Source organism: Toxorhynchites rutilus, chromosome 1, assembly GCF_029784135.1.
Source record: "Toxorhynchites rutilus septentrionalis strain SRP chromosome 1, ASM2978413v1, whole genome shotgun sequence".
Lineage (NCBI taxonomy): Eukaryota > Metazoa > Arthropoda > Insecta > Diptera > Culicidae > Toxorhynchites > Toxorhynchites rutilus.
Window position 1 is genome coordinate 60,189,377 of NC_073744.1, and position 288,358 is coordinate 60,477,734.

Sequence of the window (288,358 nt, forward strand, 5' to 3'; positions counted from 1 at the left end):
GAATTGAATTTGATACTCCTTTAAATAAATGTCATACATAATTTTTTTCACAAATAAATTCTACGACTAAATATAAACCATAAACCATAAACTTCATTTGATGATTTTATCTTTCCTAATGGAACCACAGTGATATGAGCAGACGAGCTAGATAGTCGCAAAATCGAAGAGATCGCTATTGTTCAAACAAAAAGTAAACCAAAGTCGTTTTTTGAGGGGTCTAAAGCTTGTCCCTGGGATCAAGCCCCCAACAGCAACCATGGATTCGTTGAGGGAGCGCAATTTCTTCATCGACATTCGTGGAATTCGCAAGTTGAGGGATGAAAACATTTTCAACTTCATCGCAAAAAACCTAAAACTAACACCGATCGATGTAGCAGCCATACAAATTGATAGGATCGAAGGGAAGGTGTTTGTGGAGATGAAGACGGAAGAAGCAGTTCAAAGAGTGGTTGAAGAGTTCGATAACAAGTACTCATTAAACAACAACGGAACAACTCACCGTATACGTCTGTACGTTGAGGATGGAGGTACTGATGTTAAGCTCCATCACCTACCACCAAACATGCCAGAGGAGTGGATCATCGAATACCTTTCGAACTACGGGAACATCATTTCCATCAAACACGAGATGTGTCATTCGCAATTCTTTTCGCAAACACCAAGTGGAATCCGTATTGTTCGTATTCGGATGACAAGTCCCATTCCTTCATTTGTGAACATCAAAGGGTACAGCTCACACGTCACATACACCAACCAAATTCACACATGTCGTCACTGCAACCAGGAGGTTCATTTTGGAGTCAGCTGTTCGGAGAACCGTGCAAAACTTTCACTACAAAACAAATCATCGCTATACTCCAGAGTACTGGCGCAAACGGGAAGCTCGGATAGGCCTGGGGAGCGACCAGCATCCATACCATCATCAGCACCTTCATCAACACAATCATCATCACAATCACAATCTTCGTCGCAGATCCAACCGTCAATACAATCGCAAACCGCAACACAACACTTCAAACGACCGGCCTCACCGCATGATGCAGAACTCAGAGAAAAAGCAGTAAAGACCTCATCGACCGACGTAGGAGAGCCTACTGTTGAAACAGCACCGGATAAAACAACGAAGGGATACGATGGAGTGAGCACCATAAGTGACCGCTCACGCATCACACCGACCAACAGCAGATCAAACTCTCTCAACAGAAAATCAGATAAAACAATGGAGATATCGGATGATGAGTCTTCGGCGCAAGATTGCATGCGAGTTCGACGTCATACGAGGAGCAAATAAGAGGGCAAGTAAAAGTTTTAACTGAAATAGATCCAAGGAATACTGTAACGAACTTTACTTACACTTTCGCAACTATAAACTTGAATGGTATAAGCAACACAAACAAAATCAATTCGTTAAGATCATTCGTGCGCACACTAGACTTAGACATAATAGCAATGCATGAGGTGGTTAACGATAGTATCTGTATCCCTGGATATGATATGATAGTAAATATTGATGAATCAGAGCGGGGTACTGCAATAGCCGTACGAAATGGAATCGAAGTTAAACAGATACAAAGGAGCTTGGACTCAAGGGTCATATGCATTGATCTGGGAAATGATGAAAATAGAGTAAGAATAATAAATTTGTACGCACCATCAGGCTCGAACAACAGATCTATTAGAGAAGATTTCTTTAATCACACTATCTCCTTATTTTTACAAAATCATCCTCCTCACACAATAATGTTGGGAGATTTCAACGCGGTCACTGATTACAATGATGCGACAGGTGTTTCAAACATGAGCCCAATGTTGAAAAGACTGTGCAATAGCATAAATCTTAAGGATATATGGAAACATTTCAATCAGCGAATTGAGTATACTTTCGTTCGAGGTCGGTCAATGTCTCGAATTGACAGGATATATGTTACCCCAGTATGTCTCCCAAATGTACGATACTGCAGGCTAGAATCAAACTGTTTCAGTGACCATAGATCTGTTATTTCCCGGATAGTCCTTCCATTACGTACTCAAACAATCGAGCGCCCTTTCTGGAAGATAAACAATCATCTACTGACCGAACAAAATTTGACGGAACTGCGAGAAAGGTGGAATTTTTGGTCCCGCCAAAAACGAAATTACAATTCGTGGGTTGACTGGTGGTCTTTGTATGCAAAAAGGAAAATCGCTTCTTTTTTTCGTTGGAAAAACTCAATCTGTGTAAAAAAATTCAACGACACAATGGGTTTTTATCACTTTTGTTTGAACCAAACATATGAACAACATAAGAACCGCGACTGTACCACTGAAATCAACAAAATAAAAGCAATAATGCTACAAAAACAGAAGAAATTTTCCAAATCAAAAAAAAATAAGAACTCTACTTTTCTGGGAGGGGAAGACATTTCAATCTTCCAAATTGCGGACCGAGTTAACCGGCAACGAGACACAACTATCGCATCCCTAGATATCAATGGTCAGCGGACTATGGACAAGGAGCAAATAAGTCGACATGTACAGCGACATTATCAAAACCTTTTCGACGAACAGGACACTGAAGCGGATAACCGCTTCAATCCAAGACGATCGCTAGAAGAAAATGATGAGGAGAACAGTCGACTCATGGATGACCTGACATACGACGAAGTTTTTGCGGCTATCAAAGGTTCGGCAGCAAACAAATCCCCGGGCAAGGACGGCCTTTCAAAAGAATTTTATCAGAAATGCTGGGAAATAATCAAACAACAGTTTCTGCTGGTGCTGAACGAGATCAAGAACGGGCGTGTAACAGAGGATCTACAGGATGGTGTGATTGTGTTGGTTCGAAAAAAAGGAGTGGGGAATGGTATAAACTCTCTTCGGCCAATAACATTGTTGAACGTAGATTACAAAATATTCAGCAGAGTGATGAAGCAAAGGGCTGAAAAAATATCAACGGCGGTTCTTTCTTCTCATCAAAAATGTAGCAATGGAAGTCACACAACCTTTGAAGCCACGTGTGTAATTAGAGATCATATTGCAATTTCTAAACAAGAATCAACGGGTGGAATCGTAATTGCATGCGATCTCAGTAATGCGTTCGACCGCGTCAGTCACACATACCTGTTATCGAGCATGAGAAGAATGGGTTTCAATACACGTTTTGTGAGTCTGCTGGCAACTCTCTCAGCACGCGCCAAGTCTCAATTAATAATCAATGGACACATCACTCAACATATTCACATAAAACGATCGGTTAGACAAGGTGACCCATTAAGCATGCTGTTGTTTGTACTGTACCTGCAACCTCTACTAGACAACTTGGCCGAAATATGCAACGATCCGGGAGAATGTGTTGTTGCGTATGCAGACGACATAACAATTATAGTCCGAAGTCCTGAGAAAATTCAACAAATTTTGCAGTGTTTTGAACAATTTGGTTTGGCAGCAGGGGCAAAGCTGAACATGGAGAAAACCGTTGCTATGGAGATCGGTGCTCAGCTTACTGCATGGACAGGAATAATAAAAAAGGACATCATCAAGATACTTGGTGTCCTTTTTAAGAACAGCATAAAGGATACAGTCGCACAGAACTGGGAAGCCGTGTATCGTAGTGTGAACGGCCTTCTACAATTAAATCGTCCACGCATAGTGAACATAAAACAAAAGGTTATGCTTCTCAACACATTTATATGCTCCAAGTTATGGTACTTATCCTCAATTCTCCCAATGCCAAATAAGTACGTAGCTTTGTTCACAAAGCAAATTGGATTCTTTCTGTGTAATGGTGTGCCCGCACAAAGAGTCAAAATGATTGATATTATTCGCCCAAATACGAAAGGAGGATTGGGTTTACATTCGATTGTTCTCAAAACGAAGGCCCTGTTAGTAAATCGTTATCTTAGAACATTGAACGAGGGACCATCTCTAGACTACTATATGCAACTTCCTCAAACACCTTCAGACCTTATCCACATCAAAACTATTAAGGCTGCTCTTCAAGAAATCCCTGATCATATACAGCAAGAACCGAAGGCAAATATTATTTATCATCATTTCCTTAATCAGCTGCCAGCGGTTGGAGTCACCACACGTTGCACTAGAAATTGGAAGCTGATATGGAAGGATATAAACAACAAAAAGTTATCTTCTGACGAAAAATCAATGTATTATCTGCTGGTTCATGGCAAACTACACCACAATGAGCTACTTTACAGACAGGAGAGAAGAGATGACCCGAATTGCCAGGTGTGCGGACAATGCGAAACGATAGAACATAAATTTTCTGGGTGCCAAAATGTGAACATTTTGTGGCAAGAAATTATAAGAAATATTCATGCAATAAGTCAGCAGCAAAATTTGATCTTCGAGAATCTACATTTTCCTAACATAAACTGTGAAAGAAACATAAAATATAAAATTTTGAAAATTTTTATAAGATACATTATGTACAATTTAGAAGCTTCTGACGTAAATAGAAGTACTAATTCATTAAGGAATTATATAGCAATGTACATATAAAACTGTAAATAAAGCACTTTCTAACAAAAAAAAAATGGAACTAGGATAAAAAATCTTAATGCACGGTGAATGGAGCCCTAGGTGCACGGTAAATGGTGACATAAAACGGTGATAGGCGACAACAAGATGTTCCGGAAAAATGTTCAAAGCAACTTATTTTTGATCAGAATCCTTAAATGTCTTATTTTCTGGGAATTTTTATGCGAGGAGAAGCATTCTATGGTATCTGTAAGTGCGATTAGCATTTTGTTATTACATCAAAGACTAAAATTACACAAAATTTGCTTAAATGCACGGTGAATGGCGACTTAACGGTACTCGTCTCTTCCCCTAGATCAATGTTATGGAGAGAAAAATCGGAAAATTTTCGTAAAACTCTGAACGAAGGTCGGAAAATTCGGAAAATTGATTTCCCATATGTTTTAAAATTACATCATGATAAGCGTTGTCGGTCCATTCGATGTTTGCGCTATTGAAATTGATCTTTGTTTGAAAGTGGAAATCCATTTCAGGCGGAATAACGCATTTTTTTTAATCGTTTATTTTTACAGGCTCAGTTACATAAGTTTAAAGGAGCCAAACTCCTCACTGTATTGTTACAAGTATATATAAACATTTTTCCTTAATTCTAATGTTAGTGATGTAGAAAACCGATTACTCGCGGTCTACGCGAGTTTAGAAGAGTGACATATTTTCTTCACGGAAAGGAAGGGATATAAGGATTTGTTGACAATGTTCACACTCACATTCATCACACTCAATTCTTAAGCCTATCCTATATTTAATATGTATTTACATTCACCTTATTCTATTGTTAGTAAGAAGGGATTTGATTTCTCGCGAAGGAAAAGGAAAAGGAGAATATAAGGATATAAGGACAATCAGACACGAAGATCGATAACTTTTAGAAAGACATATATTTGGGACATGTAATCAAGGTCTAACCTAGCCAACACATCTCTCACCGGCACATTGGGCTGCCTTCCTTCAGCCCGAAGAAAGTTTTCTAATTCCGATCTGGCAATAAGATACTCCTCGCACGAACAAACAACGTGTTCGATGTCGTGATAACCTTGGCCAAAGCACAGATATTGCTATCGACAAGATTGAAACGAAAGAGTAGCGCGTCTAACGAACAGTGATTGGACATGAGTCGGGAGAAGGTGCGAAAAAAGTCTCGACACAAGTCCAGACTTTTGAACCATGGTTTAAGGCTAACCTGAGGGACAATCGAGTGAAACCACCGGCCCAATTCGTCTTTGTTTCACTTACGTTGCCAGTTAGCGATGGTATTTTTACGAACTAAAGAATAAAATTTATTGAAGGCGATTTGACGCTGATAAATGTCGCCTTCAATCGCACCCACCTTTGCTAATGAGTCGGCCCTCTCATTACCCGGGATTGAGCAATGTGAAGGGACCCAAACAAAGGTAATGACGTAACAGCGTCTGGATAAAGCACTCAAAATTTCTCGTATTCTCTCAAAGAAGTACAGCGAGTGCTTTTCCGGCCTCACTGAACGGATAGCTTCGACAGAGCTAAGACTATCCGTTACAATGTAATAGTGTTCAACAGGTCGTGAGGCGACGCTGTCCAGCGCCCAATGTATTCAATATTATCACAATTGATACGCCCATACTTTGCATTGAAGATCGTAGGAGCGATCCCAGATCGATGATAATTTGGAACTCCATGGATTCTCTCCTTCATGAACAGATCAAAATGTACTGAGAACTTGAAGTCAGGAAAACAAACACGGTTGGGAATATACATAGAAGGATCAATTTTGGAAATTTAGAAATTTGTTCTAATGAATTCATATTAAAACGATAATTCTCGGCGGGATGAAGTTCGCCGGGTCAGCTAGTTGAATAATAATTTTCAAATGCAAAATCTGAAAATTTGTCACCTTCATTTGAAAAGTTCCAGGAAATTATAAAACCTCTCATCATTGTATCGATATACATCCTTCACAGGGCAATCAATCGATCAGTCGAAATCTCTGGTGCAACGAACAACCAGACTTACCAAACCGGAAAGCCAAAATACAGGCCAAACTAAACACTTTAAATGACGGCTTACACCGTGTCCAATATTTCCTCATACAAACTCAAACTTCGATTATTTTGCATAAAATATTCAGATTTTTTTGGCTATGTTTTTCAATGGAAAGTTTCAGGACTTTGAACTGGGCTAAAGTAGACACCTTTTGCTTGTTTACCTTAGGCAGCATGTACGAAGAAGTAATCCAAGAGGTTCAGATCTGGTGAACTAGGAGGTCATTCATCTTTGGCCAAAAAGTCTGTCAAATTTTCCCGACCCCAGTACTGGATTCGCAGTATGAGAAGGGGCAATATACTAAACTCAAATATTTACTTCCGTTTGACGCTGGCGAAAGTCTAGAATTGGTCAACTGAAGAGGTGTTGTTTTCCATCAGGTCCACGCAAGGTCGCACATGTCTATGGTGATTCGCCAGAAACTCCGAGAGCTTGATTGGGATGTTTTAATGCATCCACCATACAGCCCGGACCTGGTACCAAGCGATTAGCTCCTTTTTCTCGCATTACAAAACTTCCTGAGTGATAAGAAATTGGGATCTAGCAAAGATTGTGACAATTGATTGCTAAAATTTTTCGCCAATAAGTACGAAGACTTCTATGATAGAGGCATTATGAAGTTGACCTCAAATCAGACAATCCGAAGCATATTAAATGAAGTTTTGAATTTCACGCAAAAATAATGGATTTCTTTTCCCTCCACTTGATATTTCGAAAAAATCGAATGCCGAGGAATGAGGCATAGTGAGATCTTTGGAAAAAACAGAAAGTGGGTTATATCTATGGTATAACCGCAATGGTGACGTAGGACTATCGTTGATTCAGTGATCCTTTGTTTGAAGTTGAATCTGAATCCATTCTGAATGAATGAATAAATGAATATTTGGGGGATTTCGAAAATGAGAGCGTTACGTTGGAGGTACAAGGTTTTATGCATCCAATATTGGATACGAAAATATCCTACTGATGGGGAAGAATAATCTTCAGAAGCTATCCTGTTAATTGCGATTGATTAAAAAATCACAAAACCAAATGTATTTGGTCACAGTGTTACATGGATAGAAAACATTCAAATAAACTCTTCCACATGAATGTAATTTTAAATTCCCAGAGGAACTTATTTTCCGGATCTTTCACGATGCTGAATGGCATCCAAACGGAAAGAATTCCGTGCGTGTATGTGTGTGTGTAGCGGCTGCTTCGATGGTCACCTTCTCTTCTCCTGAAGGATCGGCTTCTCTGTGCTCCCTCACAGTTTCAAACAAACTGCTCGCGTTTCAGGGCAGATCTCGATGTTGTCTTGTCGATGTCCTCACGAAAAATGAATGCGTCTCACCACCAGAATATCGCTTAAGTATGCTTTTTGTGTGTGATTGAATCGAGAGAAGGCGTGGTTTACGATGGCAGTTTGGAAGGCAAACTAGAGGGGAATGAACTCTCTGAGCTCGGAACTTTCGGCGACTGAGCAATAATCGATTGCGGGCGCATACAATATTGGATACGGAAATATCCTACTGATGGGGAAGAATAATCTTCTGAAGCTATCCTGTTAATTGCGATTGATTGAAAAACCACAAAACCAAATGTATTTGATCACAGTGTTACATGGAAAGAAAACATTCAAATAAACTCTTTAACATGAATATATTTAACATGAAAATTCCCAAAGGAACTGGCAGATTATTTTCAGTAACGATTAGATATTTCCACATTTTCCTCGATACTGGAAGCCCACCAGTGGTTAATGCCAACTCGATAACCACCTGTTAATAGCACTTGATTGAAACATATTTGGTCACAGTGTTACATGGATAGAAAACATTCAATTAAACTCTTTCACATGAATATATTTTGAAAATTCCCAAAGGAACTGGCAGATTATTTTCCAGCAATGATTAGATATTTCCACATTTTCCTCGATACTGGAAGCCCACCAGTGGTTAATGCCAACTCGATAACCACCTGTTAATAGCACTTGATTGAAACATATTTGGTCACAGTGTTACATGGCTAGAAAACATTCAATTAAACTCTTTCACATGAATATATTTTGAAAATTCCCAAAGGAACTGGCAGATTATTTTCCAGCAATGATTAGATATTTCCACATTTTCCTCGATACTGGAAGCCCACCAGTGGTTAATGCCAACTCGATAACCACCTGTTAATAGCCGCGCATGTATGTGTGTGTAGCGATGTCTTCCCAGGGAACCGTTTGTGGCATCACTCTCCTCCTGATAGATTCCCTTCTAGCCTAGGGTGCACAAACAGGCTCTTGGTGACACCGTTCATCCGCGCTTTCATGTTAAATAAAGAGCTTCACCGCAACAGCGACAACATGCTCCAATCAATGTTCAATTAGAACTGAGTGGATTTCCGAGCGCCGCTCGCTTATATACCGATTGGTGATTTCAATAGCCTGTTTTGAAAGCAATTTTAAGACTATTGAAACAAGTTTTTGGATCAAAAAGTAACAAGTATATAACGCGTAGACATTTTATCTTTCGAATGAAGTTTTTATCATACCATTTCGTTCAGTTGTTTAGGAGCTATTAACGCTCAAAATCTCGGTCTCCGGCGTAACGCTTTCGTTTTCGAAACTTTGATTTTACACCCCGGTATAGAAATGAAAGACGTAGTCCTACGTCAAAAAAGTCATCAAAGCACCGGAAATGCGAGCGAATTATTAATTCTTTTCAATTTGTTCACCACTCCTGCAAATGTTTGTTTTCTGAAACGGTGATTTACTCCTGAGCAATTTCACTCTTAGGGTATGAAATTCTTTCTCAAGATCTTGTAAAACCCCATGGAAATGCTTCCTATCCGGACTCGGCATAGTCATATTCAACTAAGGATAGTCTATGAAGAAATTCCCCTTCGTATTCAATTGGAAATGACTTTTGGCTTCTTCCAGCAGTTTCTCCGGCAACATGACTCAACAGTCAGTCGGACGTTTAGTCGCTATCTCCCTCTACGACTCGACTATCTCATTTTATTCTTCTCCGTCAAATGGACTTCATTGCATTTTAAAGTAACCCCTTCCAAACTGAATTCGTTTCGCTCCCCCATGTACAGAGATGCCAACCTTCCTGATTTTCAGTATTTCCCAGATTTTTTGGTTCGTATCCTGACATCCTGACAAACACTCGATTTTGCCTGATTTTGCTGAAGTGATTCTGATTTTTCCTGATTTTTTAGTTTTTTATTTTATAGCAATTAACAGGATCCGGAAGGAGTATACCGGGATTCTTGTCAAAGATTTACTGGTTGGAAATGAGAACTGTCAGAATAGCCTACATAAAAAGCTCTCCGGTTCTCCATTTTATAGTGATTGCACTTTTTTTTCGTTTATTATTTGTTATAACGTATTAATATTTATTTGAATGCTCAAACCACGTAGTGCGTTTATTCTACCTGAATATCCATTATGTTTTTCGCTTCACAATGACAGAAACCGTCAACACCAATTGAATGAATGAATCTTATGTCAAGGATTACAGAGTTATAGATATTTAGTAGATTTTCTTTGTAAAGTATAAGATTATAATTTATTCAAAAACCGTAAAAAATGTATGACATTTATCGTCGTAGTCATAGTATCATGAACCACAATACTAAGAATGCATAGTTGTGGGAATGCTTAAAAAAGGACAAATGAAAGTTTTCTCAAGTATAGAACAAAGTAATCAAAGTAATAAAACAAAGATTATTAATAGACTGGGTACGGAAATAATATAAAGAATAGTAGCCACTAAAAATTATGTAGAACTGAAAAAAGAAGATGAAGGTTCCCTTATTTTTTCGTTTTCGCGGCAAATTCGAGCCGCCATTGATGATGAATAAATCGAGACGTTGATCAAGAGTAATCCTCAGGATACGACAATTGAATTAGCAAATGCAATACAGATTTCTAAATCCACCGCTGATGAGCATCTGCTGAAGCATGGTTACGTATTTCGAGACGATATGTGGGTTTCACACAATTTGAATGAAATGCCTTCAATGGATTGTATTTCCATCTGCGGCTCGATTTACAAATGTAACGAAAATGCCGTTTTGAAGCAAGACGTCGCCTTTCCATCAGGCCAACGCCAAACTGCATGTTTCGATCAATTACACAATAAATTATTTTGGAGTCATGGTAGGAGATCCTATATCATGTCTCTACAAAATTAATTCAAGGGCAAGAATTTCGATTCTATGGACAGCATAAAAAATATCTTGAACAGTTTTCGACGAGATAGCGAACATGATCTGATAGGATAGAATTTTAAAGCTGAATGAACCATGGCGGAAGATTGTGGAACAAAACTGTGCACATAAAATTGAATAAATGTATGTCTGCCTATAAAAATGATGGATTTATTCTCCTAAAAATCCGCACAAACTTTTCGGACATCTCAAAATGAAATATCCTGATTTATCCTGATTTTTATTTTCATTTTTCCTGATTTTTGAAATTTGTAGTTGGCAATCACGTAGTTGTGTTGTTGTATCACGTTTGCATGTATCCATGTTTGAGTTCAACGGGGTTTGACATATACTACAGGTGAGCTAGATTTGTTTGAATCGTACACGAAAATTACTCACACGTATAAAATAGTGTGCAGTGTTGTGTTCAGAACCACTGACAAATTTGTGAATTTTGTTGATAAAAACCCGTTTTTCTGTATGTTTGTTGTCACAAAATTGAACTCGGAGACAAAGTAAATTAAAATTTCATTTTGAATTCCTCTCAAACTGCACGCTATTTATTAATACTATCGCAAAGACCTTTATAGCATACCTGATACCTGTCTAAGTTCGTTGGTTTGAGTTCACGGTGGGTAGACATTTAACCGTCCATTAATGGTGTAACTATTTTTTTGCATCAAAAATCAAGAATTGATTTCACTTTATATGGACGTAATAATAAGATTGCGTACGCGGGTAAAGAGATTCAGGGGGAGTAGAAGTGTGGATTTAAGTCAGCAGAATGAAGAGGTAGATTCGTATTCATTAGTCACGTCAATTAGAATAATCATTGACTAGAATAGTTCATCCTCGATCCCAACACTAGTCAATTCATTTTGTAGTCAATTCAAATTATGTTGACGGCGAATGCCGAGATAGTCTTAGTAGAAGCAAAGCTCCTGAGAGGAGAGTCGATTTTCATTTTTCATCTTCGGAGATTTCGGGTCCGGCTTCCTATACAACGTCGATGTTTGTTAAATTGTAAAAGTTGTTTGTATTGTTTAATAGGTTTAGTATTGTTGTTGTTATAATCAGAAAAAGATCATTCGACAGTTACCGAGGAGTGAGGCATGGTAGAAATATAGAAATGCTAGCAAACTGCCTTTTTTTTTTGAAGCAACCAATTTTTGTCCAGCCGAAATTTTTTTACGGAGCAATCCCATGTTTAGACACGGTACTCATTTCCCATCAAAAAACCTGAAAACGCTCCCAATACTTCTTTGATTATTCCAAGATTGGGAGTGTTTTTGGGATTTTACATTGCATCAGCCTTGAGGATCCAATCATCCAAATCAAATCTCTGACTTATCTGTTTTATCAACTCTACATGCTATTAATTTACCACTCCAGAAAATCTGTGTCTACAGTGAGAGACATTCGTTTATCCGTACTTGAAAAAAAACTTAAAACACTTACAAAACAACTAGGAATGTTATTTTTATCGGGATACTTATTTGCTGTAGTGATAGTATATTTAAGTCACTTTTATTGGAAGGACGTGCGTCACAATCACATACACACAAGGCGGTATCGGTGAATATAAACATTCAAACGTCGTTTTTTCACGAGACATACGTTTGGCCGCAGGGCATGAAAATCGAGTTTTCGCATATTCACCAAGCCTTTATCTGTGTTTTTTGAAAAAATATTTGGAAATGTTCAATTCACAAGATAAATATTAGATGTACAACGTAAGAAGTTGGTCAGTGATTTACGTAGAATTTAAAGGAATGGCGAAAGGTATTTTATTGACGGAAGAGGGGCGGAAAATAATAAAGATATCCAGTGAATAAAAGTTTTCTAATCGCTCGATCGTAACAAAAATTGGTCTATCTGAGAAAGTGGAACGGAATTTCTTTAAATAGTGCCAGAAATATGGGATATAACGATCAACAAATGGGAACACCGAAGTTACTTTGCGTCTTAAAGGTCCAATAAGACACGAAGCAACCAGGAGACGATGTCCTGCTCATACATTAAGGCAGAATCGGTTGTTCCAGTAAAATTTTCTTTTATTGAAATTGTAGGATGCGGCTAAACGAATGTCCACCCTGATTCTCTATATTTACCTCTATCTATAAAGATATGAAAGTTAGATATTATATTTCATCGAAAATTTTGGTCACCCTATTTTTGATGACATGAAAATGAGCGCCCTATCATATGTAACAACTTTGTCAATTTTCGTCCAGAGAATAACTGTCTAGCTCTAGATGCTTATTTCCACTTAGATGCACATCCCGGACCATTGTGCACTGGTACAGCATATACTCGAGTGAAAAGGTGAGTTTGTGTGTAGTACATCGGTTATAGTGTTGAAAAATAAGAGACACTCTTCCAATCACACACACATCAAAGGCTTCACGTTAAAGTACAGTTGTTTGCACTATCCGTTTTACTCTCAGAAAACACTTTCCGTGTATACTTTGGAGATCCAATCTCATTTTATGATGTGGTGTAATATTATCGTACATTTGCATGATGACGCCAGTACTTGTGTTGTTAGAATGGTTATGTAGAACAGCCTCACAACCCCAGTTTGGCATCATTTGGATTCTATTTTCAATCCCAGTTTGGCATAGTTTGGATTTTTTTGGGTACAATTCCAAGCTCACATTCAGTCTGAGAAAATGAGAAGTCTGCTACATACAAACAAACATTTCACACTCTTAAAAACAGCATACGACGCAGCACCAAGATGCTTTTTAGTGCATTTGTCGCTGTAACACAATAAAAAAGTCGATGGGTCTGAGCCTAGAGTTACAGACGGGATTTTGACATAGGACTGTGATTGTGTGTAATAATTGCATTTGAATTGAGTTTTTTCGTTGTACAAAATGTGTATTTGTTTCTCTTTTGGTACATCAAACGGATGCCCTGAAAAAACAGTTTCCTGTATGAACTTGTTTCCTTTAAATGGGTTAGATGAGATAATGTGGTAGAATCTAGAACTCCATTACGTTCAAAAATGTACACAAAAATACCAATACCAATACCTGTTTATTCAATCATGCAGAAGAAGACAAGGAGTCATCATTTATCATTTCAAACACAAGTCTAAATAGTTAAGATATACATAAATATAAGCCTAAGCAAAATAAATCTATGACTACAGAAATATATTATAGGTAAAGATAGCCTTTTCCCCTTGGTTGCCACGTTGTCCGGAATATTTTTTGTAGGGGTTTGTAATAACTTTATAGCCCGGTGATGTATATTGAGTATTCTATGATCGTGAGTGCTCTCTTGGGAAGTTCATGTAGCTGATGTAGTGAATTGATCCCATCGGGTGCTAAGTTCTGCTTTTGTATAGGAAAGGGAAAGGAGAATGGGAATGTGCATTCAAGGAAGTGAAGCGGGTTTCTTAGAAAGACATATATGGGGAGCACAATATTAATATCTCGACTACTCAAGCAATCATAATCTGATATGCGCGAGTATACCCTTTCGATCTTCTAAATCAGCAGGCAGTTAAATTCATTATTTGCATTTTTTTTTATATATCCAAACAACGTGTTCGATATTATGACATCCTGGGCCACGCGAATTGAGCATTTACAAAATCCACGATCTCTGTCGTCCTGAAACTGGTAGGATAAAGTCTGACCATGACCCGGAACTCCAAAGGTGATATCGAGAGTAGCGGCGACAATATTTCGCAATCCTACGTCAAAAAGCGCAAATGAGGGATGATTATGAAGTTTCAAGTTCCAGATTGTGTCGGACCTGAATGCAAAGCAGAATTTGGAGGCGAAGGAGGCCTCGAGAAAACTGTTTGTCAACATAATACAGGGTTTTCCATTTCGGGCTTCCGAAAGTATACAGCCCTGCGTTGACAACCGTTTGACATAGCTGTCAACCAAAGCGTCATATCGTTAGTTGAATGTCTGCCATTTTACAATATGGATCGTTTTAGCATTGCACAACGTGTTAATTTTGTTAAATTATACTATAAAAATGATGAAAAACCGGCAAATGTTTTTCGAGCATTACGGACGGATTTTGGTCGTCATGGACGGCCTACAGAGCACACAATCGCTAATGTAGTGCGTAAATTCGAACAAACTGAATCCGTAGCGGATATTGTGAAACCTGTGCATCATCGTAATGTGCGTTCGGCCGAAAATATTGCTGCTGTTGCTGCCAGTGTGGAGGATGACCCGAATGTTTCGATTCCACGGCGTACTCAGCAATTGGGCTTGTCAAACACATCATTGTGGCGAATTTTGCATTTGGACTTGCACCTACATCCATATAAAGTCCAACTGGTATAAACATTAGAGCGTGGTGACCATGGAATGCGTCGGGCATACGTCGATTGGGTGGACGAACAACAGCAGCAAAATGCTGAATTTTCGCATCAAATTTTCTTCAGCGATGAGGCACATTTCGAGCTCGGTGGCTATGTGAACACCCAAAATTTCCGTATATGGGGCTCAGAAAATCCACACGTAATTGTTGAGAGGCCATTGCATCCGCCAAAAGTCACTGTTTGGTGCGCATTATGGTCTGGTGGAGTCATCGGGCCGTATTTCTTTGAAAATGAGGACAGCGAGACGGTAACTGTGAATGGTGAGCGCTATGGCCGCATGTTAACCGATTTTTTTTGCCACAATTTGAAGATATGGATACGGATGACATGTGGTTTAAGCAGGACGGCGCCACGTGCCACACAACACGACCGAACATGGCCATATTGCGAACGAAATTTGAGAGACGCATAATTTCGCGTTTTGGTGATGCCAATTGGCCGTCCAGATCATGCGATTTGAACCCGCTAGACTTTTTTGTTGTGGGGTTATGCGAAAGACCGTGTCTATGCCAACTCTCCGAAAACTCTTGAACATTTGAAAGACAACATTCGTGAAGTTATGACCGAGATACCGCCCCATATGTGCCAAAAAGTCATCGAAAATTACCTGTTCCGGGTCAAGGTGTGCGAGGAAGCCCTAGGTGGACATTTGAATGATGTTGTATTTCACACATAATGGCATAAACCAAACTTTAATTTGAAATAAAAGTTTCATCGAAATGCGAATTCTAAGTGTGTTTTATTTCAATTTACTTTCGGAATTTAAAGTTGGAAAACCCTGTATAATTGCGTGGGTACGGACGACGGAACGTACTGCCTGGTAGCTTTCAAGCAAATTTCGGGTCAGGTATTTTATACCGTAAGAATACCTCGGTAAAACGTAAAATTAATGAGAAGTTTCAAAGCTCCAAAAAATACCTCATCTGACATGCAATCTACAGTAGTGGACTGAAAAGCGAAACTTTCAGTACTTCTGGGACCATGAATCAACAAATTTACCAGGAGCAGTGGCTACGGATGAAAATATAGTACTCATAGTACTCAGAATCCCACATCTCAACTCCATTGGTTGTGTCAAGTTATGTGATGTCAGTGGGATTGCATTTTTGCATAAAATTCAGATCATTTGGCACCAATTTTACTGCCACACAGCGGAAGCGTCTCTTTCCTTATCCACTGTCAGCTCTTTGAATGATAATTTGCGCTCATAAATCATCATTTGTTTCACTTTACAAAACGTAGTTTGTATGCTACAGACAAAGGGCTGTTTTCATTAAAATGTGGAATATAAATCTGGTAGAGGACTTATTTTTTAGTAGAAATACAATCATTACTTTACTCACATTGGAATTTTTACGAAATTGATGAAAAAATGTAGAAGGATCTGAGCCTAGGGGCACGGACGGGAGTTTGACGTAGGACTGTGATTGTTCAGAACAGTTGTTTTGTTTTAATGTAATTCTTTTCATTGCTCAGAAATATGTTAGTTTAACTCTTTTGAAACTCCAAATAGTAGCCATGGAAAGGGCCGTTTGTTATATGTACTCATAACCGTCAAACAGTTTGTAACGAACAAAAAAAAAGAAAATCAGCTTCTGGTAGGAACTGTCTAACTGAAAATGATTAATGAATATCAGTCTGACACATAACAGGGTGGAATGGTAGATGAAGAATATGAGGATCGGTAAACGAAAAAAAATAAATATCGTCATTGATTACATTGAATATGAAATTTCTCGGGAAGAAACAAAAAACAAATTGAAAATACTTACGATTTTGTGGTATTTTGAGGTAAAATACACATGAAATCATAAACTTGCTATATTTTAAATGGTGATATCGTTATTTCTTTCTATTGTGTTATTCTTATTATTGGCAGAATCTTTTTCGGTGAAACAATATTCGTTTGCCGACTATCACAATCAAGTTGTATTGGTTCTACTGCTCAATCTATGAGTCATGAAGATTATTAATATTTTATTTCGTTTCATTTTTGTTATGCGATGTAATGCCGATCTCAATAAGTCCTCACATTATAATCTCTGCCATCCTGCTAGTATTGCTATCATTATTCGCTGTAAAATTGCCCATGTTTTCGTCATCCCGTCATTTATGTATGGGTGACACTTCCCTCGTTGCTTTGATGAAATCTTGCATGACATTTGATTGATGCATGAAATCTTGCATCTGATTACTTCAACATTCGAAAAAGGTCTTGCTAATTTGTTTAAAAGATCGAACTATTGCACAAAATTTTGTGTTGCACACAACATTCATGAGACGAGGTTGAAAGAAAGAATGCATAATACATTATTTACCTTCGCATCCGCTCGCAAGCCATACCTCTTTTGTTTGTTAAATTGCTCACTTGTTTTATTATTTCGACTGTTGTTGTTGTTTCAGGCGAAAAAAATGCTGGATAAATTTGCCGTCTATGGTATATATTATAACATATATCATAAGAACGATTCTGCGTAATATGCATTTGAAAACTCTTAATAAACGTTACATTTTTCGTAGAGTAACCCCCTATATAGAAATCAAAGACGTAGACAAAACGTCAGAACCAACATTTGCGAACAATTGTTTAGAACCGCTTTTTTGCGAGAAAAAAAATCGAGGGGTTGTATTCGAGACCAGACCGTTCAGGACATAAGACTACGCAATCTTTTTTTTTAATTTTGTTGGTTTATTATTTCGGATATCATTTGCGAATACGTCGAAATTTCATAAATAACTCTTTAGTAAAAAGTTCCGGGGACCCTGAAAAGGATTAATGGCTTGCGTGGTTTTGTTGTAGAATAATTTCGAGAAGCAACGATTTTTTCTTGCCTTTGCGAGAACAATACACTAATTGGTCATACGTCGCAATTTGTTTATATCAATGCACGCATTGCACTGAATATTTAACAAGAGGCATCTTCCGTGCATCGCCATTCAACAAGCATCAAACACGCGTCTAACAGATGCACACAGTTGCAGCGATAAAAATGAAACATCGCGAGAATGGCCGTTTGTGGAAAATCGTGTCTCGACTCTCGGTCAAAACCGTCAACAAAGCTAGGAGTTTGTTGCATCAGAACAGAGCCAATGCGCTACTTACTATGAAAGAATGGAGTGAATATTCTCTTTTCGCTATCCCCTTTCGTTGTTTCTATTCTAGCGGCTGCATAAGTTGCCCGTTATTGACAGCTCTGTTCGGGAAAGCATACAAATGGACAGAACAAATGTATGGGGAAATGGGAATGCTTCCAATTTTCATCAATTTGAATCATATACAGACTATGGGATTGTAATGTATAGCATATCAAACAAATCTTAGAAAATTTCCGATTGGTATGCAAATCGTTAAAATCTGTTCACAGCTAAAATAGTTATCAACGTTAATTTTATTGCTGAAAAACATTACCTGTTTTCTGATTTGGCACCCTTAATGTAAGACGTCGTCCTACGTCAAAAAACCACTACCGGAAATCATTGCTTACATGTAGAATTGTACGGCGTATTGTGATATATCAAGTGATATATTTTGTCATGAGTGACGAAAACCGCTCAGATCAATTGCCTCAAGACTCTAGTCGAATGCAAGAAGATTTTGCAAAATTATTATTTGTGACTTAGACAACACAGGAATCCATTTGTTGCCAAAGAGATGGTAAACAGTGGCGAAGGACAACACTTTTGATGACATGATCACTATATGATCCCGAATCATAACTGCTAATGTAGTTGGTATGTCATATGATAACAGATAATCATAAAATAATACAGTAAACTCTCCAACAAATGTTGACATTCAAACATCTGTCAATCGCTGTGCATCGTTCAATGAATCCTTACCCCCGCATCAAACTTTGCAAACCATGGCTCTGTCTAACCTTACTCGATCCGTCGTCACCGGGACCACGGGTTGCGTCTCCCATCCGCAGGTTAATATTTATTGCCATGCGGACAGGAACACATGTGCACGCAATCATCCGAAATAGCTTATTTATTGTCAAAATTCTCATCCCACGTCCCGAAAATCCTGCCATTATTGAGAGAGATAGAGAGAAAGCGGGGTAAGGAACTGTTCCCGCGCCCATTCCGCTCGTACAGTTACAAATGTAACAACGAAACAAAACAGCAAAAAAACGGCGAAGGGTTCGCTTTAATGGTTTTGTAATACGGAAGGTAATCATAGCAACAAATTGCGTCCAAATAACCCGAGGGGGAACAACACACTCACCCTCGGAAACCAAAATAAAAACTCATAACTGTTGGGAATGTTTGATGGTGGTGCAACGCATGGGCTTGCAAGGCGGTACCATGGGACACGAACAGGCAAAAAAAAATCAAAATCCAATGCCGATGAAATATGAGAAGGGTCCGGAAGAGCATTTATGCTCTATGTTCTGTTGCGGCACTTTGTGTATAATAAGTGATATCCCTGGAGACGAGCGATGGGTGAGTGTTTCCAGAAATTTGCCTGGAATCAGAGTCACAGTGAATCCACTTGTTTCACTTACGGATTACATAAATAAATGCATAAACCATTAAGTGCACTCCTGGCCGCAGATTCACTTGTGCGCTGAACTTAATCTCCTCTTCCTGCCGATGCACAAAAGGCAATGCTTTAATTTGCGATAGACTGACATTGTTGTTGTTACCAAACCAACCTGTTGCACAGAGTCAATTAACGACGTCTATTTGTTCCGATGTGCGAAAGATTAAATGAATCGGTTTACCATCTGTTAGTCGCATTTATGCTTGATTTAATACCGCTGCCGACATTCCACTGTAACAATGCACTTGATGTCGCGCAATTACAAACATTCCGCACACATAACACAACCAAAGGCACTGAGGAAGCGGATAAGAAGCGGCTCGTGTATGCAAGGGTAGCGAACGTAAAGCAAACATGAGCCATATCCTAGCCGCGGTGTTGAGGCTGTTATAAACACATTCGGTGATCCATTTTTATTTATATAGATAGAAGAAAATGTAGGAGTGCGTTTTATCACATTAAAAAAAATTAAATTGTCATGTTTGGTTGAAATATGTGTACTATTTTTACGGGATCTTCTCTCCATTTCAGAGGAGAGATGGGTGTCATACCATCATAGAAACATTTCTCATACTCAAAAACCTTCACATGCCAAATTTGGCTCCATTTGATTTATTAGTTTTCGAGTTATGCAGATGTTTGTGTTTCATTTGTATGGTAGTCTCCCCTTAGAGAGGAGGGAGGAGTGTCGAACCACCATAGAAACGTTTATCGATCCCTATTACCTATATATGCTAAGTTGAATTCCATTTGTTTGATTAGTTCTCGAGTTGTTCAGCACCCTCTCCTCCCCCTCTTTAGAGAGGAGAAAGGAGTGTCAAACCACCATAAAAACATTTATTGCTCCCTAAAACCTCCATTTGCCAAATTTGGTTCTATTTGCTTGATTAGTTATATGCAGAAATCTATGTTTTATTTCTATGGCAGTTTCATTTGTATGGCAGCCCCTCCTAAGAGAGGGGGAGGAGTATCTAACCACCATAGAAACATTTATTGCATCCTAAAACCACCACATGCCAAATTTTATTTCGTTTGCTTGATTTATTCTCGAGTAATGCAGAAAATTGTGTTTCATTTGTAAGGCAACCCCCCTTAGAGAGGGAGAAGTGTCGATTCACCATAGAAACATTTCTTGCCCCCTAAAACCTCCATATGCCTAATTTGGTTATATTTGCTTGATTAATTCTCGAGTAATGCAGAAAATTGTGTTTCATTTCTATGGCAGCCCCCCTTAAGAGAGGGGGGAGGAGTATCTAACCACCATAGAAACATTTATTGCGTCCTAAAACCACCACATGCCAAATTTTATTTCGTTTGCTTGATTAATTCTCGAGTAATGCAGAAAATTGTGTTTCATTTGTATGGCAGCCCCCCCTTAGAGAGGGAGGAGAAGTGTCGATTCACCATAGAAACGTTTCTTGCCCCCTAAAACCTCCATATGCCTAATTTGGTTATATTTGCTTGATTAATACTCGAGTAATGCAGAAATTTGTGTTTCATTTCTATGGCAGCCCCCCTTAAGAGAGGGGGCAGGGGTATCTAACCACCATAGAAACATTTATTGCACCCTAAAACCTCCATGTGCCTAATTTGGTTTCATTTGCTTGATTAATTCTCGAGTAATGAAGAAATTTATGTTTCATTTGTATGGCAGCCCCCTCCTTAGAGAGGGGGGAGTTGTCTCGAACTATCATAAGAACCTTCCCAGACCCCAAAAAGCCCTACATACCAATTCTTATGTCGATCGGTTCAGTAGTTTCCGAGTCCATAAGAATCAGACAGACAGAAAGACAGACAGACATCACTCCATTTTTATATTTATAGATTTTAACAGAAGGCCAGCTAGGTGTACACAGTAAGTGTCAAACGTATTGATACACAGTATAGCAAGTTTGCACATAATTAAAATTCAAAATGAAAATGTAATTCATCAATCATATATATGTGGTACAGTGTTGACATATGGTGGCGACTTTTAATTTGGGCTTCAATAGTGTAATCTCTATCAGATTAGAAGACACGAAGCCAGTTTCAAAATGTTAAAATTGGAATGAAAATTTCTACATCATGTTATTTTATTAATTGTATTACTGACTCTTATTTAACCATTTGTCTGTACTTTTCCGACATTTTTACTCTAACTTTTTATTATAATATGAAATTGTCTTCAAAAACAATTTTGTATGAGATGTTTTCACCACCTGCAGAAAAAAGTTGTACATTTAAATAGAATACTAATTCAATACAGAGAAGTTAATTTTCATTAATAACTAGTTGACTCATTCGCTATCCAACTCTTGACGAGTAAAGTTCAGTGTCGTTATTGTGCGTTGCCACTTTTACTATTGTGCGATTGGTATAGTTTACGAGTGAAGGTCATTGCTGTCCGCTTTCGAATTGACCTTTTGTGAAGTGGAACAAAGGAAGCAGCGCTCTTGCAGCTTGCAGCCCTTGGCGGCTGTTGAACATCGGCATAACGGGATCGCCATCGTGTGGCTGTCGTTAACGGGAATTATCATCACGTGACCGTGTGAGCTATTCTTGTGTTGATCCATAGCGCGTAGCCTCTGTCTCTCCCTGGTTAGGGCAGTAGAGCGCAGTATCGGAACAACTTTTATATTAAGGTACACCTATTTAATATTAATATTATTATTCAACTCATTTGTTCATTGTTTAATATTATTATCATAATTTATTTTTGTTTTGTTATTTTTTTTTTCGAGATTATTGTTAAAATCAATAATATATTAGAAATAAGACAGAAATTTTTGTAAAATGGAGGATAGTGGAGGATCTACAGAGATGGAGATCTCCGATAATGAATCCCATTTAAGATCTGGGAAAAAACATAAACGAGTCCCTCAAAAAGAAGATAATTCTTCTGGGGACGAATCTGCTCATTCTTCCAAGCCCCCCTCTAAGAAAATAGCAAGCCTCCCTTCTGAACCGACTGTTACTTCCACTCCCCCTCTCCCATCATCGATTTCGCTTCCCCCTTCTGATGTTTCCGATCCAACCCAATCCTCGTCCTCGTCCTCGTCCTCGTCTTCTCCCTCTGTTGTTTCCGCTCCACGTGTCAGAGTTTATCCAGAAGATGCACCTGGAACTGGCCCGTGGGTTGTTTTCCTCCGGCCAAAACCAAAAGGAAAAAGCCTTAACGTGATTCAGATCATGAAAGATCTGGCCAGATACACTTCTGTATCTGAAATTCGCAGGGTTAGACCGAACAAATTGCGGGTTGTCGTGAATGAACGGAAACACGCAAACGAGATTGTTGCTGACCAACACTTCACTCTCGAATATAGAACATTTATACCCTCCCATAACGTAGAAATTGAGGGGGTGATAACTGAAACGGGTCTGACGAGCGAACAAATAAAAAAGAAGGAAAAGGCAAGTTCAAGAAGCTTCCCTCAATTGAAGTAAAGATCTTGGACTGTCGCCAACTCGGGAAACTCTCCCATGATGGGGACCAAACGAAATTTACGCCGTCCGACTCGTTTCGAGTCACCTTTGCTGGTGCCGCCCTCCCTGACTACGTTATGGTGGACAAATTGAGATTACCTGTGCGACTCTTCGTGCCAAAGCCCATGACTTGCAACAAATGCAAGTCAGTTGGTCACACTTCAGATTATTGTGCCAACAAGGAGCGCTGTGCCACTTGCGGAGAGCAACATGAGGGGAAATCCTGCAGTGCGACTGAGCATAAGTGTCCATATTGCGGAGGATCCCCACACGCGCTCTCAGCTTGTGAAACTTACAAGAGTCGCTGGGAGAAACAGAAGCGCTCTTTAAACGAACGCTCGAAGCGCACTTTTGCGGAAATTTTAAAGGGCGCTTCTCCACTGGCCCAACAACAACAACAACCAATCTCAACACACAATACCTTTTCCACGTTGCCAGTTGATGAAATGGAAGCGGACACAGCTAGCGGGGGCACACCGTTTATTTTCAAAGGGAATCCCCGGCGCAAAATTGTGACCACTCCCAAAGTTCAAGAACAAGTCCCCCCGGTGATACCCCCAGTTAGCTTGCCTAAAAAATCGAGTGCAGCGGACAAGCAAAATCAGGTTCCTCCTGGCTTCCGTGGGAATAGTTCACCTTCGAACGACCCAGCACTCGAGGGGACATCAAAAACACCAACTGTCCCTGTTTTTCCGTCCAGCTCAACTTCCCAATCAGGATTTATAAAGTTGTCTGACCTTTTGGATCAAATCTTCAAGTGTTTTAATGTTTCCGACTCCATCAGAACCCTTGTCTTCTCAATGCTTCCAGTAATCAAGACAATTTTACAGCAATTGATGCAAACATGGCCCCTCCTTGCAATGATTATCTCTCTTGATGTCTAATTTAGATAGAGAGGTCGGAGATATCACTGTTTTACAGTGGAATTGTCGTAGTCTTATCCCTAAATTGGATACATTCAAATTTTTAACTCATAACTTCAATTGTGATGTTTTTGCTCTGTCCGAAACTTGGCTTTCTTCGCGAGATGATATCTCTTTCCACGATTTTAATATTATACGCTTGGACCGTGATGACAGATACGGAGGGGTACTATTGGGGATCAATAAGTGCCACTCATTTTTTCGAATTGACCTTCCACCTATTGGAGGGATCGAAGCTGTTGCTTGTCATGCAAACATCAGAGGCAAAGACCTCTGTATTGTCAGCTTGTATTGGCCTCCGAGAGCTGCGGTTAGCCGCAAACAACTTGATGACATGTGCTCACTCCTTCCTGAGCCACGATTGATCTTGGGAGACTTCAACTCTCACGGAACTGCCTGGGGGGAACAGTACGACGACAATCGTTCATTGTTGATATATGACCTTTGTAACAACTTCAATATGACCGTTTTGAACACTGGGGAAACAACACGTGTGCCTAAACCTCCTGCTAACCCAAGTGCTCTTGACCTCTCGCTTTGCTCGAATTCACTATCGTTAGATTGCAAGTGAAATGTAATCCAGGACCCCAACGGTAGTGATCACTTGCCAATCAAAATTTCCATCACCATTGGGTCGAATTCTTCTGAATCTATAAACATGGCATATGACCTCACAAGACACATTGACTGGAAAAAATATGCGGACGCGATTGCTCTAGCCATCAATTCCAGAGATGGTTTACCTCCATTGGAGGAGTATAACTTCCTTTCTCGTTTGATCTATGACAGCGCGGTTCGCGCTCAAACGAAACCCATCCCAGGCTCCACTATTCGTCGAAGGCCTCCCAATCTATGGTGGGATAGCATATGTTCCAAGCTTTATGTAGAAAAATCGAATGCATTTAAAGCTTTTCGGAAACGTGGAACCCCTGAAAATTTTCAGACGTATTTGGACCTTGAAAATCAATTTAAAAACTTGATCAAAGGGAAAAAACGTGCTTATTGGCGAAATTTCGTGGGAGGTTTGTCACGAGAAACGTCAATGAAAAAATTATGGAAAGTGGCTCGAAACATGAGAAATCGCTCTTCAACGAATGAAAGCGAAGAATATTCACATCGATGGATTTTGAATTTTGCACGGAAGGTTTGTCCTGATTCCGCTCCTGTGCAAAAAATTGTTCGAGATATACCACAAGGTAGGTGCGATCTTGATTCCGAGTTTTCGATGGTAGAATTCTCTCTTGCTCTGCTTTTATGTAACAATTCTGCTCCGGGATCGGATAGAATTAAGTTCAACTTGCTGAAAAACCTCCCTGATGTGGCGAAACATCGCTTGTTGAATTTATTCAATCGGTTTCTGGAGCATAATATTGTTCCAGATGATTGGAGACAAGTACGAGTTATAGCTGTTCAAAAACCCGGAAAACCCGCGTCCGACTTCAATTCGTACCGCCCAATAGCAATGCTGTCTTGTATACGGAAATTGTTGGAGAAAATGATCTTGTTTCGCCTTGATCGATGGGTTGAAACGAATGGCCTACTCTCAGATACACAATATGGGTTCCGCAGGGGCAAGGGGACGAATGATTGTCTTGCGTTGCTTTCTTCAGAAATTCAAATGGCTTACGCCGAAAAAAAACAAATGGCTTCAGTATTCTTGGACATAAAGGGGGCCTTTGATTCTGTTTCAATAGAGGTTTTGTCAGACAAATTACACTCTCGGGGTCTGCCGCCTCTATTGAATAATATGTTATATAATTTGCTTTGTGAGAAACATTTGAACTTTTCTCACGGAGATTCGGCAGTAAGTCGGGTCTCTTACATGGGCCTCCCCCAGGGCTCATGTTTAAGCCCCCTTTTGTACAACTTCTATGTAAGCGACATCGACAATTGCCTTACACAAAATTGCAGCCTAAGACAACTTGCAGATGATGGAGTGGTGTCTGTCGTAGGATCAAACGAATCCGACCTGCAAGGACCCTTACAAGATACTTTGAACAATTTTTCAACCTGGGCCATTGGGCTAGGGATCGAATTCTCCACGGAGAAAACAGAGATGATGGTTTTTTCTAGGAAGCATAGACCAGCAAAACCAAAGCTTCAACTTTTGGGTAAACCGATCACTCATGCTATGTCATTCAAGTATCTTGGGGTCTGGTTCGACTCCAAATGTACTTGGGGGGCCCATATTAGGTATCTGAGTAAAAAATGTCAACAAAGAATAAACTTTCTCCGTACAATTACCGGCACCTGGTGGGGAGCCCATCCCGAAGATCTTATTATGTTGTATCGAACAACTATTCTCTCAGTGATGGAGTATGGCAGTTTCTGTTTTCAATCAGCTGCCAAAACACACCTCATTAAACTCGAGCGAATTCAGTATCTTTGTCTCCGTATTGCGTTGGGATGTATGCCCTCAACGCATACCATGAGTCTCGAGGTTTTGGCAGGCGTACTCCCACTAAAAGATCGCTTCAATTTATTATCTCTTCGGTTCCTCATCCGGTGTAAGGTTATGAATCCATTGGTGATCGGAAATTTTGAGCAATTGATCGAGCTAAATTTTCATTCTAGATTCATGAGTTCATATCATGAATTCACCTCTATGCAGGTTGTTCCTTCTTCGTATATTCCCAACCGTGTTTGTTTTCCTGACTACATCAATTCCTCTGTACATTTCGATCTGTTCATGAAGGAGAAAATCCATGAAAATCCAGATTATCTTAGATTGGGGTTCGTTCCTACAATCTTCAATGCAAAGTATGGGCGTATCAATTGTGATAATATATACTTTACTGATGGGTCCTCTATGAATGAGTCCACAGGATTTGGAGTGTTCAACGTATTTTTTAGCACCTCACACAGTCTTCAGAATCCTTGCTCGGTATATATTGCTGAATTGGCAGCGATATACTGGGCGCTAGACAGCGTCGCCTCACGACCTGTTGAACACTATTACATTGTAACGGATAGTCTTAGCTCTGTCGAAGCTATCCGTTCAGTGAGGCCGGAAAAGCACTCGCCGTACTTCCTTGAGAGAATACGAGAAATTTTGAGTGCTTTATCCAGACGCTGTTATGTCATTACCTTTTTCTGGGTCCCTTCACATTGCTCAATTCCGGGTAATGAGAGGGCTGACTCATTGGCAAAGGTAGGTGCAATTGAAGGCGATATATATCAGCGTCAAATCGCCTTCAATGAATTTTATTCTTTAGTTCGCAAAAATACCATCGCTAACTGGCAACGCAAGTGGAATGAAGATGAATTGGGCCGGTGGTTTCACTCGATTATCCCTAAGGTTAGCCTCAAACCGTGGTTCAAAAGTCTAGACTTGAGTCGGGACTTTATCCGCACCTTCTCCCGACTCATGTCCAATCACTGTTCGTTAGATGCACTACTCTTTCGTTTCAATCTTGCCAGCAGCAATCTCTGCGTTTGTGGCCAAGGTTATCACGACATCGAGCACGTTGTTTGGTCGTGCGAGGTGTATCTGGTCGCCAGATCGAATTTAGAAAACTCCCTTCGGGTCCGAGGAAGACAGCCCAATGTGCCGGTGAGAGATGTGTTGGCTCGGTTAGACCTTGATTACATGTCCCATATATATGTTTTCCTTAAAGCTATAGATCTTCGTGTGTGATTGTCCCTACATCCTTATACCCTCCTTTCCTTCCTTTGCGGGTAATTCGTCCCCTTGCTATAAATAGTAGAATAAGTTGAAATGTAAATAAACTATAGATATACGAATAGATTTAAGAATTGAGTGCTCATCAACATTGTTACAATTTCCTTATATCCCATCCTTCTCCTAAAAATATGTCACCCTTCTAAACTCGAGCACACCGCGAGTAATCGGTTTTCCACCTTACTAACCATAGATGTAAGAAAATTGTTTATATATATATATATATAGTTTTAAAAATATATTTAAGAATTCGGCTCCTTTAAACTTAAGTAACTGAGCCTGTAAAAATAAACGAATTAATAAAAAAAAAAAAAAACTAGCTGACTCGGCGAACTTTATTCCACCCACAATTGATATTTTGATCTAAATCATTTCGAACACTCAAGTTCCCAGAGAAAGTATTTTTACGTACTTGATCTATAATCGTGGTATATAATTTCTTTTTTGGCACGTATACCTGACGCAGACTAAGACGCGTCAAACCTGATACTGTGTGTTTAAATCCGTTACACAGTTCTTGAGTTAATTCGTGAGGAACGGACACTAAATCATTTTTTTTCCAAAATATATATTTTTATCAAGGCTCATATGGCGTTAGCCTGACGGGGCCGGGAGTTCAATATTTTGACAGTTTTTCTTATTATCTATGTTAGTAATATGTAACCGATTACTCGCGGTCGGCTCGAGGTTAGTATTACAAGTGTTCTCGTATTTGGGATGTTGCTGTATCCAATGCTCTGTACGTGTGCCCGACACGGGATATTTCCTATTGGGATGCAGCTGACCATTAATCAGCAACGCCCCCTAGTCTGTACCCCATATCTAGCGTGGTGCGTCTTCTCGACTCGAGGAATCCAGGATACAATGGTCACTAGCCGGCGCAATCATCAGCTCGTGTAGAGTTGTCATGAGCAATACAAACTTTGGCTCTTGTTGAATCATTAGTGGACTGCACAACCTTTGGCCCATGTATCTGTAAAGAGTGTGTGTATGTATTGCCGCGACTAAGTAAAAGTTTATAGATCGGATAGGAGGGATATGAAATAGGGCACAACGAAGGAAACATCATTAAACGTTGACATCGGCGTTTCTGAGGATCAGGTATAGATGAAGCAGAAGATCAGGATCACGGCTACCTTTGCTTGTTAATTCTCGAATCATTTTTATTTCTATAGATTCTAATTTTAAAAACGTGTTGATTCCGCCATTATGATATCTGACTCTCCCCCAAAACTCGTAAACGAAGCTCAATACCGTCAACGTGAATAAGAGCGATATCGATTACTGGTACCGAACAGCATAGGGTATGTTTGTCTGATAAACTAGAATTCAACATCAACATTCAGTGGCAGATCACATACGCATCCACAGTCGTCATTCTTCTCGCTCAACTAAATGTTTGCTTATTTCGAAAATACTCGAATATGCAATCATTCATGCTAGATTATGTGCGAAACAAAAAATCCTTCCCCAGACAGCTCTTCAAATCCACTACTTCGGATGTGTTAGAACAACAATAGCACTCCACAGTTGCTTTCAACCGCTCGACGATTCATGCAGTTACACAGGAAAAAACACTCAATATAAAAATTCGCGCTGTAAGCAAGAACAGAACGTATGATTCCTGTGCCACCACCCGCGCGCACTCGATTTCGGCTGAAAGAGCGCACGGGAGCATAAAAAGTGCATATGTTTGTGAAAAAGCAACCACAAAATCAGTGCGTCATCCGCTAGGGTGGTCCGCACGAGATGCTGATTCGACAATTTCTGAGGCTCATATTTGATGGTTTCGAAAATGAATGGGTTATCAATTGTTCATCCAATTGAGGACCAGAAGAATCGATGTCCAACCAATGACCACTCTGGATTGGGGGCGGAATCGTACAATGCTTATGCTCTCTCAGTGCGGTGGTTACCCGTTCCGCATTCGGTCTCTTTTTGTTGCCGATGTTTCACCCCGTTTTGCATTGCACATGATTTTTACACCGCCAACAATACAGAACTCTTCTCGAGTCAAAGAAAAAATATGCTTTGCTAGCGGAGCAACATGTTGTACTAATGAACAGGAGATTGGTGGTGTATTGATGGTGCAAACGACTGCTAGCAATCCACCGGAGGATTGCGGGTTAATAATCGAGAACAGAAGTAAAACACATCCCATGTATAGGATCTCAATTATGGACACATCAATTATTATTAACATATCAACCGGACGGCATTCGTTCGCCGCCAAGCGATCGTATCGATCGGTACGTTTCTTGTGCCTGTTCGCTATTTGTTTGTTTGTTTGTTTGTTCACCGCAGTGGTCAAGTGTTTGTTCAACGCATTATCAGGGTTTCCTTCGGTCTCCTCCTGTGCTTATTCGGATTGAAGCCCAGTAGTAAATAACATAATTATCAACAGGTACAGGTCTGCCTACACGATTCGTTAGGCTTATGATCTGGAGTAGATGTTATAAGTGGTTTTACACGGGTTAAGCATTTTTATCATAGGATATGCTCTTTGGTGTTTACGGTCTCTCTAGCATTCGTATGAACGGGTCGATTTGATATCACATATTTGTTTTACCCTTTTCAAAACGTTTGCCTAACTTCTTCAAGAATTGATGTATTATATATTTTTTGGGTAGAACCAAGGACGGATTTTTATTATGATTTTTTGATATGTTATTCATAATGAAAATGACAATGGTGTCAAAATTGTAAAACATAGAATCCAGACACAAATCTACATAAAAAATTATATAACACCATACAAATGCCATACAAATGAAACACAAATTCCTGCATTACTCGGGAATTAATCAAGACAAACACCCCCCCACCCCCCTCTCTAAAGGGGGAGGGCTTCCATACAAATGAAACACAAATTTATGCATTACTTGAGGATTAATCAAGCAAACGAAACCAAATTTGGCATGTGGAGGTTTTAGGATGCAATAAATATTTCTATGGTGGTTAGACACTCCTCCCGCTCTCTAAAGGTGGGGTGTCATACAAATGAAACACAAGTTTCTGCATAACTCGAAAGCTAATCAAGCACAATTTGGGATGTGAGGGTTTTTGAGTATGAGAAATGTTTCTATAATGGTATGACACTCCTCCCTCCTCTGGAATGGAGAGGGGTCCCATTACAATATAACACATATTTCAACCAAAAATATTCCAGCCAAACATGATAATTGAAAATTTTCGGAAAACTCTGAAGGAAAAAAGGAAAATTCGGAAAATTTAATTCCCAATTACATAGTAACAAGTGCTGTTAGTCCATTTGATGTTTGCGCTAGCGAAATTGATCTTTGTTCGAAAGTGGAAATGGATTTTAATGTGATGAAACGCACTCATATATCTTCTTCTATCTATACCAAAAAAAAGGATCGCCAGATGTGTTGATAAAAGCAGATTTCGAGGAAGGAATTGTCTGATTTAGAGCTGACTTTATTCTATCATATTTTCTGTATAAAACATTTATTCCATGTAACGGAGAAACATGTTATTTACAAGTGGTTGAAAAATCTTGAACGAGAATTGTAACTGAAAATAATCTGATATTATAATGATGAGTTTTGTTAGAAATACTAGGAATTTTATAGTAAAAAGTAAATTCAACGGAGACGAATAGAAGATCAATCAATGAACAGTTCTGCGATTGGACCCATGAACTTGCACATAGTAAGAAAACGTTAATGTTTGAAGGTGTTGATAACAAAAAACAAATTTTTGGCGGGACGAAGTTTGCCGGGTGAGCTAGTTTTATACAAAGATAGATTAAATAGCTACGATTTCACGAAGTATTAATTTTTTTCAAGACCTCATGACTATATTTTTATGACTTCAACACGGCACCACTATACAGGGGAACTTCGATATAACGTACATCTGTTCAATGTGTACAAAATATTTTCTGAAATTGGTACTGAGAGTTTCGTGTCAATCTCACAGGCTCAACAAAGGTCACTTGATGGCCTGTACTTTTAACCAATCTCGAGATACAACTGGTTCTATGATTCCGGATTCTAAATGAATTAGGCAGTATGAAGGGAAACATCATGAGATAGGTTGGCTTCATCTTCTAGTTGAACTTTTTCATCACTATTTATTTACCACACCCAAACAACAACACAAACAAGTAATATAAGCTATGTTCCTCAGTTCATCAATTTGCTTCGATACAACGTACAATTTTGAAAAAGAAATGTACGTCATATCGAAGTTTACCTGTACCACACAAGCTAAAACCAAGGCGCTTATATCAATGTATAACAGGTGAAGCAACATCATCACTTCAATAAGAAGGGGATTAAGGTTTGTGGAGCGGGGGTTGTTGGTTTTGTTATTGCTAGGATACGCCATTTTCGCATTTTCACATACGAGAGTGGTGGATACGAGAATGAAATTCTACAAAATCAACCCTTCTTTTTCACATAAATTCGCGAAAGCCGAACATAGTAGGCATCGTTCGAATAAGCATCGTAGCAGTTTGTAGAGAGCCGCCGGCAGCGTTCTGATGCTGTTTGTAAACAATACCGACAGCAATTCCAATATGGCTGAAAGTGCATTTTATATGATTGTTTCACCTGGTATATATAGAGGCGCCTTGGCTAAAACTGTATTCAGATGAAATAGGGTAAATGATCTTGGTTTGTCCGATTTAGGGTCTTTTCACGCAAATCGTTTTTTTTTTTATTAGAATCACATATAGGGTTGGGGAAAAAGAAATGTCGTATTTCTAATCAAAATTTGACGCATTATTTAACATACTTAAAATTATCCAATTTAAGTGAAATATGCGCCGTTTTGTTCGCAAACTTTTTGCCATTTAGAAGGTAACTTCATTATCCCTACCCCTTATAAAACCCCCCCTCCTTATTTTCAAAATACTCAGACAGCCAGTTTTCGCAAGCCTCTTTTGAGGCCAACTCAGTATCACCAAGAGCGTTTTGCATGGCCCGGAAGAGATGATGATCACTTGGAGCCAGGTCCGCACTATACGATGGGTGCAATAGGACATCCCATCCGAGCTCCCGTAGCTTCTGGCGGGTTATCAAAGATGTGTGAGGCCGAGCGTTGTCCTGGTGGAAAACAACACCATTCCAATTGATCATTTCTGGACACTTCTTGTCAATCGCCTGCTTTAAACGGTCATGCTGCTCACAGTAAAGAACCGAGTTGAGGGTCTGGCCATAGTTGAGCAGCTCATAATGGATAATTCTCTTCCAATCCCACCAAACACACAGAGCAAAACCTTCCTGGCCGTCAAAATAAAAACCTAAACACAGAACATACAGGAAAAAATGAAAGATTTCGAATGCTTATAACTCGAACAGGGTTCCAATGAACGTATGGGAGGTTTTCAAAAAAAAAGTTTTGATGCCAAATGTCTTAAAATGAAACGTGGAGACCGTTCTGAATCATATTTCGGACGCAAAAGGCATATGATGCAGAAAACGGATCTAAACTTTATGCACAGATATTATTTGGTTGGTATTTTTATGGATTAGTTCAATATGCTTTTAAGTTTTCTACTTTGGTACCTATTTGATTGAAAACATAAAAAATCACCGAATAAAAAGCTTTTCCATTGAAGCGAATAAGAATCAAATTTCGGACAGATTGAATTCAAATTTTATTTTGTAATTTTTTGAATGAAAATTACATTACACTTGAGTATATGTTATAGTCAACTGCGAAACACTTACCAAGCAATCACAGTAAACTTTTCACGATGATGAGGACTGATGAAACACGGGAGAAATCTAAATATTTATGAACGGGTAAATTCTACGTGCTCACGCTAAGCAAACGTCAAACACAAACGATAATGAGTAGTGTTGTAAGATTTCTGCCGATTATGTTGTAATTCAAATGTAGTTCTCATGTGAAATGTTAGTGAAACGAAAGGATTACTCTTAAGAAGCAAATTGTGATATTAATTTGATAATTATATCATCAGTGCATTAAGCATTTCAAGATATTAGAACGAAGTGTCCGAAATATGATTCAGAACGGTACTTGCATCTCAAAAAAAAATTGTCAAATATCGACACTCTGGGACTCTGGGAATTGCATGACACGTCGATATTTACAGTTAACTAAAAAAAATAGTCAAAAATCGAATTTTCAGATGGAAAAAAAAAATTTTTTGACTACAAATTTGATTTTTGATAACCGTACATGTCGACGTTTCGTGCGATTATAAGACATTTGGCATAAAAGAATTGAAACCCCCGATTTCTGGTGTGTTTCCGGATTTCAAAAAACTCAAATTTTAACGTCTGCGACACTAGTAAATCAAGTCCGATTGAGCTAATTCTTTGCATTGGGTATATTATCGTGCAAATCAACCAAAAACAGCAACTTCCGAATGAAATATCGAGATAACTATTTTTATTGGCACCCAAAACCATACGTTTTGCTTCGTTTTCCCTAAAAAACGACCAGTCCAGGAGTGCCGATTTTCGACAAAAAAAAATTCGACAGTAGATCTCGACGTTTCATGCAATTGCAACTCAGACTTTGATCGCTTTGCGCCATTCTCCCTTAAGCCCAGAGTAGCAGAGTAGTGAAATTACTCGATGCGTGATTCATTGACGCGTTTGCATTTGGCCGTTCTTTTGAAAATTAGATCATACGCGAAGAGGTTAAAGGAAAAACATAAGCTATTCTCATAAATATTCAATGAGAAATCAGTTTATAAAATAAAAATAATTATCGGTTACTAAATAATTGATAAGTATAACTTTATTTTCTGTAAAGTTTCATCAATCAAATATAATTGATTTTTTAAGGAAATCGTCATCGTCATACAAAGCAATTATTTCCCATAAAAATGCATCGGAGATGATGATTATTTTCCTCAATTATCTAGAGGTAAAGGGTCATCCATTAGCGACATAACAGTTTTGTGTCTTCGTGTGAACGAACCTTTAAAACATTTTAATGAACTGTCGATGTCAAAACGCTTGACAAAATCAATATTTTCATCATAGCGAAATACACGAACGAGCAATGCTTAATAATTATTAAACATTACTGCCGAAATTCGATGACGGTTGTTGCAACTTCAAAGCGCTTACTTCAATTTTCGGCCGTAATAATCGTCTCAACCGGCAGGCTGTGCATAGTTCAGTGTCACTTGCCACACAACGTACGTTTCAATGGATTCATTGAAAAGTGTGTTTGGTGAACGTGTTATTCCGAAAAATTAACCTGTCGATTGGCCGCATCCTTCATAAAAAAACTGTGTTTTATTAAAAAAAAAAAGTTGACAAGTCCTTAATGAAACCTTCTATCAGAAATTTCGGCCCCTATTATGTAAATTGAATCAAACGATCGATTCGGTTTCTATAACAATTACACCGAACAAATTTTCGTACTTTGTACTTCGTCGAGGAATTGCATATTTTGAAAAACTACCAGAATGTTTTCCAAAGCAAAACATCTGAAATAGACAAGCGAACAAAACAGCTCTGTGCAACATGAGTTGCATAATAGAGCCCAATATTTAATTTTAGAAATTTCTAATTTCTCATCCACTTGCTCTATTCATGACTATATTTCGTGAAAGAAATCTGCAGAACTAATTCACATTACTTATCATAGTTTTAAAATTAAAGTAACAATACTTCATTAAAACTCGCATTCGCAGTCTTCAAAGGAGAAGTTTTCTTCATACAATTAGTTTATAAGTTATAAGGTTTCAAAAATCAATAAAAACAAAATTGTGTTTGTTGCCGGATGATTCCAGCGGTGATCAGCTGGCGGGCGACCGGTAGACCGCGGACTACCCTTTTGCCATCCCTGTGATAGAGTATATTTTATTCACGGAAATTTCAGGCTTCAATAAATGTCGACACTGTACCTTCGATAACGCGAATGACTTCGAAATAGATAGATACTAAGCGAAAGATAGGGTTACCATAAGTCCTGATTTTGAGACCTATTTGGGGCGTCCTGATTTATTTTTCACAATCTAGCTCTTGTCCTGATTTTCAGGAGAAATTCAATTTTGTTGCAAAATCAGAATTATTTAATATTGTTTTTAAGTAAAACTTTTTTTTTTATTGAAGACCAAAGTTTTGTGAGCATATAAAGAGTAGCAGTTGGATCTTCCACGAGGTCTTTCAACTATTTTCATTTTGAGATTTTGTTTCACTCTCCACGGAGATGTTTTTGTGTTCAAATGTCTAAACGAAAGTGTTATTTAACGACAAATTGGGCCGCCAGAAGTTCCCCTTTTTCACAAAAGAACTTAAGGATTATGAGACCAACGCTGCATATGTGTCGGTGGCTCTTATTAGTATTAAGATTTAGCCATTTTCAACAATCAACCATCAACAATGTAACGTAACAGGTAGATCTGATTAGGAAAAGCATATCCAAACACCGAAATAACTGTAAAGTTTAAAGCCTCTTAAAAACAAAGAAAGAAGAAGAACACCGAAACATTGCCAGAATATTCGATTGGCAACCACTTCCAAATCCATGCTGAACTATGTGGTGCATAAATCCAGCTACTCAGAGAATGTTGGTTGCAAAAAGAGCTCTTGCGTTTCGTACCCGTGACTTGTACTTCGGATGTTTGATGACCCTGAAGCCGCTAGAAAATCTCCTGTGTTCGTAAAAAGACAGAAGCCATCATCTTCGATGTATTTTCACCGCATGGATCACCCAAGAAATATGTTAAATAAATCAATTTCACGTGTTTTTATTTTTTTATATCTCAATGAATTACAATGGTTTGGTCATTATCGTAACTTGATTTGCATTTGAAAATCTTTTGGAAATAGAATCGCAGGCTATGGGGATAATTTGCGTCATAAAGAGAAACCAGAAAATTCAAAATAAAACGCCAATCGTGTGGTCCGAAGAAGATTGTAACCCGAACGCTAATGAAACATTTTTTTCCCGTTTCTTTCTTCTTTCTTTGTTTTTAAGAGGCTTTAAACTTTGCAGTTCATTCGCCTCTAAGCTTTCCCGTTTTAGTTGCTAAGCTTTCCCGATTTATTTTCCAATGCAAACGATTCTTGCTCAGCAAAAGTATGCTACAGGATAGAACATAAGGGAAATGAAAGAACACACAAGACAACAAAATTCACGCGATGAATATCCAATAAGACAGCACCGAAATTATGAACTTCACGCACAACATACAATGTGTCGCATTGGCTTCGCAACTAGAGTCTGCAACATTCTCCCTAACAGCACAGATTCATCCACAGTCACTCATGAACTCAGCGCACGAGAAGCTTCATGCTTCACCCGAAGCGAGCGTGAACCCGTGAATTCATTCGACTCGTCAAAATCACCCGACCGCCGTCAAAGCATGTTTCGCAATCGGGATGAACCACCACGCCGGCATCGCATTCATTCATTTTCCAATGTTGCACAAAACAAAACCCCCGTGTCTACCCTTCTCGCTTCCAAAGGGGCAATGCATAATAAGCGCTTCATTGGATGAAACAACACAACCAACGCACACGCGCACACATTGTGGCTGCCGGTGGCTTTGCCGCTTTGGGAGCTTCTTCCCGTTCTCCGGCTGGCGCTGCTGAGCGCTCGGTTTAGTCCGCTATTGACGCCCGCTGCAAGTGCACGTATTTAGTGTTTGTCGTCGTCGTCTTCGTCGTCGCCATTCGTCGGAAGCGCGATTTGTGTGTTCGTTTCGCGTGTTTTCCACTGTTACGAATCAGCCGGCAAAAACGCAGAAAACTATCCATGCGGTGGCGTGTGAGAGGTGTGCATTAGACCGTTGAGTGCGGGAGAAGAAAGAAGAAGAAATAAGCGCAACAAACAACAATCGGAGCAGGAAGACCGGGGACCGTATTACAATAGAGTTTGCGTGTGTGTGATTTTCGGTAGCGATCGGAACTGCTCTGATCGGTGTGCAAGCATTTCGGAAGAAATGAGTTTTTGTTCGGATGCAAAAAAAATTAAAATCTAAATAATAGCATTGTGAGCTTCGCAATTATTGAAGCTGGTGATAACGAGACAATAAGTGAAGCGTTTATTCGCGGCTACAGCGGTTAGGAAACAGAAGTGAGGGTGATTCGACAAAAAACCTTAGCCGTAAGCAATCAACATTTACACCTGCGTAAATATCAACGAAAAACGAATAGAAAAAGAAGAAGAAGTGCTAGAACACAAATAGGGAGCCACGACTGTCAACAGCCAGCGCCGGGTGCTACGATCGAATAGACGAGCTTTTGTTCTGTTGTGTTTTTTCAACTTCTCGCAACCGGAAGTAGTCAAGTGAGACGTCGCGCGATTGTGCACTTCACTGTGAAACGAATGCTTCAAATCGAATCAATACAACAGTGGTTACACGGTATAAATTCAAATTGTTTGAGATTTGTATCAAAACAATCCGCAAAGTGCCGTTTTGTAACGGCGAAACGACAACTGGTGAAGTGTTAAAACGAAAAGAAAAGCCAAAACAAAACATGAATCGACGAAATCCGAGCAGGTTTTTCGTCAGGTTTCCATGGTAATATTCTATAAACAAAGCCCATTGGCCACTGGCAGAGTGGTGTTATCGATTTTTCCAACACCCTTCAAGTAGTGGGAAAGACTAAAAAAGTCAGTCGAAGCAGATCCTGCTGGAAAAGTAGTTTTTTATTCATGTGTGTGAGATATAGATAGTTACTTCAGTCGAACCAACCAAAAGTAATCACTGCCAACAGCTTGGAGTCTGCAGCCCCGGCAATTGCATCGATATTGGAGAGCGGCGAAAAACAAACGCTAAAACCATGACTCGAATATTCATCATTCCGGTGCTGGTGCTACTGGCGATGCTAGCGATGCCATCGCCCACAGCTGGATCGTATTCCTCGTCCGTGTACATGGACAAATCGGCCTACAAAAACATCGTCGTGGAGATAAGAGATGGCGTTCCGGTGGAAAATTGCCAAACGGTTCTACACAATCTCGAGGTTAGTGCACACTTTACTGAGCAGAGTATTCAATGCAGCACCGAGCAATAAATCATGGGTGGCATATCTTCGGAAGTATTCGTAGATCTGTAAATTTGTTTGATTTTTTGAGAATTATCGTTTCATAGACAAAATCTACGAAATCTAGTACAATCTACCGTTTTGACTCAAATTCCGAACACTTAATTTTAAAAATTCACTGAACTTCGATGTTGTTTATAGGTATCAAATAAATGTTGTTATACAGAAGAGTATACCCTAAAAAATATCGAAGTTATCATTATTCTATTAATTATAACATTGATGTTCAGTAAATTTATTTTTTTAAATAAAGTGTTCGGGATATGAGTCAAAACGATATATTTAAAAACATTGATTTATAACACCAGAGCAATCAGAATTACAGTATGTCATTAAAAGTTAAAAGTAATTACTTCAACTCGTTGTGGTCGTATGTCTGTTTTTAGCCACCCCATCGAGGAATCATACTACATACTTTATTCAACCGTGTAATAGTTTACACATTTTATGAACAAATTTTAATGTCTAGTGAACCTGGTCACGAATTAATAAGGAGCTTCTATGAACAACAGATAACAGTACACTCTGCCCAACTTCTATAAGACCACCTTGAATATATTTCGTTGTAACAGAATTTCAACAAGATATTTTTATACATTATTGAATGTTTACAATAAAGTATATTTATCGTCAATTTCGTTCAAAAGAGCCGTTTGTTTATTTATTGGGCTTAAATATGATAATTACAGCTGTTCGTATTTTAAGACCGTTTAAAAATTTTCAAGATGATTCATTATCAATGAAAAATTCAAAACAATCCGCAAATGTCAATAATTGGTAACCTCGCTATTTTGATAAATATCCTGGAAAATTTGTGTTGCGCATCCAAGGGGACCATCGAGTTAGGGAGGTATCGAGATACAGAACATTTTTTTCGTAATTTTTTATGTCATAAATTACAAATATATTCTATTAGGGTAAGTGTCCTAACTGTGGTAACTGTTGAATTTTTTTTTTGAATTTTCATCCCTTTAAAGTCAGAAAACACCTCTCTCACATGAAAAAAATTGCTTTCCAGAATCTCTCAGTAGATGATATACGGTTATAGTTGACGAAAAAACTCCTTCTACGCATATGTTCGAATTTCAACGATGACAAACTTATAGAACTTTTTTTTTTGTTTCGGACTCTGTTGCCTCAAACTTGCTCTACATTAAAAAGTACGCTACGCAAGACGACTATGTTGTCTGAACCAAAGATGTAAAGCCCAGACTGTGTCACTTGAACTGTAAAATATGTATTCAAATAGCAAAACATCTGAATAAAAATGCATTCAAGTTGTAAAAAAAAAAAAGTTGTAAGACGATTATGTTGCTACCATTTGAAAGATGAGAAAATTTAGCACAGGGTGTAGTAGTGGAACATCTAAATTAGTGGATTTAAATAACATTTTGGAAGTGGAAAATTAAAAAGATAGTAATTTTAAATGAGTAATTATTAATTTTATCCCAAAAATTCATGCTAAGCTCTTATGTATCTATCAATCAAACTAAAGCTCACTAACCACTCTACAATTTGTTCACCCAACTTCTATCTATTTTAATTTCGCTGCAATATCGAAATAAACAATTCCTGGTGAAAATTCATGCAAAATCTTCGAAAATCGCGATTTTTAACCCACTGTACCTATAAAAGCCACTTGAATTTCACTTTAACGTTGAGAGGTTACATTTTTTCTTGAAATAATTCATATTTCAATTATAAAAATAACTTTTTTTAAACAGTATATAATCGAGTCCAAAATTGTATATAATCGAATCTTATCTAATCGAGTCCGACATGTATAAGGGGCTAGGTTAACGAAAAAAATATTGATTAAGTATGTTTTTCAAACTAAAATGTAAGGTCACGCAGGAAATGTTCAATAATAAAGAAATTGTCAAACAGTTTCGCAGGAATATTTTCAGTTGATTTCAATATTCCAGACGTATTCTTCAGATTTGATTTAACGTTCAAAGGTGTTATATCAACACAATCATCTGAACCTTCCTGAATATTCTCCAGTTCGATAGGACTACTATCTTCAGCGTTTTTCTCAGCTTTTCCAACACTTTCCAGTATATCGGTATCTGGCATCAGATCACAACAAATCACGTTTTGGTCCTTTTCGCTCTAATCATTAAAGGACGTTGAGTAATCGATCGACACTGCTCTGTCAACAACAGCAAACTCAAGACGCATTAATTATGCCAGCGGAGTATCACCATCATCATTGAAAGAAAATTCGGCTTTCCTGAAGCAATGTTAAATAGTCTCAGATTTAACCTACTTGGCCTTAGAGGGTGTAAGTATTTCAATTACATCCAAAACCGGTGTATCTGAAGGGTCCTGGAGTGCATAACAGTACGAATGTGAAGAACAGTAAGAATGCTAAATAACATGAAGGTTAAAACGGAAGATATCCTCCATTTCTTGGAGTCCTCGTTTAGCTAATCGAACTAATTAATCTAAAATGGCGATAGTGCTGGTTTAGGTTCTTGATTATGTCGAAGTCCAGCTGCTGAGCTACGGAAGTAAAGATTTGTGGATAAATCGTAAACTTATCGATTTGAGCTTTGGTCAGATAGTTTTTGGATGCGCTGTACAGTTATCAACGAACATGAGACGAACTTTGAGAAGAAACAGATATAAGTATCATACATTATCATTACACATAATTCCAGCATTAATACCTTTTCTTTAGAAATTTTTTCGTCAAATTGCATGATCCATTTCTCAAAAAGCATTAAGGCCATCCATGTAATAAATTCTTCTTTTTGAAACATCGTGGGTTTTTACTCTTTCCATTGACCTGCAAAGGTAGTTTATCGCTTCCGTTCATGTTGGCTGTGCTTTAAAGTTGAGAATTCCCAGTTTTCTGGACAAATTCGCATGCCTTCTCCCGAAGAAGAGAATCTATGAGAGGTAAACTATTCTCTCTGGTTTGATAAGACGAAAAAATGTTTCTGCCTCCCACATAAAAGCAGCAGTTGCAGAAAAGCGACGACTAAGACGTACCTGCGAAAACAAACGATCGCTAGAGTCTGAAAACCAACTCAATATAGCACAACGTAAACTAAGAAAGCTATTACAAGACGAGAAAGATGAAAAAACCAAAATTACCTCACTGAATTGTCGTCAAATCAAGATACTAATTACTCGCTATGGAAGGAAACAATCTAGAAGACCCCAGTTACTGGTCCCACCGTTTAGAATGCACTCTGGGAAATAAGCCAGAGGTGACGATGAAAAATCAGCAATTTTTGCAAACCATCTTCAAAAAGTTTTCAATCAATCGGCACCTAATCAGGAAAAGCTCGAATTTTCTGGATCGGCAAACCAAAACAAAATGAAAATCAAACACTGGCTGGTGAGTCATGTTATTAAAAATCACATCAATGTGGAAAAGTCAGCCAGCCAGTTGATTTTTGAACATCTGAGACACCGCGACATTTCCGACCGACTGAATGCAGGGCGTCTTAGTGAAGGTCCCCAAGAAGAGGCTCCGACTGTGTGCACTAATTGGCGAGGCATCATGTTACTGTGTATTGTTCTGAAAGTTCTGTGCAAAATTATCCTAGAGCAGATACAGGAGAAGATCGACGTGACACTCTGACGGTAGCATGCAGGATTCCATGCCGAAGGATTTTGTGTGGACCATATTGTCACGCTTCGCATCATCCTAGAGTAGGTTAATGAATTCCAAGAGTCCCTATATTTGGTTTTCATTGACTACGTTTCGTTTTTTTAACATATCGCATTTGTGCTCCCGTGGCCGAGTGGTTAGCGTCATAACTAACATGCCGCGTGTTCGGGTTCGATTCCCGTTCTGGTCGGGGGAATTTTTCGTCAAAGAAATTTCCTCCGACTTGCACTGTGATCACGCGTATTCTAGAGCTTGCCACTCAGAATGCATTCAAGGCGTGTTATTTGGCATAGAAATCTCAACTAAGTACTAATAAAAATGACGCAAGTAATACTACGTTGAGACGGCGAAGTTCCTCTAGGAACGTTAGTGCCATTGAAGAAGAAGATTTAGCTATGTATAAAGCGATCACTACTACTAATGTGCCGCTTTGCATAAAAATGAGGTTCAAAAGCATTCGCATTTGAGGTTCAAAGTTTTCTGCTGAACGAATCCGATGGAAACGATAGAAAACACACCCACCATTGTTGATTGAACAGGAAACTCACTTGGTCACGCGTCGCCTCTGGTTAGCAAGTGAATTTCGATAACTGGATTCGTTTCTCGCAAAGGTACCGAACGACTACTGTAGTCAATGTGTTCTTTGGTCTCAATTATCAATGTCTTCAAATTCTACATACAAACCAGATAGAGAGAAAAATGAATTTTCAGACTCGGTTTTGTTCTAAGTACTGCATCACAAAAAAATTATGCTACGTAGATGAAGAACCTGCAGATATACGTAGATTCGAAAAAGTCTACGAAAGCTGAGACAAAACAACGCAAAAAAAACAACAACTGGCATCTATGTGGGTGGCGGCGTTCGAATGTCGAGGAGCGAAAATAATAGCAACAACCATTTATCTCTGGGCCAAAGATCTATTGCTCATTTTTCATTCAATGTCTGTGGGAACGAAACGACGACGCTGTCTGCGGCGGGAGATATTCCATGCGATTGCCCTCGCTATCGGAGGAGCCCCTCGTGGACAGGTACGCGAGTTTCGGATATCGCACACGTGGTGTAGTGAATCCCCGAAAATAGGGGACACGCGAAGTGCGGGTGAACATATCTGGGTCATAACCGACGGAGGAAGAACAAAAAACCAGACGGATGCTTGAAGCCGCGCGCTAGACCTTTCCGACCGTCCATGAAGAAGGTGAGGCAAAAAATGGGGTGATTTACGATAGCAACAGCTCAATTCTTAAGAGATTGTTGTTAATGGTGTGAAGCCACGAAATGAAAGCGAAACCCTTTTCGCCCGACGGTCCTGTTGTTCGATGGTTGGTATTTTATGGCTCGAGTTGACACAATTGATTAACAGCACGAATGCCCTGATTTAACACTGATGTATATAAGCAGGAGGGTCTTATCGGGGAAAAGCAGCCCTGATTTTGTTCCCTCGCCGTTCTAGGCGATTGAAATCCTTTTACGTTACATATGTTTTTTTTTATAAATGAATGAGTAACGAAAACTATCTGAATGGTGAATGACCATTGGACTTCATTGCTGAGCAAAGCGAACCTAAGATTGCTAAAAATGTGCTAGCAAACTATTCGTGTCGGAAAAAAATTCCTCTTATACGATTTGAGAAACCAAACTGTGTAAAAATTGTAACCATGTACGTTTTTCGAGAATGACTCTACATACCATGAGAATTTTTTGAAATCCGTTTCACAAAAAGGGCAGCGTTGCGTTCAGGAAAAAATCCCATTGCTAACGAAATCGACTGTTATGTGGAAACATTACATTTGGAGATCATTAAACTCTAAGCAGTACCTCCAATTGGCAATGCTAGAGTTTATCTTTCAGCTCTATGCAGAAGTGTTTACAGCGGGAGCGGAATGATTTTTTTGTGTAATGATAAATTATTGAGATTTTCTAGTATCCAGTATCCGACCGAATAGTAGGTTACATTGACAGGATAGACCGTATACCGGATATTTACTGGACATCCGTTTCATCTCTAATGTTTCATCTCTAATTTTTTGCGATCGAAATTATTTTTACTTGAAAAAGCAGTTATGTATAACTTTACGAGATTATATGCAGAATACTACCTTGATCAAAAAGTTCCCGGAATCACCACCGTGTGGCGCTCTTAGTCACTCGTTTTTATTTTCCATGTTTTTTTTGTAGGTTGGAAAATCGGCCATTGACAGTCTATAAAATTTGTAGTGTGATGATCGATTTTGCACAATTTGTAAATGCACACAATGCCATCGTTATTTGTGAACATTTGGTTAAAAATGAAACGAATACCATTCAACAACCACCGAATTCACCTTTTCACACGTTTCACCCGAGATGAGATAAAATCGTAGACGTATGATATCTTTCGAAACAGTCCCTCAAATACAGTTCAGGTGTTCGCATGTATCGCAAAAATAATTAATTCGGCGTCTTCCGTCTTTCATCTTTCTGTTTGAACATGCCGAAAAATGCTTTTTGCCACAATACATGGAGTTTTTCATAAGGCCTTTCCTCAAGTATGGGTGACAATTTTTGTTAATAAAGAGTACCGTTACATATTCATAGGAGCTCCGTTTGGATTCGTGAACAGATTCACTAGACATTAAAATTCTTCTAGAAAAAGTGTGAACTGATATATTGTTGCATAAATACAATATTAGTATACTTCCTTGCTATGGTGGCTGAGAGCAGACAAAAGACCATTCACTAGGCAGCTAGGGAATAAAAATATATAAAATACTTGCTAACCCGGCAAACTTCGTCCCGGCCAAAATGGATTTTTTGTTATCAATAACTTCAAACATTCAAGCTTATTACTAAGAGAATGTTCATGGGTCCAATCGCAGAACTGTTCATTGAACTGATCGAACCTTTACTATTTCCTTTTACTTACATAAGTCATAATAATATTATATAATAATATATTTTCAGACACAATTCTCGTTCAAGATGTTCCATCACTTGCAAATAACATGTTCCTCCGTTACATGGAATACATGTTTGATACTATAAAAAGAAGGCATTTCAAATCGAACGATCCATTCCTTGAGTTTTGCGCTTACACATTTTTTACACATTTGGCTATCCGTTTTTTCATATAGTTATATTAGTTATATTATATAGTTTATATAGTTTATATAGCTGTCAAAAAAGTTCTGCGGTATTTTTTTTGAATTTTCATTCGTTCATAAAATTAGTTACAATCATCTGTTTTAAGTCAAATATGCGCCGTTTTGTTCGATGACTTGTTCCCAACAAGATGCCAACTTCATAATACCCCTGCTATAGAAGCTCGCTTCCTTTTTGGGAAAAAAACTCGGATAGCCAATTTTCACAAGCCTCTTTTGTGGCTAACTTCTGACTACCTAGCTCGTTCGCCATGGACAAAAACAGGTGGTAGTCACTTGGTGCAAGATCCTGACTATACGGCGGATGCAAAAGAACCTCCCATCCGAGCTCCCGGAGCTTCTGACGCGTCACCAAAGAAGTGTGTGGCCTGGCGTTGTCCTGATGGAAGACAATGCGACCTCTGTTTATCAAAGATGGCCTCTTCTTCATGAGTACTACCTTCAAGCGGTCCAGTTGTTGACAGTACAGGTCAGAATTGAGCGTTTGGCCATAGGGAAGCAGCTCATAATAGATTATTCCTTGACAATCCCACCAAACACACAGCAGAACCTTCCTGGCCGTTAATGAGGGCTTGGCCACCGTCTGAGCCGCTTCGGCGGGCTTCGACCACGACCGTTTGCGCTTCACGTTGTCGTAAGTGACCCACTTTTCATCGCCAGTCACCATCCGCTTCAGAAACGGGTCGATTTTGTTGCGATTCAGCAGCGATTCACATGCGTCGATACGGTCAAAGATGATTTTTTTGCGTCAACGTGTGTGGCACCCATACATCGAGCTTCTTTGTGAATCCAAGCTTCTTCAAATGGTTAATAACGGTTTGATGACTTATCCCCAGCTCTTGGCCGATGCTACGGCTGCTACTATGCCGGTCTTTCTCGGCTAATTCAGCGATTTTGTCGCAATATTCGACGACAGGCCTTCCGGAGCGTGGCGCATCTTCGACGACCTCTACACCAGAACGAAAACGTTGAAACCATCGTTGTGCGGTGGAAAAGGAAACTGTATCGGGTCCATAAACTGCACAAATTTTATTGGCAGCTTGAGATGCATTTTTGCCTTTGTCATAGTAGTACTGTAAAATATGTCGGATTTTCTCTTCATTTTGCTCCATATTTGCGACACTATAACTCACGAACGACTTAACCAAACAAAACACTAGAACTACGCGCTTACAACGACACCTCGCGGAAATACCGCAGGACTTTTTTGACAGCCTAATATAATGAGCATGTTTTTTCACCTGAAAATCCATTTCTACTTTTAAACAAAGATCGATTTCGTTAGCGCAAATATAAAATGGACTAACAAAGCTTATCGCGATGTAATTGTAGAATATATGGGTATTAAACTTTCCGAATTTTCCCATTTTATTTCAAGGTTTTCCGAAAATTTTCAATTGTCATGTTTCGTTGGAATATTTCTAGTTGAAATATGTGTGATATTTCCTCTTCTCCAGAGAAGGGAGGGGTGTCATACCATCATAGGAACATTTATTATACTGTAAAATTCCCGTTTTCCAATTTTAGTTCCATTTGCTTCAATTTGTGTTTCATTTGTATGGAAAGACAGGGGTCATTTAAGCATACTTGAAATATTTGAAAAATAATTAGACTACTTTTTGGAAAAAGCCAATTTTTTTTTCTTAAATTTTTCAAAAAAATATAACTAAACTATGATACATACAAAATGCATGTCAAAGGATGAAATGCAGGAAATTGTTTAAATTTTTACGAAAAAATACCAAAAAAGTTTTGGAAAAAAATTTCGCTGAAAAAAAAGTTATTTTAAAAATTAAAATTCATTTTTCTCAAAAACGTCTTTTTTTTAAATTCCTAAAAATATATATATATATATATATATATATATATATATATATATATATATATATATAAATAGCCCTTAAAATTTCCAACAAGTCGTCCATACATCGGAAGATCGGCACTTTTACAGGGAAAAAGTTTTTGGAACAACAACTTTTTTATGTTTCATTGAAAAAAAAACAACTAATCCTAATTTTGTTTAAAGTCAAGATAGCGATATAGTGTATTCCGCAAAGTTTTAGATATTATTAAATGTGAACTTTTGTCAAAGACGTCAACTTTCTATCTGTTATAGTGTTTGGAATATAAGCCATTTTTGTATGAAAACTCCTGAAAAAAATAATGCTTTGCTCGTAACATTTTTGTGTGTAAATTCGCACGTTTGACATGTTCTTGACATGTTTCCAAATAGAGAAAAGTTAGCAGAGTATGTAAATTGCTATAATTTATACATAAAAATGTTACGAATTAAACATTAATAGTATTTTTTCAAAGAAAAAAATTAAAAAGTTGTTGTTCGAAAAACTTTTTACATGTAAATGTGCCCATCGTCCGTGCATGGAAAACATGTTGGAAATTCTAAGGGCTATTTATATCTATTTTTTCAGAATTTTAAAGGCATATGTTTTCGAGAAAAATGAATTTTAATTTTCAAAATATTGTTTTTTCAATGAAATTTTTTTCCCACAAATTATTTGATAATTTTTAATGAAAACCTAAGTAATTTCCTACATTTCATTCTCTGACCTTTTTTTTTGTAGATGCTTCTTCTTCTTGAATGGCGTTAACGTTCCCCGTGGAACTTTTGCCGTCTCAACGTATGCATTAACTAGCGTCATTTATTAATACTTAGTTGAGATTTCTTGAGCCAAATAACACGCCTCGAATGTACTCCGAAGGGCAAGCTCTAGAATACGCGTGACCACAATGCAAGTCGAAGGAAACTTCTCTGACGAAAAATCCCCCGGCCAGAACGGGAATCGAACCCGAACACCCGGCATGATAATGTGAGACGCTAACCACTCGGCCACGGGTGCACACGGGTTTTTGTAGATGCTATAGTTTTTAAATTAATATTTTTCGAATAAAAGTTGAAAAAACTCAAAATTGAAAATTATCAAACAAATTTTTGGAAAAAAAATTCATTGAAAAAAAAGTTTTTGAAAATTAAATTTCATTTTTCTTGTAAACATATGCTTTCAAAATTCTGAAAGAAATAGATACAAAAAGCCCTTAAAAATTCCAACCAGTTTTTCCATACATCGGACGATGGGCACATTTACATCGAAGAAGTTTTTCGAGCAAAAACTTTTTCATGTTTTTCTTTGAAAAATGCTAAAGGGTGTGTCACATCAAATTGCATCACGGAAAAAACGCTGTAGAAATTTAATTTTTAGGAATTATATCTTCAGCTTTCGCTTATAATCAGATAAGAGTGTATAGATCACGTTGGACATGCTTCACTGTCAATTTTTCGTAAATTTGGAAAAATGTCGTCGAACGAAAAAGAGCGTCGTGAATTAATCCTGTGCACTCATTTCGAGAATCCCGAGTTGTAACATCGGGACATCGGTAAGATGCTGGGAATCGTCCAATCCACGGTCAGCAGAGTACTAAAACGATACTTCGAGAACTTAACCATCGACCGGAAGGTGAAGAACGGCAAAAATGGATGCTCCGTCAGTGAAAAAGATCACAAGCGCGTAGTTAAGCAGTTTAGACGTGATCCGAGAAGTTCGGTCCGGGATGTCGCCAATAAGCTGAATTTGTCAAGTTCATTCGTCCAGCGGACCAAGCAGCGGGAGGGCCTGCGTACATGCAAGGTTCAGAAGGCTCCTAACCGCGACGAAAGGCAAAACATGGTGGGGAAGACGCGAGCCCGGAAGCTGTACACCGAAATGCTGACGAAGCCGCATTGCCTGGTAATGGACGACGAAACCTACGTCAAAGCGGACTTTCGTCAGCTGCCGGGCCTGTTGTTCTTCTCCGCAGAGGACAAATTCAGCGTTCCGGAGGAGATTCGCAAGCAGAAACTATCCAAGTTTGCCAAAAAGTACATGGTGTGGCAAGCGATCTGCTCTTGCGGAAAGCGGAGCGCCCCCTTCGTGATGACCGGCACGGTAAACGGGCAGGTTTACCTTAAGGAGTGCCTACAGAAGCGCTTACTACCACTATTGAAGCAGCACGAGGGCCCGACCATCTTCTGGCCGGATCTCGCTTCGTGCCACTATTCAAAGGACGTGTTGGAGTGGTACGAAGCCAACGGGGTCACCTTCGTGCCAAAGGAAATGAACCCGCCCAACGCGCCGGAGCTTCGCCCAATAGAGAAATATTGGGCGATTATGAAGCAGGCCCTCCGGAAGAACCAAAAGTTGTCAAATCGGAGGCGGACTTCAAGAGAAAATGGATTTCTGTTCAAAAAAAACTACAACCTGACGTTGTACAGAACCTTATGGACGGGGTAAAGAGGAAGGTGCGAGCATACGGGCTTGGGCTCGAAGTATGAATAAGAAGAAAATGCCAAAAGTTGTTTAATAGTTTTTATTTTACTGTCTAAAATTTTCAAAAGGATCGGTCTACTAGGCGAATTTCTACAGCGTTTTTTCCGTGATGCAATTTGATGTGACACACCCTTTACTAATGTTCAATTCGTAACATTTTTTTGTATAAATTATCGCATTTCAAATGCTCTGCTAACTTTTCTCTATTTAGAAAAATGTCAAGAACATGTCAAACGTGAGAATTTACACACCAAAATGTTATGAGCGAAACTTTTTTTTTTCAGGAGTCTTCATACAAAAATGACTTATATTCCAAAAACTATAAAAGATAGAAAGTTGATGTCTTCGACAAAAGTTTATATTTTAACAAGATCTAAAACTTTGTATATATATTATATATATATATATATATATATATATATATATATATATATATATATATATATATATATATATATATATATATATATATATATATATATATATATATATATATATATATATATATATATATATATATATATATATATATATATATATATATATATATATATATATATATATATATACTAACCCGGCAAACTTCGTCCCGCCCATTTACTTTATTAATTCTCGAGTAATGCAGAAATTTGTGTTTTATTTGTATGGCAGCCACCCCTAAGAGAGAGGGGAGGGGTATCTAACCACCATAGAAACATTCATTGCACCCTAAAGTTTCCATATGCCTAATTTGGTTTAATTTGCTTGATTAACTCTCGGGTAATGCAAAAATTTGTGTTTCATTTGTACGGCAGCCCCCTCTAAGAGAGGGGGAAGGAGTATCTTAACACCATAGAAACATTTATTGCATCCTAAAACCTCCACATGCCAAAAAAACATTTGCTTTATTAATTCTCGAGTAATGCAGAAATTTGTGTTTCATTTGTATGGCAGCCCCCCCCCCTTTGAGTGGGGGAAGGACTGTCTAACTATCATAGAAACATTTATTGCACCCTAAAACTTTCACATGCCAACTTTGGTTTCGTTTGATTGATTAATTTCCGAATAATGCAAAAAATTGTGTTTCATTTGTATGGCAGCCCCCTCTAAGAGAGGGGGAAGGAGTATCTTATCACCATAGAAACATTTATTGCATCCTAAAACCTCCACATGCCAAATTTGGTTTCATTTGCTTGATTAATTCTCGAGTAATGCAGAAATTTGTGTTTCATTTGTATGGCAGCCCCCCCTTTGAGTGGGGGAAGGACTGTCTAACCATCATAGAAACATTTATTGCACTCTAAAACTTTCACATGCCAACTTTGGTTTCGTTTGCTTGGTTAATTTCCGAGTAATGCAGAAATTTGTGTTTCATTTGTATGGCAGCCCCCCCTTAGAGAGGGGGGAGCGGTCTCAAAATATCACGAAAACCTTCCCCGGCCCCAAAAACCCCTACATACCAATTTTCATGTCGATCGGTTCAGTAGTTAGTTTCTGAGTCTATAAGAATCAGACAGACAGACAGACATCACTCCATTTTTATATATATATATATATATATATATATATATATATATATATTTTTTTTTTTTTTTTTGGGAATTTTATACGTTTTTGAGAAAAGTGAATTTTAATATTTAAAATAACTTTTTTGTCAGCAAAATTTTTTTAATATTTTTTTGTGAAAATTTAAACAATTTCCTATATTTCATCCTTTGACAAGTATTTTGTAGGTATCATAGTTTTAAAGTTATAAATTTTTGTAAAAAATTAAGAAAAAAAATTTGGCTTTTTCCAAAAAGTAGTCTAATTGTTTTTCGAACATTACAAATATGCAAAGTTGCGTAAATGAACCATGTCTTTACACCCACACCGTTTCACTACTTTCTGAGATGGTGTTGCCAACCTCCTAAGACGAGTTGGCACGAAATTCTTCAAAAACGTAATTTTTTGGGATAAAGATGAAAAAAGCTTTTCTCGAACCATCGGTTGAATTTGAAAAATCATTACTTGAAAAGGAAAAAGAACACATCACTAATTTTGAGATATTTTATACATCCTCAGCTTTTTAGAAAAAATATTCAAAAAAAATATAGCACCCTTGTTCCCGAGACCATGAAAATTATAAAAAATAAATACACAAACATACACAAAAATAAATTACAAAAATAAATCAAATTATAAATTTTACTAGAGGCTCAGACAGAGTTGCCAACTATAATTTTCAAAAATCTCCACATCATATCTCATCAAAATCTCAGTCACACAAATGAAACACAACACAGGGTTTTCCACTTCGGGCTTCCGAAAGTATACAGCCCTGCGCTGGCAACCGTTTAACATAGCTGTCAACCAAAGCCTCATATCGTTAGTTGAATGTCTGCCATTTTACAATATGAATCGTTTTAGCATCGCACAACGTGTTAATTTTGTTAAATTATACTATAAAAAAGATGAAAAACCGGCAAATGTTTTTCGAGCATTACGGACGGATTTTGGTCGTCGTGGACGGCCTACAGAGCACACAATCGCTAATGTAGTGCGTAAATTCGAACAAACTGGATCCGTAGCGGATATTGTGAAACCTGTGCATCATCGTAATGTGTGTTCGGCCGAAAATATTGCTGCTGTTGCTGCCAGTGTGGAGGATGACCCGATTGTTTCGATTCCACGGCGTGCTCAGCAATTGGGCTTGTCAAACACATCATTGTGGCGAATTTTGCATTTGGACTTGCACCTACATCAATATAAAGTGATTTTTGCCACCATATAACGGAAATGGTCACCCTAACGAAAAAATAAAAAAATACGGGTCTAATTGTTTGCGATAAAGAACAAATCTACCACTTTTCACGGAAATCTGAGAACCACTATATCTGTTTATCATGGAATGACTCTATATAGATATAAATCCTGGAAGAGTAATTTGTTTTGAAAATAATCAAAAACCTATTGCAGAAAAAAAGTTACTATTATCGAGTGATCGAGCTCGATGTTGTCAGAGAGTTGAATTTTTCTAAACTCTTTATAGTTATTGATAGATAAATTAGCACCGAAAAAAAATCATCATCATCAAACTAATTGGCTATAAACGAAACGTTGATTTATGAGTAAGATAAAGGGTGTGTCACATCAAATTGCATCACGGAAAAAATTTCGCCCAGTAGACCGATCCTTTTGAAAATTTTAGACAGTAAAATAAAAACTATTAAACAACTTTTGGCATTTTCTTTTTATTCATACTTCGAGCCCAAGCCCGTATGCTCGCACCTTCCTCTTTACCCCGTCCATAAGGTTCTGTACAACGTCAGGTTGTAGTTTTTTTGAACAGAAATCCATTTTCTCTTGAAGTTCGCCTACGATTTGACAACTTTTGGGTTCTTCCGGAGGGCCTGCTTCATAATCGCCCAATATTTCTCTATTGGGCGAAGCTCCGGCGCGTTGGGCGGGTTCATTTCCTTTGGCACGAAGGTGACCCCGTTGGCTTCGTACCACTCCAACACGTCCTTTGAATAGTGGCACGAAGCGAGATCCAGCCAGAAGATGGTCGGGCCCTCGTGCTGCTTCAATAGTGGTAGTAAGCGCTTCTGTAGGCACTCCACTCCGAAAGCTGAAGATATAATTCCTAAAAATTAAATTTCTACAGCGTTTTTTCCGTGATGCAATTTGATGTGACACACCCTTTATACCATCCTGACAATCTAGACAAGTGAGGTCCCAAAAAAATAACGTTACGTTTCCAGTCGAAAAAAACTCAATAAGACAAACAGTGAGAATGTGAGACAGTGAGAAATCGCAGCTGCCATACAAATGAAACACAAATTTCTACATAACTCGAGAACTAATCAAGCAAGTGGAGCCAAATTTGCGATGTGAGGGTTTTTGGTTACGAGAAGTGTTTCTATGATGGTATGACATCCCTTCCTCCTCTGGAAGGGAGAGGGGGTCCCATAAAAATAATGCACATATTTCAACCAAACATGACAATTGAAAATTTTCGGAAAACTCTGATGGAAAATGGGAAAATTCGAAAAATTCAGTTCGCATGTGTTCTACAATTACATATTGGCAAGCGTTGTTAGTACATTTGATGTTTGCGGTAACGAAATTGATCTTCGTTCGAAAGTGGAAATGGATTTTAATGTGATAAAACGCACTCCTATATCTTCTTCTATCAATATAAATAAAAATGGATCGCCGAATTGAGGAAATAAGAGGAAAACTAGAGATAGGAATTGTATGACTTCCTTGAGGCGAAGATTTGGGGTTTATTTGGCTTACGCTCAACATTGTTGTAACCAGAGTTGCCAACTATAATTTTCAAAAATCAGGAAAAATGACAATAAAAATCGGGAAGAAATCAGAATAGCTTATATTGGGTTGTCCACAAAGTTCGTGACGATTTTTGAGAAAACTAAAGTATCTTTTTTATAGACACAGATAAATTTACAATTTTGTTCCACAATCATTTGTCATCTTTCATGTAACTTAGCAATTCTCTCCTCAAAGAATGTGTTTGCTTTTACATCGAAAACTGTTCACGATATTTTCTATGCTGCCCATAGAGTCGAGGTTTTTGCCCTTGAGAGAATTTTAAAAGGACCTGTACCTGATCCAAAAATAATCTGAAAGTGCAATAGCCGGTTAGTTCAGCTGGTGGAATAGCACTTCCTAGCCAGACTCCAAAATAATTTGCAGTGTGGTCAAGAAGACGAAAAGACACATTGACTAATTATGGACTTTAGGTCTGCATCGTTCTGGTTCTGGATCGGTTTAGGTTGTCCACTTGCGTGCAGTACTTGTGAGAATTTATCGACTGGTTGCTTGGTAGAATCTAACAATCCAGAATTTCTACCTAATCCCACCAGTCACAGGGAATGTCTTTCTTCAGGTAAAGATCGGCTTTGGGGTTAGCTCATTATTACGCTTACCCAAAGTTTCCAGCCATTCAACACTGTCGTCAATGATACAGTCAGTTTACAGAATAATCTATATTCAGAATTTATCTGTATTCATAGTTCATGTTTTGAATTGAATATTTACTCACCAAAAAAGAAAAGCATAACAGCAGAGAAAGAATTAAGCATTGTTATCAAATTTTTATGTTATTTGGTTCGATTATATAAATCTCATTATATTGTCTTTGAAAACAAAATTTTTCTCTTGGCTGCTTTTACACTCTGAAGCATATTCCTTCATCAATCATCAATTCCTCAAATTTATGGAATATTCTGGTTTCATGAAATTATCCAGCATTGTTTTGAAAACCTCAGACAATTTAAGTATTGTGAATATCATTCGGGATTTTCACTCTGGAGAAATTTACTCAGTCGACTTAAAACTGACAATATGGATGATAAAAAAGTTAGGCACATTTTTGTACTAGAAGAATTTTGGTAGAGATTCAAGTATGTTTATTATGGAAATTGTTTTCTGATAAAATGAAAAGTACAAAAATCAGGAAAAATCAAGATTATTTTATAAAATTGAGTGTTTTTCAGGATATCAGGGAACGTGACAAAAAGTTTGGGAGAAAATCAGGAAGGTTGGCATCACTGGTTTCAGACGTTAAAATTTGAATTTTTTTTTGAAAGCCGAAAAATCACCGGAAATCAAGTTCCAAAAAAATTGTTTGATGCCAAATGTCTTATAATTGCCCGAAACGTCGAGATTTACTGTTATTATAACGAAACAATTTTGAAAAAACAGTTTTTTTTGACACTGAAAAGTCGATTTTTGACAAAAACAAATTTTTGAGATAACTGTAAATCTCGACGTTTCGTGCAATTATAAGACATTTGGCACCAATTTTTTTTAAAGCCCGATTTCCAATGATTTTTTGGTTTTTTCGAAAAAAAATAAAATTTTAACGCCTGCGACTCTAGTAAATGAAGTCCGATTGAGCTAAAATTTTGCATTGTGTATTTTATCTTGTAAATCAACATTTCGCACGAAGGTCCAAATGAAAAATCGAGATAACTATTTTCATTGGCACCCTCAACCATACGTTTTCACTCTTATTCCGAAAAAAAACGACCCAGATTGTCGATTTTTGACAATCAATTTATTTCGAGATGACAGTAGATCTCGACTTTGCATGCAATTTGAAGACATTTGGCATCATTTTTTTTTTTTTTGAAAGCCCCGATTTCCTATACTCTCCTCTTGGGTGATTTTTCGATTTTCAAAAAACTCAAACTTTGACCGCTTTGCGCAACTCTTCTTTAAGTCCGATTGAGCTAAAATTTTGAATAGAATGTTTTTTCGACGTGATTTTTTATAGGACAACTTAATTTTAAGGTCGATTTTCCCATACATTCATTGGCACCCTAGTGTTCACTGATTCGACCAGCCTGAGACCTGTCCAGCAGGCTGAAAGTTTCAAAAATGAAGAAAAAAATATATTAACATGTGTGAGGAAAACCGTTTTGGTCTTTACGAATGATTTTCCCTTTATTCGAAATCAACGACAGCCGTCAAACTGTGTCTGGAAGGGCGATACCTTAATTTACCGTTTTATGTCCACGCTTCGGCCCAGCAGTGATCCTTATATGGTGTAATCGAACCTCTCCCCCCCTCTAGCTATCCCAGAAGCCGACGCGCATGAGATAAGCTTATTAAATTTAGCTGACTATGAATCCTTATAGTTTCCACATCATCTCCCCGAGATAAGAGCAGCATTCTATCAAATAGTACATTTTGTGCTGTTCTCCTTTTTCGGTCCAATCAATCTCATCTCTCCCAGCTCAACTAGGCTGCAGAGTGGGACGCTTTGTGTACACCACTCCATCTCCAACCAACCAACCAACCAGCCATAGGTGGAAACCGCTGGGGATCAATACTGACATAAATTTATACCCCCCATAAAAGGCATCTGCACTGAAGCACGCAACCAAAATAAAAGGAGCAACCACCAGACTCTGGGGCTGGATTGATAGTACCAGGCCCGAGGCCGAAAAAGGTAGCAGCAGCAGCGCATCAGATGTGGAAAATCATACAATCTCATAATATAGCCGTATAGTTGTCATTCGTCGTCGCCGTCTTCGACGTCTTCTACACGGGGGGGACAGGTTCCAATACCGGTCTCGGCCGAATTGGATTGTTGTAATTCTTCCATGCCGAGTGCTGCGGTGCCTTGCTATGGTCTGAAGGAAGGAGCTTTGAGGAGTCCGTCGTCCGTCGTCTCGTTCCATCTTCGATATCGAAGACGCGGAGAATAAGCAAAAATCGGCAAAGCCATGAAGAGACGGAAAATAATCAAATGTTGCCATATTGGTACGTTGCCAATAGAGATTGATTTCATATTGGTGCTTCAGCAGGTTGTGTCTGTTTGTGGTAAGTCCTGGGGGGAGAGGCTTGGGGCGGTGGTTTGAGGCGGTAAAACGATTCAATGTGATTTCAAGTCGCTGCCGATCGGCTATATTGCAATATACTAAATAAATTAGGTTCGCCATGGGAAAGCAAAATATGCAAAACGTTGTTATACCAAGAAGTTATTGATAATGTCTATTGATTCCTCGTATACTGATTTTTTTTCTCCGGCAACATCAAACTGCAATCCCTGTTGAAACCATACTTGGCGATCCGCACCCTCTCGTTGCACCCAACTGCATCGCTGGTATTACTATTTTGACGACAACAACAGCTTGATGATAAGGAAAGAGTGACGATCATTGGCTGATGGATAGCCGATTCCCCCTTCCATCGCAACCCTGTGTTTGCTTACGGTAGTGAGCTGAGAAAATGCAATTATCATTTCAATTGCTATCAATTCCGTATTTTCCCCATTTAAGGGCCCCCGCCGCTGATTTCTTCTGGATATTTTTTCACGTATTTCCCTTATCGGGTGAAGACGAGACGAGATAGATTGTGTGTTTCACTTGCAGATGCTGCTCGCTTTCGGGGTGCACACGATTAGAAATGAGTTTCAATTAGTTTCCCGATTGGTACACAAACGAGCGCAATAACTAAGTTTGGCTTGGGAAATAATTTGACTTTTCAATTCGCTCCTCGAAGGAAGAATGAAGAGAGGCGGAGATTGAGAGAAATGTGCAATGTGTCAGCACGGATGGGATAAAAAATTCACTGGATGTTGATGATCACGTTTAGACGATTGATTGGAAACCTTTTTTTCTTCTACTAATTACAAAAGGGTTTTCACTTCCGCAGAAAATAAAAAGCCCGATGTTTTAGATATACAAACAAACTGTTGAAGAAACTGGATCGACACTTCGTTCATAATTATAAATTTCTAGCTGATCCGGCAAAATTCGTCCCGCTCAAAATTTGTTTTTTGTTATCAATACCTTCAAATATTCACGTTTTCTTACTATGAGCAAGTTAATGGGTCCAATCGCAGAACTGTTCGTTGATTGATCTTCTAATCAATCCCGTTGAATTTACCTTTTACTATAAAATTACTAGTATTTCTAACAAAACTCATCATTATAATATCAGATTATTTTCAGACACAATTCTCGTTCAAGATTTTTCAACCACTTGCAAATAACATGTTTCTCCGTTACATGGAATAAATATTTTATACAGAAAATATGATAGATTAAAGACAGCCCTAAATTTGACAATTTCTTCCTCGAGTTCTGCTTTTATCAACACATTCGGCGATACTTTAGATATAGGAGTGCGTTTCATCACATTAAAATCCATTTCCAATTTCGAACAAAGATCAATTTCGCTAGCGCAAACATCAAACGGACTAACAGCACTTGTCACTATGTAATTGTAGAACATATGGGAATTTAATTTTCGAAATTTTCCTTTTTTCCTTCAGAGTTTTCCGAAAATTTTCAATTGTCATGTTTGGTTGGAATATTTTTGGTTGAAATATGTGTAATATTTTTATGAAATCATTCCAGAGGAGGGAGGAGTGTCATACCATCATAGAAACATTTCTCATACTCAAAAACCCTCACACCCCAAATTGTGCTTGATTAGTTCTCAAGTTATGCAGAAGTTTGTGTTTGTGTGCCCCCTGTAACTTGTGTTTCATTTGTATGGCAGCACCCCTTAGATAGGGGGGCTGAGTGTTTAACCAACGTAGAAACATTTATTATACCCTAAAATCTCCATATGCCTAATTTGGTTCCATTTGCTTGATTAATTCTCGAGTTATGCAGAAATTTGTGTTTCATTTCTATGGCAGCCACCACTTAGACAGGGGGTGGAGAATCTAACCACCATAAAAATATTTATTGCACACTAAAACCTCAATATGCCTTATGCAGAAATTTGTGTTTCATTTGAATGGCAGCCGCACCACCCCCCCCCCCCTTAACAGAAGGGGGAGGAGTACCTAACCACCTTAAAAACATTTATTGCACCCTAAAACCTCCAGATGCCAAATTTGGTTTCATTTGCTTGATTAATTCTCGAGTAATGCAGAATTTTGTGTTTCATTTGTATGGCAGCCCCCCCTTACAGAGGGGGGTGGAGAGACTAACCACCATAGAAATATTTATTGCACCCTAAAACCTCAATATGCCTAATTTGGTTTCATTTGCTTGATTAATTCTCGTGTAAAGCAGAAATTTGTGTTTCATTTGTATGGCAGCACCAATCACACCCCCCCCCCACCCCTAAGAGTGGGGATAGGAGTATCTAATATGGCAGCCCCACCTTAGAGAGGGGGGAGGGGTTTCAAACTATCATGAAAACCTTCCCCGACCCCAAAAACCCCTACATACCAATTGTCATGTTGATCGGTTCAGTAGTTTCCGAGTCCATAAGAATCAGACAGACAGACAGATAGACAGAAATCTATTTTGATATATATAGATTCGAAATTATTCGTCAGCAATTTTATGACCAGTTCAAACCTTAATCCTTAAACATTTTTAGGCGCGTTTTTTCCATTTCGCCCTGATGGCTCATCATTCTGTATTCGGCCGGTAAAAAAAATATGCTTCTCGTCGATTTTGCCGAAGATATGTTTTTTTGACGTAACAGGCTATTGAAATCAAACAAATCTGTATATAAGCAGGTGCCCGCTCAGTTATAACTGTACAGTGAAACCTGTTTTTGTGCGATTTTTTGTGTGCGGTATATGAAAAGAAGCATATTTGACGAAGTAAATCGTCCATTTAGTTTTTTTCGATGGTTTATATGCATTTCAGTGCGAAAAAAGCATATTTGCGTCTCAATTATCCACTTCTGAAATCATTCCCCTCCTCTCACCAAATGCTCTAAGTTTTTGCATGACATGATTTCTAACAGCAACACGTTTCGACATGCAACTAAAATCACAAACAGCCACGCGCAACCGAAAAGGCAAAGTGTCCCATCACAAAGCCGGGAAACAAAAATAAATTGAACGGTGAATGGCGTGGATTTGAGTTATTTTCTTGGGGGAAACTTTTTTTATGCGGTCCCTATCTATCGCACAAAAAAGTTTTTTTCAAAATGTGTACCGAACACGATTTTTTAAAGCTGCTGGTGAAGTTTCGCACGATTTTTTTTATGCGACTTTTTTTGTGCGGTCCCTATCCCGCGCACAAAAAAAGGTTTGCCTGTATTGAAGCATTGATTGAAGCATGTTGTCGCTGCTAACATCGTTCACCATGGAAGCGCTGATGAACTGTGTCACCAAGAGCTTGTTTGTGCAAACTAACGGCATTAGTGATTCGGGTTCGTTAAAAATTCCCCCTAAGGCCAAAAGAAGATAAGAATGGTACCACTAAGAATGCGACCAAGAAAGCACCAGTATCGAAAAAGGATTTCGCTTGAGATATTGAAGACAGCCGCCTCAATTTATATTTTTTTAACTAGATTTATTTTGTTTTCTATTTATCATATATTACTCCGATCAAATACATTTTGTTTTGTAATTCCTTCACTCAAGTGCGATCAACGTAAGATCACGTCTTCCGGAAATTTAGTAGGGGTTTTGTGCGAATCCTAAGAAAGACCATTCCCATTCGACGCTCGCCGGTAAACGATGTTTACTCAACAATCTTTCTGACGGAAATTGGGTGTTGTGTTGGGTGTTGGAAGCGAGTGCAACATTTATGTAGACTATTGGAAATGGTATACGAGTTATATATTTGATATTAAAAATATTTTTTTTGTGTATTTTTTTCATAAATTTGATGGAATTTTTTTTTTATTAAAAATTTAAACAATTGCATTCTTTGACTAAAAATGTTTAGGTCTTATTGTTTTTTTTTGGATGGATTATTTGTAAAAATACCATAGGGCGTTGGAATTTTTAAAATTTTTATGTTTTTTAACGATTTACCTCAAAGAGAAATTATGATCATGGTTTGACCAAAAAATGATCATGATTTGTCCGGTTTTCAAATCACCATTCTTGAATGAAAAAAAAATCGAATTTTCAAGTAGATGTTGCATTTATCATTGTTTGAGTTTACTTTCATCATATTGACACATTCATAATTTAGGCTTTCTTCAGAATATTGCCTTTTCTTGGGCATTTTAAATGTGTTCATCTCAACACACTCAACACAGAGAAACTTTATTTCTGCTATGCGCGAAGGACACCACAAACAAACTGCAGCGCGCCAAGCGGTTGCCATATAAATCATGCGGACAAAACAACATTAGTGAATTGGACAACTCATGATCGGAATTGAGGTCATCGAAATGCGTTAATTTAATGGTTCAGGTATGTAAATCTGATACAAATGGTGTGCAAGTATGATGTTTACAATATTTGTAAGTGTTATAATCCAGAAAAGGTATTAATACGTGTCAAATGATCATCTGGTGATTGATTAAAAGTTAGCTCAAATGAGGGGCGCATTGAAACCAATAGAAGGTGTATTTTATAATCCTTTGAAACATGTGAATCGGTAAAAAATATACTATAAAACTACTGTAAATCATAGAAAAGACAATTTTATTTATATCTTTTGAAACATTCGAATACCTGATTTGACAAAGGTGTGCTGAATTAGAGCATTCAACAAAGTGGACAAACCATGATCATATTTTCGACTGGATAAACCAAAATCATTTACTGATTCTCTAAATCCCTATAAATTTCAATATTTAAAGATTTTTTTTAGTACTTCAACTTTTGATGAAAAAGTTTTTTGATTATATTTATCGATACACCATAGTAAGATGCACTTTCAGTATTTTTAAACGGTTTTATTTAGCTTGCCCTGTAATCTGTTTGTACAGGCAAACCTTTTTTTGTGCGGGGGTTAGGGACCGCATAAAAAAATCGTGCAAAACTTCACCAGTAGCTTTGAAAAATCGTGTTCGGTACACATTTTGAAAAAAACTTTTTTTGTGCGGTAGATAGAGATCGCATAAAAAAAGTTTCCCCCAAGAAAATAACTCAAATCCACGCCATTCACCGTTCAATTCTCTTTTGTTTCCCTGCTTTGCGGTGGGACAGTTTGCCTTTACGGTTGCGCGTGGCTGTTTTGTGCTTTTAGTTGCGTGTCGAAACGTGTTACTGTTAAAAATCATGTCATGCGAAAACTTAGAAAAACTTAGAGCGTTTGATGAGAGGAGGGGAGTGATTTGAGAACCAAATATGATTTTTCGCACTGAAATGCATATAAACCAAAAACTAAATGGACGATAACTTCGTCAAATATGTTTCTTTTCAAAATCGCTCAAAAAAACCGCACAAGAACAGAAAACCGCACAAAAAAAATTCGCACAAAAAAAACCGCACAAACAGGTTTTACTGTATATTTGTAACATGTTTGACTGTAGCGCTGACCCACATTAATAGAAATTTGACCGCCTTTCTGTTGACCGATTGATCTGAAATTTGGAACACACCTTTGTCTCTGTAGTCATTATAAAAAATGCTTATTTCATGATCTTGAAAATTCAAGATAGCCGCTTCAAAATGGTGGATTACATATTTTCTCAAAACCTCATCGATGTGGGTTTTCCAAAACCCCATCAATATGGGTATCAAATGAAAGGGCTTGATTAGTAGAATACGGTTATTTATGAAAAATGTGAATACAAGATGGCTGCCACTACAAAATGGCGGACTACATATTTTCACGAAACCTCATTAATATGGGTATCAAATGAAAGGGCTTGACTAGTAGAACACGGTTATTCATGAAAAATGCAAATCCAAGATGACTGCCACTACAAAATGGCGGACTACATATTATGTCAAAACACCGTTGTTCAGTCTCACGACTGAAGAAAAGAGAAACCGCAAGAGAAAACATGTCTGTACATGTTCATAAGGAACAAACGCCCCTTTTCTTTGATTCCCCTTCCAGCAGCGCACGTGCATTACATAGCGCAATAACGGCAACAACACAAGAAAGAAAAATGCTGTCCATCGCTATTGCAGCATTACCGCTGAATAAAACTATGCGTTTCAGCCAGTGAGACGCTCTCACATCTATATTTTTTTGACGGCTCAAGAAGTGTTTTACCTCGAATAGTTTTTTTGCAAGTGTTTTCTATATTCTAGATTAAGTTAGTATAGTTCTAAATTAAGCTAGTAATGTAAATCAAAAGTGTAAAAAAATAGTTTAGAAAGACATTATTCCGTGTGTTGATTTTCACAGTGTTAAAGAGTTTTATTTAGCAGCTGATTCAACGAGAGTGGTCGTCAGCGTAGATCAGCGAGTGGAAAGTTTCGCAGCACGCAGCTTTTCAGCCAGCTACTTCCCGGCGATTGTGATTGTCGCATGCGTGAGGCATCACCAGCTGTCCAGTTAATCCGAGGAAAGGTCACGAGCATCTTTGCCTCCTCCCCAATCATATACAGTCCACCATCGAACCACACACCCGTTGATATGGGTATCAAATGAAAAGGCTTGACTGGTAGAATACATTTATTTATGAAAAATGCAAATCCAAGATGGCTGCAACTACCAAATGGCGGGCTACATATTTTCTCAAAACCCGATTAATATGAGTATCAAATAAAGGGCTTGAATATTAAATCACAGTAGATCATGATCATGATATTTAACTGTTGGTATGTATGTTTGTATGTCTGTAGGATTGTCCCACATCAATCAAAATTTGTCCAATAGGAACTGACCAAATTTATAAAACACCTTTATCTCTGCTGTCATTCCAAAACTGCTTATCATGAAAAATCACATTTGGCCGCCACTACAAAATAGCTGATCCCATATCATCTCAAAAAGGTTCATTGAGATATGTGTATCAAACGAACGAACTTGACTTGGAGAACACACTATGTATTTTCTGCAATCTACTCAATATCGGTATCAAATGAAATTATTTGACTGATAGAAGACAGTACAATGGTTTTATTGTTGAGAAATATTCTAATGAAACAGACAATGTACTAAAAACTAGAAAATAAAATAAGTAGAAAGAGTTTTAAGTTAAACGGTTTAATTGTGATTAAACATAATAATGTTCTAAAAACTAGAAAATAATTAGGCAAGTAGCAGCCAGCAGTTATCACACCTCTCACCTTCATTAGTCTAGGGCATTGATAAGACTAAACTAAAATAAACTGCTAACTGCTACTTGCCTAATTATTTTTTAGCTTTTAGTACAATATTACGTTTAATCACAATTAAACCGTTCAACATGAAACGTGTTTTTACTTATTTATTTTTTTTCAAATTTTTACTTCGAACAATTTTTACGTTCATTTATAATTCAGAGGACTCTTTAAATTGACTGTTGATTTTATAAAATATGCATTTCGTTCGAACTTCTGGAAATATTCGGGTCATTATGGCACGAGCTTGAGATGCGAAGCAGCGACAAATCGTAGTTTGACGATATTTATAAATTCGGGACGGGTAGCATTCCAGTCGTCTTTTCTCGCGGTCTTTTCCCAAAAACATCCAATCTCTTTGGCATCCGCAATATATGTCTACTCCTCCGTTGAACCTCGACAAATACTTCTCTCCAGATCCACTCCAATGATAAGAGAAGCATAAGGCAGAAAGGGGGAAGCGATGTGGCAATGTAGAAAAAAAAAAACACATTAAAAGAAGCCAGCGAGTTATCTTTCGGGGCAACCGCGGCACAATTTCTGCAAATACTCCCGCCGTACAGACTCCTCTTGTAGCCGCAGGCCCGAGAGGATGAGTTCGTATGGAAAAGATGAGCTTTCATATTCAAATAGGCAATAAAAGTCGTGACAAAAGTCTCCGCTTTTTTATAAGCCACAACCCTTTCGTTTCGTTCGCGCCCCCGCCATGCTGCGCCCGACTGCGTGGATTCACGTCAAGGTTCAGCTGGAGATGAGTCTTAAATGAAACGAATAGTTGTTTTGTCGTTAAAGCGGTGTTTTTTCGTCTTCGTCGTCTAACTTTCAACTGCCGCCAAATGTCAGAGAGCATCTTGCTTGGGAGGATAAATAAAAAAAGAAATACAAAGCCTGGGCGCTTGGGACGCAAAGGGAAGATAGCGCGCACTCGGATTCTACGATGACAGCAAGATAACTAGATGCAGTGGCACGAATTCGATGTGGAGACGCGTTCGCTTTGAAAATGGGTTAGGGAGAAGAAAAACGGTTCTAGGGAAATATTGCGAAACGGCTTGACAATCGACTGAGAGGCTTTTTGGCTCGAAACGACCCGAGAATGGCGACAGCGTCTTAAGAATTAGTTTATTGCGAATTAGCAAATGATAAATAGTTGCTCCTGGAGGGAGTCCAAAAAGGGGGGGATGACATCCGGACTCTGGATGTCCGCCGCTGTTCATTATGTTGCGTAATTGAGCAGATTCATCGCTGCTTCTAAATCAGGACGCGTCAATTAACGGATTGTGGCCGCCAGCAAATCTCCCGATGGAGACGTCTGGGTATCCAACGCCAGCTCTACCGTGACCACGCTTTGTTATACGCTGACAAAGCCTTCAGTAACAGACTGACCAAGTTGGACGATTTACTGACTGGCTGGGAGCGAGAGAACGAAAAAAAAACGAACCCGCTCAAAGCATCATAAAAAAGGCCTAGAATGCATTCATCATCCGATAGTGTTCTGTACAGCTGACCATAGAACAACCATATTCAACGCACGCGTCACGCTTAGCTGCTGCCGGCGCAAATCGAGGGGCTAGCGTATGCTTCCCGCGTTAATGGACTCGAAGTTGGCCGGGCAGCGAAAGCCCAACGGACGGACAGTCAGCGGCGCTCTGGTGGGTTCCATAACTGTTGTGATTTGATTTCGGGCCAAGAGCCGGAACGCCGCCGCTCTGCTTTTGTGGTGCACCAATAGAGCGAGGGACACACAAATTACACGAAAAATGGCTATGAATTATTACTTAGCTCCCCGTATGTGATTCGGCCGTATCGCAATCTATACATATTTTGTGGCCACAGAGAGGAGGAAACGCTCGCCCCAAATGAATAATGCTGCGAAAGGTGAGAGTGTGCGATAAATTCTGTGGCGATGCTTTTTTTGCGCTCCATATATGCGACAGCATCATATTGTCGATTGGAAATAAGAGACCAAATTTAATTATGAATTACTCCAACAGAAGGCGCCGGGATATGGATGAGATTGTTCCGTTCAAAATTAGCCAATGAAAATATTGTATGTCCATCGGAAGAGAGTTGCCATTTTTTTTTTCGTATAAACTCGTACACTTTTCCAAATTTCTATGGTTTTTTTTTCATAGTTGAAATACATCTAAAATAATATTATTTTGTGTACGAGTATGATTTTATGGGGTTTTTTTTATAATGTACGTCATAATGTATTTCATGCCAACTCGTCTTAGGAGTTACCTACACCATCTCAGATAGCAGTGGATGTAAGGACCAGGGGTACCAAATGTACTGCATCACGACAGTAATCTCATGACTGTCGCCACCATTGTCCCGTGACAGTCACGCGATTGAATTTTTAACTTCAGTCACACAGTGGAAATGTTATGCGACATTTATTGTTACTGTCGTGTACTGTACACGAATACATTCCCATGTGAGAGTATTTTGGTCTTTCGTCTGCGACAGACCCGCTTGCTCATTAGTGATGTTTTTGTAGATTCTGAATGCAATAGTTATACGTTGCTACCGTCGTTGATGATTTTTTTCCCTCGTGCTGATGATGTCGGGTGTCTTAGTATATATTTTTCCAGTACAACGTCATTTTATTTCATTTCATTTTCGCAAACTAAAGAGATTAATCTGCTGTGCAGCGAAGAATTAATAACAATTAATAACTGGCGAATTCTGCAGCATATTCCGATATGGGAAAATTTAATTTGTCGATGACGCGGCTATTCTATGTAGAGAAGTTTTCGGGGGAAATAGTGTGAGCAACAGAAGAGAATCTGTTGAAAGAGGTGCGTGGAGAAGTGTCGTGGGTGGAAGTCGTGTGAATGAAAGTTACGCGAATGCAACTGTAGGGCCAGATTAGAATGCGGCTGGGGGAAGTGTTGCGCACTTAGCAATGTAGGTTTGGACATGAAGGAGATTTTATTTTATTTATGAATAAAATATGTTTAGCGCGTAATCTTAATATTATCAACAAAAATGTAAAGTAACATTTTAGTATTATTATCATTATTACTAGCTGACCCGGTAAACGTTATGCTGCCATTTAGATAATTTTTAGCGAATATATTCGTTGTTATATGACAAACAACAAGTGTATTGCAAGTGTGTTTCATATTCATATCGATATACTAAATTTGAAATACAGCCACATTACTGCCCTCATTCACGGACTTGCAAATGTATTTAATGCTTTTCACGGAACTACAGAACTGCAGAACATTAATATATATGTTGTTCAAGCAAGATTTTATTACTCTGTTACATAGAACACATGTTTGATACGGTAGAGTGTGGCTAGGATGCATAGCTCGATTGAACTTGAGTCGTCGAACGGATTAAAGAATGCAAAATTGCGATCCGTTCGGGTAATTCTAACTCGATTGTATTTCAGAATACGACGGTATACTTTTACCTGGTGAATTAGGTTTGCCTGGTTGATTATTGCTTTGAAATATATGATTCGCTGACATTCAAAACTATAATTATATCATGATCTGAAGAATTTTCCACATATAGAGATATTTTGATTTGAACATTCAGCTATTTTTGAAAGTGTGAAGTTAATAAAAAAAACATTGCCTTTTTTTATGTACAAATTTATTTCCATGAGATCTTCTACGTGCGAAAATTTTCGTTATACTTGTTTCATTTGCGATTTTTTCGGGAATCTGTTTAATGGGGGAATCAACTCTGGTAAATCGAAAAAATGGTTTTTATGCAATGTTGTTCCGGAAGGATTCTTCGATATTTCATTTCGTTGAAAATCACTATGTAAAAGTAAAAACTATGGGGTCATCTCAAGAGTAACATGGCTGTACGAATCTTTAAGCGCATTTTTTCAGCTGGTGGTACGTTTATCTCAGAATCTAGTGGACCAATTTAGAAGAAGTTTTTTTTCAGCACGCAAAAATAAATTCTTGTGTGACCTACGAAAAGGACCTATCTGCTTTGATCGATTATCATCATTGATAACTTCTCTGAAAACCACGGCCTTACGATTTTTGTTGAATTTTTTTTTATTCAAATGGCCGACATTTTGGCAATTTTCATAATTTTCAAAAACCGCTACGTAACAATTCAGATAATAAGATTTTTACATGCTAAAAAAATCAGCCATATCGGTCCACTGGATTATGAGAAAAACGTACAACTAGCAAGAAAATGTTTCAAAGATTTAAAAAAAAAATCTTTCAAATGAAAGCAACATAATTGGCTCACGTAGCGTACTTTTTAGTGTAGAGGCAGTTTAGTTCTATAACTCTGTCATTGTTAAAATTCGAACATATGCGTAGGAGGGTTTTTTCCATGAAATATGATCATCTATCACCTCCTGAGAGATTCTGGGAAAATATATTAAATTCTTCTTTTACATTCAATAATCAAAAATTATATGCATGAAAAACAAATAAAAAAAAACATTTTTTTGAATCGATTATATACAGGATTCGATTATATACAGTGAAAAGAAATCGGAGACTGTATATAATCGAGTTCGCGCTGCATTAGTTTCCAACTTGGAGGATAAATCTAAACACTCCCAACACTGAGTATTTCCGACGTCACCAATATATTATCGAAGAAACTCTCGCCTAGAATTATTAAGCTGTGCGTGTTTTTCTCATATGAATTATTGATCATTTGTGTATCTGGATTCAGGCATCCCAACAGTAAAGCATTCTTATTACAGTCGATATGAAATTAACTCGGCTTCCTATGTGTGCACGCAAATAGTGATCACAGCCATATGTCCGATACACATCTCAAAGCGTACTGGTGAAGAAGCACAAACGCATAAGATACAGGCTAGCATTACGATCGCCAGAAAAATGTCATGACATTCTTCTGCTGACAGTCACGTGTGACAGTAACCCGGGTAAACCGATGAGATTCATCGCTTTGTCAGCGACTGTTACGGCGACAGAGCGAACGGAATAGCAGACACGAAAAAATCGGAAACAAACAGTCTCCCCGGCTCACTACGGTCGGGCACGACAAATTAGATGAATCCGACGAAACACCGACTGTTGCTGTATAGTATTACTTTATGCATTCATGCTCTGTCGCTTGTATAGGAGTGTAGCGCGCTCACAGAGACTGTCGATTCAATTTCATACCGACTGTTATGAAAATGCAGTACTTTTGGGATGCCTGGTAAGGACATTGATCATTTTAGCAACATGAAATTTCCAAAAAAAAATTGGAATACTTTTTGAAAACGGGCTCATGTTTATGTTTCTTGTTTTAAAAAAAAAAATAATATCTACAACTGTTTTGTCAAAGAATGAAATGTAGGAAATTTTAAATTTTAATTTTCATAAAACAAATAAAAATGACACTAGAAAAATATTTTGAAAATTTAAATTCATTTTGTTTCCTTGATATTTCTGTATAAACCTCTAAAAATTATATTTTAAAAATTTTACTATTTTTAAAAAATCGGGAAACGTCAGAAAAGACATTTTAAATCGCATTTTGTTTTTCAAACGGCCGCCATTTTGTCAAAAAAAACATGTTTTTGACTTGTCCGAGGTTCATGCGATAGCGGGATCTTTACTGATTCAGAATCTGTTCGATTTTTTTGTTTCAGATAACCAGAAGGGCTTTCCAGTTATGAATATTCTTTCCCCGTTCAATCTTCAATCTTCAATCTTCAATCATCAAGCTCATGTCTCAAGTGTGGATTTCAGAATCAGAATCTGGAATCTGGAATCCGGAATCTGGAAACTGGATTTCGGATTCTGGAATCTGGAATTTTGAATCTAGAATCCGGAATCTGAAATCTGAAATCTGGAATTTAGAATCTAGAATCTAGTACAGGTCGAACTCGATTATATACAGACTCGATCATATGTAATTCTATTATATACAATTTTGGACTCGATTATATATAGTTTGGATTTTTTTTTTTATATTTCAAATATGGCTTATTTCAAGAACAAATGTAATAGCCAGCCATACAAATGAAACACAAATTCCTGCATTTCGCGAAAATTAATCAAGCAAATGGAACCAAATTAGGCATATTGAGGTTTTAGGGTGCAATAAATAATCCTTTGGTGGTTAGACATTGACCCCCCCCCCTATCTTTTAGGTGGGGTTGCCAAACAAATGAAACACAAATTTCTGCATTATTCGAGAATTAATCAAGCAAATGAAATAAAATTTGGCCCCTCCCTCTCTAAGGGGGATCTGCCATAAAAATGGAACTCAAATTTCTGTATAACTCGAGAATAATTCAAGCAAATGGAACCAAATTTTGCATGTGGAGGTTTTAGGGTGCAATGAATAATTCTATGGTGGTTAGATACTCCTCCCCCTTCTCTTAGGTGAAGCTGCCATACAAATGAAACACAAATTTCTGCATAACTTGAGAATTAAACAAGAAAATGAAACCATATTTGACATGTGGAGGTTTTAGGGTGCAATGAATGTTTTTACGGTGGTTAGACACTTCACCACCCTCTCTAAGGGGGAGCTGCCATACAAAATTCAACGGGGTCGATTAGAAGATCAATCAATGAACAGTTCTGCGATTGGACCCATGAACTTGCTCATAGTAGGAAAACGTGAATGTTTGAAGGTATTGATAACAAAAAACAAATTCTGGGCGGGACGAAGTTTGCCGGGTCGGCTAGTTGTTTATATCGATATTGCAGCCAAATTAAGAATAATATAAGTTGGCGTCAAAGAACAAATTGTGGAGCGTTTGAAGAACTTCAATTTAATTGATAAAAACAATCTAGTTTAATATAAATTTTTAGAATAGAATTATTAATAACACTTATCAACTTTTATGTTTTTCATTTCCAAAATGTTATTAAAATCCACTAATTGAGTTGTTCCACTACTATATCCTGTACTAAATTTCTCACTTCTTTCAAATGAAAGCATCAGAATCGTCTTCCGTAGAGTACTTTTTAATGTAGAGCTAGTTTGAGGCAACAGAGCCCGAAACAAAAAAAAAGTTCTATAACTCTGTCATTGTTAAAATTCGAACATATGCGTAGAAGGATTTTTTTTTTCATCAAATATGATCGTATATCACCTCCTAAGATAATCTGGATAAATTAATTTTTTTTCATGTGAGAAAGGTGTTTTCTGACTTTAATGGAATTAATCAAAAATCAAAATCCTCTTTTATTTTCAAAAATCGAAAAATACATGTAAAAAAAAATGTTTTGACTCGATTATATACAGGATTCGATTGTATACAGTGAAAAGAAATCAAAAACTGTATATAATCGAGTCCGCGCTGTATATTAAGGCTTGAATAGGAAATCTGAAATGGTAAGTCATAATTTGTAAAGCACAAATAATGAATTTTATCTTGTAGAAATTGCTAATCGCAAATCCTTAACCATTAACTTTTTCTCTGAAATATTCGATAGTCGCATCGCGACAATATATTAAATACCAGGTGGTACATAAAAGATGGTTTGCTTCTTAAGAGGAACAGTTCTTTTTTGCGTGGCATCCACAAATTCTATGGAGTTCAGATATATAATATACAATGTGAAAAGGGACACACTTACCATTGGCAAATGAGGAAACAGTTTTATAGGGATGTATTTCACTGTTATCTGTTCTCCTTCGCTCTTTTCAAAATGAAATTACACCTTTTCTTTAGTGGACTAAGAACAAAGCCTCACCTTCGGATCCATACTTTTGTTCGAAAATGAACAAATCCGTTAATCTTCAGATACTACCTCAAATCTGGCATCTCTTCCTCGTAATACAGCCATTCCATACCAAACCGATATAGTGGTTCTTAGATGCCCATGAAAAGTGGTAGTTTTGTTCTTTATCGCAAAATATTAGACCTGTATTTTTTTATTTTTTCGTCAGGGTGACCATTTCCATTTTAGGGTTACCCTTTTCTCAAAAAATGACTTTATTTCAAAATTCATAACTTTTGAACCATTGAACCGATTTAGATGATCGACATATCAAATTAAAGCCAATGCTAAACATCTTCAAAAAAAAAGCATCACACTTGCGGTAAATTCTGGTCGCAAGGGTCTAGTCTAGCCACGTAGGAATATTGAACGAATACTTAAAACATAATAAATTTGAAAAATCATGTCTCAAAAACGAAAACAAATAGCATCTCTGATATCGACATATGTTATGTCTCTAGTCCAAAGCCATGAAAACAATAAAACATTTTTTTACTAGTTCGATATTTTATGAAAGGCTAGCTTATTGGATTCAACAAGATATATTGATCATTTAAATCGGTTCAGTAGTTCAAAAGTTAGGAATTTTTGAAAAAATTAATTTTTTGGGAAAAGGTGAAAAAAAATTCGGACCACCCTAAAATGAAAATGGGCACCCTATTAAAAAAATTGAAAAAAATACGGATATAATGTTTTGCAATAAAGAACAAAATTACCACTTTTGTCGAAAATCTGAAAACCACTATATCGTTTTGGCATGGATTGGATGAATATAGACCCAGGCACCGATTGATTTCGCCACTCCGCCAATGGTATCATTTATTTACGCCCGCTGCTAGTGCCATTGATGGGTGACCAGTAGCGTCGCGGTTGCCAAAAATGCAATGTGGGTGAAGATACCAATAAAAAGATACCAATAACTTTTAATTACAACTGACATTTTTTGTAGCCGATGATAAGACAGTTTTATCATTTAAATTAGAAGCACACCATCCTACGAGAATATTCTGAGATGGTGGAGTGTTGGAATTGACCTATCTGGTCATGGGAACCATTTGAAATTTCAAGAAATTCACGAAAATGGACAAGTCCTAAGGCTAATATTTTTCGGAGGCGATAGAATGTCAATTTTATCATTTGAATTAGAAGCATACTATCCTCCGAGAATATTCTGAGATGGTGGAATGTTGGAATTGACCCATCTGGTCATGGGAACCATTTTAAATTTCAAGAAATTTACGATAATGGACAAGTCCTAAGGCTAATATTTTTCGGAGGCGATAGAATGTCAATTTTATCATTTGAATTAGAAGCATACCATCCTCCGAGAATATTCTGAGATGGTGGAATGTTGGAATTGACCCATCTGGTCATGGGAACCATTTTAAATTTCAAGAAATTTACGACAATGGACAAGTCCTAAGGCTAATATTTTTTGGAGGCGATAGAATGTCGATTTTATCATTTGAATTAGAAGCATACCATCCTACGAGAATATTCTGAGATGGTGGAGTGTTGGAATTGACCCATCTGGTCATGGGAACCATTTGAAATTTCAAGAAATTTACGATAATGGACAAGTCCTAAAGCTAATATTTTTTGGAGGCGATAGAATGTCGATTTTATCATTTGAATTAGAAGCATACCATCCTCCGAGAATATTCTGAGATGATGGAGTGTTGGAATTGACCCATCTGGTCATGGGAACCATTTTAAATTTCAAGAAATTTACGATAATGGACAAGTCCTAAGGCTAATATTTTTTGGAGGCGATAGAATGTCGATTTTATCATTTGAATTAGAAGCATACCATCCTACGAGAATATTCTGAGATGGTGGAGTGTTGGAATTGACCCATCTGATCATGGGAACCATTTTAAATTTCAAGAAATTTACGATAATGGACAAGTCCTAAGGCTAATATTTTTTGGAGGCGATAGAATGTCGATTTTATCATTTGAATTAGAAGCATACCATCCTACGAGAATATTCTGAGATGGTGAAGTGTTGGAATTGACCCATCTGATCATGGGAACCATTTTAAATTTCAAGAAATTTACGATAATGGACAAGTCCTAAGGCTAATATTTTTCGGAGGCGATAGAATGTCAATTTTATCATTTGAATTAGAAGCATACTATCCTCCGAGAATATTCTGAGATGGTGGAGTGTTGGAATTGACCCATCTGATCATGGGAACCATTTTAAATTTCAAGAAATTTACGATAATGGACAAGTCCTAAGGCTAATATTTTTTGGAGGCGATAGAATGTCGATTTTATCATTTGAATTAGAAGCATACCATCCTACGAGAATATTCTGAGATGGTGGAATGTTGGAATTGACCCATCTGGTCATGGGAACCATTTAAAATTTCAAGAAATTTACGATAATGGACAAGTCCTAAGGCTAATATTTTTTGGAGGCGATAGAATGTCAATTTTATCATTTGAATTAGAAGCATACTATCCTCCGAAAATATTTTGAGATGGTGGAGTGTTGGAATTGACCTATCTGATCATAGGAACCATTTAAAATTTAAAAAAAAATCCACGCGAATGGTTGAGGTTTATGGCAACTATTTTTTGTAGCCGATGGAATGACAATTTTTTCATTTTTGACTTAGACGACAGGATTCTATCTCGTTTCTGAAAGGACTCAAACTGGACAAATAAAAATACTTCAAGTTAAAAGGTAATATAAAAATTTATTGATGAGACTTAAAAATTATATCATTTTAATTTTCGAACATATTTCACATTGTTTTGTAGATGGAATTTTTAGCACCATATTTGGGGCGCATCTACTGCAACACCTCCGTCCACATGATTGACATGACAAAATTAGTGATTTCAAGCTGCTGCAGTATAAACAAATTTTTATTACTGCTGTATTTAGGAGTTTTATTTTGATTTGTTTCCTCTCAGAATCCATGTTTCCTAGCCCGGTCAACGGTTTCTTCAAAAGAAAGTTTTGTGCATATTTAGCTACATATACACCACAGTTGTAGTCGTCGTTTTGCTTGTCGTGCGCAATATTTTTCGAGCCGCTTTGCCAATTGGTTGAATCAAATGGTTGATTTTTAAGTCTCCGAATAGAGCTTACTGCCTTCAAAAATTCTTCTTGTACGTCCTTCAAATATGGGGATGCTGTTTCGAGAGGATCTAAATAAAAAGTTTCTCTATTCATAAAATCAGCAATGAAGAGAACCCAATGGTTCCCTCTTCCAACTTGCTTGGTGGGTGCTTGCCCAGCTCTAACATTCAAAGGAACCACCCATACTCCCGATGTATTGGTTAGAACTGGTAAAACATAATCTCGTTTCCTATCCAATACTTCTTTTAGTTGAGTTGTATCAAACAAGTTTCTCGACATGTAAGTTGATACCAATTTTACGCTTTCGACCTCACATTCTTTTATGGCCACTGCAATTATCGCATCTAAGGTTTCTCCATCCATATATGTATGTGCATCGAGCGTTTGAAGCATTTCTGAGCTTACAATCATACTACTTACTCCTATGCTCTCATATTCTGAAGGAAACTCACCGAAATACCATTTGGTGGTAACTGGAAATTCAAATCCTTTGTCAATGAATTGATGAATAGAGGACAGATTACAGGTAGTTTCTAAATCTTCTTCTAATGATCTTTTTCTGTTGTTATCACTGTTTTCCTTTGAATCTGGGTGCTTCTGTGTTGATTGTTCAAGTTGTGTGTTTAAGCTGTTAGTTTCCTGCTTCTTTTTCTTCTTGAACAAGTGGGTTGAAGCATCTTTTTGAAAGTATGGACTATGCCATTCGTCCTCTATGTCTTCTACGTTTCCGACAAATCTGTCATATTCTGCGATTCTATCATCTTGACGTTTTTTAGCATTACTTATTCCTTTATCAGTAGCGTATATATCTTCAATGTCAAAGTCGGAAAAGTGGAACAGAGATTCAATATACGATTGTAGTTTTCGAAGAAAATGTGTTATTCTTTCGTAGAGCTGACCTTTCATAACATTGTGTTTCAATGTTCGGAAGAAGCTTTCAACCCTTGCGTTTGAAATAGTATCCGGATTCGAGTCAATTTGAGATACTATTATATTTGACCACAAACAAACCACAGGCATGTATTTTTTCAAGGCGACATCTTCCAAGAATCCTTTGAAATACAGTGGGTTCTGTGATCCTTGGCTGAGATCATCTATTTGTTTTAATGTTGTTTCAAATGTTTCTTTTAACAACGCATAAAAAGGCGATCCCAAGAAGATTTTGTCCTCATCTTTTTTTAGAATTTCTGGTTCACCGATGCCAGTATAATCAAATTTACCAGCGCTTTCTGAATCGAAGCTTGTTCTATCATTAATTTTTGCATCTAGTTCTTTTAGTGATGTCTCAAGCATTCGGTTCTCATTTGCAGATCCAAAAATGCATGTCATAATGATAAACAGATCGATTAAGTCCACTAAGTTTGTAGCACGTACAGCCAATCGCATACAGTCCATGAACTTATGTTTTATGTTGATTGGAGCAGATTTCAAGTCCTTAGAAACTACATTCATGAAATGACTGTAGCATAAATGAATGATAGTGAAATTGAGATTGAGTTCTCTTATGCAAACTTTATAACAATCTCGGATATACTCTGGTAGTGTATGGTGTTGATTATTAAGAGCCCGTATCAATCCACCAATCAGTGACCAGCTCCAATCAACACTAACAATTCTCGCTATTTTATTCAATTTATTCATAGAGCTGCCTGACTCGTACGAAGCACGAAATATATTCAACCAATTGTGGAAGTCTACTGTTTTTTGGCTTTCAGTCACAAAGGTTGTTACGGGTACACTAAAATTTGACCGGTAATTGTATGCGACCAAAACATATATTTGAACACGCTTCTCAGCTTTTGAATATCGTACAACCGATCCAGTACCATCCATGTAGAAAATAGGACTGTAAGTCTTGTTTTTTCTCAGCTCTTTGAACATTTTTGTATTAAAACAAATTACACCAAAGGGCTTTCTAAACACATTTTTGATATAAGATCCGTTATCCTCAGACATTTTTATCAAATCTTGAAAATCATCAATATCCCTGTTAAGCTTCGATTTAGCTTCACTGGTAATTTTTTTCAATACATTTTTGCTGACAATGTCTACCTTCTCGAATGGTTCCCTTTTGACGTAGGACTACGTCTAACCGGAAGATATAGGGGGTGAAATGGAAATCTAGGCACTGAACAAGTAGGAAAAAATGCAAGATTTGGAACGCTTATAACTCGAGTATTTCTCAATAGATCGCAAAGGTTTTTGCATCAATTGATAGGAAATATATCTACGCATCTATCATAACGAATAACATTTCATTTTTCTTGAGATAAATAATCGAATAATTGTGAAATATCAAGCATTGCCAAAATGCACTATGTGCCCATTTTTGATTGGTCCATTTTGTGCTCCTCAAATCGTACCGACCAAAACGGGCAACCAGAGCAGCAGCGAAATAGAATGAAGCACGATTGGGAAGGAAAAAGAAAAAAATGAACGAAACATTGGTCGCAGTCTCACACATGCGTAACTCTCGAGCCAGCCAGTCAGCTTAAAAATCCCCGCTCCGCTACCGTAACGATCATTCTCATTCAAACCGTACACCAGATCGGTTCGCATCACAACACATCAACAAACCAACCCAAGCAGCCATGTCTGGACATGGTAAAGGAGGAAAAGTGAAGGGAAAGGCAAAATTCCGCTCGAACCGTGTTGATCTGGAGTTCCCCGCAAGGGTAGCTAGGCCGAGCGTGTTAGTACCAGTGCACCAGTCCACCTAGCCGGCGTTATATAGTTTCGGCCGCCGAAGTGATCGAGTTAGCTGGCAAAGCTGCTCGCGACGATAAGAAAACCCGCATTCGGAACAGAACACATTCGGTTCGGTGGACATCAAGGCAGTTGCAGCGAGTGGCGAATGGAAAACGCAATCGCAAAACGGCATCAGGTAGCAGAAGAAAAAAGTTTGTTCTTTATACAAACTGCTTTGGTGGCAAATCCAGAACAAGGCGGCATCGAGGGCGTTCGAAATGGTTTCTAAATTGGAACCATTCCATAAAACAAGGCGCTTTTCAGCCTTCTTTTCAACCTTCCAAAAAAGAGTTTAGGAAATACAGTTCAATGCTTTCTAAAACATTATCCAAAATAATAATAAAACACAAATTGATTTTTTCATAATTTGTTTGCCAGGATCTGGTGAGTATGTGAATTTGACAGTTGTTCTGAGCTTATTGATAGTTGGGGACTTTCCTGATTATTCAATTTTCACCAATTCTTAAATTGTTTCCAGATTGAAAGTACAGTAATTTACAATTAGTTCGACATTAAGCTAATTGGACGGACATGTAATGCGACTTATTTAGTTGGAAATTTTTGTAAACATAGAGATCCAAATTATGACCCCACATTGAAAGTCGACACTGTACCACTGTCATCGCAAATGTTCAATTACAGGTTAAAATCGCCTCCAATGCGATACTGAGTGGCGCTTCGGCACGTCGCATTGAATGTAATTTACTGTACAACATGTGACAAAGCTGGATGGGAAGAAATTTTCCAACTGTGAAAGCTGTGGCGAGTGGCAACAAATATCTAAACAGGAAGGTTTAGCCGAACAAGATGAGGATATCGAGTGATAACAAAACAATAAACTCTTTAGATTGAAGATAATTTTGTGATCCTGAAAAGGACCCTTTTTAGCCTGCATGTGAATCCAACGAGCGAACAAATCGTAATGAATGTATTTTTTTGCCATCGCTCCCTTTTAACGCTCATTCGTTCGCCTCGTTGGACTCGTCCCTCAGGCTAAGTCTACCGATTTGTCTCTATCCTGTGAGTGTGTACCGCTAGAGTATAAAACACGCGGACCCCAAAAAATATCTTATTTTCTTTCAAACCGTAAACCCGTGTGGTTGTACGGCATCGGCATCGTGGACGTAACAAAGGAGGACAAGTTAAGGGAAAGGCAAAGTCTCACTCGAACCGTGCAGGTCTCCAGTTCCCTGTTGGTCGCATTCACTGATTGCTCCGCAAGGGTAACTAGGCCGAACGGATTGGTGCCGGAGCACCAGTATACCTAACAGCGATTATAGAGTTTCGGCCGTCGGAGTGCTCGAGTTGGCTTGCAAAGCTGCTCACGACAATCAGAAAACCCGCATCAAGAACAGAGCAGCTTCGGTTCGGCGCTCATCAAGGCAACAATTAGTTTCAGTGAGTGGCAAAGTGTTTCTCCGGCACGTCGCATTAAATGTAATTTACTGAACAACATGTCACAAGCTGGATGGGAAGAAATTTTCCAACTGTGAAAGCTGTGGCGAGTGGCAAACGCAATAGCTAAACAGGAAGGTTTAACCGAACAAGATGGGAATATCGAGTGATAACAAAAACACAACACCAAAGGTTCTTTTCAGAACCATCAACATATTCATAAAGAGTAAACAGTAAACTAATCCATTTTTCAGGTAGATAGGTAGGTATTCACGTAGGAGAAGAAAATAAAACAATATATTTAAAATATATATTTAACAAAAGCTGTCCCCTGTGTATAGTCCTACGTCACTCCGGTTATGTCCCCGACATTACCCACCCGTCTTTTTTTCTTTTCGTTGATCAACTTAGTTCGTAATTCAAGTGGTTTTTGGAGCTGCAGTTTTTTCATATTTATGTTTCTTTTTACTCCTTTGCAATATGCCGCTTTCAGGTTTTCCCCGTGTATCAGGGTCATAGCGACATTAACATAGACATCGACTTTATATATGTTATCACCATCCGTAACAGAAACAATTTTGAAACGATAAGATCTGCAGGTCTTGTGAGCGCAGACACCATAAAATAGCCAGCCAGATTTGTTGCAATTATGAGAATTTATATTGATTATACAATAGATATTGAATTCTTCATATTTGATTTTTAACAAATCTTCTAAGGCCACTATAAAAGGCCTTCTATGCTTTTGTTGCTTATATTTAGCATCGCCAACCTTGGTTTTGCTTTGCATTATATTATGTTGATCATAATGTTTACACATTTCAATGTTCTTCTTGTTGATGTAAAAAGAACACTCGTAAATTGAAGCACCACTATAAAGTCTTTTTGTGGCAGTTGCCCCACATTCCGCAACCTTGACATTGTATTTGATCCTGTTACTGTTGCCTTTTTCTTTTATCTCTTTTCGTAGGTTTTCAAAGTCCGTTGTATTGAACACAAGTTCAGTTACATCTACATCACTGCTATAAGTAGTATCTTGTGATTTGGTCGATCCTTCAAGATCATTGGTATCAAATGAAACAATCGAGTCTTGCATGTCGTTCGTTGATCTCTCTTGCATTTGACTTACTGATGTTTCAAAAATGCGACATTCAATTTCTGGAGCATTAAGTTCCATTCCTTTCTTACATACTTTTGCAGGAAACTCGACGGATAATGATTTTATTTCGACACGCGATAAATCTGTTCCTTTCAATAAAAATCCGAATGGAGGTTGCTGAAGAATAATACATATTAATACATGAATAATTAATTGGAAATGTCATCTTACTTCGTTATCTTTTCCCGTATTATCAACGCCGTCAAAAGTAGTACTTTGAGAGTCGGCCAATTCCTCGAAATCGTTTGTGTCAAATGATACAAATGATAATGTTCTTGTTTCGACACGTGAAGGAGATGAGTTTGTTTCGGACATATGATCTGTTTTATTTAATAAAAGCTGCTAAATAACAACTATTAATACATGAATTAATAAATAGAAATGTCATCTTACTTCATGAACTCCAACGCAGTCTTGTGGCAAGCAGGCACTTTCATTCTCAAAAGAACATTCTTTGAAATTATCGATCTATAAAAATTTGAAGTTACTGTATGGCGTGACTATTTCAAAGCAATTTGATATTTTACACTTACGTTATGACTTTCAGCGGCAATTGAATGTTCAATATTCTGCGGAAATGATTTCACATTGAAAATTTCAAAATAGTTTTATTAATTTCAGGAAGCTTATAACAATTATAAGGGTTCTCACCTTTCGTTCTGCACGATACTTCTTATATGTTGGATTACAAGCGAAGTTATTCCTAACTTTTTTTAAGTTAGGTGCGCATTTTTCGTTTAATCCCATTTCTACAAGAATTTCTTTCAGATTCTTAGAATTCAATTCGAATAGCTCATCCAACTCTTCTCTAGCGATCAAATCATTCGCTGCATCCCAACAATTCTGCAAAGTAATCTCAGGAGCAAACCGTTTTACGGATTTTCGATGTTTCATTAGAAGGCTTTTGATTACCTTCATACTAGGATAGTTCGTTTTATCTAATCCCATACGCTCCAAAATTACTTGCATGTTCTTAAAATTTAACTTGAAATCATATTCTAGGCACTTGGTTGAAATTAAACTGTTAACCGCTTCTAAACACATCTCTAAATTAATTTTATAAGAGGATGCCATCTTCACAGTACACATTTCTCAATCCTTATAGTACTCCGGTTGGAAAGGGTCTGACTAAATTTACTGTAGGAAAAAACGACACTAGTTTTCAAAGTCCAAATTTTCACTATAACTTTCTCTAATGGTTTCTAAATACACGTGGTGAATAAAAACTTATAAAGATGGATCATATGCTGCTCTGCTACTTTTATACTCCCTGAAATTGGTGGGGTGTTTGTCCTGTCGGCTTCGCTCGGATAGCTCGGGTGATATTCGTTTGTTGTGTTGATACTGCTTTCATCTCACTTTCGCACGTCTCTGGGTGATGCAATGGAATGACAGGTCATGTCGCAACACGTATGCGCTCGCTCCGCGTGGCGCAAACAGTAGATATTATCGTCTATTACTGCTATTAATCACCTAATATTATTCTATACACTAACTTAACGAACCAAAAAAATAAACACCCTTATTCTTGTTTTCGAACGAACACAAAACGTTCGAAAGAATGCCTCATTCGTATCCTTGGTTTCGTACGAAAGAAATCTATCCGTTCGAACATTCGAACATCGTTCGTTCGAACGAATTGCCCTATCCTCGTTTTCGTACGAAAGTGTTTTTTCATCGGTCAGTCAAACGACACTTTTGAGTAGCGAATCAGATGAAGCGTAGAAGAAAATTTAATCGATGTTTACGTTTTTGTGGTTTATTCAGACGCATAAAATACTCAAATTGATTTTCTCTAATGTTTATTTTAATTAGGGTGGGAAATTTCTATAGAAGCAGATAAAAAATATATAGACATGATTTCTTGATCTGTCGATATTTTCAATTTCGCTGCCGGAGAAAATCGTTTGGTCGTCGAGGATTAAATGAATTGCTGCTCGTTTGTGTTGAACAGGTGAACAATAATGGCTTGAGAGTTTTTAACCTGTCCTCAATTACCATCGCCAAGGTTCGAGCCATACAAATTAATAGTTTAGTTAAACGTTTTGTTTCTGAAAAAAATAATACGTGAAAATTGATGATAATTACTTAGTAGAATATCGACATGCTGAAATTTAAACTGCTTAGCCGGATGATTTTCAATTTTTATCCGTTGAATCCATTCCACGTACCGTGTTTCATCCCTTTTGATTATGAAATGATATTCCTGGTCGACATCTCTTCTTATAATAGGAAACAACGGAAATTATGTGACTGTTGGATTTCGCGTTATGATCATAGGCTTTAGTATCACTAACGCAAATTTCTCCATATTTTCATACCAATTCGTTCAACTTTTCAGACCCATTTATCATTGGGTTCTGGTGGAAACATTCAGAAGCTCTTTTAATAATACATTTAAAGAACATGTAGCAATAGTTTCTATTCATGTTTTTAAAAAGTGAACTCAGGGGTATGAATGCCACACAGAAAAAAGCGCAATTTTTATTATGAATTAATTTTGTCGTAATAAAATTTTTACTGAAGTCATAGATTAATACAAACTGAACCTACCTCAATTTCCATGCATTCGTCGGATTCCAGCTGTATTCCACTTTCAATATCATCACAACTCATCGCAATCGTTTCATTGCCGAACGAAAATTCGCCACGGCGCAACTCCGCCACCGAATATTTTCATTACGATTCGGCGCTAGAGTACGTGCTCCCGTGGCCGAGTGGTTAGCGTCCCACACTATCATGCCGGGGGTTCGGGTTCGATTCCCGTTCTGGTCGGGGGATTTTTCGTGAAAGAAAATTCTTCCGGCTTGCACTGTGGTCACGCGTATTCTAGAGCTTGCCCCTCCAGAGTACATTCAAGGCGTGTTATTCGGCATAGAAATCTCAACCAAGCACTACTAATAAAAATGACGCAAGTAATGCTGCGTTGAGAAGGCAAAAGTTTCACTGGAACGGTAGTGCCATCCAAGAAGAAGAAGAAGCTAGAGTACACAACTTCACTTTGGTGACTTAAGATAATAGCGCTGACTTAGTATTTTTTTTATTTTGCGCTTTTTTATGTCGAAATATTTTTCAGTGTTGATCTTAACGCCTACAGAAAATGTATAGCAGACCAGGAGACAGACACTTCTGTCGTCAAAAATTTCGGCGGTCGACGCCATATTTGAAAATGTCGACGCCGGTTTTTTTCAACAAGAAAAATGGGGCCAACGGCGACCGCCGCTAGCTTATTTTTCTAGTTGACTCGATCGGCTACGGATGTTTTTAGTTCATTCAAGTCTGTTCAGAAGATCGGGACTATCCTGTACCGCCTAGTATGGAAACGACCCCGTGTTAACACTAGATTTACCAGCTATTTATATATACCTATTTCTACCAGCACCAGTCAAAATGACTGGTGTATAAGAAAAAATGAATATTGTGGTTCCAGTCTGTACTATTACTTATCAAATGGCGAAAATAAGTTGAACAATATTAATTGTGATAGATAAATGGACTAATAGACATTGTCAAATAACAAAACACTTAATTGTTTACAGTTTGTTGCTCACAATAGATTTTGCAGTGTATACACTTTCTACATAGACTTTTTTTGCATTTATTGCAAATATTTGTAGTCTTATTGTTATTAAAATATTCTATTTGACACCATTTGCGTACAGAAACAGTGCCATTTGTAGTTGGTATATCAGCTTCGTGTGGTATTTGCCTTGAAGTCTGATATTCTGAAGCAAGTTCTTTTGCTAATTGAAACAGAAAGTCTTCTCGTGAGATATTTTCTCCTGTTATGTTTTGTTCAATATCCAGCTATTTCTTCCGGCTGAAACTAAATTATTGAAAAACAGTTGAAGTGGTCACCTTCTGGAACCTGATTTCCATTCGATCAGTGACATCGACGCCAAAATATGTCTGGTTGCCAATAGAAGCGCGTATCGTTCCAAGCAACGAAGTATTTTGAGATCTTAATTTTAACGCCAAAGGAATACTTGTAAAAAATATCAGTTTTACGCTCCTTCATGGTATACGGTTCAAGAAATTTCATTACGACAAATTTGCATAGGGGGATTGATGCATTTCGAGTCTCGCTTTTTCCTAAATAAGGAAAGCCATTTATCACATATTTCGTCTCTACATCAGACGCCAATTAGAATTTTATGCTAAATTTATGGGGTTTGTTTGGAAAATACTGAGTAAATCTGCATCTGGCCTCCGATGGAAAAAGTTGCTTATCCCCGGTAATATAAGTTCATCCCCTGTTTGAAGCTATTTCCTTCGTACGCCCCACGCGCGCACAATATTGCAAGAGATGCCTTCAATTTTTCTTGTGTAATTGTCCACTTTTTTCCAAAACTCGAGAGGCTTCTAACTCTGTACAAATTCGTATATGTTCCAAAATATGGTTATCAATCAGTAATTGGAACGCACTACTTAGATTCCCGTTCATAATATTTCTTTCAGCATGTGCTGTTGGACCGTGTACATCTTTGAAATTACTATGAACTAGTAATCTACCAGCAACACCTCCTTCTTCAATTCTCGTTCAAATAGTTCCGTCTAAAGCAATTTCAGTTTGCTGATTTGGTACGCTTGATTGGAATTTTTACGCAACCACTGTCGCTTGGCTCATCTATATTGTCATCATCAGGAATTTCCTCATCACTACTCTCGATAATAGCACTGTTATCATCACTTCCTTGAGAATCAATTTTTCTATCTAACAAATCATCGCCGCTGTCGTATAATTCACTTTCCACATCTGAACATTCCAGAGGTATGCTGGTTGCATTTTCTAAATATGCAGAACATTTTCAGGGGCTGACAATTGCTGTCAAAATATGTTGAAATTAAAACGCTCTCATACATTTCTTCATAGAAACATGCACCAGTCAGTTTGACTGGTACTGGTTTAAATGTCAATAACAAAAAAATATATTTGTTAGTAATAAATATTAAGTAACATTAAGTTTATAAAATGTTTTTTCTACTTATAGCTACAAAAGTCATAACATCATTTCGGAAAGCAAATGTAATATGTCGTAGGAATTTTAAATTGAAATTGCACGACCAGTCAAAATGACTGGTCTGGTAAATCTAGTGTTAAATAAGTTGCAAGTGGTTGCTCACGGAAGTTACGAAGGCTAAATTCGCGTTCAGTGGATTCAGTAGTAGATGTATATGTATGACAGAAGTGGAGAAAAAGGAATGAAAATGAACAATCGATCATTACCAGAAGTGATGACAACGCGGTTAGATCCAGGAAAAAATCAATACAGTTTTTTTTTATATAATTACGCCTAATTGATCTACTGATTGTAGGACGTATTCTATTCATTTAAAGTGAATACTCACGGGAAAAAGTATGGCGAAATAAGATTTAAATTAATAACAATTTGCAGAACAAGATATTTTTCTCTAGGCTCAATCTGAGAGGAGAACTTGAATTCCATTACTCAGTGGGTTAGGTATTACCTCTGACTACCAAGGAGTCGCAAAGAAAACCCTATTGTAAGATTTATATCACTTGAAAGCATACGTTTACTTATAATAAAAATACTTCAGCTTCAAGTCGTCTGAACGAGACTGATCTGAGGAGGTTTCTTATTCAGAAAATCGGAACAAAGTCGAATGATTAATATCACTCGATAATAGTCGATTTCAACTTTTTTTTCGTAAATTTAAGCCGGGAGTCTCGAGTCATGGTTAAGAAGTGTTCTCGATGCATCGATTTCGCGAACTGAAAATTAATATCGACTAGCATTTCCGAAAATACTAGACTATCCCATGTTGTAGGTTGCTCAACCGATCAAAAATTCGTTTCCTCATATATTTTCTCAAATATTCTTAATTTTTTAAGCACTTTTTTGTGAGAATATGATGAGATTTTACAATAAAACATGAAACAATATTTTGGAATGGGTTAATCACGTTTTGGAATCGGCGCCTATCCGGCTCGACTAAGAAAATCTAGAACTGGACTATAATATTGATCGGCTAAATTTTAGAGAAACTTAGTTTATTCGACCCAAAAAATTATTTTCTTTTTGAATATTTTTTCATTGACCGATGTAATATTTGGTCCAGAGATGTAAGCTGATTTACATTTAAGCCGCGATTCATTAGCCATCGAAGCAAATTAATTGGTCGACTTAAGCTGACTTTCTTGTTATGAACGATCAATTTTTGAAGCCGCCATTCAAATTCAAAAACGATTATTTTAGCAGTAGATGCCGGTTTGATGACTAATGGAAAGACTCGTGTGTCTAATTAAAATGAAAAAAATGTCATTCCATCGCCTCCAAAAAATATCAGCCTTAGGACTTGTCCATTTTTGTGAATTTCTTGAAATTTCAAATGGTTCCCATGACCAGATGAGTCAATTCCAACACTCCACCATCTCAAAATATTCTCATAGGATGGTATGCTTCTAATTCAAATGATAAAATTGACATTCTATCGCCTCCGAAAAATATTAGCCTTAGGACTTGTCCATTATCGTAAATTTCTTGAAATTTAAAATGGTTCCCATGACCAGATGGGTCAATTCCAACATTCCACCATCTCAGAATATTCTCGGAGGATAGTATGCTTCTAATTCAAATGATAAAATTGACATTCTATCGCCTCCGAAAAATATTAGCCTTAGGACTTGTCCATTATCGTAAATTTCTTGAAATTTAAAATGGTTCCCATGACCAGATGGGTCAATTCCATCACTCCACCATCTCAGAATATTCTCGTAGGATGGTATGCTTCTAATTCAAATGATAAAATCGACATTCTATCGCCTCCAAAAAATATTAGCTTTAGGACTTGTCCATTATCGTAAATTTCTTGAAATTTCAAATGGTTCCCATGACCAGATGGGTCAATTCCAACACTCCACCATCTCAGAATATTCTCGTAGGATGGTATGCTTCTAATTCAAATGATAAAATCGACATTCTATCGCCTCCAAAAAATATTAGCCTTAGGACTTGTCCATTTTCGTAAATTTCTTGAAATTTAAAATGGTTCCCATGACCAGATGGGTCAATTCCAACACTCCACCATCTCAGAATATTCTCGTAGGATGGTATGCTTCTAATTCAAATGATAAAATCGACATTCTATCGCCTCCAAAAAATATTAACCTTAGGACTTGTCCATTATCGTAAATTTCTTGAAATTTCAAATGGTTCCCATGACCAGATGGGTCAATTCCAACACTCCACCATCTCAGAATATTCTCGTAGGATGGTATGCTTCTAATTCAAATGATAAAATCGACATTCTATCGCCTCCAAAAAATATTAGCCTTAGGACTTGTCCATTATCGTAAATTTCTTGAAATTTCAAATGGTTCCCATGACCAGATGGGTCAATTCCAACACTCCATCATCTCAGAATATTCTCGGAGGATGGTATGCTTCTAATTCAAATGATAAAATCGACATTCTATCGCCTCCAAAAAATATTAGCTTTAGGACTTGTCCATTATCGTAAATTTCTTGAAATTTCAAATGGTTCCCATGACCAGATGGGTCAATTCCAACACTCCACCATCTCAGAATATTCTCGTAGGATGGTATGCTTCTAATTCAAATGATAAAATCGACATTCTATCGCCTCCAAAAAATATTAGCCTTAGGACTTGTCCATTTTCGTGAATTTCTTGAAATTTCAAATTATTCCCATGACCAGATGGGTCAATTCCAACACTCCACCATCTCAGAATATTCTCGTAGGATGGTATGCTTCTAATTCAAATGATAAAATCGACATTCTATCGCCTCCAAAAAATATTAGCCTTAGGACTTGTCCATTATCGTAAATTTCTTGAAATTTAAAATGGTTCCCATGACCAGATGGGTCAATTCCAACACTCCACCATCTCAAAATATTCTCGGAGGATAGTATGCTTCTAATTCAAATGATAAAATTGACATTCTATCGCCTCCGAAAAATATTAGCCTTAGGACTTGTCCATTATCGTAAATTTCTTGAAATTTAAAATGGTTCCCATGACCAGATGGGTCAATTCCAACATTCCACCATCTCAGAATATTCTCGGAGGATAGTATGCTTCTAATTCAAATGATAAAATTGACATTCTATCGCCTCCGAAAAATATTAGCCTTAGGACTTGTCCATTTTCGTGAATTTCTTGAAATTTCAAATTATTCCCATGACCAGATGGGTCAATTCCAACACTCCACCATCTCAGAATATTCTCGGAGGATGGTGTGCTTCCAATTCAAATGATAAAATTGACATTCTATCGCCTCCGAAAAATATTAGCCTTAGGACTTGTCCATTATCGTAAATTTCTTGAAATTTCAAATGGTTCCCATGACCAGATGGGTCAATTCCAACATTCCACCATCTCAGAATATTCTCGGAGGATGGTATGCTTCTAATTCAAATGATAAAATTGACATTCTATCGCCTCCGAAAAATATTAGCCTTAGGACTTGTCCATTATCGTAAATTTCTTGAAATTTAAAATGGTTCCCATGACCAGATGGGTCAATTCCAACATTCCACCATCTCAGAATATTCTCGGAGGATGGTATGCTTCTAATTCAAATGATAAAATTGACATTCTATCGCCTCCGAAAAATATTAGCCTTAGGACTTGTCCATTATCGTAAATTTCTTGAAATTTAAAATGGTTCCCATGACCAGATGGGTCAATTCCAACATTCCACCATCTCAGAATATTCTCGGAGGATAGTATGCTTCTAATTCAAATGATAAAATTGACATTCTATCGCCTCCGAAAAATATTAGCCTTAGGACTTGTCCATTTTCGTGAATTTCTTGAAATTTCAAATGGTTCCCATGACCAGATAGGTCAATTCCAACACTCCACCATTTCAGAATATTCTCGTAGGATGGTGTGCTTCTAATTTAAATGATAAAACTGTCTTATCATCGGCTACAAAAAATGTCAGTTGTAATTAAAAGTTATTGGTATCTTTTTATTGGTATCTTCACCCACATAAAAATGCAGTGCTTGCGGTTTTCTCCTAGGCGTACGCGATTCCCATGTGCACCAGCCAACAGTACCGAAGTACGAGCAAAACCTTTCACTTTTTACAACCAATTCCGATACCATTAAATACACCAAATTTTTCGCTCCGTCCGGTTCCGTCGGATGCTGGCCGCTATGCGGCGGAGTGCTTTTTAGTTTTGGACTAACCCATTTTTTCATCTCTCGTCTTTTTTTTCCTGCTTCACCCGCAATAAACAACCCATCTGGCTGAGGGGGGAGCGATTTGGGGGACGAGCTCCGCGCGATGATGATGTCGGGCTTTTAGTTAGCCGTTCGATCACGCATCGTGCGTGGGTATGAACGCCTGTTTTTCGTGTTCTTTGCTTTCTGTTGCTGCTGCTGCTGTTTTCCATTTGCGAGAGATGTACACCCATTTACCGGCTCCAAATTGGATGTTACGTTTATGATCAAGTTCAAAGTGGGTGTTTAGCGGATGAGGCAGATAAAAGGGGGTGAGCTCCAAATTTCAATTTTTGCGCAACCTGCCCGGAGCGCAAGGGCACGACTGTGGCTCCGGGACAGGAAGAGTCTAGCGAAGAAATCAATTATGCTCCAAGATTGCTGCCCCAACCTGTTCTTTACCCTGAACGTTGTTAAGGGCGTAAATCGTGTGAACGTGGCTCTTCGCTGATGTATGTATGTTCGTCAGAACTTGGAGTTCGTGTTAACAACGATCTCGGAAGGGGGCCGGTTGGGTAAATGGTAATGTTTCACTAGCCGCCTCCCACCCATCGCAACCTTTATCTGAGCGAGACGACAACGGTTTGCTTGTCGATACGATTATTACGATTGTTTTTCTTTCCACAAATTTCTGGAGAAACCAATTCCCATTGCACTGGAAATAAACTGAATTGAACACAGAACAATATCAAATACAATTATCGTATTTTCTGCTACAAAACATATTTGTACGTTGAGATTTTTTTTAAATTTCCTCCAAAAATGGAGGCAGCTCAGGATGCCATTTTTCATTTTCATTTGACCAATTTAGTTGACTTTAACTGTTTCCAAAAAAAAAAAATCATAGCTGGAAACTGCCAAATTATTTGTCTCAACAAAATGAGGTTTTGTTGGAAATATTTAAAAACTTATACAAAATAAAACACTGAAATTATGGTTCAAAAATGAAAGCTTTCTTCCCTCCCTATTCGTTAGATTTCTTAGAAATTGAGTCAGTATATTTCGAATAAAAATGGGGAAAAATCTAAGGGGAGGTGTTTTCAGATGAATAGTTTTTATTTTCATCAAATATGAATTTTGAAAACATTGTAAAGTGTATTTTAATTTCGTCTGGAATGCAAAGCGCTGGTTTTAAAGTTTATAAAGCGTCGATATTTACTCGATCTTCCCGTCATTGATTCCGATAAAAAATTGGCTTTAAAGCGATTCGAGAAGCTTTTGTCTATTGACTATTTCGACATTTGACGGATTTTGGTATCAGTGGAGCTCCAGCAGACTTATCACTGAAAGACTTAGTCGACACCCTGTTCTTTCCCCACATCTTTGCTCACGATCGATAGGTAATTTCCGAAAAACGTATACACTTATTAGAGTTCTGGGAAGAAAGAAAGTCGATCAGTGCCATATAAAATATATGTTGATCTTCCGGCCAGAATCTAAAGAAAGATCTACAGAAGTCGTGTTCCTAGAAAACCTCCCTTTTGAGACGAATTCGCTCTTTGTCGAATACCGCATAATGGCCAAATAACAATCTTTATCTAGCGCAAATTCCGTGTACTGAATTCCCCGATAAGAAAACAGTCGTTATTACGTCGAGTTTTGATCGACTTTGACGTGTTTTCTCGGTTTCTACTGGGTTCGAAGACGCCGCTCCAAAGACTAGCAGCATGTCGAACTCGCAAATCCATGTCTTATCCCCTGTCATGCGTTTTATAATGTCGAACTTGTAAAACGATGCGAGATTCAGTTTCTGGTATTTCTTGCCGTTGTGTAAGATCACAAGAATTGCTCCGTGAGACACAGAGAGCTCAGCGGCTATCCCTGTCGAATTTAGGCAACCAAGGTAATTAGGGATTTGATATCACCTTTTTCTCCATGTTATATTATTGAGCTTATGTTGGAGACGTTGATGATAAGGAATTCTCAGCTCTAGAATCGTATATATGAAAACACTTACGATTTCGTGATATTTTGAGTACACATGAAATCATAAAGCTGATTTATTTTTAATGGATAGCTATGGTATTATGCGTTCTTTCCATTGTCTTATTCTTATTATTAGTCCTATTCTAAGTCATCGGGAATCGCAGCTTTTTCGTTGATATAAGGTTTTTTTACAGACAATAGTTCACCTCACACACTGACATGCTGGTCCATAACAATATCGCTGAAATTATGATTTTTGATTTTTTTTAATGATTATGATTTTCTATGGAATTGTAGCCATCTTACTAACCCACTCCACCATCTACATCACCTTTATTCCTACACATTGACTGGATGTCTTATTTGTTTGATAGAACGAATTATTGCACACGATTCTGTGTTACATACAACATTTACAGGAACCAAACTGAAAGCAAGAATGCATAATACATAATTTACCTTTGGATTCATTCGCAAAACATACCTCTTTTAATCGTTAAATCGCTCACTCGTTCTACTGTTTCCAGTGTTGATATCTCAAGTGAAAACAATTCTGAATAATGCCGTCTGGATTTGCATATATTTGTATATATTATAACATATATCGTCAGAACAATTCTGCGTAATATGCATTTGAAATCTCTTAACTTTACGTTACATTTTTCGTATAGTGACCCACCTATATAGAAATCAAAGACGTAATCCTACGAAATAATAAACTCATTTCAACTCTCAGCTTTAACATATGGTGTTGGCTGTTCGCTGTCTAGAGTGAAACTAAAAATTTAAGAAAGGATGCTGATTTATAGAAGCTTTATACTTCTGCAATTAATTTATGTCTAGGCCAATTTAGAAAACTTAACCGTTTTGCCTTATGAAAAATACATTTTGGACACTCTAGCCGTCGCTGGTTGCTAGCCAGATGACTGCTGAATCGTAATTTCTGCTAAAAATTTTAACCACAAAGCAAAACAATTTGTACCTCTCGTCCGATGCAACGTTACATGTGCGAAATCGACTCTCAAATCAGCAGTTTGCATTCGCGTGGATTTTTGTACAGTAAAACCTGTTTTTATGCGATTTTGTTTTGTGCGATCAAAAATCTCACGCGATTTTTTTCCCCATCCACCGCATAAAAAAAGTTTTTTTTAAATTGGGTAGCAAACACTATTTTTTAAAGCCACTGGTGAAGTTTAGTACGATTTTCTTATGCAAGTTTGCCCGTATATAGATTTTCCTTGTAACTTTTTCTTACTTTAATTATTTTCTCGTTACATCTTTTATTTGAATTCTTTCACCTCTTTACCTTCGCCTTCATTTATTTATTCTTACTTCACATATGCCTCACATATTCAATTTGAATAGTAAATTTTTGTAATTTTTTCTTTTTTTTTGTAATTCAATATTCTCGATAAAGCAAAGGGAAAATTCTGTCCTACGCTAGGAAGAGGTGGATTCATATTTTAATGAATGTTTACTATATTTCGACTTGACACCTTGCGTCATTAGATCGGTTAATTGGCTTCAATTTGACATGTTGATCATCTGAATCGATGGAGTAGTTCAAAAGTTATGAATTTTTGAAAAAAATCATTTTTGGAAAAAATGGTAAAAAACTTGATTTTTCAAACCTCCCTAAAATGGAAATGAGCACCCTAGTGAAAAAATGTAAAAAAATCAGGACTAATATTTTGTGATAAGGAACAAAACTACCACATTTCACGAAAATCTGAGAACCGCCATTGTCGGTTTGGCATGAGATGGCTGTCTAAAAATATAAAATACTAGCTGAGCCGGCAAACTTCGTCCCGCCCAAAATTTGTTTTTTGTTATCAATACCTTCAAACATTCACGTTTTCACTATGAGCAAGTTCATGGGTTCAATCGCAGAACTGTTCATTGATTGATCTTCTAATAGACCCCGTTGAATTTACCTTTTACTATAAAATTCCTAGTAATTCTAACAAAACTCATCATTATAATATCAAATTATTTTCAGACATAATTCTCGTTCAAGATTTTTCAACCACTTCCAATTAACATGTTTCTCCGTTACATGGAATAAATGTTTTATACAGAAAATATGATAGAATGAAAACAGCCCTGAATCGGACAATTCCTTTCTCGAGTTCTGCTCTTATCAACACATCCGGCGAACCTTTTTTTTGGTATAGATAGAAGAAGATATAGGAGTGCGTTTCATCACATTAAATTCCATTTCCAGTTTCGAACAAGATCAATTGCGCAAACATCAAATGGACTAACAGCACTTGTCATTATGTAATTGTAGAACATATGGGAATTTAATTTTCCGAATTTTTCCTTTTTCCTTCAAAGTTTTCCGAAAATTTTCAATTGTCATGTTTGGTTGGAATATTTTTGGTTGAAATATATGTAATATTTTTATGGGACCTCCCCTTCATTCCAGTGGAGGGAGGGGTGTCATACCATTACAGAAACATTTCTCATACCAAAAAACCTCGAGTTATGCAGAAGTTTGTGTTTCGTTAATTTGGTAGCCCCCCTTAGAGAAGGAGTGTATTCACCATAGAAACGTTTCGTGTCCCGTAAAACCTGCACATGCCAAATTTGGCTCCATTTGCTTGATTAGTTTTCGAGTTATGCAGAAATTTGTGCTTCATTTGTATGACAGCCCACCCTTAGAGAGCGGAAGGAGTGTCTAACCACCATAGAAACATTTATTACACCCTAAAACCTCCATATGTCTAATTTGGTTCCATCTGCTTGAATAATTCTCGAGTAATGCAGAAATTTGTGTTTCATTTGTATGGCAGCCCCCCCTTAAAAAAGGGGATGGAGAGTCTAACCGCCATAGAAACATTTGTTGCACCCTAAAACCTCCATATGCCTAATTTGGTTCCATTTGCTTGAATAATTCTCGAGTAATGCAGAAATGTGTGTTTCATTTGTATGGCAGGGGTCCCAAACTATCACGAAAACCTTCTCCGGCCCCAAAAACCCCTACATACCAATCATGTTGATCGGTTCAGTAGTTTCCGAGTCCATAAGAATCAGACAGACAGACAGACAGAAAGAAATCCATTTATATATATATATATATATATATATATATATATATAGATGAAAATTATTGATTTACTTACTTTTCCGATAACTTTTCCGTACTGAGGACATCTACTACTTTATAAGGGGGTAGAAATCTTAAAATAAATATCAATTATGAACAAGCAAACCATTTGTCATGACAATTGTCATGCGAAAATGCGAAAACAGAATAGAAACTGAGAGAGGTTGGCGTCGACATCATGCCTCATACCGTATGTTTCTATTCTGTTTTCGCATTTACGCATGACAATTGCCATGACAAATGGCTTGCTTGATTATAAACCAAAATGACCACCGCGCCTGTGAAACTGCTAAGTATGTCATGGGCTTAAGAGTTGGCCAAATTTTCGGCACATGGAAATAATCAAGCTTCTGATTTCATCCAACTTTTCATACCCAAGGCGACCGTATCGAAAAACACAGTTTATATCTTTCAGGAATTGCTGGTAATGTTAAAGTGTTAAATCTTCGGAAAAAAAAAGACGGGTGGGTAATGTCGGGGACATAACCGGAGTGACGTAGGACTATACAAAGGGGACAGCTTTTGTTAAATATATATTTTAAATATATTGTTTTATTTTCTTCTCCTACGTGAATACCTATCTACCTGAAAAATGGATTAGTTTACTGTTTCCTCTTTATGAATATGTTGATGGTTCTGAGAAGAACCTTTGGTGTTTGGTGTGTTTTTGTTATCACTCGATATTCCCATCTTGTTCGACTAAACCTTCCTGTTTAGCTATTGCGTTTGCCACTCGCCACAGCTTTCACAGTTGGAAAATTTCTTCCCATCCAGCTTGTGACATATTTTACAGTAAATTACATTCAATGCGACGTGCCGAAGCGCCACTCAGTATCGCATTGGAGGCGATTTTAACCTGTAATTGAACATTTGCGATGACAGTGGTACAGTGTCGACTTCCAATGTGGGGTCATAATTTGGATCTCTATTTTTACAAAAATGTCCAACTAAATAAGTCGCATTACATGTCCGTCCAATTAGCTAAATTTCGAACTAATTGTAAATTACTGTACTCTCAATCTGGAAACAATTTAAGAATTGGTGAAAATTGAATAATCAGGAAAGTCCCCAACTATCAATAAGCTCAGAACAACTGCCAAATTCACATACTCATCAGATCCTGGCAAACACATTATGAAAAAATCAATTTGTGTTTTATTATTATTTTGGATAATGTTTTAGAAAGCATTGAACTGTATTTCCTAAACTCTTTTTTGGAAGGTTTAATGGCCCTGAAAAGCGCCTTGTTTTATGGAATGGTTCCAATTTATAAAACTTAGTACTTGTGGTTTTGAAAAAAAAACCATTTCGAACGCCCTCGATGCCGCCTTGTTCTGGATTTGCCACCAAAGCAGTTTGTATAAAGAACAAACTTTTTTCTTCTGCTACCTGATGCCGTTTTGCGATTGCGTTTGCCACTCGCCACTCGCTGCAACTGCCTGTTGTCTTGATGTCCACCGAACCGAATGTGTTCTGTTCCGAATGCGGGTTTTCTTATCGTCGCGAGCAGCTTTGCCAGCTAACTCGATCACTTCGGCGGCCGAAACTATAACGCCGGCTAGGTGGACTGGTGCACTGGTACTAACGCGCTCGGTCTAGCTACCCTTGCGGGGAACTCCAGATCAACACTTTTCCTCCTTTACCATGTCCAGACATGGCTGCTTGGGTTGGTTTGTTGATGTGTTGTGATGCGAACCGATGTGGTGTACGGTTTGAATGAGAATGATCGTTACGGCAGCGGAGCGGGGATTTTTAAGCTGACTGGCTGGCTCGAGAATTACGCATGTGTGAGACTGGGACCAATGTTTCGTTCATTTTTTTCTTTTTTCTTTCCAATCGTGCTTCATTCTATTTCGCTGCTTCTCTGGTTGCCCGTTTTGGTCGGTACGATTTGAGGAGCACAAAATGGACCAATCAAAAATGGGCACATAGTGCATTTTAACAATGCTTGATATTTCACAATTATTCAATTATTCATCTCAAGAAAAATGAAATGTTATTCGTTATGATAGATGCGTAGATATATTTCCTATCAATTGATGCAAAAACCTTTGCGATCTATTGAGAAATGCTCGAGTTATAAGCGTTCCAAATGTTGCATTTTTTCCTACTTGTTCAGTGCCTAGATTTCCATTTCACCCCCTATATCTTCCGGTTAGACGTAGTCCTACGTCAAAACATCCGCTTTAAAGTCCAATAGCTCCGATTCCTAACCTGCAAGTGAACCATACTCCCATACACAGGTTTTACAGCGTCATTATATTCCCGTCTATTCATCGCAGATCATCTCGAAAGCTCCGGTTGGCGCTTCAATAAATACCGTCTCGTTAGGGCAAGCTCCGCAACTAAATACTCTCCAGTAGACACCTTCACAACCGCTTAGTAAGTCACATGCATAAATTATTATGTTTACACGCTCCGATTACTGTTCCAGTTTTTTTTTTCTGCCTCACTTCTCTCGCGTTCATACACACAACATCGATGTCGTATGCTCTACAGTTCCTGCCGAAGCATAGTCCCATCACCCATCACTCCGGTATGCGCCGGAGAGGCATCCAGGGGGAGAAGACTCGGTTGTCGACGTCGTCGTCGTCGTCTTCATCAATGACGATGGATTTTTCATTTTTCATCACGCTATCATGTGTCTATCTTTGTGGGTGTATTCCACCGTCACCCGTAAAAAAGATAGCAGATTTTTTATGCTCCCGTGAACACTGAGCAGCACCGGCAGGTAATTGTCGCACAGATGGATACATCTCTTTAATTCGCACCATCATTGGCTGCAACTTGTGGAGCTGTGAACGGTCTGAAAACATGGGAATCTCATCGGCGATTTTTAGCGAACCGTTTTTCAAAGCGCGCTGCTCATTCGGATATGCAAATGGGTTGAAATATCATGTAGCAAATAGAATAAATGGCGAGCATGGTTCAGCGCACAATTTGTGTGCATCGCTAGTCGGGGGTCAAAATAAAACCTCGGTCTAGCACATCGTCATAATGCTAGACCAAACGAGACAATGAAATCCAATGCTTCTTTGCCATAACTATATTTTCATATTCCGCAACGTATATGAAGCGCTTAGTTTTTGGCACAAGAAGCCACATGAAGTGAAACGATCTCGGCATCAGAGAGTGATTTATTTTCGAATGCAGCAGCGTTTGGGCGTAGAATTTATTGGAAAGAGAGCAAATTTTGCTCCCGAAATACACAAATTTTCATTTGCTTTATGGTTTATGTTTATGGTTTCAGACCGAGAAAGCAAGAAGCAAAAAATCCAGAGATTTTTCGAATAATAAAACAATAATCGACATCGTATATTTAATGGCGTTCGAACGAGTGTAACATATATGTTTTTATCTTCTCCTTTCTTCCACAGGTAAGCACAAAACTGCGAATCGGATCGAGGCTTTCCCACGCCTTCACTACTCACATTTGCACTGATCGATTACGGTGAAGTACCATTTGTTGACCCACGTTATCCCACCAATCGAGACGGAAGCAGCCCATCATTCACAACTAGAGAATGAGACCCACCTCAGAAGAGGAAGCAATGGTCTGGCCTGGCCGCGCGCAGTACATACCAGTATCGCCCTCCGATGGGGAAATTTGTCACAACTTCATTCCATTGCCGCTGCCAGTGTTTTGCTGCTCTCATAATTTATTTTCGTCTGACGCTTATTAGCTGATCCTTTTATGCTTCCTGTAGCGCCATATGGCACACCGCCACTTTCTGCGAAACATTGTTGCGCTATCGAACGCAAAGGATCACCCAGAGCTGATGCTCTAAAATCAGCTCCAACACTAACTGGCGACGCTTGATGATGGGAGCTTGGAATCCTGAAGATAGATTTTCATCATCCTCCTCCGTAGAGCTTCACTTTGTGGGAATGAGGGGTCATACCGGTGGTGGTGGTGGTGTGTGTGTGAAACGGAACGACTTTCCACCGACGAAGCGAATGTTATAAATTCCACTGCACTGCTGCAGCGGCAATATATTACCCGTTTAGTGACTCGTAAGGGGCGAATTGTCTTGGTGTTAAATTACACTTCTCTTGTCTTAATTTTGTTTTATTTTCTTGTCTTGGGTGTGGTTCTTTTTTTTTGCTCCCGAAAACTGCAGTTTTACTACGATTCTTTGGAACAGGACGAGAAAACAAGCGTGTTACCAGCTTGTTCCTTTGCAGCGGTTTCTCATTTCCTTATTGGAACGATATTTCATCGTAATATGAGATTCCTCCGAGTCTCCTCCTCTCGGCCGAAGGTACCGTTTTTTTTGGGGGGGGGGGCAGCCCACTTGCAGCTTGTAATATAAATGGTTCCCCTTCGCGGTAGTATTTGTTGGAAAAATGACGTTGAACCCAAAGATGTGGTAAAAGGAATTAATTGTGCCTGGAATACTTTTCGGATGTTAGTATTTAAATTTGCTTCTGGACCATCGAAGTCGGATGAAACTGAGAGTCAAGTTTGGTCACAGTGTTACCATCTACTTTTACTCTATTCATATTTGCTATGAATAATAAAGCGTAGTGTTGCAAATTTTGCTTTTAGTTTCAATGAAATTAATTTTGGTTATCTCTTGTTGTTATATAAATATTGTTTTTGAAAGTCGAGCCCATAAAATTAGCTCGAGTGGAGAACTCTCTCGGGCTAGCTTTAATAATGACGAATTTCATGCCAACTCGTCTCAGGAGATGGCAGCACCATCTCAGATAGCAGTCAAACGGTGTGGGTCATTTAAGGTAAAGGTGGAAGGAAGCCATTGTAGTAGTATAGGTAAAACCATGTGTAAAAATGGGGTAATAGTGTTTGTGAGAGAAGAGCAATTTGTTTCGTTTGTGTTGATTTTTTTACGTAAATAGAGCAATTCACTTATCAGACTGTGTGGCGCTTCACTTCACGTCTTAGGATACATTTGAAAAAAATAACAATTCAATACTAGAGTAAAATGCATGAACCATGTGTTCCGATGAGCAATTGCAAATATGAACATATATAGAAGGTGTATTTGCATATGAAGTAAAATTCTGATTATATGCGAGCGTAACATGAGCAAATTCATAACACTTTGGGGCACTTTGAGGCTTTATTGGTATTAACAAGTTCTCCCGCATAGTAACTCGGTTTTGATAATTCCTTAATATTTTCCTCCGTTAATCGTATTGTTTTCACATATTCAGGTTGGAGAGCCTCAACCCTTCTCTTCGTTGGCCGAGGCATTTTGATTGAATGTAATACTTTTCCGTTTACTTTTTTTGAAAACATAAGCAGCCGTGGCAGTGTTCCGAGCTCTACAATATAATTTTATTATCCAATGTTAAAGTTGCTAAAACTTACATTATATACCCATTAAACGTAAAAATAATAATTGTATTGATATCAACACAATTTTTTATTATTGATTTTCATGACATGAAACGCTATGATTCAGGAATAACATTTTATTAAGAGGTTTTTATAGATGCTGTCTGGCATCAGTGCCGATAAAATAACGATGCTTTCACCAATACAAACAAAACCATTGCGGAAAATTGAAAAATTAAAATTTAACTTTCAGAACACTAGCTCGAGTTTTCCGACGTTTTTCACTATACAGTGCGACGGCACATGAAAATTCATTATATTGTGAGTAATCGATTAGAGTTTGGTTGATATTAATTGATGGGAAATGTGCGAAAACGACCATTTTCTTTACACTGTTTCGCAAAATTATTGATTTTCGGGCGAGGGTGAGGGAGGAAGATGAAAGAAATGAGCGCCATTGTGGCAGCCATTTGTGGCTCCCTTCCACCTTCACCTTAAGCAACTTTGCATACTTGCATCTTCAAAAAAATGAATTAGACTACTTTTTGAAAAGGGTAAAAAAAATCTCTTAACTTTTTACTTAACTTCTTAACTTCTTCTTGAATGGCGTTAACGTTCCTTGTGGAACTATTGCCGTTTCAACGTATGCATTAACTAGCGTCATTTATTAATACTTAGTTGAGATTTTTTTAAGCCAAATAACACGCCTTGAATATATTCCGAGGGGCAAGCTCTAGAATACGCGTGACCACAGTGCAAGTCGAAGGAAATTTCTCTGACGAAAAATCCCCCAGCCAGAACGGGAATCGAACCCGAACACCCGGCATGATAAAAAATGAGACGCTAACCACTCGGCCACGGGTGCACAATACATTTATAACTCAAATCTTACAAAATTATGGTCAAAGAAATCAATGTAGAAAATTATTTAAATTTGCATATTTTTTTTAAATACCTTTGTTTTCAATTTCGCCGAAGAAAAAATTACACTATTAAAATTTTTAAAATTATATAAAAATATCAAACAAATTTTTGAAAAAAAAATTCATTGGAAAAAATTATTTTTAAAATTAAAATATTTTAAGAAAAAAATGTGTTTTTAAAATTTTGAAAAAATTGATATAAATAGCCCTTATAATTTCCACTGTGTGTTCTTTGTGCAATTTGGTTGGTTTAGGTCAATCACGGAGAGCAACTACGAATTGTACGGTCTACCCAAGCTCAAGCTCAAGCTCATAAATAGCCCTTATAATTTCCAACAAGTCATCCATACTTCGGGAGATGGGAACCTTTACAGGGATAAAGTTTTTCTGACAACAACTTTTCTTTATGTTTTCTTTGGAAAATGACTATCAATGTTTAACTCGTAACATGTTCATGTAAAACTTATCGCGATTTACATGTTTTTCAAACTTTGCAAACAAACTTTCTATTAAGACACATGTCAAAAACAGGTTTAACGCGAGAATTTACACTCAAAAATGTTACGAGTGAAATATTATTTTTTCATACAAAAATGCCTTATATTCCAGAGACTTTAAAAGATAGAAAGTTGTCGTCTTTGACGAAAGCTCATATATGAATAAAATCTAAAGATCTTCGACATATATCGGTTATTGACTTTTAACAAAATTAGGATTAGTTGTAATTCTTTCAAAGAAAACACGAAAAAGTTGTTAGAAAAAAAATTTCTCTGTAAAAGTGCCCATCTACCAAGTCGTCCATACGAGGGCTATTTTAAGGGCTATTCATATATTTTTCTTTGAGATTTTTAAAAAAATACGTTTTTGAGAAAAATGAGTTTTAAAATATTTTTTTCAGCGGATTTTTTTTATTTTTATATTTTTTATAAAAATTTAAACAATTTCCTACACCTCACCCTATGACCAACATTTTCTAGGCATTATATTTTTTGAGTTATATTTTTTTGTAAAAAAAATAATTTTGGCTTTTTTCAAAGTAGCCTAATTTTTAGCAATCTTGGTACCACGTTAGAATCCCGCTGTATCACTTCCGAGCGTGTGTTGTGGGGCTACTAAGCTCCTCTTTAGCGTCCGATATGTTTGGTATTTTTTCTATTGTAGAAGCACATATTCCAATATTTGGTACAGGCGACCTTGAAAAAGGCCAATTATAATCAATTGAGGGCTCTGAGATTGACTCTCAGTCGTTCGTTTAGTAAGCGGTCTTTGAAATGTTAGAGTTTAACTCGTAACTTTTTTCTGTTTAGAAACATGTCAATAACACGTCAAACGCGAGAAATTCCACACAAAAATATTAAGATGAGTTAAATATCATATACTAGCTGACCCGGCAAACTTCGTCTCGCCCAAAATTTCGTTATCACATCCACGTTCTCTTATTAAGCACACGTTCATGGGTCCAGCACCCCCATGCCCTTAGAGTGGGGGTAGGTGTGTCGAACCATCATAGAAACGTTTGTGTCCCCTAAAACCTCCACATGCCAAATATGGCTCAATTTGCTTGATCAATTCTCGAGTAATGCAGAAATTTGGGTTTTATTTGTATGGCAGCCCCCGCTTAAGGAGGGGGGAGGGGTCTCGAACTATCATAAGAACCTTCCCCGACCCCAAAAACCTCTACATACCAATTTTTATGTCGATCGGTTGAGTATTCCATAGTCCGAGTCCGAGTCCATAAGAATCAGACAGACAGACAGAAATCCATTTTTATGTATATAGATTCCAGAAACTATAAAAGATAGAAAGCTGACGTCTTCGACAAAATTTCGGTCGAGAAAATCGATTTTTTAGGGAGTTTATGCATATCGTTAAATTGGATAATTTCTACTGTTCTACGGTGTTCTTGCAAAGTATCATTCCTATTCAGTTCACATTGTTAATCATGATGGTAATAAACAAAATCAACATCAAAGTTTCCTTATCATGTAATAAAAAATTCATTTTATTAGCTAAATGTTTTGATTTATTGGATAATTCAATTCATTCATTATTCCAACTCCGACTCCTAATACGATGAAATTCCTTCCGACTCCGATTCCTCAACTCCGACTCCATCGCCCTGATTGCTACCATCAGCCATCTCACAGTCATTTAAAGGGTGTGTCAGATCAAATTGCATCACGGAAAAAACGCTGTAGAAATTCGCCCAGTAGACCGATCCTTTTGAAAATTTTAGACAGTAAAATAAAAACTATTAAACAACTTTTGGCATTTTCTTTTTATTCATACTTCGAGCCCAAGCCCGTATGCTCGCACCTTCCTCTTTACCCCGTCCATAAGGTTCTGTACAACGTCAGGTTGTAGTTTTTTTTTTGAACAGAAATCCATTTTCTCTTGAAGTCCGCCTCCGATTTGACAACTTTTGGGTTCTTCCGGAGGGCCTGCTTCATAATCGCCCAATATTTCTCTATTGAGCGAAGCTCCGGCGCGTTGGGCGGGTTCATTTCCTTTGGCACGAAGGTGACCCCGTTGGCTTCGTACCACTCCAACACGTCCTTTGAATAGTGGCACGAAGCGAGATTCGGCCAGAAGATGGTCGGGCCCTCGTGCTGCTTCAATAGTGGTAGTAAGCGCTTCTGTAGGCATTCCTTAAGGTAAACCTGCCCGTTTACCGTGTCGGTCATCACGAAGGGGGCGCTCCGCTTTCCGCAAGAGCAGATCGCTTGCCACACCATGTACTTTTTGGCAAACTTGGATAGTTTCTGCTTGCGAATCTCCTCCGGAACGCTGAATTTGTCCTCTGTGGAGAAGCACAACAGGCCCGGCAGCTGACGAAAGTCCGCTTTGACGTAGGTTTCGTCGTCCATTACCAGGCAATGCGGCTTCGTCAGCATTTCGGTGTACAGCTTCCGGGCTCGCGTCTTCCCCACCATGTTGTGCCTTTCGTCGCGGTTAGGAGCTTTCTGAGCCTTGTATGTACGCAGGCCCTCCCGCTGCTTGGTCCGCTGGACGAATGAACTTGACAAATTCAGCTTATTGGCGACATCCCGGACCGAACTTCTCGGATCACGTCTAAACTGCTTAACTAAGCGCTTGTGATCTTTTTTACTGACGGAGCATCCATTTTTGCCGTTCTTCACCTCCCGGTCGATGGTTAGGTTCTCGATGTATCGTTTTAGTACTCTGCTGACTGTGGATTGGACGATTCCCAGCATCTTACCGATGTCCCGATGTGACAACTCCGGATTCTCGAAAGGAGTGCGCAGGATTAATACACGACGCTCTTTTTCGTTTGACGACATTTTTCCAAATTTACGAAAAATTGACATTGAAGCATGGCCAACGTGATCTATACACTCTTATCTGATTATAAGCGAAAGCTGAAGATATAATTCCTAAAAATTAAATTTCTACAGCGTTTTTTCCGTGATGCAATTTGATGTGACACACCCTTTAATTATGAATAATGCATAATACTGGGGATTTGAAATTTCTTTACAAACTGATAATTCAAGACGAATGGATTTTTTATCAAATAACCGATATCCCAAAAACATATTTTAAGTCTCTGATGAGGTGGAAGAAATTTCTCCCAAATAAAATTGTTAAGTTGAGACATGAACATACAGTTGACGTAGGATTACGATTATAATTATAATCGATCCGTATTAAATCTCGAGTTCTATGATGAAATTGTTGTCAAAATTTCATGATTTTAGGCTCTTCTTGCCTCAAACTCCGAAAATGGGTCATCGTGCATAGCACACTCGAAATTTTGCTATACTAACATATATAAACAGATAGTAATTTAAGTAATCGCCAATGAATCTTCTTAAATTTCATAATTATTATGCTTTCACGCGAGAAAAAAATCTGATTTCCAACAGATTGCGTGTATAACTCATATAAAATGCTTTTAGCGCATTTCCCCTTCCACAGCTATCGAAGCAACAACTATAAGCAGACAATCCCATTCATAGCTGAGTAATATATTCCCGTTTTCGGTTACCTCACCTATTCCACTTGCGCATCCCACACTAGCAAAACGATTGAATTCATCGAAACTCTAAGGGGGGAAGAATTCAATTAATCGAAAACATTCGGCTCCCATTAACGACGACAGCGCGCCCATTCAAACGGGAAGGGCACCAGTCCCGCCTACACAACATAACACAACTCAACCCATTCAATACCCATCAGTGTATGCTACGCTAATAACGCGTTTAATCTTCGTTCTATTAGCATTACAATAAACAACCGCCCATCTCTTGTTACTAACGGTGTGCTATTTTTTCTCTCCAACTCGCTGCATGATTGCTATGCCCAAGTCGGGATTTAGTTGAGGAAGAAATACTCCCGCAATGGTCATGTTCGTCGTAAAATGGTTCAATCAACATAAAAGTTAATGATGAATCTCTGTTTTGAGAGCCCGAAAGAAACGAAATGTGTAAATTAGAATTTCAACTGAGGATTTATTAACCTGCATTGCTAAAAAGGTATGCTGCAAAAAAAAACCAAAACATTTAAAATTCATCCATCCAGCAAAAGCCCATTTCGCGCTAATAAACATTGACCGACAAGGTCTCCGATTGTATGCTCTCCCAGCAGCTTTCGTTGTGACAGTTATTGTTCTAGTTACAAACAAAACCCATTCCGGGCAGTGGGCCTTTGTCAGCCTGAACTGCAACCTCGCCCTAATCTGTTTTGCATAGCCATACAATATTTACAAAAGTGTGATGCACTGGTGCCTCAACGCCACGCTGTGTATACAAGTGCTAATCAAAGCCCCGGTGCTGTCGGAATTGGCCCGGGTACCCGGGTACACTACTCTCGTACCATCATGGCCGCCATTCGCTGAATAGTTTATGTTTGGCTGCATTTTTATTCGCACTTTTATCTACGGACCCAAACACAACCCGGTGGCAATATTCATAGTGCACCAGGAATTCCATTGTTTCTCTCTCTCGTTCATGTTCATCTGTTTTATTGCTCTTGAAAATATGAGCCCATTCGGTGCCTAGGCCCCCCCCCCCATTCATGTTGGGCATCCAATTTCCATCTTATCAACGCCTGTGCCAGAGGCTACCGCCGCATAGCTAATTAGCCCATGCATTAATTCTATAATGCCCCGCTCGCGCGCGTTAACGAGCTTGAAGGTTAGTGGCGACCAATTGCTTCACACCTCCGTCACTCAGCTGCCCCCACCTGTCTGACGGAGCGGGAGGGGGTGGTTTATGTTGTCAACCGATGATATTCCATCGCCGGTGGCGTGATTAGGTGGTACAAAACCACTGGCGGGCATACCGGGTGAGATGCAGATGAGTGCACTGGGGGAAACACTTGTCCGACCATCGTGTTGGGTGCCTAGAGCGCATTATTGATGTGAGTCAACTGCGTTGTTACACTTGTCGGAGGGCGTTAAGCAACTTGGTAGCCGCTAATCAGGGTATATAAATATTTGCTTTCTACCGCAGAACTCTTTAATCGATCATGGAAACGAGAGCGTGATTCTGGATTGTTTCACCCATTGAACCATGGTTTTGAAGAGGAAATTTTCCCTTCGAATTTTGTACCCGCATGCATTTTTGCGAACGGACATGTATGCGGACTTCAAAAGCCGTACGAACACAACGCTTTGGCTCGGTTATTCAAGACTGAATTGGAAGATATCGCTCACTGAACTTCTACGTGTACCGTTTGGCAAAATGTTGATAACAATTTGCTGCATTAACGTCGATAACACAATATGCGTTCAACTTGCATGTCAAAATCAAAACTGAGTACCTGAAGTTCATTGAATCGAGCAAATTTGCGGTGTACATACTTCTTGTACACCGGGAAGATCAATAACTTCAGATGGAAACTCAAAATACTGATCGTTTAGCCATTCTTCCGTTCACATATTTTGGGAGTCCACGACAAATGGATGAAATGAACGGTTGTCCTACGTCAACCTTGCGGTTATATCTTAGGTATAACCCACCCATAGTTTTTGCTTCAGAATGCATTCTCAGTAAATGTACAAAACAAACATAGTGCAGAGCTTGCACTGACGGGCACAGTCAAAGCAGTAATGAAATATTAACAAGGCCTCACTTCAACCAGCGAGCAACCAAACATCCACACGAAAAAGTTTTGTCCGAAGCGTAGTGTTGTGATTGAAACAATGGGTGGGTTATATCTATGATATAACCGCAAGATTGACGTGGGACTACCGTTAGTAATCTCATTTGTTCGTATTCGTTAAATTATTGATTTAATGAAACAATTTTCTAAAAAAATGTTACACCAACTTGCATGTATTTGCAATGCCAACTCCAACTTGCAAGTATTTGCAATGTAAATTTGCCCAGGCACATAGATTTGGGAACAAAAATTCCCCCAACTTGCATGTATCTGCAAAGCGCAGGTACATTGATTTTGACTGCAAAGCGCAGGTACATTGATTTTGTTGGGGAATCCGTAAATCGGACCAATCAAAACGTGGTAGGTAGAAAAAATTTCCTATCAATAGATGCAAACATTTTTCTGATCTATTGAAAAATGTTCAAGTAAGCATTCGAAATCTTTCATTTTTTCCTGCATGTTCTGTATTTAGGTTTTCATTTTATCCCCTGTGTATTCCGGTTAGATGTAGTCCCCCTCCAAAATCTCACGCCCGCAGTTGTGTTCTTCTTTTAAATTTTTGGGGGGAGTACATGAAATCGGGGTCATGCAATTTAAAGATATTTGGCATATTTTGTTTAAACCCCGATTTCATGTACCTTCCTTCCTTGGATGTTTAAAAAAAATCAAACTTTGACGTCTTTGCTACACTAGTAACGTAAATAAAGTCCGATTGAGCTGAAATTTTGCATAGGGTATTTTCTCGCGGGAATCAACATTTGGCAGAAAGGCCCGTTCGAAAATTCGAGATTATTTTTCATTGGCACTTTAGTGTGCCAAAAAAAAGTCCCAGCGCGCCGATTTTTGACACTTTTTTTTCGGGATGACACTAGTATCGACATTTATGCCATTTTAAGACATTTGGCATCAAAAATTTTTTCGAAAACACCGATTTCCTTTACTCTCCGCTACTCTCCCCTAAGTCCGATTGAGCTGATATTTTGCATGAGTGTTTTTTCAAGGTGGTGAATATTTTTTATGGGGTAACTTTTTGAAATTCGAGATGACCATTTTCATTGGCACCCTAATGTCAATGCACTCGCTATCCGGTGGCCTTTTTCACAATTGACATACACTCGGCTACAGGTGATTATATACTTGTTGCACCAGCACCATTATTTCACATCTCATAAGTATCAATCTTTCTTTGGCACCGAGTGGAAACAACAATGGCAATACTTGCAAGCATCAAATTTCATGCTACATGTTATTTGGTATTGTCCCAGTGTTATCGCATCTCTAGACATCGTTCGTACAACGTAAACCAGCGTCACACAAGCGTTCAGCATAGCATTCATACAGGTCCATATATTGGTGGCTTGAAGCGACTACGAATATAAACACATCATTGCGCTATTTTGAAAAGAAACGCTTCTATAAATATTACTGGCCTCGAAAAAAGTTGCATTACTTTCTCATGCTCGAGATAAGCACATCTGTTATTCTTAGTGGAGAAAGTTTTGCTAATGACAAGTAAAACCCAATCACATACAAAATTCTAGAACAACTTTTACTTTCTTGGTGACTAAAAAAACGAAATACATTCTGTCTGTTAGTCTCAATAACCTCGAAAAGAGTTGCATTGTTTCATTATGATCAAGATTAGCGCAAATGCCATCCTTGTTGAAGGCAGTTTTGCGATTGGCACGCGAACCCAAATTACTCACAACATTCCAGCACGATATTGACTATGGTTTAGTTTGATATTATTCAAATAATTATGTGGCGCACAACCTTAACGCCTGCTTCGCTATAGCGTCAGCAGAGATCCATACGCTAGCGCAAATATTCCTCTTCTGCCGCCTCCTCTTTGTTTATATTCTCAGATACAATTGGGGTTTCAGCGTAACGAAGATGCTATTTGTACATACGAATTATGAAGCACGCACGTACGCACACAAAGCCATAACGATGGCTTGAAGCAACTAAATATACACATACTTATCTCCGCTCTACACTCTTATCAACAGAAGCCCTTTAAATTAATATTTTCGGTATCGATTAGTTTTGCTTTCATCCTTGGTGGTTGGTGGTGGTTAGTTGTGCTACTATCATGTGAAACCGAATCACTCCCAAATTCCTGAACAATTTTTTTCTTGGTGAGCCGATGATAGCCTATTTCGATGATACCCCACACAATTGTGTCGTTCAGAACCTTAATGGAATGGCGTCAGTTTGATGTAATGATTGCAATGCCACAGACATCAGCGAGTAAGTAATTTGGTCGCGTCCACAGCTCAATCCGATACGAAGGTATGTGATGACGCAAAACAAGACAGAACAGGCGATATTCATTGCTTCGTATCTAGAACGATACTGAAAGTTGGCCTCTGCGAAATCTAATATTTATGCTCTTGGCGGATATTCTCCTACGTTCTTAATCTTATTCTTTTCTTTGTTCACGGAGACTTTAAATCATTCACCTTCGTCGTTCGCCGATAATTTGCTCGTTATTGACGGCACGGGTAGGAAAGCTCACAAATGTATGGGAAAATGGCAATTCTTTTCATCCATTTAAACCGTTTACACACCTGAGGATTGTAGTATATAGCATAACAAACAAATCTTAGGGGATTTCCAATTCGTTTGGTATGTAAATCGGTAAAATCCGTTCGGGGGCAAAAATAGTTATTAACGATAACTTTTTTTTCATGAAAACATGACCTATTTTCTGATTTGGCAACTTTAATGAAAGGCGTGGTTCTACGGCAAAAATCCTTTTGTCTTGAATTATCAGTTCGTAAATAAATTTCAAATCGCCAGTTTTATGCATTATTCATAATCAAATGACTCTGAGATGGCTGATGGTAGCAATCAGGGCGATGGAGTCGGAGTCGGAGTCGAGGAATCGGAGTCGGAGTCAAAGGAATTTCATCGTATTAGGAGTCGGAGTCGGAGTCGGAAGTCGATCAAATATCGAAAAATCCTTCTAGGACATCATTTCTGAGGACATAACTGCCGTTCTACGCATAGTTGTCCCATGTTACTTTTTGACAATTTTCACTTTTCTTCATAAAACGATGTTTCTATGCCTAGTCTTCCGTAAAAACACAAAAAACTTTATAGTTTGTTCCCAGCTTTTAGAAAAACAACATCAAGCTCATTTGTCCCATGTTGATATTCTATTCATAACTGTCCCACCACGTATTTTTTTGTAGATCTATATCAAATAAATCGGTTCAAGTACAAGAATTTTATGTCACACTTTCAGCACGGCTAATGTCCTCATTTCTGGTTTGAAAAAACCAACTAATTATCAAACAAACAAATAAAAGTTTAACAGAACGCGTATACACCGCGTATACTTGTTAGCGAAGGCCCAATAACAATGAGATTTAAATTTGGCGAAGGTGTTGCAGATCATTTCTTCATAAAACGATGTTTTTATGCGTAATCTTTCGGAAAAACACAAAAAAAAACCTATTGTTTGTTTCCAGTTTCCAAAAAAAAAACGTCAAGTTCAACTGTCTCATGTTGATATTCTAGGCATAACTGTCCCACCATGAATTTTTAAGTTCGTAACCAAGATTGATTGAAGCTTCTAATAGACAAATATGCTATAAAACTTTGAATGCGTTTTTCTCAGTTGCTGATTTTGGAACATGGGATAACTATGCGTAGAACGGCAGATAAGCTCACTTTCTCGACTTTCCAAAGCTAACAATAGCTAAGCTAAGCAATATATGAAACATCGGTATGGATGAAAGTTTTGTTGTTGACTGAGGAGGATGATGAACCTGTCGGCGAATCTTGCAGCGATAATTCTGAGTCTTCATCTTCATCAGAGAGCACAGATTTCGATGGAGGGGCATTTTCGATTACGAGCTTGTTTATTTTCAATGTCTAATCAGAGATAATCGTTAATGAAACGTTCTAATGAATGACCTGAATTATTTAATTTTTTTCACCAGGAGTCGGAGTCGGGAATTTTCTCTCCGACTCCACATCCCTGTAATGAAAAACGAATTACGCTCCAGACCTGAAGAAATTGGTTGAACAATATCAAATGTGGATATATGAGTCTATAATAGACGACTGATTGAAGGAAGACAAATTGATTATTTTACGCCCCGATGAATAACCGGATTGATTTTGGTAGTAATGTTTAATAAATACCGCAATTCACATTTTCCCAAAATTCATCGATCTGCTTCATTTTGAAGTGCGCCTCAGGCACATCACGAGTCATTCGGGCCCGTGTTTTGTAACCAAACAGAAAACGAAGAGACGGCAAATACTGGAACACTGCACCTCCCACACATTCTAACTCTCCCGCAAACGGATCCCTTCGAACCACTTGACTCGCTACTTTCCACTCGAGTGGCCTGAATTGGTACGACCCATGCATAATTTCGCATTAATTTCGCACCACTCTGCCCCGCAGGATGGATTCTTACAATTCTTCGGCACTCACCAGACGTCCTCATATACTGCCCCAGACGGATAGACAGACAGACAATGATCAGCAGCCAGGCCGGTTTCCCCGAAGGCACAGCGCGCGTTCAAACAGAGAATTGGATAGGTTCTGAAAAATAAAGTTTTTATCATTCCATTTTTGGTGTGCGCGTCGTTTTCACTCGAGTTGATTTGCAGCGTAAGAAACGTCCAACTTCAAGCTCCCGCGGGGGGATAAACATTCGGAAATACAGATGGCACATTGGGCGCAAAAAAAACACAGAACAAGAACCTGCGTATATTTCAACAACCCGCGCGCGATGCCGTCCGGTTGGATTACAGCAGGCGACCGAGAGGACACCGTTAATACGATGACAGCGATGTCCGTGACGGCAGTTATAAGTGGTCATGAGCAAGGCTTTTTTTCTGTGCGAGGGGGAAGGGAAAGAACATAAAAAAAACTTTCTCATTGGTCCACTCGAAAAACCGAAAATCATTTTGCGCTTGAATCTCTTCAGCCTCCAGTCTAGAGTCTGGGATCGTTCGGAATAAACTTTATTTATTTTTTTGCTTCAAACAAAGTTATAAATTTCTGAGCTCGAAAAGAGAAGTGAACATAGCATCTTACTGTTAATTAGTTTAATTAAAGCATCCAACTTCATCTCGATAGTTAATGTTAATGCGTTTTTTTCACTACACGATAGAGTGAGGTGCGCTTCGAAATTATCCCCATGCAAGAAGCGGGTAATGTATGTGAGTAGATCTTTCTTTTTAATAGCAAAACGAGCGCAAGAGTAGAGATTCCGGCAAGAAGAAAAAAATAGATATTTTTATTTTTATTTTGAATGTACTTTTAATTTCCCCCAAGTACCACCTAAATCTAATATTTTTATTAGCGAGTACTTTTATCGTCTGTCAACCTTTGGGAAAGTTGTTTATAATTTTTGTTTTCTGTCTTTCGTTTTCCGAGGGATAAACTTCCGAGCGAGAGTACGCCATTACTGTGGGTAAGGTGTGCCCAAGGCGCGCTCGGCACGGGTGACAGGGAGCAGGTGACCGCGGCGCAAAAGTCCCCAAGAAGCAACAGATATAATTACAAAGGTAAACTCTTGGAGGGATCCCGTGCCGATGGAGAAAGAGAGAGAGAGAGAGAGAGAGAGAGAGAGAGAGAGAGAGACGATGCTAATCAACGCCAGAGCGTTGAACCGGAGTTACCCACTCATAATTAAATTAGACGACATCTCTCCACCGGCCGCCGCGGGGGGTGGCAACAGAGAGACGGATCCACGGAGGGGAAGTGTTTTTGTTTGTCCGCTCGCTCGCTCGCCGCGTAGAAATGGAACGTGTGGCGACTCCCTTTTGGCCTGGCCGTTTCCGCAATGCTCAGAATTTGTCTTGCGGATGTTGACATAACCCAAAAGTTTTCCATGCGACGAAAAGATGAATTGCGAGTGTGAGACTTCTCGGAAGGGTTTTATGTTATTGATATTACAGTGAGTCACAAGTATCTCGGATGTGGCCCTGCGTAGGATCGATTGCTCGTATCTACCCACTTACCGGAACAAACAAACGTAGTTTGCAATGTATCGATAAGATTTTGATAAAACCGGATCTCGCTCAGCTATCAATTAGATTCGCAAAGTGTACATGTTCGTCATGAAAATACCTTTGGGCAATAGTCGTCAAATTGCTGGCCATCTATAACATTTTGATCATCTAAACTGCCGGGTGAAATTCAGTAAGTTTTTTTTTTATTTATGGCTTTTCGATAGCAACTCAACTTTCTGTATTGTCTCTTTCTGGCGGTCGAACATTTTTGTTCGCAATGAAACATGTTAGAAGGGAATGCGATAGCCGTGTGCTACTATTCGCTTTGTACAAAGCTAGCGCATAGAGACAAATGAAAAAAAAATCTAAAAAAGATCAAAAACATTGCAACCTTTGTAATCTATGAAAATCATGGGTCTCATTTTTTGACTGAATAGACGTGATTTTTCTAGTTTTAACTCAATGAACAATCGCGTGTCGTACTCATAAAGCCATATCTCGTCCAAAGCAATAATGCGTTTGATGAATAACGATGACAATGATTCAAACGGCGAAATCCTAAATCATTGACCACAATGTCGGAATTCATATTAAAGTTTTGAAACATTGACGAATCATTGGTTTTTGAGACGATTCTGTGAGAAACTACGCTTTGGAAATTCATGTGAAGACAACCAGAAACTTTTTCATTTTTCAATGTAGGGTTACGTTTCAACACGGATTCCCAAACTGTTTTGGGCAAGAGACCCCTTTTCCAGAATGAATATTTTAATTCTGGGTTCTTAATTTACAGACTTTTAATTCTTTAAAAAATTTCCCATGCGAAATACTTACCAATTCGAAAACTTTACGGTTAGTTAAGTGAATAAACTTGACATCTTTTTTTCATCCAAATTCAACTTAATAAATAGACATAAAATTCAGTGAATATCAAGTGTAATTAAAAATTATGAATACAAATTATTTACAAATATCTACTTGACTGGGTAATCATTTTTTGAAAAAAAAAACATTAAAAACGTCAAACACGTTCAAACATCTTGCACAAACTTGTTCACGTTTTCATACTTGCAAATTGGTCATCCTGTACGAACTTGCTCATCGACTTGTTGAGTTTTTGAAAAGTACAACTATACTACTGTTTTCTAAAATAATAAAGGGTGTGTCACATCAAATTGCATCACGGAAAAAACGCTGTAGAAATTTAATTTTTAGGAATTATATCTTCAGCTTCCGCTTATAATCAGATAAGAGTGTATAGATCACGTTGGCCATGCTTCACTGTCAATTTTTCGTAAATTTGGAAAAATGTCGTCGAACGAAAAAGAGCGTCGTGAGTTAATCCTGTGCACTCATTTCGAGAATCCGGAGTTATCACATCGGGACATCGGTAAGATGCTGGGAATCGTCCAATCCACGGTCAGCAGAGTACTAAAACGATACTTCGGGAACCTAACCATCGACCGGAAGGTGAAGAACGGCAAAAATGGATGCTCCATCAGTGAAAAAGATCACAAGCGCGTAGTTAAGCAGTTTAGACGTGATCCGAGAAGTTCGGTCCGGGATGTCGTCAATAAGCTGAATTTGTCAAGTTCATTCGTCCAGCGGACCAAACAGCGGGAGGGCCTGCGTACATACAAGGTTCAGAAGGCTCCTAACCGCGACGAAAGGCAAAACATGGTGGGGAAGACGCGAGCCCGGAAGCTGTACACCGAAATGCTGACGAAGCCGCATTGCCTGGTAATGGACGACGAAACCTACGTCAAAGCGGACTTTCGTCAGCTGCCGGGCCTGTTGTTCTTCTCCGCAGAGGACAAATTCAGCGTTCCGGAGGAGATTCGCAAGCAGAAACTATCCAAGTTTGCCAAAAAGTACATGGTGTGGCAAGCGATCTGCTCTTGCGGAAAGCGGAGCGCCCCCTTGGTGATGACCGGCACGGTAAACGGGCAGGTTTACCTTAAGGAGTGCCTACAGAAGCGCTTACTACCACTATTGAAGCAGCACGAGGGCCCAACCATCTTCTGGCCGGATCTCGCTTCGTGCCACTATTCAAAGGACGTGTTGGAGTGGTACGAAGCCAACGGGGTCACCTTCGTGCCAAAGGAAATTAACCTGCCCAACGCGCCGGAGCTTCGCCCAATAGAGAAATATTGGGCGATTATGAAGCAGGCCCTCCGGAAGAACCCAAAAGTTGTCAAATCGGAGGCGGACTTCAAGAGAAAATGGATTTCTGTTCAAAAAAAACTACAACCTGACGTTGTACAGAACCTTATGGACGGGGTAAAGAGGAAGGTGCGAGCATACGGGCTTGGGCTCGAAGTATGAATAAAAAGAAAATGCCAAAAGTTGTTTAATAGTTTTTATTTTACTGTCTAAAATTTTCAAAAGGATCGGTCTACTGGGCGAATTTCTCCAGCGTTTTTTCCGTGATGCAATTTGATGTGACACACCCTTTAGTCTTTCTTATAACAAGTTTGTTCGCGCAACACAACATATATAGTATTTTTAAATATTCAAACAAAAACCTATGTTAATTAATAGGGGTCGATTTACATTTTTCTTAAAAATTATTAATATTTTTAGTGCTTTTTTTTTGAAAACTCTGTTTGATAATCTTTATATATAAAAGAGAGTTTTTCTCACGTACGTATAACTCATCACGGGAGAACGGCTGCTCAGATCAGCATGGTCAATATATTTTTCGAGTTTGTCTTCAGCCAAATTAGAATGATAGAGTACTTTGGAAAATATTTGAGATTATTAGAAAAATACGATAAAATTGACTATGCATATCTTTATATATATAAGAAGGATATTTAAAATAAAAAAGAGAAAATTCGAAAATACGCATATGTATGTTTCGCTGTGAAAATTATCATTTAGATCGATTTTACAGATCTGAACGATAAAATACTCTCTTGAAATATATTCGTTATTTTTACCAACCAAAATATTCGCTAGAAATAAATTATATGGCTGAACAACGTTTGCCGGGTCAACTAGTACTTTATGAAAATTTAAACAATTTACTACATTTTATTTCAACAAAAAATTGTTAGATCTCATAATTTTTTAATTAGATTTTTTTCTTAAAAAAGATAGAAAAAAAATTCTAATTTACAAATTTTGTATCTAAAAAACTTTAAGACCCTAAAAATGTTAGTCATATGATGATATTGAGCAATCCCACCCCAAATCAGCCGAAAAACAGCACATTTTGACCCGACCTTCTTCGATTTTTTTCAAACTTGGTGCTTATGATGGAAGCTTACCAAAAACACAATTTTCATTATCATATGACCAATTTAAATTACGACTTATTTTTGAAAAGGGCATGATCGAAATCATTGGTCTTTCTTTCAAAAAATCGTAACTCAAAATCTAGAGGTCTGATTAAAATACGATGTTCGACAATGTTGTTGGAAATGAACTATTTAGGAAAAATAACATTTCAAAGATCTCACTCAAAAATTGAATTTAAATATTAAAAACTTTTATATCTCAAAACCTAAGGCCTCAGTTTCGGTAATCATTCCATCATCAGTCTTAAATTTCTTGCCAGCCAGCATTCTCTTCAGGTCTGCGAACAGAAAATAGTCGCTGGGGTCCAGATCTGGAGAATACTGTGGATGTGGAAGTAATTAGAAGCCCATTTCATGCAATTTTGTTATCGTTTTATTTATTTGGGATTTTTCCATTTTTTCACAATTACAAAAGTTGCTTCACTCTGAATGCTGTAACTCACGAACCAATCGATCGATTGCTGTCAAATTTTGACACGTATCCATTGAATGATGGTGCTTTGTGATAGTCAAGTAGATTTTTTGCAAGAGCCGCCATCTAGACGTCAACCTTATGAACCTTTCAGCCGAACTGTTACAGGAGGTATTGTTATAAAAATGGTTATATCTCGAGAACGGTTGGTCCCAGAACAGAACGTTATATGTAGGTTTTAATGTTGAATCGTATGTAGATTTCTTTTTTTATATTTTTCCTTTTCTTAAATTGTCAGTATTAAAATTACATATATTTTCAAAAATTCATATCTCCATTTTGGTGAATTTACCACAGCACCACTGTACGTCAAACTTTGTTAATTTGAAAGGAGTTTCCAAGGCAAATACACAAAAGATATCGAGGGGGGGGGGTTTCTGAGATATAAAAAATTTGAATTCAATTTTTGAGTAAGATTTTTTTACAGTGCATTTGAAATGTTATTTTCCCTATATAGTTCATTGATTTTCCAACAACTTTGTCGAACATCATATATTAACACGTTAAGCCCAGCGTCGGTCCCTAGGGGCCGACGTTGAGCTTTTTGGTAGGAAAGTGCTGACTGTCTGGGACTGACAGTCACAAAATAATAAAAAATAATATTTACGTTTTGTTTTCGGATGTTTCACAAGATGAGACTACTTTCTAGTCTAATTGCTGACTATTTTCTATTTATACAATAAATATCTTTGGGCAATGGGACCGACACTGATATTGTGCAAACGCTCTTGACGCGCGTTCAATGGAAAGCGCAGCAAGAAAAAATTGGGGCTTAACGTGTTAATCAGACATCTGGATTTTGAGGTACGATTTTTTGGAAGACAGACCGATGATTTCGATTACGCTCTTTTCAAAAATCAGTCGTAATTTAAATTGGTCATATGATAATGAAAATTGTGTTTTTGGTAAGCTTCCATCATAAGTACCAAGTTTTAAAAAAAATCGGAGAAAGTCGGGTCAGCGGCCGGCTGATTTGGACTGGAATTGCTCTATGTAGGAAATTGTTCCAAATTTCATTGAAAAAATGTCAAACCATTTAATGAAAAGGCTGAAAAAAATTTATCCATTTTTTGACTTTCAACAAAATTCGGATTAGTTGTAAAAGTACCCATCTTACGATGTTCAGCGCGGACTCGATTATATACAGTTTTTGATTTCTTTTCTCTGTATATAATCGAATCCTGCATATAATAGAGTCAAAAAAAATTGTTTTATTTGTTTTTTTTTGCATGTATTTTTCGTTTTTTGAAAATAAAAGCGGAATTTAATTTTTGATTCATTCCCTTAAAGTCAGAAAACACCTTTCTCATATGAAAAAAATAAATTTATCCAGATTTTCTCAGGAGGTGACAGACGATCATATTTGATGAAAAAGATCCTACGCAAATGTTCGAATTTCAACAATGATAAGGTTATAGATCTTTTTTTTTTGTTTCGAACTCTGTTGCTTCTAACTGGCACTACATTAAAAAGTATGCTACGGAAGACGATTCTGATGCTTTCATTTGATAGATGAGAAAATTTAGTACAGGATATAGTAGTGGAACAACTAAACTAGTGGATTTTAATAACATTTTGGAAGTTGAAAGGTTACATTTCTTCTTGAAAAAAGCCATATTTGAAATATAAAAAAAAAAGTTTTTCCAAACTGTATATAATCGAGTCCAAAATTGTATATAATCGAATCACATATAATCGAGTCTGTATATAAACAAGTCCGACCTGTATTGTGAGGGCTATTCATAAATTAAATTAGAATTTTGAAAAATACGTTTTCGAGAAAAATGAATTTAATTTTTCCAGTGCGATTAAAAAAAATAATGAACAATTTCCTGCATTTTTTTCTTTGACCAAAATTTTGGCGGTTTTCAAAAAGAAGTCTATTTTTTGGCGATTTCAAGTATGCTTCCATTGAAATGTTTCCAACGTTCTTAGTGGAAAGAAATTGCTCATCTAATCATATAATTTTAAATACGTTTCCGAGAAAAATAAATTTCATTTTTGTTGAAAAAAATTTTCCAGTGTAATTTAAAAAAAATATGTATATATTTTTCCTACACTTCCTTCCTTCTTTGACCAAAGTTTTGGCGCTTTTTCAAAAAGAAGTACAATTTTGTTATGATTTCGAATATGCTTCCATTGGAATGTTTCCAATAGTCTGGGTAGAAAGAAATTGCTCAACTAAGGAACTTTGCAAACTTGCTTAGATGAGCCATTTTATTCCACCCAGAACGTTGAAAACATTCCGAAACGTCAAAAGTCTAATTTTTGGAGAAAGCTAAAGTTTTTTTTAATGTTTATGTCTTATAGTTCTTGAGTTACACTTTTTTTATAAAAAAATTAAACTTAAAATTTCAAAAAACTTTAACTTCAAATCTCTGGGGCCTAAAAAATGTTGGTAAGTGAATAAAATTTCTTGTTTGAGTCTTCATTGATAAATATCAAAAAGGTTGAAAAAACACAACACACTGAAAAAAAATGAATAATTATATATCTTTTTCTCAAAAAAAAATATATTTTCTAAAAAAATATATATGTATAACTCATACAAGATCCAACAAGTCATCCATACATCGGAAGAAGGATATGTCTCAGGAAAAGAGTTTTTGTAATAACAACTTTTTCAAGTTTTCTTCGAAAAATTACAACTGATCCTAAGTATGTTTAAATTCAAGATAGTGATATGATTTATCCGGCAAAGTATCATATAACATTAAAATATGGACTATATATGGAAAAGACGCCAGCTTCGTATCATAACATATTGTTTACGAGAAAAATGAATTTTAATTTTTAATATATTCTTTTCAGTGTAATTTTCTATATATTTTTTTTATTTTTTAATAAAAATTTATATAATTTGCTACATTTCCTTCTTTGACTGAAAGTTTTGTAGGTTTTATAGTTTATGATTTGATGTATGCAAGATTGCTTATTAAAACCAAATTATTTAAACACACAACGTTTCACTGCAATCTGTGATGATGCTGACAATGTACAATCAAGTTGGTATTAAATTCGTGGGACCAAATCCGACGAGCACTCTTCTTCGATAGAACTAACGTTCCTGGGTTGCAGTTTCTAAATGAAGTTCCTTATTGGAACTCAGAATCAGAATCTATATAAGGATTTCAAATTCAGGCCTTTATATTGGGTTCAGATTCCAGACACAGACTCCAGATTCAGATTATAGATTCAAATTCCATATTTTAGATTTAAACCCTGGATTTAGACTTCAGGTACAGATTTCACCTGGAGAATCTAGGCGCAGACTCAGATTTAAACTCGGATGTTAGATTTGTATTTAATTTCCTGATTTACATTAGACTCAAAATCCAGATTCTGATTTGCTTTTAGATTTACAGTCAGATGCAGACTTCCAAAATAAAATTTTGGCTTTATGTTCAGATTAAAATTTATTGTCAAATTAAAAATCCTCTTTAGATTCAGATTCGGATTACTCTATAGATTCAAATTCAAGTTTCCAGATTTAGAAACCAAACTCCGATTCCAAATTTCAAATTCTAACAAATATTAAAATTTGCACTCAAATTCCAGGTAAAGATAAGGTTTCATATCCAGAAAAAGGGTTCATAGTCAGAGTCAGAGTCAGAACAGATTCCAATTCCAGAATCAAATTCTAGTTTTAGATTCAGACAAAAATTAGGCGATCTTCAGGAAAAAAACCAATTAACCTTTCAACGTTAGGGTGAAAATCAATGGCTATTATAAGTAAAGTGGAGTAAAAATCGTGATTTTTGAAGATTTTGCTTGAATTTTCACCAGGAATTGTTTATATCGATATTGCAGCGAAATTAAGAAAGATAGGAGTTGGGTGTTAAGAAAATAAATTGTAGAGCGGTTAGAGAGCTTAATAAAACAATCAAGTTTAACATGAATTTTCGAGATAGTATTAATAACAATGAATAAAAAATAACTAATTTTAAGTTTTTCACTTACATAATGTTATTTAAAGTCACTAATTTAGATGTTCCACTATCATATCCTGTACTAAACTTTCTCATCTTTCATATGGTAGTAACAGAATCGTCTTCAATAGCGTACTTTTTGATGAAGAGCCAGTTTGAGGCAACAGAGTCCGAAGCAAAAAAAAAGTTGTATGATCCTGTCATTGTTGAATTTCTTATTTCTACGCATATAGAAGGATTTTTTCATCAGATATGATCATCTATCACCTTGTAAGATTATGGATAAATTAATTTTTTTCACGGAAGAAGGTTATTGAATTTCTAATAATAATTTTCAATTTATTTATTTAACTAGATAATTCCATGACTGTACAAGATGAATACCCTGAAAAATATTTTTTTTCTGGGCTTTCAAGTTTATTTGTGACCTTCATTCTGAGAATCAAAATGGAATGCCTTTGATGTTTGAACAGAAATGTGAATTGTTTATTCCATGTTTGAAGAAAATACAACACTTATATAGAACAAGTAAATGAATCGGAAAAAAGGCATTAGATTTTTCAAAGAGCAAATGTGGATTCTTTGGTACCGATTTAATCAGTGAATCGATCCATACACCGTTTAGAAAATCGATCTTTTTCTAAAGACCGCCCAATTCTAGTTCGAAAGCTAGACTCTGGAATCTTTATAGAATTATAATTTGCATCTGAAACTGATTTGAAATCTTGAACTTGAATACCTAAACAGAATCTAGAAACTAAATCAATGATATGGATACAGAATCGGAAGTCTGTATCAGTAATCATGAATCTAGATCCGGAATCCGCAATCTGGAATCGGTATTCACAAACTAAGTGCTATATCAAGGTTTTAGAAGTAGGATTGAATTACTGATTGGGTCTGGAGGCGATCTGGCGTAATGGTAACATCCATGCCTCTCACGCTAAAGGTCACGAGTTCAATTCTCACTCCCGACATTCTTCCAAAAATGGAAGTAAAAATGACGAACCAGCCAAATGAGTTGAAAATCACTATAATACAGATATAAAAAAAAAAAAAAAAAAAAAATTACTGATTGGGATTCGGAAAACTCGAATATAAATCTAAATTCATAGTCCAGAACCTGGAGCACATAATCCACACCGTGATTCTTCAAATCCTGCTTGGATTTAGAACTATATTGAGAATCTAAGTTTAAAATACCTGATCCTCGAATTCTGAAGTACACAAATCAGAACTCAGGATCTTTCTTCCGAGTATCCAATATCTGGAATCAAAGAATACAAACCTTTGATCTGAAATGTAACATATTTAGTTCAAATTTCTAGAATCGTAAATTTGAACGCTTGATTTCAAAGGCTAACTGTGGGATCCGAGTTCGGAATCATTCAAAATGTGGATTCAGAATATGGGATTTGTATGTGGTAACCGTGTATGACCAACTGAAATATTTCTAATAAGAATCAATTTCAAAAAACTGTAAGAAAATTATTGATAAAAAACTCTACAGTTCTTTTTAACCATCAGCGAAATCTAATTACACATCCTCGGTTTTCAAGTCACATTCTCGACGCTACGCTCCAATTGAAGCAAGCTGAAACTTATCCGAAGTTAGCGAGTTTTCAATCAACCGTTCGCCCTTATCCCTTGAAGCTCGAGGGAAACACCATAATTGGACCATTGACTTGCTCGGAAACTACTTCCAGCACTACCGTCGAAAAAGTGTCATTAGAGATTCCCGTTGAACACGAAAAAGAGCAGAATTTGGGCCGACCGAGAGCGAAGAGTAACTAATTAACGGCACAAGACGCGGAAGCCCTACAAAGGAGCACAAAAAAAACTATCCACCACCGGACAGAAAGTGAACGTCAACGCGGTTCCGTTTCCTTACCGAATCGAGCGAAAGAAAAAAAAAAGTTCGACATTTGTTCGAAAGTATTGATTCCTTGCGAGCGCATGGTTAGGCGGTCGGGATTCGAATTGGAAACTTAAATTGACAGGAGGATAAAGGAAAACATAAAAAGCACAGGACGGACAGCAGGTGTGGCAAATTGCCTGCTGGAAGCAATGCGAGGGAGACACGAAGTGTGCAAGGGTATTGTCTTGGCCTTTCCTACTTTGTGATGACGGGGGTTCGCAATTTGGCCCGTTTGAAAGGCCCTCTTCGCTGGATTTTCGGTTTATAACAAATGATCTGGATCCCTGATGACCGGGGGAAATTGTGTTAGCAAGTTGTTATATTAAAAAGATAAACTATGCGAACAAAGGGGGTGGAAACATTTTACATAGATAATAAATTTCATCGGGAAAATTTTCCCATCGATAATTAATCATCGGAAAATATTGATGCAGGATTTTCCCCAGATCAGCAAAGTGATGACACATCATTCCGTTCAACAAGTCTCATCAATTTTAAGCTCTTGTAACGTATAATGAATCCTATTTCTAGCATCGACCACCCACTGGCGCACGTTAGTCACATATGTTTACGCAAACGAAGCCTTCATTCAGCATATCGTCGAGACTCGAATCTTAATCTCATATTTATGTTTGCTTAGAGCACATTTATGACACCATTTTACGACTCATTCCCAAGTCGAGTCAGCTTCGAATCTCCGACACTGTTATGCGTCAGGGGTTGCTGGGGTTAGGGAAATGTGGCATAAATATCTACACAAAAATAGGGTCACAAATTCCACGTCTACCAATAATGATAAGACAATGGACTTTTTCGAGCAAATGCTCACTAGTAGTCAAGGGGAGAGGTGGGTTCCTGACCCCGATGGCAAATGGATTTACGATGTTTGGTTGGTCGAAAGTGCAGCGGGAAAGCGGAAATGCTGTTCGATAGTGGGACACAAAAAACAGTACAGTATCAATCACACAGTTTGTCTTACTTTGCAAAACGCTTCCGTCCTACGATTCATCTATTCACTCAATAGTGGATTCTCAAACTACTCCATAGAGAGAAGGGAGGAAATACATTTCGAGCGGTACTAAAACCGAACAGTCATCTTTGCTATCTGGATTCCGCCTTTCGTTCGTTCGATATCTGGCAGATTAAAGCGATATCGTCAGAAGCGCATTAAAAGCTCTCATTCTATCGACAACTTCATCTCGCACGTTCACACATCGTCTGGGTTTAACTTGTTGACAACGCCATGGTCTGGGGGAGCTGATCGAATTTAAGAAAAAAAAACCTTACTTGAGATTATTATCCGGTATCATATCGGTATTATAATGCCATACCGTCTTCTTTGCGGAGTTTTTAGGTTGAAAGCGCTAAATTGAAATCACATCATAATACATGCAGTTGAAACTCAAATTGTCTCGTTTTTGCGTTAGAACTCAGATCTAAATATCGACAAAAAAGAGCCCGAATGCATCATTCTTATAAAGGATGTTTAATTTGAATTACCAATATTAACTCTGGGATACGCGAATTCGTGATCTGGAAACTGGATCCGGAGCTGATGATATAAATCCAAATTTTGAAATAATTTTCGACCAAAAACTTCGATTTTGCCCAAGATAGGGCAATTCAATCAAAACAAAACGAATTTGAATTTCAACTGAAATTCAAATACAAATAATGTGTAGAGAACTTAATCGTCCACACATGACATGAAACTCCTGGAGAGATTCAGATTCCAGAGATGAAGTTAGATTCAAATTTAAGATTCACATCCCGCACTCAGATGTCAGATCTAATTCCCTGAGTTCGTAATTATGGACTCGATTGTGATTTTGCCCAAGATAGGGCAATGCAATCAAAACAAAACTTCACCTCAGATTCACATCCCGCACTCAGATGTCAGATCTAATTCCCTGAGTCCGGATTTATGGACTCGATTGTGATTTCAGAGTTAGATTCAAATTCAAGATTGTGATTCAAATAATTTATTTTAGAATCAGCTTTGAAATAAGGATTTATGACGCAATATCGAAATTCGAGATTGAGATTCAATAATCGGATCCAAGATTTAAATTGTCCCATATCCTGAACCCGAATTCAGAGTTCGTAGTGAGAATAAGAAAGCTCAGATTCAAATTCAAATTTGAATTAAAGGTATCAAATCCAAATTCTTGAAAAAAACTAAACGTCTAAATTACAAATTCTTAATAACACTAAATGTCTGAACTACAGATTCGAATCTTGGATTTAGATGCATATTCCATATTCAGATTTCAATTCAGAATGAGAAGCTCTGTTTAGAATCCGAATCCACTGTGCGGATTTAGAGACCACTTTCTAGATTCTGATCAAGTTCCCAATTTCGGAATCACATTCTAGTTTGAGACTCGCAGCTCCGATCTCAGGTTCCGAATACATACTTGAAATTATTATTAATTCAAAAAAATCTGATTCTGAGATCCGGAATGCGTTTTAGGATTCCATATTTCAATTGTCGAATCCGCATGCAATTGCTTCAAATCCAAACACCAGATTCAGGCATCATTTCAGGCATCGTTTTCATTGTCGCATTTTTTGTCCGAGAAAAATTATAGTATATGTGCCTAAGACACGTCCGCATTGTTGACGTAAGACCACGAAATTGTTTCAGTCGATTCGCTTGATAGAACTTCGGAATCTTTCAGAATATTTCAGAGTGAAACGAAATTTGAGAGTTATCTCTCTAGTAGAGAGGTTGTGCACAGAGCCATGGTGGCATGGAGCATAGGTTCCAGATTAGCGCAAGTGTCATCCTTCGCGGCGGCAGTTTTGAGACTATGATGTATATATTCCACACCTGCTACCAAGGATGGAAAACAAGGGAGCATAATGTGATTTACGATTAATCGCAAACTGCACAGATCGCAATCTGTGCAAACTGCGACTAACTATTAATCCTCACCCAGCATAACCAAATGATTTTCTCTTGGTAACTCTGAGTTGACCAAAGCATTGCTAGACTAAAACTATTTCGAATAATTGAGTGACTCTCCGTCCTCGTTTTGTTTACAACTCCTAACAAGAATATGCTCCATGGGAATGAGTGTCTCTATGACGTACGCTTTACGATTCTCGCTCTCTCGTCCGGGCGTTCAATTTTCCTTTCCGAGTGCGTTTACTTCGATGAAACTGGGTAAAATAAAAAAATGCGCTACAGCAGATAGGACGACTTTAATGTTTAATGTTTCACAGAGGATTTCTCAGATGGTGTTTAAATTAATCTACAAGAGACTAGCAACAATAATCCCCCTCAAATCACTAATTTTATTTTTATTTAGTTAGCGTAAATGCGTTATTGGCCAAGGCTATTACGACATCGAACACGTGGTCTTGCGAGATATATTTTTCCGCCAGCCCAAATACAGACCTCTTTTTTCGGGCCTGAGTAAACTGGTGGCTAGAAAAGACCTTGATTACCTTGAATTAATCAAAAAAACATACATTAGCGCAAATATGTCAACATGTGTTTTTTTTTGTGTAAGCACGTAAATATTTGCTCATAAAAATTTTGGATAACAAATGGATAATGATTCTCTGCTATCACAAAGCTGAGAAATTTTTTGACGTTTTGTTTTACTATTGATTCATTCAAAAAAAAAGGTTTATTTTTAAATGGTTTCCTATTCTGAGACTGGCTCACCATATTGCACTGCTACTAAAACCGTAGGCTAACTTCAAGGATATATTTTATTCATTTTCGGCGAATAATCAATAGAGTGCCGTGTTATGAAACATCAGAATAATAGCAAAAACAATATTACGATCATAAGGTGTTGGACAGGTTATTCCAGACGACATTGCAATATATTCCATCTGATCATCTTTAGAAAGGTTAATGACCTTCAAAGGATAAATTTATCTTGGGCACATTGAATTGATGTTCATGACTTCCAGTCGGGTGTTTATCAGCTCTGATAATAATTGTGTGGTCCTCACAAAGCATATATTCCAATGCCGTCAGTTCACTGAAATTCTTCGCATACCGTTTGATGATAAGGTAGGATGTTGATAATCATTTGCTGCGATACCTATTGTTCCAACAGTATTCATTCGACAAAATGAAGACTGAATACCTGAAATTAACCAGATTTAACCATGCAAATCTGCGGTCAAAGCAGTATGTACCCTTGAGAGGTGCAACAAGTTTGAAGGGATATAAAAAAACATTAGTCGTTCGATAAATCTACTGCCAGATATGTCGGAAGTCCACGATATATGAATAAAATACGTCCATACTAATTCATTACATTTATTCGCAACGAAGAACGTAACCACACAGATTTGAATTAATCAAATATGTGATCCGTTTTATCTACAAAATAAAAAAGGGTTTGAAATTCAATCGAATTCGAAAGGTGTTTCGTGAAGTCACTAATTGAATTACTATTGGAAAAATTATTTGGAGAGAACTGTGAATGTTCAGAATTATTGGTATCTAAAAAACGATTTTGGGCGGGATGAGATTCGCCCAAATCTGCTGGTAATAAAATTAATCAATTGCATCCATTACCCGTCTGCTGTTTATTGGGCGGGAGACGACAGCAAAATAAAATCGACACGAGACTGAGTCAGCCACTCACTGCGGACAATGCAATAGAGAATTAAAAATCCCTCGACGAGTGTCGTAAGATTTCAGTTGATCGTCTCTTGTTACACTTTCCGATCAAGAACTCATCTTAGAGGCGAATGAACTGCAAAGTTTAAAGCCTCTTAAAAACAAAGAAAGAAGAAGAAGAACTCATCATCCACTCTATGGAATGGGATTAACCGTTTGTGGCTTGCACTCACGATAAAACTTGAGTAGTAGAAGTAATGCTTCTAGAGTGCAAGCAGTGGGGATTCCGCTTTCATATTGCTTTTTTGAGATCTTGGTAGCTCACCGTTCCAAGTATTCTCTCTGTGTACATATGAAGAATAAAAGAGCATCGCCTGCTAGGGGTGATTTAAAAATATCCGACTAGAGGGATATACTTATTCATTGTTCGTTGAATGTGATTTTTCACCATCCCTGCCTGCTACTCACTCTTTGCTCAATGAAAATCATTTCCCACGTGTGTTTTTTCAGGTGTGAGAACATCCAGAAGTCCAAGGAAGCTAAATTTGGCGAATTGAGTGACGGTTGCAACTATGTTTTTTTTATACAAAATATATATTTTTTATTTAGCCTCATTTGGTGTTAGCCTGACGGGGCCGGGAGTTTAATATTTTGATAAGTATGCTTATGAACTGTTGCAACTATATTTTAATTCACCGATTCTGGCGAGAGATTATATTCGGAAATCAGACTTCCAGAAGTCTTGAAACGTATATCAACAAAATTCTAAGCAGGGTCATTGTAAACTTGGTCTATATCTTTGATGTAATTTTCCTGAAATCTATCTTAAGTTTCATTGAAATTTTCCCAAATTAAGTTAACCTCTAGTCGGTCTGTAATAGGTTTCATCATCCTTTAGGTTTGAAAATTCCAATACATCTAGGTCAAATTCGATACGGTTTTAACAAATTTACCGGTGAAAGTAAAGTTCATGAGGATTTCAATAAATTGAAAACAATATGCAAACAAGTTTGACAACATTTATGGCTAAATTCGACCTAATGACAGTTTTTCTTCTATAAATCATATCTAATGTAATAAATTTTCACAAACAGCTGGTCAAAATAGTTACACTAATGATCTACGATTACTGTTTTACCATCTGTAAGGTAATCCACGAACAAAATTTCTTCCCAAAAAATTGTCCCAACGTTTTCCTTGTCGAGTTCTTGACTAGTCCAAATTTCATATTATATCCGTAATTTATACGTATATTGTCTTGATGACAATCTTTCAAGTCCACGTTCAAATTCAACCCTATTCCCGAATTAGTGTTGCCAGAAAACATTTCATTTTCGACAGAAAAAAATGCTTTTTCGTATGCTGAAGCGAGAGATAACCAAATAAAAGCACCTTCTTTCAAAATCTTAAAAGTTTTTTTTTTGTTTATTTGATCGGCCATCAGCACATGAACAGGCTATTGGGCAAATCTTAAAAGTGTTTGTATGTATGGGAGCAGACATTTCTCAGACTGAACGTCAGCTTGGGAATGTACCCAAAAAAAATCCAAACGATGTGAACGGGGATCGAACCAAGGCCGGCTGTAATGCAAGACTGTTTTACACGACAGGGCTATCCACATAGCCATTGGTGCTGTTGCATGAATGCGTAATAATATTACACATAATAATAAAATGAAATTGGAAGGAGTTTCTAAGAGTAAAAGGAGAGCATGAACGTGAATCTATATCCCTCTCGGTTTGGGCCGTGTATGTGACAAAGTATGCGAAGAGCTTGCGTACTTATTTGCAATGTGTCTCTTGTTTCGTTTGCCCATATTGATTTTATGCTGCTATACCATATTATACATTAATGCTATACCTAGTGATCCCCGATAATCGTTCGATTAATCGATTAATCGAATACTTCCTACAGAAATCGATTATTAATCGAACGAATACTGCACAACCAATAATCGAAGCGAACGAATAATTTACGTCGATTAATCGATTCAAACCCAGAGAGAAAAAAACGTACGGCCGCTTCAGTTTTATCATGAAAATCAATCATTATCTTTGACGCTTCCCTAAGTTCGTAAACGAAGCTCAATGCCGTCAACGCGAATTGAGCTTCGTTTACGACTTTATGGGAGCGTAAAAGATAATAATTGATTTTCAGGCGGAATGAACACTTTTTAGATTCCATATGGCTTTCTAGCAAATGAGAAATATTAGTCTAATTAATTATTTCTCTCAGTGTGACGATTAATCGATTAATCGATTATTTGGGGCGATTAATCGTATCGAATAATAAACTACTGAAAACTATTCGATTAGCTGATGAACGATTAATTTCAAAATTCGGGGATCACTAGCTATACCAGTATTTGAGAGAAGCACATTTTCTGTTATTTTATGCTCATTTAATGTGATAAATCAGGATGCCACAACATGTGCTACATTCTAATGTTGGGTAGACTATTTTTATTGAAAATAAAAAGATCTCACCTGCATGAAAAAATGAGAATTATATCGCAGCGGGATATTCTTTTTTTGTCATTGTTAAAAATACTGTGATACGTCTACTTGGAACATGTAGAACTTTTTCAAACATTAACACTCTGCATCATATTAGGCCATAAAATCTATTATCGTTTTTCGAAAAATAATACGACGAACCCAATGACGTTGTCCTCTGGGACAGACCACAAAGAGCAATACACCGACACCGAAAGCCGAAGTGTCAATCTCTTATCGAAATTGATCCCCCAATAAACTGATCTAGAAATCAAATCGGACACAGCAGCGCGCCATAGCGTTCCCCCTCCGCGGACCGTCCCTTCGCACTCAAGCTAATCAAATCAAAGAGACCAATGAGTGGGAGCAATGAAACAGATGAACAGCGGGAACGGGGGACACTCCGAGGAGTTTCTGATTAAGCAAATTTATGAAATGTGGCTCCACGGTCACACGGCCGACCCGCGCGCAGGTATCACGTTTCGTTTTTACTCATTCGCTTCATTTTTGGATAGAAAGCGCGAGATTTTAAATTAACGAAATCAATTTATGGCGGACCATCGCTTAGTGGCTCGAACCTGTCGGGTAAACATAGTTCTCGGGCGGCGCTCGGGTGCGCTAAATCAAATATTTATAACTTTATCAGCCCCCATCGAGTGTATGACACACGAAACGGGCAGCCATCAGCGGGCTGTGGGCTAAATTGGAGGTGCCATTTGCACTTTTATGAGGTAAACATAAACTTGCTTTGTTTGCAACGTGAGAAGTTGATTTGGCAAACGCAAGCAATCGAGTTAAGCGATTAATGAAATCAATAAACGGTTCGGTGACTTTCAGGAAGTGCGGGGTATTCCGCGTTGTCATCGTCTCGAAATCGGGCACTAAAAAGCAAGCCGGCAATTGGAAAGGCGTTTAAAACTGTCCACAATTGGTGATGTTGCTTGACGAGAACGTCTGTCGAAGGACAATAAATTGGACAACCCAATCAAATATATCTTCCAGTGAAAGAATGTGCCCCACAAATTCTACGCTACGCTACGCTCTTCCGGCAGGAATTATGTGCTCTCCATTCGCACCGCAAAAGATTAACATCAAATCGACTGCAAAATGGCGCGGAAAAGGTGCAAACTGAAATCCCCGAAGATTTGTAGCCACCATTTATCTTCCCTCGAGACCATTACCCCCACGCCACGGCGTGGGAGACAAGGGAGGCCAAAATCCACCTGGAACGTGACACTCGGGAAGCGGCAGGAACATTACTCGCAGCAACGCAACACCAGAACAAAAGTTCTCCCGGCGAACGAACACGGGATGGATCGCAGAGACGCAGCAGACGATCTCTCTCGCAGGTAGTGAAACAATAATGACTGTCGTGATTTAAAGTCACGTTTTGCACCACATTAGCATGTTTCGTCTCAACCAGCATCATCGTGCCCTGCAGGAATCTGTCGACGAAGAAGATGATACCACCTCTCCCCCTCTCTTTGTCTGGACGCGTCATCCGTCGGAGTTGATTGGGACTGCAGCATCAGTAGCGGGGGCGCATAGGTACACAGGTATCACTCCTTCGAGCCAGAGCTGCCAGATTTGGTTTTTTCGTAGAACCAAACTAAATACTAATCTAACGGCGTTGAACGCAAATATTGGTATTAATAATAAAAAATGCTATGATTTACATGATTGCCACTTGGAACTCTTCAATAGACCCAATGAGGATCGGCAGCGGAACTTCGTCGAACATTAATAAATTTAGCTAAAACTCTTATTAATCTAATCAAACTAAACAAATATGGTCAACATTTGCTGAAATTTATTTTTTCTGAACTTTACATTCATCGGTAATTTTTGAAACCGAATCGAAATTAGACCTTGATGTAGATTTAATCTGTATGATCACAACAGGGTCCAATATTTTCCAAGACGAAACATGAAACTCGACTCTCCTCTCAGTCGTTTCCTTCGAGGTTGACTTTTTCGGCATTCGCCGTCAGCATGCCTAGTTCATGAGTCATCCTTGCTTAACATCCGTCAATTCATTTCTGGTCAATTTAATTCTAGCAAATTGTTATTCTAATTGACGTGACGAATGAATATAAAAAATATTCAATAAATCTATCTCTTTCTTCAACCTGTTTTCAATCCACTATGACTACTCCATCATGACATGTACCTCGTTGCCCGCGTACACAATCTAATTTTAACGTACATATAAATTGAACCGAAAACATGATTTCTGATTCTAAAAGTAAGATTCATGCACAACGTAAACAGAATATCAGGTATATTATTCCCCGCATTTTTCATGTGGTGTTACGCAAAGAAAAAAGCAAAACATTATTTCAACATGACAGTTGTACAGTGTTTTTAAAATTAGCTGCTTTGTATCGGAGAGAGTGTGTGTATTAAACAGGCGATGTAATATACCTGGAATTCTATTCACGTTGATACATGCATTCACATGATACATGAGAAAGAAAAACGAATTCAGTCTGATGGGAGTCACTTCAATATGCCGTTAAGTCCACTTGACGGTGAAACGAGTGAAATGAGCACGGAGCGTCGTTAGAATAGTTAATGACGAGAGACCCCGTATGACTGTTGAATCATGTTGACAGAGAAACTGTTGGAAGAAGCAAAAACTCATTTCCAATTGAGTGCGAAGGCCGATGGCTTCATAATCTTCTTCCTTCATTTCTGTATTATAGTTACTTTCAACACTTTTTGGCTGGTTCGTCACTTTTTACTTCCATTTTTGGAAGAATGTCGAGAGTGAGAATTGAACTCGTGACCGTGAGCGTGAGAGATACGGATGTTACCAATACGCCAGATCGCCTCCAACATAGTCTCCTGACTATTCACAGTTGAATATTATTTTTTCGAGCCCTGCTCTAGGCTGGCCGTTTTTTCGACCATTCTGGATTGTCCCGTCTTTTTTTATCAATTTGTACCGTATTTTGAGAATAAATAGAAATATTTGTAATAATGCCCTGTTGTACTACGATTTATTTGGAAACCCATGTCTCAAATTGTTCCTCACCAGAGATTAGGTTATCTAGAATATTTATTCGTTTTGTTGAAGATGATCATAAACTTTCTATTATTTTTGATGATTTTGTTAGAATTCCTCAACATAAAAGTATTTTTAGAAGCATTTTTGTCTAGTGAAGGGCACCGTGTTTTTAAAAATATATAGGGTTGTATCCAAGAAAAGACCGCGTTACGGGATTACGGAATTATTTAATTCAATTCGAATGTTTACTCCTTCTTAAGGGCCAGTGTCATGACGCCTTGAGATTCTTTTTTCAATCAATATAATAGGTTTGGTTTGATGAACATCAGGGCTTCGTCATACCCACTTTTTATGAAAAAATCCGTGATTGCGAAACGAAGAGGCTTCAAGCGACATTGTGACATTCCCCGCTCAGAACCGGTTCCAAATTCTTATAGTAATTTGAACGGGTTTTTACTATGTAATTGCTACAGGGAGCAATATTTTCTTTCTCTCTCCACAGTGTCTCACTGTAACATTCATTCCTCGAAATAGAATGAACGGGAAGGTAAAGACAATATGCACAGAACAAATGTATGGGAAAATGAGTATGCTTCCTTTTTTTAATTTAAACTGTTTATGGATTAGGGAATCGTTATGTATAACCTTTAAAACAATTCTTAGAGAATTTACAAGTCGATTGGAAAAAGAATATGATAAAATTTCCAAAAATCATAACCTCCTTCGCAATGTCTCTTCAGCATCTAAACATCCCTTAGTTGTGAGGAACAAAACAGGTACAGTGGAACGCGTTTATAATGACATCGAAGGGAGAGCATAATAAGCAGACGTCATACAAAGCGTTTTGTGGGAAAACTCGTTTTTATGTAAATATGTACTTATGAATGTAAAGAAGTCATATCCGATTTTTTGCAAAGAATTTTATATTATATAAAAACCAAACTTCGTTGTGTAATTACGTAATAATAGGCAGTAGTTCAATATAAGCGGAGTCATAATAAACGGATTTCATTGTATATCTAGAAATATTTGATTTATATTGTCGGTTTTATTCGCTTAATGAAATTCTTCAAAAAATATCACTTTTTGATAATTTTTTTTTGGGCTTACGTGTTCCGTTTTCATTCCTGAACTTATTGGTCTACTCAGTAACCATCGTGAATTTCCCAACTCCTTTTTTTTTTTTCAATTTCCTTTTGTTTCCCTGCTTTGCGATGGGACACTTTGCCTTTTCGGTTGCGCGTGGCTGTTTTGTGCTTTTAGTTGCATGTCGAAACGTGTTGCTGATAGGAATCATGCAAAAACTTACGCAAATATGCTTTTTTCGCACTGAAATGTGCGAATTTGCACAAAAAAAAAATTCGCACAAAAAAAAACCGCACAAAAACAGGTTTTACTGTATACCTCATTCAAGTCTCTACAAATGGTACAACTTTCCGTTTGTCCGACGATGAATTCGATATGTGTTGTCTGCTTTCATTCACTAAGAAACGGGTCTTTGACAATTTTGTGTGTAATTTCCACGATCTTACAATTTTTTTTCATCATGTTTGTGAAATAAAATTAGATAACCCCGTTCTGATGAAAAACAAATCGAAAATTCTCTTCAAACAGCCTTTGTGCACTTTCAATCTCACGAAAATACTCAATGTAGAAGTTTTTGTGAGCAGCGGATTCTTTGTCAATTCTTGCACTCATACAATTTATTGAAATGTTACCAGTACAATAACCGCTGCTTGATTTATTTTATTTTTCTTTTCTATTATAGAGTTCTCTTACTACAAAGTTCATTCATATCTATTCTTGAAAAAGATCAATCAATCAATGGAGAGTCCTGGGATTGGTGAGCAATAATGGGAACAAGATATCGCGTCTAAGTAAAAACAGGACAATCGGTGTCTATGGGAATCGGATTTGAGCTGAATTGCACAGGGATTTCGCAGCAATTTTCGTTTTTCACTCCACATCACTCATTCACTCAGATCCTAGACTTCAAATTCCGTATTTTAGATTCAAGATACAAGCTCTAGCTACAGAATCGAACCATTTTTGCAGAACAAAGCATTAATTTTTGAAAAAAAAAACGAAGAAACTTACCTTAGAACTAAAAATATAAAATTTAAAGCAAAAAAAACAGTTTTTTCTCGTGTTGACCGTAACGCAGCTTAGAAAAAAAGCTCTATATCGGTTATTTCATGAGATCGAAGAAAACTTTGTTCTACAAAGATGTCTCAAATAACTGAGGCTACAACATTGTTGAACTATACTTGTCTCCATCTTCATCAACAATGTTAGTCACCCTATTTTCTGCAACATTAAAATGAGCGCTCTATCATATGTAACAACTCTGTCGAAGACAGTTTTTGTCTTGAGATCAACTATCGAGCTCTAAATGCTAATTCCCACTTAAATGCACCTCCTGGACCATTGTGCAATGATACAATCTTTTCCAAACCCATCCGTTCTTGATCTCGTCATTGGGCTCCCGTGATGTGACTAATTAATCAATTCGAGAACGAGTTACAGGTGCCTTTTGTGCTTGAGTATGCGAATAGATCGCCCTGAAGGTAAGTTTTTTTTTCTGTTCGAAGCAGCTTCGAGTCGGATGCATGCACATGCACATTTTTGCCGCCCTATCGTTAGATCCGCGCGCTGGCGATATCGCCATGCATTTGCATTCCTAATTCACTCAACGGAATCCGACTGAGTTGTGCTCGACGGAATGCAGCGGTAGGGTGGCGCGGTATCTATTGCCGCCGAGGCACAATTGGCGCGAAGGCTTGCAATTATATGTGTATAGATCTCGGCTATCCGTCGGTTGCAAAGCACGAACGAAGAAGCGCTGTAATCTAAGCACTCAAGAATTACCTTCACTCTTGACTCGCAGCACTAGTGATGATGACCAGAGGGGGGGGGTGGGGGGTTTGCAAAGGGGCGACAGCGGTGGGTCCGTGGTGGATGGCCCTGGGTGGACTGGATTCCTATAACGTAACAAGCTTGAAATCATCTGCAGGTAATCTGTGTTCAACTCGTTGTTGCACAAACTGCCCGTTCGAACCCGGCTTAGAAGGGGAGCCGAAGAACTGATGTGATGTGACTTTTATCTTCGTTCGTGATGTGAATCAGCAATGCGGGATTGTAGTGTTTGAACTACGATCTGGAGCGTAAAACCTGGATTAAGGATGTGTGAATTTAAATGGGTTTTACTGCCCTCTCTTGTGGCTCTGCGTTAACGTATTTGACAGTAATGGTTTTGTGCATTTTGAACGTGCATAGGTATAATTTCACAAAGAAGAGAGCACTTCATTAGACAATCGGAACGATGTTTTCGATTAGCACCAACTGAATGCAGGCTTGCCAATTTGTTTATTTTAATTGTATTCCACAGTAGGTACAAAGTTTTCCTTGATACAAACAAATTAGTCGCCCATCTGCCTCCCCCATAAAAACTTGAACACAATCAAATTCATTATCCTATCATCTACGAAAGGCGTCACAACCCAATTGACAAATACATTTACGGTGGATAAAAAGCTAGTGCAGTATCTGACATCAGCGCCGGAGTCTCGTAGACAGGTCCGGCACAAAGTTCCCTCCATGGGGGCAATAAATCTACAAAGCAACATCCCCTGTGAGCGCCCACTCATTCCGCCACCCGCACGCCACCAAACGGGCATAATTTAAAACACATTTTCCGACAAAATAACGCTTTCCATGAAGCAGCTCGCCGCCACGGCGGGAGACGAGAGTAAAGCGATACTTATTTTTATAGTGTCGAAATAAAGATAAAACTTTTAGCACACCAGCTAGCTAGACGTTCCGAGCGGCGAGGGTTATGGTTACGCACTTGGAATCGGTCAAGCAATGTGACGGTGGCGGCAGCTGCCTCCAGATTGGTGGTGGTGGGCTGTAAAACAAAAACAAACGCGAACCCCGTTGGAATGAAATCTGGGAACAAGATCTGATTGAAAATATAACTACACACTTTTCGTGAGTCAATAAAAGCTTTAATTCGAACCGTAACTCGAAATGATTAAGAATCTCGAGGCAGGATTTGTGTTTCTCGTTTGCGTTGGTTGCCAGAGGACCAGACCAGGGACCAGAGGTGTCAAATTTGCAATTTTGTTTGATTTTTTTTTGTGGAGATACATATCAGTAGGTAAAATTTACAGAATACAGTACCGTCTCTACAGCTTTTTGTTCTCAGTCTATGTTGCTTCGTTCCCTTCAAATCAAAGTATCATCTGATTTTCAAGGTAGAACAGGATTAAATTATTTTCATCAATATCTCCAATTTCTAATAATTTGAAGTTATTTGTAAAAAGAAATTGCTCTATCAATGATATTAAGTTGGAGAAAAAGTAATCCATTTTCTCGATAGCTGGTTTCAGTGATCAATATCTCGCGTAATATCGTTCATACAATTTTAAATTTAGACTCGTTATAAAGGTGACATTACACACTAGATTTTTGACGTAGAACTACGTCTTTCAGGAAAGGTACCAAATTAGAAAACTGGTCACGTTTTTATGAATTTAAGTTAACGTCAATAACTATTTTCACTGTGAACGAATTCTCATGATTTACATACCAATCGAATCGGGTAATTAATAATTTGTTTGACGGGTTAAATTCATGAAAACTGGTAGAACTTCCATTTTTCTCCTTCTTTTTCGGCCGATTTATGTGCTAACCCTACTCGTATTTCGAATGCTTATAACTCGAACATTTCTTAACAGTTCGGAAAAGTGTTTGCATCAATTGATAGGAAATATTTGTACGCGTTTAATCACAATTAATAAAATGTTATTTTTCATGAGATGAACAATTGAATAACTGTAAAATGTCAAGCGTTATCTAAACGCCTTAACTGCCAACTTTTGATTGGCCCGATTCACGGTTTCCCCAACAGGCTTCAAAATCGATGTACCTGTAGAAATCCGCTTTGCAAATATACATGCAATTCGAGGGTATTTTTTCCCACTGCGCTGTGTTTCCCTAACACGGACTTCAACATTAATGTGCCTGGGGGAATCCGCTTTGTCAAAACATGCAAGTCGAGGGTATTTTTTCCCACTGCGCTGTGTTTCCCTAACACGGACTTCAACATTAATGTGCCTGGGGGAATCCGCTTTGCAAATACATGCAAGTCAGGGGTATTTTTTGGTGTAAAGTACTTTTGTACTCGCTTGTCGTTGCGCAGACCGGAATATGTTTCCCTAAAACGTACTTTTAAACTGAAAACCCTGGGAAAATCGTCATTTCAGATACTAGAGGTGAATGAACTTTCGCGGTTCCAGAACTACGTAAACATGAGATGTGCAATAATTTCAGAGGAAAATGCAAAATACAATGATCGTTTGGCAATTTCTCCGTTCACATATTTTGGTAGTCCTAGACAAAATATCAAACGTAAAAGGAGGGTCATCAAATTTATTTGTAACGAAGAACATAATCTATTACAAAAATTTCGATGCATTCTAATATAATATTCGAAGTGGTAAACAAGTGGATTGCATAATGTAATTGCGTAGTTCTACGTCGAAAATATGCGGTCGTGTCCTAGATACAACCCCTTACTATTTTTTTCTGTTTTTTTTATTTGCTTCATTCAGTTGTGAGTTACAGGGTGTTAACAATGGAAGTCAGCAAAGAGTCGGCTTGCGAAATTGCAAGCCAGACCGCTGGAATTGTGAATGGTGTTTATGGTGCCGACACTGTAATACTGTAACAGTAAAATACAAATGTTCCGTTTGAAGCTAGAGGTTGACCAGAAACGTCTAGCATTGACCAACCGAAGAAGTGTAGTGTTCCATCAGGACAACGCAAGGCCACATAACTCCAGGAGCTTGATTGGGATGTTTTAATACACCCACCATATAGTCTGGACCTGGTACCAAGCGATTACCACCTTTTTCTCACATTGCAATACTTTAACAAATACACCGAACACCAAACGGTGCATTTTTGGCCCTAATCAGACAATCCGACTCATACTGAAAAATGTTTCGAATTTCATGCAAAAATAATGGATTACTTTTTCCCCAACCCAATATTTCGAGAACCACACCTCTAGAAACAATGTGATAAAATCATCGGACAGTGGTTCGGTCAATATTGACTACAAATGACTATAAAAAACGATAACTACGCATCCAAACGGACGAATAGTTTGTTTCGATTCAACTATCGAAAATTCCAAGAGATTCATATGTAAACTATCGATATACACTTCCATTGTTTCTATTTCTTCTTTGTTTGACGAAAACAGTTTTCCACGCAAATATATTATTTGAGGTGCCAGAAGTCAGAGGGAGGGAGCTGACAGGGCGACCAAAAAATGTCATTTCAAAATTTTCGTAGCATTATAAAATAATATCCGCAGTTAAATGAGCGATTTGAATTAAACTACAGCGTAGTTCTACGTCAACAATGCGGTCGTGTCTTGAACACAACCTCCTATGATTCTTTTTTCTGTAAACCAAGATTTTCCTCATAAATTTCAACATCCACCAGGGTATATTGTTTTACCAGTAATCTAAAACACAACTTCTTTTAGGTCGTCTTGATCGATTTCTGAACTCTAATTTGTTTCGGAACCCATAAGCCCATAAAAAATAGTAGGAGAATTCGAATTAAGATTTTCCAGTTAACAGCTATTTTTGGCAAATTTTCCGATGCCCCATTTCCACTGTTTCTATAACCTCTTTGTTTGACGAAAAGAGTTTCCAACGTATACATTTTTTGATGTGCCAGAAGTCAGAGGGAGCTGAAATAGGAATTTGGGATGTTACAACAATTCATAATTCAATTCAATTATCCTCATGGTCAGTTTTTTGTGAAGTATGTGGGAAGGATGCATTGGTCTGACAAATACAGTTTATTTTCTGTAATCCAAGATTTTTCTCATGAATTTTAACATCCACCTTGGTATATTGTTTTACCAATACTCTAAAACACAACTTCTTTTAGATCGTCTTGGTCGGTTTATGAACTCTAATTTTTTTTGGAACCCAAATATGTTATTACTTTTCGAATCAATCGAATAGCTGCGGAAATCGCTTCGCTATCATATAAACAACAAAACAAAACTTTGGTGGGATCAAAAGGGTGCGATCCACTAATGTTGCTGTTCGAGTTAAAAATTACAGGGAAACTTCGATATAACGTAAATTTCACTTTCAAAACTGTACGTTGTATCGAATTGTACGTTATAACGAAACATAATACAGAACTCAAAAACATAGGATGATGACAAAATCCAACTAGAAGGTGAAGTCGACCTTTCTCATGATATTTCCCTTCATACTGTTGATTGAGGATAAATAGATAGAATGACCGCTTGCTTGTTACAAAAAACCTTTTCCCTGTAACAGTGCCCTTCTTCCGATGTATAGAAATCTTGTTGACAGTTGTATGGAATATCCATATAATTTCCGTTCGTGATTAAAAAAATATTTTAGAGAAAAAATAATTTAAATTTTAAAAATAATTTTTCTAGTGTAATTTTTATAATGTTTTTTTTTTGTATTTTTTTATGAAAAATTCAGTTACTTCTTATATTTCATTCTCTGACTAATATTTTGTAGGTCTTAGTGAGCCTATTTTTTTTTGAAAAAAGCTAAAAAAACTTTTAAATTCTAAAAAAAATTTCAACTCAAAAACTATAAGCACTACAGAATTTTGGTCAGACAACGAAATATAGGAAATTGTTCATACTTTCATTAAAATATAGCACTCATTTTCCAAAAAACATCACTTAAAAAAAATATTTTGAAAATTTCAATCCGTTTTTCTCAAATTTTTGAAGTATTTCAAGTATGCAAAGTTGCTAAAATGACCTATTTCTTTACATCCACAGCGTTTCACCGCAATCTGAGATGGTGTTGCCAACTCCCAAAACGTAGAAGGATTTCTTTCATCAAATATGATCCACTTCTGAAATATCCCAGATCCGCTGTCAAACATCCTGAGCCTAAATACCATCCTATTTCAGGATGGCGCACCGTAAGAACGAAGTAACGAAAAAAACACGGGTCTAAAATGTTTCTATAAGGGAGAATTATACAATATATAAGCAATTGCGGTATATACAGGAGGCATCCAGAAAATAGTAAACGTTTTTGATTCGCGTGGCAGTGGCCGAGTCTAGAATCTGATGCGCTGCATCAGAAAATCTCGCCACTGTCACCCGTATCAAAAATCGTCTGCTACTTACTTTCTGGATAGTCCTCGCATAATAGGTTAACCACGATAACATTCGGGCAGGAGAATCTTGTTAGAATAAAACTATGCATACACTCTTAGCATTTTTTTCCGTAAAATTTTGATATTTTTACACAAAAAAAAATTAATGGCAGAATTTTTCTTTGGTTCGGATATGACTCCGAATCAAGAAGATTTTAATGTAATTAAATCGGTGCACTATACGAAAACAATGAATTTTTAGAAACTATATCAACCAATAGAATTTAGTTGATGATTTTATACATTTGTTTGAGATTTTTTCTATGTGACCCAAACAAAGTCTAAACTTGTCCTTTAGGGAGAGTGGTTTAGAATGGGCTTCAAAATTAAGATACGAAAAAAAATACTTTTTATAAATTTTGGATATATTTCCAAATTTGATGAGAAGCCACCAAACATATTTTATTGACTAATTTCGAACTGTTTTTTGTAAACATTTACTCTAGGGAATTTTTTCTATTGACGGCTGGCACGGATTTGCTGAATAAAACGTGAAGGCTGATATTGGAAGCCCATGTAAGCAACGGACAGCTCCGTACGGTGAGACGATAAACAGCAATCCCAAATCCCACAGGATAGCACGGATCAAAAAGTTTATGAAAGCTCTATTATCGTTTAACACAATCCGGGCCTAATGTTTCTCAACAACAAGTGTACACTACAAACATAAACCTAGAAAATACAAAATATGCGGTATGCCTGGCCAAAGTTTGTTAATATGCTGAACAAATTACGCTAAGCTTCCATACGAAGAGCTCTTCTATCGTCTCGTTGCCGGTTGTGTTCTGTGAAGCACCCTTCGCATTTATACACCTCATTGTTCGATACACTCGTGAAAAGCTCGGGTTTTTGTTGCTTCCAGTCCATAAAAGTTGTACCATGTGTTGTTATTCGACCACTAATAGGAGTCGAGATTGTTCCTGTTACGTTCTTCTCGACACGGTAAAAAATATCCCAACCAAAATTCAACATTTTTACGCGGAAAAAAACACATGTCAAATTGATTGTCACTATTGTTTTTTGAAAATGTCACATTGTCGTTCGCTAATGTCACGTGTCGCCGAGTATTTCCCTCGTGCAGCTTCTACAACAACAGCAGCAGCTGCACCATGCTGAGCTCGTTGGTTAGCCTATGTCAAACACCAACCTGAACCAGCAGAAAACTGAATTCTCCATCGGGTGTGTTTTGTGTTTCGAGAGAACACAAAAAACGCTGTGTTCTAATACGTTGAAATTCACCCCGGAGCCGGCCGGAGCACCTTCTAGTGCCCAAGTTAATCGAATATCTCGATCACAACTCCAAGACGGAAGAACGAAGGGCGGACGGATGGTCGGATGGCTTTTGATAGGTTTCTCTGCTTCAATCGCACCATATGGTTCAAGTTGGAGACTATCTCGCAGATCATGTTTCACCGTAAACCAAAGCCCCCACCACTACTATTTCGCTCCACATTCGTCGCATCCATCGAGTATAGCAGCGGGTCAAGCGAATCGAAAGCCAAACGGCAACATACGGAGGTGGCAGTTCTGGAAAGATGAGATATACAACGCAGAGAGATGATGGTGGAAAAAAATTGATCAAAGCTTTTCCACTCGATTAATCTTGCTGCTCTGATGTGCCTTCACACGGCTTCCAAGACATCAGGTTTTGAGGTTTTGCCATTTAATCGACAGCCTCTTCGTGGCCTCTCGTGGAACCCACCGCCACCACCGCAGAGCTGTGTGCAGGAGGAAGGAATCTTAATCCGATTTCGAGCGTCAAGGCGAGTAGATGTTCTTTCCCACATAAACTATCCCCCCCTCGGTGTTTCATAATTTTCAGTTTGAGAATCGGATCTTATAATCTCCGAATCATATATTGGAATTTTTTTCCCAAGATCTTCCGAGCTTTGGATGTCGGAAATCGATGATGGTGTCGAGCTTTAGTCATAGATGTCAGTTTATTTCGTGTTAAAATCATTCTGTTTATTTCAAGTTACATGGAATCTTCTGAATAACTATTGTTTTATTCGTACCTTTTGTGAGTGTGATTTCTCGTATCAATAACTAGAATTTACACACAAAAATGTTACGAGTGAAACATTAATAGAAATTTTTCAAAGGAAACACGGAAAAGTTGTGCTTAGAAAAACTCTTTTCCTGTAGACAAAAATTACTTTTTTGAAATATTTTCTACACTGACCACAAAACTTTGTTGGTCTTAATGTTTTTGAGTTAGAAATTTATGTAAACAATTCATGAAAAAACGCTTTTCAAAAAGTCGCATAGACTTTTTTTTGAGACTTCAAATATACAATGTTATTCGAAAAACCCATTTTTTAATAAAAGCGTTTTGTTTTCAATTATCTTAACATTCTAGGAAAAAAAACACTCATAAGAAACATGTACTAAAATATTTTAAAGTAGTACTGTGTCTCACATTGAATCAAAACGAATTAAATTATATTAAATCAATTCTAAAAATCAGGAATTTCGATATATCAATAAAAAAATTACAAATTTTGTACAGTGCTGCTCTATAAATTCAGAAAAGAATCATACATCAGAAACATGTACATTCAAATGAAAATTATTGCAGTTATGGATCTATAAATAAAAAAATCCAGAGTTCCAAAATACAGAAAAAATCGAATTTCCGATTACATTTTTTGACGATTTGTCGCGGTACACAATAAAACATTAACTTTGTGTATGTTTTTTCCATGTTTTCATTCCCAAAATCATTTTCAACTGAGGATAAAGGGTATGTCACATCAAATTGCATCACGGAAAAAACGCTGTAGAAATTTAATTTTTAGGAATTATATCTTCAGCTTTCGCTTATAATCAGATAAGAATGTATAGATCACGTTGGCCATGCTTCACTGTTAATTTTTCGTAAATTTGGAAAAATGTCGTCGAACGATAAAGAGCGTTGTGAATTAATCCTGTGCACTCATTTCGAGAATCCGGAGTTATCACATCGGGACATCGGTAAGATGCTGGGAATCGTCCAATCCACGGTCAGCAGAGTACTAAAACGATACTTCGAGAACTTAACCATCGACCGGAAGGTGAAGAACGGCAAAAATGGATGCTCCGTCAGTGAAAAAGATCACAAGCGCGTAGTTAAGCAGTTTAGACGTGATCCGAGAAGTTCGGTCCGGGATGTCGCCAATAAGCTGAATTTGTCAAGTTCATTCGTCCAGCGGACCAAGCAGCGGGAGGGCCTGCGTACATACAAGGTTCAGAAGGCTCCTAACCGCGACGAAAGGCAAAACATGGTGGGGAAGACGCGAGCCCGGAAGCTGTACACCGAAATGCTGACGAAGCCGCATTGCCTGGTAATGGACGACGAAACCTACGTCAAAGCGGACTTTCGTCAGCTGCCGGGCCTGTTGTTCTTCTCCGCAGAGGACAAATTCAGCGTTCCGGAGGAGATTCGCAAACAGAAACTATCCAAGTTTGCCAAAAAGTACATGGTGTTGCAAGCGATCTGCTCTTGCGGAAAGCGGATCGCCTCCTTCGTGATGACGGGAACGGTAAACGGGCAGGTTTACCTTAAGGAGTGCCTACAGAAGCGCTTACTACCACTATTGAAGCAGCACGAGGGCCCGACCATCTTCTGGCCGGATCTCGCTTTGTGCCACTATTCAAAGGACGTGTTGGAGTGGTACGAAGCCAACGGGGTCACCTTCGTGCCAAAGGAAATGAACCCGCTCAACGCGCCGGAGCTTCGCCCAATAGAGAAATATTGGGCGATTATGAAGCGGGCCCTCCGGAAGAACCCAAAAGTTGTCAAATCGGAGGCGGACTTCAAGAGAAAATGGATTTCTGTTAAAAAAAACTACAACTTGACGTTGTACAGAACCTTATGGACGGTGTAAAGAGGAAGGTGCGAGCATACGAGCTTGGGCTCGAAGTATGAATAAAAAGAAAATGCCAAAAGTTGTTTAATAGTTTTTATTTTACTGTCTAAAATTTTCAAAAGGATCGGTCTACTGGGCGAATTTCTACAGCGTTTTTTCCGTGATGCAATTTGATGTGACACACCCTTTAGTCAGGGGACCATGAAGCCATCGGCCTTCGCATTCCATTGGAAATGAGATTTTGCTTCTTACAGCAGTTTCTCTGTCAACATGAATCAACAGTCATTGGAACACTCTGGTTACTAACTGTTCTAACCGCTCCGAGCTCATTTTGTTCTTCACCATCAAATGAACTTCACGGCAAATTGAAGTGACCCCCCCCCAGACTGAACTCGTTTCACTGTCTCTCATGTATCATGTATGCATGTTAGGGTGGCAATGGATGTATGGAAAAAAATAAATCATCATCGAAATTCAAAAACCGACCATGTACATTTTGTTTATTGACCCGAAAAAATGACCTGTGCAAAATTTCAGCTCAGTCGGACATGATTTAGTGGTGCCTCAAAGCACTCAAAGTTATGAATTTTTGGCCACTCAGGCTAAGTCTCGAATGGTCGATTCATTGCCAAATTTTTTTTCGAAATAACACCACATCTCGACGTTTTATGCATTTTTAAGTCATTTGGCATCGAAAACATTTTTTCGATTTTGCAACTTTCATATACTCCCCTCTTGGGAGATTTTCGTGGGTCAAAAATCAAAACTTTGAGCGTTTTGAGGCACTCCTAAATGTCCGATTGAGCTGAAATTTGGCACAGGTCATTTTTTTCGGACCAATAAACAAAATGTGCATGGTCGATTCTTTAAATTCGATAATTATTTTTTCCCATACCTTCCTTGTCACTCAGGCCAAGTCCCAGAAGTTCGAATTTCGGCCAAAATTTTTTGATATTACACCAGATTTCGACGTTTTATGCATTCTTAAAAAAATCAAAATTTTAAAATACAAAAAAAAATTTAACAACTTTTTTTGCTTAGAAAAATTACATATCTAAAAAAAAGTCGTAGGAACATGTTTAAATACAAATTAGAGTAGTACTGGATCTCAAATTTCAAAAACAAATTGAAGCTTTGACCAAACTTTTCGATACACCATAGTAAGATGCACCTACAGTATTTTTTTCGAGTTTTTATCGCCAAATTAACCGATCCGAGCATCGACTCTTTCTGCCTTTTGACGTCGGACTACGTCTTTAGCAAGGGTGTCAAATCGAAAAACAAGTCACGTTTTTATGAAGTAATGTTTTTCCATAATTTTGATGATTTCTATGATGTACATTGATCAACGTTCGTTTGCGTGTGCAGAAAACGAACACAGTCACATGGGAACGGACACTGTGGAGAGAGAAAATGTTACAAGACTCGCCCGATGGCTACTTATTGAAACGACCAAATTGTGATCCTGCCAGTGAGCAGTCAACACTTACCATTTGTGGTCGTCTTAATATCCCTTCAAAAAGATCCTCTCATCTTTCCACGCTAAAACATTTTGTTCGTTGTTAAAAACAATGTCATCAAAAATATCCTACAAACAATCTTAGCAATGGATATGGCATCCAACAGCTGCGACCAAGTTATATCCAAGTCACCCAAAAAAGGAATAAATGTTTTCAACTCGATGCCAAGACATATTAAATGCGCAATTCAAGAGGCACTGTATTTCACACATTAAAGCTGTATTTTCTTAACAGCCGAATAATGTTTTTTTGACGAATAATAGTAACTAGTAACTGACGAAGTTTTATACGAACGGATAACTTTGTGTGAACAGTTTATTGCAGATTTATATATTTTTCAATGAATGCTTTACCTGACGAAGTTGTTTTTAACGAATTATACCGTGTAGAATTTGTTTTTTTAATATTATTTGTTTTTTAATTTATATTTATCAGTATTATGTCTGTCATTATCTTCGTGATAGTGGACTATTTTTATTTTGTTGTTTTCTTTTGTATTAGTTTAAAATAAATAAAAGTAGTTTACAAAAGTTTGAGCCTCGCGCGCGTCTCACTGATATAAAAGATATAAAATAAAAGTTTTTGTGAGAGCCGGTCCAGGATTTTTTTCGTAAAGGAAAATTGTTCGATTTCTCTGGATGGGGATATCCATTAGGTCGTATGAATAAAAAAAAGTATTCACTTATTCTGCCCGTTTCCAAGTAAAGTAAACTTTCCTAGTATTTACTTGAATCTGTATGAATAAATGTTTACTTTACTAATTTCATTTTCGGATTCGAACATAGTTTTTACTTTGTCAAACATCTGTCAGCTGATTGTTTAGGTTTTGTTTCAAAACGTTTTTTTTTTGACAAAGCGTGAAAAAAGGAATAGTGTCGACGTCTGGTGGCGACTTTCAATTAGGGACAATAGTTTGGGACCCTATCTCGTTAGTGTAATACCTATCATATTAGAAGACACGAAGCCAGTTTTCAAATGTTAAAATTTGAATGAAAATGTTCACATCATGTTATTTAATCACTTAAAACACTTTTTTCCGACTTTTATTCAACCCTTTATCTATACATTTCCAACATTATTACTGAAACTTTTCATTATAATATAAAGTTGTCTTCAAAAACAATTATCGTACAAGATTTTTTCACCACCTGCAAACAAAAGTGTTTTTCATTTGAACAGAATGTCGAATTGGTACGGAAAGGTTATTTTTCATTCATAATTTAAATTTTAAAAACGTGTTCATTCCGCTTGAAAATCAATACATTTTTTTACGCTCCCCTAAACTAGTAAACGAAGCTCAATGCCATCAATGCGGATCGTTAACTTGTTTAACTTCAAGCGCAAGATAGCAGCATTAAACATAAATAGGATATGAAATCAAAACGAATGAAAGTGTTTTCAGATCCAAAGTATGCTCATGAGCATACTTGATAATTACGAAGTAAATACTTGATGAATGCTGTTTTATTCATACGAAATCAGCTAAACATCCATTTTCGAAAAATAAATACTTTGTTGTTTCTTTTATTCATACCAAACGTAGTAAAAACTTAATCTCACTGCTCGACTGCTCGAATGAAGTAAAGTAAAGATGAATTTTGTTTTTATTCATACGGCCTATTGTCTATCCCAAACTAGGCTGGCGGTTGGACTTGTGCTCTGGTGGACCAATTGGCTGCAGGGGCCTCGTCGGGACCGTATCGGCTCAGTGGAGGATAAGACTGAGTATTGGCTTCTCTTTTGATAATGTAATAAAATAACATTTATTAAACTTATATCTGTAGGTAAAATCAATTTTTTTTTGTTAAACTGATTTCAAATCTGAGAAAAAGTTAATATCTTCTAGATAACTCGTCTTGCTCAAACCTCTGTAGGGGAAGGAGGCGGAACCATCATCATAAATTCTTGTCCAATAAGATTCGACTTGAGTAGCCTGAATTCGTTATCCAAGCCTTGTCTATCACCTGTTTCAACGATTTGAGGAAATTGGCGCATGAACTCATTAAGGTTTGGTAGTTTGACAAAATTTTAAAAGTTTATCAAGGCCGGTGTTATGTTTCACCAGTTCAATATAGAAATCACGACAAATCGATATGAAGATTAACTTCCTAGCTGCATTCAACCCTTCTTCAGCTTTTTCTGCATCGATAACAACGCAAACATCATTCAGGCTTTTTCAGAAAATCTTCAAAATCTTTCATATCAAGATCAACAAATCGTTATACGGAGCTCTCCAAACATAAGTTACCCAACATGGTCAACAATAACAGTCTTCTCTCATTATAAAGTTCGCAAAATTGAGAGCTTTCTGATCTAAAAGTACGATTGACGCAATTGATGAGCGGTAGAACAAAATTTAGGAACAGTATAATCGGTTTAGTCATAGGATCAATTAAATGAGTCAATATATGAATGGCGGATTGATTATAGGTCATACGTAAAATGAAAAGAAAAGTTTAAGCTCTTCAAATCGCTCAAGCTTTCGCTTAATAACTGTCTCCAACGAAAGTCATCTCGTTTGGTTGCGTTCAACTTTTTTATTGAATCAAGGTATCTATATATGCACTGTAGTTAATTTACTATTTAAAATTGAATTTTCAAAAAAAAATCTGTACATTCCGTATTTTTGCTGAAAATCTGTAATTCTGTATATACAGATTCTTTATCTGAAATTTGACGAAAAATCTGTAAAATACAGAATATTCTGTATATGTGGCAACCCTGATTACAGATTTGCTTACGAGAGGCCGCCGCTTCCGATGACAGGTCGGCGTCCGACTCAGATTTTATTACATTCCAAAAACGGATTATACATTGCAATTTTCTAAGTTTTAATTCAGATCCCAGACATAGGATTCAGATTAAAATCCATAATTTAATTTCAAATGCCGATTTTTGCAAACAGAGTTCAAACTTGGATTTTAGTTCTACTCGCTCGAATTCCAAATCTAAGATTCAACAAATAGATTTTAGACAAAGATTTGATGTGGCATATTCCAGATTCCAATCGAAAACAGTTGTCATCTACAAGTGAGAAGACAAATCGGAATGTATTTTTTGTGTTCGCGTTCTAAATAACGAAGAGTTTCACTACGGGTACGCATTTCCCTTAAAAATAAACAAAGCCTTGGATCCGGCATCTCCGGCCCTAGTTGGAAACAAAAATTAAAAGGCTAACCTAAAGCCGAATTAGTGCAAATGAGGGAAAAACATACGAGTGCTTCCACTTAGCTCCGCATTTCCTTGAAGGTACAAAAAATATATGTAACGCAAGCAGACAGAACCCGTGAAGAGTGTTGCTGTTGTTGCTGAGGAAGGTTGGCTCTGCTGCAGGAAATGAAAAAATACACCTGAAAATGCAAACGGAACAGTGCCCTTGTTGTGATGAAGTTGCTGCCTGTGCATTTGCTTCTGGTCGTGTTCTTTGGAACCCAAGAAGTGTCTGTATATGTGGCTCCAGGTTGTGTTGTAATCTGATCCCTTCCTAAAGAAGTGAACAGAAGAGTGGCACTCGGAAGAGGGAGTTGACACATCCAGAAGTTCCATGGCAACCGAAAGTGTACAGTCACCAGATTGCTCCCCATGCGGTGCTTCATTCGCTCGGCCTAGCCTAAAGCCATACAAACGAAAATTAAACGGGAAATAATCGTAATTCGTTAAACCTTAATTGAAAATTTATCCGCGCGAAGCAACTGTATCATTCCACTGCGGTCCGAACGGAATGTAAGTTCCACTTGATTTAAGCTCCAAAAATGTGAAACAATTAATTATAACACAAAATGTCCCCATTTATTTTTTTTTGCTCGACATAAGAAGAAAGACAGCGTTAACATAATCCAAATAGATAGCGACAAGATGCATGGCAATTCATCGGTCTCGTCGTCTGCGCTGGGATAGTGACGTTGTTTATCACCCATAATTGAATGGCGGGTGGTTTACCTCTTCAAACAAAGGAAACATATCCACACCCAAACAAACAAACAAACAAACAAACGGACGAACCTCAAAGAACTTCGAATGCGAGCGGAACCGATTCATTTCGTGCGCAGCAGCGCTGATGCACGCCAAAATAGTTCTGAGAAATAGGCATTATGATTGGTTGGATTTGCCTGCACATGTGGCGAGGTTCTGTACATACTCAGCGTTCCCGCCGCTCAGTTTCTAGCTTGGCTGGCAATATGTTTCCGGAACTTGTGTGAGCGTCGTCGCGCTTCTCCAGGCAGATGCGCGCTAGTAAAGATATTAGTGTGGTTTGTTTTTTGTCAGAATAAATAAATACACTCATCTAGCACTTCAAGCCAGCAAAATTATGCATGACGAGAACTTGACTTTTTCTTATCAAGTAGGGTTTCAGGCTGTGCGGTCATATTTTCGAGGTTGTATCAGGAACTTCGGAGTCTGCCTCGGCCGCTTCCGAATTCCAGTCCAATGCCTGCTTACGCTCTGATCAATAAGTTTTTTACATCAAAACCACCACTGCCGCAAAACAATATTGAACAGACACTCGGAATTTTTGTGTAATTGGCTTCACACTATCCAGGATTTATCACCGGAAGGCGAACCAACTTTACAACCCATGATTTCTAATCCATTATTCAAATTCCCGGTTCCTTAATCGGATAAAAAATAGCTAAAATTTCAAACTTTCAACCGAATAATACAGCCATCACCTCAGTAGAACACCTCCTTCGCATCCGGCTTAAAATGCGCTGTTTTTTGACGCCAATTTTAACCCGGCAACTATGCGAAAATTGAATGATCGATTGGAAGAAGGCACCAATAAGCCCGAAAACATTCATAGATCAACATATTCACTCTCTCAGGGAAAAAAAATTAAATGTCAATAATTAACAAATGCCAAATTTTAAAAATTAACACACAACTTCAACATATCATGTTGACTGATCGCTGTCTGTAGTAAAACTAAAATGAGAGAGAAAGAAGAGAGAGAGAAGAGGGAGAGAAAAAGAGAATTGAATTATAGAAGTCGTTTAGTTGCTAGTTGGATGGCTTCCGAAAACGTGATGATGTGTTGTGATAGGAGCGAAGCAAACGGTTCAGATTGTTCAAAAAGGAATTGTGTAAAAAGAAAAAAAATGAAAATGAAATTGAAAATGAAAAAAAATGTGAAATTTATATGTATTGACTCGCTGGAGAGCTACACAGGAGTGGGGCTTGCTACGCAATGCTTCGCTTCTATTCAGACTTTCATTATATAAAACAAACTCTTATTGAACCATTGGCTTTACATTTCCTGTTATTTACATTTCACTTATCATTATAATATAAAATTATTTTTTGAAACAGTTTTTGTTCAGTTCTTGTTACCATTTTCAAAAAAAAAGTGTCTATTAGGTAGAATACACATTCGACACGGAAAAGTAAATTTTGATTTATAATTTTCATTCTAAAATTGCAATTATTCCACCAAATCCAATGAGATGTTGGCCCCATAATATTAGAAATAAATTTGAAAATTTCGCAAATTCAATGAATTAACAATGGAGATAATGCCACATTTTTTTCAGCTCACTCCAGAATCTTACTTCAAAGATGAGAACGGCTGATCAGATCTGCGTCATCCATATATTTTGCGAGTTTATCTTCTTTGGAAAATATTTGAGATGATTAGAAAAAATTCGAAAAAAATGACTATGCATATCTATATATATATATATATATATATATATATATATATATATATATATATATATATATATATATATATATAAAATGGATTTCTGTCTGTCTGATTCTTATGGACTCGGAAACTACTGAACCGATCGACATGAAAAATGGTATGTAGGGGTTTTTGGGGCCGGGGAAGGTTTTCGTCATAGTTTGAGACCCCTCCCCCTCTCTAAGGGGGGGCTGCCATACAAATGAAACACAAATTTCTGCATTACTCGACAATTAATCAAGCAAATGAAACTATATTTGGCACGTGAAGGTTTTAGGATGCAATAAATGTTTTCACGGTGGTTAGATACTCCTCCCCCCTCTCTTAGAGGGGACTGCCATACAAATGAAACACAAATTTCTGCATTATTTGGCACGTAAAGGTTTCAGGATGCTATAAATGTTTTCACGGTGGTTAGATACTTCTCCCCCCTCTCTTAGGGGAGGCTGCCATTCAAATGAAACACAAATTTCTACATTACTCGAGAATTAATCAAGCAAATGAAACCAAATTAGGCATATGGAGGTTTTAGGGAGCAATTATTGTTTCTATGGTGGTTAGACACTCCACCCCCTCTCTAAGAGGGAGGGGGGATCTGCCATACAAATGAAACACAAATTTCTGCATTATTCGAGAATTAATCAAGCAAACGAGACCAAATTTGACATGTGAAGGTTTTAGGGTGCAATAAATGATTCTATGGTGGTTAGATACTTCTCCCTCTCTTAGGGTGGGCTGTCATACAAATGAAAAACAAATTTCTGCATTACTCGAAAACTAATCAAGGAAATGGAGCCAAATTTGGCATGTTAAGATTTTAGGGGGCACGAAACGTTAATAGACGGTGGTTAATAGACGCTCCTCCCTCCTCTCTAAAGGGGAGAAGAGGGAGGGGGCTGTGTCTGAAAATAATCTGATATTATAATGATGAGTTTTGGTAGAAGTACTAGGAATTTTTTAGTAAAAGATAAATTCAACGGGGTCGATTAGAAATTCAACATGAACAGTTCTGAGATTGGACTCATGAACTTGCGCTTAGTAAGAGAACGTGAATGTTTGAAAGTATTGATAACAAAAAACAAATTTTGGGCGGGACGAAGTTTGCCGGGTCAGCTAGTAATGTATAATATTCTTATACAGTTCGAATTTTAAATTGCAGTTATTTGATGAAAAAAACTGGTGTCCCTGCATAGTCTTTCGCAGTTGATCTCGAAGCTGAATCCATTCATTATTCTCAAATCACAGGAAATAATCCGAATGAGTCGCTTTCGGGAGAAGAGTAGATTTTGATGACAAAATCAAGTGACAGGTATCAGTGATTGTGGCAGCGCCATACACTTTGACCGAAAAACCTTAAATGGATTGCATCTCCATTGCATTTATGAAACGACTCGCAACGAAAATTTTATATTGCACCCCCAGATTATCACAGGTTCAGGTCCATGTAAAATTCACTTAAGGGTAAGAGCTTCGACTCTATGGACATAATAAAAAAAATCTTGAACAGTTTTCGACGAGGAAGCATACATATTCTGGAAGGACAGAATTGTTCAGTTGCGTTGTTAGATAAATGTATGTCTGCATATAAAAATAAAGCTTTTGATTTCCCGAAAGCGGCACAAACTTTCCAGACAACCCAATATGAGCTATCCTGATTTTTATTTTCATTCTTCCTGATTTTTAAAAATTATGGTTGGCAACCCTGGTTATGTGGTTGTATGGTTAGCGTAACAGCCTCACAATCCGATCGGCCTGGGTTCAATCCCAGCTGGCGTCGTTGGGATTTTCTGAGGCGAAAAATCTCTGGTTACGTCTTCCTTCGGAGCGGAAGTAAAAGAAGTTGGCCCGGCTCATGAGTTGTTGAGTCTGATAGGTAGGAACAGGTGGAGTCGCCTCCCTGATGTCGGTGATTGGCACTAAAGTGGCGGAAATAGGCCGACGAAAAATAAGCGAAGATAAAAAAAAAAAAAAAAAAAAAAACCCTGGTTATCTCATTTTTCATATTCCCCTAAGATAGAATGATATTCACGGTGGATAGCTACGTTTGTTTTCGCAGCCGTATTGATGTATTCAAATTGTATTTCGTTGCTGCTCTGATCGCTCTTCTTGGTCGGTACAATTTGAGGAGCACAAATTAGGGCAATCAAAACGGATCATTTAGCGCGTTTAGATTATGTCTGACGCTTCATAGATATAAAATAGTTTACCTCAGTCGTAGAAACATTTGTAATCAATTGATGCAAACATCTTTGCACGATCTGATCATAAACGGGATCGCGATTGAATTCATTATTTCCTACATGTTCAGTGTTCAGATTTTCGTTTTATACCTCATATTTTCCCATAAGACGTAGTCCTACGTCAATACCACAGAACTAGGGGTGAACATTACAATCAGTGTTTTCACTTTTTTTATTTTGCACGCAAAGGCAGCAAGAATTTGTTCAAAGTCCGAATTTAAATTCCAAATCCGAAAGTCCACAAACAGAATAGAGATTCCATGATTCCAGGGTAAATACAGTTTACAGTGCATGTTTATGAAAAGAAATCCAGTTTTAGATATCGAACTAAAGACACATAGACTGAAACATGGGTATCATTGAAATACACTTTCAGTGCATTTCAGTTGGCATCGAAATCGACTAACAAATGTTAGTGAACATTGCATAAATCATTATGTCACATGAAAACAGCATCAAGCATATCTTCTGTTACTCAGCGAGTCGATACATGCTGCCCAGATCAATTGGAACAGTCGAACCGTGGTAGAGTTGTCCAATTAGCATAGAGATGATAATTCGAAGTAATAGTTTGCCGTAAGAATTTTCAGTGTTAATTAACTTTGAACTGTAAACGTGTCGAGTTTTGTTTACGAATATGTATTAACAGAGGCTAACAAATCATACACGAATGTGCATTTCGGGAACCGACCAACACCTGTTCAGTTTTTTCCAGACTATAACGCGAGGGGCCTCTTGAAAATTGTCTGTATATGAGTTGACAGTAAAAAAAGACTATATGTATATCATTAGGGAATGATCCCCAGATTCCTTTTTGGGACTGTAACAATACAGATGCGTCTTCAAAAATACTGAATCAAATTTTTCAGATCAAGTTTACATTTATTGGCGATGAAGTTATGCTTTCTTAAATTTTATTAATGATCACGCCTATGCAATGAAAAATTGAGTAATACAAATTCACAAATTGGCTATTTATTAAATTTCAACAATCCCAATCAATTTGTGAGGGAACAACACCAACCATCGATTAACAAATCCAAGCAATTATATTCTCCTCTGTTTTCATAGCTCGTAAAAAAAGTACAGACTTGTTGTGGCAACCACTCGGACCCAGCTGGTGACACTCGCAGCAGCAGCAGCAGATTATCCACTATAAGCCCGTCAATTAGGGGTGATTTTTATTTCTCGCTAGCCAATTGCTGTCCCAAGCGACACGTCCACGGTCATCACGTTGCATTTATAGCCAATGCCGATCGATGCTTAACGATGTACTATACCGAATCCGTACTGTAGACCACCTAATTCATTCGGGAATAGCCGGGAGATGATGAGTGGAGGCTGCACGGCGGAAGCGTGGCACTAGAAGCGTCAGATGAAAATAAAACAAAATTAGCCTTTTTTTGGACAGTCTTCGAGAACGGCATATGAGGGAAAGGGAACGAGCGACACATGCGCGCGTATGTCATCCTTTTTTTGTGGATCACGAAATCAGACAGCTTGGCGTGACACATAAATTATATAGCTCGCCAGAGTAGTTTTACTTTCGATTTCATCGCCAGGTGGTGGTTGCTGATTTTTTTTGGCTGTTTACCATAGTGAAGAATCGTCTTTTTTTTGCATGTATCTCGCGTGTGTGTATCGTGCGCTGAGTCACCTGAGTCTCAACACACGAGCACATGAAAATTGCGAACAACACATAACTGGAGTATCGGAATGAGTGACTGCTAAATAATGTCTAGCAGCAATAACATAATATTTATAAATTCAAGAAGGACTATGTTTTCGATTTCTATATAGGGGGTGACTCTACGAAAAATGTAACGATTCATTAAGAGTTTTCAAACGCATATTACTCAAAACCGTTATTGCGACATATGTTGCATTGTATACCATTAGACAGGAAATTAAAACAAGTTTTTGCTTGAAACACGAATCGAAAATGTAGAGAATAAATTAAACAATTTGACGATTAAAATTGGTATGTTTTTTCGATTGCACTAACCACTCGCTTTCCTCCCTGACGCAAAGAGCAATCTGTTCGCCTACATTCGGGCGTTAATTCACAATGTTAATCGAAGCGTATTATAAATTATTCTTCATTTTCCGGCAATAGGCATTTATCAGTTGTTGTATTGTATGTTGTCCAATCAATTCGTGCTCAATTCACGTTTTATCGTGTAGGTCTTTCGACTAACAATTTATGTTGGTCCAGGATATCATGGTATCAAGCATGTTGTTTGGTAATGTGAAAAATGCAATTAAAAAAATTTAACTGGCTGCTGATTTAAAGGGTTCGAAAGTTATATTTATTTATTTAGTCAACAGGTATACGGTATACTCATTTCCTTAGAAGCCCGCCCATTCTGTTTTTCCCTTTCCTATACATAAGCAGAACTTAGCACCCAGTGAGATTAGTTCACTACAGACCGCTGTCTTAACTATTTAGACTTTTGTTTAAAAATGATTAATGATGATTCCTTGTCTTCTTCTTCATAATGGAATAAATAGAAAAAAGTGTACATTTTTGAACAGAATGTGGTTCCGGATTCTACCACGTTATCTAATCTAACTCGTTTACAAGTTCATTCAGTAAACGGGTTTTTCAAGGCTTCCATTTGATGTATCAAAAGAGAGAGAATACAGATTTTGAGCAATGAAGAAACTCAATTCAAATGCAATTACTACACACAATCACAGTCCTATGTCAAGATCCCGTCCGTGCTCCTAGGCCCAGACCCATCAACTTTTGTTTTTATCTGTTTTCAAGATGTATACGTACCGTAAACCGGAGGCAAATTGATCACTAATTTCAGAAAAATGTAAATATTTCCGAAATTTTTTGTAAGATTTATACTCAATTATTTTTTATTTTTTTGAAAATTAGTACTGGTGCTAAGCCCACAAAACTTTATGGTAAGTTTTGTTCAAAAAAAATCCTTAAGCGGTAATTTGGAAAATTTCAAAATGTAACTTTGGGGTGAAATTGATCAAACTATGTTTTTCAGGATTTTCTGGTATCATATGCATAAAAATGTATAGAAAATCAATTATTTCTTCCCCTACGCCCATACTAATGAGAACTCAAGGGTTTGAGGTGACAAAAACCTAATTCAATCCACCTAAAGGTGTCGTCATGCCTTTCCATAACTCGATTTAAACACTGATGGTCTCCGGATACCAGTCGGGTTATCCTAATGTGGCCAAAAACTCTTGAAATGGTCACCAATGAGCTAGTTTTGACAAACCAAGACGTTCGATATGTCGCATGATGGGATTCGGTTCTGGTCATTCATGGTATCTTTTTCAAAATATTTTTTTCTCACTTGTTTGAATAGTAATTACGAGTTATTGTTATAGTTATTGAACTCATCGAGTATCGGCTAGAAGTGAAATAATATGTTTAGCGCCTATAAATATTGCTTAGATGTGTTGAAAATGTGTTTCTTTACCATAGTTAGAAATGGAAGCGGGAATGCTATTCAAAAAATATTAACCTTCATGCAATTTAATAAAAGATTCGCTGAGAACCATTGACAAAAAAAACTTTGAGATGATTATTGAACATGTCAGATTGAAAAAGTTTAAAATTAAATTGCATAATACCTCTGAAAATTTATACTTGTTTTCAATAATACGTTTGATCAATTTCACCCCCGTGATCAATTTGCCCTTGGATGACGGTACTTGTACTAATCTGTTGCTAACTGGGCTGGAAAGGCAACCCATTTATCGAATTCCGCTGAAATGAACAAATAAAAGTATAGTAGTTTCAAAATGTTTGTATGTACGGAAGCAGATCTCTCTTTCTCTCAGACTGAACGTCAGCTTGGAATTTTACCCAAAAAAAAAAGACTAAACGAAGTCAAGCAGGGATTGAACCAAGGCCGCCTGGGATGCAAGGCTGTTTTACACGAATACGCTATCCACATAGACGCTGGTACTGTTGTACAAATATGTGAGAATAATACTCCATATTATAAAATGAAGTTGGATCTTAATGCATGGAAAGTGTTTCCTTAAGTCAAAAAGAAAAGCATAAATGTGAATCTGTATCCTTTTCGGATTTCGTGTATGTAGCAGAGTATTCGAAAAGGGTTTTTTTTTATAAATTCGTTTATTTTTACAGGCTCAGTTACATAAGTTTAAAGGAGCCGAAATCTTAAATATATTTTTAAAACTATATATATGAACAATTTTCTTAAATCTATGGTTAGTAATGTGGGAAACCGATTACTCGCGGTGGACTCGAGATTAAAAGGGTGACATATTTTTCTCAGGAAAAGGATGGGGTATAAGGAAATTATTACAATGTTGATAATCACACACACTCAATTCTTAAATCTATTCGTACATCTGTTGTGAGTTTACATTTCATTCTCCTGTTTATAGCAAGCGGACCAATTACTCACAAAGGAAGAAATGGAGGGTATAAGGATATAAGGATAATCACACACGAACATCGATAGATTTAATGAAAACATATATTTGGGACATGTAATCAAGGTCTAACCGAGCCAACACATCTCTCACCGGCACATTGGGCTGCCTTCCTCTAGCCCGAAGGGAGTTCTCTAAATTCGATCTGGCAACAAGATACACCTCACACGACCAAACAACGTGGTCGATGTCGTGGTAACCTCGGCCACAAACGCAGATATTGCTGCCGGCCAGATTGAAACGAAAGAGTAGCGCGTCTAACGAACAGTGATTGGACATGAGTCGGGAGAAGGTGCGAATAAAGTCCCGACTCAAGTCCAGACTTTTGAACCATGGTTTGAGGCTAACCTTAGGGATAATCGAGTGAAGCCACCGGCCCAATTCATCTTCGTTCCATTTGCGTTGCCAGTTAGCGATGGTATTTTTACGGACTAAAGAGTAAAATTCATTGAAGGCGATTTGACGCTGATAAATATCGCCTTCAATCGCACTTACCTTTGCTAATGAGTCAGCCCTCTCATTACCCGGAATTGAGCGATGAGAAGGGACCCACACAAAGGTAATGACATAACAGCGTCTGCATAAAGCACTCAAAATTTTTCGTATTCTCTCAAGGAAGTACGGCGAGTGCTTTTCCGGCCTCACTGAACGGATAGCTTCGACAGAGCTAAGACTATCCGTTACAATGTAATAGTGTTCAACAGGTCGTGAGGCGACGCTGTCCAGCGCCCAATGAATTGCTGCCAATTCAGCAATATACACTGAGCAAGGATTCTGAAGACTGTGTAAGGTGCTAAAAAATTCGTTGAACACTCCAAATCCTGTGGACTCATTTATAGTGGACCCATCAGTAAAGTACATCGAAAAGGGTTGTAATGTGTCTCTTGTTTCATACTATCATATTGTTCTTATATTGCTATGGAATATATATTATACAAATACTGTGCTAGTATGAGAGGGTAGTACTTTTTTTTGTTATTTTTAAGCTCATTTAATGTTATAAATCAGGATGTCAAAACATGTGCTAAAAATTGATTTTGTGTGTAGAGGCTAAAATTACGGACGTTTTTTCGGGCTCTAAAAAAATAATATTTTTACCATACATTATATCATTATTTTTTATCTATCATTTAACAATTAAACAAAAATTGAACAGAAAAAAAAATGTTCCATGGCGTACACGATTCCAGCACTTTTGGTTATCTGAAACAAAAATATCAAACAAATTTTGATTCAGTAGAGATGCCGCTATCGCATGCACAACGGACAAGTCAAAAAACATGTTTTATGGCAACATGACGGCCGTTTAAAGAAAAAAAGCGTTTTTTTCACGTTTCCCGATTTTCCAAAAACAGTAGAATTAGAAAATTATGATTTTTATTGGTTCATGCGATAGAGAGATTTTATACATATAAATTCGATATTAATTGGATCAGTAGAACTTGCGATATCGTGTACGTCAGCTTGAAAAATAAGTTTCGAGAAAATTATGGATACCGCATCACTAGAATGGTTAAACTCGGTAAATAAAGGGATTTTCGAAAGTCCTTTCAAGGGTATTATCTGGAATGCTTAAACATCGGAAATATTGCCCTAAAGAACATCCAGTTAGCGAACGACGACTATTTAGAAAAAAAGTCATACTTTGCCCACAGACCACCAGGCGGCATCATTGGTCAGCCCGTAAACTAATGGCAATGCATGATAGCAAGCTGTTTCGTGAAATAGTTCACTCCTGGCTACAATATTTCAAAAATTATAGTGTTTTGAACGTGTCCGGTTTACGCGGATGCAAATCTTAAACAGGGCGGATTCAATTATACTCAATTATATCTCAAGTCTCGGATTGCTTTTCACTGTATATAATCGAGTCAAGAAATAATATTTTTTATGGATAAATTTTTTGTTATTTGAATATAAGAAGAGTTTAATTTTTGATTCATCCCCTTAAAGTCAGAAAACACCTTTCTCACATAAAAAAAAATATTCATCTGGAATCTCTCAGGAGGTGATTGACGATCATATTTGATGGAAAAAAAATCCTTCTACGCATATGTTCGAATTTCAACAATGACAGGGTTACAGAACTTTTTTTGTTTTGTTTCGGACTCTGTTGTCTCGAACCGGCTCTACATTCAAAAGTACGCTATGGAAGACAATTCTGTTGCTTCCATTTGAAAGATGAGAAAATTTAGCACAGATTATAATAGTGGAACATCTAAATTAGTGGATTTTAATAACATTTTGGAAACGAAAACTTGAAAGTTAGGAATTTTTAATGTGTTATTATTACTTTTATTCTTCAAAATACATACTGAACATGATTGTTTCTATCAAACAAATTAAAGCTCTCTATTCGCTCTACAATTTGTTCTTTGACACCCAACTTCTATATTTCTTAATTTCGCTACATTATCGATATAAACATTTCTTGGTGAAGATTCAAGCAAAAAAATTAAAAATCACGATTTTTACCCCATTGTACTTATAATAGCAACTTAAATTCACTTTGACGTTGAAAGGTTACATTTTTTTAAATAAGTCATATTTGAAATGTGAAGAAAAAAAACTTTTTTTTCAAACTGTATATAATTGAGTCTAAAATTGTCTGCATAACTCGAGAACTAATAAGGCAAATGGATTCAAATTTGATTAATCGACGTTTCAAGGGGCAATAAATGTTTCTATGGTGGTTCGACACTCCATCCCGCCCTTTAAACGGGGGCTGCCATACGAATGATATGTAATGATATGATATGTAATAATGTAACAAAATTTCGCAAGTGAGGGTTTTGAAGCACAGTAAATGTTTCTATGGTGATTCGACACTCCTCCCCCTCTCGAAGGGGGAAGGGGCTGCCATACAAATGAAACTCAAATTTCTGCATAACTCGAGAACTAATCAAACAAATGGAACCAACATTGGATTGTGAGGGCTTCGCAGTTTCGGACGGGTGTCATACCATAAATGTTGCTATGATGGTATGACACCCTTACCTTCTCTGGAAGGAATAAAATATCACACATATTTCAACCAACCATATTCGAACCAAACATGGCAATTGAAAATTTTCGGAAAAACATGCAAGGAAAATGGGTAAATTCGGAAAATTGAATTCCCATATGTTCTACAATTACATTGTGATAAGCGTTGTTAGTCCATTTGATATTCGATGTCTATATGAATAAAACTGGATCGCCAAATGTGTTGGTAAGTGCAAAACTCGAGAAAGGAATCGTCCGATTTGAGCCTTTATTTTATTACATATTCATATCAACCATGTATACCATGTAACGGAAAAACATGTTACTTGCAAGTGATTGAAGAATGTTGAGCGAGAATTGTGAATATTATACGAGAATATTATAATGACAAGTTTTGGTAGAAGTACTAGGAAATTTGTAGCAAAAAGAAATCGTCAATTAGAACGTTGAACGTTCGTTTATTAAGAAAACGTGAATGTTTGAAAGTATTCATAACAAAAAATCCATTCTGGGCGGGACGAAGTTTGCCGGGTCAGCTAGTATATTATACAAATGATACACAAGTATCGGGAAGTAGCGCATTTTCTGTTATTTTTAGGCTAACTTAATGTAAAAAACGGGATGCCAAAACACGTGCTAAAAATTAATTTTAGGTGTAGGAATTTGGAATTTCGGAATCAGTAGAGGATCAATTCTGTGCAAACAATCAAATGTGCTCCATCATTTTTATTTTTGACTTGCCGTCAGAAGTTGTAGGATAGGAAAGTTTATTCATTCGCGAATGAAGATTAATTTTTTTCCTTCGAGAAATATTTAATATATAAATAATATTTCTATTATTTGTTTGAGGGAATGAAATTCGTAATTTGGAAATCGATTTGAAACTTGTGACTAGTGCTTGAGATCGGTATGTGAAAATCTTAAAACAGGAAACAGAAAAGGGCGTAGAATTCTTACATAAATTTGAGTTCTATCAGGCATCCGGTATCTACAATATGGATTTGGATCATCGAATCAGGAATCCAGAATGCGGAATCTGAGGTATGATTTGGTAATCTGAATATGAAATTTGAAGTCTGAATCTGGATTCAAAACTCGGGAACACATCTAGAAAATAGAGTTGCATATGGCGTCTGAATTTGCCAATTGGATTCGAAATCTTAGTCAGGTAAGGCAATCAGAAATCTTAATTAGTTGAAATTTCGGTATCTGGATATGAAATCTGAATCAAGAAATTTTTCTACTCTGTCGAAAAAGAAAAGAGTGAAACCGTGTTGCACAAATTCATTCCGTCCGTGTTGGCTTTCAAACTTGAAAATTTACCTCGAACTGCTACAGACAGCTTCACGATTCATGGAAACGTCAAAATGATCAACAATACATTCGATTGCCCAATACCCAGTGCACAACCAAAAAAACTCTGCAGATGACTCATGTCGGTCTATCTCATGATAAGATCGCTAGGGTGGCAATGGATGTATGGGAAAAATTTCATCATCGATTTTCAAAAACCAAATGACTTAAAAATGCATGAAACGAGATCTGGTGTCATCTCGAAAAAAAATTTTTGGCCGAAAATCGACATTTTGGGACTCAGCCTGAAAGGCAATGAAGGTATGGAAAAAAAATATCGAATTCAAAGAACCGACCATGTACATTTTGTTTATTGGTCCAAAAAAATTACCTGTGCAAAATTTCAACTCAATCGGACATGATTTAGGGGTGCCTCAAAGTTTTGATTTTTTTGCCACTCAGACTAAGTCCCAAAAACTCGATTTTCGGCCAAAATTTTTTTCGTGATAACACCAGATCTCGACGTTTCATGCATTTTTAAGTCATTTGGCATCGAAAAAAAATCGATTTTCCAAATTTTCTTTTCTCTCACGCTGAAGGTCACGAGTTCAATCCTCACTCCCGACAATCTTCCAAAAATGGAAGTAAAAGTGACGAACCAGCCAAATGAGTTGAAAGTCACTATAATACAGATATAAAAAAATTTCTTTCCTTCGAGGATGAAAAAATCAAAGCTTTGAGGCATCCCTAAATCATGTCCGATTGAGCTGAAATTTCGCACAGGTCATTTTTTTGGACCAATAAACAAAATGTACATGGTCGGTTTTTTAAATTCGATATTTTTTCCATACCTTCATTGCCTTTCAGGCTAAGTCCCAAAATGTCGATTTTCGGCCACAAATTTTTTTTCGAGATGACACCAGATCTCGACGTTTCATGCATTTTTAGGTTATTTGGCATCGAAAAAAAAAATCGATTTTCCAAATTTCCTTTCTTCCCCCCTTGGAAGATTTTCGAGGATCAAAAAATCAAAACTTTGAGCGCTTTGAGGAACCCCTAAATCATGTCCGATCGAGCTAAAACTTTGCACAGATCATTTTTTGGGCCAATAAACAAAATGTACATAGTCGGTTTTTGAAATTTGACAAGGCCATTTTCGCTGCCACCCTAATGATCGCGCAATGGTTCACTTCACACAAAGGAGGTATTGGAAGAGGAGGAGGAGAAGGGAATCATCATTCAAATTCTCCCATCAATCCACTGTCAATTATAGCTGGGTGATGTTCCGTAGGCGATACACAAAATACTAGAATGGCAGCCATCCGTAGAAGATTGGATGAATAGTTACGTCAATTACACAGCGGTGCACTAGCGAGAGAGAGAGAGAGAGAGAGAGAGAGAGAGAGAGAGAGAGAGAGAGAGAGAGAGAGAGAGAGAGAGAGAGAGTTATGTACCCAATTCGGCATCGACTATGCAAATGAGCCTAGGAACAGATAGACACCTACGAGGGCCTTTTTTGTGCTATTATGCTTCTCGCAAAAGGTACACCAAACAGAAACCATGGGAAGCTGACAAATTTGGCCGCAAAGGCTGTGTTCTGCACGAAGAGAATCGACAAATCGCAACGTGTGCAATGCAATCCCAAATCATCCCAAGTCAGTGCGATGTCTTCTTACTCTGGGTGTGTGATTTGGCCGTTGTTGGCCTGGTATAATGTGGTGGAGTGCCGGTGGCGATGGACCGCTTCCGCATACAGTATGATGAATTGGAAATTATGATGCAAATTTCGTTCCCTCGGAGCAGCATCGGAACTGCGGAAAAACCGCAAAACTAAAATTGAATATTGTCCCGCCGTTCAATGTCGTGATGGCACCCTCTGAAGCGATGATGATTGTCCGATGCTTGGAGGCTTGAGGGTAAGGGGTGGAAAAATGCGCGTGAGGTGCCCCAGGATTGAATCGTGCGGTTGTTTTCATGTTTCTTGCCATCTTGCCATCATGCAATCTGGTGGTTGCGCGAGCTCAAAGCCAGAGAGACGCTGTTGCTGCTGCTGTTGAATGCACCAATTGAAAATATGGCAATCGCCATAGGAGGGAGGAGGGAGACCGCAAAGAGTACGGGGTAGAGTCGCGATCTATTAGCATTTGCTAGCAAGCAAGCCAGTCTCGCGCGATGTGAGTGACCTTTAAACGACTTCACCTAGAAACCGCAGCGAAGCCGCACGTAGGCCAAGGAGCCTTATGTATTTTTTTTTCGCCGCACAACACTTGCAAAACACTATGGGAGTTTGGTGGCCCAATGGAACCGCGGTTGTAATGACATGCACATACTGCCGTGTCTTTCTGGATCCGCTGCGCATCAGGAAAACCACAAAAAATGCTAGCGGTAAATGGTGATGTCTTGTGTGTTATTAAGACCGCGCTATGGGATGCTTATTTTGAACCCTAATAGAGAATCTTGTGAGAAACATCTTCCGAGCTGGGAAAGTGGTCTTCTCGTCATGAGATCCGCTGTGATCCATCCAAACCAATATGGGACTCTTCTCAGTGGTTGATGCTATTTGCCATAATTGATACGAAATTGGTCATGCAATTTCAAATCCGGCTAACGAGACTTCCCAAACGAGCAATCAGCACCTGTCCAAAGTATTCGGCAATTTCAATTGCTCGTGAGCAGAACCAAGGTCAATCGGGTACCACTTAAGTATAGACTAACGACACAATACGTCGGCAGGGTGTCTGAAGTGAGCACTGCTCAATTTGCGGTATAAACAATACCCAATACATATCTTGTCTAGGCCAGACAGTATAAGTGGCTACCTAATTGGACGAAAATTGTCCAACTAACTTACTTTTTGCTCATCTCTTATAATATTAGGTGCGCTTGCCTACTACTCCACAACATTGACCAGACCATGTTGGTTGGAGTAATCCGCCGTAGGCTAATAAGCAGTTTGTAGTACCCCTTTGTTTCAAGATATAAAGGTAGGTTCCTGGTTTTTTCTCGCCATGTGCGACTGGGTCAACCGTCCCACAATCATTCTTTTCGAGTTTAAAATCATTTGGAAGACAACGGATTGGAAATTCTGGCTCACCCGCCTTATAGCTCAGACCTTGCCTTGCTTTACTTCACAACTGGGTATCAAACATTAGCTGGATTCATTCATGACTCTAAAACATGAATACTTCTTCCGCGACGAAATCCGTAAATTGCAAGAAAGATGGGAAAAAGCAGTGGCTAGCGATGACCAATACCAGAAACAAATTATAAATTTGGTTTTCATTCGAAAACTAAACGGAACGAATTAGGTTGCACACCCAATAATGTGAGCAGTATTTCACAGTTTTACCATGATAAAAGCGAAAATGCAAGCCAGACGACTGACAAAGTGAATAGTGTTTATGGTATTGATACTGTAGCTCTGAATTACGCGCAATTTCGTCGATTCTGTTCTAGTGATTTGGACGTCGCAAATCGTCGAGTGCGTCCATCATGCAAGTATCACTTCGGTTGCCTAGAAGTTGTCCAAAGTAACACGAATCGAACAGAGCCAGTTAAATGAGGCTGCACCCATCGATGGTGACTCACCAGAAGTCCCGAAAGGTTGGTTGGGTGGTTCTCATGTACCTCACATGACTAACCGCACATACCTAATTATGACAAACAACAAATCGCCTCACGAGAAGCGTGTAAAAATCGACTATTCCAGATTTTGGCCATAGGAATGAATATTTCGATGAAAAAAGCGTAATGTAATTGCGTTAAAAATGCCACCAGGTTATCGAACAGAATGGTAAATATTTGACATAAATCAAATAATTCTAACACTGTGTCAAATGAAAGCGTCGATTCCATGCGAAAAAAAATATTTTTTACTACAAACTCTCAATCACAAAATCTGAATACGAAATGTGAATTTGGAATACTGAATCCTAAATTTTTAACCTGAATCCTATGCGATCAAATTATGGGGATAAATCATCAACGATGGGTCTGAAACTAATTAGTTGTTCGAGTTGAAATGAGATATGAGATAGGGATTGAGACTCTGAAGTTTCTGAAAAGGCGGTCTGGTATAGTGGTAACATCCGTACCCTTCACGCTAAAGATCACGAGTTCAATTCTCACTTCCGACATTCTTCCGAAATGGAAGTAAAGTGACGAACCAGCCAAAATGTTGTCACCAGTCTTCCGAAAAACACTTACACATGTTCACGCGATGTGAAAACTCCATGTTTTTCTTTGAACACGAACATGATTTTCGCTAGTGTTGAATGTCTATCCCAAACACGAACAATGATACACAAACATAAACATGTGTAAACAAACACGATGTTTATAGTTCAAGAACATCATGTTGTTGTGATGCAAAAGATTGTTCATAAGTATCAGAACTATTGTTTGCACAAATGTCTCATGTTATTTGAATAATTACATGAGTGTCTCAAGCGATAAAATCTTTGTTCATCTAAAGTGGAAAGTTCGGATAATTTCGGATACGCAGAAATCATTCTTTGAGTAACTACTGGTTTAAATTATGTTGAAGTAGTTGTTTTTAAATAGCAGAATAATTGTTTGCATAAGTTTCTTATGTCATCTGAATAATCTCATGTCAAAATATCTTTGTTCGCCTAAAGTGAAAAGTGTAGATCGTTTCGGATACACATTACTGGCATTAATTACACATTTAGTGCATTAATGGCAAAAGTGTCTCATATCAAACGGATAATAAAAATGTATTGATTTTGACTTCATATGATTTACTCTTGGAGACTATTTCGAAAGATTTCACACGAAGGCGAATTATAAAATATATTTTTCATATAAAAACGTTACATTAAAATCTTGTTCTATGTTATTATTTTAACTTAGCACCTCTTAACGTAGGATTTCGTCTTTCGGGGACATTTTTAAAGAGGACTTCACGCGCTTTATGCAACAAGCCATAATTTTGAATGAAATTGTTTAAAGATTTTCTTTTCATTATTTTAAAATAAAAATTAAAATAATTTATGTATAGATAAATGAGTTTATGTTAGTAAATTTTATAAACCTCACTTTTTATGTGTGTTTTCCCATTAATACAACTTTTGTGACCTAATCAGTTATCTAAGCTCTTTAGTATTTTTTTAAATATCCCCAAACTTATCCGCATTTTTGGCATATGCTAACAAAATTTGCTCCGCACTAAAACGGTTAATATTGATCAGAATCCAAAATTGATTCTAAATCTGACTATAAGTCTAAGACTGAAGCTGAAATATGAGTCCAAATCTCAACCAGGAATTTGAATCTGGGCCCTGAATCTAGAATTAAAATTTAGATTTTATTTTTAACCCTCTACCGCCCGAGTTTTTTATTTATCTAAAAAACCTACTCCACTTTTATCTCGAATTTCCGACTTCCAACATAAAATACTCCTAGCAGAAAGCTGCCAGCATAAAAACAATGTGTATGTGTGATAGATGAAAATATTCTAAAGACGTTCTAGTGAAAGTGAACATTGAAAATAATGTCTGCATAATTTGAAAAGAGAATCCGCGAAGCCCGTCTAAAGGCGGTCTTGGGCTGTAGAGGGTTAACATCGATCTGAATATAAAAAATCAAAACAAAAAAAAATATTTTTTGTTCTAGAATCAAAAGTAAAATTTAGAGTAGTACTGTGTCTCAAACCCCTGAAATTATTTTTTTTTGAAATACAAAAAAAAGTGTCGCGTTTTACATGCTTACCCATGCGCTTTGTACCTAAAACTTGGACTTGAATCTGTCATTTGAAAAATGAAGGATTATCAAATGTGAACCTGGAATTCGAAAGTGGACATAGAACATAGAGTTTGCATAATTCAATTCAAACCTCGATCTGAATTTTGGATCTGAGCCTGGAATTACAGTCCAGATCCTTGATATGGAATTTGAATCTAGATCGGAATCTGAATCTAAATCTGAATTTGAATCTTGAATCTGAATTTAGAGTTAGAATCTGGGATTTGCAATCTGAATCAGCTGTCGGCAATCTGAATCCTAATAATGGTCTAAATCCAAACTTAATTCTGAATCTGACTATAAATCTCAAACTAAATCTGAATATCAAATATCTGAGTTTGCACTTCTTGAATCTGAATATAAATTCAGAATACATACCTGGGGTCTGAATTTGGAATTTGAATATCTGGAATCTGAAATTGAAATTTGGATTTAAAACCTGAACTTTGAGTCTGAATCTGGAATTGGCATCTGGAATCTGAATATAGATTCCAGATTCTGATTCTCACTCAGGAGTTCATGAAATGATATTTTGAAAGCTGCTACTCGAAAGCGTTAGTTCAATTGAAGAAGTAGAGCAAGAAAAAGTCTAGCCGTTGGATTTGGTTGGATTAGGTCAGAGAGAGAATTATACCTCAGCTACATCTAACAGTTCGGCTGAAAAGTTTATAAGGTAACACAGTATTTTTTTTTTTTTTTGCAAAACTCAATTTTATTATTCAACATAATTGCCTTCGAGGGCGATAGAGCGATTACAGCGATCTTGCAACTTTTCGATACCATTTTTATAGCACTATTTCGGTTTTTCCAAAATAGGCTTCAGTTCCGGTAGTCACTTCATCATCGGTCTTAAATTTTTTGCCAGCGAGCATTCCCTGCCGGTCTGCAAACAGAAAATAGTCCCTAGGGGTCAGATCTGGAGAATGCGGTGGATGCGGAAGCAATTCGAAGCCCAATTCATGCAATTTCGCCATCGTTTTCATTGATTTGTGATTTTTCCATTTTTTTCACAATAACAAAAGTTGCATCACTCTCAATGCTGTAACTCACGAACTACTCGACCGATTGTTGTCAAATTTTGACTCGTATCCATTAAAAGATGGTGCTTTGTGATAGTCAAGTAGATTTTTGCAAGAGGCGCCATCTAGACGTCAGTCTTATGAACTTTTCAGCCGAACTGTTACATAATTTTGGTCAAGTTCGTGAACCTTGAAAGGAAAAACCTTTGAGAGTGTTATCAAAAATGATATTTGACTCTTTCTATTAGTAGCGCAGTTCTCACAACATCTTTCTATTTTTTAATTCACCTAGAGAAGAATTTCCGATATACCAAATTCAACATTGAAACTGAATTTGCAAAATAATTATTTGCATCATAATCTACAATTTCAAATATTGGAGCAGTTAGAAAGAGAGAGGTCATATACCCTAGGTTCATGGCAGATCACGCACAACTTCAATTGCGGCTCGCGTCACATGTACCTCATGAGTGATCATCCCGTATACGGCTTTGCCATTTAAATACTTTAAAAATTGAACAAATGGTGGGTTGCGCAAAAATAATGCCCCATCTGACGACCGATGCGTTCAAAAGACCGGGTTCAATACACAATGACAACAAAATCACCGCTGGCGGGAAATTATCTATTTTCACGCGAGTGTTTTGATTGAACTATTTCAAACACGCAGCCAGAAGCTGCCCTCGGAGGAATGAAAAAAAAACGGGACGAAAGGTACCAATGATCAATTACTGCTAACAGCCGTTTGTTGATGGTTGGGCAACTCGTTGCTCTACGAAGATGTTCATACCGCAGGCGAGTTTACATAAGAAAAGAAAACTCTAATTGATGAAGATTGTTTTCTCCCTAATGGCCGTGCGCACACTCGTGATGTTGTTGTCCATTAACGATGTTGTACACTTTAATAGCAGAACATGTACCGGTTTTTTTTCATTTGAACTGCTCGCTACGAGGTAGTACAATGTTGTTCAAACTTTGGCATGTTTGTCCGAAGTTTTCCACGTCGCCGAAAGGACTCAAAATAATATCATATTTCATCGTCGTGTTTCTCACGATTCGCTACGTTGCAATCGGCAATCGATTGAGGTGCCCACAAAGAGGTGCCTTTCTATTGACAGTTATTTTCAGCCAGTATCGAATGGCATAAAACATCGAAATTCGATTATTAAGCATCCTAAGCATTTAAGCGCCCTAAACGAGACGAGACGATTGTCACCAAAGTCCCGAATCGGGTTTCATCCCCGATTGTGAAATGCGGTGCGATGCGCGAAAGCGCTCGAAAAAGCGAAGGACAGGAATGAAAACACACAACCTGAAGCGTGAGAAAAATCATGTAATGTTTTCTCCCTCTTCACCCCTCGGGCGGTAACTAGTTCACACCGAGTGGTGAGCCTTTCTCGTTTCACGTTAGCTTCTAGCGCTCCAAACTCCGGCTCATTTTTGTTTTCATGAATAATTGCCAACCCGGAGTGATCGTTTTTCAGATATCTCACATTTTATACCTGTCCGCTTGGACCCCGCGCATCCATCCCGTTCCCCTTGAGTGGCTCATCACTCTACAGGTATAACGAAGAGTAGTGGTCGTATGGACATATTTATGTGTATATTTTTTTTCTAATTCAATCGACCATCTGGCAAGCAGCACCAGCACTACAAGTACCGCTTTATATGGAGTCTAAAATCTACGTCGCCGCGCAACAGGAGATGGCTCAAAACAAAATATAAGTGAGAGGACGGCGGATGACCGCCGTGTGCGAAGGAGGAGGAGGTCACTGATGAAGCAGATCCTCACATGTGGAACGGTAATTGCCGCTAGGGACGCCTGTGTACTATCGACTTCAGCCACAGTGTCCCACAATTGCGAAAAGCTGGCGCTGTTTGCAATACCGGGGATCTCGTGGACCAGCACTGATGCGATGAAGCGCGTTGTGGCCCCCCGTGGCAGGCAATTCGAATGGAACTGGTTGTGGATTCCTTTCTATATCTCTGTCCCTGCTACTCTGCTCCGCGTCGAGCACACCGAGGGGAGTGACGATAGTAGTACCAGCAGCTTCCACACTAAAAAGTAATATGTTGCATGTGTCCCGTATGAAAAATATTGAGAGATTAGGAGAACCTTAATAACCTTTCATTGGCCCCCCCTAAATGTTCAAACGTAAGTTCAAACCATTATCGCATATCGTTCTTTCACGTTTATAATAGGTGAACATCTCATACCGAGTAAATATTAAATCGTATTATCGTATCATAAAACGATTTAACGGTAATAATTGGTATATTTGGATAAGAATAATTTTTTCGGTGCATTCAAAAGTCGTTAATGTTCGTATGAGATCGCAATACGAGACGCATATAATCGTATACAACTCATATTCACATTACTTTTCTTAAATAATTTTAAATTCTTTAAATTCTTAAAAAATTCAATCAATTTAAAAAAAAACATTTCTTCATTTCCGTGAGTGATTTTCCATATGGTTTGGAATACGTACGTTAAGTCGTAATTCGGTATAATAAGCATCGGTTTTATGATATACACTGGAGTCGCTTTTTTACGCGAGGGATACGTGCCGCGTAAACAAAAACCGCGTAAATTCCAAAAACCGCGTTGATTCCAAAATCCGCTTAAAAATAAACCTGGTAATTTTCAAAATCCGCGTAAAAATCTAACAAACAGTGAATTATTAGTTTGAAATGCAACCCATATTCTAACAAACGATTACCTGCATTTTTTTTTGCATGCTACAATCATGCTATCTATATACTCTTTAATTTCTCAGCTACTAATCAGTGATACAAGACAAAATTATTGCGTCAAAAGTCACATCAATTAGCATATTGAATTTTTACGCGGTTGATGCGTGCCGCGTAAATTTCGAAATCCGCGTAAAAAACCGCGTAGATTCCGAAATCCACGTAAATTCCGAAACGAAAGCGAATTCAGTGTGCACTGCCGTAAAATCGAGCTAATTGACAGATGCATTTCGTGAGTCGCATAAACGTATAATTTAAATCAATGTATTACATGCTGTGGAAGATCAATCAACCGTAGATCATGTTAGATCGTAAATGAGAACATATTACACACATTGTGAATTTAACACATCAAGATTCGCCATGTCGTACGTACAGTGTTGACATCTAGTAGTGGTTTTCTTCCATTCAAAAAGTAAAATTTTACTACAGTGTATATCCTGAAAAAGGATGCCTGCTATGCCGAACATAACTTAACAACATATTCTGTCGTGATGAATGCATTTTAATCGACATTATATACGATTGTGAGTCTATCCCGCTTCAAATACGACTTGGAATATGCAAGTTGTACGGTTTAATGTCTGTGTTATGTAAAATCGTAGAAGTTGAAAAAAATCAATTTGATATCATCTTATCATGAATCGAAATGTCGTTTGATACGCCATTTTATGGTATTTTAGATAGACTATGTGAACTACAATTGACATCATATACGATTGCGAATTGATCAGACATCATCTCATTCAAAGATAGAGAGCGCTATATTTTATACGGTTTTATTCAGCTTGCCCTGTAATCTGTTTGTATGTTTGTATGTTTGTTACATGTTTGTCTGTAGCGCTGACCCACATTAATAGAAATTTGACCCCCTTCCTGTTGACCGATTGATTTGAAATTTGGAACACACCTTTATCTCTGTAGTCATTATAAAACTGCGTATTTCATTATCTTGAAAATCCGCTACAAAATGGCGGATCACATATTTTCTCAAAACCTCATCAATATGAGTTTTCCAAAACCCCATCAATATGGGTATCAAATGTAAGGGTTTGACTAGTAGAATACGGTTATTTAAGAAAAATGCAAATCCAAGATGGTTGCCACTATAAAATGGTGGACTAAATATTTTCTCAAAACATCATTAATATGAGTATCAAATGAAAGGGCTAGACTAGTAGAATACGGTTATTTATGATAAATGTAAATCCAAGATGGCTACCACTACAAAATGGCGGACTACATATTTTCTCAAAACTTCATTGATATGGGTATCAAATGAAAGGGCTTGACTCCGTTATTCATGAAAAATGCAAATCCAAGATGGCTGCCACTACAAAATGGCGGACTACATATTTTCTCAAAACGCTATTATTATGGGTATCAAATGAAAGGGCTTGACTAGTAGAACACGGTTATTTATGAAAAATGCAAATCCATCAAAATTCTACCAAATGGCGGACTACATATTATGTCAAAACCTCATTAATATGGGTATCAAATGAAACGGATTTACTAGTAGAACACAGTTATTTATGAAAAATGCAAATCTATGATGGCTGCCACTATCAAATGGCGGGCTGCATATTTTCTCAAAACCCGATTAATATGGTTATCAAATGAAAGGGCTTGAATAGTAGATCACAGTAGATCATGAAAAATCCAAATCCAAAATGGCCGCAATCACAAAATAGCAAATAACTTTATTAAACGGTTTTATTTAGCTTGAACTGTTAGTATGTATATTTGTATGTCTGTAGGGTTGTCCCACATTAATAGAAATTTGACCAATAGGAACTGACCGAATTTATAAAATACCTTTATCTCTGCTGTCATTTCAAAACTGCTCATCTCGAAAAATCCAATTTGGCCGCCGCTACAAAATAGCTGATTCCATATCATCTCAAAGAAAAGGTTGATTGAGATATGTGTATCATACGAACGAACTTGACTTGGAGAACACACTTGCCTGTATTGCCTGCAATCCACTCAATATCGGTATCAAATGGAATTTTTTGACTGATAGAATACAGTACAATGGTTTTATTGTAGGGAAATATTATAATGAAACAGATAATGTACTAGAAACAAAAAAATAAAATAAGTAAAAAAAACTTTTTAAGTTAAACGGTTTAATTGTGATTAAACATAATAATGTACTAAAAGCTAGAAAATAATTTGGCAAGTAGCAGTTAGCAGTTACCACACCTCTCCTTCATTAGTCTAGGGCATTGATAAGACTAAAATAAAATCGTGGGGCACGTTGGATTTCCATTATCGACAATTAGCGACATCATCATGTCCCACGATTTTATATTAGTCTTATCAATGCCCTAGACTAATGAAGGAGAGGTGTGATAACTGCTAACTGCTTCTTGCCAAATTATTTTCTAGCTTTTAGTACATTATTATGTTTAATCACAATCAAACCGTTTAACTTAAATGTTTTTTTTTACTTATTTTATTTCATATTTTTTCGTGTTTTTTTTCGTTTTTGAGCCATGAATTTTCAAAGGTAACATGTTTTCAATCTTCGTTCAATATTCCTATGCGACTGGACTGCTATGCGCTTAAAAAAACTGAATTGAGGTTATACACTATAAGGAATTCCATTTTGATTAGATTCAATATTTTTATAAGACAATCTTATGATGTTTAACCATGCACATGGCAGATTAGCAATAAAATTAGATAATCTGTTATAATATGTTTCATTATGTTACCTGTACGTTAACTTTGAAAATTCACATCTCTGATTTTTGGGTAGGTTATGTAAAAAACCTCAGCCTTCAGGAGAAAATATGAAGAATATAGCGCCCTCCATATTTAATCGAATAAACTTTCAATTATGAATGCAATCAAAAATTACGAAAACAAAATCCATTCTTCTCGTAAGTGTAATATTTTTTAGAAAAAGGCTAGATTTGGCATTTGAAAATATTTTTGAAAAAATCATTTTTGGAAAAAGAAAAAAATAATTGATTTTCGGACCACCCTAAAATGGAAATTGTCACCCTAAAGAAACATTAGAAAAATACAGGTCTTTTTTGTTAAGTGACTTTAGCTAGAAGGTCGATCGTCCCTGAGTGGGGATTTCCGAGCGAGCACCAGTTTATATACAGCTTTGTGTGGTTTCAATTGCTTGTTATCAAATCATTGTTTAAACTATTGAAACAAGTTTAAGGATCAATAAGAGAGTCGAATAAAGTGATAATCATGTGATCATAAGCATTTAACTAGGAAAGAATGATTAACGCATAAAAGAGGAATCGATTCCTCCACGAAAATACTCAGCGAAAATAAAACCCCCTTCCCGCCAATTAGAATCATCGATCGATTGCGGCATTCGTGAACAAATGATATAAAACCTGCTGCTTTGATCAAACAATATGATTTCTTTGATATGGTGAAATATTATCAACACCTTATTAAACATTTCATTTTCTTCGCTATCAAATCAGTAGCCAATGACATTTATACGCAATCTGTATCGAATTAACAATAATTCTTCGATTTTTGTTTAAGCCTCCTTTCAGTCCGTCGGTAGAAAGGAATGGGATTGGGAGAGAAGAGCATAGTGTTTAGGCGAGTAAGCCGAGCTCCTGTGAATGAACTTCCGAGCGGGCACCAGCTTATATACAGATTTATGTCATTTCAATAGCGTGTTTTCGAAGCAGTTTAAAAAACAATCGTAACAAGTTTTCGGATCTATAATTAACAATCAAATAACTACTGGACATTTTGTCTTTCGAATGAAGTGATTATGATACCACTCCGTTCAGCCGGCAAAGAGGTATTACCTAGGGATGAAACGGAAATCCGGTATCCAGCCTATCCGGCCAATATTTGCTATCTGGCCGGAGACCGAATATTAGAAAAAATCAATAATTTTTCATTAACACCAGATGAATTATAACAAAACAGCTAATTAACATCATTCATACATAGGGGGTCTTCGTAGCCTAATTGGTTGCGTGTCCGTTACTAAGCGAACGATCATGAGCTCACAACTGAGGGCCCTCAATAGATCATGTTTGTATGTTATAGTACTGTTAATAACACAACAATCGAAGCCTCATATCAACAGTCCCGCTGTGTATAGTTCTATTGTGAAAGTTCGAACAATAGGTATATTCTTACGCCGAAGAAGACGACATGTGTATCGAGAAGATAGTAATACTCTTACGCCTAAATGGCTACTGTGTAATATACAAAAAAAATCGTGAGATAAAATGTACACGAAAAAAATCAGCTCTGTTACAGCTGAATTGCTGAATGAGTCTAATAATAATAATCAGATGGGATAGATAAAAATCATTCATACATAATTCAAAACAAGGTTTGATTTCTGAAATGCATGAAGTTGTTTTAAAAATTAAATTAATCATTACCTTAATTTATCAACAGTATCACTTTTATTATTTTATCAATAACTTTTAATAGTAGTACTCAGAATCAAACAGTGATAATTTTTTATGAAAATAAATAATAAATTTTCAGCAGTTGCTGGTGAAACCCGATTACGCAGTATCCATTAAAATCTAATCATTAGATTAGAAAATCCTTATTAGGAAAAAATCTGTTCAAGATTTCTTGGAAAAAATAATTGTTACTCTATTAATGGATATTCGTTCTAAACGAAAAATTATATCATCGTGTATTATTAACATGCAAGGGTAAGGTGCTACATCACTATTCTTACGGTCCAAATCTTCCATATCTTGCACCCCAAGTGTAACGCTCTCGTTTGCGATACTTTGAACACCCCGGTACTGAAATGAAAGACGTAGTCCTACGTCAATGAACATAAAATTCAGTAAATATCAAGTTTAATTAATAATTTTTAAAAACTAATTACAACAATATTACTTTTTACTAGAATATTAGTCATTCTTATAACAAGTTGCTTTACGTAACACAACTTCTACAGTGTCTAGGAAGTTTTAAATAAGAATTTGTGTTAGTTTTTAGACTACGTCGATCCCCAAAATCACTTTTCGTTTATGTCGACCCCTGGGAAACGGATATCGACCCCAAGGAGTCGATATCGACCACTTTGAGAATTCCTGATTTAACGAAATATAGATTAGAAACAATGCATAAATCTATCCCATTTAGCATGATATGGGTACCACTACCATGTGATCATTTTAACTGCACACTAATAATATGTTCGATTTGACGACTTTTTTTCGTTTAATGTACATTTTACTGTTTTTATTTTTTATAGTAAGAATCGTTCAATATCTTGAACAATACTTCATTTTATGCATTTTTTCACCTGTCCCCTAATAACACAATTTCATTCACACTTATGTTTGGCTGCACAAAGCGCGGGAAATTCTCTTCATGGGAAGATGTTCCCGAAAGACGAAATCCTATGTTAAAAGGTGTCAAGTTAAAAATGTTAAGAATGTTAACAAGAAGAACCTCCTGAACCGTTAACAATAGTCACGGAAGAAATGTTTTGGCGTAAATATAAGCCCATTTTATTTGCCAAACACAAAAAGTCGTGCTATACCCATAGTTTAGTTACAAATTTGTACTCGTAATAAACAACAATTTGTATGGTAATGAATAACATAACAAAATTGTAATTCTGTGACAAATAGTGACATAACTCGTAAAAGGATAGACTTAACTATATGTTTTAGAACCGAAATCATTTTATGATTCAAAAAACAATCATCACAGACATCATGTTTTTTTTTGTGTTCCATTAAATTTCAAAAAAGTTTATTGACCATTAGCTGTCCCCCCGTTCCCAGAAGCATCTCCCCGCGGTAAGTCGGCAATGGTACATTGCTGCAAGTACACAATCAACGGGGGGGAGTCATTGGCGACTCCAAAGCGAAGTTGCATTCGAATTGACCTGTATTTCAATCTCTGTTTGAATCGCGACATCCAACGGCAGCGCAAACCAGCTCCCAGGTACCATTGCCATTGCGCGCAGACCTCATTAGATGGACCATTATGCTGAGCAGCACCTCGCTCACTATGCTTCGTGATTTTTTGCCTGCGACATTGTCCGATTCCATTCCCATATTTTTATTTCTCACGGGATCCTCTTCAATCTTATTCAGAAAGCCCTTTTTGTTGCACTCTAGTCAAACAAGATGTGTGAATAGAATGTTAGGTTACAATGAGGGACGCGAATAGAAACGAAGCATAGATTGCATCCTCGCTTCCGAATCTTTGGGAACCTGATTCAGACCATGCCACTACTGCTCTACCACAGCATTTTGTGTGTTTTGTTTGCACTTTCTTCAAAACAGCATTCTCGTTGCACCTGAAGATATTCGATAGAGGTATGATCTCGCTCTCTCTGTCTACCTAGGTCCTCCATTCGCCACAAAACCGTTTAAGTGCATTTCCCGAAAACGAAAACAAAACCGTCGACCCGAATAGAGAGCAAGGGAGGGTTCATTCATACCTTGCGAGAAGTATGGGATTCGAACATAAACGATGGTTCTCATATGCCGTGCCACCACGGCAACAGGTGGATAGGAGATAACTCCGCGCTCTTCCCAGTTGGGAACAAGTGGCATGATTGTTTATTTTAGTACAAGCACAGGAAAATAAACACACTTTGTGTAGTTATTATGTATAGGGCTAGCTAGCTTGGCTAAGCCGCACTGCCCTGCTGCCATTCGAACTCATAGCAGCACTGAATGGGGAGGGGGGAATGGGATGCTGTGTGGCCCTTGAACCTGACACATGGAAGCTACCGCGCGAAATTATGGCCGGGAATGGTGTGCTCCGGTCGTCGATTACCCTCCAATTATCCCGGGCGGAGATGGAGAAATGGTGGTGATTGGAGGGAGGGAGACGGAAAGCAGTGCTACTCGAACTAACGAGAAGATGCTGTTCACCATGTGGTTCGACAAATTGATTGTATTGTTTTATGCCTGTCAGGTGTGTGTGAGAAGTAATTGGATTTCTAGGAGCTGAGATTTTCTTTCCGCCAAGGTTTATTGTTCGTCTGAAGTTGCTCCGTTCACTATCTGACGGGAAGCAACATTTAATTGTGTTTAACAACCGAAATATGAAATGTTTTGCCACTTTACCAGTCTTGTGTTTTTGTCTTTCCCAATATTATGGAGAAAATAATTTTAACCAATCCCTCCTTAATCTTTCAAACTAGATTAAAAAATTGATTAAATTTGCTACACAATAAGTGGCATTTTTCGAATGTAATTTCCATAAAAAGGAATTAAAATTAAACAAATCACTAATGATGCATAGAATTTTATTTTTACTGTTATTTTGTAAATGATGAATAGAAAAATTATATTAAGAAAAAAAATCAGGAGTACCTCAAAAATTATCGATCAGGGACAGAGATATCAGTACCTCATACGGCCCCCCAACAGAAACCAGTACAGACAAGATGGACGTAGTAAAAAAAAATCGTTCTGAACAGATATCGATTCTAACGATGGCTTCGCAAAGTCACTCTCAGTGATAAAACGTCACCTACTTCATTTCATATTGCACCTTATTCACGCTGGTTCCGAAAATATATCATCTCATTCGTGCTCGCTCCTTTCGCTTCACGTTCAATTGTTTTCTTACTTCGATGTTTCCAATCGTCACTGAAGCTGAAGCACTTGAAACACTTGAGCTGGTTGAAACAAAAGAAAGTTTCGTTGTTGTATTCGAAACGTGTTCAATGGAACAAATGAGAGCCTGAGATGAAAGGTTGTGTGATAGATCAGCAGAAGTATTTAGTTGCCCGCGCCGGTAATGTAGTGGTATGTGTGATTTATATGCCTCTTTTAATAGCACTTTTTTAAAGACGCTCCGGGACAATCCACTTTGGTGAAAAGAAACAGATAAAATTTCAATTAAAAGCAGCTAATTCTTGGCGTATAATGGAAATAGTGACAATAATTTAATATTGAACCAATTTGACGAACAAAATAGGAATGCTTTTTGAACCAATCAGACGAGCGACTGAGAAGGAATAATCTGTAGTGTGCAAGCTTTTATTCAAAGTCATTTTTCCCAGAATGGATGCCAGAGTCGGTGCATTTCATGTAATTCATATGCGGTGAACAATTGTGTACAATAATCCTTATTAAATTAATTATGAAGGGTGTGCCACATCAAATTGCATCACGGAAAAAACGCTGTAGAAATTCAATTTTTATGAATTAAATCTTCAGCTTTCGCTTATTATCAGATAAGAGTGTATAGATCACGTTGGTCATGCTTCACTGTCAATTTTTCTTAAATTTGGAAAAATGTCGTCGAACGAAAAAGAGCGTCGTGAATTAATCCTGTGCACTCATTTCGAGAATCCGAAGTTGTCACATCGGGACATCGGTAAGATGCTGGGAATCGTCTAATCCACGGTCAGCAGAGTACTAAAACGATACTTCGAGAACCTAACCATCGACTGGAAGTTGAAGAACGGCAAAAATGGATGCTCCGTCAGTGAAAAAGATCACAAGCGCGTAGTTAAGCAGTTTAGATGTGATCCGAGAAGTTCGGTTCGGGATGTCGCCAATAAGCTGAATTTGTCAAGTTCATTCGTCCAGCGGACCAAGCAGCGGGAGGGCCTGCGTACATACAAGGTTCAGAAGGCTCCTAACCGCGACGAAAGGCAAAACATGGTGGGGAAGACGCGAGCCCGGAAGCTGTACACCGAAATGCTGACGAAGCCGCATTGCCTGGTAATGGACGACGAAACCTACGTCAAAGCGGACTTTCGTCAGCTGCCGGGCCTGTTGTTCTTCTCCGCAGAGGACAAATTCAGCGTTCCGGAGGAGATTCGCAAGCAGAAACTATCCAAGTTTGCCAAAAAGTACATCGTGTGGCAAGCGATCTGCTCTTGCGGAAAGCGGAGCGCCCCCTTCGTGATGACCGGCACGGTAAACGGGCAGGTTTACCTTAAGGAGTGCCTACAGAAGCGCTTACTACCACTATTGAAGCAGCACGAGGGCCCGACCATCTTCTGGCCGGATCTCGCTTCGTGCCACTATTCAAAGGACGTGTTGGAGTGGTACGAATCCAACGGGGTCACCTTCGTGCCAAAGGAAATGAACCCGCCCAACGCGCCGGAGCTTCGCCCAATAGAGAAATATTGGGCGATTATGAAGCAGGCCCTCCGGAAGAACCCAAAAGTTGTCAAATCGGAGGCGGACTTCAAGAGAAAATGGATTTCTGTTCAAAAAAAACTACAACCTGACGTTGTACAGAACCTTATGGACGGGGTAAAGAGGAAGGTGCGAGCATACGGGCTTGGGCTCGAAGTATGAATAAAAAGAAAATGCCAAAAGTTGTTTCATAGTTTTTATTTTACTGTCTAAAATTTTCAAAAAGATCGGTCTACTGGGCGAATTTCTACAGCGTTTTTTCCGTGATGCATTTCAATACATGTCATGTGACGAAGATCGAAGAAAATTCATTAGACTGATCATTTATTCAGTAAAATACAAGAAATGTCATTTTTAAACCATAAAAGAATTTAACGAATGAAATAGGAATGCTTTGTAATCTAAATAAAAGGGAAGGAACAATCTTTATTATCCTATTTGAATAGGATTTTTTAAAGGAACTCGATGGAATAAACACCTGAAGATAATATAATTTTATACATAGAATATATAAAATAATCGTAAATCAAAACCATAAAAATATAATGTTTATACTATGTTTTTTATTAATGTATACAACGAATTGTTTGTCCTACTGTTTCTCACGAAAACAGGACGATCAGATCGTCTCAAATTTAAAAAATATATATTTTTAAATCATATGAAAATTGTCTACAAACAAAGTTCGACTTTCATTAAATAATTTATCCACAAGTTGGGCCCCACAAGAAACTCAGTCAAATCACACTCATCGATGAACATAATAACATGCATATTGCCGTGATTGGTTATTGTGTTTGTGGTCACTATTTCTTCTTCTTCTTTTTGGCTTTAAGAGGGTTTAACTGGTCACTATTTGAAAATCAATAAAAGCTCTCTGTTTAGCTCACCACCGTGCCCCTAGGTATAAGCGCTTCTGGATTTTGAGCTGAAGTTGTTCCATGGTATTCTTACTAAAAGAAGTCTATTTAAGTTACATCCTGAAACCTAGTGAATTAACACAACTAATCGTTCCCGTTGTCAGTCAGTGACAAATTTCGGAAAGTTTTATAGAATTACTATAGAACTCGTTTTAGCTGATAATCGGGGTTCTACTGTACTTACATTTTAAACTAGGACTACGCCTTTCATTTTTGTACTGGGTTGTGGTTTAGCATCTCAGAAACGAAAGATTTACGTTTAAGATGCAAGGGTTTGAGCGTAAATACCTCTTCGCCGGTTAAACGAAGTGGTATAAGAATCATTTCTTACTCTATTATAGTGACTTTCAACGCATTTCGGCTGGTTCGTCACTTTTACTTCCATTTTTGGAAGAATGTCGGGGGTGAGAATTGAACTCGTGATCTCTGCGTGAGAGGTATGGATGTTACCACTACGCCAGATCGCCTCCAATCACTTCTCACTAATAAACTTTTTCTTTTTTTTTCGTTGAGTCATGAATATATCTTTATTTATAAAAATGTTGAACTATATGCAATTTTTTCATTTGTTATAATGAGAAGGTAGAACATAAAGGCAAAGTTCAACAAAACCATGTACAGGGTAACTTCGATATAACGTACATTTTACTTTCAAAATTGTACGTTGTATTGAATTATACGTTATATCGAAGCATAATAAAGAACTCACAAACGTAGCCTATAATACATTATTGCGTTGCTGTTTCAGTAAAGTTGATGAATAAATTCAATTAAAAGACGAAGCCATCATGAGATGTTTCCCTTCGTACTGTTGACTAAAACTTGATTCATTTAAAATCTGGAATTACAAAACCAGCTGTATTTCGGGATTGATGAAAGCTACAAAACATGTTTCAGCATCACAATACAAATAATTCATTATTCTTTCAGAAAAAAAATATTCGAAAAAATTTTCCTTTACACATTGGAAATGTGTACGTTATATCGAGGTAAAATGTACATTATATCGAGGGTACGTTATAACGAGGGTACGTTATATCGAAGTTTCCCTGTATAAACATCATACAATTCAGAGGATTATAAGAAAACCTTTTAATGATTTACTTTGTTGTATTGATACGACTTTGAACATTTGATGGGAGCAAAAGTACTATAAACATTGCGCTAACTTGTTCAACCACCCCATTTCAATTTTGCTGCCGTGTTGAATCGACTCGCATGGCCTGGTCATGGCCTTCACATTATTTGACTTCTGGTGTACACGAGCTTATAGATGGATAGTTTAATAATTTCTGTATTGATAAAACATAGTTATCACGCTGAAATATATATATTTTTTTCGTGTTTGCATCTCTTTTTTAGTAATTTATTGCGTTATCCGCGATTTTCGTGATCCGCGGAGACCTAGCCAGACTATTCGTTTAATCTGAAAGACCCTGTCCAGAATCGCATGTGGCGGCAGTGCGTGTCTAGAACAGCGGTCCCTTTTTTCCAAATGGGTCACAAACAAGGTTTGTCCATGGTGTCAAAATGAAGAAGAATTAACATAGAACTACGACATTATTGCCGGCGAGAATAAACATTAAAGAAATTTGATAATAATTAAACCCTTTGATACAAATATTTGATAGCAATGACAAGGGTCGATAAATGAATTCTTTCACTGAGTGATTAGCGCGAACGATTCGCGAAGCAATTAAGTAGGTTGCCAAAATAAGGATTAATATGTATGGTTGATTGCTTGCTGTCTTGAGCACTTTTTTTGAATATATATTATATAAGAAGGCGCAGAAAATCATAACCGAATCTGTTGTGTGGTGGCGGCAGAGGCAAGAGCAATAGCATCGAAACAAATTTTCATCTTCAGTTTACCACCGAAGAACACAACTCTCAGAGCTGAAAAATACCTTACGTCGTTTTTAACCCGGAAACAATAATTGATATCACGAAAAATGAATGCACGCGCTCAGAACAATACACGTAACGCACTCAGTATGCATCGCGACATTCTTCTCGTGCTACAGACAGTGCGGCTCCAGGCGATATTATATGTGTTCCCCCACTACCGTTATCTGTTTGAAAACGCATGAAATCCACAATTCGTACAATCCCCACGATATGAGAAATTGATTCTGCTCTACCCTATGCTTCCTTTTTGCATGTTCTGCATACTGTGGCGAAAAATATTGTAATCTGAGGTTGGCCAGGGCGAGCATAACATTTAGAGAACTTTCACTGACAGCCAACGACATGCATCGACAAATCTTGACTGAAATGAACTTTCAAGCAGGTACTTTAATATTTATAGATTTTTGTGATTTCAAAAATTTGCTTTCGAAGCAATTTTGAGCTGTTGAAACAAGTCAATAAGTAACCAGAATTACTCATACACCATTTATCTTTCGAATGAAGTGATTGACATACTACTTTGTCCAACTGACAAAGAGGTATTAACGATCGAAATTGGGCACCCCCAAACGTAACGCTCTCGTTTCAAAAATTTTAAACTTACACTCCAGTACAGAAGCAAATATAATATGATGCAAAAATACAGAGGCACTCTTCACCAAACGGTATGCAAATCGACGTGGTGCTCCACCGAACAAAAATGCACTATACTGTGCGATATCTACCTTTCAGTCTTCTCTAGAATCGAGCAAAATCACTGTATGTTTGACATCAACATTGAAAAAGACTGCTGTCCGATAGCTGGAGCCAGACGCCTTGAATGATGGTGATGATGACCAACCTGGAGAACTAAACTAAACACTCGACTTTGAGAAAAGTAATTTCGAAAGCCTTGCCGTCGTCCGGTCGCTACACCCAAACTAGCGTTGGCAGAAAACATTTCATCTTTGGCAGAAATGATGCCATTCCGTGTGCTAGAGAGTCAAATGCGCGAATAATGAGCTATTTTCAAAGCTTAAAAATGGTTTGTATGTATGCGAGCAGACATCTCTTTCTGTTTTCTTTCCTCATTTCATTTGGGATTGTGCCAAAAAAAAAGTCCATGCGACGTCAATGGGGATCGAACCAAGGCCAACTCGAATGCAAAGCTGTTTTACACGACCACGCTATCTACATGGCTAATGATGCTTCGGCAGTTGTTCAGCAAATACGTGATAATATTGTACCTGATTATAAAAAAAAGGAGTGCATGAACGAGAACAATATCTATCTCGGTCTGGGCCGTGTATATGGCAAGGTATGCGGGAATCTTATTTGTCTTGAGCTGAGTTAAGCTGAATTTTATGTATCTTTATGTATAAATGATAACTAGGTCAACGGTAGAGCCTTGGTTTATTTTTCCCGAGAAATCTTTGCGGTTGAGAATATGTAATCCGGAAGATTTACTAGAAGGAAATCCCCAAAGTACCAAAAAATCACAATGATTCTATAATGAAGCAAAAGTTGTCCACTTTTTCATCTAATTGCATCGAGAAATAAGTTTCAACACTTTGTTTTTGTTTACCCTGTACGTGCTCCAAACCACTAAACAGGAAAGTATGATGTTTGTTGTTTCCACTTTTCCCTATATTTCCAAACATCTCTGTTGTCAGGAAACGATTGTCCAACGTGTAAGAAGTGCAAAAACGTACATGCTTACATGAATAAATATAAAACAAAGTCATTCACACAAAGTCATCACCGAAATTACTGCTTTCAATGTGCATTTCTGACTAAACACATTCAGACGCCGACGTTTGCGTGGTTGCATAATCAACTTCTACCATGATCAGGTGTAAACAATGAAAGCAGCTAATCTGGTATGCATTCTTGTTTGCACCCTAATTAACCAAAAGCCGCTCAATCTCCATTGGTTCCATAATTTCTTCACGTCCAGTGACCGACGCCAAGGATTCGACTCCATCTGGATCTTCGATGTCCAAATCCAACGGAACAGTTGGTGATACATTCTTCATATCATAAATATAATATCATCACCAGATGCGCAATTACAAAGTCGATACGTACAGATGCTTTACCCATCTCTCGATTCTGGCAATTCAAAATAACCATCCATACAGCGCACCGGGCGTCGATTCGCTTCCCCTAAACGATTCCAACAGTTTCAGCTGCGCCAAAATTATACCGTTCGCCGGAAGAAAGTAGGCCCCAGCAAGATTCACCTAAATCAGGACCCACTATTAACGGACCCAATACTGGCGAAATGCGCGCCACGCACCTGCTCTCGCCACGCTTACGTTAATCAAACAAAATAATACACTCACTCCGCGCACCATTAACAAAAAAAAACGACGGGGCCTTTAGCGCAAGGAATCGCGCGCATCTTGCACCAAACCAGTTTTTCTTCGACCTTTACGCGTGAATGTTGCAACCGCTGCCCGATCGCGGCCACAGCGTCATTTACTCATCTCACTCGATTGCTCTCCGTCAACAAAATGATCGTTAGCAGATTTTACAACCGAATTTGGCCTCAACTGCCGTAGCTGGGCGCCAAGACCACTCAAATTAGTGGCCTAAATGGATTTTTCTCACTTTTATTGCTGCCCCACAACTATTGAACGAATCCCGCAAAGGTAACCAAAACAAAACATCAGCCGCCGCCCCATCAAAATCTTCATAAACGGCCCATGGCAAAAATATATTGATCGTTACGTAATTTTCTCACAGTTAACTAACTCGCTGCATCTTTCACAGAGTATAAATCGTTCATAATGGTGAACATCTTCGAGATGATTTTTTAATTGTTATTTCGCCGACTAAACGCCCTCCGGCATTAGCGCGAGCCTGACTTGCGTGTTCAATTAATCATTTTGCATTCAATATTTTCCCACACTTTGTTTTGGATGTTTTTTTCTGGCCGTCCGCCCGCTCTAATGATCATGTTGGAACGGCGCAGCTCTTGAAACTATGAGAAAATTTAGAAATGACTTTCAACTAATTATCTCCCTTTTTTCTCTCAACTTCCCATCTTCCAGATTATGCTGACGACTGCCTCGCAGTACCTGTTCTCCGCCCTGGATGGTCGGGTGTACTTCAGCGAAATTTCCGTGATTCTCCCGGCGCGATGGCCAAACTCCTGCATACCGTACAACCAAACCCGAACGTCAGCCAGCGGAGAGCGGTCGGATGTGACAATTCGGTCGCACACCACCAAGACGGAGGCTCTCATCTGGACCGAACAGTTTGCTGGCTGCGGGGAGCCCGGTGATCAGATATACATCGACACCGAGGTGCTCGGGCGCGACACCATCGGACGAGAGTTAGTCCGCGAGTGGGCCAAATATAGGTACGGAGTGTTCGACGAAATCGGCTACGACAAGGATCCGGTTTACCCCCGGTGCTACATCAATGACGAGCACGAGGTAAAGCTGACTGGCTGTTCGGATGCGCCCGTCAACGATCAGGGTCTATGCGGCAGCCCAACATCGGCCCCACTGCCGTACAACATTAGCGACATCTTGGATAGAAACGCCCGCACTAGCATCATGTTCGCAGCGGAGGCTCCAAGCGTGGCCATGTTCTGCGACGAAGGAACCCACAATCGGTACGCGCCTTCCAAGCACAACCAGATGTGCGACCGGCGCAGCACCCTGGATGTGATCCTCAAACATCCGGATTTTGCAAGCGAAAATCCAATCACGGTAAATCCGACTGTGATCGTCAACACCGCCCCAAAATTCAGCTATAAAACCCGTAAATCTACCCGCTACGTGATCATCATCGACGAAACGCTCGACATGCAGCTCCGCGAGAGCTGGAGTTTCCTGCGCAGTGCCATCCGAAAATGGGTCGTCTACGATCTGCCGGGCAACACTGAGGTCGGCATGGTACTCGCCAACGACACGGCCACCGAAAAGATGCTCCAAATATCACCTCTCCACGTTCAGGAAAACAAAGACCTTGTGGCGTCGTTCATCCCGTACTCACCGAGCGATTCCCGGCAGCCCGCTTGTTTAACCTGTGCCATATCGGACGCCATCAGTATGCTCAATGAACGCAGCCGACTCAATGGTCCGGCTAATTCGGTCATTCTGGTTGTCGCCCCCGGAATGGACTACTCCATCGACCACAAATCCCTCACAAATGCGGCTCGGGCGTCCAAAATACGGATCACCACCATCAACTATCCGAATGTGATCCGTCGGCAGCCGTTGGATGCCCTTGCGCACGGAACCGGTGGCTCGGCTTTCTCGGTTTTCGAGTGTAAATACAACGGAGAGAAAACCTACCTCACCACGTACTTCGAGCTGACGAACGTCCTGTTCAACATCGGTAAGCTGTACTACGAGGGTAGCACCAACGATCTTCCGGTCGAAATCTACCGCAAAGAGCTGGTCGATGTGATTGACGACTCGAACCAGATCTCCAAGCGAACGAGCCGCACAGTTACCGGCAGTTTCATGCTCGACTCATTCATGGGACCGCCGGCGTACTTCTTCGTGTACATTCACAATTCCGAAAACCCACTGATTACGAACCTGAAACTTACCAGCCCCAGCGGAAATGTTTACACGTCGCGAAGCGATGCCCGTTCGGTGGTCAAACAGCTGATGATTTCCGCTGTACTCAACGAAACCGGCACTTGGACCTACACTATCGATCGCTTCAACGGGAATCCTCAGCCGCACTATGTGCAGGTGATCGCCACGCCCCGATCGAAGTACGCTCCGGTCGTGCAGGCGCGCTCCTGGATTCACCAGAGCAAAGCCGGTGGACCTCCGATCATCTATGCCGAGGTTAGGAAGGGTGACTTGCCCGTTCAGTCAGCTCTGGTGGAGGTTATGGTGACCCGACCGGACAAGGTTTGCCTGGCGGGTAGCGGTATGGCCAACGAGTGCCACGAGAAACTCAAGCTACTGGATACGGGTGCTGGTGATCCGGACATCACCAAAGGGGATGGTGTTTATTCGAGATATTTCAATGCCGAGGAGTTTGGTGGCGCCGGTGCGTACCAGTTCGAGGTGACCGTGAGCGATAACGGCAATACGGCATATTCCCTGTCGGAGAGTGCAACCTATGGAGGTGAGTCATTTGTTTCTTTGCTCAAATAATGTTCGCTTTCAGAGGTTCAAGGCTAAATCGAGTATCGAGATTTGTCACTGTCCCAACGATAGGGTCTCTTTCTTGGGAATTCCAAAAATACGCTTTCAAGTTAAAAAATTATATATTTGACGAAATTCGACTTTCACACACGTATTCCTCTGGATGGTTTCTGTCATTCTATTGATAGGTCCGAATCTAATGGCGGGTTTACATTAGGGAGATCTATAGCTATAGATGGATTTATTCATCAGAAAATAGATGTAAACGGGTGAGTATATATATGATACTAGCTGACCCGGCAAACTTCGTCCCGCCCAAAATTTGTTTTTTTGTTATCAACACCTTCAAACATTCACGTTTTCTTATTATGAACAAGTTAATGGGTCCAATCGCAGAACTGTTCATTGATTGATCTTCTAATCGACCCCGTTGAATTTACCTTTTACTACAAAATTTTTAGTAATTCTAACAAAACTGATCATTATAATATCAGATTATTTTCAGACACAATTCTCGTTCAAGATTTTTCAACCACTTGCAAATAACATGTTTCTCCGTTACCCGTTACCCGTGCCCGTAAAAACTTCACATGCCAAATTTGGCTCCATTTGCTTCATTAATTTTCGAGTTATGCAGAAACTTGTGTTTCATTTGTATGACAGCCCACCCTTAGAGAGCGGGAGGAGTGTCTAACCACCATAGAAACATTTATTGCATCCTAAAACCTCCACATGCCAAATTTGGTTTCGTTTGATTGATTAAATCTCGAATAATTCAGAAATTTGTGTTTCATTTGTATGGCAGCCAGAATAAATAGAATAAATTCAGGCATATGTAAACGCTGGTGAAAGGGGGTCTTCGTAGCCACTTGGTTACGCGTTCGCTTACTAAGTGATCGATTGTGAGTTCAAACTCAGGGCCCTCAATTGACCATCTTTGTGTTATTATAGAATAACTACGTCCACGTAATCATCATCAGCGATGGAGATCGATCCACGGTCGAAATAAGATCGATTCATCCATACAACTGCTCTGCTCTGCAAAAAACATCGGGCTGCTGTTCTATAAATAACCCAACAATGATCAATATCAACTGTCTCCGCTGTCCGGTCTGCTGAACAATGGAAGTTAGAGTTAGTTGTATTTTTTTCAAAGAAAACATGAAAAAGTTGTTCGAAAAACTTTTTCCCTGTAAAAGTGCCCATCTTCCGATGTATGGACGACTTGTTGAAAATTGTAAGGGCTATTTATATATATATTTTTTGGAATTTAAAAAAATACGTTTTTGCGAAAAATGAATTTTAATTTTTAAAATAACTTTTTTGTCAGCGAAATTTTTTTCCAAGAGAATTTTTGGTATTTTTTTGTGAAAGTTTAAACAATTTCCTACATTTCATTCATTGACAAGAATTTTGTAGGTATCATAGTTTTAAAATTATAATTTTTTGTAAAAAATTAAGGAAAAAAAATTGTCTTTCCAAAAAGTAGTCTAATTCTTTTTCAAATATTTCAAGTATGCAAAGTTGCTTAAATGACCCATTTCTTTACACCTACAACGTTTCACTACTATCTGGGATGGTGCTGTCAACTCCTAAGACGAGTTGGCATGCAATTCGTCTACTAGTAAAAATGACACAAGTAATACTACGTTGAGACGGCGAAGTTCCTCTAGGAACATTAGTGCCATTTAAGAAGAAGAAGAAACTACGCTCTCAAACTTGAAAATTATATATTTTACGAAATTCGGCTTTCACACACGTATGACTCTGGATGCTCTCGGTCGTTCTAGTGATAGACCCGAATTAACTCATCTGTGCTGTATTCATAATTTATCTGCCTAATTTTGTTTGTGAGTTTGGGTACTGGACAGAATAATTGTTATAATCAGGGATGGTCAGTTTGAGTCATATTTGGTTTTCATCGAGGCTTAACAACGTGTTGTAAAAATGCAAACAAAAACAAACAAATCGAAATAACGCTTGTGTTTTTATCTCTTTAATTTCAGTGAGCAAATCTCAACCTGCCCGATGCTGCGGAAGCTCTATTCCCATCCCACTGAAACAGCCGCTTACTCCCTTCCAACGAACTCTACAGCCAATGACGGTTTTTGTGACGCAGGAACAGCTGAACGATGGAAATCGTCGCCTGGTTGGACGCATCAGCGATCTCAGCGCAGACGTCGAAGGTATGAAGGTGCGTCTGAGCTGGACATCGCCCGATATGGGAGGAAAAACTGTCGCACGGTACGAGGTGAAGTACGCTACCACAATTAAGGACATTGTGGATAATTTTGACACGGCCGCGGTACTTTGGCATCACGACAACCCGCTGACATACGCCATTGGCGACGGAAGTACCTTTACGATGAACATCACGCGTGAACCGCACCTAATCGGGCAAATTCTATACTTCGCTGTCAGACCCTACTCGAAGCTAACCAAAGACGCCGAACCGGGACCAATTTCCAACTACGTTCGTGTGTTTGTTCCGAAACCGAAACCGACCACGTTGTATCCTCCGTCGAGCAGCAGTGGGACGGAAAGTTACGACTCAATATGGTCCTCGTACGATGGCATCAATAAGCATCAGGACGATGGGATGGATATCATACCCAGAATCGCCAAAACCATGGATCTTGGACTGGAGCTGCTGCTACCGATAATCGCTGGAATTATTCTGTTGCTAGCGCTCATCCTGGTATACTGCTACTTCTGCGTAATAAAGAAACGTCACGACAGCCATGATGACGAGCAGAAGAAACCGATCAAGTCTTTCAAGAGCGACAACAAGCTGTCCTCGAGCCATAGTGTAATTGTGACTGCAACCGGGAATGCGTCCTCTCCGTCGTCCAACTCAACGACATCCTCTTCGTCCTCACCGAATCATGTCAGCCAAACGCCACAGCAAATTCCCTCCTCGGTATCGTACGATATGAACCTAGGTGATCACCAAACCGTTGGTATACCAACCATCTACAACATCGATGACGACATGATGGTATCGAAGAAACGTTACAGCACCATGGGTCCGACCCATCCAATGGAGCAACAATTGATTGAGGAACTTAAACAGCAGCAACACATAATCGATTCTCAATCCTTCATAGTTCCGACGAATAACAACAACTGCGCGGTTAGCATCATATCCTCCACTTCCAACAACACTACCCTCACGAGAACCTACAACCCCAATCCCATGGTTCCGGGCGGTCGTACTCTCAGCCCCTACGAGTCGTGGTCCGCCACTCAATTGCTCCAAGAGCACGAACAGCACCATCACCATCCGCATCACCATCAGGCTACACTATTGGACGACTTGGTGGATAACAACGTCCCACAGCAGTACTACGGAACGCAGCCTCACTCCCAGCATGACCAGATGTCGCTTCTGAATAACAACCATATCACCGAGAGTACCCCGCCCGTTCCTCCCCTACCAATATACACGACGACCCACAGCGGAAACAACACATCCTACGTGTACGGCCATCAAACCACCGCCGGACAATCCAACCACGGGTCAGCCAATTCCGTCAACGGCGGAATCGGGAGTGCCGTACAGAATGGTGGTATCGGAACCGGAACCGACACTAAAAAACGGCGAAACGTTACGATGGTCTAAGCGTCCGCTTGAGCAAAAGTGATATATTCTTTATGTTTTGTTGTCCAAGAGTTTAGGTTTTTTAACAGTTAAATTTCGCCAAACTTTTTTCCTTGCATCCTGCGCCCGACAAATGTGTACATTATACATTAGCGTCGAATCGGCGCACGGCGGCGCGGTGCGGTTCCGAATCGGATTTCAGTTCAAATCGTTTGCGTTTCATTCAATCGAACTAGTCAAATTGGATACGTTTTAAATTTAGATACGACCTTACGATGATTTCGTTGAGTTCAAAGTACTTCCTAAGCAAAGAGGCGGCCAGCATTTTGTCGAGTTTTATTTTGTTGTTTTAGTTTAGTGCTCGGCAATCGAACTATATAAACCAACTTCGATAGATAGCATAATAAGTGAGAGAGAGATATGATAAAATACGAGCGAAGGCATTTACAAATATACTTATATTTTAGTCCTAAGGAGACCCAAGACAAGTGTCAGTAGTAGCATTTAAGGGTATGTATTATAAACCATCTGAACGCACGGTGTTTCATAGCAAGCAAACAAACTAATAGACATTAGCATAAACCAAGAGACACAACAAACGACTAAGAGAAGAAACCAATCAATTATCCTAAAACTAATACGAAATGTGGCATTACATATTTATTATAACGTTAAGAGTGCGACAACTATGGGATTTCGTTTATCCCACCAATGGATTCGAGCTTAAAGCGGTAGGAATGTCTGAGAAACATTCGTGTTGAGTCAATTGATCAGGCTCCCCTTTGAATGAGAAGTAACTTTTCAGTAACGTGTCGAAAATAAAGAACAATAAGTTTAAGGCTGAAGTGACCATTTCATTTAGATTTTTTTTTAAAACCTCGGTTGTTCGGTCATACCAATCGAATGTGTGCTCCAATGGAGGAAGCATCATAGTTTGACACATATCTTTTCGAAAACTACAAAAATCTCATTAGAGAGTAAGTTTCATTTTTTTGTAAATATATTTTAAATCAATAAATAAATTAAATCAATCAAAACACCACCCACATTTATTCACTCCTATATGTCTTCAATGTATGACTCTAATACACCAATTAAGATTATGGACGAGAAACGTGACAAATGAAGAAAGGCAGTTCGGGCGAATTACATCGGAAATACCGGGAGTCGAAGAGATGAAGCGTTATTTGATAAGTGGTCGGTGTTAAGCCATACCGGACCATGTGACATTTTTATGATTTCGAGTAAAACGAACTTGAGGTTTAGTGCACTGCAATTTTTAAAGCATTTAATTTTTTCGTTCAATATTGTTCTCAGAAATGTTAGCTACTCTCTAGCCATACTTTGACGCATGATATTTGTAAAAAACACCAAGTATCTTGACCAGTGGTGGCCAACCTGCGGCTCTCCAGTCTTGTTCAAGCGGCCCGCAGCCTGATTCGAAAAAAAATTATATGAGCGAAATTAAGAATATAGCTGAAAATTCTTGCATACAATTGAATAAAAATAACTTTGTGAGTAAGTCATGTCAATCGTGTGTATCCAAGCTGATCATTTTCAGTTTTCTTTTCCGTTTTTTTTCCATGCTGACAATTGTTCTTGTTAGTACTCAAAGGACTTTTTCACATTTTTGGTTCTGTTCTGTTCACACTCGCATAAATGCATGCAAGTAACGGCAGTACAACCGGGTTTTTATGTTGTTAGTTACTCGGTTGCGAGTAAACGTCAAACGATCCGAAGAATTATGAACGTACCCATACCATGAAATTTAACATTTGATTTGTATGTATGGGGTAAACGGGGTAAAATGATTTGTTTGAAAGTCGACAAACTCAAGTTCAAACAACAAATGGGAAATTTTCATTTTACCCATTTTCTGACATTGAGAATTTGTACAATAACTAGGAAAAATGTTGATACACTCCAGTCGATTAATGCTGTTTTTTTCTCGCCGATTTTGGTACTTCAAAGCACATGAAAGAATTCTCCAATTTTTTCTACCCCATTCAGTTTCGATGATGTACATACCGCTGAAAAAACATGCAGATGGAACTCAGTGTGATTTAGACTTGCGAGACTAATTTGAAAACCATGATGTACTGATTTTTTCAGAAGCGCGATTTCCAGAACTAATAAAAACATACATTTGTTCGTTAGCAATTGCTTCTGTTATGAAAGAAGTGAAATCAAAGTCAAGGAACAGAATCACTGATAGTCAGTCACTATTAGTGACTATCTCTCACATTCAAGCTGATTTAGATAAAATGGCTCAAGAAAAGTAGTTCGAGTGAAATCGGAACGGTGTTGGAGTATGTTTGTATTTAAGAATTTTCTATATATTTTTTATCTCATTTATTTATTTATTAGGCTCATTAGCATTTTAGCTGTAACAGAGCCGGGTTTTAATCGTGTACATGTACATATGTTTATGTTTCTATAAATTGTAAATTACACAGTAGTTAGTAGTAGCCATTTAGGCGTTAAGTTTTCTGTTCCATTACATTATGGTAAATTACACAGTAGTAGCCATTTAGGCGTAAGGGTATTCTTTCTGTTCATCCATTGTTCAGCAGACCGGACAGCGGAGACAGTTGATATTGATCATTGTTGGGCTATTTATAGAACATCAGCCCGATGTTTCTTGCAGAGCAGAGCAGTTGTATGGATGAATCGAACTTTGTTCCACCGTGGATCGATATCCATCGCTGATGATGGTTGCGTGGACGTAGTTATTCTATAACAACACAAAGATGGTCAATTGAGGGCCCTGAGTTTGAACTCACGATCGATCGCTTGGTAAGCGAACGCGTAACCAAGTGGCTACGAAGACCCCCTAATTTTCTATATTGAAACGAACAAAAATAGTTGTAGAATTTTTTTTATTATTGAAAGAACGTCCAATTTAATCTTGATACCGTAATCACATTATCAAGTATACTCTCAGCAAAGGAATTTGGAGCGAAGAAAAATGGTAACACTGCAGTCTAGTAATTCGATGTTCCCCTTTACACTCACTGAGTTTCGTGGTCCTATCAGTACTTGTTCGGTTTCCTAGCAAACAATAAAATTCGGTCTGTACGAAAGGCGTGTGGTAATTGTCACGTTATTTAAGTGCGGGAAAACGTCAAAACAGATCTACGAGCTGCTCAAATCGTTTTATATCAATGAACGATTCGTGTTCCGTACACTCCAACAGTACAAAGAAACAGCTGATTTGGGTAATAAGCCCAAAAAGGGACGTCCGAGGTCTGAGATCCGAGGCTGCACAATGTTATCTATGTTGTTCGTGAACGCGTTCAGCGCAATCCTCTTCGGAAACGTTCATCTGTCGAAATGAATTGGATAAATTAATTGGTGCGTACATCGATGTGCTATCGAACGGTTAAAAAACGAGACTAGCAACAAAAAATACCGAACTTCATCTCCGCAAATGATTGGCCATTTGCCAATCCATCGGAATATTCACAGTTCTCATTGGAATTACCAATCGCCAAAGAATTCTATCGAGAAGCTGCATCGATTAACGATTGGCCTTACCGTTTCCGACTCTGCGTGAAGAAGAGATGGTCGAATAATTTTGCCAAAAATTTTAATTCTGGATACTTTTATATCTCCAATAAATGTTATGGATTTTTATACCATTTTGTTCTCGAATTATGAATTTTACAGGCATAAAACTGAATGCTTTCTAATAGGAAATAAAAATTGAGTCAAAAAAAATGCCAGTTGAATACGTTTATTTAACATTTCATTAGGAACAGTAGCAAGAAAAAAATCATTGCGGCCCGCGGCTATAATGAAAATTTTAATGCGGCCCGCACCATGTCTATACTTGGCCACCTCTGATTTTAACAAAAAAGGTAGGGTAAATGATCTTTACCCGATTTAGGGTGTTTTACGCAACTAGTAAATGCAAATCGATTTTTCTTCATGAAAATCACACATAATCGATACGAGTTTGGGTTTGTTGAAAAGCCCCAAGTTTCTAGTTGCTAATACTACCATAAGGTGTTGAAATTATTCAAATTTTTATGTTTTCTAACGATTTTCCTTAAATAGGAATTATGATCCTGGTTTGACCACCTCTGATCATGGTTTACCCAAAAAATGATCATGGTTTGTCCGGTTTTAGAAATCACCATTTTTGAATGAAAAAATTCGAATTTTCAAGTAGATGTTGCATTCTTCATTGTTCGAGTTTACTGTCGTCATATTGATCGATTCATAATATAGGCTTTCATCAAAATATTGCCTTTTCTTGGGCTATTTATAAGTGTTGCCCTCAACACACTCAACACAGAGAAATTTTATTTCTGCTATGCGCGAAGGACATAATAATCCAACTGCAGCGCGTCAAGCGGTTGCCATAGAAATCATGTGGACAAAACAACATTAGTGAATCGGACAACTCATGATCAGAATTGAGGTCATTGAAATGCGTTAATATAATGGTTAAGCTATGTAAATCTGATACAAGTGGCATGCAAACATGATGTTTCATACGATGTTTCGTACGTATTTCATTAAGGGTGACAAATCGGAAAACAGGTCAAGTTTGTATAAAATAAAGTTAACGTTAACAACTATTTTTGCTGTAAACGGATTCTGACGATTTACATACCAAACGAATCGGAAATTCCCTAAGATTTGTTTGATATGCTACACATTACAATCCCATAGTCTGTATTTGGTTTAAATTGATGAAAATTGGAAGCTCCTATTTCCTAATACATTTGTTCTGTCCATTTGTGTGCTTTCCCGAACAGAGTTGTCAATAACGAGCAACTTATCGACGAGCAACGGAGGAGAAAACGTAAGATGTAAAGTATCCGTGAACGAAGGAAAAGAAGAATAACGAGGGGGAATATTTACCTAGAGTATAAACAGTGGATCTTACTGAGGACACCTAAAACGAATGAACTGAAGAAGTTCAAAGTCTCTTCAATTCAACAAGGAAAGGAAGGCAAGGCAAATTTTCAGTATCGTTCTAGATACGAAACAATGAACATCGCTTGTTCTTCCTTGTTTTGCGCTATCACATGTCTTCGTTTCGGACTGAGCTGTGGACCCGACCAAATCATTGCATCAAACTGACGCCATTGGATTAATGTTTTGAGCTACACAATTGTGTGGGGAATCATCAAGCTAGGCTATCGTCAGCTCACCAAGAAAATAAATGTTCTGGAATTGTCAGTGATTTGTTTTCGCATGACGGTAGGGAAACTCTCTCCACAAATGATGACAGCTAAGCTAATCTAGACTTGCATTAATTACAGAAAGGGCTTCTGTTGAGAAGAGCGCAAAACAGAGATAAGTGTGTGTGTATATTTAGTTGCTTCAAGCCCGTACGTAAAAAGACGGGTGGGTAATGTCGGGGACATAACCGGAGTGACGTAGGACTATACAAAGGGGACAGCTTTTGTTAAATATATATTCTAAATATATTGTTTTATTTTCTTCTCCTACGTGAATACCTACCTATCTACCTTAAAAATGGATTAGTTTACTGTTTACTCTTCATGAATATGTTGATGGTTCTGAAAAGAACCTTTGGTGTTGTGTTTTTTTTTATCACTCGATATTCCCATCTTGTTCGGTTAAACCTTCCTGTTTAGCTATTGCGTTTGCCACTCGCCACAGCTTTCACAGTTGGAATATTTCTTCCCATCCAGCTTGTGACATGTTGTTCAGTAAATTACATTTGATGCGACGTGCCGGAGAAACACTTTGCCACTCACTGAAACTAATTGTTGCCTTGATGAGCGCCGAACCGAAGCTGCTCTGTTATTGATGCGGGTTTTCTGATTGTCGTGAGCAGTTTTGCAAGCCAACTCGAGCACTCCGACGGCCGAAACTCTATAATCGCTGTTAGGTATACTGGTGCTCCGGCGCCAATCCGTTCGGCCTAGTTACCCTTGCGGAGCAATCAGTGAATGCGACCAACAGGGAACTGGAGACTTGCACGGTTCGAGTGAGACTTTGCCTTTCCCTTAACTTGTCCTCCTTTGTTACGTCCACGATGCCGATGCCGTACAACCACACGGGTTTACGGTTTGAAATAGAATAAGATATTTTTTTGGGGTCCAAGTGTTTTATACTCTAGCGGTACACACTCACAGGATAGAGACAAATCGGCAGACTCAGCCAGAGGGGCGAGTCCAACGAGACGAACGAATGAGCGTTAAAAGGGAGCGATGGCAAAAAAATACATTCATTACGATTTGTTCGCTCGTTGGATTCACATGCAGGCTAAAAAGGGTCCTTTTCAGGATCACAAAATTATCTTCAATCTAAAGAGTTTATTGTTTTGTTATCACTCGATATCCCCATCTTGTTCGGCTAAACCTTGCTGTTTAGCGATTGCATTTGCCACTCGCCACAGCTTTCACAGTTGGAAAATTTCTTCCCATCCAGCTTGTAACATATTTTACAGTAAATTACATTCAATGGCACGTCGCATTACCACCACTCAGTATCGGATTGGAGGTAATTTTAACCTGTAATTGAACATTTGCGATGACAGTGGTACAGTGTCGACCTTCAATGTGGGGTCATAATTTGGACCCCGAACTCTATGTTTACAAAAATGTCCAACTAAATATGTCGCATTACTGGTCCGTCCAATTAACTAAATGTCGAGATAAGTGTAAATTACTGTACTTTCAATCTAGAAGCAATCAAAGAATTGGTGAAAATCAATAAGCTCAGAACAACTGCCAAATTCACATACTCATCATATCCTGGCAAACAAATTATGAAAAAATCAATTTGTGTTTTATTATTATTTTGGATATTGTTTTAGAAAGCATTGAACTGTATTTCCTAAACTCTTTTTTGGAAGGTTTAATGGCCCTGAAAAGCGCCTTGTTTTATGGAATGGTTCCAATTTAGAAAACTTAGTACTCGTGGTTTTGAAAAAAACCATTTCGAACGCCCTCGATGCCGCCTTGTTCTGGATTTGCCACCAAAGCAGTTTGTATAAAGAACAAACTTTTTTCTTCTGTTACCTGATGCCGTTTTGCGATTGCGTTTGCCACTCGCCACTCGCTGCAACTGCCTGTTGTCTTGATGTCCACCGAACCGAATGTGTTCTGTTCCGAATGCGGGGTTTCTTATCGTCGCGAGCAGCTTTGCCAGCTAACTCGATCACTTCGGCGGCCGAAACTATATAACGCCGGCTAGGTGGACTGGTGCACTGGTACTAACGCGCTCGGCCTAGCTACCCTTGCGAGGAACTCCAGTTCAACACGGTTCGAGCGGGATTTTGCCTTTTCCTTCACTTTTCCTCCTTTACCATGTCCAGACATGGCTGCTTGGGTTGGTTTGTTGATGTGTTGTGATGCGAACCGATGTGGTGTACGGTTTGAATGAGAATGATCGTTACGGCAGCGGAGCGGGGATTTTTAAGCTGACTGGCTGGCTCGAGAATTACGCATGTGTGAGACTGCGACCAATGTTTCGTTCATTTTTTTTCTTTTTCCTTTCCAATCGTGGTTCATTCTATTTCGCTGCTGCTCTGGTTGCCCGTTTTGGTCGGTTCGATTTGAGGAACACAAAATGGACCAATCAAAAATGGGCACATAGTGCATTTTGACAATGCTTGATATTTCACAATTATTCAATTATTTATCTCAAGAAAAATGAAATGTTATTCGTTATGATAGATGCGTAGATATATTTCCTATCAATTGATGCAAAAACCTTTGCGATCTTTTGAGAAATGCTCGAGTTATAAGCGTTCCAAATCTTGCATTTTTTCCTACTTGTTCAGTGCCTAGATTTCCATTTCACCCCCTATATCTTCCGGTTAGACGTAGTCCTACGTCAAAATAGTGCATCTTCGCTACGCTGAAACCCAATTTGTAATGATTAAGTCACAAAGAAAGTAAATGTTATTCTGGAATTTCGTATGTGATTTGGTCTCGCTTGCCAGTAGCAAAACTGCGCTTATATCGAGCATGTATTGTTCTGCGAGTACAAGAATGAATCATCAAACAATTATCGTCAAATGATTCTACAATAAAAAAACATTTCAGGGCGATCTAACTGGTAAGATGGCTATTTAAAATTTTTTGTATCATTATAAAATAATATCCGTAGTTATAAACAAGCGACTTGAATTAAACTACAGCGTAGTTCTACGTCAACAATGCGGTCGTGTCTTGAACATAAACTCCTATAATTTTAAGACTTGGTTCACTATGCCTGAACAATTTCAAAATATTTCTCTCAGTAACTTCGCAATCTTATTTTTACGTCAATATAAAGAGGAACGAAAACTTGATTTCTGATGCAAAAAAGTAGTTACACCATTTATGTACGGTTTATTGTCTACCCATCGTGAACTCAAACCAACGAACTTAGACAGTTATCAGGTATGCTATAAAGGTTCTCGCGTTAGTATTAGTAAACAGTGTGCAAAATAGCGCACACACACTGCACGCTATTTTATACGTGTGAGTAATTTTCGTGTACGATACAAAAAAATCTAGCTCACCTGTAGCGTTTGTCAAACCACGTTGAACTCAAACATCGATGCATGCAAACGTGATTCATGGGAGAGAGGAAGAGAGAGGAACGAATTCGTTTCGGGGGAAGTCACTTTAAAATGCAATGAAGACAATTTGACTGGGAAGAATGAAATGATATAGGCGAGTCGGTAGAGATAGATAGCGACTAAACACCCGACTGACTGTTTAGTCGTTTGGCGGAGAAACTGCGTGAAGAAGTCAAAAGTCATTACTAACTGAATATGGATATGGGGCCCTATTCTAGAAAACGAGACGAGCAATTCGTCTCGTCTCGTCTTCAGTCACTGCCGAGACGAGCAAAATATCCTATTCCAGTACACAAGTTTCATTGACATGTTTTATTAGGTAGACTGGTAGAGCTGCTTCATTTCGACGGATATCAATATCAATATTTACATTTGGTTGTGACCAAGGTGTATATATTGGTTGTGATCAAGGTGTATATATATGTGTATAGGTTTGTGTATATATATGTACACCAGCATCATCGTGGACGTCTGATCACCATTGCCTCAGCTCTCTAGAGCACTGAGAGCAAAAGGCAGACAATCGGATATCCCCGTCCGGGATATCTTAGGTAGCCGTGATCCCGATCTTCTGCTTCATCTATACCTGTTCCTCAGAAACGCCGATGTCAACGTTTAATGATGTTTCCTTCGTTGTGTCCCTGTTTCGTATCCCTCCTATCCGATCTATAAACTTTTACTTAGTCGCGGCAATACATACACACACTCTTTACAGATGCACGGGCTGAAGGTTGTGCAGTCCACTGATGATTCAACAAAAGCCAAAGGTTGTACCGCTCATGACAACTCTACACGAGCTGATGATTGCGCCGGCTAGTGACCATTCTATCCTGGATTCCTCGAGAAGACGCACCACGCTAGATATGGGGTACAGACTAGGGGGGCGTTGCTGATTAATGGTCAGCTGCATCCCAATAGGAAGTATCCCGTGTCGGGCACAGGAACAGATCATTGAAGACAGCAACATCACAATTACGAAAACACTTGTAATACTAACCTCGAGCCAACCGCGAGTAATCGGTTACATATTACTAACATAGTTATAAGGTAAACATTGTCGAAATATTGAACTCCCGGCCCCGTCAGGTTGACGCCATATGAGCCTTAATAAAAATATATATTTTGGATGAAAAAAAAAAAAAAAAAGCATCATCGTCGCTTTGATATGAAGGGAAATACGGTTTGTAAAGCAGGGGTTGTTTGTGTTGTTATTTCCTGAATCCTGGTGTCCAGACCAAAAAATATGGCGTTTGCTCTAATCATTTTGTTGAAGAGAGCTATGACAGCGCAGATAACTTTTGGAAAATGGTGTGGGAGAAAACTCATATGTTAAATGATATTCACAATGCATTTCACTTTTAGCATTACGGATCGGACCTATGAACCAGGATAATACCTGGATAGTACTATTTCTTATACTTTTGAGAATTCATTGTTGAACGCAGTAGTAGTAAAACCATACTGAGCGGTACAGCTAGCAAAAGCATGTGCAACAATAACAACAGGAGCAGTAGCAACAATGAAGAAATCCTATGAAACAGCATATCCTATATAAAACATAGGAGTAGATCGTTTACCTGTTTCTATGTAAAATAAAAATTGGCCATCACAGAGTTTTAGCAAATTGTCAATGCGCTTCTTGCGTTGAAAACCAACGAATAATGTGCGATTCACGGAGAAGAACGTCTACGTTCCGTCAACGTCTCCACCAATTCACACATGCAGTCAATGCTTCCACCAGCACCGTCACGTCAAATGCCAAACGAATGATTTATTTAATTTTATTCATGGTGTCGCCACCTACAACAATTTTAAATTGCAATGCCCTCTTTCAAATCAGCATGCCTAGAATCAGTTCTAAATTTAGAAAAATTCAATGAGAATCATTGAATTCAATTATTTAAATGCTTAAACCCCGTAGTCCGACCCTTATGCAACAATAATAATAAATAGAATAATTCTTTCAACTAGTCGCGAATGATTTTCACTCCGAATGACTTAGCTCCAAAGAGATATGTTGGCATAAAAAGTACAGTAAGTTACTTATAAAGCGATATGCTGAGGCACCACTCAGTGTCGCATTGGAGTCAGTTTCGACCAGTAATTGGACATTTGCGACTGGTGGCGACTTTCAATGTGGGGCCATAATTTGGGCCCCGAACTCAATGTTTACAAAAATGTCCAACTAGAGGTAAAAATGTCTAATGAAACGTGTTGCAGCACAGATCTGTTCAATTAGCTTAATGTCGATGTAGATGTAAATTACTGTGCAACCAAATCAAAACAAAAGCCGAGACACAAAGCCCAGACAAAAACCAAACGAGCCGTCCGTCTCCGTCAATTATTCTTTTCTACAAACCCTGCCGGTCGTTTTCGTTGAACGTATGCTGACGGGTCGTTACGTTGCTGGTGTATGTGAATGTTTTCATGAGAATTGCATGGTAGAATCATTGACGTATCGTGACGTGACGGGACGTGAACGTGACGTGTATGTTGTATGTGAATCGCACTTAACGACTACAGAGTGCAATGACGACGTCTTGCGTGACCATGAAGGGTTAAAGAGTATGACAAGTACAGGGTTTTCCAATTCGAGCTTCCGAAAGTATACAGCCCTGCGCTGACAACCGTTTGACATAGCTGTCAACCAAAGCGTCATATCGTTAGTTGAATGTCTGCCATTTTACAATATGGATCGTTTTAGCATCGCACAACGTGTTAGTTTTGTTAAATTATACTATAAAAATGATGAAAAACCGGCAAATGTTTTTCGAGCATTACGGACGGATTTTGGTCGTCATGGACGGCCTACAGAGCACACAATCGCTAATGTAGTGCGTAAATTCGAACAAACTGGATCCGTAGCGGATATTGTGAAGCCTGTGCATCATCGTAATGTGCGTTCGGCCGAAAATATTGCTGCTGTTGTTGCCAGTGTGGAGGATGACCCGATTGTTTCGATTCTACGGCGTGCTCAGCAATTGGGCTTGTCAAACACATCATTGTGGCGAATTTTGCATTTGGACTTGCACCTACATCCATATAAAGTCCAACTGGTACAAAAATTAGAGCGTGGTGACCATGGAATGCGTCGGGCATACGTCGATTGGGTGAACGAACAACAGCAGCAAAATGCTGAATTTTCGCATCAAATTTTCTTCAGTGATGAGGCACATTTCGAGCTCGGTGGCTATGTGAACACATATGGGGCTCAGAAAATCCTTATACAGAAATCCATCCATGTGTTTCTGTATATGGGGCTCAGAAAATCCACACGTGATTATTGAGAGGCCATTGCATCCGCCAAAAGTCACTGTTTGGTGCGCATTATGATCTGGTGGAGTCATCGGGCCGTATTTTTTTGAAAATGAGGACGGCGAGACGGTAACTGCGAATGGTGAGCGCTATGGCCGCATCTTAAGCGATTTTTTTTGCCACAAATTGAAGATATGGATACGGATGACATGTGGTTTCAGCAGGACGGCGCCACGTGCCACACAACACTACCGAACATGGCCATATTGCAAACGAAATTTGAGGGACGCATAATTTCGCGGTTTGGTGATGCCAATTGGCCGTCCAGATCATGCGATTTGAACCCGCTGGACTTTTTTTTGTGGGGTTATGCGAAAGACCGTGTCTATGCCAACTCTCCGCAAACTCTTGAACATTTGAAAGACAACATTCGTGAAGTTATGACCGAGATACCGCCCCATATGTGCCGAAAAGTCATCGAAAATTACCTGTTCCGGATCAAGGTGTGCGAGGAAGCCCTAGGTGGACATTTGAATGATGTTGTATTTCACACATAATGGCATAAACCAAACTTTAATTTGAAATAAAAGTTTCATCGAAATTCGAATTCTAAGTGTGTTTTATTTCAATTTACTTTCGGAATTTAAAGTTGGAAAACCCTGTATTATTGTTTCTAAATACCAAAACTGTTCGATGTTTATTTTTGAAACTTTTACTAACTGTTTAATATGTACAAAACATTCTATGTGGGCTTTATATATATCAAAAAATATCTACTTAAATACCTTTTTAGAAACCAAGAGTGGAACTATGTTATTATCATTTAATCTGCTTAGTGGTTTTAGTTTTAGTGTTAGCGTTTTAGTGGTAGTTTTCATGCAAAATTTTGTATGTGTGATAGATGAAAACTTCTAGTGGGGGTGAACATTAAAAATAATGTCTGAATAATCTGAGAAAAAAATCCGTGAAGTCCGTCTAAAGGCGGAGTTAGGTTGTAGAGCGTTAAACGTGTTCGAAAAATATGGATGAAATCTGAATGAATGTTTACAAAATGAAAAACATCATGTTCTCACATGTGTGTAACCGTATGTGTTATTTCATCAAACCTCCGTCCGCGAGGATTTTCTACTTTTATGACGGATTTTCTTTTGCGGAGCATCCAAGCTACCTTTTCTTGCAGCGGGAATTATTAAGGTGTTGTTTTCTTCTTCGTCTATTTTTCGTCTAGTTTCATTTTGTCTATTGATTAGCGTTTCGGGTTTCTGTTCGATTGTATCCGTCTCGGAAATGTTATCGTTATTTGACAGCTGGTGGCCATCAATCAATAACTCTGGCTCCATCTCGGGAATGTTGTTGACGGTTATGAACTCTTGGTGGCATTTGTCGCACGTAGGATAACTACTTAATTGGGGAGTGAAATTGCTCAATCTCTGCAGGATAGGTTAAAGTATCTGCTCTTGATGGTGAGTGCATTGGTCACTGTTGAATATGCATACGAGTTAAAAATACGGCTTGTAATGAAACGGTTTCTCAATAAACTTACATGTTGTAGCTCAGAAACGCCATCCCGCTCTTCCAGTTCAGTTTTATATATCCGAATAAAAGCTTTTTCAATAGCTACTTCCTTCATTTGATGGAACAGCTTATCCTTGCCGCTTGCATCGAGCCAATCCCAGATTTTTCTGGTTCCATTCACATTCGCCGCATCGAATCATAACAATACTGCCATGTGTTACCATTCTCGGTATGGTTTTCAGAATAACACTTTTCTTTTAGGACCACTTGTAACAGTAATTCATTAATTTACAAACTAAAAGCAACTAAAGCTTAGACTCTGTTGCAGATTGTGTAGCATCTCCAATCTGTATATTCTATGAGTGACGTAGTCGGCGACAGTCTGTTTGTAAACAATACCGACAGCAATTCCAGTATGGCTCAAAGTACATATCGCATGATGTCATCACCTGATATTTATACATACACACCTTGATCAAAACAAACTCAGCTCGTCGGACTGACAGTTCAGACACTAGATTTTAATCCGTCGAGTTAGACGAGTTTCTCGTTTGTTTTTCGTCGAGTCTGACGAGTTACTCGTCTGTTTTTTGTCGAGCTCGTCATCTGGAATACCAAAACAAACGAGACGAGCGCTCGTCTCCTCGACTCGTTTTCTGGAATGGGGCCCATCATGATAACTACTTATTAATGCTCGTTTCAATACTGCGCATCGTCTCGAATCAGCAAACGATAAATGTAACCATTAACTGTATACTCAAGTCTCGAACCCGCGTCACTCTTAGTCATTCGGCATACAAACCACGAAATAAACGAAATTAGACAATGTCCAAACTGAGCTCGTTCCATACAGAAACCACCGTCCAGCCGGTTCTAATCCCCACTACAAGCGGTCCACTGGCGGTATCTGTGCGCGACCCCGGTGAAACAGTTTTGACAGAAGAGTGAAAAAACAGTGCACAGTTCGAGCGTGCGGAAAATTTACCATTTTTCGCATGTAAATTCGTGTCCCAAGTGCATAATTTATCACAATGATCCGAGCTCAAGTGGCCAGTTTGCTGGAGGAACTGAGAAATCCTCCAGACAGGGCCACTCTCTATCGTAAGCTAGTAAAAGTTCGGACGGAGGTCATCAACACGGAGATTGGAATTCAGCACTTTTGCTCGCTTGACGGTGTCAAACTGCTGGTTGGCCTTTTAAGTAAACCGTACGAAAAAGTGCTGGAAGTGTTGCTTAGCATACTGGGAAATTGCTGCATGAGAAAGGATTGTGCCAAACAGGTAAGTTGAGAAATGATTTTCATATTGCCAAATCAATCAATATTGTGGCTGAAGGAAAACCAGTCTATTCGTTGAATGTAGTTGATAGAGTGGGGTTTGCGTCTTGGTTGATTTATAGGGCTCTCAAATTTTTTTATCAGTTAAATATACGTTAATTGGAATTATGTTTTTTTTTCTAGGCGTATGAACAAGGAATCTTGAACCCACTGGTCTCGATCATCTCCAATATACCCAACCCAGCAATCCAGTGTCGCGGTTGTCGATTGCTCGGCAATTTAGCCCAATTTCCGACCATTCTATACGCACTCGGCAAAGTTTACGGCAACACTTCGTACGCGCTGAATTCGATTCTCTCCGAATCGGAAAATACTGCCGTTCTCGTAATGGTCATCAGAGCCATCCGGTTGCTGTGGAACGATAAAACCCTCCGAACATCGTTGATCAGTCAGGGATGCCTTAAGAAGATCATATCGTTGATGATCAAATTTGCCCGAAATGAAACCAAAGCTCACAGTAGTACCAGCGAACCAACGGAAGACGGACCGCTAAGCGATGAAACGGAAAAGGTGGTGATTAAAAGAATGCACGCGCCAGATCGGACGGTCACGAAAGAGAAATTCAAAAATATTGTACGTCACATGGAAAACAGCTACCACTGTGACATCGTTGGTTACCAGCTGATCAAAAGCTACCGCTGGAAGGACTCTCAGGACTTCAAAATGCCCGAATCGAAGGAAACCGTCGAGCTATTCACCGGCATATTGAAATGCCTGCAAACGGTAACGACTGTTATCACTGCACAGATTGCACAGGAGATATATGGCGAGGATGGATCCGGTATGAAATGCATCATTTATCTGTGCTCGGAGACGAGTCAATATCGAGCGCTAGCGCTGCACATAATATTCAATCTGGCTTCGAATCAGGACGCGATTGAGAAGCTAACTGCCTGTGATGTGATCACGATGACTTCGGATTTGATCATGCATGCCAGCTTGGGTGAGTCACAACGTTCATGACCGTTGGGGAACAATCATTGATTTTATGTTCTGTTTTCAGACGAATCCGAAAGGCGCTATTGTACGAGTGTAATTTGCTTGCTTGCCAAGGAAGCCTGTAATAGGGGACACATTCGGCGCAGCGGTGCATTGCAAGCACTGATGAAACTTGCCAAACAATGTCACGCGAAAAACGAACTCAGTATGATTCTGTATGCCCTGTATCAATATCGTTTCGACAATCTCAGCTTTGACATCTTACTAACGAACGGATTGGTCAGCTTCCTGATTGGTGTTCTGAACGGGATAATTAGTGACAAACAGACCAACCACATAAAGCATGATAATGAGGAAACTATGAATACAAGTATTTATTCCAAGCAAAGGTCAAGCAATCAAAAAGCAAGACTTAAACGAAGCGATGAGTTGTTCAACTATAAAAATATGAACTACTATCAGCAGTCCAAGATGGCAAAGATGGACCCTTACTGCGTGGCACCGGAATCACCGGAGAGCGGGAGCAGTGGCTACAGTACCATCTATAATAGAAATGCTCCCAGTTCAAGCTCGAGTCCCGCGCGAACCGACTCGGAAAACGTGGAAGATTTGGACGATAACGATGACGACTATTCACCCGTGTGCAGTGACACTGAGGCAGATCCCGATGAAGGTATCGCCATCGCAGAAGAACGTCCAGACCAGGAAATGGAAACCAGCGAGGAAAATACAGAAGAGGCTAAAACGAGCGAATTCGACATTCTCGCATACCTATACGATGACAATTCCTGTACTTACATGACCAATGAGTTGTTTGCAGCAGACCCGGATCTGGAGAAGGACGAGCAACCATCGACGGGAAGCGGAAAAAAGCGAACGAGAAATCAGTGCAGCTTCGACGACACGATCGACGACAACGAAATACACGACATCGAGCTAGAGATTGTCTCCTCCAGGGCTTTCGAAAAGAACCCCATGCAACCGATACTGACGTTGCTTTGGTCGATTTCTCGGTCCCACAAATGCTCGGAGTTTGTGCAGCCGGAAACGTTGGTCACGCTGCTGAGAATCTGCAAACTTGCCAAGAAACCCCGCGGAAGGGCGTTTCAAATTATCGCAAACATCATCAATCACGTCGAGCACTTCCTGCCGCTGCTGAAACAGGATTTTGTGTTTCGGTTGCACGAGTTCAAGATCCCGTACGGTACGCATTCTCGGTGCTGGAGCTGTGATGAGGTACGTTGGATATTTTTATATGTCTTTCCGGGTATTCGGAGTGGTAGCTAATCGAAATCGAGCTCGATTGCATTGATTATAACGGTTTTTCTGTGCACTATTCTTGACAGATCACACGTGATTCGTGCCATTTGTGAAAGTTGTGTAATTTCCATTGTCTTTTCATTATGGGTGAACAATGTTTGCAAATCATCGAATTTTATTATCAAATTCACATTTGATTAGAAAAATCCTTCTATATGATCGATTCTCAACAATGACAAAGTTGTTCATCCCGATTTCGCATTTCGTTCGAAACCGTTGTTTCGTTGTTCTTGTTTGTTTTTTTTTTCGTTGTTTCGTTTCTTGTTCAAAGAACGGTAGTTCTCCCCAAGAACTGATTCCGAAAGAACGGTTTGAGAGTGAACTGTTTGTGAACGAACTGTTTAGGAACGAACGAGTGCAGCTGAACTGATTTGTGCTGGACGGAATGGATAAATATAACGAGAAGGCTTGTAAGGAAAATAAAACAACATTGTCATAATGAGCAGAATGCATGTAACGCAGGGTATTTTGTTAATGTATACTCAATTGTGGGTTAAAAATTAAAATTTGATTTTCGTAGATTTTGTGTATATATATATATATATATATATATATATATATATATATATATATATATATATATATATATATATATACGCTTGTCGTGGGTCAAGCGTAACAAAAAATAATTTTATTTCTCTTTTATGAATCGATTACACGAAAGGTTAAACTAAGAGAGAAGAGAAGAGTGACTTCGATAAGAAATTTGGCTCGCCTGCCTGGACCTTGGTTGTTGTGGCTTTGGGTTCATCATTCGGAGAGCTTGGTCTATGGTTAGTAATCTGCAGAGTAACAGTCTCTTCTTTCTTGGCTAGATTTCGCTGAGTAACCTTGGGTTTGTATCTGCGAATACAAAGTATGATAATTGCTGAAAGGGCGATACAGGCAATGGCTGTTCCCCCAATGGTCTGTGAACTGATCATGTGGAGTTTCAGGTTTCTGATTTCTTCTAGGTTTACCATATTCATTTGATGTATCTCCTCGATATTAGGGTTCTGTCGTGTTACTTCTATCCCTTTACCAAATATTGGTGTGAGATATTCGTATTGTTTCGTTGTCTTGAAGGTACTTTTGAATGTAAAATTGTGTATGGTGACTGTACAGTTACCTGTTTCGATGATGACGGGTGTCGAGACAATTCGGGAATCCCCGCATGAATCCAGTATATTAACTGCTTTGTGACTGTTAATCAATATAGTTCCTGTATTGATTTCTTTGATGATTGGGTGATCTGGTTCTTTGGACATCAGGCATTTGGCTTTTTGGTTTGTCAGTATGCTGAAGATGTACTCGTCGTTCACAGGGTAGGTGTTCTCGCAGATGAAACATTTATCTTTCTGTTCGTAAAGCGTTTGTTGATGCTTGGTAACGTAGCGGATGTTCGTGTTGATTCGGCTTCCATTTATGTTGATGGGTTTCAGCTGCATCAGTGTGTATTCCTTCGGTTCGATTACAGGAATTTTGATGATTATTATGATATGATTGTTTTGCAGGGATACAATTGATTTTATGAATTTGTATATTTCTTCTTCGAACTTAATATTTATTTGCTGATTTGTTAAAAATTTCCAAATGTATTCTTTTTCTTGCGCATTTAAAATATTTTTGTTCAAGAGGTTAGATTTTGAGAATGCGATTTGTTCCTCTAAATCTTCTAAGGTTTTTATTAAAATATCGATATTGAAAATTAAATTGATGAATTCTAGGTCCTTTCGAAAAAGTGTGTCATTTGTGTTGATTTGTTCCTTAATTAGTTTCAAGGTTTTCGATACCTTGTTTATAGTTGTCTGCAACAAGTTGTTAATCTTTATCTGTTTTGCTTGATTATTAATTATTTTGTTGCTATTGCTCTCTCAAATTTCCAAGTTTTGATTAATGAGGTCTAAGTCCTCTTCATCGGGATTACCAGCAATGAATTTTATAGCTTTTCCTAATACATTAACAAGTCCTCTTTTAGATCTTTTCGGATAAAGTCCATCCAGTTTTTCATGAGCCTTCTTTAATTTGAACTGTAGTGTGTGTTCCAGGTGGTCTGTTACTTTTAGAGCGATGGCAAGATTTTCGATTTAGTTGATGTTTTGTCTTATGTCCTCCAGGTTGTGCATTAGTCTTTCGTAACCTATCATTGTCCTGGCTGTGTCTAGTTTGATGGTCAAAAGTCCATTTTTTGTTGAAACGTCGTGATAGAGTGTTGTTTGCGTCAACGTTATTAGTCTGAAATAAAGGTAATGGCGAAGAATTACATTTTCAATCTATTTTTATGTACTTTAATGCCATATGAATCTTTAAAAGTGAGCTCGTTGTTTTCTTTAACTTTAGAAACTTTGAAAGGCTCTCTGTCCTTAGTTATTCTTTGAGTAACTTTCACATAAACGTTCTTTTCTATTTCTAATTGTTTGGGTTTCTCTCTCGATTTGTTATCTTCCTCCACTTGTTTTTTTATGTTTTCTCATCATTATTTTGATTGCTGACTGTATATTGTTGTACTTTTGTAAAATTTCTTCCGTATCTGTTTTGTTCTGGTAATTGAAGATGATTTGTCTTGGTTTATACCCTGTTGCTGAATGTATTGTATTATTATAGATGTCTGTTATAATGTTGATTCTGTCGGAGAAACTAAGTTCTTTATATTTTGCTTGTAGAGTTCTATATAACTCAATGAGGGTTGAGTGGAATCATTCTACAATTCCATTAGAGTTACTAGAGCTCGTGTGGTGTATTTCAATGTTTAGATCTTGCAAAAATCCAATAAATTCGATGGATGTAAATCCGGGTTCTTGGTCGCAAATTATTGTCTCTGGTCTGCCAAAGGTTCTTATGTGTTCCGTGATTGCTCTTTTCAGATCTACGATAGTTCTGGTTTCAAGAGCGATCACGTTTGCGAATTTTGAAAAGGCGTCCACAACCGTTAGCATTTTCTCTCCTTTCATGAAGAAAACGTCAATGTGTACTTTCTGAAATGGTCTTTCCGCGGAGTTGGTTTTTTGAATTAATTTTGGTGGCTTTCTGTCGTACTTGCATTTTTTACAGGTAGGACAGTTGCTTATAAAAATTTTTAGCCTCTTGTCAATTTCTGGGAAGAAATAGTCTGCTAGTATTTGTGCCTTGTTTTCTTTTATGCCTCGGTGCGCGTATTCATGAGTCTTGCGAACGATCTCATCTTGGTCTTCTGGTAATCTAACATCCTGTAAGAGTACCTGTGAAATAAAAATCTTAAAGATTCTGTTGTGAGAAAAGTGTTTTCTGTACGTTTCTTGGATTAGTTGTATTAATGATATGGGACAATATATACAATTTATACCTCTTGCATTCAGTTTTGTTTTAAAAATGTTAACTATGTCGATTTCTTTGTATTCCGGTTTTGATATCGTAAATCGGTGGTATTTCGGGAAAATCTGCTCATGAGCTTCGACGTCAATTGTAGAGTTTTTGAGTTCTAAATGTGTTAATAGGTTTTTCTGTAGTCCAAATGTAGTGGTCATCGCTTGTGTCAGCTGAGTGCACTGTCATTCCGTCGTTGTCGTCTTCTGTGTTTGTTTCGCTGTCTGAATTGTTTTGGTCGTTTGGACTTTGATTGTTTGAATTAATTTCGTTCGGTTGTAGCCTAGATAGAGCATCCGCAACGACGTTCTCTTTTCCAGGCTTGTACACGGGTTCGAAATCGAATTCGCTCAAATCCAGTTTCCACCTAATTATCTTTTGATTGGCACTTGTCATGGAGTAGATTAATGGTTTATGGTCTGTAATGAGTTTGAATCGGCGCCCGTATAAATAAGGGCGGAAGTGTTTCACGGCCCATACAATAGCCAGTAACTCCTTTTCTGTTGTGCAGAGATTTTCCTCTGACTTATTTAATGTTCTTGATGCGTAGGCTAAGTGACGATCTTTTCCGATTTGTCCTTGCGACAATACCGCACCAACAGCAAAGTTGCTTGCGTCTGTTGTGAATATAAAATTCTTCGTGAAGTCCGGGTATGCAAGAATTGGATCCATTGTCAGTAAGGCTTTACATCTTTCGAAACATTGAATTCTGTCCGGGGTGAATTCGAAGAGTGTGTCTTTCCGCAACAATTGCGTCAATGGTTTGACCATCTTAGCGAAGTCTTTGATAAAACGACGATAATACCCAATTGTTCCAAGAAATTGTTTCAATTCTTTCTCGTTTTTTGGTACAGACCAGTTTCTTATTACGTCAATCTTGTCGGAGTTTGGTTTTACTCCATCCTTGGTCACGGTGTGCCCCAAAAATTGCACTTCGTGCCTGAAAAAATAGCATTTGTCTAATTGGATTTTTAGACAGGCTTCTTTTAATTTCCTGAATACTTTGCGTATGTCCTTGATATGCTCTTCAAATGAGCTAGAGAAGATAATAATGTCGTCCATGTAGACTAGGCAACATTTACCGACGAGGTCTCTAAGAACTGCATCCATAACTCTTTGAAATGTAGCGGGTGCATTCTTGAGGCCGAAAGGCATACGAGTGAATTCGTATTTGCCTGAACTTACAGCAAAGGCCGTTTTTTTGAAATCTTCCTTATCTAGCTGGATCTGATGAAATCCGGAGACTAGATCTAGTGTAGAGAAGTAAGTGGCTCTACCTAGTTTGTCCAAAATTTCAGTGATATCGGGAATAGGATATCTGTCTGAAATTGTCTTTTCGTTAAGTTTCCGATAGTCTATGACTAATCGAAATTTCTTAACGCCTGATGGATCTGTTTTTTTAGGCACTATCCATACAGGAGATGTGTAAGGAGATATGGATTCTTGAATGATCCCATCTCTTAGCATTTTTTTATTTGTTTTTGTACCTCATCTTCAAAAACCTGTGGGTATTTGTATGACTTTGTGTGGATTGGGATATTATCCACGGTACGAATTTTATGTTTGATTTGATGAGTAAAAGTGAGCTTTTGGTCATCAAAATACAAAATTTCAGCATTTTCGTCGATTATTTTTTGCAATGCTTTTTTTTCTAGAGTAGTCAGTGATTCATCGGTTACTTCGAACCGAATCTTTGAATCGTTCGGCGGTTTTTCTGAGACCGCGAATTCGTTGGTATAAATCAAGCGTACTTTGTACGTCTTGTATCCATGCTTTAGTTTCTTTTTTATTGCCGCTGAAATTTGGCAACAATTTGATGGGATCCGGCGTCCTGAATTGCAGGATAGGATCCTCTGTTTTTTCTCTTAGATTTTGGATTTGACCAATCAGTAAATTTTGGTTATCCGTTAGAGTTTTTATGTGTTGCAATAAGTTATCAACTGTTATTTGCTGTGGGGGCCTGTTTGGGGCATTTGAGCTGCTCTTGGTCCTTGGCATCAGCTCAGGCGAAATCATTAGTTCGCGCTGATCCATTGAGCGTTAAATAAAATTAATGGGTAAGAACCTTTTAGTTTGTTCTCCCGAAAGTGTTATGAAATGGACTTTTACTGTCTGTCACAGATAGTATTCCCGGGGAACTTCCCGTTTTATATAACAACTCACTAAATGTTGTTTTGTGTTGAGATTCTTTTAGTACTCACGTTGACAGGATGATGATTCTTTCCATCTCCCGGAGTCTTAGTTATAGCGTTGGTTCCGTGGGCGGTGCTTCCTCGCTCCTGTGCTACACAAACCAGATGATGTCCGCTCACTGGTGGCTTTCCCGGTAGCTCAGTCGTTTGCAGTAAACTGTGCTCGGTCGGTTTTCGATTTTATTTTTCTTAGGCACCTAGGAAACTCTTGGTTCACAGCAATCCTTATGTTCACTAAGTTTGCTCACACTTTGCGCTTTTTTATTTTGCACTAACTTAAAATAACTTTTGAACTACTGGACCGATTCAGATGATCGATATATCAAATTATATCCAATTACTTAGTCTATTTATATTACGGCCGCCAAAATTTCGTTTTCGTAATTATTGATTGTATTTGTTTTTTTGTTGGCGCCCTCTAGTCCAAAGGTATGAATTTGGACTAGAGGGCGCCATGTTTTTTTATATTTTTTCTTGAAAGCTGAGAATTTTGTACATAATTTATACCAAGATCAGAGATGTGATTTTTTCGTTTTTAAGTTATGAATTTTCAAGTTTAACCGTTGGGTAAAAAAACAAATTTTCCTCCTTTTCCAAAAAAGAAAAAATCATTACTTTTAAACAACTAGACCGATTAGATGATCAATATGTCAAATTGAGAAGCTAATAATCTAGCCTTTTTTGAAAAAATATTACCTTTGCAAAAAGTTTAGTTTTTCATTTTTGTAGTTATTGATTGTGTTAGTTTTGACGTAGGATTACGTCTTTCGGGAACATATTGGGGTACAAATTGAAAATCGAAAATCGAGCACATCGCGAAAATTGTCCAATTTCAAACGCTTATTGCTCAGCCATTTCATGATGGATTGATGAAATTTTTCCGTCAATCGATTTCGGCACTCCATGACAATTTTTTATATTGAATAAAATAATATATATCATTAAACTAACTATCAAACAATTGAAAAATCTCAACCCCTATCCTAACGGAAATACCCACTTCTGATTGGTCGAAATTGACGACACATGCGGCGCTCCCCTAACAGAGACATCAAAACCAAGCTGCCTAGGGGAAATCAGCATTGCAAATACATGAAAGTCGGGGGCATTTTTATATTGCAAGTAAGAAGAGTGATACGAATAATTCTAGCAAATAAAATTTAAATTTGGAAACTTAATGTTGGTTGCTCCGTGAAACTCCATATCAATGTTCGATCGTGTATTGTGAAAAATTTAGCACATGGGTAGGTGTAAAATTGTATACGATAGCCGTTGTGTTAACCCTTCCCCGTACATCATAGAGTCTCACTACATATAGTACATATAGTATTAGGTGTACATATAGTATTAGGTATTGTTAGTCCAATTAAAATTCGCATTGGGCTGAATAAACAATCAGAAAGTAAAAATTATAAAAAAATTACCTTTCCCATTTCAAATATATTTTCGCTATATTAAAGTAACATGTTTTTACTGATAAGAAAAATTGATAATTGTGTTCGGTATTAATAATTATCTTATATTACATTGGTGAATTTTTTTCTTTATTTCATCAATACATATCACAAGAGGCATCTCGTCTAGGATCATAGAGGGCGGTTCTCATCATATCTCGTTCCACTTCGGTATCCTTTATCTGATACGCACCATCCAACGACTGTTTATTATCCTTCTGTCATCATCACTCGTTAAACACTGGTGGAATGAACAAACAATACCCAACAACCAAACAAAACGGCCCTTTTCAGGTCCACCTAATCATTATCAAAGAGTTTAACGATGTAATTATCCAAAATCAACAGATAACCTAACGGAATCCTACGTCAATTATGCGGTCGTGTCTCGGACACAACCCTCCTGTGACTTTTTCATAGTTTTCTCGGTTGAAGATAGAGGACGCCATATTTTTTCTCGAAAGCTGAAGTTTTTTTACATAACATATACAAAAATCAAAGATCAAAGAAAAATCTCTCTTTCTTCGTTTTTGAGTTATGATTTTTCAAATTTAACTTGATTTCGGTCTTCGTTCAATATTCCTATGCAACTGAATTAGATGTATGCTACTAGAATTCAATTGTTTCCCTAGTGTAATATTTTTTTCATTAAAGACTAGCTTCACCTTTATATGTCGATCATCTGAATCGGTCCAGTAGTTCAAAAGTTATGAATTTTCAAAAAGAGTCATTTTTGAAAAAAGGCGAAAAATTAATTTTTTGGACCACCCTAAAATGGAAATGGGCACCCCAAATATCCAAGGGGACTATCGAATTAGGGAGAATCGTGATACAGAACATTTTTTCATAATTTTTTTTATGTCAAATTGTCATATATTAGGGTAAGTGTCTCAATTATGGTATGAATTCGAATTTTTGATTCATTCCCTTAAAGTGAGAAAACACCTTTCTCACATAACTTTTTTTTCCAGAATCTCAGGAGGTGATAGACGGTTATATTTCACGAAAAAAATCCTTCTACGCATGTATTCGAATTTTGTTTTATGTTAAATTATTAATTTTATCGTAAAAATTCATACTAAACTTGATTGTTTCTATCAATCTACAATTTGTTCTTCGACGCCCAACTTCTATCTCTCTTAATTTCGTTGCAATATCGATATAAACAATTCCTGATGAAAATTCAATCAAAATCTTCAAAAATCGTGTTTTTAACCCACTGTACTTATAAAAGCCAGTGAATAATAAAGAAAAAACATTTTTTTAAACTGTTTTTAATCGAGTCCTAGATGTTATATAATCGAATCATATATAATCGAGTCCGACCTGCATCAAGAACTAGGTTAATAAAGAAAATATTGATTAAGTATGTTATTCAACCCAAATTGTAACGATCACGTAGGAACTGTTCAATCACAAAGAAGTGTTCAAATAGCTTCACAGGAACATTTTCAGTTGATTTCAATATTCCGGACATATTCTTCAGGTTTGAGTTAACGTTAGAAGGAATAATTTCGACACAATCATCTGAACATTCCTGAATATTCTCCAACTCGATAGGATTACTATCTTCAGCATTTCTCTCAGCTTTTTCAACACTTTCCAATATATCGCTATCAGGCATCAGATCACAGCAAATCACATTTTGGTCCTTTTCGCACTAATCATTAGAGGACGTTGAGCAATTGAACGGTACTGTACTGTCGACATCAGCAAGCTCAAGACGCATTAATTATGCCAGCGGAATATCACCATAATCATTGAAGGAAAATCACCGGTATACCGGTATATCTGAAGGGTCCTAGAGTGCTTTCAAATACAGTAAGAATGCTGAATAATATGAAGGTATTTTTTATCCCTTTTGTTGTATTTTAGGCTCATTAGCATTTTAGCTGTAACAGAGCCGAATTTTAATCGTGTACATGTCACATGTTTATCATATCTATAATTAACACATTACACAGTTGCCATTTTTCGGCGTTAGAGTATTCCCTTCTATACCATTGCATATGGTACACATTCACACAGTAGCAATTTAGGCGTAAGAGTTTTTCCTTCTGTTCTTCCATTATCCAGCTAAAGGTAGGTTTAGAGTTCCCGTGAACGTGAACGCGGACTCATAATAGTTCACCGACTTCGGTGAACGTGAACGTGAAAACAGTGGTGAATATAGACGTCAAAATGTTTCCTCGTTCATGTTCACGTTCGAATATCCCAAGGCATTCTGAAAATTATTTCACCGTGAAGGCCGGTTTAGAGTTCCCGTGAACATGAACTTGAACAGGTGGTGGAATAGGACAATCATTTCACGGTGAACTACATTGCGAACAAACAACTCAAAAAATAGTGGTGAATAGAATGATTTTGTTCACGTTCACGTTCATATTAAAAGTTCGACAGTGAACGTGAAGTAAATAAACATCGATCTTCAATAAAGTAATTCGGATAAAATATACAGTTGTTCACGAATCAACTCGAAGCAACGAAGTTTTTCAACCCGCGCAGAGATCCGATTGAATGAAATTGCATCCATATCAAAATTTTAATTGAAAACTTGAAAATCTCTAAACATATCCTTTTACAGTTCACGGTGAAATAATTTTCAAAATGCCTTGGGACATTCGAACGTGAACATGAACGGGGAAATATTGTGACGTCTATATTCACCACTGTTTTCACGTTCACGTTCACCGAAGTCGGTGAACTATGGTGAGTTCACCAACATCTCGATTCCACTGTGGAAATTCTGAATCGTTGTGAAATATTGAAGTAATCCACTTTTATCAATATACATTATGTTTAAACATGTTTTTCAACTAGAAAATGTTCATTCCTATCGTTTTAAGATGTTTTCCTCTCGTTTTATATATGGACTGATGAATTATTAACAAAAAAGTGTTCGTCCGCGTTCACGTTCACGAGAACTCTAAACCTACCTTAAGGTAGTGAACGCGGACAAACACTTTTCAGTCGCATCTTTGCACGAGTTTAAAAACTTAGTTGCTTCGGGTTGATTCGTGAACAACAGTATATTTTATCCGAATTACTTTATTGAAGATTGATGTTTATTTACTTCACGTTTACTGCCGAACTTTTAATATGAACGTGAACAAAAACATTCTATTCACCACGATTTTTTGAGTTCTTTGTTCACAATGTAGTTCACCGTGAAATGATCGTACTATTCCACCACCTGTTCAAGTTCACGTTCACGGGAACTCTAAACCAGGCTTTAGACCGGACAGTGGAGACAGTTGATTGATCATTGTTGAGTTATTTGAAGAATAACAGCCCGATGTGTCTTGCAGAGCAGAGCAGTTGTATGGATGAATCGATCTTATTTCGACCGTGGATCGATCTCCATCTCTGATAATTTTTGCGTGGACGTAGTTATTCTGTAACAGCACAAAGATGGTCAATGAGGGCCCTGAGTTCTGAACTCACGATTGATCGCTTACTAAGCGAACGCGCAACCAATGTGGCTACGGAGACCCCCTAATATGAAGGTTGAAAAGGACAAATATCCTCTATTTCTTGCAGTCTTCGTTTAACTTATCGAACTAATCAACCGAAAATGGCGATAGTGCTGATTTGAGCTTTGGTCGGAGAGATTTTGGGTGCGCTGTATAGTTATCAACGAACATGACCACCTTTGAGAAGAAATAGATATAAGTATGGTACATTACCATTACACATAATTCCAGAAATAATACCTTTTTATTTTCTTTGGAAAATTTTTCATCAAGTTGCATGACCCATTTCTCAAAAAGCATTAAGGCCATCCAGGCCTTGGTGTTGCTCTCGTATATCACTGGTCTTGGCTTCTTCTTTTTGAAACATCGTGGGTTTTTACTGTTTCCATTGACCAGCAACGGTAGTTTATCGCTTCCGGCCATGTTGGTTGTGCTTTAAAGTTGAGAAATCCCAGTTTCTGGACAAATTCGCAAACCATATCCCGAAGAATAGCACCTGAGAGAGGTAAATTATTCTCTCCGGCTTGATAAGACAAAAAATCCATTGACCGCTCAAGCTTTTCGATTCCGACCAACCTTATATGCTTTTGGTCTAGATTCAATTTTCCATTCCGATTCTTTTTTTTTCTTTAGTTTGAATAGTGTTGATACCATACTTTCTGCAATACTGAAATATTTTGCAGCTCCAGACCCCTTCCGTCCCTAATTTTCGACCTGCTCGATGATGGTCGAACGTTGCGCAATGGTTAGAATTTAAATCGTGCGCTTGAAAAGTATTTCGTGATTTTCCATATCTGAAAAGAAATTGCTTGATGACACGAACACTTCGTCTTCACTTTCAAGAGCAATTGAAATCAGAGTTAATAACGCACAAAAACATGTACGCGAAAATCAATTGAGTTAGGGAGGTGAAAATCCATGGAAAAATTAATCAAAACCCATCGAGTAAGGTAGGTACCGAGTTATGGAAAGAAGAATGCTTGTAAAATCAGAGGTGCCATGAAATTCATCGAGTTAGAGAAAATATCGAGTTACAGAACATCGAGTAAGGGAGAGTTTAGTGTAAATATAAATATATTAATATACAGTCATTCCATAGAGGCGAATGAAATGAACAAAGAAAGAAGAAGAAGTCATTCCACGCCAAACCGATATAGTGGTTCTCAGATTTTCGCCAATAGTGGTACTTTTATTCTTCAACACATAACATTAGACGCGTATTTTTTTATTTTATGATTAGGGTGCCCATTTCCATTTTAGGATCGTCTAAAAAATCCATTTTTCCACTTTTTCTCAAAAATTCAAACATTTGAGCCACTGAACCGATTTAGACGATCGGCATATCAAATTGAAGCCAATGAGCTAGCCGTTTATTGAAAAATAGCGCATTTGCAGAGAAAATGGATTTTATTTTTGTAATTATTGATTGTAGTCGTTTTTTATTGTTTTCATGGCTTTGGACTAGCTATATTTTTTTATATTTTTTCTTGAAAGCTGAGGATTTTTTACATAACATATCCCGATATCAGAGATGCTGTTTTGTCGTTTTTGAGATATGATTTTTCAAATTTGGCCGGTGGTTCGAAAAAAACAATATATCGATCATCTAAATCGGTTCAGTGGTTCAAAAGTTATGAATTTTTGAAAAAAGTCATTTTTGGGAAAAAGTGGAAAAAAATATTTTTGAACGACCCTTAAGTGGAAATGAGCACCCTAATGAAAAAATTAAAAAATACGTATAAAAACTTGTCCAAATAGCACATTGAATAAATTCAAAATGAATAGAATTAATTACAAACAGGAAGTGGGTTATATCTATGGTATAACCGCAAGGGTGACGTAGGACTATCGTTGATTTAGAGATCATTTGTTCGAAGTTGAATCTAAATCCATTCTGAATGAATGAATAAATGAATATTTGGGGGACTTCGAAAACGAGAGCGTTACGTTGGAGGCACAAGGTTTTATGCATCCAATATAGGATACGAAAAACCTAGTTCAGAAGAATAATCTTCAGAAGCTAACCTGCTAACTGTACTTGATTGACAAATCACAAACCCAAATGTATTATATGGATATTTTATGGATAGAAAACATTAAAATAAACTCTTTCGCTTGAATGTAATTTTCAATTCCAAGGGGAACAGGCAGATTATTTTCCAGCAACGATTAGATATTTCCACATTTTCCTCGATACTGGAAGCCCACCAGTGGTTAATACTAACTCGATAACCACCTGTTAATAGTACTTGATTGAAAAATATTTGGTCACAGTGTTACATGGATAGAAAACATTCAAATAAACTCTTTCACATGAATGTATTTTTGAATTCCCAGAGGAACTGGCAGATTATTTTCCAGTAATGATTAGATCTTTCCGGAACTTTCTCGATGCTGAATGGCATCCAAACGGAAAGAATTCTGCGCGTGTATGTGTCGATCCTTCGCCGTCCACCTCCTCCAGCACGTTAGGCAACGATGTTGTCTTGTCGATGTCCTCACGAAAAATGAATGTGTCTCACCACCAGAATATCGCTCAAGTATGCTTTTTGTGTGTGATTGAATCGAGAGAAGGTGTGGTTTACGATGGCTATTTGGAAGGCAAACTAGAGGGGAATGAACTCTCTGAGCTCGGAACATTCGGCGACTGAGCAATAATCGATTGCGGGCGCATACAATATTGGATGCGGAAATATCCTACTGATGGTGAAGAATAATCTTCTGAAGCTATCCTGTTAATTGCGATTGATTGAAAAATCACAAAACCAAATGTATTTGGTCACAGTGTTACATGGATAGAAAACATTCAAATAAACTCTTTCACATGAATGTATTTTTAAATTCCCAGAGGAACTGGCAGATTATTTTCCAGAAAAGATTAGATCTTTCCGGAACTTTCTCAATGCTGAATGGCATCCAAACGGAAAGAATTCCGCGCGTGTATGTGTGTGTAGCGATGTCTTCCCGGGGAACCGTTTGTGGCATCACTCTCCTCCTGATGGATTCCCTTCTGGCCTAGGGTGCACAAACAGGCTCTTGGTGACACCGTTCATCCGCGCCTTCATGATAAACGAAGAGCTTCAACACAACAGCGACAACATGCTCCAATCGCTGTTCAATTAGAACTGAGTGGATTTCCGAGCGGCGCTCGCTTATATACCGATTGGTGATTTCAATAGCCTGTTTTGAAAGCAATTTTAAGACTATTGAAACAAGTTTTTGGATCAAAAAGTAACAAGTATAGAACGCGTAGATATTTTATCTTTCGAATGAAGTGTTTATCATATCATTTCGTTCAGTTGTTTAGGAGCTATTAACGCTCAAAATCTCGGTCTCCGGCGTAACGCTTTCGTTTTCGAAACTTTGATTTTACACCCCGGTATAGAAATGAAAGACGTAGTCCTACGTCAAAAGTATTGTTATGAATTCCACGTTTGGTAGCGAAAACAACAATACTTTGAATTGTCTTTTACGTGTTCTTCCCTCTATGATCGCAAATTTAACATTTACACCTCCATTCCAGATGAAATCCGCCTGCAACGAACTGATGTCCCTCTTCGGCAACATTGGGGAAACCGGCTACGGTCAGGGCGAGATAGCGCACATCCTTAAGACGGGCGAGCGGACGCTGCAGCTGCAGGTTTCGATTATCGTGACGTTCGTTGTTCGTAACAGCAAACTGCTGCACAAGCTACTGTTCGACATGAAGATCCTCAACACCGTACTGAATGTGATTTTGAACGAGAACGACGACGAAGGACCCGAGGTGTACGATCAGCGGTTGAGCGTGGCGGCATGCTCCGGCATTACCACGTTGGCACAGAATTTGAACATTTGCGGCGAGGAGGAAGATACCGGAACACCCAGTGAAACGTTAGAGTCGAAGGAATTCGATAACACGTTAACAATTTGCGACGAGACTAGCGGCGAAGAGAAGGTCACATTCAAGGTTCGGAACGCGACCGGCACTGTAGAGAGTGTTCTCGTGAGTAAAAGTCTGCTCGTACAGGGTAGTGATGTATTCCAGCGAATGTTTGACGGGGGTTACTTCATCGAGTCGGAAAGGAACGAAGTACAGCTCGAGGAGGATATAAGCGTCGATGGGTTAAAGTATTTTTTCTATCTGATAAGGCTGCAAACGGTTAATAAGTTGACGGGAATGGCACCCCCTCCGAAAGTCATCGAAGCCAGCCTAGATGCACTAAGTCTATCCCAGAAGTATTTGTTGCCAGCCGTGGAAAAATCCGTGCAAAATATTATAAAAACATTACTGAATGATGACTGTGTGCTTAATGTCTTTGAGTGGTCGCTGAAAAACTACAATCAAGAACTGCTAGTGGCGTCCACTTATTATTTTCTTTATTCGGATATCAGCGGAATTGCGAAGTGTAAGCTTTTCCGCGCGGCGAACAAATCCGTTTTTCGCAAAGAGTGGCGCCGGCTGATGAACGAGACCATTCTGTACCGAATACAACCCAACCTGGACTAGTATTCATTGGTTAGTTAAGATATACGACGTTTCCTATTATATTAATAGATCAAATGAATGTTAGTCGCTATTGTTTATTGCTAGAGATATTTATATGTATTTTCATGTATTGCGAAACTATGCGTATGACACACATTCCAACGGTACTCCGACATCGCGAATATTGGGAATATGCCTGCATTCCGATTGATTCAATGCCGAAATTGTCCCTCCATCCTACGGAACGTGTATTGAAACATCCGGCGGATCCACGAACCCACTGTTTTCCTTGTGTCCATACTCAAATGTTATCCGCATATCGCCGAAGCCGCACTTCGGGAGGACTCCGGCGATCCATTCAATCACGAAATAGTGCGGATTATCGGAGGGATCGCCTTTGCGGGTGCCCATTTTGATGTATGTTTTGTATTGGAAGGCTTTGATGGCGATACATCTGTCTTTTGATGAGCGGGAACGACCACCGCTGCTAGGGGGTAGAGCCGACAGATCGATTTCGTGATACGAACCGGTAGCAGAACGACTGAATGATTTCTCGAACGCTAGTGATATCTGCAATGAGAGACAACAAACTATGAATATTGTCAAGAAACACAATCGAAAATTTCATACGCCACTCTTGTTAGAACATTTTCAACATATGAAAGGAAGCCCGCCGCTTCGACCATACGGACATGCTACACACAGAAAATTTATAAGTGCTAAACTGTATTTAAACTCAATTCATAAGTTACGTGATTAGTATCGTTCCGTTCAGTCAACAGTTGTATATAATCCACAGTTTTTCGACGTGGGACTACGTCTAGCTGGAATATATGGGGGTAAAAATGAAAAACTAAACACAGAACATACAGGAAAAAAATTAAAGACTTCGAATGTTCTCAATAGATCGGAAAGATGTTTGCATTAATAAATAGGAAATATATCTACGCATCTATCACAATGAATAAAATGTTATTTTTCATGAGATAAAAAATTGAACAGTTGAATAACTGTGAAATGTCAAGCGTTATCTAAACGCCCTAACCGCTACGTTATGATTGGCCCGATTTAAGGTTTCCCCAACACGGACCTCAAACCTAAGGTTTCTGGGGAAGTCGGCATTGCAAACACACGCAAGTCATGGGTATTTTTGTTTCCACCGAAATGTCGTACCCTAACACGAACATCAAAATCAATGTGCCTGGGCACATCCGCTTTACAAATATATGCAAGCTGCGAGTACTTTTGTACTGTACTCGCTTGTCTCTGTGCAGACCGGAATATGTTTCCCTAACACGTACTTCCAAACTGAGGAGCCTGAGAAAACCATCGTTTGCGATACTAGAAGCGAATGAGTTTAACGCCACAATAGTATAAAAAGTAGAAGTTAAAGTGTGTTGATTGACGTGGTCGGCGTCGTTATTGACTATTTAAAGCTCGATTCATTGAAACTTGTACAATGAGAATGATTTGCTACTCCCAAGCGTCATTAGTTCTTTGTGCAATTTCGCTGGTTTAGGTCAATCACGGAGAGCAACTACGAAGTGTACAGTCTACCCAAGCTTAAGCTCTATAGTATAAAAAGAAGTTGAAGTTTGTTGATTCATGCGAGCCGGGGGGACTTCTGTACCCGCATGTTCTTTTTGCACTCCGGAATGTGTTTTCCTAACACGAACTACAAAAACGCGTACGAACACAACGCTTTGGCTCGGTTATTTAAGACTGCATTGGAAGGTATGCCTTCATATCTTCTGCTCACTGAATTTTTACCCATACCGTTTGATGATTAGGCAAAATGCTGATAACCATTTGCTACGATAACGTCGATTATTTCAACCATGTGCGTTGGACGTGCATATCAAAATCGAAACTGAGTGCCTGATGTTCATCAAATCAAGCAAAGTCGCGGTTCAAGAAGTACGTACACTTGAGAGATGCAACCACTTCATAGGGAAATGTAAAAAATAATGATCATTTGACAATTCTTCTGTTCACATATTTTTGTAGTCCTAGGTATCATACCGAACGTAAAAGGACGGACATCAAAGCTACTTGTAACGAAGAACATAATCTATTACAATGCATAAATTGATCTTACATGGCTTTTTGTTCAAATACATTACTTACAGAGCAAATATGTTGAACTCAATAGAATTCGAAAATTGTTTCATTCAATCAATAATTTAATCAATACAAACAAATGATAACTAAGTCAAGGGTAGTCCCACGTCAACCATACATTTTTTTGTCCGATTGATCGATAGGTTCGTGTTGAATAAAATATTTTTGTGAGTATATGATGTGTTTTGGAATTTCAGATAAAGAGATCGCGTCTTTCTCGTTTCATCTGAACGGCTGAGATGAACTGGCTTTGAGTCGATTACTCAAAGTCACCCAAGAAACTGACGATACTTGGTTTTAGTCTTGACTTGATCTTGGTTTTTATTTGTTAACTCTGAAACCGACGAACAGTTCAACTTGAATTGTATTCCAGAGTCGAGACAATACCTGACAACACAGTGGTCATCTGCGGACAACTTCCCCGGCTCCTGAACGATTGAATTCGATACTTTCCCCATCTTCCTGGCTACTTATAGATTCTCTCACTAGCTTCTATACATTCTGTGAAATATATATATTTTTATTTTTTTTCTTAAGCCATTAACGACTATTTCGATAAGAACCTGTCCACATATCACGTGAACAACTTTAGGGGGATAGGGGTTACAAAAAAGTCCACGGTGGGGGGGGGGCGGTGTAGGTATATAGTTAATGTCCACATTGACATGTGAAATAAGTATTTTAAAAATTGTAAGAGGTTGTATCTAGAACACGACCGCATATTTTCGACGTAGAACTACGCAATTAAATTATGCAATCCACTTGTTTTCCACTTCGAATATTATGTTAGAATGCATCGAAATTTTTGTAATAGATTATGTTCTTCGTTACAAATAAATTTGATGAAAGTCCTTTTACGTTTGATACGATGCCTAGGACCGAGATGAAGAATAGAAGGTGCGAAGATTCACGGGGTTTGGTTATGTTGAACTTTGATTGTGTTAGTAGCCAGAAATATAGGTAGTTCACATGCCAGGCATACCAGTCAGTTACTCAAATGATATAAAATTGAATGTGTCAACGAATAACGTTGAAAAAGGATATACAAAAGCTAATTACAGATTTCCAAATCATATTTTTTGCATTATGAAAAAAAGAACATATCACGAACTAAAATGTTTAATTTTTTCATTGATTTCAGAAATAGTATTCTAATGTCTACTATGTTTGGATTCTAGAGCAGTTTCATGGAATTTTGACTTGTGTCAGCAATTGGAATTACTTTTTTCACAATTAGGGTGAAGAAAACTTCAGTCGTCTAAAACTAAGACTCAAGCGGAAAACTTTTCGTTTCAATCTAAGTCATACGGAGTCAATAAAATTTATTTTCAAGTTGATTTTACATGAAAAAAACTTGCAACCTTTTTTCCCATGCACTGTCAAATGTTTATCCGTCAAAGGAACAAAAGATTGTGTGACTCTGACTTTGTTCGTTTATGTTTTGGTCAACATAACGAGAAGTAAAATTGAATTGCTATACAAATGCAGAATTGCTTTCTGCTATACAAATGAAACACAAATTTCTGCATTAGTCGAGAATTAATCAAGCTAATGAAGCCAAATTTGACATGTGAAGGTTTTAGGGTGCAAAATGTTTTTACGGTGGTTAGACTCTAGACTCTCTACCCCCCCTCTTTAAGGGGGGGCTGCCATACAAATGAAACATAAATTTCTGAATTACTCGAGAATTAATCAAGCAAACGAAACCAAATTTGGCATGTGGAGGTTTTAGGGGACAATAAATATTTCTTTGGTGGTTAGACACTCCTCCCGCTCTCTAAGGGTGGGCTGTCAAACAAATGAAACACAAATTTCTGCATAACTCGAAAACTAATCAAGCAAAGGGAGCCAAATCTGGAATGTGAGGGTTTGTGTGTACGAGAAATGTTTCTATGATGGTATGGCACCCCTCCCTTCTCTGGAATGGAGAGGGGGTCCCATAAAAATATTACACATATTTCATCCGAACATGACAATTAAAAATTTTCGGAAAGCTCTGAAATTCTGAATTCGGAAAATTAAATTCCCATGTGTTCTATAATTACATAGTTACAAGCGTTGTTAGTCCTGTGGGTCGGAAATGACGAGGAGCAAATAACGCGACGAAATAAATTAATTAAATTTAACTTTATTTCTATACATATGTTTACATACGTGAGGATACTTTTAGACTGACTTTGCTGCACTTGCAGTGCAGCCAGGTGCTAGGACGACTTATTGAATAGGGTCACCACATATGCCCCTCCAGTTACACTAAGAAACGAACTCTGTGTCCTGATTGTGTAACTACGGTTTTAGTGTCGTCCTGGGGATGACGCGAGATGCTTCCATCGCATATGAACGCTGGTTTTACACGGTCGATGGATACGATATGCTTGTTTCCTCGAATGGAGATTTCGAAAAATTTTCCATTCCTTCTTAAAACCTCGTAAGGTCCCTCATATGGTTGTTGGAGCGGCTTCTTTACCGAATCTACTCGCAGAAAGACATGGCTACAATCTTTCAATTTTTGGTGTACAAACGCTTTTTTTTCGCATGGTGGATCGGAACTGGTGCATTTAACTCGCTGAATGTCTTGTGCAAAAAACTTGATAGCTCTGAACGATCGATGTTTGTTGTTGGATGGTCGTAGAATTCTCCCGGAATTCTGAGGGCTTGACCGTACACCAACTCTGCAGATGAACATTTTAAGTCTTCTCGGTAAGCGGAGCGAAGTCCTAGTAGTACTAAAGGAAGCCGATCATGCCAATTCCGCCCACCGGCACACATGAGGGATGCTTTTAGAGTTCGGTGAAATCTTTCGATAATTCCGTTGGACTGCGGGTGGTATGCAGTGGTACGTATATGATGTACACCAAGCAATCGCGTGAGATCCTTGAAAACCTCTGACTCAAACTGCCTCCCTTGGTCTGATGTGATCGTCTCTGGAGTCCCAAAACGAGCTATCCATCCTGCGTAGAGAGCTTTAGCGACGGTTGGCGCAGTCATTTCGCTAAGTGGAATCGCTTCCGCCCATCGCGAGTAACGGTCAATGATGGTCAACAAATAACGATTTCCACAAGAAGGAGCAAGTGGTCCAACGAAATCGATGTGGATGTTCCGAAAGCGAGCTTTGGGTATATCAAAAGTAGATGAAGGTGCTACGGTGTGCCTTGTTACTTTTGATAATTGGCACTGCTGACATGTTCTCACGAATTGGTTGATATCTTTGTTCATGCCGGGCCAAATAAATCGAGCGGTGATCAACCTTCTTGTTGCACGAGCACCTGTATGAGCTAATCCATGAAGTTGTGTCATTACGCTGTTTCGATGGTTTTCTGGAACATAAGGACGAAGGTTTTTGTTAGTAGATACATCAACAACCAACGGTGAGCGCAGATGAGTAAATGTCCGAAGCTCGAGTTTTAAGGAAGAATTTTTCGACGACAGAATTTTTTTCAATTGTTGGTCATTTTGTTGATCTTTAGCGATCGCATCAAAATCGATCCCGGTTGTTACCGCATCAACTCGAGAAAAAACATCCGCAACGATGTTGTCTTTTCCACTTATGTGGCGAATGTCACTTGTGAATTCCGCTATGAATGCCAGATATCGCTCCTCGTGGGGGAGAGGGCTACTCGGATTCGTGGTCAAAGCACAAGTCAGCGGGAAGTGATCAGTGAAAATGGTGAATTCTCGTCCTTCCACTAAATGCCGGAAGTATTTCACTGCTAGATGTGCAGCAGTTAATTCTCTACCAAAAGTAGAGTACTTTTTTTGACTAGTAGAAAATTTTTGAGAGAAAAATCCAATGGGTTTCCAGCTTTCACCATCGTATTGTTGCAACACAGCGCCCGCAGCGCTGTTAGATGCATCTACCATGAGCCCAAGAGGCTTTGATGCGTCGGGATAGTGAACTGCTCTTGAACTTCTGCAGCATGTGGTACGAACGTTTGTAGACATTAATCAATGCCAGGAACCGGCGCAAATCCTTCACCACTGTTGGTATCTTATATTCAAGAACAGCGCGAACACGTGATGCAATGGGACGTATTCCGTCCTTATCAATCAAATATCCTAGAAACTCTACCTGCGGTTTCGAAAAAACACACTTTTCGGCATTTATTACAAGACCGTATGTCTTGAGGCGTTCGAGGACAACTTTGACGTGTTCCTTATGCTCAGCCATGCTTGCTGACGCTATACAAATATCGTCGATAAACACGATAACGAAGTCCAAATCTCCGAAAAGTTTGTGCATGAACCGCTGGAAGGTCTGACTTGCATTGCATAGGCCAAATGGCATGCGCATAAACTCATACAGACCGAAAGGAGTGATGACGGCCGTTTTTGGAATATCTGTAGTTTCCACCGGAATATTATAATACGCTCTGACAAAATCCAACGTAGTGAAAATGATCTTACCTTGGAATCTGTTGACAAGATCGTGGACGTGAGGTACGGGGTACCTGTCAGGGATTGTAGCTTTATTCAAGCGCCGATAATCGCCCACAAACCTCCATTCACCACTTTTTTTGGGAACACAATGGAGAGGGCTTGCCCAGCTGCTGTACAGACATATTCCTATTTCGCACATAGTATGGAACTCGTTTTTTGCTGCTTGAAGTTTTTCTGGATGCATACGACGCGGCTTTGAAGCCACCGGAGGCCCCCGTGTAATTATATGATGTGTGACATCGTGCTTAACTTCCTGTTGAATTGATGACGGAATTAATATTTCTCGATACGATGTCAGAAAGTCTCGAAACGGATGTTGAGCGTCCACCGCAGTTATTCCATGGAGAGGCACTTCCGACAAACAACCACTAGTTCGTAGTTTCGTTGTCTCGTCAATCAAGAGCCGGTTTTTTAGATTCACTAGCAATCCAAAATGTGCTAGCAACTCCGCACCAATGATGGCAATATTTACATCTGCCACTAGGAAGCGCCACTTGAAACATCGTTGAAGGCCGAGATCAACTGCGATAAATTTACTCCCATAGGTCTGTATTTTTGTTCCATTTGCTGCATGTAGAGAAAACGAAACTGTTGCTCCTGCTCTATCCTGTCTTGTCGCTGGAATGATAGACACATCCGAGCCTGTGTCGATGAGGAAACGAATCTTGCTTGTTTTGTCGAAAATTACAAGTCGGCGGCTTTGGACAGTGCTACCCACCTGTGCCGATTCAGGCGGGCAACCAACTAGTTTTTTTGACGTGTGAATGAACAAGGCTCTCTGCAACGATCTGCTCGATTGCCATATTTACGGTGGTACCAGCAAACGTCTTCGCCACGGGGTCTCGAGTTTGAAGAAGATCTACTACGGTTTCGTACTGGGGTAGTCTTGAGGCGTCGAATTTCGGCTGTAAGAACTTCAATTTCTTCCTTCAGATTGGTGTAATCAGCATTCTGCCCAGTGGGTTGAGCTGGAATCTGAACAGCTGCGGTAGTGACCGTAGATGAATCGATCATTTTATCGGCCATTTCCGCTAGTTTCTGCAAGCTTCCATCACTTATGCTCAGTACCACTCGAACATTTTGCGGCATCCTTTGGAGGAATAGCATCTTCATTAATGCATCGTCGACGTTCAATCCCGTGGAGCTTTCCTGCATCTTGGCGAGAAGATGTGTGGGTCGAAGATCACCCAAATCGCAAGAACCAAGTAATTGTTCGAGTCGCGCCTGTGGCGAAAGAGCAAAACGAGCAATCAGTCGATCTTTAACTGCATCGTATTTATTTTCAAGTGGAGGATTTGACACTAAGTCCGAGACGTGGCATATTACGGACTGATCTATTTTTGCAATGATGTGCCAAAATTTTGTTTCATCTTTTGTAACCTGTGCCAGATGGAATTGCGCCTCCGCCTGTGCGAACCACATGTGTGGATCGTTCTTCCAGAAATCTGGCAACTTAATTGCCACTGCTGCAATATTTTGCTGCGCTGGAGCTGAGTCCACCATTTTGTTTATTGCTTCGGAAAAACGCAAAATTATCCGATTGTTGATTTAGTTTTAGCGTTTTTTCGACTGGAGTCCGTTTCAATCACGTCGGGGTCACCAAATGTGGGTCGGAAATGACGAGGAGCAAATAACGCGACGAAATAAATCAATTAAATTTAACTTTATTTCTGTACATATGTTTACATACGTGAGGATACTTTTAGACTGACTTTGCTGCACTTGCAGTGCAGCCAGGTGCTAGGACGACTTATTGAATAGGGTCACCACAGTCCTATTGATGTTTGCGCCAACGAAATTGATTTTTGTACGAAATTGGAAATGGATTTCAATGTGATAAAAAGCACTCGTATATCTTCTTCTATCTATATATAAAAAAAGAATGGATAACAGAATGTGTTGATAAGAGTAAAACTCGAGAAAGGAATTGTCCGATTTAGAGTTGTCTTTATTCTATCATATTTTCTGTATCAAACATTTATTCAATGTAACGGAGAAACATGTTATTTGCAAGTGATTGAAAAATCTTGAACGAGAATTGTGTCTGAAAATAATCTGATATTATAATGACGAGTTTTGGTAGAAGTCATAGGAAATTTATATTAAAAGTAAATTGTGAAGGGTCAGTTAGAAGATGATTCATTGAACAGTTCTGCGATTGGACCCATGATCGTAAATAAGAAAAAATGAATGTTTGGAGGTATTGATAACAAAAAATTAATTTTGGGCGGGACGAAGTTTGCCGGGTCAGCTAGTATTATATAAAAAATATATAAAAATATAAAAATATACTTTTTAGAAATTTTAGCCAGTTTTGTAATTATTAATACAAATATGTATAAAAATTCGAAGAGGAGTGTTATGAGGTGTAAATGTTTTCAATATCAAATTGATTTTTTGAGTAAGTTTTCTTAGTACTGTTTTTTTTCTTTAGATTTCCTAGAAAGTTCATTTATTTTATAAGAATTTTGTCAATATTTAATGGGCTAGCTGGCTATCGAGCTGTTTTTTTCAACGTAATATAAAAAATAAATTGCCAACACACTGGTCTTGGCTCCGAGAAAGAGTGTCGAAGGTGACTAAATGAGAGGGTGCGAGCGAGTCAGAGCGCTATATCTCTCCCGGGTCATTGGAGGTTAAAGGTGTTGAATACGGAGAAGGAATTGGCCGGCATCCAAAAGTCGGTCATCCTTAGCACCTGCTCGATTGTCCGACAATTCCTCGGTCAGGACTGAAAGGACCGAGCATACAGATACGCGCATTCCGCAGAGCCTAGTCCCCCTTTTTTAGCTGTGATAGACGTAGAAATATTTCCACTAATTATTTTGACTGATCTTCTAAACAAAATTGGTCGAGTTTAGGGCGTCTGAAATCTTTAATTTTTTATACATGTTCAGTTCTTTACTATTCATTTTGCATCACATACCTTCCTGTTAAACTTAGTCTTGTGTAAAAACTTCCATAAAAAAATATTCACTCTTTTTTTTTACTCTAATCAATGTGTAACCAATATTCATACCTTGTCAGTTCTCAGTGCGTTCCGTAAACTTTTGTAACAGGAAAAGTTGTATACTTCACAAGAGAGCCCTTGCCGCATACCTTCAGTGATAACCTTGGTATGGTCTGGCATCCGAAGACAGTGTCCAACAGAGAACCGAGCGCGAAGGCATTTGAAAAAGTTCTGCAATGTTATCGCACTTGTAATTGCAAACTCGCTAAAGCGCAACAGCGTTCTTACCTCATGTATACTGAAGATTTGAGTGTCCGGCTTCCCGCTTCCCTCGTATACTATGACTGAGTTTAGCTAAAATTGATGTGAATGAATAATAATTTGATGTGCCTGGTGTCTTTACCTGTTCTATAACCGATTCTAACCAGCTTGTGAACGATAATTCGCACAAAATTGCTTCGTATGACGGCAGAGAACCCGTCGTCGTGATGTGTTCCTTATTCGCAGATGCCATTTGCATCGCTTCCGAAGGTTTTAGCCTGTTGAAAACAATTCCGTTCGATTCCAAAACTTTCAATAATTTCCTGACGCTATAGCTGCCTTTTCTCAGTTTTTCCTTCGCGTTTTTGCTAGACTGTCTAAGTGCTGTTTTCTTTGCTGTAACCTCTATCAGTTTTCTCTTGCCCTTGTAGTTGTCCTTCTCCACACTTTCAATTTCCAGACTTTTCGACGGTGTTTGATTGTTCAGAGCTAATTGATCATCGTTACGAGCCACGATATCCTCGCTCAGCTCGATGTCCGACGGGCAGAAATCGATTCGATCCGTCAAATTAAACTGGTCCATCAGTTCGATCTGGCAATCCATCAACTGGAAAGTGTCATTGTAGCTGGCGACGAACGCGTCCACAGCGGAGTCACCTTCGTCGGTACTGTTGATTAGTTCAATCACCGGAGAGGTTGAAACGCTTATTGGTACACTCGATTGTGTAAAATCGATTCTCCCTAATTCAGTATCAAATTCTAGCCTACTGCAATCTACCAGCTGAATGTCCGTATCGGTGACTATACTGGCAGGGTCTTGAATCGTGGCAATCAAGAATTGATCATTATTTTGCAGAGGTAAATCAGTCACAAGCTCATCATCGTGTAGAAGAGCCATACCATCCAAAACAGATACACTTTCGAGCGATGCAATTGTATCATTCGTTTTTAGCAATAGTTTTTCAATGAAGCCATCGAACATCGATCTGTATTTTGGCGTACTCATTATAGCTGCAGCTACCATGAATTCATGGTTTGGTGATACACATATACCACGGTTTTGAGTATCGCAGATAATACTAAGGTAACATGAGAAAATTAGCGTATGATAATTATAAGTCGCTAAACACAAACCTCGACTGCTCCTTCAGTTGAACGTGACAATAAGGAATTCTTTGTTGTAACTCATTATTGCACTTAACAACGAAAGTATCTGCTGACACTTTCTGGACGAGCGGATTATCAACACTGCTAGTTCCCTGTTGCCTCCAAATAGTTTCTCTGGTTTCAGACGGAATATTAAGTAAATCTATACATTCTTTTCTAATAACCATTGCTTCGGCTACTTCGGTTGTTTCCGATGCCACTCGTACATGTTGGCACTCCGTTGCGGGATACGTCTGAAGATCACAACCCACGTAGCAAACGGCGGTTTGAGATTGAAGTGCCTGGTCATCTGTACGATCCAAGTCCTCTCGAATCTCCACAAAACCCCTTACAATATTAGTTCCATTCAAATTTCTTACGCTGTACAACTTTTTCGATTGTTCCTGAAGACCATTCCGTAACTGCACGGCAACGAAGCAATCTTTCGGGACACAAATTTTGACATCTGTCCTTGGTGCCTCTTTGAGGGATTTTCCGCACAACTTATTCTTGCAGCGAACCGCTCGGTGTCCGTTGTAGACATTACAATGCGGGCACTTTTTTATGCCCCGTTTACTCCAACGAGAATCTAGCTTGAGGGACATTTTGGAGGAATTTTTACATACGATAATATGTAACAATCCTCTTCTGCATGTCGGAAACTCACTATAAGCTGGAAAAATAACAAATGATTGGTGCAGGTGATTTGTTTGTAAATAAACATATGCAATCAAGAACTACGTGACGACTACTGTCAAAATTGCAATTTGCAAAAGGCGAATACAAGACAATGTTTGGTTTCACTGCACTCTCGGAAAAATATGATATAAGGTACACCGGGGCAAGTTGAAACAGTTTTTTCGAAGTTCAACTTGAAAGTTATCTTAAAAAATGCAGCATATACAAGTTCTGATCAAGGTTGCCATAATAAAATCTGTGTTTTTGGTCTCAAAAAAGCTTTTTATCTGAGTTTTTAGATGATGATGATGGTCCCGCCTCCTTCCCCTACAGAGGTTTGAGCAAGACGAGTTATCTAAAAGATAATTTATATATTTTTTCTCAACATTGAAATCAGTATAGAAAACACAAAAAAACTCACTGATTTTATTCACAGATATAAGTTCAAAAAAATTGCAATGTTAAAAGACATGCCAATACTCAGTCATGTCCGCCACAGAGCCGATACGTTCCCGACGAGGCCCTTGCAGCCAAGTGGTCCACCAGAGCACAAGTCCAACCGCCAGCCTTGTTTTGGATTGACTATGAATATCCTCATTCAGAGAAATCGAGAAAATTTCCTTTACGAAAAATTCCTAGACCGGCACTTAAAAATCTTTCAATTTAATATCCTTTATATCTGTGCCACGCGCGCGACGCTCAAACTTTTTCAGACTACTTTTATTTTATTTTTCAACTAATACAACTATAAAAACAACAAAATAAAAATAAAAATAGTCCATCATCACCAGATCATGACAGAAATAATAGAGATCAACACAAATTAAAAAAAAAGATAATTAAAAAAAATTAAATAGTCTACATAATATAATCCGTTGAAAAACTTCGTCAGGTTCATTGAAAATATTAAAACAAACTACAAAAAATTGTCCACATTAATTATCCGTACGTATAAAACTTCGTCAATAAAAATCTTCTTCATAAAATTTTTAAAAAAATCGTTCGACTGTTAATTAAAGACAGCGTTCACGTGTGAAATACAGTGCCTCTTAAATTCTGTAAGTGTTGTTGCGCATTTAATATGTCTTGGCATCGAGTTGAAAACATTTATTCCTTTGAAGTACAACGAATTTTGTGAAGCACATGACAAGAAATTAGGTGTTCTTAATTCATTCGCGTTTCTAGTGTTATATCTATGGAAATCACTTCCTCTTTCAACTCGATCACACAAATATCGAGGCAGCAAACCGTTAACTACTTTAAAAATGAACACCATAGTTAAATAAACAATTCTTTGCTTCACGGATAACCATTTTAGAGCGTCCAGCATCAAAGATGAGGAAGTGAATCTATTACATTTTAGAATCAACCGCATTATTTTATTCTGCAAACGCTGTAATCTCGATATTTGTATATCATTGGCCAAAGATATTATGGAAGAACAAAAGTCTAAATGAGGAGAGATGATTGATTTGTATAGCTGTATTTTGCTGCAAATAGTTAAATCGTTTTTCAATCGGCATAAGATTCTATACTTCTTGGCAATTTTCTTTATGACATTGTCAATGTGAGTATTGAACTTGAGTTTGTCATCAATAATCACGTCAAGATATTTAATCTCCCGAACGCGATCAATGCCCAGCAAACATTAAATCGCATAACAAGCGTATATATAACATAATATAATCCCTAAAATTTGGTTGGCATATAATGCGCCTAACTGGCATATGCATGCAAAAGTGGAGGCCATATACATACATGGCAAATGCTTACCGAATTTGTTTGGATGAATATGCAACTTTGACCGGCTATAATAGCGATTATGTTGGAATTGAATTGCGATCTAATATGAATATATTCATGAATTGTCAAAGCACCAAATACGACTTTTGCCATACTTATATACGTTTTATTACAGACATAGAAAAAAACAATTGGCGCAAAATATTTTCGTGAAATGTTTATTACAACCTCACGAATCGCCATTTTTATATATGAGTATTTATGTTCGTAGAAATCTCGCGTAACTTTTGAAAAGGTCCAATGTAACATTTTCGTCAACTCGAGAAAAACGAAGTTGAAGACCCAAACATTATTACGCGAATTGTCTTAAAAGCTTTCAATCTTTATCGCTACTTTCACCACTAGCAGTCAAGAATAACTCTGAAAAACCAATCGTAACTGTTGTTCCGTGATTTGAGATTGAAGTTGATGACTAGGAGCGAAAAATGTTACATTGGACGTTTTGACTACCCGCATTTGCACATTGGACATATTACGTTGCACGATAAGAATTTGAAACTAACTACTAAACAACAATCCAAATAACAGCATTTCATTCTAAAGGCAGAGTATTATTGTTATCACTCGTCGAATTGCACTGAAATCGGTAACAACACCTGTAAGAAACAAAAACTCGAAACGACCGAAGTACGACTTCGTATTGTTTTGACTGCTTTGTTACTTCGGACGTTTCGGGCGTCGGAGGAAGGAAGCGTCCGAAGTAACAACCGGGCGCTTAAAACCCAAATCTGTACATTGGATATTTTTTGTATCGGCGATAAAAAGATGAAGAAGATAGACACGTGAACGATTGTTTTTGTAATACATTCAATGATTGAAAACTAATAGTGTGCATCCATTAACTCGATTTGTTTACATTTGTTACATAGGACCTTTTCAAAAGTTACGCGAGAAATAATAATTGTTTGATTGACTTGTGTTGGGAGTGGAATATGAATGTTTTAAATGCCACAGATTGGTGTTTGGTGAAAACTGCTCCGATGTGGGTTCGAACTCCGGTCGTCTGGATTATCATCCACCAGCTATCTCGCGCGGCTATCTGAAATTTAATTCAACAGCGGTTAAAACTTTCGAGTACATCAGCATTTCAATTACATTTCAATATGATGTAATATGTTCTTTATTAGGATTTAATATGATTTACTGTTTCATGATTTTCTTCAGCATGCAACACGATTTACTAAAGTACTGAATCGATTTAAATTATACGCTTATACGACACACAAACTGCATCAGCGTTATATACGCATATGATGCGGATTAAATATATTTTACGACAATGTACATCATAAAATTGATGTTTATTATACCGAATTGCGACTTAATTTGATAATGGTATATAAAATCGAGTTTTTACATTTTATGCGATTTCAAATATACACGATACATACTTTGATTGATATTATATGCGATTATGATTTATTCTGATTTCTTGTAAGACTTGGCACGTGCAAAATTATACGATTTAATGTTTGCTGGGTAATGCCGTCTGCGCGAATATACTCTTCAAAATCAGAATCCGAATTGGATTACGATTCCAATAATACAAAAGGAAAAGCAGCAGGTTTTCCACTTTCATAGTCTTTATTTATAGATTTTCCAAAACAATACTCGGAACTAGACAGTTTATTATAGTTGTATTGGTGAACCCGAGCGCCAACCAGTGAAACATTTCAGTGCGAAACTAACAGCTTTCGGGGCGAACCTAGTGCGACACTAAGTTGAAACGGAACGAATAAAAAAACGTTTTGACAGCAGTTAGTGCGGCACTGGGGTTGAAACTCAACAAAAACGAATTCGCTATAAGTAAGGTACACTGGGGCAAGCTGGAATTCGGGGTAAATTAAACCAGAGATCGAAATTCTCGCTCGACTGCTAGATAAGTATCAGGTCAATCAATCTAGTTATCGATGAGTCGTGTAATGTTGGAATTTTCTTCTCTTCCTTTTCACCGTATATTGATGTAGGACTACGTCTTTCATTTCTATACTGAGATGTAAGTTCAATGTTTCGAAAACGAAAGCGTTACGCCGGAATACGAGATTTTGAGCGTTAATAGCTCCTAAACAACTGAACGAAATGGTATGATAAACAATTCATTCGAAAGATAAAATATCTACGCGTTATATGCTTGCTACTTTTTGATTAAAAAATCTACAAGAGGTTGTGTTCAAGACACGACTGCATTGTTGACGTAGAACTACGCTGTAGTTTAATTCAAGTCGCTTGTTTATAACTGCGGATTTTATTTTATAATGCTACGAAAATTTTGAAATAGTCATTCTACCAGTTTGGTCGCCCCACACAATTGTGTAGCTCAAAACATTAATGCAATGGCATCAGTTTGATACAACGATTGCAATGCTAGAGACATCAGCGAGTGAGTGATTTGGTCGCGTCCACAGCTCAGTCCGAAACGAAAACATGTGATGGCGCAAAAAAGGAAGAACAAGCGATGTTCATTGTTTCGTATCTAGAACGATACTGAAAGTTCGCCTTGCCTTCCTTTCTTGTTGAATTAAAGAGACTTCAAACTTCTTCAGTTCATTCGTCTCTAGCCTTCAAAAAGACCCTTGGAAAACTCTACTCTTTCCTAATATTACTCCTTCACCCCCATTGCCTTGAGAAACCTATTCGATCCCTCGCCCTCTCACCCAACAACGGTGTTGTCCAGTCGGTGTCCTTACGAAGAATGTAGTTTACCTCAGCAAGATCCACTATTTATACTCTAGTCAAATATTCCCCTTCGTTCCTCTTTTTTTTTGTTCACGGATATTTTACCTCTTACGATTTCTCCTTCGTTGCTCGTCGATAAGTTGCTCGTTATTGACAGCTCTGTTCGAGAAAGTACACATATGGATGGAACAAATGTATGAGGAAATGGGAATGCTTCAAATTTACATCAATTTAAACCATATACAGACTATGGGATTGTAATATATAGCATATCAAACAAATCTTAGGGAATTTCCGATTCGTTTAGTATGTAAGTTGCCAGAATCCGTTTACGGCAAAAATAGTTATTAACGTTAACTTTATTTCACAAAAACGTGACCTGTTTTTTGATTTGGCACCCTTAATGAAAGACGTAGTTCTACGTCAAAACTTGTCTCAATAGCCATAAAATTGCTTTCGAAACAGGCTATTGAAATCACACCAATCAGTATATAAGCGAGTGCCGCTCGGAAATCCACTCAGTTATGATTGCACAATTATTGAGGTACGATCGCTGGAATGGATGGATGTTTCCCTAACACAGACTTCAAAACCATGGAGCCGGGGGAAATTGGCTAGCAAATTACATGCAAGCAGCGGGTACTTTTGTACCTGTTTGCGTTTTTGCAAATTGGAATGTTTCGCTAACACACTTCAAAATCATGAAGTCTGGGGAAATCGGCATTACCTGAGGAAATCGGCATTGCAAATAGCTGTAAGCTGCGAATACTTTTGTACTCGCTTCCGTTTCTGGAAATCGGAATGTTTCCCTAACACAGACTTCAAAACCATAAATCCTGGGGAAATCGACATTGCAAAATAGATGCAAGCTGCGAGTACTTTTGCAATTTCGGGATTTGTTTGCAATTGAATTCGTAAATAGTTTCATTCATTCACTACTTTAATCAATAATCTAATCAATACACACAAAAAATAGCTCTGCTCAGCGGCGATATCGTACCCAATGAGGAACATCCGAGGTGGGGTTATTGTTAATTGAAGAAATACAATTGATTACTAAGCCAACGGCAGTCCTACTTCAACCTTGTGGTTATATCATAGGTATAACCCATTGATAGTTTTCTTTTTCGGAGAGATTGAGATGTGAGAAAATCTCCCCCTCTGAAGTTTAATGAGAATGCTTTTTCGTATCTCATTTAGTACTGAAAATTAGGAGCGAAAAATCAGAGCTAACCCTACCAACTCGGCGAAAAATAACAATCGGCATTGCGTTTCTCGCGAGAATCGAAGTGAGCCTATACCGTTCTTTAGCCTCCTATATTCTCAAATTTTTTTTCCCTGTGAGCGAAAACGGACGTTTTTTCACTCAAATCGGCGTGAATTTTAATCTCTGGTTAAAACGGAAATCATCACTTCTACTAGGAATGATGGATTGACGGTATAAAAAAATATATAGTAAACCTTATCTTTCAACCCACCTTATGAGAGCCATTACCAGAGTATTCGAATGCTTAAACGCATTCCGCGCCTTTGTTTACTTTTCCTTATTCCGTGAAAAAATCAAAACAAACATTTTTGCGCGCTGACTCAATCGGTCCGAAAACACTGACTTTTCAAAAATATCGCCAGAATCGCACGTCAGGTAATCAAATAGGGATAATCAAGTGTAGTGGTTTTGAAAACTAAGCAGGAAAATGCATATGAAGACTAAACATTTTCAAAATTGATATTTTTCGAAACATCCAGTGTGAACCCCTATTTTTTTATCTAAAGTCATCTGTTATACCTCGTATATGCTGCAAACAGATTTCAATTTAGTGATTTTTTGAGATAACTTTCAAGTTGAACTTCGAAAAAATCGTTTCAACTTGCCCGGTGTACCTTATATGCAATTGCAACACATGGAATTAATAATACGAGATTTTGCTCGGTGTGATAGTGATTGTATGGACATCTCGATTCGATTTACATAATAGGGTCCATAATTTCTCTTTCCCTTACCCTACTGACTTGCGCCGATCAGAAAATCACTTCTTTACTTCATTAAATAAACTCCTACTTATACGATAAAACAAACAAAGCATAAAACTGGTAATTGACACACCCAATACCTATGTAGTGCCATGAAATGCATATCAAACATTAAACAAACTAAATGGACGATAACTTCGTCAAATATGCTCCTTTTCATATACCGCACAAAAAAAGGTTTAGCTGTACATATTCGTGTCGCATTACGGATTTGTCCAAATAGCTAGATGTCCATTTAGAGTCAAATTAATGTACAATCTATTTGAATTGCAATGAGCTTGAGCTTGAGCTTGGGTAGACTGTACAATTCGTAGTTGCTCTCCGTGATTGACCTGAACCTACCAAATAGCACAAAGAACACACAGAATGACGCTTGGGACTAGCAAATCATTCTCGTTGTGCAATTTATGGTGATTCGAGCTTTAAATGGTCAATAACGACGCCGGCCACGTCCTTACAGTCACCAGGGGAAGGGAAGGAATGTTAGTATGATATTCGCCGCCCGAAGGCCAGAAGGTTCGCCTCTATAGCGTGGTTCCCTAGCGAATATCATGGGAGGGATAATTGTTAGTGGGAAGAGGTATGAATCAGGATTCACTGTGGTAAGTGATGTGATTATGTATACCTAAACTATTGACCGCTTGACGAAACGAAAATCAGTAAATCCTATAAAACATAACACGCGGGAGATATTATCTTTAAGTATCTTGAGAAAGAAAACCTGTGGTATTAAGTGGACCGGCTATATATTCTATTATTCACCGCACGCATTTTTATCGAAGTCCAATCGCGATAGTGGAGAGTTAACTTTGGGAAACCTGAGAAGGTAACCGAGAGAATTCCGGTAATCGTCGGGCGTACTGTTATAGCACTTCGTTATAGAGACATATTGTGAAAACACGCACCTTTGTGAAGGCATTCCGAAATATGTGAAAAAAATTATAGACCACCTAAAACTGTGTGGAAAACAAGTAGAAGTAAAAAATCGCCTGGCATCCATGAATACCACAGAATATCAAACCCACGTACACATAAACATCTATGGAGGAGAAACAAACTATAAACAAAACACACAGACCTATTTTGTATTCCTAAAAATAATGCTACCATCCGTTTGATGTACCGTCGATGGGGGCGAGACCAGGCCAAAACGGAGAAAGCCACTACTAACAATATCCCTACAAATACCGCGAATACTTCCGAAAGCTGCGAACCGCCTAGTAGGAGACATATCCTCAACACTCCCAACGCACAGCACTCAACTGCAGTACAAATAGTTACCGTTCAATAACTCACCAAAGTTTGATGTATTTACACATCAAACCCTGATGAATCACCAAACAACAAGCACCAGCACCACAGCTAAGCTCTATGTATCGAAAGTAGTGAAAACATGTCTCCCACCAAACGGCTCACAGCCCTCAAAAATACCCGCCAAGACAATACAAACAGCAACCTCATTCGTTCCGGCCAAATCCCACCCCCATCGACGGTATGTGAGAATGAGGGGAAAATTAATAAACTTAACTGACGACGCCGCCGCCCGATCGGCTCAGCCTTGCAAGCAATTCCCTGTACGGCAGTACTACCGCTCCGCTCTCGTTATTTCCAAATAACACTCGAAGTATCTCACAGCTCTCTCCAAAATGAACAGTTTCTTCACACATACACACGCATCTAAGAGAAGAACGTCACAGGAACGGGGCATGCCCGGGTGTTATATAAAAATGTTAAAGAGGATTGAAAAGAAATGAAGAACTTAGCTCTCGATGTGACCATCGTATAACGCCTGCAAATTCTGCCTCGGTGATACATTCACTGCGATATATGCACACACACACAACCTGAACTAAACATGAGGAAAAAAACGCAACAATTCTGAGCCTATTCGATGAATTCAAGTAACATAAAATTAACACCATCATATCTTGAATTTTCTAAAAAAAAAATCATCCGACTACAATTGAACATCGATTTTTAACGTAATTAACACAGAAACTCAACCGACATATTGTAATTTTCCCGCACGGCGGATAAAACCGAAACACGCGTTGACATGATTTTGCACGACGAAAAAAACAAACGCGGAGCGAACTAAAATACGTCTACACCCGAAGACTGCCCGCTCGGGACTCCTACAATCCTAAGCGTAAGAACACACTGGACGGCTTCCCCGCGCGGATTTTGCAATGACAGACCGCCGCGGGGCCTCGATAATGGAATGTGAATGAGATAAAACACACAAGGCGGAGCGGGTACGGCCGGTTCTAAAGTCACTGTTGTAAGGTTCCTCATTCTCTGCGGTGGCTCGATGGAGATGATGCGCCGCAACGGTTTTGTGATAGTATTAGTGTTTATGCGGTGCACATGAAGCAAGGTAATAGTTAATGTACTATCGGTGAGCCAATACGTGAAAATCACTCTGCGGTCATGTAGCTGCGGATTCTCGAATACTACCCAAATTATCGAGAAATGCAATATTTCAGACGTGTGCGATCAACTTCTTTCTCCCTCTCGCTCAGGTAAACATCCCTCTTCCGTTTTCCACCATTCTGTCTTTATATACCTCCCCTCTAATCCGCTTACTGTCCAAACAGTTGTACCTTGTACCATAGACTCGTCTTGCATCCGTCTATAAAAATATGATAATGGCCGCTAGTGAAGCCGTCGAAAGCCGCTGAATGTGTTTTTCATCGAGCTCCTGCTGCGACTTGTCATTGCGAGAATCGCGCGGGAGAGCCGTCTAGTGTGTTTCCACGCTAAGACAAGACCAGACAACTGGCTTCTTACTCTTCTTCGTCGTCCAAAAACGAAGCCATGACATGAAGATGCCAGAGCTGCCAAATATTATAAAATATCGGATTTTTCAAATTTCTATTTTAATGAATCGTAACATTTGGTTGGTGCGAATTCAATGATTATTGCATATTTTCAAATAGACAATCTCAAAAATATGCTTTAAAAGGATAAAATAAGTCTTTTAAATACCCATATCTATAATATAATCCTTTTCAAAACAAATTTGGGATTTTTTTTTAGCAAATAAATCTAATCTGACAACCGTTACAGCGTTATGCAGATTCTCATTGTCTGAACCAAAACATTCTATCTTATTATATGAGCAGGAATACAACCAAAACAACGTTAGGAAGCCATTTTATTCATACAAAACGTAATTCAAAAATAAAAATGAAGTGTAAAGCCTTAAATTGTGAGCGAAGGACGGATACTCATCCTGAGTATAAATTTTATCGGTTCCCTCAAGACAAAAATATTCGGAAAGAATGGATTCGATTTTGCGTGAACAGTGAATTAGAAGTTCCATTCTTTGAAATCAAATCAAGCACAAGAATATGTAGCGTAAGTATTAAAAACTAATTCTAAAACATATCCTAATACTAGTATATATACAGGCTCATTTTGTTGATGGGAAATACAATGAAAATGGAGTTACGAAAATTCCGACCTTAGCTGCATCCGCGAATGAGGAATGGGAAGAGATACAAAGTATTGAGAACAATTATGATTTGGTTGACGTATATGAAGGAGATAAACAACTACAGGAAGAAATATTTCGTTTGAAACATCAAATTTCCAAGCTGAAAAGGTAGTGTGTCAAAAAATATGTTATTTTCTAATATTTTATATTGATGTAACCGTTAATAGAATTTTAAAACAATGGAAGAAAAAATGCGGATATCTGACCTCGAGAATTCGTGGAAAACAACCCTTGAAGAAGCTTTTCAGAGAAGATCAAATTAAGCTATTAACAGGTATTCACATTTCCTCTAAACTAAGTATCGTAATATCAATTAAATTCATTTTTTTTCTAAATTCAATACAAACCCAACGTAATTTATTTTTATTGGCAACACTGGAAAAATCGACTTTGTTTACAAAATTTATCGAAATCGACCAATCAGAAATCAGAACGACTGACAGAAATTTGGTCCGTATCTGACAGAAATTTGGTCCGTAAAAGACCCCCTATTGTCTGATCTTATCTTAGCTACAATCTATTTGAATTGCAATGAATGATATATTTCAAAATAAAAAATGGGTGGGCTATATTTATCATATAGCCGCAAGGTTGACGTAGGACTACCGTTGTCATGGACTCTGAAAATATGTGTACGAACGAATTGTCAAACGATGATTGAATTTTACATTTCCATCTGAAGTTATTGTATCTCTCGAGTGCATGACTTCTCGAACCGCAAATTTGCTTGGTTTAAACGGCGAAAATGTACAGGCAATCCCAAAATTGAGCGTACACATGTTACTTGAGGATACTTTCAATTTATTTGGTATAAAATATTTCTAAGGGTTCTAAGGGTGGGTTAGAGTGATATATTCATGTGAAGAAATATGATGAGATTTATAGAAATCGCATCAACCGTTTACACTAGCGTGAACTTCTATAATGAATATATTCATATTTTCGGTGAATTTATTCACCTAAAGTAGAACTGCATCCAACTTTAGTGATTTCTCACCAGTGAGAAATTCACAAGCGTTTACATATGCTGAATTTATTAAAGTTATATATACCTCGAATAAGTGTATCATATTTATTCTCACCCGTTTACACCTATTTTCACGTGAATAAATCCATCTATAGCTATAGATCTCCCTAATGTAAACCCGCCATAATACATTTATTCTTTTGATGCTTAATTATTACTCACACATTTGACTAGCTATACGCGCAATAAAATTCCTCTACAGTACGGATGCTGTCACCTGGCGATGAACGTGTAATTGGCAGCCGGGTATGATTGATGCTAGGATCGTTAGCAAAATCTCAAGCAGAACTGTCAGTGGGATACCCAATTCATAAGAAAACAAAGGGAAAATGTCAGTGGGATACCCGATATGTTGGCTCCTGTCAGTTCAATGGGGGTTCTCTAAAGACGTCACCCGGCTGGTAATTGGTCAAACATTACGGAAGGACCCTAGAACAAGCATTCCGAAGTTGACTACCGAAATAGCCGGCACCACCTGGCACCGTATACACCGTCCGGAGATTAGCATATAGGAAAAATCTGAGAAGCCTTTCATTTCAAAGGTAAATATGAAGAAAACGACTGGAGTTTGATGATGCATATGTAAACAAACCTAAGGAGTTCTGGAACAAAGCCCTTTATACGGATGAGACGAAAATAAATATCTTTGGATCGGATAGAAGACAGATGGCATGGAGAAAACCAAGATCGGAGCTTCAGATTTAGCATTTGGTTCCCATGGTAAAACACGGCGACGATAATGAGCTGATGTATGGTATCTGAAACTGGAACCATGGAGTTAGTCGATTCGGCGATGGACAAGATGGCTTACTTGAACATCCTGAAATGTAACCTGCAGTCTTCCGTGCAGAAATTGGGTCACCCTCGTAATTACTACTTTCAACAGGATAATGACCCGAAGCACACTGCTATCACCGTGCGGGAGTTGCTGCTCTATAATGTTCCCAAACAACTCAAAACTCCCCCACAATCATCGGTCCTGAGCATCTATAGTGGGAGACCAAGAACCGTCTGAAAAAATAAAATCCAGGGAACAAAACGAATATTCCGTCTACAGTGTCCAGAAATCGCGCCGAATCGATGCCACATCGCTTACAGACAGTGCTGAGGTAAAAATGTGATAGTTTTGTGAGTAAAAGGGACTGGTTTTATGATGAACATAAGTCGCTTTTAATAACGAACCAACACGGGGTATACGCACAATTTTGTGATTGACTGTATGCATGCGGATGGGAAGTCATTACGTGTATTATGAGAGATTGTTATGATGAATAGACATATTTTGATCATATCTTTTCAAAAATAAAATACGCACGAGATATCTCAGGACAGTTCGGATGTATACACTTTTTGTATATAGTTCTCCGAATATGTATCACTTTTATTTATATTGTTGTATTTATTGTTTATATCTTCCTAACAAAGATGTTTCTGTTCAACCTTCAGGTGCTCAATCTTACATCTGAGTCGCTGTTTGCTTCAATATAAGGGAACAAATGTTAAAAATCAATCAATTTTCTTCTCTTTGTTCTATTCGAATGTTCGATTGCTGTATCCAATATGTTATTCTCGTAATTGCACACTATATTTTTGCTTGCTAACTGTAGACAGAACTGCCGAAGGAGAGCGAAACGTTGAAAGAGTGCGATCGTATTTGATTCAGTTTTCTAGTTGCACATACTCTAGCGACGAAAAAAGCTCATCCAATTGCTGATTTTACATCGGGTTCAACAAAACATGTACCGATTACTGTTGAACATCCGTATATGTTTGTTTGCTTTAGTAATACGGTTAGTTTTACTGTTTGCATTATATGAGAATTATATTGATGGTTGTTTCCACTTTTGTTTCACGTTTATTATTATTTATTGGCTAGGTCCTACGATAGATTGTATATTTGAAAGATCAATAATTTAATAATAAGCATCAAGCTTGCGAAACCCCAGCTGCATGTTACTGCTGTGAATGAAAGACCAAAAACTATATACTGGGAGTGCATCCATATTCGATAATAAACGATGCTCATTAGGCAACCTAACGACATGAACCTTCAACAGAAAGGTGCCTCCATATTTTACTTCTTTCTAAATCACGTTTTCAACATATCTAACTAGGCTAACAATCAAGGTAAGGGTGAACAGCTGACAGAGGAATAAAGTAGCATTTTCAATTATATCTGCCGCTCCGACGCATTATTCGGGAGACTTACTTAACGTTTACTATACATCATTCATAGAGTTTTCGCATGTTGATTTAATGTTTTTCTCTGCTATTGTTTTGAAGAATGTGTGAAACAAATCGTCTGTTACATAGGTTTATTTATCTGGGATGCAAAATAGATTTCAGAACTATGGGTCGCACAAGGAGATCTCCATAAATATATGTGTAGAACAGGTTCTAAACTAAAAGAATCACCGTTGAGTGAATTGGGTCTAATTACCCGATTCGTTTATAGCATTATATTATTCCGTAAATATTTCCCCGCTTCATTTGTTGTTGTCTTATCTCTTCAGAATTTTGCTTTACGCCCATCTGTAAGCAAATAGTGATTGCAGGATTTTTTTGTCTCTAAATCAAGATTCAATATTAGGGTTTAACGTCCATATCGTCTACTTCTGTTGGGTTATGTTTTTGTTGGCGGATTTGTGTTGACCGCAGGTCTCTGGCGTGGCGGCCCAGGGATTCATATACTTTGATTTTTTTTCCAGTTTACCTATTTAGTTAGCAGGAACAGTTGTCTCCGTTTCGGGGCCGATTGTTGCGGTCCGCGTTCAGCTTGATCTGGTCGGGGAACTCGTTGTAAAGTTCAACCTGTGGTGAGAGGTGAATGTAGATGGAGAATTAAAAAAATTGAACGGATGGAAAATATAAAATTGAGGTATCAAAATCGATGGAATTTGTGCCCTGCTGAATGGTATTTATTTATGGAAGAAGTATATTGGGTTCTAAGCCAAGGAGTGGCACGACACGTGCCGGGGGATGAAGGATTGGAAGGGTTTAATTAAATACCCTGCCGATAACGGATCCTGTGGTGTACTAGGGCACCCAGAGTACTTTCTACCCTTACTGCATTAAACGGGTCACGGGACCTTCTCCACCGTGCAACTCGTGGGACTCATATGAATAATCCTAACATGCTTTTCGGGTTCCGGCAGCCTCTCCCTGAAGGATGAAGACGATCAAAATGCTGGATAAAATAAAGTTTATTCAGGTGAACCTTCATCACGCTCTTATTCAAGAGGCTTGGTTAAATAATTTCAGAATTTGTGGAATTTCTTCACAGAAATATATGCTTCTCTATGAGAGCATACAAACTGCACCAAGAGCAGCAATTCTTATAGGAATAATATTAGGTATGTACCCATCAGAGAATTCATCAACAGCGACATTGTGGCAATACAATTGGAGGTTGCAACGACCCGAGAGAAAACCGTTATCATCGTCGCTTCGGCTTATGTCCCAAGAGACAACGTTGAAGTTCCTACAAGTTCCAAGTTGTTGCGCTGGTTCAACACTGCAAATTTAATAACAAACAGTTTATCACAGGATGGGACGCTTATGCCCACCATACGGTCTGCAGTAGTACACCCATACCTCGCTTTACGGCCTAGATACGTTCCTGGGCCTCTAAGAAAAAAGCCGCATAACGAATAAATTATTCCAATACAAATTCATACAAACTCTATCGGATCGGTTCCATGCTTGTTCAACGAAAAACCGTATAAAGAGCGGCCGTATAGCGAGGTATTGGGGGTAGCGACATCAATGCTAGAGGTGATTTTTTGCTTGAATATTGAATGTCAAATAATATTAACATTTGTAACCAAGGAAACGACCCAACATTTGTTAACTCCATTAGACAAGAAGTTCTTGATCTAACACTTTGTATCTGGTTTATGATAATTCTGGTAATCTCTTGATCGAACAATTCAGAGATCCAAGAAAAACAAATCATTCCAATTTCAGGAGAAAATATTCATATCAGTGGAAATTATTTCTTCCTGTGAACTGCTTGAAATAGTTTTATAAGAATTTGAAACCAATATTAAATTTGCCTTTGAAGAAAGTGTTCCCCTGAAGCTTCAAGAAAAGATGAATCTTCCACCAAAAAACTAGATAAGCTTAGAGAACTGTCGAGAAAACTCTTCAACAAAGCAAAATTATTACAAATTTTACAAAAACTTCCTAACAGAATACAGCAAAGAAATTCCTAAATCTAAGCGAATGAATTGGAAATTCACCTGTGAACGGGTAGAAAGTTTACTTGTTGTAGCAAGATTTTATAAAGTCCTTACAAAGAATCATGCCAATGGACTTTAGGCTCAATGCAGCTCAATCTCAATCTCAATCTCAGGACGACTCATTCAGACCAATTAGTCTAACATCTGTTGTTACGGACCCAGCTTAGATAGCAGAGCGGCAATTTAAGCGCAAACAAGCGCATAATATAATCAGTGGCGTCTCGTCCGCCTGTTCAGACTGTTCATGGGACAGGTAGACAATCTCACATCCGCATCTCTGCTTGTTCGAATCGTTCCTTATCAGATTTATCGCAGGAAATCTGAGGCGCACCGGTCCAATTAGAAGCTTAAGTTCTTTCATCTTCTCCAAAACGCCTTGTAGGCCATCATTAAAATTACAGGTTGCTATATTAGCTGCAATTTCCAAAAAAATTGACTTTTGGTTGTACGCATCAATATTGCAAATCCACCGCTCTGGTCCGATAGTAATCGAATCAAGTTGCTCGAACCTTTGATCTACAAATGCACATAAGACCAATTCAAAAATAAATCTAGATATATCCATCCATTGGGCCTGATCACGAACATCACCGCCACGTACGCTTTCACGTCACTTACACTTGACTTAATCTTTTTGTGTCTATCATTATTGTCACGGACAGTTGCGTGTAAAAATGAACTCCGTGAAGTGAAAGTGTTCATTCCCGCTTATAAGAGACATGTTGGTTGAATAATGTCGGGTGTTTGAACGTTATGTAGGTAAAATTAATACAGCGTATGAGATAATATTCCATTTAATTAATCGTATGTTTTAGAATGACAAGCTTGCGATTATACCTCGATGATTAGTTTGCTGAATCAAATGCTGGCCCAAAGATGAAGAGGAATACTTAGTTGTTCGGGAATAATGTAGTTGTTGAACTTATGGGAATATAATTTTACGCTAGAGATTGTAATAATATGACGATTTCGGAAGAAAAAGATGTACATTTCTCTAGAGTCGAAACTTGAATGCATTGATTTTAGTTCGAATTACTTAACCGAACTTATTGCTAGAAAGAGAGGCAAGAGTCTCTAAATAAAAAGGGAATATGAGAAACCTGGTAAAACGCATGTGCACTTGAATTTATGACGGTTGACGATCCGTCGTGAAACATCAAACTGTAGTAATTCGAGAACGGTCGTGGCTGAGCCTGGGAAGTTGCATCGTTGACGGTTCGAGCATGGGCAATTGAACTTGGGTGTTATTGCCCACGTTCGAGGCCAAGACGATGGAATTTTATTGTTGTTAGCTACATCTGTTTGTAATTATGCAGCTCAGATATTACGCACCACAAGATAAAACATGACTATTATGTTTAATTATCGAAATCTCGTATACTCTTGTACTTAGCTCTGTCTTACTTGTTTGAATAGTGAGAAATATTTAGAATCATTTTTCATGAACCGTTTCTACAATTTTGATGAATAATATCTTCTATACCTCAGGACAAACCCGAATTTATCCACCTCACGATCAGTATAATCTAAGCTACTTCCATATGGGATCCTGAAGTTTAATCCTCTTTTTCATCCCATTCTCGGGTAATACTCGAGACATGAGGTTTGATTTAATTATACAAACAGAAACTGGTCAGCACTTTTTTAATACTCTTTCATTCAAAGTATGTCTTCAAAACAATACCGTTGAAAATATCTCTAACGTAAAAAGTTATAACTATCGTCCTGATTCTGGTCTGGACCGCCAATTGTGAATGTTTGAATTACAAAAACTAGTTCTGCAATGTGGGAAAAGCTTTACAGTTACTTTACCGTGAAGTAGACATCCCACAGAACAAGCTAGAAACATATTTTTAATTTTTTTCCAGTTTTATGACTTTACGTAAGCAAGACCCAAGCGAGAATTGGACAAATGAAATAGCACGCCAAACGCATGTGTTGAAGCGATAAGCGGCGCATAATTTATGATGCACAAATTTAGGATCAGGGCAATAAACTATAGTGCAGCGCTAGCGCGCATGGTAGATAGCGCGCTAAGCGAAGGGAAGACATAGATAAGAAACACGGATGGGGGAAATCCCACGCTGGCAAATAGGCAGGCAGATAATCGATGCGGTTTCAGTTATCTGAGTAGGAAAGGGAGATCTTTTAGCAAAAATCCAGGGAAATAAGTTCCCTGATTAACATTGGTGGCTCCAGAGAGGGGGAGCCAGGCCGAATAGCGACAAAATCAAATAACTAGGGAAATTTAGATTCCCTAATGAACACCAAACATCCTTAAAATGATGGAAAAGATCTTCTCAAATGGCGCAACTTGAAAGGACTTAGTGTTAATTCTTAAAAAAATAAGTCATAATTCCATTTACCAGAAAAAGAACGTATAAGATTCCATATCATAGATTGGGAGGTGTACATTCGGGGCTTTCAAAACGAACCAAATATTTAGGTATCACGCTTGACCAAACCCTCAATTGGAACGACAAACTGGAGTATGCAATATCTAAACACCATACTGCTCTCTGGACTTGTAGCAGTATATTCTGGAAAAAGTGAGGACCAAAACGGAGAATGATTCACTGGAATTACTCGGCAATAGTGAAAACGAGACTTAAATATGCTCCGTTAGTGTGATGGGCCGTACAAGCCCCGCAGATGCACCTTGCTGTGGATGGCGAAAAGAGGTTACGAATCCAGAAACCGTAAAACAAGTGCGTCGACTACGAAAATGTCCACGTTTGTCCACGGCGAGAGGGGATGGGGTATAGATTACATCCACGTGGACACTAATAAATATTTTGAAAAACAAATTTATATCTGTATTCAACAATATATAAAAAATAGTCTGCGTTGCAAGAAAATTTATACTTATTTCTGCTGACTGATAGAACTGCGCGGTGGTAATTCCATATGTATTCACATCGTTGAAATTCTTTGCTGAAATTTGTATTCAGAGAGTATCGAACATGAGCTGAGAGCGATCGATTTATTTTCATTGATTTTAAAGAATCTGGCGTTATTATTATCGATCAGAACTGGAACGCTTTTATCGGCAGGATTCAGATGCCACCAAAGCATATTGGAATGTTGTGATATTAAAAATATACGTCATTGTTTTCGATGTTTCGATTCAGTTTCCGCTCTCAATGTAAAAACCGCGTCGTTTATGTTATTCAGGAACTCGCACAACAAATTCATTCACGGGGCCTATCTTTAGAGAAGTCTTCCTATCTGTGTATCTATGTTCATGAGCACCTGGTGAAACTTGAAACTTTTGACTGAAAACATTAAATGAATCGTATCTCCATCAACAACTCGTTCCATAAATGCAATGAAAACTCTCAGTTTGAAGCAAATAGTGTCAGACGCAGAAAAGTATTATCCTTTACAACAATGTTGAGCGAAAAAAAATCTTTGAGGTGAACGAAATGATCACTATCACTTATTTAGACCCCCAATAAAAAATATTGATGGTTAAAAATTTCGACTCCGTAGCCACATTGGTTGCGCGTTCGCTTAGTAAGCGATCGGTCGTGAGTTCAAAACTCAGGGTCCTAAATTGACCATCTTTGTGTTGTAACAGAATAACTACGTCCACGCAACAATTATCAGCGATGGAGCTCGATCCACGGCCGAAATAAGATCGATTCATCCTTACAGTTGCTCTGCTCTGCAAGAAACATCGGGCTGTTGTTCTATTAATAACACAACAATGATCATATCAACTGTCTCCGCTGTTCGGTGGTCTAGCTGGACAATGAAAGAAGAGATAAAATACTCTTACGCCTTAAAGGCTATTGTGTAATGTACGATATGCAATGGTATAAACGAAATACTCTTACACCTAATATGGCAACTGTGTAGTGCGCTATTTATAGATTTGACAAAAACATGTGACATGTACACGATAAAATGCTAATGAGCCTAAATAAATAAACAAATGGGATAAAAAAAAAGAATTTCGATTCATTGGACACAGTTTTTTGACGAGAAAACAAAAAAGTTCTGCGATGATGAATTGTTGCATGAAGAATGACGAAAGATTGTGAAACAAAACGGTGCACATAGAAAAAAAATGTATGTCTTAGTATTTTTTAGATTTTGTCTTAAAAATCGGCATGATTATTCCAAACAATTCAATATTACCCAATATTTATTAAGTTGAACGAAGAAAAATCATTGGTAGATGAAACGCGACTTATTATTGAAGCCCAGGCGAGGAAAGATTTTGCAATAGTAAACTGGTTCTAATGGAATGATGAATTTGGGGATCAGCTAAGTGAACGGCATCAGTTATTAGGCACTGACTTGCATCTATTAGTTTGATCGGCAATTTTGGAGTTGAACTCGCCAAAACTACATAGCACACACAACATGTTTATATCTTTATACATGCTATACATGCTTGTCCACGGAGGGGGAGGGGGGTGTCTGAAATCGTACTTTTTCTTTCCACGTGATATGTGGACAGCCCTCTATCTGCCCATTCTTATTCCTTGGACCACAGCAAGCAAATAAATGCAAAACTTATGGACAATCCTGATACTCAATGACATCATCCTACTATGTAAGTTTAACGGTTGTAACGTGCTTTAGAAAAATAATAAAAATAGTTCCCTTTCCATCAGTTTTCGATGTAAAGTTCTACATCATTTCTTCATGGTTGGCCCATCTGGTGTGTATGATGTTTGGAGCTCATACATCAAAATCTATAAATATTGGTGCAAGTCCTCACTCAGTTAAAGCATTCATTCATTGGTCCTTGTCAGTGCCACAAAATGTTTGTACTAATTTTAGAATTTTTAAAATGTTTGTTTCTCGTTGGTTATACTTTCGTAGTACATTTATGAGTGAATAGTGATAAATGTCCTAACGATAGCACAACCAAAATTGCTACTATGTAAATCGAATCGAAAAATCGATGCAATCCCTATCACTATCACACCGAGCAAAATTTGGTATTTTGTAGATCGTGATAGTCCTACCGAGTCGAGTTCTTGCTCGAATTTCATGTGTTGCAAATCGCATATATTTTAAGCGATTCTGAAATATTTCCAAAATAAAAAGTCAACAAAACCAACTAATTCCCTAAAGATGTGCAACAAGCAAACCAATCAACTGCTAAACACTTTCGATGAGTGGTGCTGAGGAAATTTCCTTTCACTAAGTGTTCAAAATGCAACGTCATTACATTTCACCGAAAACTCAAGCCAATAACGTTCACATACATGATCGATCTTCATGTATTCAACAATTCAATACTAAAGTAAAATGTATGAACGATATATTCCGATGAACAATTGCAAATCTAAATATAGGTGCATTTGCATATGAAGTAAAATTCTGATTATACGCGAGCGTAACATGAGCAAATTCATAACACATGCGAATTGGAGCTCTTTTGGTATTTTTTTTGGTAAGTTCTTCCGCGTAGTAACTCGATGTTGATAATTCCTTAATATTTTCCTTCGTTGATCGTATTGTTTTCACATATTCACGTTGGAGAGCCTTAACCCTTCTCTTCGTTGACCGAGGCATTTTGATTGAATGTAATACTTTTCCGTTTACTGTTTTTGAAAGCATAGGCAGCCGTGGCAGTGTTCCGAGCTCTGCAATAGAAATTTCTTACCCAATGTTAATGTTGCTAAAACTTGCATTATAGACCCATTAAACGTAAAAATAATAATTGTATTGATATCAACACAATTTTATTCTATTGAGTTTCATAACATGAAACGCTATGACTCAGGAATAACATTTTATTGAGTGGTTTTTATAGCTGTTTCGATGATGTTGTCTGGCATCACTGTCGAAAAAAAAAACCATGCTTTCACCGATACAACCAAAACCATTGCCGAAAATTAAAAAAAAATAAAATTTAACTTTCAGAGCACTAGCTCGAGTTTTCCAACGTTTTTCACTATACAGTGCGACAGCAGATGAAAAATTAATATCTTGCGAGTAATCGATTAGAGTTTGGTTGATATCACTTGATGGGAAGTGTGTGAAAACGATCATTTTCTTCACACTGTTTCGCAAGATTATTGATTTTCAGGCGAGGAGTGAGGGAGGGAGATGAAAGAAATGAGCGCCATTGTGGCTAGTTTCCACCTTCACCTTAATGTTTATGTTTATATTAATGTTTATATTTTGACCATCATGTGTTTTATGTGTTCTTTTCAATGTATGATGTAAAGATGTGGGGTTTTTACGCCATTTTGACTTTTTCCCGCCAATTTTTCAATATGACAACATATAGTCAGATGAAATAAAGATGAAATAATAATAATAATTTCTATAATAGGGCCCATATCCATTTTTCTCGATTCTCAATTCTTAATGTTTTTTCTAGAGATGGGTAAACCGTTCATGAACTGTTCAAAAGAACTAGTTCACCAAAAAGAGTGAACGAACGGTCGTTCTTTTTTACTGGGCAACAGTTCACATGAACTGCTTACCCAGTTCAGAACGAACTGTGTACGAAGACCGCTGGCTGAACTGTGTGTACAGTTCAGTTCAGAACGAACTGAACGGTGGACGATAAACTGTGTATGCAGTTCAGAACGAACTGTTTACGATGACCGCTGGCGGAACTGTGTATACAGTTCAGAACGAACTGACCGCTGGCTGAACTGTGCGTACAGTTCAGAACGAACTGTGTATGGTGATCGGTGTATAAGAGGTAGGCGAAGGAACGAGTGATAGACGAATGCTGCTGCAAGGTAAATAGTCCTCAAATTAACGAATGGAAACAAACGATAACCCCATGAAATAACAAAAATAAGATGTCGGTATTGTCGTTTTCATAATAAAACGCAATATTTCAGGATACGTAGTTCTTAAATTGGATTGTTCGATTACTTATCAAATATAGTTTTAATTTCATATTTTCAAGTTTAGGGTAAATATTTCAATAAGATATGCAATCACAAGAAAAAAAAACAGGTGAAAGCGAAACGATTCAAACAGTATTTTTCAACAGTAAATAAAAATTTGTGTCGCTGATATGAAATGTTTTTATATTATATCATATTGTGCTTGATAATTTCGAGAAAGTCTTTCGCGTTTTGGTACAGTTTTGCTATAGCAGTTATTGCAAAACATTGTAGAAAAGCAGTGCAACGCTAGTTTGTGCTGAAAATAATAAATCACGGCTCAAAATTTCAAAATCATAGTTTCATTTTCTATTCTGCTAAGATATATATAACAAAATTCGGACACAGAGTTATTGCTAACAAACAGCATTTTATGAATGAAAAGAACAGTCCTACATAACATTTCACACTTTTTTATACATGATTTGGCATATCCCTCTAATGTACGAAAGAGTGAGTGAACTGCTCAAAAGAACTAGTTCACTTAAGTGAACGGTTGGTCACTGAACGGTTCATTAAAGTGAACTGTTTTGCCCATCTCTAGTATTTTCCCATATATGATTTTTCCATATTTAGCGGTTCGGGAAGTAAATCATTCATCTGTTTCAAAAAATCACTTACCTCATTCTCCTGGGCTAACGCATTTTTGGCAATCGTTTGGAAAGCAAGATCTACATTAATGCCTTCTTTGGCCGACGTTTCGAAGTAGGGAATATCATTCTTCGCTTGACACCATTGCTGGGCACGCTTCGTTGATACCTAAAACGAAAAACAAACATACCGAATCACATCCACATCCTACCGTATTGGACGCAAACAGGTCGGGATACATACAGCTCGGTTTTCCAGATCGATTTTGTTCCCGAGCACCACAAAGGGAAAGTGTTCCGGATCGCGTGGGCTCGCTTGAATCAGAAACTCGTCCCGCCAGGAGTCCAAATTTTTGAAGGTATTCGGCGCGGTCGTGTCGTAAACCAGCACGCAGCAATCCGCCCCGCGGTAGAACGCAACGCCGAGTGATTGGAATCTTTCCTGTCCGGCAGTGTCCCAAATCTGGAACCAGAAACAAAGTCCGTTAGCTAGGCATACTTTGCATCAACCGATTTGCTATAATTACCTGCATCGTCACAACCCGGTCGTCGATGACGACCTCCTTGGTCAGAAAATCGGCCCCGATTGTGGCCTTGTATTGATTCGAGAATCGTTTGTTCACATACTGATTCATTAACGACGTCTTCCCGACGCTGCTGTCGCCGAGAATGATGACCTTTAATAGTACTTTTTTCCTAGTCGCCATTGTGAAATCGTGGCGATTCTTCTATTGTTACAATATGGGTTTCAGGCTGAGCCCTCCGTACTGTCGCCTAACTCAAAACGTACTGATCGTGGTGATAGTGATAGTCACGATGGATGCTGCACACGAATCGAGGCCTTCCTTTTTGGTTTCAACCTCGACTGCAGTGTCGATCGTCGTGGTTCTTGCTGCAAACAGTGATATAAGTTGTATATTCTCCTGTGGAAATACGGTAATTAAGCTGCAATTTGCGAATGCAGGACGTACACAGAAGTTTTCACGATCCTGGTCATTAGCGTTTGACAAAATTGTGCACGATATGCAATGGTTTTCGAGTACAACTAAATGCGTTTGTTTCGGAGTGCGACACTGAATGATTGGAGGTATAGGTCTTCTGTATTCCAACTTTCCACCATACTACTATCTGTTGCTTTCGTTGCTTCGAACCCAAACAAGCGAAGCGAAAACAATTTTCACAGGAATAATTTGTTTACTCGTCAGGATTATCAGTGTGGCTGTATTTTTTCAAGAACGCGAAGAATAGTACATTTATCACGATCCAGTTCGATTTTGAAAATAAACAAACGACAACAATACTCCGTTCATATCATCTTCTACGCATCCATTTCATTATGTGGATTAGTCAGCATCTGATAATGGATGAATCAGAATGCGCGTTGAACGGCGATAATGATTATTGAGTGCAGGCGCACTTGTGTTAGTGTTTGCATACGAACGAACGACACGCTTCGAGATCCGATCACCGACCTTATTGAACATGTGTTGAATTATTTGGATCCAGTTAGTTCGAGTCCTAGTTAGCTAGGATACACAACGGACTTGTGCGCCCCGTATTTACAAACAATTTGATCCGAAGAAACTTTAATAACAGAATCGAGCTCCGTATGGCCGTCTGAGGACAAGCGTAATGCTATATTTTTGATTCTGCAAGCAACGCATCTGTGTCAGCGTTGTCGTCAACACACTGTTCTAACCCATCGAAATGTCTGGAAGAATAACAATTTTGTTTGCGCGAAGAGCTAAGAGTTTTTTCTAATTTCCACAATAACTATTTGGCGTGGCGTTAGCAGAACGAGGAATTGATCCAGAAGCTCTAATGACACTTAATTTTAGAATTCGTTGAGACGTAAAGAACGAAATCTAAGGCCTATGAATGCAAACAACTATTAAGTTGTCCAATAAGGTTTGTCGTTCGATAAAAAACGGTGGCGCTATCAGTATCGCCTTGATTCGCCGTTTAGTTTATCTAAAAATTGTACAACCTTTAATGAGCATGTGTGAGGTTTCGTTTAGATCTGTGAACTCATCCATCTGATTTGTAGGAATAGACTAAATCGTGCAATGATAAAATAATATTTTGGAAGCTAATACCAAAACAAATTCATGACCGGTTGACGGAAATCTTCGCTTTCAATTATAACCGTAAAAACTATGGATGGGTTATACAGGGTTTTCCATCTTTAAATTCCGAAAGTAAATTGAAATAAAACACACTTAGAATTCGAATTTCGATGAAACTTATATGTGCCATTATATGTGAAATACAACATCATTCAAATGTCAACCTAGGGCTTCCTCGCACACCTTGATCCGGAACAGGTAATTTTCGATTACTTTTCGGCACATATGGGGCGGTATCTCGGTCATAACTTCACGAATGTTGTCTTTCAAATGTTCAAGAGTTTGCGGAGAGTTGGCATAGACACGGTCTTTCGCATAACACCACAAAAAAAAGTCTAGCGGGTTCAAATCGCATGATTTTTTTTTTTTTTTTTATTCTTTATTTGAGAGGTTTTCAGCCTCCTGGGCTGGTTCGCCTCTTTATCGACGGCATTGCCGCAAGGTTTCGTTAGGAACAGATTGCACAGAACAGATTAACACATATAAATCCTTTTGCGAGACATGACTTAACAAAGAACTTGCTGTTTGCTTGTTGGACCAGATGGCATGGATGTCCTCGGACCATGGCTCCAGGCCAGTGGAGAGGAAGCCGTGCCGTTGAAGATGCCGGCGTGTTCTTATTCCCCTTCATCGTGGAGGGGAAGGAACAAGGATCTTCTTGACTGATCCATTGTTTTGAGTTGTTTGGCTGGAGACAAGCTCCCAAAATCTCTGGCACCGATCTACAACAAAGCACTACGGACTGTCTCCGGTCTCCTGCCATCAACACCAGCTGCCTCTGTCTGCGCCGAAATTGGAGAACCTCCTTTCGATCTGATCATAGACTCGGCGATCGTAGCCAGGACTGCCAGTTTCTTGTCGAAAACCAGCGGTAGAGGGGAGACCCACCTGACCGCCCTTAGCAACACGATCCTGCAGCGGGTGGCGCACGCCAACCTCCCCCCAGTGGCAAAACAATCCTGGTTTGGTGCGAACGACTGGAGGTTCCCAACTGTTCTCGTCGAGAACGGTATTAGGGACAACTTTCGAGCCAGGGTGAGCTCGATCGGTCTGCTAGAATATTTCAAGGCCATCATAGCAGAAAAATACCGTCTCCACGAGATCAGATACTCGGACGGCTCAAAAGGACCATCGGGAGTTGGATTTGGGGTAAGCGATAATAATAATAGAAAATAACCAGCAAGAAACTCGCGGACATCTGCCAGGTCTTCTCGGCCGAAGTGGCCGGCATCTTCGAGGCAACTACAACTTCATCTTCCAAGCCGTTGTTGGTCGTCTCCGACTCGGCAAGCGCCATTGATGCCATCGGTGCGACCAGGTCCAAACATCCATGGGTACAGGCCATCAGGAAGAACATATTGCCCGACACTGTGCTCATGTGGGTCCCCGGACACAACGGCATCGCAGGGAATGAAGCGGCCGACCAGTTTGCCGGAATCGGTCACACCAGACCGTTCTTCACTCGGGATGTGCCGCTTGACGATGTGAAGTTGTGGATCACCAACTCTTTCCGCACCTTTTGGACCGAAAGGTGGTTTGCAGAGAGGGGGCAGTTCCTCAGAAAAGTCAAGGGCACGATTGTCAGGTTTGACGATGTCAAAGGAATGAGAGAACAACGAATCCTGTCCAGATTGAGGACCGGTCACTGCTCGGTCTCACACGGATTCAAAAGAGGACCCTTCCATCTACTCTGCGACCTCTGCCAAATCCACAACTCCGTCGAGCACTTCTTGTGTGGTTGCCCGAAATTCGATGATCTACGAAACCTGCATGGAATCAGCGGGAGTGTAAGGGACATCTTGAAGGACGATCCAGCAAGAGTAGCAGCGCTTGTCTGCTACCTAAAAGTTGCCGAACTATTTTTTAAGATCTAGCGTCTGAACAAATCGCATGATCTGGCATCACCAAAACGCGAAATTATGCGTTCCTCAAATTTCGTTCGCAATATGGCCATGTTCGGTCGTGTTGTGTGGCACGTGGCGCCGTCCTGCTGAAACCACATGTCATCCGTATCCATATCTTCAATTTGTGGCAAAAAAAAATCGGTTAACATGCGGCCATAGCGCTCACCATTCACAGTTACCGTCTCGCCGTCCTCATTTTCAAAGAAATACGGCCCGATGACTCCATCAGACCATAATGCGCACCAAACAGTGACTTTTGGTGGATGCAATGGCCTCTCAACAATCACGTGTGGATTTTCTGAGCCCCATATACGGAAATTTTGGGTGTTCACATAGCCACCGAGCTCGAAATGTGCCTCATCGCTGAAGAAAATTTGATGCGAAAATTCAGCATTTTGCTGCTGTTGTTCGATCACCCAATCGACGTATGCCCGACGCATTCCATGGTCACCACGCTCTGATTTTTGTACCAGTTGGAATTTATATGGATGTAGGTGCAAGTCCAAATGCAAAACTCGCCACAATGATGTGTTTGACAAGCCCAATTGCTGAGCACGCCGTGGAATCGAAACATTCGGGTCATCCTCCACACTGGCAGCAACAGCAGCAATATTTTCGGCCGAACGCACATTACGATGATGCACAGGTTTCACAATATCCGCTACGGATCCAGTTTGTTCGAATTTATGCACTACATTAGCGATTGTGTGCTCTGTAGGCCGTCTATGACGACCAAAATCCGTCCGTAATGCTCGAAAAACATTTGCCGGTTTTTCATCATTTTTATAGTATAATTTAACAAAACTAACACGTTGTGCGATGCTGAAACGATCCATATTGTAAAATGGCAGACATTCAACTAACGATATGACGCTTTGGTTGACAGCTATGTCAAACGGTTGTCAGCGCAGGGCTGTATACTTTCGGAAGCCCGAAATGGAAAACCCTGTACCTATGATATAACCACAAGGTTGACGTAGGACTGCCGTTGGCTTAGTAATCAATTGTATTTCTTCAATTAGCAATAACCCCACCTCGGATGTTCCTCATTGGGTACGATATCGCCGCTGCGCAGAGCTATCTTTTGTGTGTATTGATTAAATTAGTGAATGAATGAAACTATTTACGAATTCAATTGCAAACAAATCCCAATTAAGGTCAATTCATGTATTATGGTAGTAGTTATCGTAGCAAATAGTTATCAACATTTTGCCTAATCATCAAACGGTATGTGTAGAAGTTCAGTGAGCTGACAACATGAAGATATATCTTCCAATGCACCCCTGAATAATCGATCCAATGCATTGCATTTGTACCCGTTTTTGTAGACCGTGTTTGCAAAATGAATTCAAGAGGGTTAAAAATGCATGGGGGTATAAAAGTATTACCGACTTGAATGTATCTGCAATGCCTGTATTGGGAAAATACATTCCGGTTTGCAAAAATGGAAGCCAGTACAAAAGTACTCGTAATTTGCATCTATTTTGCAATGTCAATTTCCCCAGGCTCCATGTTTTTGAAATCTGTGTTAGGGAAACATTCCGATTTCCAGAAACGCAAGCGAGAACAAAAATACCCGCAGCTTGCATCTATTTTGCAATACCGATTTCCCCAGACTTCATGATTTGTTATGACCGGTTATCAGATCCTCCTGAAATGCCGTGAGTACAGAGTCTATACGCATCATCTATTCATCGACTTTAAAGCCGCATGTGATTCAATAACACGAAAAGAGCTATGGAGAATCAAGGACGAAAACGACTTCTCCGTGAAGCTAACAAGACTGGTTAAGGCTACGATGAATAGAATACTGTGCTGTGTGCGAATATCAGATCGATTCTCTGATTCATTCGAGTTCCGCAGGGGGCTTCGCCAAGGAGATGGTCTCTCTTGTCTGCTGTTCAACATTGCGTGGTATGAGACGAGCGGCGTTCAACTTGCGTGGTACGAGCTTCAATAGACCAAGACCCGAAAGGGTCCTGTGAGCATTCGGAGTATTTGAACGACGGAGTGCTAAGAACTATCTTCGGAGGTGTACAGGAGGATGGCGCACATTAGTCCCCCAGAAATTCTAGGTGGCATTAAATAGAAAAATGAATGGAAATGCCTTGAAATTTGGTATACGGGGGTTTTCAACGGTGCTGAGTCTATTTTTGAGTCATTTTGGTTCTGAACTCTAAAGCAAAAGGTGGGAGAGGGGGAGTAAAATTCGAAATTTTCGAAAAAAACACGTGTGGGTCGTCTTAATATATGTTTTCAAACTTCGTGAACACGTTTTCAATATTCTTTCTACACAACCCTAAAAAGGGGGTGCAGGGGCAGGGGATAAAATTTAAAAAAAATCGAAAAACACGTTTGGGATATCAAAATATTTATGGCATTTTTTCGCAAAGTTGCCAGAAGTCATAAAGGGAAAGTGTAGAGGGGACCCTAAGGAAGAAATTTTATTATAAAAAATTTTGAAGAAGTTTGGAACATTTTTGTAGGTCAACTATTGTACACATTCAATGTAGAAAATGTACTTATTTTCAAACACTCATTTCACAGCTTCAAAATTTTTTGAACTAAAACAGGAATACAAATTCGAAATCAGCATAAAAGTCTCTATCTAGAACACCATCACATTATTTATTAACTTATTTTGTAGCACTTGTGCAATGTTTGAAAAACATGCGTGTTTATCGCTACACTCTGGTTCACTGCATCAAACACTACGTTGCCACTAGTGATCCCCGATAATCGTTCGATTAATCGATTAATCGTATACTTCCTACAGAAATCGATTATTCATCGTAAGAATACTGCGCAACCAATGGGGCGATTAATCATATCGAATAACAAACTGCTGAAACATATTTTAGTTTAGATTAGTTGATGAACGATTAATTTCAAAAATCGGGGATCACTAGTTGTCACGTCGTTATTGCAACGATATGTGATACTAGATGCCTTGAAGGTTGTAGAACACAACTAGACCATTCATTCGGTCGGGCATTGTCGTTCATTTTTCTATTCAATGCCACCTAGAACCACTGTGCGGTGTATGGAGGCGAAGAATGAACCACGCAACTCACGCAACTCACCGATGAACCCAGTGTTCAGAAAGTGATCAAAGCTGGAAGGATACGCTGGGCAGGACATGTTGCAAGAATGTCGAATGAACTATCCTGCAAAAATGGTGTTCATCGGGAATCCGGTTAGTACCAGGAGCGCAATGAGCAAGCTGGATAGACCATGTGTAACGAGCTAATTGTAGAAAAAATGTGAATCAGGCCATGTTGTAAAGACGTTAAGCCAAAATAACAAATTTTTTTTTAAGAACTAATAATCATTTTTCGGTTCACCATCCCATTGTCATATTAAAAAAATGCTCTATGAATCAAAGAGATTTTATTATTTTGACGCCTGAATATAATTATAACCTGAGACATTCCCCCTTATTCCACGCGGCAAGGGACGTGAGATAGCAAAGTTTCTCGCTTCATTGTGGAAGCTACATTAATTTTCAACTTATTTTTCATACCTCACTCGATAACATATGAGGACACGACTTCAAATCTCACTTAGTGACAAACTATAGTCACGCCATTCGCCTACGAGAATGCAGTGACTTGAGCCATCTCACCTCACTCGCCGCGCGGAATAAAGGGGGGATTATAACTTGGTTGCCATAGTTGAATAGTTCGAGGCGTTGGTGCTCTTCAAATACAGCCAAAGCTTCCATGGATTCTATTTCCCCTACCTATATTTTGAAAAATATATTCAATGAAAGAACGTAATAAAAATAATTTAGAGGTACTATTTACTGGAAACGAACGATCATTGAATACTTTTTGAATTGTTCTTTATTGATTTCGTTTCTCTATCTATATAAATAAAAGTGGAAAGTCAAATGTGTTAGAGACGAATGAACTCTCAGAGTTTAAAGTCTCTCTAATTCATTACCGATTACCGATTACCAAATGTGTTGAGAGCGAAAAACCAGAGGAAGAAATGGTCTGATATGAGTCGTCTTTATTTTGTTGTATTCGTCTATTCCCGTAGATCTGTGTTAAGTTATGGTTGTATTCTGAAATTTCACAAAACAAGTATTCCAATTTGTTATTTGCAAGTGAAACAAAGAATCTTGAACGAAAATTGTGTCTGAAAATAAATTTATGTTGTATTGACGATTTTTGGTAGAAGTAATAGGAAAATTATAGTAAAAGGAAATTGTAAAGGGCCAATTAGAAGATTATTCAATGGCGAGCTCTGCGATTGAACCCATGAAAAAATAATGTTCTGCGAGACGAAGTTTACCGGGTCAACTAGAAGTCAATAAATTTGATAAATCTATTGGATTCATTCCTATGGGATGCACATACGCAACTCCTTAAGGCTGATTTAGACGATGCCAGTCAGCGCTCTAGTTAAAGTATCCAGTGAATAGAGAACAGACACTCTGTTCAAGTTAGAGGCCAATTACTTGTTCGATACTGGTACAAGTAACTTGAACAGAGTGTCTGTTCTCTGTTCACTGGATGCTCAATTATCCAAACAGCAGGCAACACTGCGTCAGGGCCAAAACATAAACCTCACGGTACAAGTTTCACCCCAGTGAGACGCAATTAATAGTGGTCTCGCAAATGAATGACATCTGTTTCATGGCCAAATCCCTTTCTGCTGCAGTCAAATAAACCATGTCTATACGACTGAACGAAACGTACTTAAGTAAATTGGCTTATCTGGTTGTTTCTCGACATGTATCAGACACAGATATTTACAGCTCCAGCTGTAAATGAGAATACAATACGTTACAAACGTCACCAGATTATTTTCTCCGTCCGTCTTGACTCATCCGGGCTTCAGCCTTGTTTTGATAAGCACTAATTATTTGCTTCCTTCCTGGTCATTGCTTCAAATATTTCCAGCTCACAAAACTCGCACTAACACAGTGAACAACACACGACTCATGGAAACCCACCGAGTTGCCTTTATATTTTCCTCCTCCCTATGCAACAAAGGAATTTTACACAATCTTGTCATACACGGACGAAAAGAACGAAGAAAACACATCTAATTGCTTATTCTGCGACTGCTTTTCGATCGTCCTGCAACGACACTTGCTGGCGAAATAAGTCGTAAATCCATTTCGTACCGTGTAGATCGCCGTTTGGAGATTATTTCCAAAGCGCAGATAATTTTTCTCAACCAAAAAAAAACTTTGATTTTTGCTGTTTCACTCACTTGATACGTTCTGCTTTTACACTGACACTAACTTGTGGTCGCTGCTGATTGTACTTTATTTTTCTGCTGTGAGCTGGGCCCATATGGTGTATTGATGTGTTAGTGGCATGTTTATTCAAGTGACTTTCAAGCAAGGTGGATTACAAGCGTTGGTGGATTCGAAGTTTATCGTTAAACTTCAAAACTAGACATAAATGATCGTCCACATACAACGTGTAAAGAAAAAGAATGATTTTACGTAACCACATTGACTACGTTAACGTACCTTAACCATGTAGACACTTTCAACTTTTGACGTAGGACTACGTCTTTCATTTCTATACCGGGGTGTAAAATCAAAGTTTCGAAAACGAAAGCGTTACGCCGCAGACCGAGATTTTGAGCGTTAATAGCTCCTAAACAACTGAACGAAATGGTATGATAAACACTTTATTCGAAAGATAAAATGTCTACGCGTTATATACTTGTTACATTTTCATACAAAAACTTGTTTCAATAGCCTTAAAATTGCTTTCAAAACAGGCTATTGAAACCACCAATCTGTATATAAGCGAGCGCCGCTCGTAAACCCACTCAGTTATAATTGAACAGCGACTGGAGTATGTTGTCGCTGTTGTGATGAAGCTAACTTCGTTTATCATGAAAGCGCTGATGAACGGTGTTACCAAGAGCCTGTTTGTACACTTTAGGCCAGAAGGGAATCCATCAGGAGGAGAGTGATGCCACGGTTCCGCTTGAAACATCGGAGCAGCCGCCACACACACACACACGCGCGGAACTCTCGTTGCATATCAGTTCCCCTGGGAATTGAAAAATACATTCATGCGAAAGAGTTTATTTTAATGTTTTCTATCCATACAACACTGCAACCAAATACATTTGGTTTTGTGGATTTTCAATCAATCGCAATTGACAGGAAAGCTTCTATTATTTTTCCCCATCAGTAGATAATTTTCGTATCCAATATTGGATGCATAACATGAAAAACGGTAAAATTTTCACATCGCCAAAATCATGTAATTTTCGAGTAATTATCTGCTTCCTACTCATATAATGCTGCGACCAAATACTTTTCGTTTTGGATTTTTCAATCAAGTGCAATCAAAGTAAGACCACGTCTTTCGGCAATTTATTAGAGGTGCAATGAATCTTGAGGAATTCCCGCTCTACGCGCACTGGCAAACGATGTTTACTCAACAATTTCTCAAATGAGAAATGTGTGTTGTGCGAAAGGATTAGCGAGCGCAAAAACGACAAACGGAAGAAAGAGATGTTTGGAGGTTGAAGAAAATTGGCAGAAAACATCTTCATTTTATCTTTCGAATAATGTGATTCATACCACTTCGTTTTGCCAGAAAGAGATTATTATTGCTCAAAGGAGGAATCGAGTCCTCCGAGGAAATTACCCAGCGCAAATTAGAGTCGACTATCGATTGCGGCATTCGTACACAAATAATTTTATTTCTTCGATATGGGGAAATATTCATTACATAATGTCATGTATTTCATATTCTTCGTTATCAAATCCATATCCATGGCTCCTATCGGTATCGAATTATCATCGACACAACGATTTTCGTTAAATGCTTCTTCAGTTCGGCCTGTAAAAAACTTTTCTGAACTCTTATCCATCAAATTTGGAGCCCTGAAAAGAGCCGTTGATTATATGCTAAGCTAATATAGCACGCTCTCCACGGATACGATGGGCCAGCTGGATGTCCTTGGGCATGATGTGACGCGTTTTGCATGGATAGCACACAAATTGGTATCTTCGAATAGGCCTCCTGCAGTGTCATAACCGCGGAACTTTGGAAGCGCAAATCGGTTTTGAAGTCCTGAGCAATTCCACGAATCAAATGCTGCAAAGGTAGATTGCAGATCAGCAATTCGGTCGACTTCTGATAGCGACGAATTTCACGCAAAGTTCCCGGTCGATAGCGATGTGGTCACACTTCCCGCAGCTGCTGCATTTATCCGAGCTGCTTTCGTGGTCCTTTACCACCGAAAGACTAACGAGCTGTGTGCTTGGTCCCGATGAAACGAGTCCTCACGGTGCGATAGTAGAGTAAGAAATGAACGAAAGCAAAGGAAGCATCATATTATAAACCATAAAAGTATAAAATGTAAACTCCACCCTCTTTATTATATTCGTAGCTTAGCCTGAGAGAGAAACGAATATCATCGAAGTAAGTATACAGTAATGTATTTGAATCCGGACACTTTGCGTTACATTTAATATCATACTGCAGCCACAACATTTTGTGCATGTTGAATTAATACGATTGATAAGTAACTATCAAGTAACTATCAGTAACTATATTAGTAACTATTAATCGCATAAATTCAACATGAAAAAAATGTTATGGCTGTGGTATGATATTGAATGTAATGCAAAGTTTCCGGATTCAAAAACATTACTGTAAAAGAGAGTTAACTCGACTGAAAATTTTTCAGTTCGGCCTGCAAAAACGAAATTAATTGGAAGAGTACAGAATAATGCATAGACGTGAGTATGAGCTTCCCCATCTTACATTCCAATAAGATTAATGGGTTTCCAAGAGGGCGCGCTACATACGGATACGAATGATTTCAATAACCTGTTTTCGAAGCTATTATTAAGCTATTGAAACAATTTTTCAAGTCAATAGCTAGCAATCATATAACTCTTGGACACTTTATCTTTTGTATGAAATTTGTATGAAATGATCCGAAGCAAAATGAATCACGCTTAAAGAAGGGATGGATTTTTTCTTGGAATTCACTCAGCAAAAATAATCCCCTCGTCCCAACAATTAAAAACGACAAACGGCCAACAGTTTCATCAAAGTGATTTCTTCTTAGTAAGCGATCGATCGTGAGTTCAAAACTCAGTTCAAAACTTGACCATCTTTGTGTTGTTACAGAATAGCTAGGTCCACGCAACAATCATCAGCGATGGAGATCGATCCACGGTCGAAATAAGATCGATTCATCCATACAACTGCTCTGCTCTGCAAGACACATCGGGCTGCTGTTCTATAAATAACTCAATAATGATCAATCAACTGTCTCCGTTGTCCGGTGGTCCAACTGGATAATGTAAGAACAGAAAGAATGCTCTTACGCTTAAATGGCTACTGTGTGAATGTACCATATGTAATGGTATAGAAGGAATACTGGCGAACGGCAACTGTGTAATGTGCTAATTATAGATATGATAACCATGTGACATGTACACGATTAAAATTCGGCTCTGTTACAGCTAAAATGCTAATGAGCCTTAAATAAATAAATGGGATAAAAAAAAGTGATTTCTTCGATATGGGGATACATTCACTACATCATGTCATGTATTTCATATTCTTCATTATCAAATTCATATCCATGGCTCCTATCGGTATCGAATTATCATCGACACAACGATTTTCGTTAAATGCTTCTTCAGTTCGGCCTGCAAAAAACTTTTCTGAACTCTTATCCATCAAATTTGGAGCCCTGAAAAGGGCCGTTGATTTTATGCTAAGCTCTCCTCGGATACGATGGGCCAGCTGGATGTCCTTGGGCATGATGTGACGCGTTTTGCATGGATAGCACACAAATTGGTATCTTCGAATAGGCCTCCTGCAGCGTCATAACCGCGGATCAGCAATTCGGTCGACTTCTGATAGCGACGAATTTCACGCAAAGTTCCCGGTCGATAGCGATGTGGTCACACTCCCCGCTGCTGGTGCACTTATCCGAGCTGCTTTCGTGGTGCTTTACCACCGAAAGACTAACGAGCTGTGTGCTTGGTTCCACACAAACGAGTTTTCAATCAATCGCAATTAACAGCTCGTTAGTCTTTCGGTGGTAAGGCACCACGAAAGCAGCTCGGATAAGTGCACAAGCCGTGGGGAGTGTGACCACATCGCTATCGACTGGGAACTTTGCGTGAAATTCGTCGCTATCAGAAGTCGACCGAATTGCTGATCCGCAATCTACCTTTGCAGCATTTGATTCGTGGAATTGCTCAGGACTTCAAAACCGATTTGCGCTTCCAAAGTTCCGCGGTTATGATGCTGCAGGAGGCCTATTCGAAAATAACAATTTGTGTGCTATCCACGCAAAGCGCGTCACATTATGCCCAAGGACATCCAGCTGGCCCATCGTATCCGAGGAGAGCGTGCTATTAGCTTAGCATAAAATCAACTGCCCTTTTCAGGGCTCCAAATTTGATGGATAAGAGTTCAGAAAAGTTTTTTACAGACAAACTGAAAGGAACATTTTCGTTTGGACGCCATTCAGCATCGAGAAAATTTCGGAAAGATCTAATCGTTGCTGAAAAATAATCTGCCAGTTCCCTGGGAATTGACAAATACATTCATGCGAAAGAGTTTATTTTAATGTTTACTAACCATATAACACAGCGACCAAATATTTTTCAATCAAGTGCTATTAACAGGTGGTTATCGAGTTAGCAATAACCACTGGAGAGCTGGAAAGAACTAATCATTGCTGAAAAATAATCTGCCAGTTCCTCTGGGAATCGAAAAATACATTCATGTGAATGAGTTTATTTTAATGTTTTCTATCCATGTTACACTGCGACCAAATATTTTTGAATCAAATGTTACTAACAGGTGGTTATCGAGTTAGTATTAACCACTGGTGGGCTTCGAGTATCGAGGAAAATCTGAAAAGAATTAATCGTTGCTGAAAAATACTCTGCCAGTTCCCCTGGGAATTGAAAAATACATTGATGCGAAATAGTTTATTCTAATGTTTTCTATCCATATAACACTGCAATCAAATACATTTGGTTTTGTGATTTTTCAATCAATCGCAATTAACAGGAAAGCTTCTGAAAATTATTCTTCCCCATCAGTAGGATATTTCCGTATCCAATATTGGATGCATAAAACCTTGTGCCTCCAACGTAACGCTCTCGTTTTCGAAGTCCCCCAAATATTCATTCATTCAGAATGAATTCAGATTCAACTTCAAACAAATGATCTCTAAATCAACAATAGTCCTACGTCACTCTTGCGGTTATACCATAGATATAACCCACTTCTTGTTTTTATGCAAAAATTGAGGATATAATTGAATTGTGCATAAATTCCATTTAATGTTTGCTTTATCTCATAATTTATGTTTTTTTAAAATTAAAAATAATCTAAAACTAAAATTCTAGAAAATAAAAAAAATTGCAAAAGTAGTAGTAAACAGTAGGCACTGATGACCTGTTTTTTAAATTCTTCTGCCCATGGGGTCTTGCCCATTACGGAATATGAACGATCACATAAATGATTGGTTCATTTTCACTCCCCATTTTCGATTCACCTTCCTCCATCGTGTCGCTGTGTAGTTACATTATCTTCCCAGCAAACATTGCAAACATTAAATCATATAACTTATGGTGCACATACACTGTTTGACCGAAGCCAAATATTTGACTCTTTTTGACAGATAAAATTTGGTCAACGTGTACTGATCAAATATATTCTACTCAAAATACGACAAGCAAATATTCAATTATTGGATGCCTATAATATTTTTTCAGTCTGTTCTTCAGTCGGTACATGGTTACGTTACCTTGAATATTTCAGTTGATTTTTTCCATGTTCGGTGTTTTATATTTTTTACCACTGTTAAAAATTGAAGAGTGGCAAACAAAATAGTGATTGTACAAATATCAAATCGAACTTTATCTGTCAAAAAAATATCAAATATTTGACCTCTGGGCAAACAGTGTACGGCCACCTTTAGCATATTCTTAAGCGGACCTTACACGGTCAATATGATTGTCAATATGATGACATTTGAGAGCATATGACAGCTGAACACAGCCGACGACGCAGAAATCCGGATTTTCTGATTTTCGAGCATCAATATCGTGACATTTCATATAAATGAATGATGTTGACGTTTTATCTCTCAGACTTCCACACTGAGTTGCCAGATTTACCAGACTTGAAAGCGTGCCTTTAAATTTGCAAACATTTCGTTTTTGTTAGTATTTTAATACGATTGCAATTGAATTTTATAAACTTAAGAAATTCTAGGAAACATACATGTTATTTTTAATAACAAAATACGGTACTTTTCGCAATAGAAATCAAAACCTCAAAGTAAAATGACAATGTGATGTTGAGAGAGTGGATAAAATTTAACAGCGTTTTACGAGTTTTTTAATGTTTTGAATTCGGTTATTTTTAGCGCTAGCAAGCGGGGCAACCATTTTAGTCTAAGTTGTGTGTTTCTTCACATTCCGTTATGAAATTTGGAGAATGGGAAGATGAAGGAAAAGCACTAGCAGGAAAAAAAACTGGCGTTAATCTAAGGTATATGGTGAATATGATCTGTAAATTATATATGAGGGGCTCAAAAGGAAAGGGGTGTGAGTGACTTGATCGATTTTATTTTCATCAACTTTTTCTTTCGTGAATAACTCATCTGCTCGAAATGTGTTTGCAGTTAAGTTATAACCAAAGTGACCAGAGTCGATGAAGAGAAACTCGAACACATCACTTACACCCTTTTCCTTCTGAGCCCCTGATATAATCTTATTCATAAAATAAAAACATTTGCTTGCAGACAATATTGCATATATTTTCGCAAACTAAAAAATCTGGCATCTCTGAAATTGAAAGGAACAGTCTGTATTTGTGAAGTGAGTATTATGATGTGTTTTTGAGTAGGAAAAATGAATTTTAAAGTGTAAATTATGAATTAAAATTAACTTTTCAGAACCGAATGAGTATCCTATGCGAATGTAAATCACTTTTATTCTGCAAGTGGTGAAAAAATACTCTACGAAAATTGTGTCTGAAATTAATTTTATATTATAATAATCAGTTTTAGTAGGAATATCGATGAATTTAGAGGAAAGAAATTATGTTTGGGTTATGACTACGCGCTTCAAGTAATTAAATAATGCCAAGTAGAAATTTTCATTCAAATTATACCAATTTTAAATTGCCTTTGAGCCTTCTAATCTGATGGTAAGTACTTTGGATCCCAAACTCGAATGACGCCACTAGTCATAGCGGATATTTTCGTTGTCCGGGTTGATGGCGATATTGATCGTGTAAGGTGGCAACATATTGATTGAGGTTAGATCGAAACGAAAAGCCTGGCTGTCACGATTTTGAAGACTCATATTGTCAATAATTTTGATCGTGTAAGGTGCCCATTAGTCCTCTCTATAGCAGAATTGTTCTATCAAATCCCGCTGATTGATATTCTTTGACGATTTCTCCATCCTGGGGGAATCCTGCAGGAATATATCTGCTTCCAATGGAAATAGTTCAGTTACTCAAGTTTATGCGAATTCTTCCCAGAATTCGGATTTCAGTAAAGGAGTTCTACAACACGAATAAGACATCAGGATGTTCGAGCTCTCAGTCCGCTCGACCTCTTCTATTGATCAATACGGAGTATTCAGGGTGGGTGAAAAGTTTGAACATTTTTGTAAATGCACAATGAAAAACAACATTTATTTATTTTTCAATATACAGTGAAAGCTCTCTACAGCGACATCGCAAGGAACCATCGTTATAGAGAATTGTCACTATAAAGAACTGTCGCTATAGAGAATTCGAATGTCATTATAGAGTGAGAAACGCTCAAGATCACACGATATCATCAAATTATATTTTTAATAAAGGAAATATATTTCCAACAATCTTGAAACAATAGCAGTTAAACCCATTATTTTACCTTTTCACGAATTTGGTTCTTATTTTTTTATTATGGCTGAATCGTGTTTAGCGGCACATTTAATTCATTGGATGATGTATTTAATGCATTTTTTTAAATTTTTCAATTATATCCAACTTTTTTTTAACGTCAAAAATTATGCTGCCTTTGAAATCAATTCAGACTGTGAATTTTAAAGTAAAATAAATTATACTTCAAACTGTTGCACGAATTCGAATTTGAAAGCATTTCATGTAACAACTGTGCGGACATTTTTTTAAGTTCAACCCGTAAGTTTTTTGACGGACAGGCTTTTTGTGCAAAAATGCTTCAATTGATTTGTTTCAATAAGCTCTCCATGGGCCTGATTCTCGAATACACTTCGTGGTGGAAACGAAATAAACGGCACGCCATTGATCTACGTTTTACGAGTGAGTGAAGTGTCGAAGATAATAATGAGTTTTCAGGCAGAATGAGCACTTTTCAAATAAAAAATCATTAATGAAAATTAACTTCTTCGTATCAAACTGGTATTTAATGTGAGTGGAAAACTTTGTTTTCTTCATGTGATATAACAATCTCAGACAAAAATTTCATCTGAAGATAATTTGATATTATAATGATAAGTTTAGTGGGAAACTAATCTCGTATCCAGATGTCGACACCGTACCGTTGTCATCGCGGATACGTTTCATTCCGTTTCCACCGTGAAGTGTATCCGAAGTGTATTCGAGAATCAGGCCCCATACCTTTTAACAGTTTACAGGTTTCCTATGTATGTGTTTTGAATGCTGAGCTTAGTTTGTGTAGAATTCAGATGTCTGGCAACTGAACAGAGAGTGGGGAAATTGACAGCCTTCTTTTCTACCTTTCTAGCACTCTTTTCGCGAAATGGATTTTGTCAGAACAATTCCGAATATCTTCAGAAAACGTAATCGTGATTGTCGCATTTAAGAAAAGAATTTCTATGCGATTTTGAAGGGACATGTCGTTATAGAGGGTTTTGTCGCTATAAAGATTGTCGCTATAGAGAGCTTTGACTGTAGATGTGATTCTCCTCCGCTTATCACTGGCGTCGACTAGCTTGAACATTTTCTTACCTACCTGCTAGAGTTGTCCACTTATTATGACAGTGCCGATCTGTTGGACTGTTTTGGTAGAGCGAACTGCCTATTAGCTGATTTCAATCGTTACAAAAAAGCTCCCAATTAAATTCATTGATGTCGCAAATAGAACTGGAATGAAATCCAAGATTGTACTTGTTATATTGAAAACAAGGCTGAATTTGATGGAATAATGGGGTACACTTTCGGTTGGTTTCCATATGTTCATATGACACTGACAAGGCTGTTAAGGCATGTACTTTTTTGAAGACATTTTGACGGCATCTAAGAATATGTATCAACATTTAAGGATTCTCGGACATTGTGTGAATATATTTGTCTATATATTTGCGTATCATTGTTGCTGAATCAAAATCGAAACGTAGTTAGTGATCGGTATTGAGTTTTGTACACTGGTGATTATTCACTATTATATACATATAATAAAATGATTAATTTCATCAACGTCGTTTTTCCATTTTCTGTTTACCTTGAAAACAAATACGGTGTTTTGCATATATGGCGTCAAATTGTTCATCAGACACATACAAATGGTCGATGAAACGACTGCAAGGTGGCACTATTTGGGGTCGATCGTTGACATTGTATTCGACCCAATCTTGGTAGGCAAAACGGAATTTGGGTTCCGTTTGAAGTACAGTAAGGTACATCTCATTCGAAATCTAATTGGACTAATTGGACAGACCTGTAACGTGACACGTTTAATTGGACATTCAAAAAAACCCCGTTCGGGGTCCAAATTATATACCCACATTGAAAGTCGCCACCAGACGTCGACACTGTACCACTGTCATCGCGAATGTCTAATTATATGTCAAAAAGCCTCAAATGCGACACTGAGTGGCAGGGCCATACAATTTCTCTTCAATTTACATATCGTCACTCAATAATGAACCTATCGCCTTTCAATATGCAGCAAACTCTTGCGGACTGAAAATAGTGCTACTATCTCTTTACGCCCAATGAAGAGGTTATAACTTCACCTTCATATAGTTTCGTTTCGCTTCACGTTCATTTCTTTAATTCCTCACATAGGAGCAAAATCACAAATCATCAAATGAAAATGAAAGATTTTTATGTCGAATGAAAGTGTTTTGTTTCGAATAAAAATTTCGTTGGAGCTCGTCGTTTCAAAGGAAGCGACAGCAGAACGAAAATGAAATTGAAAAACCGATGTTTCAATATGCGTAGTGGATACACACAATCGAAATTGAAATCGACTGAAGAGAAAGGAAGAAGTAAATAAGTAATTTTCATCTTTTAGTTTCGAAATATCATTCAAGTCCTGCTGAGTGGTGCCTCGGCATGTCGAATTAGATGTAACTTACTGTAGAATATATGTAACGGTTCAGTTACACATTAGCAATGAAAAACATTATATTGTTCTGACAGATGTCGCCCCTCGTTACTCTATTACTTGTTTGAAATAACAGATGGCGAAAGAGTATAATTAATGTTCCCGTGAGATGTCGACAGCAGTAATTTTGACTTTTTCAAAATAGTGTCAGAAGGTATTGTACTCTGGACAATTTATTAAATATATTTATTAAATATAAATTCTCCAGAGATTTCAACTCTGAGCGTTTTAGTGAATGATGATTGAGTGTGATTATATGAGAACATAAATTCAAAGATAATTTTATCATGGATCAGCAATCGTATTTTCCAACACATTGTGCATTTAAATATTCACTTATAAGAGACCATTGGTTCGCTTACTAAGCGATCGGTCGTGAGTTCAAACTCAGGACCCTCAATTGACCATCTTTGTGTTGTTATAGAATAACTACGTCCAAGCAACCATCATCAGCGATGGAAATCAATCCATGGTCGAAATAAGATCGATTCATCCATACAATTGCTCTGCTCTGCAAGACACATCGGGCTGCTGTTCTAAAAATAACTCAACAATGATCAATATCAACTGTCTCCGCTGTCCGGTCTGCTGAACAATGGAAGAATAGAAAGAATACCCTTACGCCGAAATGGCTACTACTGTGTAATTTACCATAATGTATTGGAACAGAAAACTTAACGCCTAAATGGCTACTACTAACTACTGTGTAATTTACAGTTTATAGAAACATAAACATATGTACATGTACACGATTAAAACCCGGCTCTGTTACAGTTAAAATGCTAATGAGCCTAATAAATAAATAAATGGGATAAAAAAAGAGACCATTGAACATACTTTATACGCTCTTTTTACAACTTCAAAAAAGGTCATGATTGCAATGCTTACCACATACATTTAGTTTATTTCTTCAACTGAAACAAAATATAATTACTTTGTTGTTTCGATATATTGATATTTGAATTTAACTGACTCACCAATCGTAGCGCAACTAGGTACCACCAGGCTGCGCAGTACTCAGTGAAACGTTGATGACGCCAGTGTCGACATCTGGATTCAACATTAGTTTTCAACAGGCAAGCTACTCTCTATTGACGAATTTACGCAAAGCTGAATCAGCTCATGCGACATCTACATTAGAGCTCAGAACCACAAAAGTGAGGGTGTTTGTTTATTTTACGCACTGAAAAGCAAGATTCGGTTGTGATTATTCATTTTATTTCAATTTAGATTCATTTCAGCCATTGAATGTCGTCAGTATATGGTAAGAAAGTTGGAGTTTTGTATATTTACGATGGTTTCAATACGTTATTTGAGGAGGCGATCTGGCGTAGTGGTAACATCCATGCCTCTCACGCTAAAGGTCACGAGTTCAATTCTCACTCCCGACATTCTTCCAAAAATGGAAGTAAAAGTGATGAACCAGCCAAATGAGTTGAAAGTCACTATAATACAGTAAAAAAAAAAAAAAAAAAAAAAAAAAACGTTATTTGACCAAAGTCATAGATAATCTTCGAAAATTTTAAGTTTGATAATGCATACCGGTTATTGATACTATGGATAATTGCGATGAAATCGATATTATATCAAATTGGCTGATATCATTGATCATGTAGGGATACGAGAAGGATTTGCAGTATTTTTAGCGCAAAACACCTTATTCATCGTTTACTTAGTTGAAAAAAATTATAGGAGGTTGTGTCCAAGATACGACCGCATTATTGACGTAGAACTACGCTGTTATTTTATATAAGTCGCTTGTTCATACCTTCAGATATTATTCTACAATGTTGTGAAATTTTAAAAACAACTGCATAGTAGAATAATCTCTGAAATGATTTTTTCATTGTAGAATCAGTTGACGATAATTGATTGATGATTGATTCTTGCCTTCGCAAAACAATCGTATGTCGCAATTTATTCCATGTCAATGCATTGAAAATTTAGCTCGAAGGCTATTCCGGTGGCCTTTTTCGAAATTGACATAGACTCGGCTACAGTCGATTATATACATGTTGCACCAGCACCATTATTCCATATCTCATAACTACATCAATATATCTTTGGCACCGCATGTAAACAACAACAATGACAACACTTGCAAGTATCAAATATCATGCTACATGTTATTTAGTATTACCTCAAAGGAATCGCACCTCTAGATATCGTTCGTACAAACTAAGCGTAAACCAAGCGCCAAACAAGCGTTCACCATAGCATGCATACAGAGCCATACATTGGTGGCTTGAAACTACTAGGAATATAAACACTTCTCATCATTTTGCGCTATTCTCAAAAGGAACACTTCTGTTAATATTACTGGCCTCGAAATAATTTGCATTACTTTCTCATGCTCGAGAGAAGCGCAGCTGTCACCCTTAGTGGAGGAAGTTTTGCTACTGGCATGCGAAACCTAATCAAATACAAAATTGCAGAACGACATTTTTTTCTTGATGACTAAACAAGCGAAATACACTCTTTTTGTTAATAACAACCTCGAAAACAGTAACTATACTTCATTATGATCAATATTAGCGCAAATGCAATCCTAGTTGAAGGCAGTTTTGCGACTGGCACAAGACATTCAAGATGCTTGGTATCCCCCAAATAATTTTTTGGCGCACAATTTTAACGCCTGCTTCGCCATAACGTCAGTTTAATGCATTGGTGCATTCTCAAAGGCACCAAAGAAGCCCTTATGATGACGGAAATCAAACAATGTTAACTGCTTGGAAAAAGACTGTATTGTGGTGAACACTTTTGAGCGACACTGTAAGTCGCCAACCGATGCAACATTGTTGCTACGGTTGATTATTTTATCATGGTGTCAAATTGCGCCGACTGGTAAATTAAACATCCACGCGCAATTGACACGCTGTGTCAGCAATGGCATCGACCCTCCACATCGATGCCCGAGCGTTCTCTATGGGTCTCGCTGATATGAAATCAGAACAATAAATCATTAGTTATTCGAACCTAGAGTTGAGTAGTCTGCTGCCTAATAGAGAAAGTCCCAATTTAAGTAGTAAAATGTTAGATGGCGACCGTGACAGCCTCACTATTAGAGTGAGAGTGTTCTGCGGGCGAGACGGTTCTGCTGTTTTGCACCGTGCCTCGAAGTGTCGCTGGCGGGAGGATGTGATTTCCTCATGAAAATTCAGTGAATTTAGTGTTGGACAGTGGACTGTAGCGACAATGCGCTACATGTTAGCTTTTCTTGACTTTCAAGTGGTATTACTGGATCCCTCTTTAATGTTGAAGTGTTAAGTGAACAATGTCCTGAGTGGCGAACAGGGGAAAGAGCTGCCTAATGAACTGTGGGGCGCCAGTGCTCCTAAATTGTATATGGAAGTGGAAGCAGTCTTCCAGCAGCATACAGTCTGCCGACGAAGCCGCGAGAACGCGCCCGTGCACCAAATTACACCACTATGTCTGTCCTTCATCACCAGCACTGGGTTCCGAAAATATCCACTCAGTGCACAACGGCTGTAAAGAATCCGACTTGAAGCCACTAATCGAAACGGATACGAGAACCACGAAGCAGGCGACAGGCGGGACGGCCCCGTGTGAACATCGGCGAAACGGAGTGACAAATGCTTGGAATATCTTCGCAACAATCTTTTGAATGAATCGCAGAGAGCCGCATTCCATACGCTGCTAGAATTTTACTACATGAACATCGGCGAAACGGAGCGACGGTGGTGCAATGAACACTTATATATGAATTATAGATTAATTAACACATATCAGTGAAAAAGATAAATTAAATGAAGAATTCAATGTAAGTACCTTCATTTGTTTCATTTTCTTAAATAAGTGCCAAATTTTTCCACCTCGCCAATGCTGAAGAAATTGAAAAGTGAGGAACGAAGTTTGTTAAACGAATTGAAAACTATATACATAAATCTAAAAAAGAGTCCTAACAGAAAATACCTGAGGAATACTTTACTCGCCAAAAGAGAATATGCCAGACAGGTCTATAACACAATTTTATATCTGCTCGATGATTATGAACATCACGAGCAGAGGGAAATTGTGTTAGAGGCCAGAGATTTATTCGGCGGTATTCAAGTATTGATTAATTCCAAACTTGATTCCGCAAAACAGTTATTAAAATTTACGACGTTAGTAAAAATAATAATAGCATTTAACCAATTGTTTAAGAAAAATAAAATGGCTACCCCGAAGGTGGACATTAAGCTGGGAACAGCTATCGTCCAAACCTATGAGGGAAACCCGGAAGGGTTGAATCAATTTATTGATTCTGTTGCGCTGTTTGCAGACAGCGTGGAATCGGAATTCGCTGATGCAACAGCTGCACAAAAATCAGCAGCGAAAGAGACGGTAATCAGATTTATTAAAACTCGACTAACCGGGAAAGCTCGAGCAGCTGTCGGAGACAGACCACAAAACACTGAAGAAATAATAAATAAGCTTAAGACATGTTGTGGAATGAAAAAATCTCCTGATGTTTTTGTAGCAAAACTACAAGAAACGAAGCAGATTGGTGATATCAATAAATTTACCAACGAAGTCGAAAACTTAGTGTTCCTGTTGGAAAAAGCATACATATCGGAAAATATTCCCACTGAAACGGCCTGCAAGATGGCTGTTAAACAGGGAGTAAAAGCACTTTGCACCGGAGTTAGGTCCAGTGAAACCAAGCTCTTGCTAAAAGCGGGACAATTTTCGTCTTTAACTGATGCGATAGAAAAGGTGATTGAAAACGAGGGAGCATCATCTGCGAATCAAAACTCGCAAATAATGTATACCCGTCGTGGCCATTTACAACGGGGACGCGGTAGAAATCAAAACCGTGGGAATAGAAATTTTTATGCTCAAAATAATTTCAGTAACCGTGGCGGTTTTTTCAATCGTCGCGGCAGAGGAAATTTCCAGCAATACGACAATCAAAGAAATTTTCAAAATCAACGTGGTAGGGGATCGCAAAGAGGATATGGACGTGGATTCATGCAACCACGCATATTTTACGCAACTGCAGAAACTGGAAATGGTATGGCACCAGTACCACAAAATGCGCAGAATGTGCAAAATTGGAACCAGTGCCAACAACCTCCATTCCAATTTCAGCAGCAGCAACAACCACCACAGCAAAATTTTTTAGGTCAACTCCGAAGCTTTTCACAATAAATGCAACTGCATCAAATTTTGTGAAGGCATACGTTGAAATGGCCAATTCAACGTGTACTTTCATGATTGACTCAGGGGCTGACATTTCAATTTTCAAAATAGGTAAGGTAGTTAATAATCAAATAGTAGATAGAACTAATAAATGTATAATTTCTGGTATATCCGGTGAAAAATTGGAAACTGTAGCTTCAACGATTACTACATTGAAATTTCAGAATGTATTAAAATTGAATCATAGATTTCAATTGGTCAATAACGATTTCCCAATATGCACTGAAGGAATATTGGGAAGAGATTTTTTATCACAATATAAGTGTAGCATTAACTATGAATATTGGATTTTAAATTTTACGTTTAATAATATAGAAGTTAATATTCCAATTGAAGATAATCTTAATGAAGGAATACTGCTTCCGGAAAGATGCGAAGTTATTCGCCGTATCCCAAATTTAAAACTTGAAGACGATGCTTTAGTGTGTGCACAGGAAATTCAGAACGGAATTTTTTGTGGGAACACTTTAGTATCTCCGAAAACGACATATGTTAAATTTATTAATACTACGGATAAACCAGTTCTTATTCTTAATTTTAAACCCATAGTTAAACCATTGAATGATTTCATTATAGCTAATATAAATAAAAATACCGAAATTAAACAGAGATCGGATGAAATAAAACAAAAAATTGACTTTACTGAAATACCAACATACGCTAGTAAACATTTTGAGACATTGATAGAAGAATATAATGACATTTTTGCGTTGGGAGAAGATTATTTGACCACAAATAACTTCTACACTCAAAACATCGAATTGTCGGACAATGTGCCCGTATATATTCCAAATTATAGGAGTATACACGCACAAAATTCCGAAATTGAAGGTCAAGTGAATAAATTACTGGAAAACAAAATAATCGAACATTCAGTATCGGCTTATAACTCACCAATTTTATTGGTGCCCAAAAAATCGAACACTGATGATAAAAAATGGAGGATGGTCGTGGATTTCAGACAGCTAAACAAGAAAATTTTAGCCGACAGATTTCCACTTCCAAGAATCGACACAATTTTGGATCAGTTAGGAAGGGCTAAATATTTTAGCACCTTGGACCTGATGGCAGGATTCCACCAAATCCCGTTGGACCCAGAATCTAAGAAATACACTGCGTTTTCTACGTCGTCCGGGCACTACGCCTTCACGCGCTTACCGTTTGGCTTGAATATAAGCCCAAACAGTTTTCAGCGCATGATGACTATCGCCATGGCAGGATTGACGCCAGAATGTGCATTTGTTTATATCGATGATATTGTAGTTATTGGATGTTCTACAAATCATCACATTAAAAATCTGACTAAAGTGTTTGAACGATTGAGACAATACAATTTGAAACTCAATCCGGAAAAATGCCAATTCTTTAAAACAGAAGTAACGTACTTAGGCCATAAAATTTCTGATCAGGGAATACTTCCTGATGACACAAAATTTAATGTTATACAAAATTATCCAGTACCAACGAATGCGGACGAAGTTCGTAGATTCGTTGCTTTTTGTAATTACTATCGTAAGTTTGTTCCAAACTTCGCGAAGATAGCAAAACCATTAAACGAATTGTTAAAGAAAAATTCAACTTTTATTTGGAATGATGAACGCCAAACATCTTTTGAACAACTCAGAGAAAACCTATTATCTCCACCAATTTTAAGTTACCCTGACTTTTCAAAGAAATTTATTCTGACCACAGACGCTTCCAACACAGCTTGTGGAGCAGTCTTATCTCAAGAAGTAGACGGACATGATCTGCCAATAGCCTATGCAAGTAAAGCATTGAACAAAGCAGATTCTAAAAAGCCAACAATATTGCAGGAAATGATTGCCATACATTGGGCTATCAATCATTTCAAGCCATATTTGTATGGTAGAAAATTCACAATCAAAACGGATCATCGACCCCTTGTCTTTCTTTTTGGAATGAAGGAACCTACCAAAAAGTTAACACAAATGCGTCTTGATCTCGAGGATTACGATTTTGACATAGTACATATCAAAGGAAAAGACAATGTAGGCGCAGATGCACTCTCAAGAATCGTGTCATCTGACGACCTGAAAAACAAAACAATGCTCGTGGTAAACACAAGGTCCATGAGTAGGAAAAATGAAACAGCAAAACAAAACAAACCGATGATACAAGTCGAGAAGCCTGATCAACTTCTTGTGCGTGAAATCGAAAATTTACAACCAATTAGGGTTATGAAAAAGATATTAACCGAAATAAAAGACGACGTCATACACATAAAAATAAAAAGCGCAAACTTAAAGAAAACATTTGTTACAATTGAGATAAATAAAGAATGCTTACTAAATGGAAGTCAGACACTAGAGTCTGCTCTTTCAGAGCTAAATGGAATTATGATGAATATAAATGAAAAAAGGATAGCTATACCATTAAATGATACAATGTTTTCATTAATAACAGTGGAAAAATTCAAAGAAATTGCCACTAAACAAACGAAAAATTTTGAATTTTTTCTATACAGACCTCCAAGATATATACAAAATAGAGAGGAAATCGAGAAAATCTTACATGATTTTCATAACAGTTCTATCGGTGGTCACATAGGTCAACATAGACTTTACCTAAAACTACGTGATCTATATGCCTGGCATGGAATGAAGAGTTCTATAGCAAAATTCATAAAGGACTGTGAGTTTTGTAAAACGAACAAAATAACGAAAAAAACGAAAGAAGCATCAATTGTTACAACTACTCCAGTAAGAGCATTTGATGTTATTTCGATAGATACTGTCGGGCCATTGCCTAAATCAGGAAAAAATAATCGTTATTGTATTACATTGCAGTGCGATCTCACAAAATTTATAGTTCTAATACCAATTCAAAATAAGGAAGCTAATACCATTGCTCGTGCATTAGTGGAAAACTTTATTTTGACATACGGAAACTTTTTAGAACTAAGATCGGACAGAGGTACTGAATATCGCAATGAAGTACTTTGTCAGATCGGTAAAATATTAAATTTCAAACAAACATTTTCAACCGCATATCATCCTCAGTCTATCGGTGCTTTGGAGAGAAATCATAGATGCCTTAATGAGTATCTGAGATCGTTCTCCAATGAACATCATAACGACTGGGATGACTGGATTAACTTTTACGCTTTTGTATATAATACAACCCCACATACGGACACACAATATGCACCATTTGAGTTAGTTTTTGCACGAAAACCAAATTTACCTCAAGACCTCTTTAATACAAAAATAGAACCAATCTATAACCTTGATCAGTACTACAATGAAATGAAATTTAAGTTACAAAAAAGTCATTCAGAAGCTCGAAACAAATTAATTGAACAAAAAAGATTAAGAACTGAAAATTTGAATGTAAATCTGAATCCAATCAATGTATCTGTAGGAGATTTAATATATATTACTAACGAAAATCGCAAAAAATTGGACCCATTCTATATAGGTCCCTTTAAAATAGTAAAAGTAGAAGGATGCAACTGTGATGTGGAAGATTTGGCACAGGGAAAACAAATGAAAGTACATAAAAATAGAATTATAAAACTATAAATGAGAAAATTTAAAATTTACTTTTGAAAGAGGGAAGGAAAGGTCATTCATTTATTCAAATCCATTCAGGGACAAATATTCTCTACGAAATATAAATAATAAATTTTAAATTTTTCGAAATAATCATGGTCAATATATTTTAGGTGTATAAGAACAAAAATGTAAACCTTTGTATTATCATCAGCGAAATTCCTAGAGAACCTCAACTAAAATTCAAATCACGAATAATTTGCTATGCTACATTCTTCTTCCGAAAGGGGGAAGGTGTGGTGAACACTTTTGAGCGACACTGTAAGTCGCCAACCGATGCAACATTGTTGCTACGGTTGATTATTTTATCATGGTGTCAAATTGCGCCGACTGGTAAATTAAACATCCACGCGCAATTGACACGCTGTGTCAGCAATGGCATCGACCCTCCACATCGATGCCCGAGCGTTCTCTATGGGTCTCGCTGATATGAAATCAGAACAATAAATCATTAGTTATTCGAACCTAGAGTTGAGTAGTCTGCTGCCTAATAGAGAAAGTCCCAATTTAAGTAGTAAAATGTTAGAGTATCATGCCACACAGCTTGTACTCTGCTGTAACACCCATCGATACGAATTCGCTGATGAGTTTGTCAAGAGCGACCGCCTTCACCACCAGCGGGGGGAGCTTGATTTTGGTTGCTGCCTGGGTAACGGCGTTTACATTTTCGACCGACGCGCCGAAATTGCCTACTTCGCTGTTGTTCGATGCGCTGTCACACTCGCGAAGGCTCGGTTCAGTGCGAACGCTTTACACTGCACCAACATCGCGTGCATCATTAAATGACGCTTGCCTCTAAATTTTATTGCCCCTGGTAATGCGTTCGTTTTTTGCAGGGCTCGAGCCTGCCTTCCTCTTCTTCTTGCTCATCGCACACTACGCGAAGCGTCCAATTTATGACGCGGAAAGAAGAACACACGATACGAATAACGCGAAAAACGAACAGAAAAATCAAACGACGATTTCC

The 288,358-nt window shown here is 38.2% G+C and overlaps 4 protein-coding genes across 12 annotated transcripts; 2 read left to right on the forward strand and 2 right to left on the reverse strand.

The window, feature by feature from the left end:
• The first annotated feature begins 37,271 nt into the window (after positions 1–37,271).
• Positions 37,272–193,904, forward strand: LOC129767893 (calcium-activated chloride channel regulator 1-like). 2 transcript variants are annotated; one of them, XM_055769151.1, is made up of 3 exons: positions 37,272–38,650; positions 187,392–189,438; positions 191,465–193,904. In XM_055769151.1, exons 1-3 carry the CDS (start codon positions 38,468–38,470, stop codon positions 193,078–193,080), a joined length of 3,846 nt encoding a protein of 1,281 aa, XP_055625126.1. In that variant the 5' UTR covers positions 37,272–38,467; the 3' UTR covers positions 193,081–193,904. The 2 variants fall into 2 exon arrangements, with proteins under 2 accessions (XP_055625126.1, XP_055625136.1); XM_055769161.1 differs by lacking the exon at positions 37,272–38,650 and adding an exon at positions 186,845–186,989.
• A 13,418-nt stretch (positions 193,905–207,322) lies between these two features.
• LOC129767643 (uncharacterized) lies at positions 207,323–225,819 on the forward strand. The gene is made up of 4 exons (XM_055768732.1): positions 207,323–207,666; positions 207,846–208,665; positions 208,726–209,897; positions 223,945–225,819. Exons 1-4 carry the CDS (start codon positions 207,418–207,420, stop codon positions 224,908–224,910), a joined length of 3,207 nt encoding a protein of 1,068 aa, XP_055624707.1. The 5' UTR covers positions 207,323–207,417; the 3' UTR covers positions 224,911–225,819.
• Positions 223,886–236,522, reverse strand: LOC129767645 (uncharacterized protein C2orf42 homolog). Of its 5 annotated transcripts, none has more exons than XR_008741557.1 (6): positions 235,793–236,522; positions 234,801–235,737; positions 234,686–234,751; positions 234,467–234,628; positions 231,415–234,237; positions 225,325–225,459 (listed from the first exon to the last, which is right to left on the reverse strand). XR_008741557.1 is itself a non-coding variant. In XM_055768747.1 (5 exons), the coding sequence occupies exons 1-5, from the start codon at positions 236,407–236,409 to the stop codon at positions 225,127–225,129; spliced, it is 2,115 nt and encodes a 704-aa protein (XP_055624722.1). In that variant the 5' UTR covers positions 236,410–236,522; the 3' UTR covers positions 223,886–225,126. The 5 variants fall into 5 exon arrangements, 2 of the variants coding, with proteins under 2 accessions (XP_055624722.1, XP_055624728.1); XR_008741556.1 differs by lacking the exon at positions 231,415–234,237 and adding an exon at positions 225,520–230,327 and having other exon boundaries at positions 225,327–225,459; XM_055768747.1 differs by lacking the exon at positions 231,415–234,237 and having other exon boundaries at positions 223,886–225,459.
• A 12,356-nt stretch (positions 236,523–248,878) lies between these two features.
• On the reverse strand, positions 248,879–268,589 carry LOC129771492 (ras-related protein rab7). Of its 4 annotated transcripts, XM_055775204.1 has the most exons (6): positions 268,215–268,373; positions 267,958–268,022; positions 259,749–260,113; positions 259,466–259,684; positions 259,253–259,390; positions 248,879–250,329 (listed from the first exon to the last, which is right to left on the reverse strand). In XM_055775204.1, the coding sequence occupies exons 3-6, from the start codon at positions 259,926–259,928 to the stop codon at positions 250,240–250,242; spliced, it is 627 nt and encodes a 208-aa protein (XP_055631179.1). In that variant the 5' UTR covers positions 259,929–260,113; positions 267,958–268,022; positions 268,215–268,373; the 3' UTR covers positions 248,879–250,239. The 4 variants fall into 4 exon arrangements, with proteins under 4 accessions (XP_055631179.1, XP_055631169.1, XP_055631151.1 ...); XM_055775194.1 differs by lacking the exons at positions 267,958–268,022; positions 268,215–268,373 and adding an exon at positions 268,478–268,589; XM_055775176.1 differs by lacking the exons at positions 267,958–268,022; positions 268,215–268,373 and adding an exon at positions 268,389–268,549.
• Between the last annotated feature and the right edge of the window lie 19,769 nt (positions 268,590–288,358).

Bases quoted from the DNA above. Each gene is read 5' to 3' on its own strand.
- LOC129767893 (XM_055769151.1), top strand. From the start codon at position 38,468: ATGACTCGAATATTCATCATTCCGGTGCTGGTGCTACTGGCGATGCTA. The intron at 38,651-187,391 runs GTTAGTGCACAC...CCCATCTTCCAG, and splicing joins CGGTTCTACACAATCTCGAG to ATTATGCTGACGACTGCCTC. The intron at 189,439-191,464 runs GTGAGTCATTTG...CTTTAATTTCAG, and splicing joins GGAGAGTGCAACCTATGGAG to TGAGCAAATCTCAACCTGCC.
- LOC129767643 (XM_055768732.1), top strand. From the start codon at position 207,418: ATGATCCGAGCTCAAGTGGCCAGTTTGCTGGAGGAACTGAGAAATCCT. The intron at 207,667-207,845 runs GTAAGTTGAGAA...TTTTTTTTCTAG, and splicing joins GAAAGGATTGTGCCAAACAG to GCGTATGAACAAGGAATCTT. The intron at 209,898-223,944 runs GTACGTTGGATA...CCTCCATTCCAG, and splicing joins GGTGCTGGAGCTGTGATGAG to ATGAAATCCGCCTGCAACGA.
- LOC129767645 (XM_055768747.1), bottom strand. From the start codon at position 236,409: ATGTCCCTCAAGCTAGATTCTCGTTGGAGTAAACGGGGCATAAAAAAG. The intron at 234,629-234,685 runs GTAAGAACGCTG...ATAACATTGCAG, and splicing joins AAATCTTCAGTATACATGAG to AACTTTTTCAAATGCCTTCG. The intron at 225,460-234,466 runs GTATGAATATTG...CTCTCATTGCAG, and splicing joins ACGCACTGAGAACTGACAAG to ATATCACTAGCGTTCGAGAA.
- LOC129771492 (XM_055775194.1), bottom strand. From the start codon at position 259,928: ATGGCGACTAGGAAAAAAGTACTATTAAAGGTCATCATTCTCGGCGAC. The intron at 259,685-259,748 runs GTAATTATAGCA...TTCTGGTTCCAG, and splicing joins ACCGGGTTGTGACGATGCAG to ATTTGGGACACTGCCGGACA. The intron at 250,330-259,252 runs GTAAGTGATTTT...CTCTCACCACAG, and splicing joins CGTTAGCCCAGGAGAATGAG to GTTGAACTTTACAACGAGTT.